At 39.0% G+C, this 286,831-nt stretch overlaps 5 protein-coding genes, 1 long non-coding RNA gene and 1 other non-coding gene across 24 annotated transcripts; 4 read left to right on the forward strand and 3 right to left on the reverse strand.

Annotated features, from left to right (window-relative positions):
* Nucleotides 1-415: 415 nt before the first annotated feature.
* Nucleotides 416-54,950, reverse strand: LTN1 (listerin E3 ubiquitin protein ligase 1). 2 transcript variants are annotated; one of them, XM_001915192.6, is made up of 30 exons: nt 54,735-54,950; nt 50,168-50,371; nt 49,271-49,369; nt 48,534-48,764; nt 46,067-46,119; nt 45,174-45,354; nt 36,651-36,824; nt 36,156-36,346; nt 35,290-35,425; nt 33,651-34,460; nt 33,249-33,290; nt 30,273-30,462; nt 29,560-29,799; nt 28,591-28,744; nt 27,674-27,818; nt 26,900-27,086; nt 25,215-25,374; nt 24,156-24,260; nt 19,604-19,746; nt 15,779-15,914; nt 15,419-15,563; nt 14,275-14,488; nt 13,555-13,792; nt 13,128-13,202; nt 10,996-11,182; nt 6,245-6,416; nt 5,157-5,377; nt 3,409-3,603; nt 2,346-2,513; nt 416-1,752 (listed from the first exon to the last, which is right to left on the reverse strand). In XM_001915192.6, exons 1-30 carry the CDS (start codon nt 54,774-54,776, stop codon nt 1,690-1,692), a joined length of 5,301 nt encoding a protein of 1,766 aa, XP_001915227.4. In that variant the 5' UTR covers nt 54,777-54,950; the 3' UTR covers nt 416-1,689. The 2 variants fall into 2 exon arrangements, with proteins under 2 accessions (XP_001915227.4, XP_070108169.1); XM_070252068.1 differs by lacking the exons at nt 416-1,752; nt 2,346-2,513; nt 3,409-3,603; nt 5,157-5,377; nt 6,245-6,416 and adding an exon at nt 9,838-10,028.
* Nucleotides 54,951-64,962: 10,012 nt separating this feature from the next.
* Nucleotides 64,963-80,322, reverse strand: RWDD2B (RWD domain containing 2B). 4 transcript variants are annotated; one of them, XR_011432767.1, is made up of 7 exons: nt 78,072-78,212; nt 74,575-74,749; nt 69,102-69,326; nt 68,953-69,020; nt 68,466-68,828; nt 67,317-67,848; nt 64,963-65,435 (listed from the first exon to the last, which is right to left on the reverse strand). XR_011432767.1 is itself a non-coding variant. In XM_014736327.3 (7 exons), the coding sequence occupies exons 4-7, from the start codon at nt 69,306-69,308 to the stop codon at nt 67,614-67,616; spliced, it is 873 nt and encodes a 290-aa protein (XP_014591813.2). In that variant the 5' UTR covers nt 69,309-69,326; nt 74,575-74,749; nt 75,865-76,001; nt 78,072-78,216; the 3' UTR covers nt 65,721-67,613. The 4 variants fall into 4 exon arrangements, 3 of the variants coding, with proteins under 3 accessions (XP_014591813.2, XP_023485752.2, XP_014591812.2); XM_014736327.3 differs by lacking the exon at nt 64,963-65,435 and adding an exon at nt 75,865-76,001 and having other exon boundaries at nt 65,721-67,848; nt 78,072-78,216; XM_023629984.2 differs by lacking the exons at nt 64,963-65,435; nt 78,072-78,212 and adding an exon at nt 80,220-80,322 and having other exon boundaries at nt 65,721-67,848.
* On the forward strand, nt 78,242-105,988 carry USP16 (ubiquitin specific peptidase 16). Of its 7 annotated transcripts, none has more exons than XM_005606114.4 (19): nt 80,041-80,167; nt 80,956-81,143; nt 83,259-83,360; nt 84,998-85,176; nt 88,285-88,388; nt 89,181-89,284; nt 90,444-90,628; nt 91,195-91,290; nt 91,871-92,001; nt 92,307-92,394; nt 93,454-93,532; nt 94,859-94,950; nt 95,302-95,358; nt 96,518-96,694; nt 98,637-99,300; nt 100,624-100,718; nt 101,636-101,722; nt 105,306-105,462; nt 105,566-105,988. In XM_005606114.4, the coding sequence occupies exons 3-19, from the start codon at nt 83,300-83,302 to the stop codon at nt 105,688-105,690; spliced, it is 2,481 nt and encodes an 826-aa protein (XP_005606171.1). In that variant the 5' UTR covers nt 80,041-80,167; nt 80,956-81,143; nt 83,259-83,299; the 3' UTR covers nt 105,691-105,988. The 7 variants fall into 7 exon arrangements, with proteins under 7 accessions (XP_005606172.1, XP_005606174.1, XP_001499642.1 ...); XM_070252069.1 differs by lacking the exon at nt 80,041-80,167 and adding an exon at nt 80,361-80,416; XM_005606115.4 differs by lacking the exons at nt 80,041-80,167; nt 80,956-81,143 and adding an exon at nt 78,242-78,521.
* Nucleotides 80,278-80,404, forward strand: MIR9027 (microRNA mir-9027). The gene has a single exon (NR_128041.1). It is a non-coding gene; the product is annotated as a microRNA mir-9027 (primary transcript).
* A 1,372-nt stretch (nt 105,989-107,360) lies between the features above and the next one.
* CCT8 (chaperonin containing TCP1 subunit 8) lies at nt 107,361-120,983 on the reverse strand. The gene is made up of 15 exons (XM_001499539.6): nt 120,733-120,983; nt 118,217-118,307; nt 117,416-117,495; nt 115,863-116,012; nt 115,173-115,353; nt 114,999-115,060; nt 113,895-114,032; nt 112,819-112,997; nt 112,073-112,139; nt 111,913-112,000; nt 111,708-111,823; nt 111,086-111,157; nt 110,843-111,007; nt 110,389-110,508; nt 107,361-107,583 (listed from the first exon to the last, which is right to left on the reverse strand). The coding sequence occupies exons 1-15, from the start codon at nt 120,790-120,792 to the stop codon at nt 107,506-107,508; spliced, it is 1,647 nt and encodes a 548-aa protein (XP_001499589.2). The 5' UTR covers nt 120,793-120,983; the 3' UTR covers nt 107,361-107,505.
* Nucleotides 120,984-121,021: 38 nt separating this feature from the next.
* MAP3K7CL (MAP3K7 C-terminal like) lies at nt 121,022-218,044 on the forward strand. Of its 8 annotated transcripts, none has more exons than XM_070252074.1 (10): nt 121,047-121,335; nt 121,746-121,800; nt 124,180-124,268; nt 125,626-125,682; nt 145,733-145,798; nt 181,572-181,731; nt 186,623-186,731; nt 198,376-198,437; nt 208,464-208,579; nt 216,885-218,044. In XM_070252074.1, exons 6-10 carry the CDS (start codon nt 181,684-181,686, stop codon nt 217,063-217,065), a joined length of 516 nt encoding a protein of 171 aa, XP_070108175.1. In that variant the 5' UTR covers nt 121,047-121,335; nt 121,746-121,800; nt 124,180-124,268; nt 125,626-125,682; nt 145,733-145,798; nt 181,572-181,683; the 3' UTR covers nt 217,066-218,044. The 8 variants fall into 8 exon arrangements, with proteins under 8 accessions (XP_070108174.1, XP_070108175.1, XP_023485753.1 ...); XM_023629985.2 differs by lacking the exon at nt 145,733-145,798 and adding an exon at nt 178,946-179,502; XM_070252073.1 differs by lacking the exon at nt 145,733-145,798 and having other exon boundaries at nt 121,022-121,318.
* Nucleotides 218,045-224,072: 6,028 nt separating this feature from the next.
* LOC138920849 (uncharacterized) lies at nt 224,073-233,352 on the forward strand. The gene is made up of 3 exons (XR_011432768.1): nt 224,073-224,354; nt 226,736-226,920; nt 230,412-233,352. It is a non-coding gene; the product is annotated as an uncharacterized lncRNA (long non-coding RNA).
* The last annotated feature ends 53,479 nt before the right edge of the window (nt 233,353-286,831 follow it).

The following is a 286,831-nucleotide window of genomic DNA, read 5'->3' on the forward strand; positions in this document are numbered from 1 at the left end:
CTACTTGGTGTTTGGATCGGAAACCAAGAAGTACGAACATTGGAAAAGCTATAAACAAAGTCTTATTATAAAACCATTTTTAAAGGAAAAGTGTGTAACCTTCACAGAGGAGTAACACAATCCTTTGGGATTACTATGTCAGAGAGAGACATAGAAAGATAGACAATATTTTAAGAAAGGGGTTAAGAAGAGGTAGAATTTTGCTATCTGTACTTAACTTACTGACTCCTTGAGCCTCCAAGGCTAGAAGATAATAAATACCACAGAGAAAAATTTAGGAGACAGACAAAACTGGGTACAACACTGCATCTACAAATACAACTCAAGAGATTTGTAACTCACACAGAATATTTCACTCTCGACTACAATATTCTGACCACATTCATACTATTTCAATAATAACCATTTTACCCAGTTGATGGTAACCAGTAATTTTATTTAACATGAGTTGCTTTTTGCCAATTAAACATTTGCAACAGAGGTGATTAGCTGATCTCTGAAATAACCTTGCTATTAGGTATGCTAGTATTCCCGATGTAATGGAAGACTGCAGTAAAATGACTCCAAGTTCCAAAATTCTACTCTTTTAAATTTTGGGCACAATTTTTAAAGGTAATAGTGCTGTGGGAAAAGGCAGGTCTTCACCTACTCCACTTCAGCCTGTTATACTCAATTTTACTTAGTACTAAAATTCCTAACTTTCACTTCTGAAGGCTAGAAAAAATTAGTTCCTTCAAATCTCTAATTTAGCGTAATTTTGGCCAGTAAGAATAGTAAAATTTGCTTACAAAATTGAAAGTTTCCTACATTTTTAAATTTTTTGTTCTTTCCACTAATCTTAAGTTTCAGAAATACTCATTTATTTCTTCCCTCTCAATAGAGGAATAACTAGCTCTCTGCTTCGTGAATAAAATAATCTAAATCCTGTTTCTCTCAAATTCTCACCCTCTGGAGACTCACTCAAACTGAGTAATAAATTCACTGACAAGTTTGCAATTCAAATTTCACTAACATATGGAAATTCTTCTTCCACAGCACAAGGTCAGTGTCATGAATTTAATTTTCTGGATTTCATAACCCTTGATAAATAGAGGCACCTTAAAGTTCAGTTTGCACTCTTTTATATAAGACTTCAGAGCATGCTTCAAATAGCTTAAGATAAGCTATACTGTCATTTTTATCATTAAAATAATCTACAAATATCAGAATACTCATTAATTCTGTTGTCATAACTAATAAATAAGTCTTAAAATATCTATAGATGTAAATCAACTCTCTCAATTCATTTGCCTCACTTGGACTGTTCTAGAACATAGATCAATAAACTGAATGGGTTTATTAGTATAATACAGTTGTACAATGCTTTCACAAATTCTAATTATGTCATTTAGGGTTTTTCCATATTTATTTTTTAATATACAAAGAGATTAAACTATTAATATAAATATTCTCTCAAATATGTAATATTCTTATGTAAAAGAAAAGGTTTCCAAACATTTACAAAGCAATCTAAAGATACGTAAACCTGATTTTGGGATCATTACATTAACCAAAATAATTTTCCAGAGAAGATTCTATTTAAAAGTAATGCTCACTGGCCTCCTCACATCAACACTTTAAGATGGATCCAATCCACTGCCTTTGCTTGATTTACTTCAGGAACCACTTCCAATGGTGAAAAAAAAAAACTCAGAAAAAGGTCTCACGACAGAGTGGACAAGTAGATTTGTTGCTAGACGTAAACCATTTGTACTGAAAAAGAAAAGGTTTGAAATGTTAAAAGACCTTTTTAAAGCTGTCATTTTACATAAACATCTAAAGTAACCTTAAAATAATAAAGTAAAAAAAAGGGAGAATACTGACATTTTTGTTCCCTCCATTTATCTCTAAAATCAACACAACTCAGTATTACTTCCAAAGGTTACAGTATGATTCTTGGTACTTAGGCTCATACACACAACCACCAAGCTGTGTAAGGAAGACCTCCTGCAAAACAACTGAACATAGAGTGACCTTCTCTTCAATATGATGTTTAAAAAGAGCAAAAGGCTCTGATGTCAGATGGCTCCCTGTTCCAATTCTTTCAGTCTCCTTTATGACCTAGCTCTGACAAGACCATATTTTTTTCAGTGCTGAGAGTTATATTAGAAGCATCCATTTATTAAAGTGCTTTGATGCTACCACTCTCGGTAAATTACTAATTATTTTGAAAAATCATTTTTTAATATGTGTCCCATTAACTACAATTAAGAGTTTAACATTCATTGTTTTCTTTTCCAAAGTTAGACATCATACATACATAATATACATAAAATATAAGTAAGTTAATTTCTCTTTACACTTACCAAGCAGGCTGAATGGAACTTTTTCTTGCACGTTCTACAGGCTTTTTTAGGAAGAGAATAGTTGAAACCATGAATGACGGAGAAACAGATCATGCAATCTTCAACACCCTCAAAACGTTTGTCTACATTATTTTTCCATAAAGCTAAGCCTTCCATAATACTTCCATTCTGTTAACAAGAAGAAAAAAGAGAGTCAACATACACTAAAGACCACCAATTAGTCATTTTTATTCAATTTCACAAATTTTAAAGTTGAATTATATTCTGGAGAGAAGAGAATCTGCTTGGCTGTATTCACATCTCCTAAGTTTTATGAATGCTAGCTTTTAAAATGACCTCCCAAGTTTTAGGAGCCAGAATATAATTTTTCTCCATTAAAGACAGACTTGAAAGAAAGGCTTCTGCACCAATACTTCAAATTTTTTAGTCTCAGCTTGTTGCTTGATGAAACTTTTTAAATAATGAAATCATTTAGATCAGTTCTCCAAATTTTTAACTAAAAATGACGAAATTATTTATTCCACCTCCTCAACTGCTGATTTGTTCCAGCTCTATAATATTAGTAAATATATTTGTTTTAAAATAATTTTTACTGTAAAATGCCTGAGATACACCAGAATGTACAAACAAAATTAGAGAAGATTTACAAACTGTTTTAAAGGCAAAGGTCTTTGAAAGTACTGCGATTTCTCCAACCACAGAAGGAGAGTTGAAATATAAAATTAAAAGTAGCTTAGAAGGTATTCATCTGTCCAGTATCTCACAAAAAGATTCCCTTTCAAATTATTTCCTTAATACCACGCATTGTTCTATATCATCTACAATGTCAGTGAAGTAGTCAATTCCTCTCAAACACCAGAAAAAAACTGCAGAGCCTTAAAAATCAAAACAGCTTGGCAGGTTGAAGTCATTTAGGCATATATCTGTGTTTCTCCAAGGAATATAACATCTATTTCTACCTTCAGCAGAAGGGATATAGTTTCTGTTTTACTGCCTTTTCAAATAGTCGATCAGCAGTCTCTCTCTCTAGTTTGGAAAACCAAATGTGTGCGCAGAAACGTACTTGATGGGTAAGATAAGTGCTTAACTGCAGCATCCAATTCCGCCACTGCTGAACAGCCACTCCCACTCTTTTCCCACTTTCCACTGTTATTGACCCCAGTGGGTAATTTGAGGGCAGCTGTATTATAAGTTCAATGACTATGTCCTCAATGGTGTAAGTCGCCATGACTTCTCGAGTTGTGGCTCGAGCTTTAACCTGCAATACATGAAAGGTAATTTTTTTTTTTGCCAAATTTCTTTCCTTTCTTTGATAAAAAACATCTTGAGAGGTTGATTATTAGCAGCCAAAGTCTTCATTCAAAAAAAATGCAGATAAACTCATTCACTTATTTGACATGAGATATTTAAGAAATAAGTTTAGATATCTGATACCTTTTATAGTGATTTTATGACACTCAAAATTTGTTTTAAAAGAAATACACTGCTCATAAAAAAAGTATGAGTTCTTATATTAGGCTCATCACATAATAGTTAGTTTTTGAATAGACAAATGAGAGAATGGGTTATTAATCACTCCTTGTCTTTCACACCCAGGGTATCAAATATCACTGCAGTCAATGTCTCCCAAGTCTTTCCCTACCACAGAATTCTCTTGAACCTCAGAGCCAACCATCGACAGCCAAAATATTTACACCTGGTTGTGGTTTTTTTACTAGCATTGCAAACTCATCATAAAACACAAATTATAATCCTTTACAAATTTATTCTTCTGACTCTCCTATTTCCAAGTTGAAAACCATAGCATCACCTTAAATTTCTCCTTTTACCTCATCCCAGATATTAACTAGTTCCAAGTTTGGATAAATCACCACAAAATTCATCACATTCTCCCCTTTTACATTCCCACTGATACTGCTTCACTGAGGCCCTGCTCATTGCTCATAATGTGTACACCAAGAGTCTCCCCTAGCTATTCATCTGAACCCCAGCTCCATGCCAGCAGCCCATGCTGTCTACTGTAGTCAGGGCGGTGTCACAGATTATAACTCCAACTGTGTCACCGCCTAAAAGGACAACTTTGAGTGGCTCAATAGGACCAAATATTTCAGACTATTTGAGGCCCTTCCCAATCCAGGCCTAATTCATCATAGAAGCTGTTTGTTCTCTGACTATTCACCTTCAGGAGTCCTACCCTACATGAGTACTGGGTTATTCAACATTTCTTGGGTAGTCATAGAAATTACATTCTCATCTCCATGCTTTTTGCTTTTGCCATACTGTTTTCTCTCTATTAAATGCCTGTCCCTCATTTTCCCCATGACAAAATCCTGCCCACGTCAAAGTCATCTTCCTCCCAAGTGTACTGAGCCCCTCAGCAGATGACCCTTCCCATTCTAATCACAGAGCACTCTCCCTCTTAATGTGCCATTTTCCAGTTTCCAACACAAAAAATATTGTATCGCTCTTTTCTCTTTATTAGATTGTACATTATTACAGGACAGGAATCTGCTCTACTAAACTGTTCATTTCCCAGATGACTGGCACACCGATGACTGAGGCATTCCAATATATATTTTGAATGAACTAATGAATGTTCAAAAACTATTTGATGGGGAGTAAACGAAATTATACCATTGTTTCAATCTATACATTATTATTAAGATTTGATGCACAAAATTGGAAAATAACGTAAGCAATTTCTGTAAATTCTAAACCAAGGGCTACAATTGTGATGATACTCACTATAAATGACAGACATAACCAATATTCAAACAACTTTTCTAGAAAAAAATTCAAGACGATACTAACCGTCATGCCATTAAATAGTTGTGTACTTGTTTGCACAGAAGATATTTCTTGGAAAGAAAGAACATTGCTGACATACTTGCTTGTAAATCTATCTACAATATTGAAAACACGCTTCTCACTACTATTCCACCACAGCCTAACCATGGCGGGCAAGTCCTTTAATGTCATATGATAGACTGAACAAGCCAAGTGGGGAATATGGTATGGAAGAGTTGCTGTTTCTGAGGAAAAAGGAAATTCTTAGTTAGTAACGTATTTCTTACACAGAATACTGACTAATATTAGTATTTTCCTTAGAAAATCATTTTCAATTCCTCAACATTAGTGCTAGAGTTCATAAAAAAAGACACATCAACGAAACCAGAGTATTAGCTTTCTCCCACACATTCAAAATGAACCATTCAGAATGGCAGAATGAAATACAAAGAATGAAGATCCCAACTGACACTGAAAAATCTGCCTAGAAATAGCATTCTATATTTCATGTTAAAGATTGCAAATAAAATGGAACACATATTTTTAAAAGGAGGAAAAATCAAAGATTTTTAATCTTAAAAATAATGAAAAGGAGTTTGGCCTCCTTTACTTTCCCCAGAGGTCACTGAAGCATTATGCAAAAGTTCTAGAATACCCCCTCAACACTCACAAGACGCAGTCCCATCCTCAGATCTCTGAGGCATTTAAAAAATTCTGATTCCTAGGAAATCACTTATAATACCAGAGTACAGCTAGATGCATGTATGTCTAGCCCCTCTGCTAAAATGTGAGCTCCCAGAGCAAAGGAAATAAATTGTACTCTTCTTTGTTTCCCCAAACAAAGACTACCTATTTACAGGTCTATAAAACATTATCACATAGCAAATATTTGTTTACAGTGTAAAATATAACAGTCTCAACAAGCTGGGCTTCAAAAATTTACTAAATTCTCAACAACCGTATCTGCAAGATCTAATTATGCGTCCTATTTAGAGAAATATGGAAAATCATGCACTTAACATTCTCATAGCCAGGACCCACATTTGGGGTTAGTCTCCACACCCTAGTCTGAACCTAGGCTCCAACAGAACACAAACACAGATTTTACTGACCTCTAATACTCAACTGAAGCTCTTCAGTAAAGAATGTCTTAGGGTCCTTATTGGAAAGCTCAATAGCTGTCTCTGCATAGGTCGGGTTTTCTGGCATAAGCCTGAACAGGTGATAGAGCAATTTATTCAAACTCTTTGTTTTCCGAAGGTACATCGAATACAGAGCCCGAAGCTAGTGGACAGCAAAGCATTTGTTAGTAAACTCAATTAAACCAAGATAAGAACAAACCAGAGTATAACAGCTTGTATAAGAACACAATAAAAAATGCATTAACTTGAACATTCAGAATTACATGGAAAAGTCCTACAAAATATATGCCACATTCTTACTTTCCACATGTGCCACTTGATGGCACCGTTCCATTTCCTCATAAACCAGCAGATGTTTCACTATCCCCTCATTATTAGGCATATGCTTCTAACATCTTTCCAAACTGTCTCCCTCTTAATAAGTTCACCTCTACTTGGAGTCTCTGAACCAAGAAAATTATTCTTGGAATCTTCCAGATGATTCACTTACTTTTTCTTTTTTTTTTGAGTGAGGAAGACTGGCCCTGAGCTAACATCTGTTGCTAATCTTCCTCTTTTTTTTTTTTTCCTACCCAAAGCCCCAGTACATAGGTGTATATCCTAGTTGTAGATCATCCTAGTTCTTCTGTGTGGGATGCCACCACAGCATGGCTCGATGAGTGTTGTGTAGGTCCACACCCTGGGCTGCTGAAGCAGAGCGTGTGAACCTAACCACCTGGCCATGGGACAGGCCCCCTCACTCTCCTCCCAAGTCTTCCACACATTCCTTCCACACCATAGTCCTTAATCTTTCAAAATCTGGCTTAAAACTAATCTTATTTTCATGGCTGACCCCACCCTATAGTGATCACTCCAGCATCCCTCTAGGACAGAGGGCACAAACTGGCAGTCTAAAATGTCTTGGGGGTCTTCTCACAGTTGTTTTGTAAATCAGGAAATTTCACATAAAAACATGCGTTTCTGGGTTTTTTCTTTTCCAAGGATTTTATTTTTCCTTTTTCTCCCAAAGTCCCCCAGTACATAGTTGTGTATTTTTAGTTGTGGGTCCTTCTAGTTGTGGCACGTGGGATGCCCCCTCAGCATGGCTCGATGAGCGGTGCCATGTCCACACCCAGGATTTGAACTGGCAAAACTCTGGGCCGCCGAAGCAGAGCACACGAACTTAACCACTTGGCCACGGGGCTGGGCCCCTCTGGCTTTTTTAAAAAAAAACAAGAAAATTTGGCACCACTGGGGGCACTATAGGCATCTGTGTGAGACCTGTGCTTTACAACTCCTTGCCCTTCAACAACCAAGTTTTCATTTGTTCACATTTACTTTGCAGCTCTTTGATATTTGTCCTGGTTTAAAATGATTTCTTCCACTATATCACGCATCTCCTCAGAGTAGAAAGACACCATTTTCTCAACACAATGAATGCTCAACTACAAGGATCAAGCCATAGGAATTGGAACTGATCCTTAAAATATGTTGATCAAAGTACCTTTACAATGGAGAAATCTGGAGAACACTACCTTTACCGAGTAACCAAACTGAACATAATAAAAGGACACACTGATATTCTGTGCCTCCTGAGGTAATACACTGAGGACACATGTGCAGTAATACACTGTGCAGTAAGTACTCTTGCTAAAAATTAACCAGAATCCAATCATGAGGAAACAATCAGACAAATCCAAATTGTAGACAGTCTACAAAATAACTGACCTGGTGAATGACAAGAAAGAAAGGAGAGGTAGGGGAATTAGTGGCTAAAGAAACTGACAAACAAATGCAAACATGATCCTTTAGTGAATCCTCAATAGAGAAGAAAATAAAACTATAAAGGACTCTACTGGGACAACTGGGGAAATCTGAATACAGATTAGACCACATTATTGCATCAAAATTAAATTTCAGGGTAACAATTATATTATACTTATGCAGAAACACATCCTTGTTCTCAGGAGACATATGTTTAAATACTTTTGGTAAAGCATCATGACGTCTGCAATTTATTTTCAAACAGATCAGCAGAAAAAAGAAATTACAGAGAAAGCACGTGCAAATGTAGCAACATGTTAAAAATTTGTGACTCCAGGAAAAGGGTATATGACTTCTCATTGAATTATTCTTCCAACCTCTCAGTAAATTTGAATTTTTTTCAAAATAAAAAGTTGGAAGGCAAGAATTTAAAAAAAAATTAATCATACATATCAATGGGCTTTTAAAAACACATGTATATTATTACCAGCACTCCCACTCCTACGTATACAATATAAGAAAGATGAAAACATATGTCCACACAAAAATTTATAAACAAATGTTCACAGCAGCTTTATTCACAATAGCCAAAAAGTGAAAACAACTTAAAAGTCCATCAATAGATGAATCGACAAACAAAATGTGGCATATTCATACAATGGAATATTATTCAGCCATAAAAAGGAATGCACTACTGATACATGCTACAACAGGAATGAGTCTTGAAACCATTACGCTGAGTGAGATATGCCAGACAAAAAGACTACATATGTAAAACGTCCACAAAAGGCAAACCTACAGAGATAGAACAAAGAGTAGTGGTTGCAAGGGGCCTGGAGGGTTTAAGAGGAAATGGGAAGTGATTACAAATGGGTAATGGTTTCTTTTTCAGGTGTTGAAAATGTTCTAAAATTAGAGAGCGGCAACAATTGCACAACTCTGTGAATATACTAGAAACACCAAACTGTACACTTCAAATAAGTAAATTTGATAGTAGTGAAATATATCTCAGTAAAGCTATAACCTGGTTGTCTAAGGGTGAAGACTTGACACTTTCATTGCGGCAGCCCACATTCACTTCCCAGTCGGGGAACCACACCATCTGTCTGTTGGTTGTCAGACTGTGGCAGCTGCGTGTTGCTGAAAGCTCTGCCACTAGGATTTCAAACACCAGCAGGGTCACCCAGGAGGGACAGGTTTTAGCAGAGCTTCCAGACTAAGACAAACTAAGAAGAAGGACCTGGCCACCCACTTCCAAAAGTACTGGCCATGAAAACTCTGAATAGCAGCAGAGCATTGTCTGATGCAGTGCTGGAAGGTGAGAGGATGGCACAAAACAACTAGGCAGGACTCCACTCTGCTGTACACAGGGTCACTAGGAGTCGGAATCGACTCGATGGCACAAACAAAAAGCTACAACACAAACACACACAGTTCCATCTGATTCACCAGGAGTTTTTTTCAAAAGAAAGTTAAAATAATCTAGATTTAGGACTGATTAAAGTTTTTTTAAAAAATTCCGTTTCAGGATTCATCTAATTAGTGTTATTTAGTGGGTTATTCTGATTTACAAGTCCATAGCTCAGTTCAATTGACAGCCTCAATAAACACTGCTGTATAATTCTTTGCAAGCCCCTCCCTCACTCTAGTTTAATAAAGATGATGCATGGCCATTTTCCTAATTTCTGAATATAAGATGACAAGAACAAAATTCTCATACATAATGGATGCCTCAATTTCCTGCAATTTTTCAGATATCAACAATATTTTAAGAAACGAACATTGGGGCTGGCCTGGTGGCACAGCAGTCAAGTTCGCACCTTCTGCTTCGGCGGCCCGGGGTTCGCCAGTTCAGATCCCAGGTGCAGACCTATGCACCACTTGTCAAGCCATGCTGTGGAAGGCGTCCCACATAGAAAGTAGAGGAAGATGGGCATGGATGTTAGCTCAGGGCCAGTCTTCCTCAGCAAAAAAGAGGAGGATTGGCAGCAGATGTTAGCTCAGGGCTAATCTTCCTCAGGAAAGAAAAAAAAAAGGAAACGAACATAAAAGCTCAACACTCTTGAAACAGCTAAATCAATGTTGCCTCTGTGATTTGATTTTCCCCTTTATATAAAAATGCAAAAATGCATACACTGATATATTTGTACCAAGGTATGGGTTATTAGCAATGAGATAAATTAGAGTTTAAGAATTCTGGAAAAATCACACTTGGAAATGAATGCCATGATATTTAGTCACACTTTAAATACCAAGTGAGAAACTAACTCTAAGAAGCCACAGACTTTATTAAAATGATTCAAAGTTTGATTGAAATTTTTTAAGTGGGGACCTGCCTAAAAGAAGAAAAAAAAACTGGAGTAGATTTTTCTAGCTTCCTTCCTGGACACTAACATCTTTCTTCCTAAACATGAGACAACAGAGACATCTAGTGGCTGCTAGAATAATTGAGACAAAATTATTATTATAGGATATTTTCAACATTTAGAGATAATAGTGTGAATTACACAGGTAATCTTTCACAGATCTTTCTCTAAATACTGATTTTCAAATAAGGTAAATTTTCAATGATGTATTAAGTGAAATCTCCCATAACAGTCAGAAGTTGACCAAAGAAAAAAAATAGCAAAATCCATTTTTTTTGAAATTATATTACGGTAGTACAAATCGTGTACTACAAATCTTGTTTCTTGCGATAAAAGGACTTGGTGGCTACAATCAGAAAAAACTTAATCCAGGTACATTCCAAAGATTAATACTTGTGCAAAAATGTGTGTGCGTGTAAATAGCTGTGAGAGTGAGGAAGAAAGGACAGAACTAAATTTAGCAAAACGTTTGAAGTTAGCCAGATAAGATTAGATTAAAACGTGAGGCTTTTCTCTTTTTTCTCAAAAGGAGGGGAAAAGAAGGGGTTTAGGATACTAATAGAAAAACACATATATGACAGAACTGTCAAAAGCTGTCACATATTTATTTACCTGAGATGAAGCGGCTTTGAAGAAAGTAAGTATTAATTTCCAAGTGAGGAGGTATCCCAGAACATAACAGAAGTCTTCACTCAGTGGCTTAATAGTAACTATCTGTCCAACGGGAATACACCCCAAAACATTTTCTAGTAAGTCCTCTTGCGTGCTAAGAAGAGACATCAGTGCTGCCGGTGGTGACCTGAGAATCAACGATTAAACACCACAATTTTCTTCATAACTCATCCCTTAACAAATTGATAGCATGTATAAACTTCAAGCATTTAAGAAAAATCTTTCTCTGTTTTCCAAAAACCATTTTAAAAGTCCCCCTTTATAGATTCGATTCTAACTCCTAATTTCAAATAATGGCAATTATAGAATCTCTAAGACATAAAATGTTATATAAATATATATAATATACACAAAATATGTATTGTATAGGTATATATTTTTATATTTATGAATATATAAAATATAAATATTAAAAAGTATATAATATATAACAAAAAGATTTTGGATATAGGTTTTATATTTATATATACTAAATATACATAATACGCTTTAAGAATATAGACTCTAGAAGTTAGCACTTAAAGGAAAGAAAATATCTATGGAAAAATATCACACACTCAGAGAAGCTAAACAATTGGTCTAGAGCCCCTCAGCCAGTCGGGAATGATGAGGGGTACCAAGTCCTACCAGGTCCTTTATCATCCGGTGACGGGTAAAGAGATCATAAGACTGTCTTTTCAGGAAAGCAAATTTAACATTTGCATTAATTCATGACAGCGTAAGTTAAATTTCCTGTTTACTAAACTATTGCACTCATCAACACTTTAAGGTGAACTTAAGAGATTCTCAAAAAGTGAAATACTTGCATAAATCTGTCAAATTCTGTTCTCTAGGACACTTCTTGGTGCTCTCCCTTCACCTCTGTGATCTTTCCTCCCTTGTCACGTCCCTCTCTGGGCCCATAAACATAGTGTTCTTCCAGCTTCTGCCCTTAGGTTTTTACCTTCAACACCACCATCTCACCTACCAACCCCTCTCTATCCCATACCAACAGTCACTAGATCTTACAAATACTAGGTCAGATCTCTCTCCACTTTCCACTCTGCCCTCCATGCACCATTATAACTTTTAGAACGGTCTCTACCTCTGCTTGCTTCTTTGTACAATTTATGCTTCATACTATTGCCACAATCAGCTGGCGGTATCCCATCTTTTACCAAATGATGCCCTAAACCCTAAAAGGAAGTCATTTGTAAGGCCTTCATTATCTTAAGTACCCTCCCAGCTTTATCTTCCACTGTCCCTTCCCACCTACTTCACACATATTTGTTCATTTATTCTCTTATTCAACAAATGAGCACTACTCATGTGTCTGCCTTAGGCCAGGAACCACCCTGGGTGCTGTGAGTATAGTTGAGAACAAGAGACAAAAATTCCTTTCTTCACAGAGCTTACATTCCAGTGGAAGAACATATAGACAATAAAAAAATATGTTAAGAGGTGACTACTCAATTTCCCCAAGCACATCCTGAACATTCCTGCCCCCGTGCCTTTGCACATGGTGTTCCCTTAACTTTTACTGTCTTCCCTGCCTGGTGAAATGCTACCTAACCCTAAAGGTCCAGCATGAATGTCTTTTCCTCAAGAGAAAGTCCTCCCTGCCTGGTGCACAGCAGTGTGCCCCCATAACATGCTATCTACCCTTTTTCTTAGCACTTGTCATCCACTGTCTTCTATTACAGGGTAATATTGTCTGTATCAGATTGCAAGCTCCTTAAGAAAAAGAAGGTTTACTAAACACTCTATTCTCCCCTCTGCATTTAACTAATACTTTGCACAAAGTGGGTACTCAATAGATATTTGATTTGATCTACTTTTTCTACAGCTACCATGTGGACAAAGAAAGTTTTACTAAATAGTAGCAAATGGAAAATATGATTTAGGAACAATTAAGAGAGAATAATCTTTTTGGACAAACTCTAGATTTCATTTTTATCTCACAGATAATTTTAAAAGATCTGTTGAATGAATATAAACTCTGAATTTAGAGTTTTTATGTTGCCTTGTCTTCTAAAGTCATTATAAGTGAGATGGATTATGAGAATTTAATAAAACAAATTTTAAAAACTTACAGGGCTGGTTCTTCTTCTTCATCTCCGTATGACTTTAGATTATCCTGATCATACTGTGGTAATTCAGGCATCAACCTGGAAATTAGAATATTACTTTAAATTATTTTATATTAAATGTTCATTATTGAATCATGGTTAAGAGCAGAAAGACCAATCCTTATTCTGTAATGAGCACATTTTTTAATGGATTGTTGCTGACATAACTGCATATGGCCAGGACCACCTAAATGTAAACTTTGTATGCAGAACAGTGACCCCAAAGGTTAAAAACTTGGCAACTCTGTTATTGAAATGCATGGTCAAGTTTACTTTTTTTGATTTTTGGTTTTTTACTTTGACTTTTTTTTAACAACGAAGAGTTAAAACTACACATATCTTCTATTTTTTTAGACCACCATCACATTGATTCAGTTGGAAGAATTCTTACTTGTATAGCATATGATAAACAGCAATTTGCACAGGCCGAGCTCTGAAAAGGAGTAATGGCACCAACGTATTTAACAAAGTCTGCAGATATTCTGGCAAGTTTGTTTTCTGACCAGCAACCAATCTTGCAGGGAGTTTGTGACTCAACAGCTGATCCTTTGGGATATAAGTTAATGTTTCACACATGGGCTTCAGCATTGCATTGTGAAAGGATGTTTCAGATGTATCTTTGCTTTCTCCTGATGACAAAAAGGGAAGAAACATGCACAGCCCAAAAGAAAATGAGTAATACAGCTTGGGTGATTCACAGACAATCAAATATTATTGAAGAAAATAAAATAAAAACCTGACAAACGTTAGAGCAGTTCTAACTAGAAATATGAACTGAATATATATTTCAGATAATCTCAATTGTTTAACGACTTCTATTATCTCATCCTTAAAAAAAGAAAGAGAGAGATTTTGAGTTATAAACAATCAATTCATGTTACATGAATTGTTATTACTTTAATTTGCAATGATCTTTGAATACCTTACCATTTTTTCAATTCTTGTCTGTAAAGTGGAAGCATATATGATGCTTCTGAGATGCCAAGCTTTCTCTCTGGCTCTTTTCTTTTACTATTTTGTATTCTTTGACTTAAAAATCCAAAGTTTTTGTTTTGAATTTTTCAACAAGTCATTTTTAATGAATCTCAATATTACTCCCTTTTTCACTTGCCTGTAACATTTACCAAAAGAGGTAAAAGCAAACTGTGGATGCCTTGGGAAAAAAATTCTTTCCATTCACTGATTAGATTTACAGGAAGGTTGCCAGTGGTATCCAGAGTTGTGGAATCAAAAAAAGCACTGAGCTTGCAGGCCAGATCACAGCTGACACAGGCGAACAGTTGTACAAGTGGAACCGAATACAGTGCTTGATTCTCGCTTGTTGTCTGAAGGGACGAAAATGAAACAGGTAAGCACATTTCTACCAGAACACCACAAAGTAAGGCAATAAAGAGAAGTCCCTTTCATTCCTCTAAACTTAAAACAAAAAGCTGTTGAAGTGTATAGTCTCAGGAGACATTTACATATTTTAGTATCCAAATAACTTTTTTTCAAAATTAAATACTAGGAATCAGAATCAACCCATTTATTCTGAAATACTGTTTTATTTCTAAAACTATGAAAGAAAACAGTATCAATTACGATTTATCAGGTGACATACATACATTGAAGACATCTATAATCCTCTCAGGAGCCCTACTAATTGGGCATTATTAAGTTCTTTTAAAATAAGGAAACTGAAGCTCAATTAGCCAAGTTTGAAACCCTAAGCCACACAGCTAACAGCAAGCAAAGTGGAGATTCAGACCAGTTCAACCCTGAGTGACTTGCTGTGTCAAAGCCCACAATTCTTACACATCTGGTTGCTTTGGGTCATAAAAAGAACACTAATTTCCTCTGCATTTGCTTGATCTCTAACACATTATTCTGGCAATACTGACATAATACATTTTAAGAATAATTTAATTCAAATCAAAAAGATCAAAAAACTTTCACAAAAAGATAAAACCTGAAAGGGCTGTGCTACAAATATTATATTATAATAGAATGAGCTAATGGAGAGAACGTTTTAATAGCAGTTAGGAGATTTCATCACTAAATGATACTGGTAGACATTAAATCTCTATCATTTTACTGTTCTGTCAAATAGTAGCTGGTGAAGTACATCTACAAAGTGTTTAAATGTTTGCAAAGGAGCTAATTATAATCACAATCATTACTGCAAGGATAAGATGAGTAAACAGTTCTGGCATAGAGATACACACAAAGACTCAAGAGGTGATGTCAAGAGGTGATGACACATCAAGTCCATTTACCTCCAGCCAAGCCAACATGGAGCACATGATGAAGTCCCACTCACTCTCTGCTAAAGGAGACGAGCAGTATTTCAGAAACAGGGAGAGGAACCGGATTATTTCTATATTTACACCCAGTATCTCTGGACTTACTTCTGATAGATTACTACGATAAAGACAAACACAAAACAAAACAAGAAAAGCATTAAATAATTACACAGACATTCAATTTGAAAATATTCTATTTTAAATCTTATATACTTATAAAAGACTGACTTAAATGTCTGACATCCTTTTACTCTACAAAACTGTGACTCTAAGATACACAGTCTGGCTCCACATTGTATATGGGGGGAAAACATACTATAAAGTATCACCTACCAACTGAAAAGAAAAATATCTTCATGATCTTTCTTCCAGGATATTAGAATTTTTAATATACCATGTAATAGCTCTTCATCATCTATGCTTCTGGTTTGCAGACAAGAATTGAAAATGGCAAGATGTCCAAAACCTCCTAAAGTAAAATTCAAAATGAAAATTAAAAATTTTGTTTTAATTGTATTGCTACTACAAAAAAGTCTACTTTGAGATAGGTCAGAAACTGCCTTGAGAAATGCTCAGGTTTAGAACTTTAAAAAGGGTTTATATGAAAGAGTCAACCAAGGAGCTTGTAAGCTCCACAGGGCAGACCCTGTCTCCATACCCAGCACCTAGCACAAAAAAGAGAAGGGTGGAGGGAGTGAATGATACTGTCCTTTAAACCAACCTATGCTGTTTTTCATTTTGGTTTCTTAAGTATAGGACTTACTCAGCTACTCACCTCCCAAATAAAAACAAAAAACCCATAGCTACAGTACAAAGTTAAATACGGATGAAAAAGAGAACACAGTGTTCCATAATTTGCACATTCACTCAATAAGCATCTACTATGTCTGGAAAGCTCTTATGGGGTTCTCACACTTTAGAATCCCTGGATCCTTCTTATCCTTCAACTCTCAGCTTAAATATTGCTGCCACTCTATGAAATGCCCAAGTATATAAAGTATGCCCCTCTGCATTTCTCTACTCTCAAATATCATTTGTTTGTTGCTGTTATAGCACTAATATTCGTTTACTTATTTATTATTATCTCCTCAATTAGAAAGTAAGCTCCATGAGAGCAGGAACCTTGTCTGTCTGTCTTACCAGTCTATACGTCCCCTAGCACAATGCCTGTGCAGAGACATTTATTTTGACCGATTAAAGGAAGAAAGAATAAATGAATGAATACAAGTTACACTGCTAGATGCTGGGGAGAGAAAGCTGAACAAAATTTAGTCCCTAAAGGGACTCATCCAGCAGTACTGGCAGCCTCAAAAACAAATTAGAATATCATATGGACAAAGATTGGGAGCCCAAAACAGGAAACAACTATCTCCATCTAGATTGAGGCAAAAAAGGCTTCCCAAAATTAGTGTTTGAACCAGGATTCGTCAAAAGATAAGTAAGAGTCTACAAGACTAGCAAAGGAGCACTCCATGGAGCGCTAAGGCACCAAGTTGTAAAAAAGCATAGACTATTCAAAAATCATGAGACTGTAGCATCGCCAGGGTCCAGGGTGGAAGCAAAAGAGGTAAAACTCAAGAGATCAGTTGCAGTAAGACGGTAAAACGTCTAACAGGCCAAACTAAGGACTTAGGTTTTCATCCTGTAGGCAAAAGGGAACCAAGGAAGAAAGAAAGAAAAAAAAAATGTATAGTGTATTCAACCTTCCTTGCAAACAGAAGAGGCTCAAATGTAATCAGAAATAACTGATTTTCTAACAACTAAAAAGTATTTGTTAGCTAATTCTGTTTCATCACTTTGGCTGGAAGAATAAAATTGACTGTCAAATCTAAAACACAATCCTCCTTCTGTTGGGGTTCCGCACAGCTGTGCACCTTCTGGTCTTTCTGGTCTGGGTGAGCAGCACACAGCTGTGTGACACTGCAGCCCTATCTCCTGCCCCTTCTTCCTTTCTGCCATCCTTCAGTTATAACGAGTTAGAGAAATCACCTACATTCCCTTTAGACACTCCTTTCCTCTATGCACAGTCAGTTCAACTGCATCCCCATCCCGCAACAGCAAATCCTAACCTAATCCCACAGTCTACCTCCGTAGGTGAATTCAACCATAAAGCTTAATGCCATGAAAATTTGTGATGTTGGTTGGCCCTTGGTGCCATGTGGCAATTCTTTCTGATTAATGTTTTGATGGGCATCTTATTCTTCTGCTATTTCAAATTTTCACTACCATTCTTAAAATCTACAATCCAGCTTCCACTCATTCAATGACCTAGCCTGAAGAGACATGGCGCTTATTAAGAACACACGAAGTTCCCAACCCCCTCCACATCCACACCTACATCCATCCTCCATTTCCCCTTTCCAGGTCTCAGAAGACAGTCACTCCACCTACATAAGGGTCCTATCTTGTAACTATGCTTTAGATCCCACCCTATGTGCCCTCCGCTCCCATCTTCTCACTTGGAACTATCATTTATTCTTCCCTGTCTCTATCTTCTATTCCCCCTTCTCCTCACAACATATATTTCCCAAACTCTGACCTTGTATTCATCTCCAGCTTTCACCCTCTTTCTATATTCCTTTTCACCAAACACCTAGAACAGACTATCTGCCTCAATTTTCTCACCACTATTCATTCCAACAACACCAAAGTCAATGGACACTTTTCAGTCCCTAATTTTATTTAACTTTCTGTGGCATTTAACACAGGTGATGAATATTACCTAAAATTCCTCCTCTGCTCTTTTCTTTATCTTTAGTCCTTATTCTCAAGTCTCCCTTCACCCACATACCCCTTAAACCTATGTACTGGTGTTCCCTTGGTATTCCATTCACTCTCCCTAGATAAGCTCATCCTCATTTATAGATTATACTACTACCACCTACATGATGTGGACTTCAAAAGTAGTATTCCCATCCAGTCAATAGCCTATTGCTTACCAAAAATCTCCATTTGAATATGTATTCCATAGCCACCTTAACCTAACGTGTCTAAAACTTAACATCAGATCCCTGTATACTTCTTCCCCATCCTCCTCCCAATCCTCAAGTCTGCCATAGGGTTTTCTATAAGGTCTAATGGTACTTTCATCTACCCTATCCAGAAATACAAACACAGAGCCCATCAATTCTATTTCCTTAATCTCTTTCATTTCCATGTCCTCTGTTCCATCTATGCCTTGATTTAAGCTCTCTTTCTCTCTCAGTAGGACTATTCTAATAGCTTCCTATCTGGTCTTCTACCCCCATTCTCTCTCTCTCACACCCCCCCCATCAGACAGCTGTCTAAACAATCTTTCTAACGTAAATGTGATACTCTTACTACTCTCCTACTTAATGTGGGCCAATAGCTCCTTTCTGCTTACCGTTTAAAGTCTAAACTCCTTAACCTACAAAATCAGGCATTTATGATGTGTGCCTGGCCAGTTCTCAAAATCCATCTTCTTGTGTATCCTAACACCCTTTGTTCCCAACCTTCTACCTTAATTGCCAAACTGAACCATCTACACTCTTATGTTTTTGTGTACCTGCACTGCTCTTCCCCAACTATGTTCATATCAAAACTATCCTTCATCACTCAGTTGAAATGTTTCTCTTTGTGAAATTGCCATTGACACCTCAAAGCAGAGTGGACAACTCCTTTTCTGTCACTTTCACACATAGGACATCTTTTTGCTACATCAGTTATCACATAATATAACTTTATGTCTGTTTTCTCTACAAAAGGAACATAGCCAGTACTCCATAAGTGTTTATTAAGTTATAAACAAATGAAGTAATAGAGTGCAGAGTATCCAAAAAGTTTAAAATATAACAAAAGGTATTCCCTCTTTTGCCTTTATATGTTCAACCATTGGTTGACGAGGGAGAAATGAGGCACAGCTAAAAAAGCTATAGAAGGAAAAGAAATGATTAGAGGGTACTTGTGATTGTAAATCTTCCCTTAAGGCTGTAGCATTTCTGTACTGCAAAATGATAATACCCACTCTCCAATGACACTCATGCTACTGACTCTCAATTTGTTATGTAGCAAAAATATAAACTAGGAATAAATCAGCTATAATTCAATTTATCTCTGCTAGACTGGGTTTAGATATTAAGAAACACTTCTTTTATCTTAAGCAATAATTAATGAAATATTTATTATCAAGCAACTAACCATTAGTACTGCAAAGATCTTCCTTAGTCCAGGCCAAAAGGGCAGGTATACATTGAGCAATGAATTCTTTCTTGTCTTCTTTTGACAAAAACGGACAGAGACTTTGAATGGTATGCATATTACCTTCTGTTAGTGGAAAAAAACTGTTTAAAGAAAAAGTATGAATTATATTTATCCTAAATATGCAGTTATTTCAGAAAATTCCTCTTATTCAGACTATTCAAAAAGACTAATAATTCCACTATATAAAATAATTGTACAGAAAAAAAATAAAAGAAACTATGAAAAGAGATTGACATTTGCTGATTCTGAATGATGAAATTGTGGATAATTATTTTTTGCTGCTGCTTTCTCTTTCTTTATGTTTCTAATTTTTAATATAAGCATATATAATTTTTCCCCTATGTATAATTTTAAAATTATACAGACAATACATGATCATGCTCTAAGAGTCAAATGATTCAATTTAAACAGTACTAGTTGCGTGTCCTTTTTATGAACTGATAATTCATATTTGTGCATATATACAGTTGGGTTTTATTTACATAATGAGATCACACTAAACATACTGTTGAATTATTTGCCATTCATACACTTTGTAGATCTTTCCATGTCAGAACATATGGATATAAATTATTCTTGTTTTAAAGCTACATAAGTAAATTTCTTAAAAAACAAAAATATCCCACACTATCATAATTTAACTATTTTCCTATTAGTGAACATTTAGGGATTTTCACCCAATTTTTGCTCTTACAAGTAATGATGCAATAAATGTCCTTGGGCAGATAGCATTCTGAATATGTGCAAATACCTCTTTAGGTTAGATTCCTACAGGTAGAATTGCAAGATCAAAGGATGTGAATGTATCATATTTTGGCAATTTCAAATTGCTTTCCAAAAAGTGTAATCAATTTACACTCTCACCAAAAGTGTAGAAGTGTGACTGTTTTGTTGAACATTTAATGAATCTTTTTAATTCCTGGCAACATGGCGCACAAAATGTGCTTCTTTTGGGGGCCAGCCCCATGGTTAAGTTCAATGCATTCTGCTTCAGCAGCCCAGGTTTACAGGTTCGGATCCCAGGTGCAGACCTACACCACCTGTCAGCCATGCTGTGACAGCGACTCACATACAAAATAGAGAAAGACTGGCATAGATGGTAGCTCAGGGCTAAGTGTCAAGCAAAAAAAAGAAGATTAGCAACAGATGTTAGATAGCTCAGGGCAAATCTTCCTCAGCAAAAAAACAAAATGTGTTTCTTTTCATTTTCATTTGTCATTAATATTAGTAAGGCATATCCTTTCATATTTCATATTTCATAAATAAATTACAGTAGCTCCCCCTGATCCATGGTTTCACTTTCTGTGGTTCCAATTACCCAGTCAGTTCTGGTCTGAAAATATGGATGGAAAAATTCCATCCATGGAAAAATGGAAAAAGATGGAAAATTCCAGAAATGAACAATTCATAAATTTTAAATTGTGTGCTGTTCTGAATAGCATGATGAAATTTTATGCCATTCAGCTCCATCCCACCCTGGACATGAATCATCCCTTTGTCCAGCGTATCCACAATGGGTCACCAGTAGTCACTTAGTAGCCGTCTCTGTTATCAGATCGACTGTCACAGTATTGCAGTGCTTGTGTGCACGTAACCCTTATTTTTCTTAATAATGGCTCCAAAGCACAAAAGTAGTGATGCTGGCAATTTGGATATGCCAAAGAGAAGCCATATAACCCTTCCTTTAAGTGAAAAGTTTAAAGTTCTCGACTTAATAAGGAAACGGAAAAAAATTATATGCTGAGGTTGCTGTGATCTATGGTAACTGTTATTAAGTATATCGTTATAATTGTTCTATTGTATTATTAGTTATTGTTGTTAATCTCTTACTGTGCATAGTTTATAAATTAAACTTTATCACAGGTATATATGTATAGGAAAAAACATAGTATATATGGGGTTCAGTACTATCCATGGTTTCAGGCATTCTCTAGGGGTCTTGGAATGTATCCCCTACAAATAAGGGGGGACTACATTTTATCTATGAATTACCTGTTCAAGTCCTTGACACATTTTTCACTTTGAATAGTTTTACTAATTAATAGTAGCTATTTATATATCATGGATATTAATTCTTTGTTAATTTGCAAATGTTTTCTCCCACTTCGTCACCTGTCCTTTAACCTTTATTGTATTTTTGTCATACAAAAGTCTTCTTTCTTTTTTAAAAAGTTTTTAATTGTGGTAAAATATATGTAATAAAATTTACCACATTAACTATTTTTAAGTGTACAGTTCAGTATTGTTAAGTACAATCACATTATTTTGCAGCCAATTTCCAGGACTCTTTTCATCTCACAAAACTGAAACTCTACCCATTAAACAAGAACTCCCCATGTCCTCTCCCCTCAGCTCCTGGCAACCCACCATTCTATTTTCTATCTCTATGAATTTGACTGTTCTAGGTACCTCATATAAGTAGAATCATAATGTATTTGTCTTTTGGTAACTGGTTTATTTCACTTAGCAATGTCCTCAAGGCTCATCCACATTGAAGCACGTCAGAATTTCTTTCCAAGTCTGAATAATATTCCATTGTATTATATACCACATTTTTGTTTATCCATTCATCTGCTGATGGGCACCTAAGTTGCTAGAAGTTTCCATTTTTACAAAATGAAATATCTATCATTTCTTTTAAGGATTCTGGGTTTTGCGCTTTGCTTAAGATCTTCCCCATGCCAAGATGATACAAGCTCTCTTCTTCTCCCGTAATACTTTTATAGCTCTGTTCTTTATATTTAGCTTTCATCTCAACTTTATTTTTATGTATAATGTAAAGGAGTGGTCTTGCTATTTTTTTCAAACACATATCCAATTTTCTAATATCATTTATTACTGACTCACCTCACTGATTTGAAAGGCCACCTGTATCAAAAACTAAAATCTCATATATGTGTGGATTAGTTTCTGGACTCTGTATCTGATCTACTGGTTGTCTACTCACCAATTTCATACTGCTTAATTACTGTATTGGCAAAGCAAGTCCTTTTCAATTTTCTCTTTCAGAAATCTCCCAGAGATTTTCGAGCATTTTTTCCTTCAAATGCATATGATGATTAAAACAGTTTCTCAAAAAAAGTTGCTAAAATTTTGACTGAGATTGCATTGAAATTATCGATTCATACAACCATTTTACAATTATCTTCCCACCTTTTGTGATCTTTACTAAACTTTTATAATTATAATTTTGTGTTATATTTATTTCTAGGTATTTACAGTTTTGTTGTCATTGTGAATAGAATCTCTTTTTTCCTATGCCATTTTTTAATTGATTATTACTAGTAAATAAGAAAGTTATTGCTTTTTGTATGTCAAGTATATATCCATCTCATTAGTAATTATTTCTAATAGTTCTTTAATTCTCTATTATTTTTATAATCAGAAAAAAATTTAATTATGCTGAATAAAAAAAACAATATCAAAAGGTCATATGCTGTACGATTCCATTTATATAACATTCCTAAATGATATAAGTATATGGAGGGAGAACAGATTACTAGTTGCCAGAGATGAGGAGAATGGGAGGAAGGGAGGTGGCTGTAGCTATAACAGGGTAACACAAGACATCCTCTATCCTGTAGCTTAGACTGTGGTGGTGGTGGTCACACATGTGATCTACACAGAACACACACACAAATGAGTGCATGTAAACTTGGTCGTTGGATTGTATCAATGCCATTTTCTTGGTTGTGAAACTGTACCAAAGTTACGCAAAATGGTACCACCAGAGGAAAGTGAATGAAGGATATATGGAATCTCTTTGTATTATTTCTTATAATTGCATATGAATCTATAATTACCTCAAAATAATGTTTTAAAAATTTGTAAATAAGACTAAAATAATCGAAATTTAGTTTACAATTCTACTGTATGAGAACATACACACGTCATCACTTCACAATTCTTCTTGGTAAATAAGTAAGTTCAAAATGCCTGTCGGTAAATTTCAGCTAAGTGTTTGATTTGAATGCCCAGCTTCTCTAGTACGATCAATTCTAGTAGATCTCTGGGATGTCCAATCCCATAATCTATTTCTTTGTCTTAAGAACACATTTATTGCATTTCTAGAATATACTTCAAAGGGATGATCCTTATTTAAGAGAAAAGTAAGTAACTTTTCCTATCACTTCCACAGCAAATAAAGTGATGGAAGAAGGATGTTAGGGAGGGCGAAAAAAAAAGATTTCTACCAAAAAGATTTCAGGGGAAAAAAGAATGTGTCTATGAAATGCTAATTGTTTAAAACAAGTATAAAATTCCAAAACAAAATTTTATAAAGTCAAAAGTGCTTATTATAAAAGGTGTGTCCCAAACTTAAAACAACTGAAATTGTTTTAAAGTCTTTAATTCTTATTTCCTTTAATCTAATTTCTTCATTTCCTAAACGCTGTTTTCTTCATTTATTAGAAATTTTTTGTTAGTTGGGGGTTGCCAAGGTGACCAATTACAATAAATTACAAAATAAAAACATTTTAAATAAGAATACCATTCTTTTCTCCTATAATGCCGTTTTACTTCATCAGATGAAACACTTCGGGAAAGGATCAACTTAGCAATAATAAGAGACCATAGGGTGCCATTTTCCCTGGACCTAAAAAAGGGAAAAAAAATTCCATTTTGAAAATGTACTTAAGATTGTAAGGTAACTGTTTACCTGGATTCCTTCTACAGAAGTAAATAAATCACCTTCTGAGGGTATCAGTTCACAAACGACTTTTGCACTGAAACAACTGTCATTATCAAAAGGACTGGGAGCTTAGGCTTCTGAAACTTCTTCACAACTGGTACTGAACTCTCACCCCCAGACAATCCCAAAGGCCCTCAAGTCGCAATAGCGGAGATGACTTTAAAAATTAGGATTGAGGACCTGGGGCTACAGCTGGGAAAAGGACATATCCCAGAGGACACCTGGGCTGGTTTAAATTGAGGAACCAAAGAGGTATTGACATCTGCTGAAGAAAGTTCTGAGTTTTGAGCACGTGGAGTAGAACTGAAGAGGAAGACCTGTTCAGCCTGGGGCCTCTGATACTGCAAAGCATACTCAAAATACTATCAGCAAGTGAAAAACTCTTAAAGAGAATGCAGTGCAACACAGTAATTTTAACAAGTTGACTTCTAACTGCTATAACCTCTATGACTCTGTTTCCCTACTGACTTCCTCATCTTGGGGGAGAGTTTTGTGGTTATAATATTAAGACACACCTGTAACAACAAGCTAGGTAAAAGCTTAAATTTGAGAGTAGTAGGAGGATGGCTCACAGATGACAAATTAAAACAACTTCTACAGGTTTCTATTTCTTTCATCAACATCTGTCCCTTGAATGAATTTATGGATTTAATAACACAGGCAAAGTCCAAATATCTCCCCAGAAGAGTAAATCAAGTACTTAGTTTCCACAAAGTATTTATCATTAATAATTGGGATTAATTTAGATCAAACCCTCTGAATGAAAGATGAGCATGAAGTGGGCTTACATTTTACTGAAACAAAGCCATAAACTAGTAAAACAGTCACTAAAAAAATGGAAATTGAAAGGATTCTCACCTGTTAAATAACAGCTGCAAAAGGCCAGAAGTATTACCAAGACCACATAAGTTATCATACGTAATATTCATTTTTTGAAGCATTTCACAAAATCCAGTTAGAAAAATAGGTGGATTGTCTAATTCTTCACACCACTGCAGTGAATACAGCAGTTCTGCAACTAACAGAAAGGACAACATGTTATCAAGTGTGTGTGTGAATAGACCTTTCCATCATTTGCACGGCTATGCCCCATTTTCTAACACTGCTATGCCCAGTAATCTCAAAATATCTATTAACCGATTTCAAATCTGCTTTGAGACGTTCAATGATAGTGCAAACTGAGAAAATTTTTCTGATAAAATACCACTCTTCTCCCAAATCTTACTTGGTCCCTTTTCTGATTAGTTAAGAATGTGACAGGGGCCTACGTTACCAGAGATACTAGAGGAATCTTCCTACTATTTTTGCCACAAGTGGTAAGAAGTTGCATACAGGATAAACAAACAATGGACCCAAGAGGTGAGATGAGAAGTTCAAGCCAATGTGTTAAGAAATGGGAGACAGCATGATACAGTAAACAGGGTCTCGGTGACAGTCTGGTCTGGATGCAAATGAGCTGTATACTTAGTTATCAACTAGGATACTACAATCCACCTCTCGAGACTGTTATGAGAATTAAATAACCAACATCTGTCACAAAACCTGGCATATCATAGGTTTTTAATACATAATTAGCCATACCTCTCTTTCATAAAGCCATGTATGGATTTTGGAGTAAGAAAACTTGAGACCTGGTTCAAAATCTAATCCTATCCCTTACAAGCTAAATAACTCTAATCAAGTCAAGATAAGATAAACAACAATAATAATATCTAACCCATAGGGTTGTGATAAGATTAAATATATAATGTTGTCAGTGTGTAATCAGTAACACAAATAACAAAAATAATTACAAAAAATATTACTCTAATTTCCAGTTTTGTTTCTGGACAGAGTCACTCTGTGAGCAATGTAAACTGTAGGCTAATGTCCTTGCTCTTAACTGCTTATGGAGCTGGCTAACCAAAAGAGGTGTTCCAGCTCTCTTCCACAGGGCATATCTTGTCCTCTACTAGTGACTGTGTTACAGCTGACGTGTTACAAACAAGACTGACACAGGAATTATACAAATCCTCTACCTTTAATACCATTTTGTACAGGTCACCCTGCTACTTACAATTCTACACTATTTCCTGAAATGGAGGAATTCTCAGAAATCCTCAATCTTCTTGAGATTCAACATCTCAACCTCCACTTGCCAGGAAAAATACTATAGCCCTATGAGTACAAGGTGTAGTGGTTCAAAACTTAACTGAAAATTCAGAATCCTTGATGAAACACCAGACTCAATCATTTTCTTTAGGGTTACGTGCCATAGGATCTGCTTATATTGATGTCATGCCAGTGGGAGTAACTGATCTTATACCAAATTCTGCTCTACAGCTAACAAGATTACAGCAAGATTTCAGTCTGTTTCCACCTGATTTGCAATTTAACACTCATCACTTAAGTAACCTCAAGTTTCTCATCACTAAAATAGTTAACAGGAGCCGAAGATCTTTGATTCTTTAAAGATTTAAATTGCAGTGTACAAAATTATTTCAGAATTAAAATTATTTCAAAATTTATATTTATATTATATCTGAATGCTCATATATACTTACTTATTTTCTCTAGCTCATTATTTTCTAGGACTATTTCCTTTTTCAGGGCAACTAATATCATTTTGCTCAATAATGCTGAAGTACACAAATGGCTGGGAAGTTTCTTTGTATCTTGTTCTTTAAAATCTGTTTTGAAACACTCATAATTCAAACTCAATCTTCCTTCTAAAAGAGGTCTATGCAACCACTGTAAAAAGAATACATTAAATTATACACAAACGCATTAGATATTCTAAATTATTTACTACCTATGCAATTAAGACTGTATAAAAATGAAGTTATTAGATTATCTTCAAAATGTTACTAGAGTAACATCAAAAATGAAGTTGTTACTAGTTTATTAGTCAAACCACAGAATCCTAGAAGTTTGGTTTCTACTAAAGGAAATTATCAACATGTGTATTTTCTTAAGACTCCTTCAGGACAGAACTTGGTCTTATTCACCTTGTACCATGCCAACTGCCAGTGGCAACTGCTGTCTTGCAAACAGCAAACATCAAATACATGGGCATTCAGAGACAAAGAGGCAAAGTAAGATACTAATTTCATTTCATTTCTTCCCCAGAATAAAACAAAAGATACTCATTTCATTTCATTTCTTCCCCAGAATAAAACAAAAGATACTCATTTCATTTATCTTTTTCCCTTCCCCAGAATAAAATGATACTGACTTCATTTACCTTTTTTTCTTCCCCAGAATAAAATTAAAACATTTAACCTTGCATTCAATCCAAACTTCAGAATGAGATAAGCACTCTCTAATCTCAAACATACCTGTATAGGAAGAGACTGTCTCATCTTTTCCCACTCACTGTTGTTTGGCATTACACTTCCAATATAAACTCCCAGAAGATAGGTATCTTCACTCTCCACAAGTGCATTTAGCAAGTCATCAACAGTAGACAAGAGGACTTGAAGACTGAAAATAATGCGAAAACATAACTGTTGTAGCTATGCTATGACTAACTTGAAGACCTTGGTACACATTAAATACTGTGAACAGTTAATAGCTTACCTGAACAAAAAGACAAATAAAAATAAAGTGACCCCTCTACTCACCCCACCAACATTCACACAGTCAAATTGGGGATTTAATCCAACATTTATGATTTGAAACTGAGTGCTGCTTCTATCTCAGAATGAAGGGAACCTGACCTATTTCCGATCAGATATTTCTCAAATATAGTTACCTTATTCCATGAAAATAACAGGATGACCAGAAAAAGATTTGGCCCAATCCAAATAGCCCCTGGATGCATTCTTCTAGTTTTCACTTTTACATATGGATTTAGGTATGAGATATGAAATATATTTTCCATTCCACACCTTAAAACAGCGGTTACCAGAACCCCAGAAAATACAATCACTATGTGTGGTGGCCATGAGAGGTTACAGTGACAATCCACATCAGCCTAAGACACAAGGTAGCGCCACCATCACATCACTGACCATAAATTAGGAGTCTAGCAGATATGCTATAACAAGACATTCTTCAATTAAGCGAGTCTAAGTGGATGATCATTAAAACAAAATCCTTTCAGAAAAATCTGTTTGGATCTTCTCTTAGAATTGGTAGATTTCTTATGTAACAAGTCATTTTTCATAGGCACTCACACTAATCATGGAATCTTATTTCACGACAGTGATCAAATCTTAAAGAGATACCGTGCAACTGAGCATAAAAAGCTTACCTTTTGATATCTAAAGATGAAGATTGAACTTGGTTCTTCAGCCACAGAGCAGACAAACGTAGGAAGGTACTCTGTTTATATATACTGCCAGTTTGATGGACCAATAAATTCACACCCGAGAGCCAAGTATTTTTCAGTTTACAGATAAGAAAGTCTAAAATCAAGATGTCAACAGTAATTTGTAACCCCTCTGAAACAACTATAATTAGTACAAAATGAAAGAACTCATTGCAGATCTGAGATTTTTAAGGTACCACTAGAAAAAGAAAACATAAAATTACTATTCAATTGCCAAAACAAAATAACTATGTCATAAATATGCAATAATACAAGCTAGCTCATGCCATATAAATGTAAAACTGGTAAGATTTTAAAGTTAGCTTTTTTCCTGCTCTGAACTTACAAGAGAGTTGTCCTTTTGGAGATGTGAAAAATATTATATCTTTTCCAAATACAGTAGTTAGTGTTAAAGAAAGTGATGGGGAGGAAGGCTGTCTATCAACAGTATTTTTATATTGCTTTCATAGATGAGTCTGAGTTAACATATGAGGCAAGCATACGGTCCTTAAACAGCCAATCAAAATTTCATTTTGATATACACCAAGACTGAACATTTTTAACTATAAGAGGAGATATTAATATCCCCCTTTATGAATGCAGAAAGTGAGGCATCAAGAAATTAAGCAAATGCCAGAGCTACTGAGTGAAGAGGATAAGATTCTAACTCATCTATCATGGTCTCTTCCAAAACTGTTTCTTTAATATGAAGTAAGAACTTTAGACATAATGTCTACGAACATCTTTAACTTGACTTCTAAAGCTGAAAGTATTTAAGATTTGTAGGCTTTTACTCAAAATGCTTTCAACTTTCAAAACACATTATGATTCAATTAATAAAACCTGGGCACTTACACTATGCAGGTCAGAGCCGGAGACTCCCAACAAAACATTTGAGCAGTAGGCTATTACCTGGCAAATGTGTTTTTTCTTTGCTCTGAGCACATAACTGAAAGAGAGTTAATAATAAATCTTCAGATGATGGCATTAGCAAGCATCCTTTTGCTGAGCTGAAATAGTTATAGGCCACATCACAGATAAAAGACACTGATGAGTCATTATTTTCAGCTTCTGTCAATGTCTCTGTTTTGGATAAAGTTTCATGAAGTTTAACAATAATTCTTTCAACATATACTTCTCCAATCAAGTAATCTAGAGAAAAAAAGTTCACACAGACAAAAAATAAAAAATATTAACAGTGCATTGCTGAATACCTTACTTTGGGTTAACAACCACTTGAGTCTTTCCATGTGTTTAAAAAAAAATGTTTATGTATTAGACAAAAGAAAACTATACCAACAAATCAATTTGTTCTCTCACATATAAAGGCACTCATAGAAAAAAGCAGTTTTAAATTAAGTACAAAGGCAACGTTCTACAAAATTAGAGGGAACAGCTTCACTAAACGTAAAACATTTAGAATATAAAACTAAAAATATTAAATGCCTTCCAAGTCATGCTGCAAAGATTAATAAACATTTAGGGTGCTTACAAAATTAAGACATTTGAATAAACTAAGTCTTGTTATTCTCAACCAATAATATGCAAAATGAGCAGCATGGAATCATCCCAAAAAGTGAAAGGAATATTCCCTACTCAAAAACAAAAGCCCCGTTTTTGCCTACCATCTTTTACATGTTGGGATAATACCAAGCTTAGAAGAGTCCATCTTTCTGAGAAGTAAGATTCAGAAGATCCTTTGGATTCCAAGTGCTTATTACACAGATGCTCTGCCAAGGTTACCAATTCCTCTCCAAGGATATCTCCTTTTAGCCAAGGAGTTACTAAAGCATGTTTATCTGAACTAGAACATGCCTAAAACCATAAAATTAAAGCAAATATTAGAAGCAAGATCAAAAAGTATATCTGCCTAAAATATTACTTATACCATATTACCTCCCTTCATCATCATGACCCCAACACTACCCCCCACTCCTCCACCTAAGGTTTTAAGAAGGCTGGTATCCTCCCTGTTCCCCACTAAGCCTTGCTGACATACACTTCCACACTTTGCTCATGCCGTCTTCCCAACCATAAATACTCTCCCTCTTCTTTACTTATCAAAATCCCATCCATTCTTTGATAATCAGTACAAAGCCCACCTGTTTATGAAGTATCCCCAACTACTTCAGCCCACACTCATCACTGTTTTTCTTTGAATTTCTAAAGCACTTACTGAATTGTATTATTATTTATAATGTTTCATCTGTGTATGTCTTGTTTCCAATGAGATTGTAAGTTCCTTGAGAGCAGAGACTGTCTTAAAACTTCTTTGATACCTGCTATCAACACTGCAGATATGTTCAATGAATAATGAATGGATGGACTTTGAAGACAGATTTAAAAATGCTCTATAGATATTAAATTTTTGTTCATTAATTTGCTAAAATTAAAGAACAGTTACTATTTACTAGTGGTAAATCACTTCAATATGAACAATGGGACTTATTATTACTTCTCCAAATTCTCTGAAATAGTTACTGGAGCCAGACATCTGAGAGTAACTGATTTATTTTCATGGGGGAGGGAAGCAAGAAAAAAACTTGTAAATCCACCCCCAAAAGTATGTTGATCCATGTTCCCAGAGCTTCTTTTGCTTTAAGGGCTGAGAAGAAAGGAATTTGCAACTTGGTTCATTTCAAAGCAATCTGGAAAAAAAAAATCCAAGTGTGGATTGGGTAGTGCCTGAAAAATCATTATCCTTTTATTTAAAAAACTGTTAGTAACCAGAGCTTTTATTTTAGCCCAAGCTTTACCACTATTCTGGCTTTATGACCTTGGACAAATCTCTTAACCAAACTGGGCCTATTTCCTAATTTGAAAAATGAAGATTAACCTAGAAAATCCCTAAGGTGCTTTTCTGGTTACAAAATTCGGGTTTGTTTTTAAAGAAGCTGACTTAGGGACTCTGTTCAAAAAGTATGAGGTTGCATAAAGCCAAGAAAAACTAGAATTTAGATGGCTATAATTTGGCTTTGCTAATGTAGTTTACCAAATAAACCAAATTATTTTTTTAAAAGGTTTTTTCTTATTTTTATTTATTTTTTTCCTTCTCCTCAAAGCCCCCCATACATAGTTGTATATTTCAGTTGTAGGTCCTTCCAGTGGTAGCATGTGGGACGCTGCCTCAGCATAGCCTGATGAGTGGTGCTAGGTCTGCGCCCAGGATCCAAACTGGTGAAACCCTAGGCCGCCGAAGCAGAGTGCGTGAACTTAACCTCTCAGCCATGGGGCTGGCCCCAAACCAAACTATTTTATAGAATGCTACAGAATCCAGAGAACAAACTTCTGAATAAAATGTCTCTCAGGTTATCAAGACATCATTTTCAACTCCTCGATGTTTTAACATATTTACAAAATCTGATCAGCTTTAAGCGGGTGAGGAGGCTAGTTAGTCACGGAAGCACAGGGGGCAAACACCGGCTATGAACTTCCAAACACTGCCCAGGACGAGGACAGTCCTCCAAACAGGCGTATCTGAACTACCCAGCAGGGACATTCCTAAGGTGGAAATGGATATATCAGTCTTCTCTTATCAAATTATTAATTGCCTTTGCTCTGGTTCTAGACTTCTCAAGAAGCTTTCTGATAATTTGACTTTTCACAAAGTCAGCCTACAGGGAGAGAAGGTACTAGATAAACTAATGCAAATTGTGTGCCTAATAAATAATATTTCTCTTTGAAAAATAGTAAATTAGTAGTTTGTATTTATTTTGTAAAAATAAACTATTGGGGAAACAGGCAGTTGTTATTTAATGGGTAAAGAGTTTCAGTTTTGCAGGAAGAAAAAGTTCTGGAGATTGGTAGCACAATAAGGTGAATATACCTAACACTACTGAACTCTACAGTTAGAAATGGTTAAGATGGCAAATTTTATGTTAATGTATTTTTTTACCATAATTTTAAAAGATAGACAAAAAAGAAACTTTCACATTAAAGAGTTACCTATGTAAAATTAAAAAATAATCACAAAAATGTTAAAAAAAAAAGAATTTTAGGTAGCTAGCCATAACATTTCTATGGTTGGAAAAGTGTCAGTTACATCATTTACATCTTCATAAGCAAAGAATACTTAAGGCATTTTTTAAAATTTCTAAATTATTTATGTTCCTTGATTTCTTTTCGTTATTCTTATCACTAATTTCCTTATATAGTTAAGTGGCAATCAGACAAAGGCTAGAAGATTTTAATTTGCCTGTATAGTATTCCAGAGTAGGACAAACTTTCCTGACGTGTTCTAGCTAAAGCTAGAACCATTCAATCCATGTCTATAGAAGAAAAACTAGGAAAAGAACAGAAACCTGTAGCTTTAGTTTTAAAGATAATAAAATGTATTTTTAGCTCTCCCTTTGTCACCCGCCAGGGAAGAAACACTGATTTTTCCAGAGCCTGTCCATTTTTCCCTGATATTCCTAACCAGAAAAACAATACTATAGAAAGGCAAACACCAATGTCTTCCCAAATTATGAGAATAAAGTTATAGTAATAAGGAAGTTTTCTAACATAAACACCTGACCACATACCAGAGTGTGAGTATGACTGTAATTTTGGTTTTTCTATACCCATAAATACAAAAAAACAGAAAAAAATCCCTAAGCTACCTTTTCAATGACCTGAAGAACAGAATTCCAATTGAGATCCACCTGGAAGAGGAAAAAAGAGTTAGAAACAATCTGCTAGAGGAAATAGTAAAACTTTTTACAAGTAAATGTAACTATGTAACCACTATAAAACCAAAACTTTTTTAGGCAGTCCAGGTGTAAAAAGTATGGACTGAAAGAACTCAATTTTTAATCATCAACTTTTATCATGTTAACACACTTACCCAGAAGTCTCACACACGTCCCAATCACAATCAAGAATATATTGCTGGGCTTTAAATTGACATTCACAGTCAAGAAACAATCCAAAAATACGCCCCATGCAGGTCTCGTTCCACTCTTCTACAATGAGTGTGCCAGTGTCAACCATTACAGTTTAAAAAGACATACAACAGTTAATACCTTGGTTAGATCATCCAAGACATCTTTTCTTTCCATATTATTGTCACAGCAACGGAGGGCACTGTACAAAATGTCCACCAAGAAACCAGCATCCTTCTTTGGATCTTCATTTAGCCAACCTATTAGTTTCTGGTATAAAAACTGCACCGCAGGATTTTTTTGTGCAAGCTTGGTTATTTCAGGAGGTTTGGCTTTGACAACACTCTGTTTTTCATCACCTAGTAGCATTTTAAATACTTGGGTTGAAGAGAAGGAGTTGAGCAGAGTGGAAAGAAACCTTAGATGCTGCTCTGACTTTTGTTCATTGACATAATTAATACTCATCTCTGCTAACTTACAGACTAAGTCTTCCAAAGGTTTTTTCCTTAGTGGAGATATAACGTCTGAACAATTATGTGTGAGAGACAGTTCAGCCACTAATTCAGAGCCTTCACTGTTCTCTCCTTCTGAGGAGACACATTTTTCATTCTCTTTATTACTTTCAGGCATCTCATCAGCAAATCTAACCTTACTAACTTTTTTTTTATTTGACTTCAATGAGCTCTTTGGCTTCTGGAGGACCTGTAATAGGTTAGATACACCCAAAACAGACTTAAGATCAGCTTCTGGCTCATTGATTTTCTCCACACAGATCTCTGACAGTCTTTCCCAGAAATTTAGTAGCACTTTCTCCAAGTTGTGAACCGTCTTATCATCTTTTTCCATATCAGCTTTGGCTTCCCAGGAATTTAAAGTTTCTGCTAAATGGTTAAAGAGCTGCCCATCTTGCAATTTTGGGTCTTTGAGAACTGCATCAATAAAAGGAATCAACTGAAAGAGGAAGTAGAATTATAAAAGTTCAGTTTTCAGGAGAAATAATATGTACACAAGGTATTTGTAAAACATCATAAAATTTCGTATTTATTTACTGAAAAGCATGGATTTTTCCCAAAATGCTGAAAAGAGTTAACTTGAAGATCATTTTCAAATCATAGAAAGAGCTTAATGATTTCACTGCATTCTCCTGAATTATTTCTTTTCCATGATATAACTGACCAAGATTATTGGTCATTAACAAATAATATAGTTTTCTCTGCATCTTCTGAACTTATCCAAGTTTCTAGCTTTTTTCTAAGTTAATATGAAAGTCATACGGGACCCAGAGAATTCAGAAACTTTGTTCTTAAATTACAAAGACAAGAGAAGTTAACTATCTGAGACATCAATTAGGATCTGGGCTTCTATAATTTCATTAATTAATTTCATACCATAAGGAACTATATTCCAGAACCTGCTCTCATCACTGGTTCTAAAAGCCAAGCACAACTGTTCACAAAAGGATAAATGTACTTGAATATTTTAGAAGTAACATGATTATTACATAATTTAAACAATTAAATAAACACAAATAGCATCTTCTAAATTCTGTTTTGCATTGCAACTCCCTAAAACAGTTAGAATTTGTAAATCCAGAGACTAACTAGAACTTAGGCATTATGGTATTACGATAGTAACTGACAGTATAGAACTGTTATTTATCTAGTCAGAAATGAAATCTTTATAAGGAAGGCTAATTGATAAAATGGCAACAAGACAAAAATGAACTTGATTCTTTATTGTCAGTGTGCAAAGACACTAATGGTTTTTACATTATAAATACCTGATCATTGACGAGCATCTCTTCAATCTCTTTCTCACCTAAGTTTTGTTGCATTATAAAACGTAAGCATTCAAAAAAAGCAGATATTACTGCTGAGCACTCTGAAAAGCTGGTTTTGATTCTCTCTGTTGATAGCCTAAAAAACAATAAATAACTGTGGCTTAGTCTCTCATGAAAAAGAAAATAAGCAACTCAGAAGAAACACCAAAATAAAGACATGGGGAAGGCATCATACCAAAAGAAGACGATTTTTTGAGCTAAAACTAAGACCAACCAACCAAAACACAGCCCGAGTAGAATATGAACTTGCAGAACTATGAAAAAGTGTCAACAAAAGATAATACATATTTATTTTTTATGAATGAACCAATCCACCTGCAAATTTGAAAGAGAGGACTTAACCAAAGATAATAGTACAGTGAAAAGGAATATTCATTAATTATTAATAAAACTTTTACTTATTAAGTTCAATGAATACACTGAAATAATTTTTTAAGTATGACTTTAAACAGCAATTATATATAAGTTTATGGAAGTTTTAAAAACTCCACTGTTTCATTTTCTGCATTTGGGTATTTGTACTTATCAACATGCAAAGAAAGGGCTCATTTGAAAAATGGACTATTTCCATCTAAGGGCCTTACCATATTCATCTCACTTTCTGCTGCCTACTACCACTAAAGCCTAGAAAGCACCTGAGAAAAGAATTCCAATTGAAATTCTCTGAAAACTTCAAAAGTGTTTAATAAACAGCAAAACAATTTGGGGAAATTTAAATAAGACAATAATGAGTAGGTCATTCTACCCATTTATGAATACAAGAAAAATCTCTTTTGTTTTAAAGATCAAAAATGTAAACTCCTTACCCTACAATTAAAGACGTGAGGAAATTTTTGAAGAAATCCAACTTTGGATCTGTAATGGACTGAGGGAGCTTGCTGATAAATGGCAGAAGGTAAGGATATATGACAGTAGCCAGACCCCGACCACCTTCACGAACCACAGCTGACAGCTTGGGAAACACACTTTTTTTTGCATTTACATGAAGCCAACAGTCCTAACCAAAGAAAACATTATAATAATAACAAGACATCATAAACATACTTTTCCCAATTAAGAGAGAAGACATACAGGCTCTCAAAAATAAATCAAGTATTCTACCTAAAGAGATTAAAATCTTTCACCACCACCATTAAAAACTAAAACTCTGAAACTGTAAAAAATTATTAAATATTTTATTTGCAAGAAAGTATTTTTCAGTAAGTTTTAGGTATTATAATCTGATAGGCTCTCTCTCAAATGATTTCCAGAATAAAAATAAGACAAGTATTCCCTGTACTAAATGTACCACTCTTACCTACCTCAATAGTTGTAAGTGTATAAAGCACAGCTTCCCAGAGAGCTGGGCATACAATGGGGTCACTGTCATCAATGCTAAGTAGAACTGATGGGCTCACTTTGGATGCTTCATCTTTCATCAACTGTGGAATACGCTGGCACAAAGCAGAAACTAACTCAAAATAAGCCGAGCGGATCTAAAAGAAGAAAAGCTGAATTAAATTAAAGCCTAATAAAGCTGAGAGGAGATTTTTTACCTATGGTAATAACAGATAGGTTATTCATACTAACCCTCTTATTAATAAAACTAAAAGGGCTGGGAAAAATACTTTTTAAAATCTTTGTAAGAATATCAAATAAGTGAAAAGACATTAGGAATTACTAAGCCAAAAGTGAAGGGAAAAATAATTCAACTTTCTATTTATTTGGCTGAAGCAAACACAAATCCTCTCCATGGGCAGAAGCCTTCATTAGGGGCCTCAAATTATCCCTACAAATATACTAGCCAACACAAAGTTAAATACAGCCAAACACACAAAAAATAAGTCACCATGAGCAAGTATCACCACAAACAAAACATAACACAGAGATCTGAGACTTTAAATCTTAGAATGATCAGTTATAAATTCCATATAAACAATATTTATTATATCTAAAGAAACAAAAGTTTAAGGAAATATGAAGGAAAAAGGACCTTAGAAAAAGCACAGCAGATCTGAAAAAGAACCAAGCATAATCCCTAAACTATATATATATAAATAAAAGCTCAATTCATAGTTTAAGAACAGATTAGGTATAGATGAAGAGAGAATCAGTGAACTGAAAGACAGAGCACAAGAATTTATCCACCAATAGCATGGAAAGACAAAAAGATCAAAAACGACGACAGCATAAGAGACATAAAGGATAGTGAGAAGGCTTAACGTATATTTAATCAGAATCCCCAAGGGAAAGAAAAGAGACAATGAGGCAAAGGATCTATCTGAAGAGATAATAACTGAGCATTTTGTACAGCCAATGAAATACACCAATCTACAGATTCAAGAAGTCCAACAAATCCCAAGCAAGATACATAAAAAGAAATCCACACCAAGACCCATCACAGTGCAACCGCAAAAAACAAACAGAGACACAATCTTAAGAGTAGCCAGAGGAAAAAATGAACTACCTTCGAAGGAAGGACAGTCAGACTGATAACTGACTCCAATGGCAAAAATGTAAATCAGAATACAGTGGAATAATATCTTCAACACAAAAATAACTGCCAGTATTTAATCCTGTACCTCGTAAAAATATCTGCCAAGAATGAGAGTGAAATAAAAACATCTTTTTCGACAGAGAAAAAAGATTTCATCACCAGCAGACCAGCACAAAAAGAAATGCAAAGGACACACCCTATACAGAAGGTAAACAATCCCATATGGAAGGTAAGAGACGAAGAAAGGAATAAAGAGCAAACAAAGCAAAGAATATGTAGGTAAATCTAAACGAAGATTGAGAGTATAATAATAATGTTTTCTGGGATTAAAAAATACACATATATTTAGCCCCACAAAATATTTTATTTCTCTATATTTTATATAAAATATTATCAAATGAATGTCAGCAGAGTATTTTAAAAGATATACATACAGCATGACTAAGTCTGCCTCTTAAATGCTAGGCTGGAAAATCATATGATCAGATAAACATATCAGAAAACACAATCAAGAAAATTTCAACATTCATTTATGACAGAAATACTCAGCAAACTAAGAATAAAAAGGAAACCTTAAACCTTATGAAATCTACAGCAAATATCATACTTAACCCTGAGGGTCTAAAACTATCACCATTAAAATCAGGAACAAGAAAAGAATGCCTGCTATCACCACTTCTATTCAACATGGCACTGGTGGACCTAATTAATACAAAGAGACAAGAAAAAAAAGAACTGGAAAATTACCCAAATAAACTATAATCGTGGCAAAACAGGCTATAAAAAATACTCAATTTAAAGACAAACTATTAGAACTCACAGGAGTTTGGAAGAGCTGCTGGATGTATAATTAACATATGAAAGCACAGTACTCCTAAACATCAGTAGAAACAAAATGGAAAATGTAATTGAAAAGGAAAAACCATTTCACAATAATGACAAAAGCCATAAAGACGTGTTCAGTATAGAGAACACTATATATTATTATTCTAGGATTAAAACAGCCTAAACAATTTTGAAAAAGAACAAAGCTGGAGGGTTTCAAGACCTACTATAAAACAATAATAATCAAGAGAATGTGGTATTAGTGTAAGGATAGACATATAGATAAATGGAACAGAATAAAGAGTTCAAAATTAAAAGCCCACATATATGGTCAGCTGAATTTTGACAAAGGTGCCAGAGTGAGGAAAGGACAGTCTGTCAACAAATGGATACCTATATGAAAAGAAATTAGACACTCACCTTTATGTCATACACAAAAATTAACTCTAAATGGACCTAAACTACAAAACTTCTAAAGTAAAATACAGAAAATCTTTGCAACCTTGAGGAAGGCAAAGATTTCTTAGATAAGACATCAAAAGCACAAACCATAACAGAAAAAAATTGATAAACTGGACTTTATCAAAATTAAAACGCCTTCTCCAAATCCCATTAACAAAATGAAAATCTAAGCCACAGACTGAAAGAAAACATTCAGGATACTTTATCTGACAAAATACTTGTAATCAGGATAAATAAAGCACCTTTACAACTCAAAACTTAAAACTCAATTCAAAAATTACAAAAAGAATATGCTGTAGCAAGAGACTAATAATACATTGATCTTCCTGTAGGATTCCTAGAACAACTACAGGTTCTGTGAACAAAACACAAAAAACAACTACCTGAGGGCTCTGAAGACTGAAATACACATTTGGGAGGGGAAATCAAAACTTGGAGTTAAGCAATCCACACAGACTGATTCCCACTGTGTGCAGCTTTGCCCTGAAGGTGGCTGCAGTCACCACCACAAAGGCCCAGGGGCAGCCACAACTCCAAGAGGAAGCCTGACATCATTCTCAGTGGAGGAACTGGAAGAAGCAGGAAAAGGAGCCCGAGGTAAACAAAGTTGCAGGAGAGTGACAGGGAACTCTAGAAAGGAGAAAACCAGAGAAAGGAACCCCCACATGCCATGTTTACACAACCTAAATCTACAGCTGATCCTTGAACCATGCATGCACAGAGTAAACTGAAAACAGCTTAAAATTAAGGTTTCAGAACTGAAATGAGATCTGAGATGTTGCCCACTGCAGGCATGACATTTTGCTGTTTGAATCTAAGTAAACTGCCTATTAACACAAAAACATCAACACTTTTGTAGCAATATAAAATAATCCAGTCTCCAAAACATAACATTGCAGGATACAATCTAAATATCTCTGTCCAGGATACAGTTTAATTACTCAGCATACAGATCTTTTTGTTTTTTGGGGGGAGGGGGATTAGCCCTGAGCTAACATTGCTGCCAATCCTCCTCTTTTTGCTGAGGAAGACTGGCCCTGAGCTAACATCCATGCCCATCTTCCTCTACTTTTTTTTTTTCCTATATGTGGGACTCCTGCCACAGCATGGCTTGCCAAGCAGTGCCATGTCCGCACCCAGGATCCGAACCGGCAAACCCTGGGCTGCCAAAGTGGAACGTGCACACTTAACCACTGCGCCACTGGCCCAGCCCCTACTCAGCACACAAAGAGCCAGGAAAATGTGATCCCATTTCAAGAGGTAAGACAATTAACTGATGACAAGCCCAAGATGACCCAGATGTTATTATCAGACACAGACTTCAAATCAGCTTTTATTAACTATACTCAGTGAAGTAAAGGAAAATATAACAATGAATGACAAAAAAAATATAGGAAACAGATACATGTCATTAAACGTTTGTCCAAACCTATCGAATGTACACCACCAAGAGTATACCCTAATGTAAATTATGGACTCTGGATGATAATCTATCAGTGTAGGTTCATCAAATCTAACAAATGTACCACTCTGGTGGGAGACGTTGATAATGAAGGAGGCTATGCACTTGGGAGGAGCGGGAGGTGTATGACATCTCTGGACATTTTCCTCAATTTTGCTGTCAATCTAAAACTGCTCTAAAAAAAAAGGTCTTTTAAAAAAAGGAAATTTCATCAAAGCAATAGAAAATACAAAAAAAACAAGTAGAAATAAAAAATACAATATATTAAAACTGAGCAAAAGGTTTGACTAGACACCTCAAAAAAGAAGATTTACAAATGGCCAATAAGCACATTAAAAGACATTCAACATTATTAGCCATCAGGGAAATGCAAATTAAAACCACAAGGAAAAATCTCTACCCGAGAGGTGAGTAAACATTTTCTTTAAAGAGCCAGAGAATAAAGATTTTAGGCTTTGCAAGCTATATGTTCTCTGCTGCAACTGCTTAGCTCTGCTTTGTTAGCATGAAATCAGCCACACACAATACAAAAAACTATTTACAAAAACAGGCGTGCCAGATTTTGACCTATGAGCTGCAGTCTGCTGATCCCCTGATCCCATAGCCATGAGAATGACTTAAAACAACTGAAAACATCAAAGTGAGGATATGGAGCAAGTAAAAACATCATACATTGCTGATAAGAGTGTAAAACAGGGGCCAGCCCAGTGGTGTGGTGGCTGAGTTTCTACACTCCACTGCAGCAGCCCAGGGTTCGCAGGTTCAGATCCTGGGCATGGACCTACACACCACTCATCAAGCCATGCTGTGGCAGTATCCCACATACAAAAAATAGAGGAAGACTGGCACGGATATTAGCTCAGGGACAATCTTCCTCAAGCAAAAAGAGGAAGCTTAGCAACAGATGTTAGCTCAGGGCCAATCTTCCTCACCAACAAAAAGAGTATGAAACAGTATAACCGCTTTGGAAAATGGTGTGATAGTTCCCTATAAATTTAACATATACTTACCATATGACTCACCAATTCCTCTCCTTACCCAAGAAAAATGAAAACATATATCCATACAAAGACTATACGAAACTAAGCAATAAAAAGGAATGAACTATTGAGACATGCAACAACCATGAAAAAATCTTAAAAGCATTATGCTGAGCAAAAGATACAGAGTAATATATGGCTCCATTTATATGAAACCCTAGAAAAGACCAACCTAATCTGTAGTGACAGAAAGCAGATCAATGGCTGCCTGGGGTAAAGGGAAGGATGACTAGCAGGGACACAAGAAACCCATTTTTCAGTAATAAAAATGTTTTATATCTTGATTGTAGTGGTTACACGGGTTTGTACATGTATACATCTGTCAAAACTTATCAAACTATATGATTAAAATGGCTGCATTTTATTGTGTGTAAATTATACCTCAATTAAGTTGGTTTAAAAAATTATTCTAGGATATTTTTTAAATACTTGAATAAAGTGAGAGATATGACAGGTTCATCATAACATCAAGTTCAACAACATAAAGACAGCAAGTCTGGGGCCAGCCCCGTGGGCAAATGGTTAAGTTCACGCATTCCACTTTGGTGGCCTGGGGTTTGCCAGTTCGGATTCTGGGCACAGACCTACACACCGCTCATCAAGCCATGCTGGGGTAGCATCCCACATAGAAGAACTAGAATGACCTACAACTAGGATATACAACTATATACTGAGGCTTTGGGGAGAAAGAAAAAAAATTTTTAAAAAAGGAGGAAGATTAGCAACAGATGTTAGCTCAGGGCTAATCTTCTTCACCAAAAAGAAAAAAAAGCATACCTTAAAAAAAGGAAGCAAGTCTCCCCAAATCATTCAGTGCAGCTCCAACTGAAATTCCAGTTAGACTCTTTTGAGGAATTCAATAAATTTACTGAAATTTATATGGAAGAATAAAGTTCCAAAACAACTTAGTCAATTTTGAAAGATGATGACTAAAAAAGAGTGACTCATCTGAGCAGTTATTATGACATATCATAATGTCATATTAACAGAGGTACTGGCACAAGAACAAACAAAGGTCTTTGGATCAGAAGATAGAGTTTAGAGACAAACTTACAAACATATGGGAACTAGATGTACCATAATGGTGGATCAAAAGTCAATAGGGAAAGAACGAACAGCTTACTAGGCAACAAAAAAACTGGTTCACTATACATGAAGACAAATGTAACCAGGTCTCTGCCTAACACCATATAAAAAGGTGGATTATTGATGGATTAAAGACTTCATATTAAACGTAAAACTATAAAAAAATATAACTGTTAAAAAAGATATAACTATTAAAAATATAAGAGTATCTTCATGGCTTTAAAGTGGGAAAGCCCTACATAAGGCAAAACCAGTGATTCTGACTACACCAACATTAAGATTTCTAACAGAGGACACATGAAAGGCGAAAGAATAAGAGTATATTTGTAATGCCTAAAAACGACAAAAGGACTAATATTTAGAATACACAAGGAACTCCAGTAAAACAAGAAAAAGAGAATGACTCCAATAGAAAAAAAGGGGAGAAAGACAGGAACAACTAGTTTATGGAAGAAACACAAAAATCTAAAAAGTTTATAAAGAGATGCTAAAAGTCACTAGTTAGCAGAGTAATTAAAATTAAAGAGAGAGAACATTTGAACTCCTATTAGACTGACAAAAATTAGGAAGCTGAATGATGCCTAGTCCTGGCTGGAATATTAGGATATGGAGGCCTCATCATGCATTGGTGGTTGAGTCTAGAGTAATGCAGCCATTCAGATGAGCAATCTGGCACTTCTCCAGAAAATTAAGTATGCATGTATTCTTTGACTCAGCAATTCAGAAAGTGAGAGAATTTCAGAAAAAGGAATTCTCACAGATCTGAGGATACATGAATGAAGATATTCATTGCTGCATTATTTGTGAGGGCAGGAAGTTGGAGGCAATCAGGGGGTCTATCACTGGGGGAATGGACAGGTAAAATGGAATAGATGCAAACTTCCGAATACTACACAGCACTTAGACGCCATGGAACAGATACACACATGCAACCTGACGGATTTAAAGTATTTTAGTACTTTTTTTAAAAAGTACTAAGTAGGGGGCTGGCCTAGTGGTGTAGTAGTTAAATTCACACACTCCACTTCAGCAGCCCAGGGTTCACTGGTTTGGATCCTGGGTGCAGACCTATATGCTGCTCATCAAGCCATGCTGTGGTGGCATCCCACATAGAGGAACTAGACAGACTTACAACTAGGGTAGACACCCATGTGCTGGGGCTTGGGGAGAAAAAAAAAGAGGAAGATTGGCAACAGATGTTAGCTCAGGGCCAATATTCCTCATGAAAAAAAAAAAGCATACCTTTAAAAAATAGTACTAAGTAGGGGCTGGCCCCGTGGCCAAGTGGTTAAGTTCACACGCTCCGCTGCAGGCGGCCCAGTGTTTCATTGGTTCGAATCCTGGGCGCGGACATGGCACTGCTCATCAAACCATGCTGAGGCAGCGTCCCACATGCCACAACTAGAAGGACCCACAACAAACAATATACAACTATGTACCAGGGGGCTTTGGGGAGAAAAAGGAAAAAATAAAATCTTTAAAAAAAGAAAAATAGTACTAAGTAAAAAGCAATAAATGGAATGAAATATACCACAATACCATTTATGTGAATTAAAAACATCTGCAAAAAGGCTGTGATGGGCCTAACAGAGAAAATACAAACTCAATAAGCTTCGTTCAGGCATGACTTCTACTGCTGTTGTCCGTGAATTCAATGTCAATAAATCAACACTATATATTAAAGATGTCTTTAAACAGACATACATGAAACAAGGTTATGTAATTGACCAAGTGACAAGAATGTTGTGACCAAAGACATGCAGGAACCTAATCCTGTATTTCTCCTAAGAACAACCCTTCAGTACTCACTAATTCAGTGTTTGTGGGGACTTTATAGAATCTAATCACTGTAAACAACAAGAATAGACTACAGAAACAAAAGGACAGACATTAAGCATATTAGAATGGTCAGCTGGTGGAGGTGGAGAATGGAGAGGGAGATAGGGACAAAAGATGAAAAATAAATACATTAAATGAGAAGAGCCTTGCACAAACCAACAATTTTAAGGTGCCATGAACATAGGAGCATGGTAGTTCAATTCGGAATCTGAGCTCCAAACAGCTAAATAAAAAAGTGAAAATACAGGGGCTGGCCCCGTGGCCGAGTGGTTAAGTTCGCGCGCTCCGCTGCAGGCGGCCCAGTGTTTCGTCGGTTCGAATCCTGGGCGCGGATATGGCGCTGCTCGTCAGACCACGCTGAGGCAGCGTCCCACATGCCACAACTAGAGGAACCCACAACGAAGAATACACAACTATGTACTGGGGGGCTTTGGGGAGAAAAAGGAAAAAAAATAAAATCTTAAAAAAAAAAAAAAAAGTGAAAATACAGTAACATTCTAGTAAGAGAGGCAATTCAGTCGCACCACAAAGATGCGTTTGCAGAGTTTTAAACATAAAGCATAAACATAAACTAACAAGATCAGAGGAAAAAAGGTATCAGGGAAGTGTCTTAAAATAAAAAAGATTAAGATACCTGAGGTATACTGTGTTTTCCATACTTCCAAAATTTATTTTGTGATAAAAGAGACTTAAATTTCTCTTCCAGAGAGTCAAGCTCATTATCAGGTAAGAGGCACAGCAATTTCTTTAAAGCCAATAAGGAACAGGTTACAACTCGATAGAATTTAGCTTCTCTCTCTTCCTCTGGAACAGTCCTTGATGTGAAAAGAAAATATGGAGAAGGATTGAGAATAAGCCAAAGTACATTTTGGCACTTCCATTTTAAATGTTTTATCATTAAATATCCACCAAACTTGCGTTATTTCTATAGTCTATTACCCCCGTGCCAACCCCTCCTCCCACAAAATGCAAACATTCACAGAACTTTAATTACGTATTTTTCTAATAATACAAGGTGAAAGCAGACAAAAGCCCTGTCTTGAAACATGTGTGCAAAGACACTGCTCTCAGGAGCAGTCAATAGGGCGATTCTGGGGAACGGGTACCAATGCATCTAAGATGACTTTCCCTTACGGACTCTTAAAAGCTTGATTAGAACCTAAGAGTAAAAGTAAATGGAACATTTTTCTACTCTTTCAATAGAACTATTCATACTTCTTAAACTATTTTCAACCAGACCTTAAAATGGTTCCCGCTTTGACTGTCAAAAGGCAAATGTGAGAAAAATCTAAAAACATCTTTGTAAAAGAAATAAATGTGTAGCTCCCAGATAATTCAACTTAAATAGCAGGACAACTTGTAAGTAAAAGCACTTAAAAACAGTACCTGGCATACAGCACTATATTAAGTACTTTCAGCTCTACATTTCAAGTGCCTTTTTAAAAAAATGTCACATTGAAATTATCATCTTACTCCCTATGGATGAAACAAATCCTCAACAAGAGTCACAGATACAACACAACTTACTGCGGGTCACTGAGTGTATCAGGCGTTTCTTTTATAAGATGATCCTGCAGCACCTAGAGAAGAGGAAAAGCCCACAGCCTTGAGATTTTATTGAACTGTCAATAGTGAACAGAGCATAAACCTCATCTCACCTAAAAGTTTTTGCCCCATTCCCCACAAAAGTGGCAAAATTAAATAGCAAAACTAAAAGGTCTGAAGACATTTTACCTATTTTTCTTTCCCTATCAATTCCCAAAGTTGGCTGCTGCTGGGATAAGGACAGGGTGCTTCTTCTAAACACCTCCAGTTGCCATAAAAGGAATTCTCCCCTAAATATTCCTGGTATCTTGCTTCTCCATTCCTCTTGCACACAGTGATGAAGTGGATGAAATATTCAGTTAGTAAGTTTGGGAGAAAAATTAGGTTCTGCTTTCCTCTCCTCTCTTTTTGAGTACCTCCCTGCTCACAGAGGACACACACTGTACTCTGCGCCATCCTGGAGGGAGGTCTAAGGTTCCATCTGAAATGCGAGTTTAAGCGTGCCTAACTTCTGGAGTGTGCAGGACTAGGAAACCCACTGCTCCAGTATCTATTTTATCAGCAATAAGAACAGCTAGCACTTATTGAGTTTTTCCACATGCCAGGTATTGCTTTGAGCACATTTCATGCATTAACTAAATTAATCCTCACAACAACTCAATGAATTCACGTTAATTCCCACTTTAACAGATGAGGTAATGGAGGCAAAGAAACTTGTCCAAGGTCACACATCCAACTAATAGCAGAAAGCAACTAGAACCCAATGGTATGACCCAGAGCCCACATTGCGATAGACATTATGACACACTGTCTATAAATATGACATTTTAATCTTCATTTGCCTAACTCCTCTCTAATACATTCATTTTGAATTTGGGAAAGCTCAAACCCAATATCTGTTATGAACTGTGACATGGCCAACTAAAGAGAAAATAATGGAGGAAATCATCCACATGTTCAATAAGTTATCCATCCATAACAAAGTCAAGAACAAAAAAACAAACAAACAAAAAAACTATGAACAAATTAGTTGTCTCAAAATCCATTTTCTAAAACTCTTCGTGTCCAAACTCATGACATTCCACTCTCATAACATTTATCATTTGCTATTTTAAATAAACCAGTGATTAATTTATGGTTTGGTTACAGAACTCTCTTTGAGAATACGATTAAAGCCAAAAACCCTCTCCCTAGAAAAGTAAGCTTGGTACACCAGAGAAACGAAGGATGGAAGAACTAAGAACCTAAATGGGGAACTAGAATGCACACGTGTGTGTGTGTAGGAGAGGTGTTGGGTGACGAGATCACATAGGTAAGCAGCGATCAGATCATGCAGAGCCCTATGGGCCAAGATAAGAAATCTGGACTTGTAAGTGTAATGGGAAGCCACAGGAAGGTTGACTAAATGAAAGGAGGAAGGGAGAGAGGGTGTTTAAGTAGGATTATAAACAGGGTGCTATGGCAACAAAGAAGTAGTAAATAAGGGAAAGAATGCAAGCATGAATTTTTTTAAATCCTCAATTCCCCCTCACTCACAGTCCATCTACTCTTATTTCTTGATATAATGCTCACAAACTTGGCCGTCTGGTTTTTCCAGTCCATATATTAGGAATAGCAAATAAGGAGGGAAGAAATGAGGAAGGACAGTATTAGATACAGATGAACTCAAAGGCACAAAAGTTATAGCTGATATCAGTCTGGCAAAAGCGTTGGCCGAGCGTTGGAGAAACTTTTATATCTGTTAACGGGAGCATAAATTTGTATGACCTTTTGAAGGGCAATTTAACAATATCTATAAATATTTTAAATGTTCTTATCCTTTGACCCAACATATGGTTACTAGAAGTTCTGGTAACTATCACTCCACAGGGGATAAAGAGATTTATTCCATAATCTTCACAATATTGGATGTTAATGATACTTCAATTAAAAAAAAAAGTTCACTGAAGCAGTGTTCATTACAATAAAAGATTGGGGAAAAATTCTAAATGTATATTAATGTAAAAGAAGTTAAATAAACTGTTGTACATCCAAACAAAGAAATACCAGAGAGCCAACAAAAAGAATGAACTAGATCTGTATACAGGTACTGATATGGAATATGGGAGAAAATAAGTTTAGATTTAATTTCCAGATGTACTCTTTTTTTAGATTATATATTACAAAGCATATATCTAAGTTTTTTAGATAATACGATAAATTAAGATTTATAAATTAAAGGTGGAAAATTTAAATAATTTAAAAAGATCCAACCTAAAATGTTAATTACGTAAAAATCCAAAAAGGTCAATTTTGTTAAACACCATTTTAAAAAGGCAATCTTCCTTTGGAAATATTGCACTTACTCATTCCCTCACAATTCAGGTCAAAGAGCTGTCATCGTAACATGCCTTATAGTCCTTAAATACTCGAGAAGAAATATGTATACAGAACAGTTCCAAGAACTTACGATTGTAATTTCGTCCTTGCAAAACGCTATGGCTTCAGGTTGCTTGCTTGGAGGGAAAGCTGCTTCAAAGGCATCTTTTGCTGCAGATGCAGCTGGTGTGTACGTATCACACTGAGCCATTAGCCAATAGCCCATTAAGCTTTTCAAATAAGGAGCCAAGTGTTTTTTTACTTTAAGGATAAGTTTTTCAAAAGCTTGTTGTGTGGCTTCTCGAACCCGGCGGTCATGATCCTATCAAAAATGTAACATGGTTTAAAATAGCTCTAGCCCATAAAAACAAATACAAACATTTCTGGATATGCTATGATGACCCACTGAGAAGAACTCACCTATGTGCAGAGATAAACAAAAATCAATAATTATGTAAAAAATTAATTTCTCCTTTTCTCCTTTTCCCATGAGATAAAAATACTGTATTCAAGATAGAGTCAAAGCTAGGCCTTGAATAATTCAGCAATTCATTCTCATTCTTCGATAGCAAATATATAAAGAAATTAAGCTGTCAAAATTTACTATGACTGGAAAGTATCTGGGTAATTCTCTAGTAATGACCTAACTTCTGAAAACAAACACTCTCTATACACTTTACACAACCCAACATAATCCAATCTGCATAACAATGCTGCCATAACATTTCATAATCCTCACTGAAAATGAATCATATAAATTTGATAGTCCCTGTGACCTCAACAAAAAAATATACAACAGAAATAAACCAGTAAAGTCTCAATACTTACAAGTGAAATTTTGCAGAAAATTCTTGGCCAGTACGGGAGAACTCCTTTTACAATTTCTGTATCTCTCTCTGTACACATGATTCCAAATTCCTGCATAGCCTAAAAGTAAATTAATTATTAACATCGTTAAGGATCAACAACCATAATATTGGTTATTGATTATATTTACTCTGTTCTAGAAGCTTAGCCTATTTTATGTAATATGAGAATACACCGTTTCTGTTTGTGCCATATGGGACTAATCTGAAGAGTTCCTTCACAGGCTACTATGATAGAAACTTCTCAGTTTTTAAAAAACCAAAATGTATACAAACAAAAAGCCCCATTTAAAATTATAGGGTCGGGGCTGGCCCCGTGGCCGAGTGGTTAAGTTCGCGCGCTCCGCTGCAGGCGGCCCAGTGTTTCGTTGGTTCGAATCCTGGGCGCGGACACGGCACTGCTCATCAGACCACGCTGAGGCAGCGTCTCACATGCCACAACTAGAAGGACCCACAACGAAGAATATACAACAGACCACGCTGAGGCAGCGTCTCACATGCCACAACTAGAAGGACCTATAATGAAGAATATACAACTATGTACCGGGGGGCTTTGGGGAGAAAAAGGAAAAAATAAAAATCTTAAAAAAAAAAAAAAATTATAGGGTCAAAATTACATCCTCTAATGGGAAAAACCGTAAAGCCAGAATTCCAAAGTGCTTCAAATAAATGCAGAGCAACAAACTAATTTATAAACCGGAAGATAAATGCAAACTAAGCTTAAGTCTACATGTCAGAAAAAAAGTACAGTAGTAAAAGAACTTATTAGTGATAAATGATTCATTTTTCTTTACACAAAATACAGGCATTTTAACAAAAGAATTGTAACATTTTAACAAATTAAAATGTTAAAACTTGCTTTTAATTTTGTTGTGACATCTTTCTTAGAAAGTTTCCGCAGCACCATTCGGAAATCAGAATCCACAAGACTGTCAATTTCTTCAGCTCCTTGAATGGCAGGAACATAGCCTAGGTCACTCTGAGATGTTCCAAAACCAATAAATCCAGGCACTGTTCCCTGTTCTTTGGCAAGGAGTTCTGCAGCCCGGCCACTGTTTGAAGGCTGATAAGAAAGTAGGGAGAAAAACGTCAGAGGCCAAGAGAGTTCAAAACTTAACTTTGAGTTCTTTAGAGCAATTCCTTGACAATTCCCACGGTGGAACAAGCTTTAATTTGAGGACTTTTTTTTTTCTAAGCTAGATTTCATCTACTGCAACGTGCCCAAAGATGAATGTTTCTGTCATTAAGAACATATCAGTAATGATCCTAGGAGCTATTTCCTGGTTTCCTAAACATCAAAACAATGTTTTTTAAACTGTGGATACAATCCATCACTGGCTCATGATATCAACTTAATGATCCATGACAGCAGTTTAAAGAAATAGAATAAAATTTTAAAAATGAGAATGTATCACATATGGTAAGAATAAGTACTGTTTTATGAAACTTATTTCCAACTTTTGTATAAATAGTATGTATACACATACTGTGTAATGACGTAAAATTAACTCACAAATGGATTACATCTTTTCATTCATCCATTCATTCAATAAATATTTATTAAGCAACCATCACTGGATGTCTAATGATAGCTGCTTCCAGACTAGGAACGCCTTGAGGGCAGACACACTCATTTCCACATACCCAAAGCCTAGCCTAACCTCTTTGGGCTAAAACAGTTACAAATTACATTATTATAGACATAAAAATCAACACAGTGGTCAGGATATAAGACAGACGCCTTTGTTTTGAACCACAGTCAGTAGTTTGTTTGACTGATACATAATATAGAAGCTTCCTAATTCTAGAAGTTAAGGGATTAGTTGTTAAAGAAAAAGAAAATATTTGACCTACTGAAAGAAATTAACATGTTCATTGTCATCTAATAAAAAATGCCTCAGTTCAATGTCCAGGATGACATTACAACCCATCTAAACTCATCTGTTTCTTATTTCTCTATAAGAACGTTCGAAAGGGTTACCCAAATGTGTGATTTAACTTGCTCATACCTAGCAAAATTGTGTTTTGGAAATTTATTTGTCAAAAAATAATCTGGACTACTTTCTAAACTGAAATGAGTGACCAGAAATGAAAACAACAGCCAGAATTACTTTCCCCCCCCAAAATAGTACCATTTAAGACTAATTTCAAAAAAGCTTCTCTATTTTAAAACTTTATTAAAATGAACTAACATTATTCAGTTCGCGTCTCTCAATGTCAGTACATGAATAAAGAGCTACGAAGGAAGTTAGTTAATTACAACACAATTCTGGACACTAAATGACAAGACATCACAATTTTATCTATAATCTCATTTGTAAACAGTTTTATCATTAAACAAAATAATGAAATAGTATTAAAAAATTATTGCTAACAGCTAAAAAGAGTCAAGGCTGAATTCTGAACTGACCTGAAATACCAGAGCTGACAGTGATACTAACTAGGTGCAGAAGAAAAGGTATCAGATTTCTAGTTTCCAATTCAAAAGTAACAAATTATTTTTTAAACATACTAATTGTATTTTTTCAAGGTCTACTTTGTATTTAAAATATAGTTACTGTTTCTCATTACTTGCGCTACTGTATGTTAGATGCTTATACCCACAGTTCAAAAATTAAGAACTTTGATTCTATTTCTAGCAGTTAATTTTCTCATACTACACCTACTTCATTCTTTTGTGCCTGGCTTCTAGAGATATTTGATGTGGCAATCCTGAGTCTACAGTTTAAGGACCAAACTCAGAAGACTTACAAGATCTTTCACCATCTGCCCTTAACCTTTCCCTGTGTTATTTCCCACCACTCTTTTCTTCCCTTGTCCCACTTCCTCCTCCCCTCTCCTAATTTTGCTGCCACCATTTGTGTTCTACTCTCAAATTGAATTCAAGGCTCCCTGAACATGTTATGCCCTTTTACAACTTGGTCTTTGAGTAATTTTTTCTCTCTGCCTGAAAACCCTTCCTTCCTTTTCACTGTCTGACAAACTCCTACTCTCACTTCAAAACACACTCATGTTTTCAACAGTTGCCTCCCTCAGATCAATCACCATTCTTTTCTGTTCTCCCACTTTCTTTTTATTCATACTGGTATCATACTTCTTTAATATATTATAATTATTTGCTTACTTACCTGTCTCTATCATCAAACTGATAGTTCAAGAATAGGAGACATTTGTCTATCATCTTTGAATACATGGCAATCAGTATTCAAAGTCTTCTGTTGAGTGAATGACTGCCACTCTAAGTTCAAATCTCAACTCTGCAACTTCCTGGCTACATGAGCTTATTAATTTTTAATTAAATGAGCAAGTTAATTTCTCTAAGCCTAAGTACCATCATCTTTACAATGAGATAATAGTAATTAAATGATTACTTGGGTTGTTGTCAAGATTAAACGTTTTTTATACCACCACTAGAATAATCGATTCCAGCAAGAATCATCAAAGGATGCTAAAACCATTAGGTGAAAGTTTGTGAGAGAACAAGTTATTCCCTGTCAAACTACCACTCCACATACTATTTGTTAAGAGCCAATGGAAAGAGATACCTTTACAATGGACATCAGCTTAAGCAAGTGATTAAACAAATACCACCAATAATGGGACAAACAGGCATCATGTGCCCTAAGGTGTGATGCACTGAGAAAGACACATCATCTACAACACATTCCTGTCAAAAATCGTTTAACCTGAATCTAGTCATAAGGAACAATAGACAAATCTAAATTAAGCAAAAACAAGTGGCCTACGCCCTTCCAAGAAATCCATGGCATACAAGAACCCCTCTACAAAGAAAAGGTACTGGGGAACTGTCTAGATCTAAATGAGAACTAAATGGAATGAGTGATTTTTGACTGGATCTTGGATGTTTTTTAAAATGCTATATCTAAAATAAAAGTTATAGAGAACATTATTGAGATGACTATAGAAATCTGAATACAATAATGTATATTATTAGACAGTAGTATTATAATGAATTTAAATTTTCTATGTTATAATTGCTCACAGTTATGTAGAAGAATGGCATTGTTTTTAAAATACACATGTTGAAGTATTTAGGAGTTAAGTGTCATGATTTCTGCAAGAATTCTTATATGGTTCAGTAAAATACATATATTTAGAGAGAGAAAGCAAGCATGATCAAATTTTAACAACTGATGAATCTAACTAAAGAATATATGGGTTGTCACTAACCTTCTTGCAACTTTTCCTCATATTCAGAATATTTCAAAACTAAACATTGAAAACAAATTTTAAATTCAAAAAAGATTAAATGAGAATGAAAGTAAAGCGCTCAGCACAGTACAGGCACAAAGTAAGCTACTATTATTGTTGTTGACATTATTATTACCTTTCAAAATAGATTAAGTGACAGATCTAAGAAGATGTGGTACTGAAATCACTAGAATTGGATCAGAACCAGGAAAAAAAGTGAAATGTGCCATTGCAAACCTAGTGCCATGAAAAAAAAATTCACTATAACGTCCGTAATCGTATAAGTTTCATCCACTCTTGGGTTTTCTTTAAACTAGTATTTAGTGAAATTCTCCTATATGCCAGTCCTTGTTCTAGGCTCCGAGGATAACAGCAGCAGATAAAAACACCTGCCTTCATAAGACTTATATCCTAGTGAAGCAAGACCATAAATGAGGCGAGATGGTCAACTACATAATATGTTAGAAGTCCTAAGTGCAGTGGAGCGAAATAAAGCAGGAAAGGAGAACAGAGCGTGGAGGAGGATTACAATTTAAAACAGGGTGATCACAGAGTCCTCACTGAGGTGTCTCCAGCAAAATTTGGAGCCACCTAACAAAAGAGCGTCGGGGTGCCTGCCAGGCAAGATCCAGGCTCATTGAGGAGGCCAGTCTGGCTGGATGGAGGGAGCAAGGAGGAGGGAGTTGAAGATGGGGCCTCAGATGGAAAGGGGCGAGGGGCAGACCACACACCACGAATACCACTGTAAGGGCTTTGGCCTTGTTTTACCCCGAGGGATATGGGGATTAGGGATGTTATAACATGTTTTTGGGCAAAGAAGTGACAGAATCCAAGACAGCATGCACACCAGGCTCACTTGAACTGCTTCCCACCCAACTCCCTCGTTCCCAAGGCCACCCCCGCTACCCTGGCCAGGTAACCTTCCAGTTGAACCGGACAATGAACCATTTCTTAACGAAAATTGTGTGGTGAGGGAGGAGGCTCGGCTGGGGACAGCTCTGGCATGGTACACCTTTTCTCTCACAACTCCTCAATCTGTTCAGAGATGACCCACCCCGCCCGCGGGGAAGCACCTCCAACAGGGAGGTCACACTCGACACGCAAACACACGCTTCCCCACAGCCGCGCTCCACACATCCTCCAGCCGCGCGCGGGGCGGAGCCAGCAGCTACGAGGCGAGGACTCCCCGCTCGGCCGGGCCACCCGCCACTCACCCTCAGGTTCCCCTTGGTCCGCTGCTTGTTCTTCCCGCCCATGGTCGGGGTCTCAGCCGCACTCTCAGCCCGCTGATCCCGGTTGACACGGCCGGGCCACAACTTCCGGCCCCTCGCCCCGGAAGAGGGCCCACTGGGACGACTTCTCCCGGCCCACCCCTTCCGCCACACACCCTGCCCACCTGCCGCCCCACTTCCGCTCCCGCCTCCCGCCGCGTCCCTAACCATTCGCCGCCCGCTACGTAATAATTAGAGCCCCGCCCCTCCGGGTGACGTCATTCATATCCAATAGGAAGCCAGGCATTGGACCCGTGGCGCCAAATCCTGCCTTCCGCGCTTTCAATTGGCAAGAGCCGTATGAGAGGCATTTTCACACAAGGGTAGCAATAGAATGACGTGGTGGTGGATGTAGAAAGATAGGAAAATGTTAGACCTTTTAAAATGCAATCATCAGCATCATTTGGGCATTTGTTAGAAATGCAGACTGTAAGGCGCAGCTTGGAACTATTGAATCAGATTCTGCATTTTAACAAGATTCCCAGGTCTTGTTAAAATTTGAGAAATAATACGCTAGGCAATATTCTCTCTAAATCCCTCCCACACTTTTTTTTTAATCAAAAGTGTTATGAATAGCTTTTACAAAAGAGGATAATGTGGCAGTCTCTATTAAAATTTGAAATGTACGGATCTTGTAACTTCAGTGATTTTGCTCCTCAGAAGGACACTAGAGAAACAACCACATGTTGCCGGTTATCGTCTCTCATGTCCACACATTCACCCTTTTGTACTCGACTCCGTGGTGTTGAGGCTCTGCAAACCATTTCTGTTTTATTCAACTGGCTTCCGTTAGATTCTACCAACTCAGGGGACTAGAAGGAGAATGAAAGACAAGAGGAAAGAGAAGGGACTTGCTCCATTCTGTTGGCATCATCCCAGCAGCAATACAAGTGGTTTAGGCAGCGGTTGGTTTCAGTCTCCATCCTTTTGTCAACAATCACACCATCAGCCTTATTGCGCTCCTCAAGGGTACCAGCAGCTGCCAGGCATCGAGGGCCCTCCTCCTCAGAAGTCTGAGTCCTGGCTCCACGGAGCCCCTCTGAGCTCTTAAAACGCCAATGGTGCCCCCTCCTTAGAAGTATGAGTCCCAAAACCACCGTGGTCCCTTCTTTGAACTCTGGAGGACAAGCAACAGACAGGCACCACCCTCTTCATAGGCATGAATGGAGCCCCAGCTTTTCAGGGCCCTCCTCCAAGCCTAAATTAAATGAAATTAATTTCATAGAATTTAGATTCTAATTACCCCAACCTCTTCTTTCCTTCCTTCTTTTCCTAGCCCTGGGGATAGTAGCTGCTGATGCAGTGATTACCTGTATGTGACCTCAGGATTCCCAATGCCACCCTTATTACCCAGTAGAGGTAACCTTCCAGTCAAACCCGACAATGAGCCATTTCTTAATGAAAATTGTGGAGGGTGTGCTTGGTTAGGGACAGCTCTGGCTTGGACCTATCTGTCATGTGTGCGTCCCCGCAGGCGGGGTGGGTTATCCCTGAGCAGACTGGGGAGTTGTGAGAGAAAAGGTGTTCCAGTGTCTATTCTAACTGGATGGTGCTCATGCCATATTGGTTGTTAAATATGTTGACTATTACCACTGACCACAAACTTTCTTGCATCTTCAACCCTAGTTTTTTCTAGACCTTTTCAGGGAACAAAGCTTTTAAATATTAGTTTAAAAAATCTATGTACACACACAAATATAATTAGTTCATACTAATTATAGTTAATTAGTTCATACTAATCAGTTCATACTAATTTTTTTCAGTTCAAATTTATAAATGTTTTTTCAGCCTTTTCATTTTATATTTGTATTTAGTTTGTCTTAGTTCCTATCTATGTTAACATAGTTATATATTGCTTTTTAAATCAAGGATGAATTTAGAGAAAAACTCATCATTTGTCATGTAGATATCGGTGAGTTTTGACAAATGTATATAATTGTAACCACTGCTTAAATTAAGATATAGAACACTTTTATCACTCAAAAAATTCCCTCTGTACCTTTATAGTAATCAATTATTTGATTTGAATTCAGAATAGTAGTACTGATGTTATTATGATATTATAATTACTGAAAATACTTTAAGATTTAAAAAAAAATTTGAATAATAGTTACAAGTTTTGTCTCCTGAAAAGGTATAGAAATAACGGCATATTTAATTGCAAGGGGCACCCCTAATGCCCAGATGGTGTTCTCTAGGTACTATTTTTCAATGAGAGTGTTGGAAAATGGCTGTTACCACACCTGGGACAGAAAATATATAGGATGTATAATGTATAGAAAATGAATAGGATGAGTCTGGAATACCTTATCATGCATAATGCATAATGAGAACATGTCAAAGGATCCAGGAGACAATTTAAAGGAGGTCTCACTGGCCAAAGATGGGACAAGTTGAGCATTTAAAAGAATAATATCCACAATTTGTATATCTAAAACATATATATTAAAATCCATGGCTTCATAATGATAATAAATAAGAAAAACCACTTCATTGGCCATGTTGGAGAATTCTAGGGAACCAACTCATTATTCTGAAAACTTGTAAATAAAGCAGAAGAATCAAACATTTATCCTGTCTTCTCTGTATGAACTTTACCTCAGGGTAACACAATAGTTGATGGGCGAGAATTGTTCTTAATGGTATAGTTTAAGCTAATGAATGAAGGAGTGATAACATTAAAAAATCATGACAAATATGGAATCTTTATGTTGTACACCTGAACTAACATAATGTTATATGTCAATTATACCTCAATAAAAATAACTAAATAATGGATCTAGCTAATTATCATCAAAGGTTACTAAAGTCATTAAGTGAAAACCTGATGGAGAACTTTAAATTTGGTGGATCAAGTTGACGTCTGATCAACCTAACAGCTTAAAAAGACTAATGATGACACAGTATGTATCTCCTGACGTAATGTTATAGGATACTAAATACCTATGACGTATTCTGTCAAAAAAGTTAAACTCAAATCTAATTGAGTTTCTAGATCTGACTAATAGTTTACAGAAAATACAGGACACAGAGAGACATACTAAACAACAGTGACATAATCAACAAAATCCATAATGCAGGAAATTCTACAAGACAAGCAATCAGTTTCACTAACAAATGTATTGCAGAGTAAGAAGGAGGAGAAGGAGGAGAAAGGGAAGAGGAGGAGGAGGAGAAACAGGGAAGGAAACTGACAGATTGAAAGAGACTGAAGAGTGGCCGGCCCAGTGGTGCAGTGGTTAAGGTTAAGTTCGCACGTTCCATTTCTCAGCGGCCCAGAGTTCGCTGGTTCGGATCCCGGGTGCAGACGTGGCACCACTTGGCACACCATGCTGTGGTAGGCGTCCTACGTATAATGTAGAGGAAGATGGGGACGGATGTTAGCTCAGGGCCAGTCTTCCTCAGCAAAAAGGGGAGGATTGGCAATAGTTCGCTCAGGGCTAATCTTCCTCAAACAAACAAACAAAAATAAATAAATAAGAAATAAATTTAAAAAAACAAATGAAAGAGACTGAAGAGACATATCAACCAAATGCAAATGTGGGTCTTGTTTGAATGTTGATTCAAACAGTAAAAAAGTTATGAGATAAGTGGGGGAATATGAACACAGATTGGAAATTTGATGACACTAAAGAATGGTTGATAATTTTTAGGTGTAAGAAAGGTATTTTTGGTATGTTAAAAAAAAAAGAGACCTTATCTTTTAGAGATACACATTGAAGTGTTTACAGGTGAAAAGATATGATGTCTGGAATTTGCTTCAACAAATCCAGTAGAGTAAGGGAATAGGAGCAGAAATTTGAGTGTGTCTATACAATACTCTCCAGGCTACTCTGACACCATACTTCCAGACTTTTCCTCCCAATCTTCTTTTCCTCAGTTTCCTTTGATGACTCATTTGCCCCTAGCCAGTTTGCAAATATTGAATATTGCAGTCTCTCAAGATTCAGTTCAAGCCGTTTGATTTTTTCATCCATACACTCTACCTAGGCAATTTCATCCATACTCACAGCTTGTTGCCCAAATTTATACCTAGTTCAGATCTCTCTTTACAGTCCAGACCTATGTTTATAACTTCTGATAGAAAGCTTAATTTGGATGTATTTGGGGCACTCAAATTGAAGTCCACCAAAATGGAATTAATTATTTTACTCCCAAACTTGGTTCTCTTGTATTGTCTGTCTTGGTGAAATGCACCACTATAAATCCAGTTGCACAAGCCATTCTTGTAAGAATAGAGCTCCCTATCACTCGCTCCTACCCATTTCAATAAATTCTCAAATCCTAACATGTTAACCTCCTATATAGCTCTCAAATTTATTCACCTTTCTCCATCTTCATCACCACAGTCTAAGGCAAGAATCATTCATGGGCAATAGCCTCCTAACCGGTTTGCAAATATGCATTCCCCCTTCAATCCAGCATCTGTGCTGCAGCCAGAGGAATCTTTTTAATAAAAGTGGCCTTTAAGATCATATATTAGATGGCCCCAGCCCTCCACTCCACCTTGTCATGCCATTCTGCTCATTACGTACTTGCCAAACATGAGCCATACTAGCCTTTTTTAGTCTCTTAAGCATGTCACAGGCTTTCCAGCTTCAGGATCTTTCCTAAGGTTGTTTTTTGGGGGTGAAAGGCACTTTGCCATTCCATCTCTCCAAAACCCCCCACCCTTTCTGAGTCCAGCTTTGTTGGGTTCTGCGTATATACTCTCATGGGTTGCTCTACTTATCAAAATTGAAAATAACTAATAGTCTCAATAGATGTCAAATGTCTTCCTCCTCAACTGGAATGAAAACTCCATGAAGACCGGATTTACTTTTATCTGTTCCAGAGCGGGTAGTTAAACAGTTATTGAATAAATAATGATGATAAATATTAACAACAGATTCAGGGAAAAAACAGCATTCAATTACCGTCATTCTTGATTGTTTTTCTGTAGTTCTAACTAATACAAAAATATATATAAAACAAATAAATGGCATTACTATTGAAAGGGAGGCAACAGGATTATTATTTTCAGACAATGCTTGTCTACTTCAAAAACACTAGGGTATCAATAGAATAAATATTCAAAAGAGTAAAGTAGTTTAGTAAGGTAGTCAGACATTAAATAAATATCCAAAATAATAAAGGTATTGATTTGACCAACAATAGCAGTTAGAAAATATAATAGAAAAAAGATGCTATTCCAAATAGCAATAAAATACATATCAATAAGAATAAAATAATACAATTTATATTTAAAAACCCCACAAAACATTTACTGAGGGGCATAAAAGATAAACGGGGGCTGGCCCCATGGCTGAGTGGTTAAGTTCGCGCACTCCACTGCAGGTGGCCCAGTGTTTTGTTGGTTTGAATCCTGGGCAAGGACATGGCACTGCTCATCAAACCATGCTGAGGCAGCGTCCCACATGCCATAACTAGAAGGACCCACAACGAAGAACATACAACTATGTACTGGGGGGCTTTGGGGAGAAAAAGGAAAAAAATAAAATCTTTATAAATAAATACATAAATGGAGAGATATCTCATGTTTCTGGACAGAAAAATGAAATAATAGGAAAATGACTAGAGATTGTGTATGTTAGTGGTTCCAAAGACAAATTCTAGATTCATGCCATCTGAGTTTCTAGCCCAGCTCCTCTACTTACTAACTGTGCAAATTTGGACAAGTTACTTAACCTCCCTGATCCTCAGTTTTACCATCTGTGAAGTGAGATAATAATGTACCTATCGAAGGATTGCTGTAAAGAGAAATGAGATAGTCCTTGAAAAGGATTTTGCACAAGGCCTGGTAAGCATTTAATACATGTTAGCTATTAGTAGTATGGATATTAAAATACCTATAACTTTAACATAAACTGAAGTCTTAATGAACTTTGAAAAAATAATTTAAAAGTCTATCTGGAAGAACAAAGAGAGCATCAAAAGGATATTTTTGGTAAATAATGCTGAGAAGAATTTGTCCAATCAAACAGTAACATCTATTTTGAAGATATAAAATAATAAACAAGTTCTAAATAAAAGACCTAAAGATAATTATCAAATCCAAAATACTTAAAAATTAACATAATATATAGGTGCAGTACCTAGAGGAAAAAGGCTACAAAAATTTAATCATAGTCATAACTAGAGAGAGTATGGGAAATCACAAGAGCTGGAAGGTGTCAAATATCATAAACTAAGCACATAAACCTAATGTACTCCCTGTCAAATTCTCAGTTAAGATTTTGTTTTTAGATATCACAAAACTATCTCAAAAGCTCACCTGAAAGAATAGCCAAAAATATTTTGAAAAGTGAGCATAACAACGATTTCTTCTACTGGACTTTAAAATGTAAGATATTGCCATAACAATTCTAACAGTGTTGTTCAGGAGTAAACTGAAATAGAATGGCAAATCCAGAAACCCACATTCAGGCTCTGATAAAAGTGGCATCTCAAACCTTTGAAGAATATGGATTATGCAATGAATATCACTGGGACAACTGGTCACCTTTTGAGAAAATAATTTAAGTACCTACTTCATGAAGTGCTCTAAAATGAATGCTGATGATCGAATGTTAAAAATGAAGCAATAAGGGTCTGGCCCAGTGGCATGGTGGTCAAGTTCAGCAGCCCAGGCAGGGTTCACAGGTTTAGATCCCGGGCACAGACCTACACACTGCTCATCAAGCCATGCTGTGGCAGCATCCCACATACAAAGTGGAGGAACACTGCCACAGATGTTAACTCAGTGACAGTGTTCCTCAAGCAAAAAGAGAAAGATTGGCGATAGATGTTAGTTCAGGATCAATCTTCCTCACCAAATAAAAAGAAGCCATAAGATGTTGCGTAAGGATACCCACATGTCATAAAGTACAAAGAAATACACTGGAATAATAAATACTTCAGAGTAGGGCTTAATACTGCCAAGGAACAGGATTGTAAAAAGTACACAAGTAAATTTCAACTACACAAGTAAAAGTACACAAGTAAATTTCAACTGCACTGGTAAAGTTTTTTGTTTTTCTTTTTTTCCCTTGCCAAAGCCCCAGTACATAGCTGTATATTCTACTTCTTCCATGTAAGCCCCTGCCACAGCATGGCTACTGACAGACAAGTGGTGTGGTTCCACACCAGGAACCAGCCCGGGCTGCCAAAGTGGAGCATGCTGAACTTTAACTGTTAGGCCATGAGGGCTGGACCATAAAGTTTTATTTCTTAAGCTGGGTGGTAAGATTATGACTGTTCCTTGTTTTATTCTTTTTACTTTTTTGTACAAGGTAAATATTTCATAATAAGGTAAATAGGATGAATGTTACATATCTATTTCACAATAAGATTCTTTTAAAACAAACAAAAAAATATTACAAGGTTACATAATACATTTTAAAATTATCCTGGGAGCAGGCAAAGCCTTTCCAGTCAATGCTCCAAAGACAGAAAACCATAAAAAAAAAAAAAAAAAAGATGGATGAATTTAAGTACTGTACATTAAATTTAAAAAGTGGGGTTTCTTTCCTATGTCAGAAAAAACAGATAAACTCGGGAAATATCTGTAACATTAACTAGGAGTTCATATGCTTTCTGTTACGAAAATTCTTACAAAAAAATATTTCGAGCCTGCCTATATACGTATAAATAAGTGAGGCATAAACGGGCAATTTACTGCAAAAGAAATATAATTGACCAGTACACATATAAAAAATATTGGCCCACACTAAAAGTCCAATGAGGATAACAAAAACAATGTAGATTTTTCATCTCTTAAATTGGCAAAATGGTAATCAGTGTTGGTAAAAATCTAGGAAAAAGGAAATTTTAGAAGCATTGCAATTTTCATTTCTCAACCTTTCACCAGTGCAATTTGGCAAGACCAGTCCAGGGCTTAAGAACGAATGTCCACTTCTAGAAATCTAACCTGAAGAGATAATAACACATGCTCACAGTAGCTTTGTTGATGAAAAACAAAACAAGACCGAAAAACGTTATGACCTTGTGACCAAAACAATGAATTGCTGAAAGCAATTACCGTATGCTTAGACAACTGAATACAATGCAATCTTTGATAATGTTGTGGGAAAATATTTAATGGCATGAAACGTTTACAATCTATTGTTTTAATAAGAGAAGGCAGATACAAAGCAGCATGTACAGTATGATTTGTTTAAAAATGACCACATATACATACAGGTAAAAATAATACACTAGAAAATAAAACGTAAAATCAAAATTTAATATTGTCTTCTTGGGTGCAAGATAATGGGTGAGCTTTACATCCAGTTACTTCTACGTTTTCTATAATGGTCATCTTTTGTAATAAAAACGTATTACACACATATTTATTTACATATATTTGGGGGGGGCAGGCAGGAGAGAACCGATTTACAAAATCCGAAATGCCAAACGCCTCCGGGGGAAAACAAATTAAGCCTCCATTTCAGTAATTCCCTATTAAAATCGAGGGACACCCTCACCTCGAAGGCGCCACCTGGGTCCCAGGTAGCATAATTCCTCCAATTCTCCCGGCTGTAGCAACATCAGGCAAAGCCCAAGAGAATGTGGATCAATGTCTTATTATCCAAAAGACAATAAGCCTTAAAAAAAAAAAACAAAAAAAGCCCACTTACAACTAGGATGCGCAAGCATATACTGGGAGCTTTGGGAAGGAAAACAAAAGGAGGAAGACTGGCAACAGATGTTAGCTCAGAGTCGAATATTTCCCTGCAAATATATATATTTGTGTATATATGTATAAAATTTATATATATGTATAAAATTATATATGCATAAATTTATATATTTATAAAATTTACAAATTTAAAAATATATATATATATATAATTTTTTTTTAAAGCCCATCTGAGCATGAGAGCAGCACCTGGCAGGCCTGCTAGGTCCCCACTTGAAGTGCAAGTCTGTAGTGTAGCACTGAAGCCTGGAGTCAGACCCTTCCCCCACAGTCCAATGCAGCGCTACCCGCTGCGGCTAGGCGACCTGACCCGCTGTCCCCTCGCTCGCCTCGCCCCCAGACCCCACCCCCTCGGGCTGGGGCTTCCCGGACAGGCCGGCACAGGAGGGGCGCATGCGTGAAGCGCTGCAGGCTCCTCCCCGCTGTGCTCCTGGGTCGCGTGTGGGGCGGTCGGGTGCTCGGAGATGCCGGGTTGTAGAAGGCCAGGGTTTCCCTCAGCCCCAGAGCTCTCGGGAGCCGCTCGGGACCCGGGTGCGGTAGGTAGCCAAGCACCCGGCTTTCACGCTGAACTGGAATCCTCCCTCGGCCGCCCGGCCCTGCTCCTGGCGGGGTTCCGCCTTGGACAGTTGGTGGGGATGGCAAAGGACATTCAGGCCTACATCCCCCCCGTGACCCGGTGGGATCAAACTGCCAGATTGTGCTTAAGTGGAAGGCTCCTTGTGCCCCTTTGCAGAATTTTCATAAATTCAGTTTGTCCTAAGTAGTTGTAATCATTGTTGCCGGGGGCAGGGGACAGGAAGTAACCACCTGTCCTTTAAATGCCCTAAGTCTTGGCTGCCTTCCAGCTTTTCTGGAATTTCACGAATGACATATTCTGTTGAGTTTCCCTGATATCCTGATACAGCTTTCTAAACAACAACAACAACAAACCTAACAAACACAACTGTATATCAGCTGTTTTTATGTAAGTGTTGAAAGTAAGCAGTTCTGTATGGCAGCAGATGCAGTTTATGCTATTAAAGTGCAGATGACAAGACTGACTTTGACTTTGTTACTCCAAGTTCAACAAATTTGAATTGGTGGGATTAATTTTAGAATTTTAAAAAAATTTGTTGAGGGGGCTGGCCCGGTGGCAGAGCAGTTAAGTTCGCACTTCCCGCTTCTCCGTGGCCCGGGGTTCGCCAGTTTGGATCCTGGGTGCAGACGTGGCACTGCTTAGCAAAAAGCCATGCTGTGGTAGGCATCCCACATAGAAGAGGAAGATGGGCATGGATGTTAGTTCAGGGCCAGTCTTCCTCAGCAAAAAAGAGGAGGATTGGCAGTAGTTAGCTCAGGGCTAATCTTCCTCAAAAAAAAAAAATTTGTTTAGTTTTACTTGACTTAATACCACTGTTTGTATAAGAATTACTTTTACAAATAAAAATGGATATGTAGCCAATGTTTCCGGCCCACACTTTTGTTTTCTATAGACCTTTTAACTTTTAAACATAATTTCAGGATTTATCACTATTTCTTTATAGATGATTCCAGTTCAAGAGGTATATCAGATTAACATATTGACATATTGTCATTGTGGAATAAATATACATGCAATCATACTGAACAATCTTACACTGAAGGATGTTTGTATATCAAGTATATAATCATTGGTAAAAATCTAACACAGCTATATTGCCTATTTGCCTAACATTTAACTAAAGTCCTTAGAGCTTTTATTGTGTCTCTTACATTATACAATGTTGGCAGGACGTTCTAACTTGCTGTTTGCTCTTTTGATGTCTAATACTTCCATCCATTTTTAAGGGAGTTTAGTAATCCTGAGGTTGGAAAAGCTGTACTTCTCTTGCTCACTCTTCTTTTTTTTTTTTTAAGATTTTATTTTATTCCTTTTTCTCCCCAAAGCTCCCCAGTACACAGTTGTATATTCTTTGTTGTGGGTCCTTCTAGTTGTGGCATGTGGGATGCTGCCCCAGCGTGGCTTGATGAGCAGTGCCATGTCTGCACCCAGGATTCGAACCAACGAAACACTGGGCCGCCTGCAGCAGAGCGCGCGAACCTAACCACTCGGCCACGGGGCCAGCCCCTCACTCTGTCTTAATAATCCAATGTTTAAATTTGACAGGTGTGTCTCAGGGAAGAAAACTTATAAAGCTACTTTATTGCCTTCTATGTTTTTATGTTATACTTGAAATCTGTATATTTGTACACAGCGACCTGGGTTTTTTTTAATTAAAATAATGTACAAAGACTGAAAAGTTTTGGCAGTTTAATCCAGCTAAAAGTACATCATGTGGCCTCTTTCATGGCCTCTACGGATGGCAGATCCCTTGCTCTGTAGGGTATTTCATCCAAATCTGAAAGTGCCTGGAGGAGTGAGAAGCTCTAGATGAATAGCTGGGCCACCTGGCTGTGTGGTGGCAGCTCAGGAAGGACTGGCATTTCCAGGGCAACTGACTGGGCCATCGGGGGGGGGGGGGGGGGGGGCGGCAGGGAGGGAATCTGAGGTACGTAAGGCTTACATCCAACATAGGCGCCGTGCTATAAATGCCATCTGATTCTTATTTGTGTTTAACCACCTGTATAGTTAAGATCTATCCACATTGCCTTGTTAGTTCTACTTTATTCCTTCTGACTTCAGCACAGTACTGCATAATATGCACCATACTGTACTTACGGATTCACTGAGTGATGGGTACACGTGTTGCCTCCAACTTTTTCCTAAGATAAACAAGGCTTTGTGCATTCCTGCAACCCCATAGCTCTAACCAAGTCTGACTCTTCAAGGAATACCCAACCCATGGTACCAACCTGAGTGCTAGGAATTAGTAAATATTTAATAAGCACTTCTGGAACTGATTTATGGAGGGGCTCAAAAACCAAGTACTGTCTTTATTTGACTCTAGGTCAATTTGCTGAAAATCAATGTACAGAAAGCTATTTCCAGGATGAAAAATTTGTAAAATCCAATTTGCCATAAATGAATTCTCTAAATTACCAATATGATGAATTGTTAAGGCCTGTCACAAAGTTTGAGAACTGCTCATGCCTCAGCCTTCTGTGAGGTGAGCCCAGGAACAGGGGCAGAGTGTAAGAACACAAAAATAGAGATTAACTGCAAACTCTGTTTAGGAAAAACTTCACCTATTTTTGTATCAAATAGGTAGTGCAGATGCAAAACTAAAGCTTTGAAAAAAATCTATTTGGCAAACAAGCTTTCAACTGCTAGTAACAGGCACAGAAATCTCAATAAAACTAATATTAGTTAATAATTAGCAGTCTAGAGACAGGTAGTGGCTGATGTCTATCAACAGTGCAACAATTTGGGGACTGACCCCTCTGTGGTTCTCTTGGTCCTTTCCTCCCTCATGGTTGAAAGGATACTGCGGCTCCAGCCATCACTATGGTGTTTGTGGCAGAAAGAGAGAGAAGAGGGGCCACAGTTGCAGCTATCATTTAAATTCGGAAAGCAAAAGCGTTCCTGAAGTCCCCTAGCTAGAGCTGTGTCCCGAGGCTACCCCTAGCTACGAGAGAAGTTAGGAGAGTAGGTATTTAGCTTTTCCAGATTCTTTAGTGGAGTTGCAAGGGGTTGCAAGTTGGACAACCAACATTATCTTCCTCAAATATAATTTTCTCTTTAAAAATGGGTAGTTTATATGTCAACAAATTTCTATCAACAATTTTAAGATTATAATTTAAGACTCAGTTCTGGGGGCCGGCTCCGTGGCCGAGTGGTTAAGTTCGTGTGCTCCGCTGTGGCGGCCCAGGGTTCGGATCCTGGGCGCAGACATGGCACCGCTCATCAGGCCACGTTGAGGCGGCGTCCCACATCCCACAACTAGAAGGACCTGCAACTAAGATATACAACTGTGTACAGGGGGGGTTTGGGGAAATAAAGCAGAAAAAAAAAAAAAGATTGGCAACAGTTGTTAGCCCAGGTGCCAATCTTTAAAAAAAAAAAAAGACTCACTTCTGCTTTCAATCACGACATATTTAGTAGATGCATTTCAGCTATACTACTTTCTCGTTTTCCCCCCTACATTCTAGAATGAGACTAAAGTGCAATTACTTAATCTTTCAAGAGTGGGGAAAAAAACCAAAGGCCAACAGTGACAAATATTTTCAACAACTGCTCCTCTGCTCAGTCATTGTCCTTCCACACCAAAGAACATCTGGAAAACATCCCCGCATCCTTTGGCATTTAAAAACTGATAAAGCTGACCAAAGTCCATGTGGTTTCCTCTGGCTCCACTAACACTGAACACTTTTTCTTCAAAAATTGAAAATTTCCTTTGTCTTTCCAGTTCCTCATTTGAACCATCAAAAGGAATATCTTCTCGGTGGCGAATTAAAATTCTCTTCCAGTTTAATTTTCTGAGTCTGAAAAGAAATTTTCAAATAGAAATTTTGAAAAATGTGTTGTGTATCCTAGAGTACTGAAAATAGAAGTTATAAAATGGATTTACCAATGCCATTTCCTAGAAGTAAAGAAATCTACTGTTATCTCACAAGGATTGATTTTAATCAGACATGATTCTGGTCTTAATTCCATCCCCAATCTCATTTATTGCCATTATTACATCCTCGTATTAGCATTTTAGAAATGTGGAAATTGCTGAACCTCAAACTCCTGAAGGGACTTTTCAGAAACTCATTTAGGATATCAGTAGAGAAATGGAAAGATGAGAAATCCCCTTGTTTCACACAGCTTACAGCATCACTAAGATGAAAGAAGAATAAGATCCATGGAAATGGAGGGGATGGTAGACAGCATCCTGAGCAGGAGCTGGATTTAACATCTATTTACAGAATATCTCGTATGAGCACTGTGTCAGGTGAGGGGAGTGATACTGACATACATGAGTTCTGTTTTATCCACTGACTTGAGACTGAATCCCCATAAGATACACCCCAGGGACGTACTAATTTCTACATCTCTAGTATCTTGTTTAGTACTAAAATTATTGACACAGCATACAAAATTTGTGAAAGCAAACCTTGACCAGAATTCTTCACAGGCACTTTGTGGGCCTTCCACACAAACAACACCAGGTTTCCCGGGCATGCTAAACCCAGATAGGGCAAGCTCCCTTGCCCACTCTAGAATATTCTTTCTTTTGCATTTGTTGTAGATGTGATGGCTATAGATCCAGAGTCTCGTGAGAGTGAGATCAACTGGCTGAACTGTACTTTCTGGAGCCGGGGAAGCTGTGGTGTCTCTGCTGATGTAGCCAGAGGCGTGCTCTTTAACCCAGTCTGTGGCATTCAATATACAGACATCTCCGAGAAAATTCTGTTGCAAGTAAGCGGTCAGATCTGAGTTCAGCTGAGTCTGCTGGGATCTACTTAATGATACTGATCTGATGGAAAAGATGTGGGATAAAAAAGCCAAATCAGTTTTCTTAGAACAGAAAACAAACTTGAGAATTGCTTTTACTCTCACATTAGTTTTGACCTCTAAAGTTGGCAGTTTCTGTGACATACCGGACAGTAATTTCAGGCACAACTGCAGGGTATTTAAAGGGAAGAATACAGGCCAGAGAAAACGTCACCTGAAAAAAAAAGAACAAAGCCCTAAGTGCTGTTTTAAGTCTTGACATATTTTAATTCTTCCAAAAGCAAAACTGAATTACCATTGCTTCCTCAGATACTTCCAGGTTCATATTGATAGTGAAGTAAACTTTTGAAGATCGTCCCTCCATTGTCCTCTTTTCAATACAGTCTTTCAGTTCTGCTAAAGCCAGCTGGTCATTCACGACAAGCTCATTCTCACCGGGGAACATACTGGCCAGCAGGTCTAACTCAGAGAGCTGGGCCTCTGCCTGCTCAATCTCAATCATTTCCGGATATGTAAGTTTCTAAGGAGGTAAGGAGAAGAGAAACAATTTACAAGTACAGTCTTGAGAGCACTCAATAGATCAATATGGGTAGTTATTGAAAATGTATTTGCTAGCTTCATAAAACATGAAATTCAATCAGAATATCTCCTCATTATTTTACTTTCAGATGTAATATGCTAAGGACCCAAAATATGGCACAATCCAGTGAGAGCCATAAACTCTAATAATGACCAGGCACCAAATTCCTCTGGGTCTAGACAGTTGATCTGGCATCTTGAGCTACCACAACAAACAATTTCATTGAAGTAAACTAATTAGGTAATCAAAAGTCATATCAATGATATAGCTAGGAGAGAAGCTACGACTGGTTACCTTGGAAACCTAGAATGAACAGAATAAGGAAGAAAGTTAGCTATGTGGATGGTGAATGATTTTCTCCTAATATTAATGTTTATTAGTTTTTAAAAAGCAGAAGAATGTGACAAAGAGAAAATAAAAGCTAATTATTTCACAGCTCAAGTAACCCATGGTAAGATTAAAAAGAGACAGTACAAGGTTATAAAAGTCAAATGGTAGAGGAAGGTTAAAAAATGAAGATATTGTTTCCTACTGATGGTCCCTTCCCCTACCTGCCTAAGTGCCAGATCCAAGGCAAAGAGAGTTTTGGTGTTTCAGAAACAGAAAACAATTTAAGCAGTATATATATCTATATACATATATGGAAATATGTGCTGGTATAATGTGTAAATAATATAAAATCAGAAAACATTTTAAGCATTATACATATATATATGGAAAATATATGCTCGTACAATGCGTACATATGTAGAGAGTGAGATATTTAATTAAAATGTATCCATAATGGATCATATATATGTATCTTCTTTCCCCTACTCCTATATCGTTTCCCCTCCAAATATATTTCGAAGATCTATTCTCTGTCAGCACAGAGTGATCTCATTCTTTCTAGAGGTTGACCATCATACTAACATGTAGATATGTCATGATTTATTGCATTCTTTACCTATGGATGGGCACTTGGGTTATTTCCACATTTTTGCTATTATGAACATTTCTATAATGGAAGCTCTTTTTATATATACAGTTTGGTGAACTGTAAATGCTTTGGTTCAAAGATAAGTTTGTAGACATGGCCTGTTGGATCAAGAGGTACATTTTAAATTTTGGTAGATATTGCCAAATTGCCTTCCAGAAAGTTGCCCCACAGAAGTTTAAAATTTTTACATAGTCCCCTCTTTTTTTAAAAAAATTTTTAATACAATCTTTATACAGTGTTCCGTGTCTGTGTGTGCCATTCATGAGTGTTTATTTTTAGGTAGGCAAGCTCATCAATCTTTTCTTTTATAGCTTCTGGACTTTGAATCTTTGTTAGAAAAGTTTCACCACTCCAAAATTACAAAGGTTACTGAGATGCTAATCAAAATATGATTTTTATTTTTAGAATTTAATAAATTGATTTTAACTTCATTTGCAAGAAAAAGTGTGGGGAATTGTGATAAAACATGGAGGCTGGGCACATGTATTTATTTCTCTTTCTCCTTGTGACCTCCACTAAAATGCGAGTAAAGAAATAAATTCTCAAAGACAAAGGGAGAGAAAATAACAGATAAAAGATCGCAACAAAATTCTGGAAGATGGAAAGGGTTGAATGGGTTTTAACTAACTTAGATTTCAGCTTTCTTACCTCTACTAACTGCTTGGTCATGCCAGTAGGGGAGCTGCAGAACTTCAGAAATTCTCGTAGCTGTCAGCACAAGGTACCTTGGAAAGCAGTGGTGTGGTATGCAGTAGAAAACATGAATTTGTTGAAAGTCTAGAGTCTAGAGTTTAACTAGACTGTAGTTCAGGGTTTCTTAATCTCAGCACTATTGACATTTTTGACCAGATAATTCTGTGTGTGTGTGTGTGTGTGTGTGTGTGTGTGTGTGTGTGTGTGAATCTCTGTCTTTTAACTATATTATTTAAACATTTATATTTATTGCAATTATTGATATGTTAGGGCTTAAGTCAATCATTTTATTTTGTTTCTTTTCTATGTTTTTCACTTCTTTGTTTTCTTTTCCCTACCTTTTTGTGGGTTGAAACTATTTTGGAATTCAATTTTGATTAATCTGTAATGTTTCTGCATGAATTTCTTTTCATAGCTTTTTAAGTGGTTACTCCAAATATTATATATATGGCTTATCACAATCTACTGGTGTCATATTTTACCAGTGAAGTATAGAAACCATACGTCACTTTACCTTCCCCCATTTACAATATAATGATCTTTTTATTTTATTTTATTTTTTTAAAGATTTTATTTTTTTCCTTTTTCTCCCCAAAGCCCTCCGGTACATAGTTGTATATTCTTCATGGTGGGTCCTTCTAGTTGTGGCATGTGGGATGCTGCCTCAGTGTGGTTTGATGAGCAGTGCCATGTCCACGCCCAGGATTCAAACCAACGAAACACTGGGCCTCCTGCAGTGGAGCGTGCGAACTTAACCACTCGGCCATGGGGCCAGCCCCTATAATGATCTTAAAGTTTTCTTCTACATACATTTAGAAACACAACAGTATTATAATTTTTGCTTCAACAATCAAATATAATTTAGAAAACTCAAGAGAAGGAAAGTTTGTTTAATTTACCCATATTTTTTGCTCAGTCATGATATTTCTTCCATAATAATTCCTTTACTGTTTCTTTTCTGTCTAGAGAACTTTCTTTAGCCATTCTTTTAGGGTATGTATGCCTTCATCTTAGAATGTCTTGATTTCCCCTTCATTCCTGAAGAATGTTTTCACTGGATGTGGTACTCTGGGTTGATAGTTCTTTACTTTAAGCACTTGAAAAATATGCCTCTTCCTTTTGGCCTCCATAGTGTCTGATGAGAAATACTCTTATTTGAATTGTTTTTCTTTATAGCTCAGGTTCATTTCTTTCTTGCTGCTTTCAAGATTTTTTCTTCAGCCTTAGTTTTCAAAAGTGTGACTATGATGTGTCTTGACGTGAATTTCTTGGAGTTCATCATCCTTGACATTAATGCCTTCTTGAGTCTGTTTATGCCTTTTGACAAATTTGGGAAATTTCAGCCATTATTTCTTCAAGTACTTTTCCAGCTCAGCCCTCTTTCTCCTCTCCTTCTGGGATAACATGAATGTTAGATCTTTTATTATAGTCCCACATGTCCCTAAAACTGTTTGTTTATTTATTTTGTGTCTATTTTCTCTCAGTTGTTCAGATTGGGTAATTTCTGTTGTATCTTCAAGTTTACTGATTCTTTCATCTGTCACTTTCCTTCTGTTACTGAGTCCATCTAAGGTGTTTTTAATTTCGGTTATTGTATTTTTCAGTTCTAACATTTCCATTTGGTTCTTCTTTATATCTTCTATTTCTTTATTGAGGTTCTATGAAAAATATTTGCTTCCAATGTGTTTGTAATTGAACACTGAAAATTTTTATGATATGTGTTTTAAAATCTTTGTCAGATAAGCCTACCATCTCTGTCATCCTGGCATTGGCATCTGTTGATTGTTTTTTCTCATTTAGTTTGATATCTTCCTTGTTCTTGGTATAATCAGTGATTTTGGATTGAAACCTGGACATTCTGGGTATTATGTTACAAGACTCTGGATATTATTTAAATCTTCCATTTTTGTATGCTTTTTCTGATAAGGCTCCAGGAGGGAAAGTGGGGGGTGCTGCCTCATTACTGCCAGGTGAGGTAGAAGTCCAGGTTCCCTACCCAGCTTCTGCTGACATCTGAGATGAGTGGATGAGGGGAGGGAGCCCTTCATTACTGCTGGGTGAGCAGGGGGTTCTAGCTCCACTGTAGGTCACTACGGATATCTCCCAGAGGAGTAAGAGTGCCTCATTAGTGGTCTCTATGTGGCCTTCACAACACCACAGTGAGGGGTGGCTTTGTTAATGCTAGGTAGTGGTGAAAGTTCTGACTTTCCACTAGGCTTCTCTGAGATCACCCCAGCAGGATGAAGGAGGAGCCCCTTGTTATTGCTGCAGCAGGGTGGGAGGACAGGCTCTCCGTGTGGTCTCACATGGACCTTACCTTTGTCTGACACTGACACTGACACTGTGGTGGGGTCCTTGTTATTGCTTGGGGGGTGAGGAAAGCCCTAGGTCCGTAATCAGACTTTTTTTTGACATCTCTCTAACAAAGGGTGAGCATTAAGGTACTTATTACAGCTCAGTGAAGGTGAAATCTATGTTCCCTTTGCTGGTGTGGATGGGGCAGAGGCCACAGTGTTTACTGTGGTATTCGCCTGACATAGAGCATTTATTATCTAAATGTTTTCTGTCTTGCTGGGCTGCACCTTTCTTGGTACTTGATTAAAGAGAGTGGCCTTTTTGGGGGGCTTAAAAAAACTTTTTAGTCTGTACCCTTAGTGTTTCTGGGTTGCTGCTTCTTCGCTCTCAAGTTTGGGATATTTGAGGCAAAAAGGAATATCCAGGGAAGGGCTCACCATGTCCTTCCTTGAGTCTCAAGGTCCTTAACTAGTCTGACTTCTCTCCACCTTTCAGAGTCTTTTTGTGTTTGTTTTATATATAATGTCCAGAATTCTTAGTCATACTTTGAAGGAAGAATAGGTAAAACACTTCTACTCTTTCGTCCCAGAAGGAGAAGTGCCCCCAACACAACATTTTTAATTTATCAAGTTAGCATAAAAAAAAAGATAGCTAATGTCTGATAATTACCATAGAGCAAAAAGTTGCTGTAAGGAAAACTGATCTAAAAATTCCAATTCTATGAAATTGACCTAAGGAAAAAGTCAGACAGTGTATACAATTTTGCGTGGAAGGATGTTCATTGCTTATTGTTTATAAGGGAAAAAGGAGAAATGACTTAAACGTTCAGCAATAAAGAGTAGTTAAATAAATATACAGCCAAACAGTAGAATACTATGAGATAGTTTAAAAATGGATATTAACATTGATGTTCATGATATATGGTTACCTAAAAGCAATGACTGTAGAACAATATAAATAACGATGATGCTATAATTCATTTTTATACTATCACGCACACATGAAAAAAGTCAGAAAGAGAATTCACCAAACTCTTAACAGTTGGCTAAATGTGGGTTGAGAGAAGGACTTTCACTTTTTAATTCACATGCTTCTGTATGGTTTTAAGTTTCATGATTACCATATAGTACTTCTAAATTCAGCAAAGAAAAAGAAGGGTTACACTTCTGAGAAGACAAAAAAGACCTCAATCCCATTGCTGCAAAGGAAAACATGGCTTACCTTCTCAAAAAGAATTTACTCTGTGAGATCAAATACCAATACTTAGGTTAGTAGAATCTTCATGGAATTCTCTCTCATCTTTCATAAGGGGTTATTGAGCAGCTGCTATAAGTAGAGCTTCATCCTTCATTCCTTCCTGAAGCTTTCTATTTAGTTTGAGGATCAAGACGTCTATCTGATGAGATAGAGAACAATGCAGATAAAAAGGCTAAGTGTTAAATGTCAGTACAGGTATTATCACAGGGATTAAGATGAGAGCATGATCAAAGAAATGGGCCATCAGGAAAGATTTGAGGGAGATAGAAGGACCTGAGTTCAGCCTTGAAGGAAGGGTAAGACTTAGCCAAATGGAGGAGGAGGCAGTGGGGAGAGAGAAGAAAGGTCTGTGAGGCAGGAAAACACAAGAAAAATAGCCTAGACCTGAACCTGTCCCTTCTTCACAGCCCCAACTACCAAGGCCTATTTCAGGGGCTGATCACTTGGACTATTTTCTCTTGTGCTGGTTACTTCTGTTTGTCCCCTAAACCCATTCTTGGCCCTTCTATTCCCTGTCCTGGACTCTGGACAGCCAACCTCCACAGCCTACAGCACCCAACTCTTCTGCCTTTCTTGTAGTTGGGTTCAGCCAACGCTCTGTGAGGAAGTGGGAGGATGGGAACAGAAAGAGGCCAAGGTATTTCTTCTCTACTCCTTCCCTGCTTTGGTGGGATTCTGACAATGGCTGTGACGCCCTAAGACCACAACTTCTGCAGGCAGCCCTTCTTCCTCAGCTCCAGCAGGCCTTTCAGGCCTAGGGGGAGTCATGGGTCCTTTAAATCGGGCCACACCTCTGTAAACAGCCCCTTTATGAAACAGTCTCTTCAAAGTTTCAAAGTTAAGCGTGTGCCTATTTCCTTCCAGAACCTTGACACCTCTTACCTGGACTCTGCCTCTAACGGCTCTCCATGAACTCATGCTCCACATTGTCAAGCTGATCGTGTGCAGTGTCTAATAAAGTCTGCCAAGACCAGCAAGAGAGCATCAACTATCTTTCGGGGGAAAAAGCTCACATAACCTGTGATTGGACAACAGTGTTACAGTCTGAGAGGAAGGAGTGGGGCGTGTTAGGTTCCCACAGAAGGAAGGCAACCTTGCTGATGACCCTCACAGTCACTCAGTGGAGCGAATTGATCCCAGTTCACAATCTGCCTGTTAGTTTCACAGACTCAGTAGGACGAAATGCCAGCACATTGAGAGTGGATCCACTCCAAAAAGGCTTCCTTGTATGACCCATTCCATCCAGACACATACCTCTCCCTTTATTCAAGTCATCTTTTTTTCATCCAACACAGTTGGATCATTTCCTTAATATCTGAAAATGGTGTTTGGTCAACAATTTAGCTCATTCATTATATGGTACTTCTAAAGAGCAATAAAAGTTCCTCCACCTAAAAAGAAATGCAAATTACTCAGAAGTGACAGATCCATAACTGCAATGGGTCTGCTCAAAAACACATCAAGGATTATGGGAATGATTAAATGTGGTGGGGTATGGAATTCATTAGGATTAACTGGACATGAATCAGGAAAATATGAAGCACTCCTGCACATGTTGGACTGTCTCCACAGATCAGTGTACAAATCAATACCAATACATCATTCCTAATTTCAGTGCATTTTCAACAGATGTCTTTAAAACACTGACACCAGACTGTCAATGCCATGCTGGAAAAAAAAAATACACAAAGAATTTTGTAGTTAAATAAATTTTTGAAATGCTGAATAACACAAAGTTCAACAGGTTTCTTTAGGGTGACTGTGGGTCATCCTATTGTCCTGACTGGTTTAGTATTTATCCTAGACAAAAGTAACCCCATTTCAACAATAATAAACTCTACAGGCACGCTTGTTGTGTGACTTCTAAGTCTTTATTGTCAATAGGCACTGTGAATTTCTAAGAGGAGGGTTTAGTATCTAACTCTCCCAAACTTATCTGACCCCAGAACATTCTTTTCCAGATCTAATGATATTAGCTCTCCTCTCCACAGAACAGGAATCCCTGCTTTGTCCTCCAGCTGCCACAACTTAAGTAAATATTACCAAGGCTACCTACCATCTTCAGTCTGAGTCCTTTTCAAATTTCTGTTAGAGCTGCAAACATTCTTCCCTCCTTTAGACACAGCGTTTTCTTTACTTCATATAATTTTATATCCCGCTCTTTTCACTTGACATTCTAACGTAAGCATTTGCTCTGTTATTAAAAACATCTTCATGAATATTTAAAATTCCTGGACTTATTGGAATTCCATAAATATCTTTCCTAGTCTGATTTGGAATTGAATCTAGGAAACAACTCGTTAGATGGTTATTAGACGAAATGAATTTACTTTGCTTTTTTATTGTAGTGGTTAACGCATGTACTCTGTTACCAGACTGCCAAGCTGTCACTTAGGAACAGCGTGAATTTACACAGGTGGCTTAATTTCTCTGTGCTTCAGTCTCCCCATCTCCAAAATGGGAACGACAGGGTTGCCATGAGGATTAAATGAGGATGTGTGGAAAGTGCTTAAAACAGTGCCTAGCAACAGAATCAGTGCTATAAAAGCGCTTGTTATTATTATTGGTCATTCACTCAACAAATTCAACGAATTTGTTTCTTGAGCACCTATTGCATGTGAAGCATTGTCCTTGGAACTACGACTATAACAATGAACAAAAGTAACAAAAAATCTCTGCCTTTAAAGAGATTTAATCTAGTGGGAGGAGACCACGAGAACAAAAACCAAATATCTATGTGCAGGGATAACTGTTACAAAGAAGACTGAAGACAAGAAGCAAGTTGGGGCGGGGGAGGGGTCCATTTTACGCACGGACGGCCTCTCTGCTAAAGTGACTGTAGGAAAGAGACTTGAAGGCTCTGAAGAAGGAAGCCATGTGCTTCTCTGGCAAAGAGTTTTCCAGGCAAAAGGAACTGCAAGTTCGAAGGCCTTGGGGCAGGAGGGTGCCAGACCAGATGGCTGGAGCAGAGCGAGCCCGCGGCAGGGTTTTAGGAGACGAGGTTAGAGAGGAAAGTGGGGCCGTTTATGATGGGACTCACAGGCCACGGCCAGGACTTTTGGATTTTATCCTGACTGATATGGAACGCCGCTGGAGGAGTTGGACTTATTAAGAGGCACACGTTTCGAAACCTGAGTGGTTTATTATTCTTTTTCTTTGCAGATTTTATTTTTTAAAGAGCCGAGCCTGTCTGGGCTGCCCAAGTTCTGACACTCAGAAAGGCGCCTGGGCGCACGACACAAGCCCCGCGCGCACTCGCAGTCGCCCCCAACAATTGTCTCGACCTGGGTTGGGGGCGGGGCGCGTAATTCCCTGGCTGTGGGCGGGACCAGGAAAGCCGACGCAGGCTCTAACCAATGAGCGGGGGGCAGCGCGTGGGGAGGCGGTGCCCGAATGTGGAGCCGGCCGCTGCCGCTGGAGAGACCCCCAGTACAGCTGGGCAGCAGTGCACAGCGACTCACCTGGACCCACGGACCCCCTCGGTGCTGTCACCCCGGGATTCAGGCAGCACTGACAGCTCAGTTCTCATCCGGAAGGAGCCTCAGACTCTAGGACCAGGCAACCTGACGCCTACACACCACTCCGGCAGGGCGGCCCCGTGGAACTGAGCGCGCGCCTCCCGGGAGTGCGCAGGCGCGCTCGCGGGGCCGCGCGTCCCGGAAGCCCGAGAGGCGGCGACCTCTTCGTAGTGGGACGCATCGGACGACTGGAGTTCCCCGGCCCCACTAAGTTCTCACTCGCAGAGGTTTTATTCTACCCCAGTGGCATTCCTGGCTGCTGCCGCTGTGAGGGAGAAGGACAGCCGGCACAGTTTCCTCGGTCAAGGAATGGGCCGTTAAAGTGACGCTCGTCAGATTCGAACTTGCGGAGGAATCGTTCGGGAATCTTGGTATAATGCAGATCGGGATTGGGTAGGTGGCGGTGGGGACCCCGATTCTGCATTCCTAAGATCTTCGCCCGCAGTAGCGATCCTGTTGGTCCCTGAACCACACTGGGTAGCAAGGCATTAGGGAGAGGTCAGCGTGGTTGGTGGCCGTGGTGACCTTAGGTAGGACCCTGTGCACGCACAGAAATTTATCCCGACTAATAAAAGGACAATTTGAAGGCGACTCCAACACGAGACTTATTGCAGTGTTTTCCTTCTCAATCTAGATATACGCAATGCACTTTTTTCTTTGTAACATATTCATTTTAGAAATCTCACAAGATTTTTTGTAAACACTGATGTTCATTGGTATCAGGTATTGTTGCCAACTTCCACAACTTTTTTTTTTTTTTAACTAAAGTAAGGTTAGTAAATAGGTCTTCATAGCTGCATCCTCTACTTGGTGTTTTGTGAGCTTTTTTCAATGTCATTAAATAATCTACTTTTTTCTTCAATTTTTATGAAAAATTTCAAGTATATAGCAAAATTCAGAGATAAATATATAGGTAAATATGAAAGAAGAATACCAGATAGTGATAACTGCTGGACAGAGAAGTAAAATAAGTTGCTGTGAGTGATCGGGTGGCTGTTACCTAAGGTTGCTCAATTTCTCTGTGAAAAATGACTTTTAAGGTGTGAATACAATTATAGTAAGATACCAACGACGGAAGATCAAGGGGAACAGTATTCCATGCAGAGGAAGCAGGTGGTGCAAGGGCCCCAAGAATGTGTTTTAGCATAGAAAAATAATGCCTGCGTGCTGAGTGATGAGAGCTTAAAAAATTATTAGATCAGCAGTAAAGAGCCAGCGAGCCAGTTTCCCCCCCAAGTTTAACCATCGTTACTTTGGCTAACTGGACAGGCTAGGATGCCACTTTCTTATCCCACTTTTATTCGATTACTAATAAGGATGAACGTTTCTTCATATCTTTTATGACCAATTGTTCTTTTATCGTGAATTACTTGTTTATATCCCTTCTCTATTTTTCTCTTGGCACCTGCATCTTTTTCCCCCATCGATTATTATGTCTTCTGTATAACTAAACTCCCGGGCGGCGAGGTTTATGTTTGTTTAATTCTCTTCGCAGAGGGCTTGGCACTTACGTATATTGCACCAATAAAAAAATAAAGGTTTGAAAATTTTACCCTTCGTCGGCAAGGTTAGTTCAAGACAACGTACTTAACTTTAAAAGTTGACTGGACAGAATCAACTTTAGGGAAACCGCGTGAAATTTAAATGTTCCCGTCTTAGCCGCCTTCTGATGTATTGTGTTTGAGTAAGGTAGACTCCGAACCTCTGACCAGCAGCAGGTACCCGTATTTTAGTGGCGTTTAAATAACTCCATATTACATCCAAACAGGGAAAACTCATTGACAGGCAGATTCCGACGCTGTAGGCTCTGAACTTCCGGTGCCAGCCGCGCGCAGGCGCCGATTAACTAGCGTCAGCGCCCGGGGACCCTAGGGGCCAACGCCACTTCCCATAATGCCGCGTACCGGAAGTTGTTGCTTTCTAGGGGTCACTCTGGCTTCGGCTCTGTCGCTCTCTTTTCGTCACCGGGAGGAAGACGGAGCTGACTGCCCAGCCGAAAGGCCCAATAGGGGATGCAGTTATGGGCGCTGTCGTTGTGGGTGAGTTCTGGTCCCACTGACTCTGACTCACGGTCACCGCTCGCCTGATTACCTGCGCTCCGAGAGCCCGAATCCTCTGCTCCGAGTTGGTCCTCTGCTCAAGGCTCTTCTTCCTTAAGCACGTTACGCGGCCTCGGCCCGGTACCGCGTTCTCATTGGCTTCCTGTCCTGTCAGTTCCAGGAGCTGGCCAATGAGTTGTCGGTGCTGGCGCCCTTCTCGACGCCGTGGACGCCGCGGTTCCCCCGTGGGTGCGGAGCAGTTGGAAGGGAAGGGGAGGTGTGGCGGGCGCCGCGCGGCCTTGGGTATCCCGCAGGTTGCGGTTGGGTTTGCTGTTGCATCCGTATGGTGTGATTGGTAGGAAAAGCAAGCTCTGTCATCTAACCAGTTCGGTTCTCCTGGGGTAGGACAGATGTACGCAAAACTTGAAAGCCATATTGAAGACTTGCTGACAAAAGTTTGCCAAGCGCTTGCTTTTTTAATGGACCCGAGCAGGCATGGGAAGACTGGGAGGGCAGAGAGGGATGGGAACTGGATTAATATGAGAGCCGGCAAGATGAGCTTTGATTCAAATTCTCTGTGGAGTCCTGCAAGGAGTAATTTGCTAAGAAGCTAATTCTTCTCTGAAGGCTCGCCTGAAAGACGTAATAGATTTATTGATGTTTTATAGCTGATGGTACTCGCAGTACTCTGTTCTCACGACTCATTAGATGCCCTTTACAGTTGTCAAAAATTTATTGGAGCTCTTTCCACATCATTGAAGTGACTCCCTCCTGTCCTCTGCCTGCAGCAATTGCAATTCGTCTTTCCAGTTTTCCTTTGGAGTCTGGGCTTCTGCAGTCCTCAAACCAGATTTGCTAGTCTGTCTTCACGACTGCAGACTTCTTCATTCTTTGTCTTTGTCTTTTTCACCGGAGCTTGTTTGCTTAAGTCTTATGTACCTACCTTTGCACCTTATAATCATCCTTTATGCCTCAGGTACTATTCTCTTTTTCTATTTCAATGCAAAAGGTATTTCTTGAGAACCTACTGTGTAATCTGCTATGTAACACTATGCAAGGTGCTATAGGCAGTTGAAAAGTAATGCCTGAAACCATTTCTTTTTCCTAGAACTTTAGATTCCAGATAGAGAAATGACATATGTCCAGGTTAAAGATTTAAGAAGCAGCCCACTGTTGTATCTGATTAGAGGACAAGATGAATCGTGTACACAATAAACACTGCGAAAGTTCAGTTGAGAGATTTATTTAGAGTAGAATGTTTGCCTAAGGCCTCATTGAAGTGGATATCTTGGAGGATTGGTAAGATTTGGGTAGATAGAATGTCCCCGCTAGAGATCAGAGGTATAGAGGTGTGCCAAGGTGTTTTGGAGTAGAGGGTCCCGAAGAGACTGGCTTGATTGGAACGGAGAGTGGTAGTCTTGGAACCAAAAGATCTGCATTTTAGTTCCATCTCTGCCACCCCCGTCGTCTTTCCTCATTTTGTTTCTGAGTTTCCTCCTTTAGGGAAATTCTCCATTTAAAGAGTTGTTGTGAAAATCAAATGTTTATGAAAGGGCTTTGAAGAGCAAAAGCACCATATAATTAAAATTGAGTTCTTTGTTGGGAAGTAATGAGGTTCTTTGTTGAGAAGTAATGAGAGTCAGGATTACCAGAGCATTGGAGACAATTTATAAAGGAGATCTCAGGAGTGTGGACCGGAAAACTGTTAAATGCCTTCCGTCAAGAGAATGATGTGATGAAAATGGCATTATTGGAAGATATATGTGGTACCAGAATGCAGCACAAATTAGAGGGAGTTGGATTGGAGGCAAGAATTTGGCTGCTATTTTTTTTCTAAAATCTACGATCTAGATAAGATAAATTATGTTAAGTGTTATTTTAGGGTGGGAAAAAGTTCATAAAATATATCCTCATTTTACATGTACTCATATACTTTGTGTTCTTTTGTTATTTGTTAATTCATTTATTTTGTAAACATGGGAGCTTGTTACATTTTAAATAATCTTTGGAAAGGTTAACGATTACTTGATGTAGCACTCATTTTTCAGACAAACCTTTCTGAATTACCTTTAATTACATGAACCCATTAAGAGCTAAAAGAGGAATACTTCTAGGGCTCTAAGGCAGGGCGGGATGACAGCCAAGTAGCAGAATTAATTGGAAAGTGTTTTCAACATGAACGTCCCAGGTCCTACTTTCTGAGTATGTAATCAGAATTTTAATAAGCATACCAGGTAAAATCACTTTTATGGTTGTTGAAGTGATTTTGACACTAAGTTATTCTAATGTATGTAAAAAACAAGTTTTGAATATAGTTTTTCAAAATCACTATATTTAGAGTTAAGTAGACCTCTATTGCTTTCAGCACTTTTCATGTTTTCTAGTTTTGAATTGTTGACGAAAGAGGTGAAGATGTGGTGTGCAGCTAGATTTGTCATAGTCTTCCGAACTGATTGTGGCAATACTGTAATAATGTAAATAGCTGAGAGTGCAGTTGTAATCAATTCTCAGTTAGGTGATATCCATCGGAGATCCTAGTGTGGAAAATGCAGAACAGTGTATCACATTTTATATCTGGCTTTGAAATTACTTTGTAAATTTTCTAACTCCCTTTAGGAGGTTGTTTTCAGAATTATTTTTAGTTTTTCTTAGAGAAATTATCAATTTAATTTGCATAGACTGCAGACCTAAGAAAGATAGCTTAGAAGGAAAGGAAATTATCTTAAGTTTCAAAGGACAACCACTATTCCACACTTATGTAGTGAGAAGTTGAATTCCTAATAGTGTGAAGTGCTGAGACTTTTCCAAAACTGCGTAAGAAGATGTAGGTTCTCTCCTGACCTTTACTTTTATTGAAAACCTCTTAACCTTACTAAGAATCAGTTTCCTAAGCTATGGAAAACAAGGGTAATACTATCGTCGCTACTTCAGGGTTCTTATTGAAAACTAGATGATATATGTGAATGGTCTTTGTAAATTATGAAGTGTGATAGACATGCAAAATAGATGTGGCTTAGTTATATTACTATCTACTAGAGAAATATAAAACATACTTTTTTTTTTGTCAAGCTAACTTTATCTTGTTTTATAGATTGTTATTTTGTCTTCGTAAGTAATCCATAAAGTGCCAACATGGGAAAGAAACGGACAAAGGGAAAAACTGTTCCAACTGATGATTCTTCTGAATCTTTAGGTATATTTCACCAATTGAATCTTTAAAGTAATGTTTATATCCCTAAATGGACACACATTTTACTATGTAAAAGTGGGCTTAAGGTGTACATTATTATTATGTAATTTGCGTTTTAACTTAGTGTTTAGAGCTACATGTCATTTAAGTCTTTTCAGCATTTTTAATGGCATGATATTTCATTGACATAGACGACCATGGATCATAATTTATTTAGATAGTCTTTAGCTTTTCAGTGTTAGGAATGGAGAGATAGTAAACATTTTTGTAGCTAAATCTCTGTGCCCGTCCGCTTATCTTCTTAGTACAGATCCTAGAATTAGAATCACTGAATTAAATGGTATATTATTAAATTAAATGGTATAAATTAAACGGTATTTCAGGGCTCTTTTGGTTCTATTGCCAAATTGCCCTTCAGAAATGTTTTACTAATTTACAGCCCCCTAGAAGCATAATAAAGTGCCCATTTCCCCGAACCTTTCTCAACACTGGTTAGTATCATTTGTAAAAATTTTTGCTATTTTGCTAGTTGAAAAAGGGTATCTTCCTTTGTTAGTTTATGTTTCTTTGCTTACTGGGATTTGGTGATTTTTCACATGATCTCAGTTACATTTGTATTCTCTTGGTGCAAATTCGTTGGACATAAAGCTAGTTGTGCCACTGGAGTAGTTTCTAAACCTCCAGGGACCCTGCAACAGTTGACATCTAGAGTGGCTTGCAAAGCCGTTTACTGATCTGCTCCCAACAGCGTGTTCTCTCGGGTCCGGCTGCCCGTTTATACACATGTGACTGCCGTTCTGAGCAGATAGCATGCACTTTTACGTTTTATACCTCCATTTCTTTGTTCATGGGATGTGACCCTTTCAGATTGTTCTTTCCTCCCTGAGGGCAAAGTTTAAGTGTGAGCTTCAAAGTCAAAAAGACTTGAGTCCAAATTCTGGCATAGCCACTAAGAAGTTGTGTGACCTTAGGCACTAAATTTTAGTTTACTCATGTCACTGGGGATAGTAGTGTCTTCCTGCCAGGGTGGTTGTAAGGACTGAATGAACTAAATGCAAAACATTTAGCACAGTGTCAGGCTCATAGTAAGTGCTTAATCAGGATCAGAAATTTTTATCAGTGTTAATATCTTCTAAGTCTTTACAGACGTTGCCTCCCCTGGGAAACTTTTGTTGACTTTAGCCTTCTCTTCTGGTGCTGCTATAGCAAGTTTTAGAAATTGTTATGTATTTATTTAATTGCCTCTCCTGCCAGAATGTGAGCTACTCCAAGAGAAGAGCTGTGAATGAGTCAGGTTTTGGTTCCCTGGTATCTACCATAGTGCCAGGCCTGTGACCGCTCTGTTGTTGACTGGATGAAGGAACTTCTCTACAAACCTATTAAAATAAAGAGAATTATAAATATTATAAACAGCCTTAATTTAAATTGAGGTGAATTTAGGGTGGTAGCTTCAAAAAAGCAAAATTTCAAAATTTTTATAAAATCTCTTTATCACATAATCTCATAATATTCAACTATCAGATTATTTAACAATTTGTTTATAGAGTAAATTCATATTTGAAGTTCAAATCAAAGGTAATTTTGAGATTAACTAAGGAAAGCTGTATTTTACCTCTGTATTCCTTTATTTGTTTTAATAGAACCTATGTGCAGACACATTAGAAAAGGATTGGAACAAGGTAATTTGAAAAAGGCTTTAGTGAACGTGGAATGGAATATTTGTCAAGATTGTAAGACAGACAATAAAGTAAAAGATAAATCTGAAGAAGAAACGGAAGAAAACCCTTCAGTTTGGCTGTGTCTTAAATGTGGCCATCAGGTATGCTAAGATTTGGATGAATGTGGGATTTTATAAAACGGTTTGAACTTGTTTTAGAGGGTATTACCTCAAAGCACAGTATGGGTGAGTAGGATGTCGGCTGGCCTAGATCACGTTCCCTGGAGAACAGATTCTGAGACTGAGATTTGTGTCTGCGGGGTTTGCTGAGGAGAGTCTCACACCAGGAAAACAGTGAGGGAAGCAGGACTAGGTGGAGAGAGAAGCTGAACAAGAGGCAGTGCTACAGGGCCTTAGCTGATCCCACAGTGACCTCTGGCCCTCAGAGATGTCCTGAATTGAGGCGAGGGGCCAGGCCTTTGACTGGTGCGTAGACCGCTCATTGGATGTGGGCTGCCCCTGGGGAGGGGGACTAACCTTGGGCAAGACAGCTCCCTTCACTGAGGATAATTCCCGGGCGTGGACAGACAGACTGAACTGTGAGCGCTCAGCTGACCACATTCCTGGCGGCTGGGGGAATGAGTACCTTGGGTCTTGGGGGTTGGATGGTATTTGGGTGGCAGAACAGCTCACAGGTATTGCCATGGTTCTAAAGGTCAGGGCCTCCTAATCACCCTCAGTGGTGGCGAGTTAACTAGGCAGTCCTGTCATGAAGCTTCAAAATGAGACACAGCTATTTTTTTTTCATTTTCTTTTAAATTGAAATTTTTTTGAGGTAATTATAGATTCGCATGCAGTATAAGAAATAATACAGAGATGTCTCTGTACACTTTGCCCAGTTTCCCCCAGTGGTAACATTTTATAAAACTATAGTATAATATCACAACCAGGATATTAACATTGATATAATCCATCAGTCTGAATCAGATCTCCCCAGTTGTACTTCATTTCTGTGTGTGTATGTGTGTTGTGTATGTGCATATGTGTGTATTAAGTTCTATACAGTTTTGTCACCTGTGTAGATTTGTGTATCCACTGCCACAGTCAAGATACTGAATAGTTCCAACATCGCATGGCTCTCTTATGTTGCCCTTTTTAAATCATACCCACTTCCCTGCTGTCATCCCTACCCCAGGCCCTGTATAGAACCACTAATCTCTTCTTTCTTTGAAAAATGTGTCATTTCAAAAATGTTATGTAACTGGAATCATGCAGTATGTAACATTTTGGGATTGGCTTTTTCACTTAGCATAATTCATCCAAGTTGTCTGTATCACTAGTTTGTTCTTTTTTGTTGCTGAGTAGTACTTCTTGGTATAGATGTACCACAGTTTAACTATCCACCTGTTGGAGGACATCTGGGCTGATCCCATTTTTTGGCAATTATGAATAAAGCTGCTGTAAACATTTGTGTGCAAGTTTTTGTGTATGTCTCTCGGTAAAATGTCCAAGAGTGAAATTGCTAGGTCATATGATAATTGAATGTTTAGTTTTTAAGAAACTGCCAAACTGTTTTCCAGAGTGGCTGTACCATTTTACATTCCTACCAGCAATATATGAGTGACCCACTGTCTCTGCATCCTTGCCAGCATTTAGTATTGTCACAGTTTTTTATTTTAACCATTCTGATAGGTGAATAGTGATACCTCATTATGTTCAGACAATTTAAAAAAATTTATATGCCTGCAAAGGACATTTATTGTTTATTTGTATTTGAAAGGTTTTCATTGAACCTCTTAAAAACATATGATGAGCATGAATGTATTTTGCTACTTCAAATTTTCCAGAATACATTTTCTGTTACAAATTTTATTTATTTTGCTACTTTTTTAATTCCTAAGGGTGAGACAGTGACAGTATTAGCTGTTAACTTTCGTCCTGCTATGGATGTCTGTTGCGCTGTTAGCAGGTGATTCTCAATTGTTGTCTTGAGACAACTCAGCCGTACATTTCAAATGATCTCAAATAGTGTTATAATTTTCAAAATTGATATCAAATTTTAATTCACTTATTTTAGAATTAAATGTTGAGTGGGATAAATTAAATCAATAGTGTATGATATAATAGTTAAAGGATTAGAAGCCACTGATAAGCATTTCCCCTCCAAACAATATTTTTAGCTACAGTAGAAACAGGAACATGGACTGTAGTCCAAGGGAGTTGGTGGCCTGGTTCAGATAGATACACAGTGAGGATGTATTTCTTAGCAGTGATTTACCCAGCTGGAGCCAGAAAGTTTGGTCATGTTCTTTTATGAATAAGCCTGCACATCTTGTAGGTGAAAATCTCCCATTTACTTGTTCAGTTAATGCTCATTGACCTTCCATTTGCTAGGTTTTTTTGGTAATAGATTAATTCTCTTTTTCATGCCTTCAGTATTTATAGTCCAGGGGAGAAAGGATATAGACGTTAACAACTTTAAGATACGGTAGAAAATAAGGAATGCCATCAGGAATTTACACACTGTTTTGTAGGAGTGTATTTACAAGAAGAATACAGTTTCTTATCTGGGAGGATGAGCATAGGCTCCTGACAGGAGGTAGCCTTTGAGTAAGATCCTCAAGTGGGTGGAATTTGGTCAGTGGCAGTAAAGGTAAAGGATTCCAAGACAAATGGAATAACATGAACGAAACTGTGTTGCTGTGAAAGCACTGAGTGTGTTTTTAGCCGGTGGATGGACTGTGAATAGGAGAAGATGGGAGTTAACCCTGGAAAGGTAGATCGGGGTCACATGGTATTGGGTTTGTTGATTAGGAGTTGGAGAGCAATTCATAATTTTTGAATTGAGTGTATAGAATAGAGCTTTGTTTTAGGAACGTTAAACTGAAAACAGATACGTATGTGAAAAAAGAGGTTGAAGTTAGGGAAATATTTAGGCAGCTCTTAAGGACTAACTAGACCTAGACTAAGCAGACTAGACATAGGGAATGACTGCATTAGCGTGGTTTAGTTGGGACTGGACAGGGCAAGTTGGAGATGAAGAATACTTTTACCACATGGTTTGCTAAATAGCTTCTCCCTTAGATGTCCTCAGTTGCCTATTCATATTTAAGTTTTAACAAAATCACTCTCTAGAGTGCGACATTTTATTTTTAAAATTACAGGAATGGCAGAATTTCTCACCCACTTCCTTGTTCAGTATAGATTGCGAATTCTTTCCTCTTTTGGTGAGTGTTTGTGGCTTTGAGGTTTATAATTTTGATTTTCTAGGGCTGCGGCCGAAATTCTCAGGAGCAGCACGCCTTGAAGCACTATCTGACGCCAAGATCTGAACCTCATTGTCTGGTTCTTAGTTTGGACAACTGGAGTGTATGGTGAGTTTCAACTCCTGTGCCCATTGACAAAATTATTTGAAATATTGGAGAGTACAGGTGTTTGAAATGTTTAAGGAGCAAGAAAGTTAAAATTTTTGTAATATTTGTTTAAATACCATCACTTTCAGAAGGCTAGAGAATGTGATGTTCTGAAAAGCGTTTGCCTCATGTTGTACAAACACAAAATTGGTAGCATTTAGGTGACTTAGGATTCTTCACCCTTTGTTCTTCTTGCTTGTGATATTGTAAAGCATATGGTAGGTTGTTTTTAGTTTAAAAATAGGACACTAAGAAGAAATCCCAGATAAACTGAGAATATAGTAAAATTTTGGCAGTGAATTTGCATGAAAATAAATGTCAGGCTGGTATGTGTATTTCCTGTATTTTAACATCATTAAAACAGATTTTCGTATCTTTAAAAACCATGTACACAGCAGTGTTGATTGAACGTCATCCGTCAGTTGTATAATTTGTTAGTTTTGATGATAGAGGTCTGTATTTTGAAGAATGGGTAGAAAAAGCTTTTGACATTAATGTTGTAAATAGCCATTTCAGTAAAATGTTTGGAGTTTTTTCACAGTATTTATATGTAGCCATAATTTGGGCTAAACTTATTAATAATAAACCAGAGTTAATATGAATAGTCTTCTTCAAGAAAACATAAACATTTTATTTTCAGTTTTTCTAGTAGAATAACTTGACAGTTACACACTTTGGGCTCCAGGGATTATAATTTGTCCCCTTTTTTGGTTGTCAGTTTGTCACTTTTCTTCTCTGATTTTCGGGACACAGGTGTTACCTATGTGATGATGAGGTCCAGTATTGCACTTCAAACCGATTGGGTCAGGTGGTTGATTATGTTAGAAAACAAGCTGGTATTACAACTCCAAAATCAGGTAAAATCATTTGTTTCTTAATATATACTGTAAAGTTGATTTATACATCTGCTGATACTTAGATTTACTGTACTACCTAGCATTACATATAGGCAAATAACGTCAGTTATGGTTGATTTCAAACTAAGAAACTGTTTTTGGTTAAGAATGTAAAAGAGTGAAAATATAGATAATTTTAAGGTGTTAGAATTAGATGAGAATCTGAGAAATAGTCTAGTCAGATTGATGAAGATTCTGGACTGAGTAATGGGCAGTAATGCTCTGCCGCCATCCCCTGGCAGAGGCACTTAAGATAGACAGCCCTACCTTTGCTGAATTTACTTTGTTACATGGTTTGGATGATATGAAGGTAAAGTACTTGTAATGCCTTCAAAAGCGAAGATACATCTCAGGTTTTTCCCTTGCATAAATAAACTAATTGGATTGGCATACATCATCTGCTTTAAGCTGGTTTAGATTTTTACATCACAGAAGTATCTTTGGCAGAGTCAGAATTGTTTGTTTTTTTTTTTCTTTTTAAGGAAGATTAGCGCTGAGCTAACTACTGCCAATCCTCCTCTTTTTGCTGGGGAAGACTGGCCCTGAGCTAACATCCATAACCATCTTCCTCTACTTGATATGTGGGATGCCTACCACAGCATGGCGTGCCAAGCGGTGCCGTGTGCGCACCCGGGGTTCTAAACCGCCGAACCGCGGGCCGCCAAGAAGCGGAACGTGTGCACTTAACTGCTGCGCCACCGGGCTGGCCCCCAGAATTGCTTATTCCTAACTTCAGGATTGGTTCGTGACTCACGGAATTCATCTAAAAATTTATTTCATGTCCACATTGTTTACTTGATTGCTTTCTACTCTAGTTTCATTTGTGGAAACTTTTGTGCTGTACAAAAGGAATTTATCCCGAAGCATAGGCTGTTTGGTTTCATTTGTCAAACTAATGCTTACGTCAGTTCTGAACATTTTTTGTTTATTGTTTTTTCTCTCTCAGTGGTAATTTACTTATATTTATTAGGAAAGATTTAAAGTCAAACAGGTGACACACAATGATATAAAGGAAAATTCACAAATTCTAGAATTCCCTCCCAAGTATAATTGCGTTTTGTATGGCTTTATTACACATTTGCTAAATCTTGTTTTCTTCTTCCTTTTGTTTTTTAAACAGCAAAAGATAATGGTAATATTGAACTTGAAAATAAAAAATTAGAAAAGGAGAGTAAAAATGAACAAGAGAGAGAAAAAAAGGAAAACATGGCTAAAGAAAATCCTTCCACGAATTCTCCTTCCCAAATAACTGTGAAAGGACTCAGTAATTTGGGAAATACATGTTTCTTCAATGCGGTTATGCAGGTGCCAGTGTTAATTTCTTCTCCCTTTAGAAAAAATCTAGTGTTTTCCTCATATTGTAGGATGTTTTTGCATATTTATTACTTACAGTATTGAGTTTTTTCCCAAGTAATTTATTTCTATATTTTCAGAGAAAACTCAAGGAAATGTTTACTTTGCATGATAGTAAAACAGTGTGCAAGGCACTGGGGTGCAGTAGGGTTCCACACAAACGTGGCTCCTGCCCTCATGGAACTTGCCGTTGGGTTCGGGAAGCACAGGATAACCTAAGACAGAAACAGATAGCTAGTTGCAAGGGGTGGCACGTGGTGGTGAGAGAACGTGGTGGTGGTAGGCTCACCCCTTCATATTGGGTGGTGAGAGAGTGCCCTTCTGAGGTGAAGTATTTACGAACCAAATAGAGTGGGCAGAAGAGCATGCCATTACTTTTTGTTTCCCAAGATAGATGAATAAAGACTGCAGTGTTGATAGTGATTTTCTGTTTTGATAGAACAGATACTTCAGAAATATTTGAATAAATTGATATGCTTTTAAATAATTTTCCTTTTCTTTTCCATCCTGCATTCCAGAATTTGTCACAGACACCTGTGCTGAGAGAACTACTAAAAGAAGTAAAAATGTCTGGAACAATTGTAAAAATTGAGCCACCTGATTTGGCACTAACAGTATGTACTTAAAAATTTTTTTTTATAATCAGTAATTTGTGAATGTCCCCATTCTAAATTATTTTAAAGAACTGATGCTGATTTTCACCTTTCCTGTTTGTTTTGTGTAGGCTGCCAACCTATTCAAGGTTCTTGGGCTAATAGAAGTTATCAGGGGCCTTTACATTTATTTGCTGTGTCTGCCAGGTTCTGCTGTGCCTTAGTGTTTGGTTTCCCTCTTGGGAATGTTGTTGATATTTGTGAAGCCCTAGGCGTGCATTGTTATTTTTAGCATCTTTATGGTGACTTAAAAGTTGTGTAGCCAAATGAATTTTACCATATCCATTTTTATTTACATTTTGCTTTGGTTTTTTCAGTTCTTATGTAGTAAGTTTCTGATAATCTAAAACTAAAACAGTAGAACTGAATTCTTCATAAAACAGTCTATGACCAGAAGCTTTATCTTTTGATGTACATTTTGAAGTTTTAAATGAGGCAGTTCTATTAGGAACATTGGCAATGTAGGGTAACTAGTTACATTGTGGTAAAATAAATGATTCAACATTTGACTGAAGAAAGTGATTTTTATTCCCATATTCAGGAACCCTTAGAAATAAACCTTGAGCCTCCAGGCCCTCTTACTTTAGCCATGAGCCAGTTTCTTAATGAGATGCAAGAGACCAAAAAGGGAATCGTGACACCTAGAGAACTCTTTTCTCAGGTCTGTAAAAAGTGAGTATCTGCTTTGATTGTACTTTCTGTGCATCAGTAAGATGCTGAGAAATGACACGAAAAAATTAGTAGCTTTAGAATCAACCTCGTACATTTATTCAAGCATGGTTTATTTCACTTGGATTAGAAAACATTTGCTTTATGTGAAAATTAAATCTGCCAAGGGTGTTATTGGACTAAACAGAAATTTTGAGAAACTAGAACACTCTAAGATTTGGGATCTGATCCTAAGATTTTGTAAAAATAGTTTCATATTTTAGTAGACTCATTGTTGCTTTTCTTTTTTTTTCCTTTTTATTCTGTAGAGCAGTGCGATTTAAAGGCTATCAGCAGCAAGACAGCCAGGAGCTGCTTCGATATTTATTGGATGGAATGAGAGCGGAAGAACATCAAGTTAGCAAATTTTGACCAGCGTAGTTTATAATCCCATCTTCATTCACTTGTCTGTCATTTGATGTCTTAAGGGTTGTTGAAGCAACGAACACTAGTTATTGAGCCATTGTACTTAAAATCTTTTTCTGCATCAGCCTTTTCAACCAGTATGTTTTAATCATTAGAATGAATGAAGAGAATTAGGAATGTTTCTCCTTTTCATGATGCTCTCTTTTGCCTGATGTTTACAATGTAATTGTCCTTTAAGGGTTCTATTGTACCTGCCTATACCAGGAGAGCTACGAAGTATGGGAAAATGTTTCTCCTAAAACGATTCCCAGTTGCAGGGCACCCTTACTCTTATTCTGACTGTGGTTTAACACAGCATTTTCAATTTTGGAAGTATTTTCGTTTCGTAAGAGTCAGGGAACATTTGTTGCATTTTAAAATTTTCATTAATTGCCAGGATGTAAAGTAATGAATCTGTGGATATAAATATAATTAATAATAGTAATAATAGAGTGATAACAACTAATATTTATTTTCTTACTTCATGTTGAGCACTACTCTCAGTATTTTATGTAAATTGCTTACTTAGTCCTGACAACCATTCTTTGTGGTAGACGCTGTTATCATTTTCTCACTCCATACGTTCTGAAGCTAGAGTGCAGAGAAGTTCAGTACCTGGTTCAAGGTCACCCACTAATGATGGGGCTGGGCTTTGAGCACTGGAGTCTGTCCCTGTCTCGTTTAACCATTCTGCTTCTAGGACATGGTATTTCACTGGGCTCTCAAAGGAGGGGTGGGCATGTTCTGAAAAGCTTTGGTTTAAATAGGTTAAAATCTTGAAATGATAAGACAGTGTCTTTATTCAGGGGTTAGTGATTGTTTTAAACATATAATTCTTTTTAGCTCCTTGAATTAACTTTGAAAATGTAATTTTATAAATATTAATTTTTATTTAGTAAGTTTGGGGAGCTAATTCTTGATCACTTTCTTGACTTGATTACATATTTTCTAAGGAAAGTAACTATAAAATTTAAAGTTTAATAGTATATATATCCATTTTATTACTTTTAGAGAGTGAGTAAAGGAATTCTTAAAGCATTTGGTAGTTCTACTGAAAAATTGGATGAAGAACTAAAAAATAAAGTTAAAGGTAATGTCTGACTTTTTGAACTAAAACACTGTAGTCCAATTTCTCTGTACCTTAGGAGAAGATTGCTGGCCACGTGTATTTTGAATCCACAGTTTTTAACATAAAATTTCTCTTTATCACCATTGATTTTAAAAAATTATTCAATACTTCAAAGACAGATATTCAGAAAAATTTAACTTTTGGCATATTCATTTTGTGCAATATTATAGGGAAATTAATAAAGATAGAATTAACATATCACATTTTTACTTTTCAAAAGCTCAGCCTTCTGATTAGCAATGATAAGTCGATTAAACTTGTCTGTGTAAGTTAGTTGCTGGTTTATCAGTTATGGAGCCACCTTCCTTCTTATTGCTGTGTGTCATTTAAAGATTTAGGGCAGATCTCTCCAAGAGAACTTTTTGTGATGGTGGAACTCTTCTATATCTACACTATCCGATACAGCAGCTGCTAGCCACGTGTGGCTCTTGAGCCCTTGAAATGTGGCTGGTGCAACTGAAGAGCTAAATTTTTATTTTTATTTAATTTAATTAATTTAAATGGCTGCAAGTGACTAGTGGCTACTGTGTTGTAAAACACAGTTTAGAATAAGCACATAGCAACTCTTTGCCTCCTTGGTATTGGGCCTGGCCAGTAACAGAGAGGATTGTGTCTGCTGGCACTATCTGTCATAAAATGTGTTTATGTAAATGAGCACCTATCATTTGAATAAGACTTATGAATTTCATGTATTTACAAAATTGGGTGACCAGGTAGTAAAATTATTTCACTTTATACTAAAGTTATCAAGATTATTTCTGGGAACATAGGAAAAATAAAAGGAGGATTTTGTCTGAAACATTTTCCTAGGATTTTTTTTGTTTATTGTTTTGGTTTTTAAATGGAGTTCAGTCTTAGAGTTCACAAAGCAAGTTACATGCATTCTCTCCCAAGTGTGCTGCCAAATGTTGGAATGTTAGAGCTGGAAGTGACTAGAATATCATCCTGCCTAGCCCAGTCTCCTCATTTTACTACTGGAGACATTGATGTACAGAAAGTCTCACTGGCTTGCACAGTTTATTTTCCACTGACTAGATCTTGGGATCTTGGATAAGAAGTTTTTTATTCTTTTTCACGAGTGTGATTCTGTGATTGTGTTATGCTCAAAAGTGGAGTATATGCTGCTGACTATAGCATAAAAATAAAACTATAGTAATTATGAATAGAGAAAAACAAGTCTATGGGATGGAAAATTAAAAATAAAATTTTAGGGTTCGATAGGTAAGTAGTTTTGACTTATTCAAGTAATTGTATAAAGGTAATTGGTAAACATTTTCCCCCTTATAGATTATGAAAAGAAAAAATCAGTACCAAGTTTTGTGGACCGCATCTTTGGTGGCGAACTAACTAGTACAATCATGTGTGATGAATGCAGAACTGTAAGTAGATGTAGTATGGACTGGATTTATTCATTAATATTAGCAGAGTACAGTTTTTCAGTTGTTTCTTTCAAAAACAGAAATGTCTAGTTTCATAAGATAGTCTATTGAACTGCCCAAATATGCATAGTTCTTTGCTGGAACTATGAGGACTCCTTATATCTGGAAGAAGTTAGTTTAACATTTTAATTTATTTCCCTTAACCCATAGTCCTCAACGCTGTGTAATTTTTTATTTCAATTTCTTAAGCCTTTATTTTAAACGTTAGTTGTCCCCCCGTAATGTTACTGTACAGTGTTTAACGTGAATCCTTGCCTTCCTTTTACATTTTCTTTTTTTTGGTTGGTTAAGGTCTCCTTGGTTCATGAATCTTTCCTTGATCTGTCTCTACCAGTTTTAGATGATCAGGTAAGACGATTGAGTTTATTTCCTTTAAGTAGAATATTTTTTCCTGTGTTAGATTTTACGAGGGAAACTTTATCACCTTTTCCAAGTTTGTACATTACTAGCTCATGGAAAAATTTTTCTTTATCTATTTGAGATAGAAGAATTTTAAAGATCTGAATAAGAAATGGGGTAAAAACTTTTCTTTTAAAGAAGGATGGTGTATCTAGAATTATTCTTTTTTTTTGGTGAGGAGGGTGGGCCCTGAGCTAACATTTGTTGCCAATCTTCCTCTTTATTTTTCCCTGCCTGAAGCCCCACTACATAGGCTGTATATCCTAGTTGTAGGTCGTTCTAGCTCTTCTATGTAGGCTGCTGCCACAGTATGGCTTGATGAGCGGTGCATAGATCTGCGCCCAGGATCCAAACCGGCGAACCCTGGGCTGCCAAAGTGGAGCAATACAGACTTAACCACTCAGCCATGAGGCTGGCTCCTAGAACTCTTTATAGATAATTAACTTGATTAGTTTACATGTAAGGAAGTATTTTCTTCTTATTAGAAGTTACTATTTATTCTCATTATTTAAGACTAACCACAAATCTCTTACAGTCTTAAGTTCATAAATATTAATAGACAGTATCTCAGTTTTTAGCCATATTAATTTAGTTCCTATCAAGTAGTAGTAGGCAAAAAGAGAATGTATTATGAATATTGCATAAATCATTTTTCAAGTTAATATGAATTAGAGGTTCCTTTAATCACTGTTATTTAGTGATTAAAGTCTTATAAAACTTATTTTCTCTTTCTCTGAAACTATCATTTACATGCAAAGAAAAAAGAATAAAAAGGAACACCTGTAGTGGGATATCAATTACTTATAAATAGAAAGTGCGTTTGGAAATGGACCTAATTACATTGTGATCCCACCTGCGTCTAATAAAAGTCATTGGATTCCTTTCTATTATACTTGCATGTGAAGTTACCTTTTTTACTGTTTTGTTTGCTTGTTTTCTCGGTATTTGAAGATTGCTTTCTAGTATTTGAGATGAATGAATTTTGTCCTGGATATATTTTCAAACATTGTGGAAAATAGGAGTAGAAAAATTTAGGTGACATGAAATCTCTTCACAAGCAGTAGTTGTAAAATTTTGTTTTTGGCCCATATTCTCTCCACATTTTTAGAGTGCTAAGAAAAGTATAAATGATAAAAATCTGAAAAAGACAATGGAGGATGAAGATAAAGACAGTGAAGAAGAAAAAGATAACGACAGTTACATGAAAGAGAGAAATGATATTCCTTCAGGAACAAGTAAGCACTTGCAGAAAAAAGCAAAGAAGCAAGCCAAAAAGCAAGCCAAGGTGGGTAATTAGGAAGAAAACTACACTTTTCTAATTTCGCATTTCAGACTACAGCTGCATAATGACGTTTTGGTCAACGATGGACCGTGTATGCGACAGTGGTCCCACAAGAGTAGTACCATGCAGCCTAGGTGTGTAGTAGGCTATCTAGGTTTGTGTAAGTTCACCCTGTGATGTTTGTACATCAAAATCGACGCACTTCTCAGCACGTGTCCCCGTTAAGCGACGCATGACTGTCTTCAGTTTGAAGTCTGAATGATGTTGGTAGACATGTCTGTTATTTTAAATATAGCACTTCCATTTGGCAATTATAGAAGTAGCTCATTTAGTATTCTCTGCAGGGAAGTATATGTGAAGAGAAGATTGTGCTTTTCTTTTTTTAATGTGCAGTACTTTTGACAACTTTTAAAAAAAATTTTAATTCATTTTTAATGACTTTTTGAGTTGTTAATACATTGACATTCAAAAATTTTAAAATATATAAAGGTATGCAATAGAAGTCCCCCTCACCTCTCTCCTTTTATGACATGGATAACCACTTTCATTAGTGTCTTTCATGTCTTTTTGGAAAATATGATCAAATACAAATAGGTAGTCTTGTTTTTCCTTCCCTTTAAAAATTATACACACTGTTCTGGACCTTGGTTTTTTTTTTGTTTGTATCTTCTTAATTAGATTCTTAGAGATCTTTCCATTTCAGGACACAAAGATTCATTGTTTTAACAGCTGTATAGTATTCCATTTCATAGATGTATCATAGTTCATTTAACCAATTCTCTTTTGATTTAGGTTGTTTGTAGTCTTGCTGTAATGGCCCGTGCTGTAGTGAGTAACCCTGTACTTGTGTCAATTGTAGGGTACATTGTAGTTTTGATAAATATTATCTAACGGCCTTCCACAAAGGTTGTACCAGTATAGTCCCACCACGAACATGAAGCTTCTTGTTTCTCCTGACCCTTGACAGCGGTGTGTTATCAAACTTCTGGATTTCTGCTAGTCTGATGGATGGAAAATATTATTTCAATGCAGTTTTATTTTCCGTTTATTTTAATATAAGTGAAGTTAAGCATAGTTATATATTTAAGAGCCATTTGTGCTTCCTTTGAAGTATTCGTTTATACTCTTTCCCCATTTTTCTTTCATATATAACTCTATTTTTAGCTGAGGTACATCAGAAAATATTTGTGTCATTTGTCCTCTGTGCCCTTCAGCCTTCTGGTATTATAAGTTAGCCTCACAGGGACTGTCCTTTTAGTTACAACCAAAAATGCTAATCCCTTGAGTCTTGAGGCAGTCCAGTCACAGGAGTCTCGATGAGATGCCTTTTTGCCCCTCTACTTGGAAATAGGCTGCAAATGGCAAAGAAGGTGACTTTAGGGAGGAAGTCCTTTATTGTCCTCTGTACACTGGCTTTCTTGCTTCCTCCCTAACTTTGGGCCATTTGTGTCATGGAATGTTTTCCTCTGTCCCTCTGCCCAAAGCAGTCCTGTTCTGGTGCATTCTTGAGTTTTCAGTCTGTTTTTTATCTTCTCAGTGAAACTTTGACCCAGTAGTTGTAACTCACATGGATACATCCCTTCCTGTTGTGTGTGTAGGCAGGCTCACCACGTGGTTTAATACTTGGCTACTTGGCTTCTCTTAGTCACTTCTCTTAGGACAGAGACCATGGCTTGCACATTTTTATTTCCTCCAGTGTGACAGTTTTTGATGATTGGTGATTGTTTATTCCTGCTTTCAATTAAAGAACTTTTCTTCATAATTTATTTGATCCCAGAGAGTAAAGGAACATTTAGAATCAGAAGTCTGGGAGTAAACTTGTCCTTATTAACTTGCTTATTTTTGATTGATAAGTAAGAAAACCTGATGTGCTCTTTCTCTTTTTCTCCCTCCTTCTCTCTTTCTATAAACAAACAAACAAACACATTTTGTACTTTTTACCCAGAACCAACGAAGGCAACAAAAAATTCAAGGGAAAGTTCTTCATTTAAATGACATCTGTACCGTTGACCATCCTGAAGATAATGAATGTGAAGTTGAAATGTCACCTCAGGAAGAAGTGGATATGAATACCAACCATATCTCACAAGAGGAGGTTGTACATAAAGACTCTTACGTTAATCAGAAAGATTTGAATGGCCAAGAAAAAATGATAGAAATTGTAACTGACAATCAAAAATCCACAGAGGAAGTAGATATGAAAAATACCAACATGGATAATGATCTGGGGGTTTTGGCATCTTCTCCCGCTGAATGTAGTAGGGATTTAAATGGTGCCCACCTGAAGGAAGGGAGCGATGGAGAAGTGGACATTTCCAGTAGTTTCAAAGACCTTAGCTTGAATGCTGCTCTCCAGCCTGATGAAATAAATATAGAGATTCTGGATGACAGTCATACTCCTGGGACCAAGGTGTATGAGGTCGTAAATGAAGACCCAGAAACTGCTTTCTGTACTCTTGCAAACAGGGAGACTTTTAATACTGATGAGTGTTCCATCCAACATTGTTTATATCAGTTCACCCGAAATGAGAAACTTCGAGATGCAAATAAACTACTTTGTGAAGTATGTACCCGGAGACAGTATAATGGACCAAAGGCAAATATAAAAGGTATTTAGATTCTCTCACGGAAAGTAAAGTTCGTGTTCCAGGGCACATTTTGTACTGCATAGGTAGAGGACTCCTCTTTCAATTGTCTCAGGATTTGGGTGGCATCACTAAGTTCCGTCTTCTGTGTAAATATGTTGGTAGAAGGTTGGATAAGCAGAACTTTATCGGAATGGCTAGTACTCCAGCAGCAGTTAAAATGGGACGGTTTGCTCTCCGACACCTCTCCCTGTGGGTAAACCGTTCCCCTGGGATATTATCACAACAGGATCCTTACAGATAGTGGCTGTTTCTTTCAGTTTCCTGTCAGCATTTGCGATGGCCCTCATCTCTGCACCAAGGAAGTCACACTTTAATTCATCACTGTGCTAAAGTGACATGCCCAGTGCAAAGTCCTGGGAGTACTGGAAGGATGGTGCTTTCTTACAGTCTACCTCCAATATGGAACAGGAGGATATTGATAATTCCCCTCCTCCCTTTGTTTTTGAGTCTGAGTAAAAGTGGGATAGGGAGCTATCATGGATTCTGAAGGATTCTTACTAGAATTGTTGAAACATTTTAAAGATTTTATTTTTCCTTTTTCTCCCAAAGCCCCCAGTACATAGTTGTGTATTTTCAGTTGTGGGTCCTTCTAGTTGTGGCATGTGGGACACCACCTCAGCATGGCTTGATGAGCAGTGCCATGCCCGGCGCCCAGGATTTGAACCGGTGAAACCCTGGGCCGCTGAAGCAGAGCACATGAACTTAACCACTCGGCCATGGGGCCGGCCCCTGTTGAAACATTTTAGAAGTCTAGCTTTTTATTTATTTACATGTTGATACAGAAGGTAGATTGTGTTAATCTTACAGCAATTCTGTTTGCTTTTAGAGCAGGTGTGGGCAAACTGTGGTTCACAGGCCAAATTTGACCTGCTACCTGTTTTTGTATGGTCTCTGAGCTAAGAATGTTTTTTATAGCTTAACATTTGAAAATGATTTTATGGTGGAGAATGCTAACTTTGAACCCTAGTTAACCAAAATGTTAACTCTCCAAAAATAATTCCATTCTTCTTTTCAGTACACTGTAATCGTATTCAATCATTATTATTATATTTTGAATTCCATCAGTAAAAATTTGTGGAAGATTTTCCTTAATATGTAAATAATGACAAAATATCCTTGATTTTGCTTCTTGGTCTACAAAGCCTAAAATATTTATTATCTGGTCCCTTTCAGAAAGTTTACTGATTCTTGCTTAAGGTGTTTAAAATGAGTTTTATAGCAAATCTGAATGCTTTAGAGGTCTAAAATGATTTTCATACTGCTAAAATTTCTTTCTTTCTTTAGGTGAAAGGAAACATGTTTACACCAATGCCAAAAAACAGATGCTAATTTCTCTTGCTCCTCCTGTTCTCACTCTTCATTTAAAGAGATTTCAGCAGGTACCCTTGTTTGTTACCCAAAATTTCTTTTAAATATGTAACATCTGCTTTATTTGTATTGTCTCAACGTGGTGCTGTGTTTCTTTGGTTTTCTCTTATTTCTTAATTCTAACTTCAAAGAAGTAGGAAAGTAAAAGAATGTATATGGGTAAGACAAAAGGTTTGATGAAGATACATGTCAAGGTGGAGGAGAAATTTGGGCACAGTCCTTCCTCAGTTGTACTAGAGCTCATGTTGCTCTTTTTAGTAATATAGCATCTTACTCTAACCTTAATTTCAGGTTAAAAAAAACCAGTTTACTAGCTATATCTCACACTTAGGAAATTTCATGATGTTTTCCTGTTTTGAGTGTGGTATTTTATTTTTACTGATCCTTGATAAAAAGACATTGGTACCTTGGAATTTCATCGTTTTGGTGACCCCCATCTTTTCTGGAAGACTTGCTGTAAGCAGCACTAGTTTCAAATTCAGTTCCAAATTGCCAGAGTACCTTCAGAACGTCTTCCCTCCTATGGTTGGTATGGGCCTGGTTAATGAGGTGGGTCTCTGAACAATTCACTAAGCTTGGTTAGAGAGTGAGGCTGGGACTGTGTGCTTCCCAGGAAAGTATTCTACTGTGGCTGAGTTTGAAACACTCAAAACCTCTGGGCTAATCTGGTTTTTCTGGATGGCTAAACCAGAAACCTTGAGAATTTTCTCATGGGAGCAGCTTTCTTAATGTTTTGGGAGTGTGTGTGTATGGTGTGCACTTAGCAAAAACAAACTAAGAATCAGTGGTCAGGAAAAATAGAGTTTCTTAGGAAGACTAAACTAGGGCTGGATGTTGGTGTTCTTTCTGGCTTTGGAGTGGGGCTGCAGTTGACAATGTGTACAGCTTTTCCAGGAAAAGAACTCAATCTGTTCTCTCTCATTTTTAGGCTGGTTTTAACCTACGCAAAGTTAACAAACACATAAAATTTCCGGAAATCTTAGATCTGGCTCCTTTTTGTACCCTTAAATGTAAGGTAGGTGAAAGTAGTCCTTTTGGAGAAACGCTTTCAGGGAAATCATAGCTTACCAAATACTCCAGCAGCAACTCACATAAGTGTGAAGTTGATACGAATTACTGAGTAGAGTGGGTCTTTGATCTTCGCACCTTTATAATTTTAAGATCTGTGATGAATCACTTTGAACGTTTGGTTGTTATTTCAATTCACCATTTTTTTGAACCCTCATTATTGTGGCAGACATTGTCTTGGGAGTGAGGGCACAAAACTAAAGGTGAGCAGATACATTCATGCATATCCCAATTTAATATGGTTTGGTGTTAAAATTGGTATACACAGAGCTGGGGTGGTATGCACTTAACCCAGCTCGTTGGTGGGTGAAGGAAGTTCTGTGAAGGTAGACCATGCCTCAACTAGTACTTAAAGAAGGAGTAAGAGTTAGTATGAAGAGTCAGGAAAAAACAACTTTTCCAGGCAGTGGGAACAGCAGGAGCAAAGGCACAGCAGCCTGAAATGGCAGGGTGGATGCTGGAGACTGGCAGTATAGGCAGTTCTAGAACTTACAGTACAAGGTCTAGGGAACGCTGGGAGATGGAGCCAGAGAAGTGAGATAGGGATGAGACTTCGGAGGATTATCATGGTGAGGAACCTGGGCTTTGTTAGGGATGCAGTGGGGAGCCACTGAGGAGTTTAAAGCAATGGGGTGACAGCCAGGTCTGTGTATTACATAGGTTACTTGCTGAAGCAGGGAGGCTGGATTTTTAAGAGGCAAAGACTAGAGACCGAAAAACTAGTTTGGATGCTGTTGAGTTAGATCAGTCAATAGATGATGAGGGCATAAACTAGGGCAGGAGAGGGGGAGATTGAAGGAATATTCCAGGTTGTAAAATTAACCAGGCTTACGATCAATTGACTCTAGACAATGAGGCAGTGGCCTTTAAATGGAGGCTGAAGGTGGTGCAGAAAGAGGAGTTGATTCTTGATTCCCAGGGCCTGGTTGAGAACTAGGCAGATGGGGCAGGTGAAATGCCCTAAACTGAGTAGGAAATACAGGAAGAAGAGAAGATTGGGAGGTAGAGAAAGGATAATGAGTTCAGTTTTAGATACTTTGAGTTTCAGATATTTTTGAGATATTCATGGGGCTGAGGCCCAGGGCAGAGAGGTTAGGGCTTGAGATAAAGATTTGGAAATCAGTACATAGGTGGTAGTTAAAACCATGAGAGGATAGGATCCCCTGTGTAGAGCATGGAGAGAGAAAGAAAAGAGATGGTAATGACAACTCTGGCGAGCATGTGGGTCTAAGAGGCGTAGGTAGAAGAGGAGGACACCACCAAGGGTCTCACCGAATCTCCATGTCGAGGAAGAATTTGGAGAATTAGAAAAGCTATACTGTTGTTCTGTATATACTCAGATTTCAGATATTTAAGTATAAACATATTAATAAAGTCTTTCTGTGCCAAATTTAAAGTGATGGAAATTCTCCGTTCCTCCCTTCCCAATTAAAAATTCTCCAAGAAGGGTATTTCAGAGCTGGTGGGTAGAGTGAATTGTAATTATTTTTATGTTATCACCATAGGGCAGGGCCATTTTTGCTGGTAAACAGAAACCTTTGGTTGGATTAGTTTTGAATACAACATCATCAGGAATCCGTATTTTGCTTAAAATGCCATTGCCCTGTGTTCAAGTTTCAAGGAAAGGACTAAGTGGCTTCAGGGTCAGAATATCAGAGAAAAAAACTAGAAAGTATTTATGGATTAGACAGCATAGAGGTCATGGCAAATTTTTCAAAAAGTGTGGGTAACATCAATGGGTTGAGAAATAAATGAGAATATTGGAGGTAAAGCATGTAGATATGTTAGAACCTTTGCTGAGAATTGGTGGATCAATGAAGAACTTTTTTTAAAGTCTTGGAGACTTAAATAGGTTTGTAGGCCAAGAGAAAAAGCTAGAAGTTGAAGATAGAGAAAAGAGAGAGAGAACTGATTGAGCAAGACTCTGAAGGAAGCCGGAAGAACTAGGATGAGGACACAAAGTTGGGAGTATTGTCTCTGAACAAGAGAGAGAGGATACTGCATCTTCCTGAGAATGGGCAACTTGTACTTGGGTAGGTTGTGTCTCAGTTTTCCTGAAGTGGGAGATGAGGTCAACTATGGAGAATAAAGGGTTGGGAGATAAGGAGAGGCTAAAAGAGTAGTGAAAGGGTGGGCCGGTTCCTGTGAAGGACATCCATGGAAGTGGCAGCTAAGAACGAGTTATAAGGTTATATGGTCATATTGAGGACCCTGATGAGGTAGAAAATCATTAATTTACCAGTCTGCACACTGTTCTGTAATTTTGTTCCCTGGCAGTAGTAGGTGTCTGGGTGTGGGGTTGGGGAAGGTAGGTTGTAGCATTCAGAGTAGGGTTTTGTGAGGAATTGGATGTGGTGGCAAGATTAGTGGTGGGTGTTGAGAGATTACTTTTGAGAGTGATACATGTGGTCTAAGTTCTCAAACTTTAATGTGCTATGAATCATCTGGGAATCAGTAGGTCTGGGGTGGGGTCTAAGATTCTGCATTTCTAATAAGCTCTAAAGTAATGCTGATGCTGCTGTTCCATTACCACATTTTGAGTAGCGAAGATACAGACTTTCTGTAGGATTAGGCTAAAAGAGGCTTCATAGGCCGGGAGAGAATGAGGATTGGAGGATCCTGTTAGGTTGAAGAGTATAGGTGAGATGAAAGTTTGAAGAATGGAAGAAATGTGGACTGAGACTAGAAAATTAGTAAGCTTTCTGAAGTCATACAGTTCTGAGTGATGACCAGTTCCAGAATACAGTCCTGGTTGTAGTTGGCTCCTGTCGGGCTTATTGATGGACACTGAAATCCCTGACGAAGCCGACTGGATTTGGGGTGAAGTGTAAAGTTCTTCAGTGAATAGGGGGCTGTAGATTAAAGAGATGACAGTAATATTGAAAGACAGTGATGCCTGTTCAGGAGGACTTTTTAGAAGAGAACATAAATGGAGTAGTTGTCTGAAAGTTGTCCCCAGCTGGGAGAAACATGTCCGTGTTGCCAGCCCAATGGGATATGGGGTCTTCAAAGAATAAGCAGCCTCTGCTCTGGGTGGGGAAAGTGAGCACGAGAGAGGTTCAGTGTGCTTCTCACCAAATCCCTAGGGGGCATTTGAAAATGTGAGGGGTGGTTTTTGGCAAGAGCTCAATGCTGTCCTCTTGCTGCTAAAGGCTTACATTCTGGGCAGGAACTAGAATGATAGAGTTGTGGAGGTATTTTGGAATTATCTGATCCCAAGACTCCCAAGGACTCTGGCGAGTTCAGTTTGGTTATTTAAGTATCTGGGCCAGGAAATTGATTATAGCAAGTGGCCTCTGGTTTATGTTCTTCCAGCAGAAAAACAACAATGGCAACTTTCTAATAAAAACACAAGTGTGACACTACTCGGGCTTTGAAAAGGTAGGGAGAAAATAGTAAAGTTCAGCTTCATGAATGATTTCTGCATTCCAAAAGTAAGGGTTAGAGACCCTTTCATAGTTTAAAATTATCTTGCCAACGGCATCTGTGTGAGACTAGAACTAACTTTTGAATTCCATTCATTTTTAAAGAATGTTGCTGAAGAAAATACAAAGGTACTGTATTCCTTATATGGAGTCGTTGAACACAGTGGTACCATGAGGTCAGGACATTATACTGCCTACGCCAAGGCACGAACTGCAAATAGTCATCTCTCTAATCTTGTTCTCCATGGTGATATTCCACAAGGTAAGAAGTCTGGAAAATTCTAGTATTCAGCAGATTATGGCAAAAGCAAAAAATAATCAACTTGATCTTTCCATTTATATTCAATTTTACATTTTCTCAACAGATTTTGAAATGCAATCAACCAAAGGGCAGTGGTTTCACATCAGTGATACACATGTGCAAGCTGTGCCTACAACTAAAGTACTAAACTCACAAGCGTACCTCCTATTTTATGAGAGAGTACTCTAACAGTTTCAGAAGGCGCTTTCTCTGGAAACATGTTTATGGCTTTTATAATGGCTGTAATAATAATAAAGTAAAGACTAACTGTAAATCATGTTCACTTAAAATGAAATACATGCCAGAAGGAAGCAAGTTTATTGAAATACTGAAGGGAAAATACCTAAAGTTTACAATGGTTTTGTATTGTCATGGTGGTTTTTATTCCTGCTTCATTTCTGGAAAGGATTCAGAATTAAGTCCTCTGCGCTTAAGTGTGTCTGGGTGGTGGGCTGCAACACATCAATAAACTGACTTACCCCCAAAACTTGTTTTATTACTTAGAAGATTTTAAGTTGTATTGACTTAACCCTACTAGGTGACATTCTAAAAAATGTTTGAATGACTGGCTAATGAAACTTCAAGTGTGTTAAGTTTTTTAAAAAGTGTTACTTTGATAGGTATAGATTTGAGAGTAGTAGTAATTGGGAGAAACACATAATTATTCTGATGCCATACAGTGTGCATAAGCTGGGCCTGACTGCACTTCCTTTGTGCAGTTGTTAACTGACCCAAGGTAGACACTCCTGGGACTCAAGTAATTGGGTACCAGATGCCCTTAATGCCAGCATGCCAGAGCAAGCCTGTTAACTGTCCTAATAAGTTGTTTTTACCCAAGCCAATCAGTGTTTTCAAGTTGCATGCAATCCTAGGAGCCTTAAGGATACCAAGCCTGTCTAAACTTCCTGCAAGGTTTTTTTTTGGTGAGGAAGATTGGCCCTGAGCTAACATCTGTGCCGGTTTTCCTCTATTTTTTGTATGTGGGATGCTGCCACAGCGTGGTTTGATGAGTGGTAGGTAGGTCCATGCCCGGGATCTGAACCTGTGAACCCTGACTGCCAAAGCAGAATGTGTGAACTTCACCACTGTGCCACCGGTTCGGCCCAAGGTTTTTCATTAGGATTTGACATACAGTGAACCCTAGGCAGGAAGTATCATTCCTAACACTTGTTGAGTTTATGTTAAGACCCAGTCAGCCATACTGCTTCCAAAATTCCTCTGAAATACCAAAAACAGTGTACAATTGCAAAGTTTTATTTCAGGACCTTATATAACCAACATACAGTGGCACCTGTCCTGTATAATCAGTTAATTTAACTTTTTAACAATGTTCTTTGCTTTTTCAAAACTCCTTACTGATTTTAAGGAAAAGTAAGATCTGCTTTATGAAAACTTTTTAATTCATACATGTTAGGAAATACAACTATAAATATATCACAAGTATTTTTGTACTTTCCTACTAGAATATAAGACAGCCATTCAACAAATCATTCATTACTAATTGAAACAAATCACCTCTAGCCTTATGTTTTCCAGAGCTTTGAAAAAAACACTCAAAATCTAGTTCAGGGGTTGACAGACTTCTGGTAGATAAATATTTTAAGCATTCCAGGCCATTTGGTCTGTCATAACTAAATTCTGCCATTCCCTTGTAGAAAGCAGCAGCAGACAGTATGTAAGTATATGAGCATGGCTATGTTCCAGTAAATCTTGGGTGCAGAAACAAGCAGCAGGCCAGACAGAAATTGGAACAGGCCCCTAATTACTTACGTGACTTGCCTTAGGTCCCACAGCTAATTTCATTAACAAGGTTGAGACAGGTCACTGAGATAAAAGAACAGAGGTCACCAGACTGAGGCTTTGGTAATAACATGTTTATTATATCATCCAGTCAAGGATACAAACACGAAACACTTCTTAATTTAAGGAGAATATGAAAACATCAGGCAATTACTAGAGTACTACTACAAATACAGCCTTCACCTACAGTAAAAATTAAGTCATTCAGTCGTTTTGGTCATCATCCCAGTCTTTCTTCCCACTTGGAGGCTTGGGCCCACCGGCTGGCTTTGCCATGATGATCTATGAAACAAAACAAAAATCCTAAGAGTATACCTACAAACTCAACCTTTAGAAAGAGGAAAGAATATTTTTCTGTGAGCTCGATTCAAGATTAAGCAGTCATCTTGACACTGCATGTGAAACACTGTAGCACGACTGTTAGCTTCCAGCAGTGCGAGAGTTTCCTGCTGCTTTTGTGGTCGTTAACAGCAACAAAATCTATACACATTAGTGAAGGGCATTCCAAGACAGGTACTTCAATAACCCAATGAGCTAAATGTGAAAAATATTTGCATGCATTACTGGCATAAATCAGTTTGGCACCTGATTTGCTATTTATATGACGGTCATCTTCCCAACCATCTCTATCCCAATTTCCTTGTGGTTTAGGAGCTTTAGATCCACCTGCTAGTTTTACCATTATAATCTAAAGTGGTTGATATATAAATATATATATATTAAGTTCAACACCGAAATGTTCTAGGTACCTATAAATGAGAACCATTCAAATGGCAAGAAGTATGTTTATAAACAAAACACTCAAGCACCCAATTCCCTGGTAACTCAAAAAAACAAACCAGGAGTCTCTAATTTATCTGCAATGCACTAAACCCAGCATTTTCCAAGTATAACCATCTAGCATTTTTACAGGATTTATGTTTAGGGAAAAAAAGGGGGTGGTGACAGCTTTGGGGTCAAATAAATTTCAAAGCAAAATGAAGCTGAAACTGAACTAGTTGGCTTTCCTCAAAGTAGAACCCTCAAATTCTAATATACATTCTGAATCTCAAAACTGGAACTACTTATTTGTTGCTTCCCAAATTTATATGATTAAGAGATCTTTCTGTATGCCATCAAGGGGTCTGGCTTGTATCTCAAGCAACACAAACTAAAACATCTTCACTACCACCTCCAATAGATTCCACACCCTTTTCAGAAACTTCAAGAAATCTAAACCTAAAATTCTTGGCATAACATTTTACTAATCTACAGTAAGTTCAAATTGAATTAAAAGCATTAAGTATAATTTTAGAACCGAAGTATAGCTTGATTTTTAAAAAAGTACCTAGAACAGTAGTTCTCAAACTTGAGTACATCATAATTATCAGGAGGGCTTATTTAAAACAGACTGCTGGGCCTCCTTCCAGAGCTTCTGATTCAGTGGGTCTGGGGTGGGGCCCAAGAATTTCTGTTTTTAACAAGTTCTTAGGTGACGGTGATGCTGTTGATTTGGGGACCATAATTTGAGAACCAGTGAAATGAATTTTTGAACAAAGATTAATCCAGCTCTACTACATCATCCAATGCCTAGACCTTAATTTGCAAGTCACTTTCCAGAATATATACTATACAAAATTACATACAACTATCTTAAAGCATACAAGCTTACAGAAACAAACTGGTTCACGTAGTGGGATAGGTTCTTCAGATACAGATTTTACATACAGGGTGCCAAGACCAGGGGCACATAACAAGGAACATCCTCACTCACCGTAAAACAAAAGACACCCTTCCCAGTTTAAAACCAAAATTCACAAGTGCCTTTCTGACCAAAGCACTTGTTATAATTATTGTCTTGCTTGGATAAGTGACATTCAAAAAGTTCCTCAGTTCAGAAACTTGCACTATTACAATTTCTGCTTACCTCATGCTTCAGGTTACTTAGCTTCCCCTGTCCCCTTCTATTTTAACTTGTAGGACAAACATTTCCTTAGCCTTCCATTATCTTTACTTAAAAACTCCAAAAACATATTCTTCCACTAAAAACTACCTGATACATCAATATAAGAACACCCTATTAACACACTGAGTACACGAACATCCAATTTCTGTTTATTTTATTTCCAATGAGTTGAAATGAGATATCCAGTTCCACTTTTGGTCATCTTGAGTTAAGAGTAAAGTTCTTGCTTTTACTGAGGGGAAATTAGTTTTGCTGTAACTACCACCAACTAGTCCTTGTTGTGCTTAGAATACATCTAATTTCCTTTCCATTAATATCTACCTATAACTTGCCTCTTCTAAGATTAATCTGGTGTGATTTTCAGGTAATGGATTTATACTGTTTCCCACAGTTACAATTTTCTATTCATTAATTAAAGATAAATCTTTGCTTAACAATCAGTTCTATAATTTCTAGGAAAATGGATTTAAGTTTACCAGAAAACATTAAAAAAAATTTTTTTTTTAAAAATTATGAATTCTGGTTTATCTCTTGAACCCACAATAGTCTTTACCACTTTTCCTCTGTCACAATTCCTCAAGAAAATGGCAGAAATACTATTATTTTTAACACCTTTAAGATCTTTCAGTACCTCAAGACATAATTTGTCACAGCAGAAAAAATTTCAAATGCCCTGCTCCTATCATCTTCACGGACAACTGGAGGCTTCCTTTTCCTTCAAGTTGGTGGTCTGCAATGTTTGCTTCAGGGCTTTAGGGTCCTTCTTATATTCCATATTAATATTATGTATTAAACTTCCTCTCTAGATTATTTGTATAAAGGGATTCTTAGGTGTAAAAAAGTCTGAAAACTATTAATCGATATGAGATTTTTTTTTTTTACCCATTCCAGTTTAAAAACGGCAAAGGTTTCTTTCACTGGAAAGATTTTCATTTCATATAAGCTGAAATATATTCTGTACAATTTAAAACTATAATAGAAGAAAAAAATAAAAATGTCTTGGGGGACACTTTAGCAGCTCTAAGAGGAAGGTAAAGGAATACTCCTTTGAACAGAATGAGAACTGCACTATGTTCTAGGAAACTACTACTGAACCATATGAAAATTAGTACTTTAAAGATCAAAATTTCACTTTCACTCACCTGATCCACTCTAAGTACAGTGATGGCAGCATTAGTAGCCAGTTTGATAGCCCAATATTTTCCCAGGTAAGTGTCTAGAATACCAGCTTCCAACATGTCCTTTACAGCAGGAACTTCAGCCTGTGAACACAAAACAATTTTCATTCTTTCACTTTAATTTATGTGAAAATGTTTATACTCGATAATAAAAATGCATGGCTCCTTAAATAGTACTAGCAAAGTAACTAGGCAAAAGTAATACCCTATACACACGGTAAAACAAAAGGTTACTAATAAAAACAGAAGGAAAACTAAATTCTTTATCAAATATTTGTAAAAGCTAATTGTGAAAATCATTTGCTTACAAATCAGAATATTTTCTCACTGACTTTTTTTAATACTTATTACTTCTGTTTTCAGGTTATACATTCACAAAGTAAAACAATTTACGCTCATAGTTTTTTTTTCCAAATACCTCAATATCAAATCCAACATTTTTATTTCCTTCTTGATGTACGGCGTAAAGTTTAGAGATTACTTCATTCGCTTTAACTCCAGAATTTTCTGCCAATGCCCGGGGAATAGCTTCAAATGCTTCAGCAAACTTCTTAATGGCATACTGTTCAAGTCCAGGACATGTCTAAAACAAAGGTGTGTGTATTACTGTATTTTATTCAAGCAAGAAGAAGAAAGTCAGTTTATACAGAGAAAGCCATACCTCTCCATATGAAGTGATCTGTTTGGCTAACTCAATTTCTGTTGCTCCACCTCCAGGTACGAGACGTTTATCCTATAATAAGTAGTCAAAAAAAGAAGGAAAAAAAAGTGATCACTAAGAAGCAGTTTGCAGTTTTCTAATCATCTGATTCCAGTCTGCCACCAGACTAAGAGTTTCCAATCAGGCAATGTTACTCAAATCCTAATTACAAATTTTATAAAAATGGAGTCATTTGGGCAAATTATCTTAATGTACATATGATATATGACAAGGGAGGACCAAAGTTTAAAAATTAGACCAGCACTATACCTTATCTGCATTTCCAGATATGGCACTAAGGATAGTGCTTAAGCAACATAAGGTAGATCAAAATCAAAACAACCATAAACTATCCCTTTAAAACAGGTAAAAAAACCAAAGTCTTGATTTGCTGTTTATTCCTTTGCATAATCATTCTAGAAAACTATCATACTCATCAGCAATGGACACTTCAGTCTTAAGTAAAAAAGGTGCTTTGCTTTACATAGGTCATTCATTTGGAAGTTCTCAATATTCAGAAGTCTGCCAACTGTTTTTTTGAGGGCTTACAAATTACTAAATCAAGATTACTGCTAATACTAACCCTTGTGAGAACTTTGAAAGTATTAACACCGTCGTCTACTGCCCTTTCTATATCATCCATCAGATTGTCTGTAGAGCCTCGAAGCACTATGGTAGAAATGGCACCATCTTCCTTTTCTGTGAATAAATTAAATATATTTGAGGGTTAAAAAAAACACCCCACACTTACATATTTTATCATTTTATACATACCATTTTATACTTACCATGCTTAAAAACCACCACCTGTGTGTCTCCAACTTCCGAGAGGTAAACACTGTCACAGTGTCCCATTTCTTTAAGGACAGGAGTTGTCTGTAAGAAAGTAACTGTTGTAATAAAAATAATCCATAGGTTCGACTATCCTTTAATGTCCCAAATACATACCAATCTAGGAAGAGCTGTAGCACCAACTGTTTTACATAGCCTTCTGAGATCCCATTTTGAGTTCAGCCTTTAAAAAAAACAAAACCAAGACCTTCAGAGAAGTTTTAATTCCATCAGATCCCATAATAAAATGCAAAGATTAAACAGGAAACTGTACACTGGTCCCCAAGTCACATTCTTTTTATCCTGCAGGTTCAAGCTCAGAATAGGTCTGGATTGCATTGTACAATCCATACAAAGGCATTTATGGCATTCTGGAATTGGGAGAGTTCATGTCTCCTTAGCTTGTCAAGGGTTTATCGTTCTAAAACACTTCGGGCAGTCACCTGTTCTGCGAGGAGGAGAGCTGTGATTTACTCTGCACATTAGAATAGGTGCTCGGAGAGGTAGGAATTGTGTTCCCCATGTGTTTATGGATTAAGTTATGTTCCTCATCCCACACTCTAGCTGACAGTATGCACCAGGTTGTGTCTGCTCTCTTAAGCTATTCCTTTTGCCTGGAATGCTGTTCCCTCTCCGTGTTCAAGTAACAACAGCTATTGATTGGTCCTTCAGCTCTCAGCTTAAATGTAAGTGTTCTCATAGGTATTTCCTGTCCCCCTAAGTAGGTCAAGTCCTTCTGCTATTTGATCCAATACCTTATACTTGCCCTTTTTTAAGTTTTCCTGATGTGCTTAATTTATCTGTTTAGTGTTACATCACCAAAAAGCCATTTACGTTATAGGTTAATATAACACAGCTCTTACCTCACCAACATGATATTGTATTTGTTTGCATAATGAAGAGCCATGTCCGCTACTTTGCCACCTGTCACTATGACATTTGCACCGCTGTCAGCAATAGCTTTGACTTGTGCATCCATGAGATTTTCTTCTCCCTTACTAAAATTCATTAATTCTTCAGCAGTCTTTATCAATACTGTTCCCTACAGCAAAATAAGCAAACATTCTCTTTAAAACCATTTTACTTCTTTGGTGTTCAAAGTCACAGAATAAGATTTTAGTGAAGAATTATGTTAAAGATTTGGGAGGAAATATTAAGATAAATATGCATGCATTATGAAGCAGAATACAAAATCTATATGAAATTAATAGAAACTCAACTAGCTCCTATACAGCTCTACTCCCCAAACTGATGCTCTGTGACAGGCACTTTGGTGGAAAAGTTGGGGAAATACTGTAATTTTAGATACGTTGGGCAGGTGTCTTGGCATTTGTTCTTTGACAAATGTCAACTAGTATACCAAAACAACGTTGTTCTCAAACTTTTTCTAAAATGTAGACTAAATGACCAACCACCCCTGCTACCCTCAAAATCTGTGAAACTTAAAACCATCAACAACTCGGATTTTAATTCTAGGGACGAAGTCAGAATTGACCTATAAACGTAACCTTCAAACTTCATAACACGTATTTTTAAAAACAAACTTATCAATTTAAAATTTTATTAGCATATTTTTGTTTCAGGATGCTACAGAATCTCAACATTTCTTTTAGTATTTTAATGTAGAGCATATAAGTGCTCATATTCTCTTCAGTGAGCATTCTACTGCTGAGTGTGTAAATTCTACCAGAAGTCAGTGACTGTATATTGGAATATAAACAATATCGTCACCATCTAATGTTTCAAATTTAATATTTAGTATTTGAATTAGGTCTTCAAAGAATATGAATCTGATTTTAAAAAATAGGATCCTGCAGTTTTCAATAATTATGCAGTGTTCACTGAGTTAAGAGCAAAGTCTATCTTGAGACTTTAGAATCATAAAACAATCTGAAAGGGCAACCGCTATAGCCTTTTAAAGATTCTGAAGTCTACGTACCTTAGTTTCTGTTATCATGCCATCAAAAGGACAAGAGTACACCGCTATTTTTGCATCTTTGACAGATGTTACATCACCTTCAGTTTCCTTCTTAAAAACCATGCCATGCAATACTGAAGAGGAATGGATACCAGAGCCCTAAGGAGTTGAATAACAAAATCATCAGAGATCTCACGAAAACAACATTAGGGCTAATTTGCTGATTCTGCATGCACCAAAAATATCCTTTCCTAAATAAAGTAATACGCCAAGGCAGTGACTGGGGATAAGGAGTAGGGTGGTAGACACACACAGCACAGCAGTCTACTCAAGGAAGGAACCACTGTGGGAATGAGCCACTGTTATGGAGGTGGAGGAGGGGGTCCTTCAGTGTACTCAGAAGAACCAAAGATAGCAACTGCTCTAAGCCATTCATTCACTCATTCACCAAGTACTTGGTGCTGATGTACCAGGCACAGCCATCAGTACTGGGGACAGAATAGGAAACAAAGTTTCTGATCTCACAAGCATACTATTTAATGGGGAAGGGGCGACCGTACACAGAGGGAGTCAGAAAACACACAACATACATATAAATACACACCCACATAGCTAGCACAGCTGCTTATGGAAGCCAAACTCAACTACACTAGCAAATGCGAATGTACAAAACCACTACAATGCTAAGTTCTACTATATCAAGCACATACATTTTTATGAAACATATACTCTTATTTCAATACTAACATTAAAGTATGAATTTCATTATTGTAGAGCAACAGGACAACTTCCATCCCATTCAGAAATTGCCTTCTAAGCTTATTGGTATAATTTAGCATAAATGAAGAACGCAAAAAATTAATATTTTGTCTATGTACTATTCTCATCCTTCATGCTGTCATGGAAAAAAGATGACTCTACAAGTAGATAATGTCAAACCCTTTAAAATTTAACAGGTACCACAACCTAGCAATATTGAAATATTATAAATAATGCCTCAAAAGGCAGCAAAGTCTTAAGTGTCCAAAACCTGAGGTAAAATTTAGGTTTAGATTAACACTTTTTTTTTTTTGCAAAAAAACAATTGACCTATCTAGATAATGTTAATGCATTTTCTAAACTTACCAGAATCTTACAAACTCTGATGTTATCAACATTGAAATGGCCGGAATCAGGAAAAATAGATACTGTTAAGAAAATGAGACAGATCAAAAGATATCTTGGGACAACAACAAGAACATCTTACTCATGTTAAGACATTTTTATTTTGGATCTTTTCATTTACTGCTATTTACTCACCACATGCCTGAGCAATAAGCTTGGCCAGAAATGCTTCGTTACCATATTGTTTACTCATTACAGAGGTATGAAGTAGAGATGATACTTCATCAATATCTCGAAGATTTTTTGCAGAACAACATACCAAATCAGGAAGAATCTCATGGGCTTTTCTGCAGGCGATTTCATAACCTTCTATGACCTTAAATGTAAAGAGCAAAAGTTTATTTCTTCGAAGAGATCACTTTGACACAACAAAGCTTACTTTGGTAACCAAATGAAAAGGGATATCGATTTTCAGTATAAAATGAGAAGGTGTACTTCCAGAATATTCATGGCAGAACCTACTAGTTAAAAGTGTATGCTTTGGTGACAGCTCAAATTTGAATGCTAACTTTGTTGCTTACTTGCTAAAACATCTTGACTAAAATTTTCCAACTCAACTTTCACTTTCCTCATATAAAATAAAATGGGATTACTCTTAATAGGCCTTACTCATACGGTTCTTGTAAGGATAGAAGGATATACTGCAAGTGAAGCATATGTACTACAATGCCCGGCACACAGTAAACTGCTCAATGTTAGCTGTTACTATGATAACGATTCTTATTTAAGTTTGAAGCAATAGGGGTGTGTGTGTACATATATATACACACAGACACATACACAGGCAAAAATTAAATAGGAGTACATTATAAAATGAACACTTGCCTCTGAAACTGACAGGCCAATTCTCAGAAGCTCTTCAGCTAATTCCAGAAGAGCTCCAGCAAATACCAGAACAAAGTTTGTGCCATCTCCCACCTCTTGCTCTTGCATGTGAGAGGCCATTACAATCATTTTTGCAGCAGGATGCTGTACCTGGTAGAAGGGGTTTGAATTTAAATATCAAGTTAAAACATGTGATCCTCAAAGCAATATAAAGTCATTCATTTCCATTCTTCTTAAATTAATACACTGCACTCTGCCTGTGGGCCAGGTAACTCCATTCGATCACACTGCTATAGGCTACTCACAGCGTAGCCACAAGATGACAATCCAAGTCCCTCTAGGCCTACCAGCACAAAGGCATCACTACACATGAAAGCAACTTCCAAGTGCACCTTCTTCTGATGGCCAGTCATCCATCTCCATACTTAAGGTTGAGAACATTATTATATGTGCACTAAATTAAAAACAAAGTAATTCCAACCACTATGTCTAGACTTTTTTTTTTAAAAAAAGGCTTCAGGAGAGCTAAGAGACATCATTTAACTTGGTCATGAGTCTCAATTTCTATGTATACTTTTATTGTAAGGGGTATCAATTGTGGTTTAAAAAAAGGAACTATAAAAAAATGTTTCTTCAAAAAAATGTACCAAAATTGTTTTTTTTTTTTCCCTTAGGGATTTAGATGCTGGTTTTTTGTGTGTTTTTTAGAATTGAGCAACATTAGAGCAACAACTGATAGCAGTGAGAAAACTAGAAGTCGACACTACGGTTTTATTCTGAAGACAGTATCCTCATCACAGCTGACTAACTCTTGAGAACATCACTGCATGTAACATTCATGGTCACAGTGAAAAGTCCCTCCGCAAACATCATGGGGAATTAAATTTTTGTTCAATACATATTTTTAAGAATATATTGTTATATAAGAAGTTAGAGAAATGTTAACAGATTTATAAGTTTCACTTAAAAGGATTACATTCTGATAGTTTAAGAGCTAAGTTCAGGAAAACTCCTGAGGTGGAACATATCCATCAATTACAAAGCAGCTAGGCGAGGAAGGGCTCTGTATGTTGCTCAGGTCTCACACCTTCCATTACCCTGCTGGCAGTATCTATTCTATAGACTCTGTAACATCAAAACTACAGGTGAACCAAGCAAAATTCCACCAACTGATTGTATCATCTTAACAAAGCCAGTGGTTTGACTTTCTTTTTTTAAACCACAGTTTTCAGTATCAGCTGTTTCTGCATTATGGAATAATTCACTTCAGTGTCACACTCTATAGAACAAGACAACATATTCAAATTGGTATGATTATTAGCAAAGACACTTTTGTCACAACCAATTCCTCCATAAATTAATAACTCAGGAGATTTTTTTTGAGTGGCTAACACGTTAAAGAGAACTCTATAATTACGAAAATCTGTGTAAAAAATTTTCAAGTTGAAAAAAATAGTCCCTTATTGTCGAATCTGAAATAAGAGGTTTTTTCTCTGTTAAAATATACTCAATTTCTGGTGTCACCAAAATATTTCTTGGCTTTTTAAACTTACTTCTAGCTCTCTTAAAATAGTCGCTGCATCATTTGTCACAAACAGCTTCTCCAGGTGGTTGATAACCATTTTGTTCATTCCTCAAAAATAACAGAAAAAGAAATTCATTACTCAAATCCTTTGCCAAATACCCAAGAAAAATTTAGTCAAGAAATATAAATTTGTATCCATTTCTTAAAACAACTTTGCAAGAACTCAACACATACTAACCTGTTCTTTAAGATTCTCTCATAGCCCCATGGCTTTTCCTGACCACATACTCCTATTATTTTCCTTTCTAATCTCCTATAATGTTTTCTAGGGAGGATGCCAACCTCATCACATTTTTTGTTCAATAAAAATAAATTATATTAAAATGTACAAAGACCAAAATAATTTACTCAAAAGTATATTTAGTTTTTTGCTTACTCCCTAAATCTATATCAATTCATTTGATGGTAGCAAGCAAGAGAGAGTTTTCTCCCTTAAATTATAATGTCACTTTACGTAAAAGAACTGTTCACCATTTGTCACAATGAACATTAAGTACTATCTCAATAATAACAGCACCATAATTCTTCTATCCTCTCAACAGGATAAAAAGTAACATTTTGATTCCTATTTTTCTAAAGAGATATAGGTTGCCAATTAAAAACTGGAAACACTATACTGGTGTCACTGAATGATGAAATAACTTTCAAAGCCACACTATATGATGGCTAAAACTGTCAATTTAAATATAATATCCTCAGAACAAGCTTGAAAGAGCTAGTACACAAAGTTCTAGTACTGGATCTTTTAAAACGTGAATTTAGAAGTTACCGTTTGGTCCATATGCCGTACGAGTTGTCTGGGCAAGCTCCTTGCAAGCCTGTATGTTCCTGTACACAGCCTCTTCTAATCCTGAAAAATGCTGTAAAACAAAACTTCTGATTAGACAGGCCAGTGAAAACAAGAACTGATTCATCTGTAAAATGGAGGGAATAATAAGAGTACCTACTTCACTGGACTGTTGACTCAATCAAGCAAGATTTATGTATGGAAAGCATGGTGCTTGGTATTCAGAAATGATCCATACATTTGCTCACTAGTTGAATGAATAAAGCACGACAATTTTAGGCACCACAGGTACCTACTTATATATCAAAACACAAAGCCTATAATTTTTTTTGATGCAGTGAAAAGTGCAGGAAGAGTGCTAAGACTGATTAGAGACAGCATATGGAGCCATTTCAGGTACAAACACCTTTTCAGAGTTTACCAGGACCTTCTGACAAAAAGTTGAAATGCAGTATGAACTTTTTCTTACTGTGTTAAAGCCTGAGCATTGTAAAGCCAGCAGTCCCATGTTCACTGGGAATTCCCACTTAATATACCTGTCCCCAAACTCTTTAGGGACTAAAGTGTACAGGCTTTTGAAGTGCAACACAATTCCAATGTGTACCTATTGAAAACCTGCTGAATCGCTTGCTCACAGTACTAAAATTCGCAAATTTTACACTGGACTTTTTTTTAGAGTTGGGATTTACCTGTGGCCTCAGATAGGTTTCATGAGCATACTGTTCATGTGAACATTTTTCTAGAGCTGCTTTGCCCAAAATAGTAGCCAGTGGCCACATATGGCTATTCAAATTTCAAGTAATTAAAAATTCAGTTCCTCAACTGCACTAACCACAGTTCAAGTGCCCAGTAGCTGCATGTGGCTAGTGGACAGTATATGGGACAGCACTGATACAGAACACTTCCATCACTGCAGAAAGTTCTATCAGTCTGTTCTGGGGTATAAGGCGTGGCTTTTATAAGATAGATAAGAGGAACTGTGATCCTAAGAAGGTTAAGAACCACTTTAGAAGCAGCGTCTTCATCGACAAGGGACAGACTCTTCCAACAGCATTTAGTCTGATCTCTTGGCTTATACTCTTATATCCTCTCGCGTCCCCCAGGAACAGCCCTCTGATCATCAATCAGATGCCATCAAACCCTTCAGTAGTTTCCCGTCACTCTCAGGATAAGAAGTAAATCCCTCCTCAGGGTTACAAGGCCCCATATGTTTGGCCACTGCCTAAGGCTACTGTAAGTTCATCTCTTCCATTCTTGCCTTCCCTCGGTGACCTTCAGTACCATCACCTTTCTTACTGCTTCCTTTTAACAGGTCAAACTCATTTTACCCTCCGGGTCTTTGTACTTACTGGTCCTTCAGTCCAGGACACTCCTCTCTTTAGTGTTGGCTGGTTCCTTCTGTCACTCAGAAACCGAGCTAAGAGTTCTTCCCTGAATATCTTATTTAATTGTTCTATCTACCTTGGACCCTTGCCTTTTTTTGGAGGCAGTCTTTCTTTCTTCTTGCCATTCTCTCCCACAGTACTGTTTATTTCCTTTGTCACTACTTTAAATTAGCCTTATTTATTTATTATTTCTGCTTCAGGAGAATAGAAACTACGAACAGTTTTCAGCCTGAATTTTTAAAGAAAAAGTAACCAGTAGATGTCATTTTCAGCCAGTTTGTTTCACCAACATTTACATTAAACCCCGATATTTATTTAGTATACTCGTGTTATCCCCGAAGTGCATCCTGCCAACAAGAACCTAGTTCCCTAAAACTTGAAGTATTTTTAAAAATTATACTCTTGAAATTACGTTCAAGACCTGGCCATAAAACAAAGCAGTCTCATCAATTCAGGCCAGGGTGTCACTTATCTGCGAGTTACACACGTAAGCTGGACAGTTACGACTTAAAGGTAGCACCTTTGGTAAAATCTCAATTTAAAGATGAGGAAAGAAAGACTCTGGTGGGCAAGTTTTACAAGGTAGCTAGCCTAAGTTGAGACAAGAGCTCATTTGGGTTGTAAGTGATGTTCGTCCTACTATAACGCACTAGTCTGCGAACTAAGCGCGGAACCCTCTGTTTCTCATTTGGAAGGAAGGTGCCAAGAACCGGCCCTTGCTCCTCGCCTCTCCCCTCGGATCGCCCAATCCTCGAACTGTGTGTCAATCGGCTCGGCAGTCGCCCAAAGCAATCTCACCTCCCGGTTACTGATGCAGGGAAGATGCACAAGGGCGTTACGCTTGCCCAGTCAGTTAGCGCAAAACGGGAATCCTGCGGCCTTGCCCCTCACCCGCCGCCTCTGCCCCCTCGACCCTCCCCGGGGTCGGAGAAGGACGGAAATGTCCGCGGGCCTCGGCGGCCAAGCCCTCCCGAGAACACCTCCCTTTCCAGAACCTTCTCTTCCTCCGACTACTGTCCGGGGAGCACGCCGGGCGCGTTACTAGGCCCTGCTCCCTCGCTGCGGCCACCGCAGCCCTGCGCCGGCTCTCCCACCTCACCCTCCCTTCCTCACCTTCGCTCCTTCCTTGAGCATCTGGGCAAAGCCCGGGGCCTTGGGGACGTGAAGCGCCATGACCAGTATGCAGAGAGCCTTCACGCGCTCACTCAGATCCGGAGGCAACGAGAGGGACGCACAGCCTCCTGGGAACGCAGCGTGCCGCGGCCTCACGCCCCTCCTCTTTCCCCAGCGGGGCCCGCCCCTTCCTCAGCCGCCTGGTCTGAAGCCTCGCGAGAAAGAGCAGTTCCCGCAGCCCAGACTGGATTGACGATCCTCGATCAGGTCGATCGATCGGGCCGATCGCAGATCGCGCCTTCGGTCGTCCGGCCGACGCAGGTGCAGGCGGATCACGCTGTTGTGGCTGGTTCGCGACTGCGCTGTGGAGAGTCCGTGGACGGCGCGTTACATGTTTCCATTTCTGATCTAGAAGGAACGCCTGTCTCCTAAAATTAATTTCCGCTTAATTTTCCAGACCCACTGGCAGCGTCAGGGCAGGTGTTCCCTTTTTTCCTGAGGCAGAGCATCTGCCGTCATCCCCCCAAAATCTATGGTTGGGCGTCTGCTCTGTCTTGGGCTCTGTAGGAAGCGCTGGGACCGGAAGGTGATAAATTAAGAATTGTAAGGATAACTAAGTACTGAGTGCCCATATGTGTCAGGGTCTGTGTTATTAGCTTTACGTGCGATATCTCAGCGAATGGTCAAACTTAGGGGTGAACTATTATCTCCATTTGATAGAAGCGGAAAGTGAAGTTTACAAACGACTATGTGTCCAAGATCCTAGGGCTGGGAATGTTAAAAAGAGGATTCCTAGCCAGATGAGACCCACGGCGAAATGCACGTTCTTAACCACTGTTGGTAGTCCTCTTTTCTGCTTTTTCCTGGAAATATTTCTCTTTTTCTTTCCCAGAATCTTTTAAAACCTGATCTCTGTCTTCCCGCGTCAACACGTGGCTGATTTTAAAAATATGGAATGGTCATAGAGCACTTTTAAGAATAACTACACTGAAAGCAATCCACTTTCCTTGCAGAAAATACGGAAAACGCGAAGCAGAACGTTTTGCCTCCACTTTTGTTCTTGAACAGGTGCAAATTACTTACTTTCTTTAAATTGGGACAGATTTAGTATGCCATAAAACTGAAAGGGGTTAAAAATGAGAATTGATAAAATTTAATTAATTAAAAATGACTAAGGAATCAAATCTTGATAAGGACCATGGAAAATTAAACTTGAGGACAAAACAATTGATGAATCAAATTTCCATGCAAAGTTTATAATAAAAAATTGATCTAACATTAATTTTAATCCATTAAAAAGGAAATTGAAATCAATTAAAATCTTCTGTATGGTAATTTGTCAAGAAATTAAATTGATTTAATTACTAAGAAGAATGCTTTTTAGATGAAAATTCATTAATTTTGTATTATTTGGGTTAAACTGTGTATTCATAATTATAGGATCAAAATATCAAGGGCAAAATTTTCATTGGATCCAAGTAGTTGGTCAAATATTCCTCAACCGGAAAAGAAAAGAAACACAAATCCTTACTGTTGCTGCAGGCCTTAGGTTCCGGTCCCTGCTTAGCTCACATGTATCTTCCTCTCTGTCTTCTGGCCATAGTAGCCCGAATAGTTGATCCTGTCTTTTACCTCTTCTGCATCAGGGGCCTTGCTTCTGCTCTTTTCTCTAGGTAGAGTGCTCTCCCATTTCCTTTTGGCTGAGTTAATTCTACCTCATAAACACACACTTTCATTAGAAAGCTTTCTGTGACTCCCAAGACGTTCCCTGTTAGTCACTTTCCTAACATCTGTCCTCCTTCAAAGCACTTATCACAGCTGTAATGACAAAATTATTTGTATTCTTTGTCAACCAGTAGGTAGGTGCTGTATTGCCATCACCTGTCACTGGGCATTGCGTGGGGTAAAGTCTCGATAAATAGTTGTCGAATGAATGAATGGATGACCAAATGGGTGTCTGGAAGGGGAGACCAAAGAATTGGGAGGTGTGGTCTCTGTTCCTCTCATCCAGAAGTACATGCTGTAAAACTAGAGAACATCACAAAGCAATCGAAATGGTTTGATTAGGAGTTTGCAAAAGGCCAAGAAGGCTACAGGCTTCTGCTATTTTGATTCAAGAGCCCAGGACCCTCGTGCTAGGTACCAACTGAAAATATGACCTCCAGCGTCCAGGGGAGAGCCAGGGCCTTGTGGATGGGGAGTGTCTGCCCCCTCGCCCCCCCATTCAGGAAGAACTGCACTCTTGGGCTGGCGATGTCTAAGCCAACTCAAGGCTCTGATAAGGACTCAGGTCACCATTTGTTTCCAGTGACTTTGTTTTTCCCCACTTCTTTTGTTTGCCTAAAGTTTTAACTTCTGTACTTCACAATTGTTTTAATGTCTTTGCCTCATCTATATATTTTAATTTATTTGGTATTCTTATTTAATTTTACCGACTCCCATCAAATCTTTACTCTTCTGACTTTTCTCCCCTCCCCCATATGTATTATTTATTTCATGTTACAGTATCATCCTAGTTTTCACTATTTTTCCATCAAAATTTAATTCTTTTTATTTGACTTTGGATTTTTATGACTCGTTTTGTGTTGGCTTATTGTCTAACTTCAATTTCTTTTTTTGTGAAAATCTCTTAATTTTCCTTTATAAATTTAAAGTTTTTCTCCACGTTAATCAAATTTCTTTGGACTTAAGGCAACCCCTGTTCTCTCTTGGAGTTTGGAAATAGTCACCAAAGTGAAATCTGAGTCAGGCGACTGGGATTCAAAGCATCATGGACTTTGGAGGATATGGCTTAGTGTGAAAGCCCAGACATTCTTGTCCCTGATTGCTGCTTTGCCCTAAATTGGAATGGCGAAGCAGAAAAGAGGACGATAGACTTTTTAAGGGTTAACTTCGTGTAAGCAAGAAAGGTGACCCCATGTCAGTCACCCACCAAGCCAGATAACTCCCTCCAATTGGAGGGTAAGGAGTGAAGCAGGAAGCCAGGAGGATTGGGGAAAACCAATAGAGTATGAAGAAGTACTCTTCCAGTGTAATTGTTATTTTTGTGTCTTAATTTCCCTGTAAACCTCCCATTCCTAGCCTTCTATGTGTGGGGTAGGGGTGAGGTCGGGGGTTAGATTGGGCCTCAGACTTCCATGTTGATCCCATAGCTTCGTGAAGTTTCTGTCAAGAAACAAGGCAAGGTCAGGGCCAACTCCTGACTGATTTGGCTGGTAAAGATATAGTGAGCCACTTTTAGAATCAGACAGTTTATCACTTACATTGACAATGAAAGGAAGATGGCCAAAGGTCCCAGCTCCTTGAGGTCATTATCCCACACATCAAAAGAATAACACTGAACCAGAGGACGCAGGAGACTGTAATGCAAGTTGTGGGATACCCAACTGCTGAGGAGCTAACTCTGGCCTTAGCTACTCAGTTTTATATTCTGCCTCTCTACTGCAGGAGGGTACGGCAGGATGATCCACACCTCATCAGAACACTGGAGATGATGAAAAACTGCCTCATGACAGCTTCCTAAAGGGCATAGGGAGGTAAGAGGGAAATGGCCTCAGAGAAGCTCTTCATAGGCCTCCCATCCACTTGCATTCCAGGAAGATCACAAGGCATTCTGCCAAGACTCAGATTAGCTTGGGGCAAGCCTTTGCCTGCACGGTCTGTGTAGAAACATGCAAAGTTGCCATGGCACCATGGCAGAGCCATTCCACTAACGGATCTTGGCACTGTTTCTCCTTGTGGCTATCCTCAGATGGCTTACTCTAGTGATGTTCCTTGTGCTCAGGCCCGTCTTGCGATTCCATTTGGATGCTTACCCTTCCTGCCCGCTCTTGTAAGGTAGTACTTTTCCAGCCCCATGTTGCGAGAGATCTCACACCCTTTGGTTATCCTTGATTATTTCCTGACACGTATAGAATACTGGCATCCTAAAATATCAGCAAGACAATATGTTGCTGAGACAAACCTGACAGCTCTATTCTACTGCAGTCAGAGGACTATTTTGTCAGAGTCTTAGTAGCATCTCAGTTGGGGAGGGGTGTGCAAAGTTAGGATATTTATAAGTTTTTGAAGTCTGGTTAAGGAAAGTCTGTCAATGCAGAAGCATGGGAGGTTTGAGTAAAGATCACGATATAGGATTGATGGGCACAGCAAGGTAAGGATTTGGAGGCAGTGGGTTCAAAGAGTCTTGGGGGTTCATGAAACTGTCATTTGATGCTTTCTCTTGAAGAGTTGTTGGATCTTTCAGGAAGCTTCTGGAATGAAAAATATAGTTATTTTCAACTTTTGGAGGGGGGGCTCAGGAATATTATCCCTGAGCTAACATCTGTTGCCAGTCTTCATCTTCTTTTTTTTTTGCTTGAGGAAGATTAGCCCCAAGCTAACATCTGTGCCAGTCTTCCTCCGCTTTATACGTGGGTCCCTGCCACAGCATGGCTGATGAGCAGTGTAGGTCCCTGCCCAGGATTTGAACCTGCAAACCTGGGCTACAAAAGTGGAGCATGCTAGTGGGGGGAGGGCAAAAGGGGTGACTAGGCTTACATGTGAGGGGATGGGCTCACTTAGTTTTTGGGTGGTGAACATCATGTAATCTACACAGAATTCGAAATATATTACAATGTACACCCGAAAGCTATATAATGTTATAATCCAATGTTACTGCAATTAGAAAAATTTAAAAAAGAGGAAAAAAAAGAAAGTGGAATGTGCTGAACTCAGCCACTACATCATGGGGCTTGCCCTCAGTTATTTACAACTTTTATCTTCCTGGGCCAGTGATTCCTAGAATAAAGTTATGCTGATGGAAACATTGGAATAGTAAAGTCATACTAATATAGACAGCAAGCTATGTGGGTGTAGATGGTTTCAGTTGTCACTCTTGACACTTTTTTCTAGGGACAATCAAAGAGGATCTTCTCCAGATGATTGAATCTCCTGTGAGCTCAGCATCAGGTACGGTATCTTGGTCCAGAGAACCTGTGTTCCAAATACTGGTGTGGTGGAGGCCATGTTTAGATTCAGAAGAGGCAGCTAGACTGATGCTGAGCACATAGAGGCACATGCAGATTCGCTGATATCAGTCCATACGCCACGACCAATATGTCTATTTTCTATTTTTGGTTGTTTAGCTGAAGGTTGTTTTCCTTCCAAGAATAAGATTCCTCTACTAGAATATGGCATAATTGGGGCCTAAAAAAAGGTTCTTATATTACCTTATGTTAAAAACCTCAAGCAAACTTACTCTGTTTATTCTGGCTATGTTAATCATTTGACTGCAGGAGGCCTTATAGCTAAGGTTTTAGGTCCCTCTTTTCCTAGTTATAGGGAAAATATTTCAGAAGTAAGGAGGTGCTAGTGATGCTCACATTTTTCAAACTTCTGGTGGGTGGAGGATGATGGCCAACAAACACTCTTAGTCAGCTCAGGTTCCCATAACAAAATAAACATAGACTGGGTGGCTAAAACAACAGAAATTTATTATCTCGCAGTTCTGAAGGCTGAGAAGTCCAAGATCAAGGTGCTGGCAAGGTAGGTTTCATTCTGAGGGCTCTTTTCTTGGCTTGTAGGCAGCCACCATCCTGCTGTGTGTGAGGTCTCTGATGTCACTTCTTATAAGGACGTTAATCTGATTGTATCAGGGCATCACCCTTATGACCTCATCTAACCTTAATTACATCCTTACATCTCCAAATACAGTTACATTAAGAGTTGGGGTTGCAACTTATAAATTTGGGGGGAACACAATTCTGTCCATAGCATTCCCTATTCTCTTAGGAATTTTTTTGTCCTGATTAATTTCTCTGATAAATCAGATGAGATTTGCCTTGATGCATATATTGCCCTTATCAGACCACCTGCTGTCTGCTTGGGTATTGGGCCACATTTCTGTCATCTTTGGATGTTCACTGATTCTGTGAACCCCATAGCAGGAAGAACCATTTGAACACCTAGCCTGGTAAAAAACAGATGGTGACGTGCCTCAAACCTCAAACCGTTGAGAGAGAGAAGATTAACCTTCCCCTCAGCTACTTCTATGGGGACCTCAGGGACATGTTGAGTGGTAAATTCCTCCCCAACTTCCTTTGCTTATGGAGTCTGCTCATTTTGAATGCTAACACACAGGATAAACCTGGAGAGTTCACATAGGATAAACATGGGAGCAGTGGTGTGTGAGTTAGGCACTTCAAGCTTGCAAGGAAAGGAAATTTACCTGCTAGGATCACTGTAGAGGGTGTGGTTTATTAAGGATTATAAAAAAGTAAGAAATCGCACAACTGTCCCCAGAGCCAGCTAACTTTTCTTGGATACCGCCATAGGCTGGGCGTCTCTGAGTTACCATTCTCATAGTTTAGTTTATCTCTGTTTCTATGGCTTCTACCAAAGTGGCATCTGCTTCTCTTCACCTCTTTCCACTGCTGACCTCTTTTTCTTCTCCCTACGTCTTAGCTTTGGCTTGCTTCCTTTTCTCTGTATCTCTCAGCTTCCCCGCCCCCTCAGGTGGGTCTCTGTGTGTTTCAGTTTTAAATATCCAAGAGAGAAGATCTGGTTGGTTCAGTTTATTGCTATCCAATGAAAAAGTCCCCAGGTTCTGCTGAATCCTCAAGTCAAGGATACCACCAGCCTCTATGGCTGCCTTGGCCTAAGTAAGAATTCTGGGTACACTCAATGGTGACCAGGAAGCCAGGATCATCTGTAACCTTAGTGTAAGGAATGCTTTGTGACTGTTTTGTCCCAAAGTGAGTTATGAGTGTGGCCCACATTCAGAGTTTCGTAAGTAGTCTAGTCAATCTGTTCGAGGCTATGCTGTGTTTCATAGCTCCCTTAGAATTTTCTGGATGAAGGTAAAAATAAAAAGATATGAAATATATTATAGTTAATCACTCCCTGTTTATTACCATTCTGAGAATGGAGATCTTGAACTGGCTGAAAGTGATCCTTTTCCTCTTATTTAAATGTTGGCTGCGTTGCTGTGGTTCCTATTTGTGCCTAGCATGATTGAGCTGTTTAGAGTATGAGAATGAGGAAGGTGAAATGGAGTCAGAGACATTTAAATTCTATTGGTGATGCCTTAGATCGCTGGAGAATGATGAAATCTCTACCTTAGGGCACTTGAGACAGAAGTTTCCCTTCAGCTTTTACGAATGGATTGTTGATAAACTAGAACGGTGTTCATCAGTCCCTCTTTTAGTAAAATTGGGAGTTCCTGCCATGGTTCCTCTGATGGACTTGCTAGACTGACTCGCTTGTCCTGTATTACAGAGGCCAGAGAGTGGAAACTGTGTTTCCTAGGTTCTCTTGAAGTTCTGGTTCTGAATCTAATAAGTCTCCACCAGTTAGATGCCTTCATGTGAGGGTTGGAAGGTGGTAGGGAGACAAGGTCTATTTTCATGCTTCTTTGGTAGTTCTGCCAGCGAGCGGAGTCATTAGAGGACGCATTTTTGGCATCACTATTGCAGTAGTTGCTCTGTGTGGAGGGGCAGCTGAGGAGATGGGGACAACTTCCTCCTCCTGGCTTCTTGCTCTCTAGATCACAGCTGTGAGGGTGTGTTCTTGATCTCAGGCCATCCAGCAGTGACTCCTGATTCTCTGTCTTTCTGATCATACAGAAAATATGCCTCCCAAGGAAGGGCAGTTCTGTGACATTCAGGATTTATTCCTGGAGGCCCATCTTAGAGCTGGCTTCTCCATCCCACAGTGGGTTTTTGAAGCATCTGATTCTTTGTAGTAAAACCATTTCTACTTGTAATACCTAGAGTGGTTTCTGTTTCCTACGTGGGACACTGATTGAGACAATTCCTGTGTTTATGATCGTTAGGAAGCTGAGAACAGTCATGACCAGGCTTGTGAGCTAACATGTGAGATGAAATTCAGAAGTCATTTAGGGTCTTGCCAAATCCAATTTTCACTCTTGATTTTCAAAAATTTTTGGTTTTTAAAAATTAATCCCTTGTGGCTGGCCTGGAACTGAGAATCAGGAATGATTTTGAGACGAACCTGATGAGGAAAATTGAAGAAGCCCCAATATTGAGCGAAATGAGAGACCCCCTTTTCTCAAATTTTTAATTTGAGATAAAATGCTTCTCTCTAGTACATGCAGGAAACATTTATTTTCATAGTCTTACTGATTAAAAAGTTCAAATGAAAAGTTACCTCGTGAAAATTTTCTGTTACTAAAATTGTTTATGGTCTGCTGGTAGCTGGCCTTTCCAACTTTGCTCTGATGGACCAAAGTATGTATATCTCCCACTTCCCCCACTTTTTGAAAAAAAGATAAATCCTCCACTCTTTTCAAATTATGGATTTATCAGATTACTGTTTTTTTCTTTTAAACATTTTAGCTAGTTTCCCACGACACATTGCAAGTCTGGGTTTCTCAGGCCAATATTCTATGCAAAGAGCAGGCTTTTGACAAGGCTGTTCCACAGTAAATTACTTTTCTTTCTGTATATTTCATGCAAAATCTTTCATGAGCAAGACATGACTGTTCACAGTTTTATTGATCTTTACTCGGTATTTGACTCTGTGGATAGGAACCAATTGTGGGCTAAACTCTACCATAACGAACCCAGTCCTGATTCTTACGTAGAATTTGCATCTTAACACCGGTGCCAAGATTTGGGTGTGGAAGAACAGTCTTCTGATCAATTAAATAATTATGTAAAGATGAGTGAAACAGGCATGTTTTGACCCTTTCTTTTTACTTGTTTCTTAGTATTCAGTATTACTTTTGGATGAGCTAATTGACTCTCCCCTCTCTCCCATTAAGAGTAAAAGTAGCAAGTTTCATCTACTAATAATATCAAGCTCCAGAAATGACTTTGTCAGCGCTTGGTCCTCTTTTCTAATACTGCATAAAGGAATGGCTTAAATTCAGGTGCTGTAGCAGTTAGCAAGAACAAACCACTGCAAAACTGAGTGGCTGAAAACAGCTGCTTGTTATTTCTCACAAGCCTGGGGCTGGGTGGGCGCTTTGGTTCACCTGAACCAGGCTTTGCTGTATTAGGCAGGGGTTGCTTTTGTATCTGCACTCAGCCGATGGGTGGGCTGGGGAGTGGTAGGTTAGGAGGCCTCAATGGGGACAGTTCAGCTTTGCCTCACCTGGTCTCATCCTCCAGCTGGCTGCCTGGGCTGGTGCTTGTGAAAATGGAGGGTTCCAAGAGAGCAACCAGAAATGTGCAAATACTGTGTTGAATTTGCTACTATCTCATTGACTGAAGTAGGTCACACGGCCAAGTCCAGAGTCAGTGTGGGCAGACAGAATCAAATTGTGGAGAGGCAAAGAAGCAAGAAAATTGAGGACAATAGTGCTGTCAATCCACCATAGCCACTCAAACCCCAATCATCCTTTTTGGCAAGAATTTTCCAACACTCATTTGCTTTGTATTCAACAAGTCCACTCAGGGAGTTATTTTAGGAAACTATCCAAACGAATTTACCTGGTAGGATTTATTAGAAAGCAATATTACTTAAATTAAAATTTTCTTTTGATACTTTACTGAGATTTTTTTTTTCTTGAACCACAATAAACAACTGTTAATATTTGTATTGAAAAGACTGAGGCTAAAAATGAGTGTGATTGTTCTTTCTGTTGTAGAGATTTGTGGTCTTACTTTTCCATTTATTTATATTTTGAAATTAATTCTGAAATTTTTGGAAGGCACGACATTGGTCCTTTCTAAAGGAGATTAGGCATTTGCCTTTGTTAGTTCCTCAATTTTCTCTGCCTTACTCTACTACGCAGAATATCTGTGCCCTGGATTCTAGTTTGAAAATATAACTTTTAACCATCTTTCACCTAATCTTTATCAAAGCCTAATTGCAAAAATTTATGTTTGAGGGAAATTCTCTGAATATTATGCAGTACACTCTCATTTAGAATAAATTTTGTCCTTGGATCAAGCCAGACCATCAACGTTCTAGTTCTTTGGAGAATTGAGTTTGACAAATTGCATTTTGGTATCACGCCATTGTTGTATAATAAGGGATAGTAAAAGGGACAGCCAAATGTAGTGGACTGTTGTCTCTACTCTAGGCCAGATTTTGTGGATGTCAAACATTTCATTACATGGTATTCTTCTTATATGACCTGTGGGGAAAATTACCTCATCATTCAACCATTGATTTTATTTTGTGCCCTCTAAGAATCTTACTGTTTTGTATCTCTCTTAAACTTTGAGCCAAATGTGTAGCCCAGCTCTACCAAATATGTAATATTATGGTATGATATTTCTATATACTGCTTACTACTTGGTTTTATTATTTTCTTGCTTATTCTTTCTTATTCTGCCCAGACTATCTCAACCTAAAAAAAAGAATCCTTATTGATTTTACATGTTTTTATAAACCACATAAAATCCTTGATGGAATGAGGAGAGGTATATACATATATATATATATGTATACATGTATTTTTTTTGCTGAGGAAGATTTGCTGTGAGCTGACATCTGTGCCAGTCTCCCTCTATTTTGTATGTGGGACACTGCCACAGCATGGCCACCAACGAGTGGTCTAGGTCCATGCCCAGGAACTGAACCTGGGACGCTGAAGTGGAGTGCGCCAAACTTAACCACTAGGCCACAGAGCCAGCCCCATAAATATATTTTTTGAAGTGCTAGTTTATGGATTTACACATGGTTTGAGGATGATTAAAAAGGTTAGAAACCTGCTTCAGAATGATTTTTTAAAACTAATTTAGGAAGAGGAATTTACAATTTTTGCTAGAAATACAACCACACTATAAGTAGCACAACACCAAAGCATAAAACAAACTTGAGACTTTCTTCCATTACTATACATCGAATCCATTAAAAACAATCGGCGAAATAAAGAATTATTGTAAAATTTTTTTCCTTAAGGTACACACACTAATTGATTCATATAAGGTGGTCCCTGGGGCCAGCCCCAGGGTGGAGTGGTTAAGTTTGTGCGCTCTGATTTGGTGGCCCAGGGTTTCACTGGTTTGGATCCTGGGCATGGATATGGCACCGCTCATCAAGCCATGCTAAGGCAGCATCCCACATACCACAACTTGAGGGACCCACAGCTAGGGTATACAACTATATGCTAGGGGGATTTGGGGAGAAAAAGCAGGAAAAAAAAAAAAGAAGATTGGTAACAGTTGTTAGCTCAGGTGCCAATCTTAAAAAAATAAAAAAAGATGGTCCCTGATTTCTTTTAGGTACTTGGCCCATCAGCTAGTACTTATTTTTGTGGTTGGATTAGTAAGGATGCTTGATGGTTCAAATGCTTGTTAGTTATCGTCATCTTCACTTCTCCTATTCTTAATGTTTTGGCTATTTTTATTACAATAATTTCCACTAGGATTTTCATTAGAGTCAGTCATTAGTCTCAGGGGAATAAAATTAAGAAAGGATCTATGTGTCTATTTATGTAGTGGTTGGCTAGAGCAATTACATTTCCTCATTGCTATTTGATTTAGCTATTATCTGTTTCTTAACAGATCTTCACTCTTCTGATTCTGTGCCAAATTGCACCATGGAGATAAATGTTAAATCACATCAGGAATACTGATGAAAGAGGGTGATGGCTACCAAAAATCCCTTCCAAAAGATCGTTTCATCCCCCTACGGCATCATACAGGGATTTTTTTTTTCTGGGAAAGATTCGCCTTGAGCTAACATCTGTTGCCAATCTTCCTCTTTTTTTTTCCTTTCCAAAGCCCCAGTACATAGTTGTATATTCTGGTTGTAGGTCCTTCTAGTTCTTCTATGTGAGCTGCCGTCACAGCATGGCTACTGACAGACAAGTGATGTGGTTCCATGACTGGGAACAAAACCTAGGCTGCTGAGGCAGAGCACACTGAAACTTTAACCACTAGGCCATCAGGGCTGGCTCATCATATAGGGATTTTTGACCACTTAGGAAAATAGTCTAACAATAGTTAGAAATTAACTTTTTGGGATGAATGAGAAAATTTATTTAGAAATAAGAGATACAAGGGAATATGTTTAGAAAATGTAATAATACACAGTCCCTTATCTCAAGATGACTCTCAAACTTTGCCAAAAAATTACAGAGGAAAAAGGGGAAAAAAGACTAGCAGGGGAACTACTGACGTCTAAGCTTGTGCACTTTCTTCTCATTCGAGACGTGGAATGACTCTTAGGCCCTTACCTAGAGCTTTTGGATTGAGAATTTCAAAATAATGCCACTCATTCCCACAACCTTTGTAGTCTGGTGTCTCACATAGAGCCATGAGAACAGGTGTGGGAACACACAAGATAAGGACAGTCAGACCTCCTGATAATAGCACGAAGTGACAGACAATAGCCAGACGAAGCCCTGACAGACTCAAAGGAGACTTGAAGAACTAGAGAATCCTAATTGAAGCTATTTAGTGAAGCCATTGCACGTATCAGAGTTTTCCATTTAAAGTTGGTCATTGGCTATAAAGAAACAAAATACATCATGATTCTTGCACCTTGTTTAAGCATTCATTGAATACATAAAATACATTTAAATTCTACCAAAAATGTTGAAAAATTTCAAGACATCTTTTGGTTCTTGGTGAGAGGAGTGTCATTTGTCTGGAAAATTCATTTATATCGATAACTTCATTCCTCCGATACGAGATATGACTGAAATGCTACTTATATTTGACATTAATTGAATGCTAATGACATGATGGGTATGTTGTTTGAAATGATGTTGTGACAGCTTTGATGAAGAATCATAACTCTTTGTCACTGTCCATGAAAGACAACTCAGGGGGTTAAATTACTTCTGTGGAAAGCGTCCGGGTGGTTCAGATCATCATACCATCAATAGTTACGTGGGATATGGTGACAGATCTTATTGTATGCCCCCTCTCCTCCAAACCCTTCCATAAGATTATTGACTGTAGTTCTCTTTTCATTGAAAATAGGGTAGGAAAAATGTAGAAAAGCAGCAGAGAGAAATGAACCTTGGAAGTCTCTAAGCCAACTATTGCTTCTGGCACCCTCTGGGCAATCTGGGGGAGGTCAGTTGCCTGTTTGTTGAGGTGCTGATTGAAACTCTGGGACACCGGTTCTTTCCCTTAATACAAAACCAATGTCAAGCCAAGTCATTTAAGACCTTTTGAAAACTGACTCTAAAATAGCATGTGATATCCTGAGGAAAAAATAAACCATGATTTAGTAAACTAAATGATCCATGGAGTAAGGATTGCTTTATATGGTGTTCTCACAGAAAGAGAAGGCACAGATGATCAAGTGTGGCCAGGAACAAAGCCCTTGATGCACCCGTGTGAGTTCCAACGTGAAATGGACTTCTTGGGGGCCAGCCCGGTTAAGTGCGCATGTTCCGCTTCTTGGTGGCCCCGGGTTCACTGGTTCGGATCCCGTGTGCGGACATGGCACCACTTGGCACGCCATGCTGTGGTAGGCGTCCCACATATAAAGTAGAGGAAGATGGGCACGGATGTTAGCTCAGGGCCAGTCTTCCTCAGCGAAAAGAGGAGGGCTGGCAATAGTTAGCTCAGGGATAATCTTCCTCCAAAAAAAAAAAAAAAGGACTTCTTGATGTTCCCAGCCCAGTAAGTGTTTGCTGCCCTCCAGCTCTGGGAAGTGGGTAGAAGGATTCTCACCAAAGCCTTGGAGATAGAAAGTCCACTTACCTGATGATGCTCCAGGGCAAATGAAGGGGTGCTTATGTCATTTCATAGTGACCACAGCATTTAGGATTGCTCCTTCAGATTCACTGCACCGTAGGCAGGTTGTTGTGTCACTTCACATGGCAAAAATTAAGAATAGCGAACACTGCTGGCCTAAGATTTGACTTCAGTTTAACTCATGATGATGATAAGTAAGACAATACAGTAAAACATGCCCCACAATAGTGAGAACTTGGCTTTATGCTGATGGGCAGTTGACTCCCATCTTCTACTCAGACCCTGTTCTTCATTAATTTTGTGATAACTTGACCCTGAATTTTATAGGAATAAACATTTTGGACCTCACTTATAGTATTGTATGTCAGAGTTTATCGTATAACGATGATGATGACAACGTCACCTCTGGTTGAGTGCTCCCTCTGTGCCATGTGTTGTCTAAGCCCTTTGCGTATGTTATCTCATTTCATCTTTACAACCATCCTGATGAAAATCCTCTAATGAATTCACATTGGACTTATAATAAAAACCAAACTCTATACCAGGGTCTCTAAGGCCCAGCATGATCTAGTCCCTATCTGTCATCTATCTTCTTTTCCACTCCCTCAGCTGCAGTCGCATGGGTCTTCATTTTGTTCTTGGAACCTGCCAAGCTCATTCTCTCCTTAGAGCTTTTCCACCAGTTGCTCACTCTGTCTAGACCACCTTTCTCCGAGACCTTAGCATGGATGACTCTTCCGTGTCATTCAGGCCCAGATTACATCTCACCTCCCCAGAGAAGGTTTCCTTGACAACTCTGTTTAAAGAACCTCCTCAATACCTCTTTCCCATCACCCTGTTTTGTTTCACCATAACATCTAATACTCCTTGAAGTTTTTCATGTTAATCGATTTTAAAAATTATTCCCACCAATTAGAATGTAATCTTCCTGAGAATGGACCAAATGTGTCTGTTATTATTATGTCCCTACATTTTAAAACAGTGCTTGGCACGGGGCAGGTGTTGAGTAAATGAATGAACCCCAGTTTTTGGATCAGGAACCCGAAGCATAGAGAGCTTAAATTGTCTGTTTTAGGCCGCACAGTTCCTAAAAGCTTATGCAGTGTTTATCCAGGCTTAACTCCCAAAGCCCGTTTTCTTAACCACCATGATATAAGACACTGATAAAGAGATCTCTTACATCAAACCTGGACTCACATATAGGTAATAGCTGAAAACTAAACTTAGATGCCCAAGGGGGGAATTCTGGTTGTGTTTTAATCTACTAAGCTAATTGAGTGGGTAAGAGCTTCTTTATTGAACCACTACGCATTAAATAGTGCCTGTATTTCTCAAAAGTGCTGAATTTCAAGACTGTGCACTCCAGAGAGAGCAGAGCTGTGAAAATATTTCACTTACGTTGTAATAACTCTGATCAAGATAGATGCTTTTATTTTTTTCACCAATTTAACTATGAGAAGTGAAACTTAGGCACAATTTAGGCTGTTCCAAATGTTTTTGATTAAGGAGTTTAAATATAAGCATACGAAACAGCAAATAATAAATGCTATCACTTTTTGTTGTGGTCTCCTGCTAGTGTTTATTTTAAAACATGTAATCCATATTTGACAGAAAGCACACAATTTTGCAGGCTTGCATTACATTTTCATCATGTTTTGAATTGTATGTGAGTGATAAGCATAATTTCTGGGTTCCTGTAACCTCCCTCTCATAAGCTCTCCTTAAGTTATTTCATACCCTGCAAAGTTTAATTTAAGCATGCTAGTTTTATTTGATAGTTTAAAAGGAATTAAATTGGTTTTAAAATAAATTATGCTGCAAATAATAAAAATGCTAATAGGAAATATATTCCATAACACTAACGTTGTATTTCTTGAGGCTATTGAAGCCCAGTTATTATGATCATTATAGGCAGTCTTAGCCTGCAATTGATCAGTTTGTGAAATGAGCACTTTTGATGATACAAGGAAAAGTGTGTGTGTGTGAGTGTGTGTGTGTTGAAGAAGGTAGGGATAGTCCACATTTTGTGTTCTTGCTTTTTCTGATCTCATGATGATCATTTTCTTTTATTTCCTTCTTCTGCACTTTGGAAATCTTTGGGTGTGACTGTCCCAGTGCGTTATTTTCCTTTTTTGCAACACAGGGAGCTAATAAGTTACCGGTGCTGGGGGTATCTGGCATGGGTCTCCCAGACACACCTCTCCTCCCTAAATCAAGAAGCTGAGGAAGGCCCCTCATACTGCTTTTGGAAAGATCCTCCTCAGATCCCAAGTTGGGCCTTTGATGTATCTTTTCCCATAAAAATACTGTTAAATGTTATTGTTTGATACAGTAGAAATAATGGGATCATTAGTAGTCTGTCTCAGATACATAACAGGTTAACATGTATTTGTATATTTAAAAAGTGGCCCAGGAGCGAATGAGAAAGATTCCCCATGCTAAACAACCAGCATGTAAACAGCCTCTGGGAAAACAGGCCTTTCCTAAGTTGGGGGCTGCTTATCATTATGCACTTGATGCTGCTAAGTTTGCAGCTGGTGAACATTTGTGGTCTTATCATTTCTTGACCTTTTCTGGCAGGGTGGGCTTAGACACGTGAACAAAGTGTTGACCTCATAAAGACATTGTATAGAAATAAGCAGCATAAATCTCTAAGTTGAATTTGACCTTGTGCCTTCTGTCAGTACATAGGATTTATTAAAAAAAAGTGTGTCTGAGCTGTTCAAAGGATGAAAGAAAGAAAAATATGGATAGAAGGAAGGAAGGAGGGAAGGAGAAAAGGAAAGGAAGGAGAGAAAGAAGGAAAGAAAGAGGGAAGGAAGGAGGGCAGGAGAAAAGGAAGCAAGGAGGGAGGGAAGAAGAAAGTGAAGAAGGAAGGAGAGAAGGAAAGAAGAGAGGAAGGAGGGAAGGAAGGAGAGAAAGCAGTCAGGAGGGAAGAAAAGAAGAAAATGTTGACACGATCTAATAATAATTTCCGTGTTAGGAAACCTGTTTTTGTCTTTCTTTCCATCATTATTGAGTCCACGGTTAAAGCTGTATATGCAGTAATGTGAAATGTAACTCACTCGTTCATTTATTCATTCTACATTCATTATTTTTACAGACTGTCTTCCTTCACTGTGCCTATTTGTCTTTTGAAATATTACTAAGTAGCCAGCAGAGGGTGCACTTTCCTTAATTTAGGTCTTTCCGACCATTTACCGAAAGAGGGCAAGTTGTTCTATAAGATTAAAAACTGTTAACCAATGAAAAGAGGTGAAGGAGCTACAACTTCTCGTTTCTTTATTCTGCCAAACGTTGCAAAGTGGAATATGTAAAAGACATTGAGAATGAGGGGGTGCCGTCTCTTTTAGCTGCTTTGCTAATAGGAAAATTAATCTTGATGCCTTCCTTTCTTTACACGGAGCTAGGATTGACAAGCCTGTGTCCTCCCTCATGAGCTGATGTTTTTTCAATTTGCTGTCTCCTTGGGGCTTCCTTTTCCTCTCACTCTGTGTGTGTGTGTATTCTTCCCTTCCTTCTACACCAGTGTTGTCCAATAGAGATATAATGCAAGTTGCATGCGTAATTTAAAAGTTTTTAGTAGTCACATTAAAAAAGTGAAAAGAAACAGTGAAATGAATTTTTAAACATATTTTATTTACTCCAATTTATCCAATTACTATCATTTTAATATATAACCAATATTAAAATATTAATGAGATATTTTACATTCCTTTTTTGGTACCAAGTCTTCGAAACCCCATGTAGATTTTACATGTATGGCACATTGCAACTTGGGCTGACCACTTTCAACCCCTCAAAAGCCACATGTGACCCGTGTCTACTGAATTGGACAGCACGGCTCTATACTTTCTTTCTTTCATTCACAATTTCCCCATCCCTAACTAAACTAGCAGAAAACAGTATATTACAAAATGGTGCTATGTATGTAGGGGCCCTTTATGTCTAATTATCTACTAATTTGGATCATGCAGGAAACCTGAGAAATGGCCTGCGTTCCTTTGAGAGACTATCATCTACCAGTTCTGAGATCTTTTTAATAAAATGTAAATAATATTTCTTAGCTAGTCAGTTTTTAAGTGACTCTAATTCTCTCTATCACAATATGAGGTACAGATTTTAATCAGAGCCTTCAATTTTATTTTTCTGAATGTCCATTTTTCAAATACATGACAATAACTATCATCTATTGCATACTTCCTGTGTGCCAAGGAGTGTGTGCTAATTGTTTGTCCATATGATTCCATCTAATAGTCACAATCACCCTCTGAGTTAGGTACTGTTATTGTCACTCTATTTTAAAGATGAGGTAACTGAGGATAGGGAGGGTTAGGGAGTTGTTCATTGTGGCCTAGCTAGAAAACAGCAGAGCAGGGATTCACGCTGTTGTCCTCACCCCAAGTCGCAGCTTCTTTAACTGTATGCATGGTGTTTCCCAAGTTGTGGGTGTATTAACTGCAAGTTTAGGATGTTTGTGAAGACTAGAATTCTAGGGGCTGGCCCGGTGGCACAGTGGTTAAGTGTGCACCGTCCACTTCTCGGTAGCCCGGGGTTTGCTGGTTTGGATCCCGGGTGCAGACATGGCACTGCTTGGTACGCCATGTTGTGGTAGGAGTCCCATATATAAAGTAGAGGAAGATGGGCACGGATGTTATCTCAGGGCCAGTCTTCCTCAGCAAAAAGAGGAGGATTTGCAGATGTTAGCTCAGGGCTAATCTTCCTCAGAAAAAAAAAAGAGTAGAATTCTACAGGTAGAAGAGATCCTACAATTCCTGTAATCAGATCTCTCTGTTTCGCGGGAAAAAACCCAAAACCAAACCTGAAACCAATGGATGCTGAGTGGTTTCTCCACTGAGAATCCAGTACCAGAACCCAGGCCTTCTGACTCCAAGCCCAGTGCTCTTTCCTCTGATTAGAAAGGTTTCTGTATTTAAACTCCAGTTTATAGGACCATTAGCGATCCTCTCTGAAGAAGAGGCAAGAGGTTTCAAATTCCTCTCAGGGCAAAAAAGAACTGACATCAAAAGGTTTGTTTGGGGTCATTTGTCTCATCCTGACTTTGATTTGGCCTTGATCTTTATTTAGCATTTCGGTTTTATGCTCTGCAACAAGTTTGGCCATGTCGGAGGACCATCCAAAGGTCAGTGAGTTGGCTGCTGGCGATTGGATGCTCAGGCAGGAGCCAAAGTCTATTACTGTGCCCCTGGAAATCCCCAGCTCACCTCTGCATGAGGATTGCATCCACTCTCTGGAAGTTGTGGGCTGTGCAGATTTTTTGCACACTTCTCCCCAGGAGCCTAATGCTGGTTGGGCAGCACTTCATTCTACAGGGACCTGGGTCAGAAGGGGACAATGGCTCTGTGGTGTTCTTGGGTCATTCAGTCAATGATTCTGATTCTGTTTCACTTTCTCATCAGGGGCTGTGGTTTAGAGGAGAAAGACTATTCCTAAATTTTTTTTTTTTAAAGATTTTATTTTTCCTTTTTCTCCCCAAAGCCCCCTGGTACATAGTTGTGTATTTTTAGTTGTGGGTCCTTCTAGTTGTGGCATGTGGGATGCCACCTCAGCATGGCCTGATGAGCAGTGCCATGTCCGCACCCAGGATCCAAACTGGCGAAACCCTGGGCCACAGAAGTGGAGTGCGCAAACTTAATCACTCGGCCATGGGGCCGGCCCCTATTCCTGAATTTTTTAACTGTGCTGTTTTTAACTTCTCTGACTTGAGTCCAAATCTCCCCGACATCTCTGACTAAGGCTCACCATAACTGTCATGAAGCTTTTATTTCCGAATAATGGCTCATGCCAACATCTATGAATAGGTTTACCCTAATCTTGGATACACAACACATTTTTCATATCGAACAATCTTTAAGTATTCCTACAACCGTTACTTCTGAGCTAATATTGAATTTGTTGTCAGAGCAATGATATTATTCAAGGCTACACATATCCTCTACGTAATCCATTTGATAAGATAATTCTTATTATTTATGAAAAAGAAAGATCTGAGTTTGAGTTCCAGCTCTGCCACTTAGCAGGCAGTGACCTTGGGCACATCGAGAGCCTCTAGGCCTTTCAGTTTCCTTACCAGTAATATGAGAATGATATTAATTACCTTCCTCAGAGAATTAATGAGGAAGAAATGACATCTATGTGAAAGGGCTTCGTAAACTATAAACTATTCAAACCTTAGCTTATGTCATATTGTCACATATCTGTGAACACTGGAGTGCATATGTTATGGACAGATTGTGTATATATCGTGATTTAAGCTAGGACCGGCCTAGGCCATAGTTATTACTCTAGGGCACTGCTTCTCAACTAGGGGCAATTTTGTCTCCTCGGGATATTTAGCAGTGTCTGCAGATATTGTGAGGTGTCACCTTAGGAGGATGCTGGAATCTAGTCGGTAGAGGCCAGAGACTCATCTAAACATCCTACAACGCACAGGGTAGCTCCCCCAACAAAGAATGATCTGTCCTAAAATGTCAATAGTGCTGAGTCTGAGAAACCCTCCTCTAGAGCAGTGCTTCTCAAACTTTAGCATGCATCATAGTCACCTGGGGGGCTTGTGAAAATACGAATGGCTGGGCCCCAGCCCCACGTTTTCTGATTTAGAAGGTCCAGGGTGGGGTCCAAGAATTTGCATTTCTAGGGAGTTCCCAGGTGATGCCGATGTTGCTAGACCAGGGACCACACCTTGAGAACCATTGCTGGAGACAATTCCATCAATATGCATTGCTTGATTTCATAGGCTGCTTTCCTTAACCTACTGAGCAAACTAGTGTCTTTACTTGTTAAATGGTGCAAAGTTTGTACCAGCTAGTAGAGGAGTCTGGCCCTAGGCCCAAATTCTTTGTGTGATATGTGTGATTATAGGCAATTACAAGGCTTTTCCTGGTAGCCCTCAGGAAGAGAGGTTGCCTTTCCCACTCCAGCCTTTGTGCAAGGCTAGAGGTTTTCTGGAGGGAGTTGCGTTCAAGGACTCAGGTCCCCATCCCCTATGCCCATATGCATAGCTGCCTTCTTAGCCCAGGTGCCTCCATTCTGAGGCCTCTTTACTGGGGACCTTAGCTAAGACACTTCTCTTCACTTGACTCACTTTTCCATTCCTAGCCCTTCCCCTCCCCCTCTCCACAGCCAATGGGAGCCATAAAGAGGCAAGAGCCTTTTGTTTCGGAGCTCCTTTTGCTCCGGAGTTGATGCCTCCTTCTGTTCTGCATGTCATCTGATCCTCACCTGTGCTGTTCCATGGAGGAAAAACGGGACAGAGGGGAGCTGGAGCTTTTCTCTTTTGCTCCTTGTTTTCACTGTCGTAGGAAGTGAATAAATGCTTGGTTGTCACTCTCAGTTTGTCTCATTGTCCTGATTGACCACCTTGAGACCTGATTGTTCACAGCTGGTCTTAAGTATTTTCCTTCACCTACAGTCTCCCCTCAACCCACGCGCTGTGAAGATAAATGTTATGGTACAAAGCTATCCGGTGTGACCGACTACTCCAGAGCAATGGTTCTCAGCCTTGGCTGTACATTGGCATTGCCTGGGGATCTTGTTAAAATGCAGTTTCTAATTCAATAGGTCTGAGATTCTGCATTTCCAAAAAGCTCTGACGTAATGTGAATTCTGCTGGTCCAGGGACCACAATTTGAGTAGCAAGACCAAGGTTTCAAGAAACTAACAATTTTGTTAAAAGAATTAGAATGAATATAGAGACACACAAAACAATTAGAGTGATACCAGTTGGTGGCATCAGCTGTTTCTAAGATAAAAAAAATCAGATGATTTTAGAACAGTGGTGCTCAACCCAGGCTGCACCTGAGGAGTTTATAATTTTCCTGTATGAAAACATATTTTTGGAAGTAGATGTCTAGAGTGACAAGTGAGCTGGATTAGGAGTCAAAATATCACAGTTCTAGCCTAGAAATTGGCATTCTGAGGTGTGGGATTTGGAGAACTTAATGTCTACCAACTTGATTCTATCTGTTAAAAAGTGAGGATGAAAACGTACACTATGCTTTGATAATATATTGACAATACTGATAGATTTGTGTCAGTTTCAAATGAGAAAGTATGAGAAAACACCACTCATTTATTTGTTCATTCAAAATATTCATTAGGTGCCTACTCTGGGCCAAGCCTGATTCTAGGTACTGGGGAATACTCAGTGAAAAAGAGACACAGGCCCTGGCCTCACGGAGCCTGGAGTCTAGTCATGAAGACAGGTATCAAAGATACGATGATAAACTAGGTAAGTGTTATGTTAGGAAGCAGAGTGTGTCACGGGAGCTGACAGCAGGTGAATTTACTTCATCTAAAAGCCAGGGAGGCCCTCCCAAAGAAAATGAAGTTTAAGCTGAGATCTGAAGGCAAGGGCTCCAGACAGAGGGATGATATGTCCAAAGGCCCAGTGATGAAAGAGCACAGTGACCAGAGAGAATGTTCGAGTATGGCTGGAACATGGAGAGTGAAGGAGCGTGTGGCTCCTTATGAGAGGTACTATATTCAACAGGACACATTTGGTTACAGGTGGCAGAAGCCCAACTCGCAGAGCTTAAGTATAAAAGGGAAATTGATGGCTGATTGAAGTCCACGAGTAGAGCTGGACTTGGGGGAGTGAAATGAGATCATCAGGTCTGCCTCTTTGCTCTCTTACTCTCCTCTACTTTCCTCTATGTGCCGGTCTTACTCTCTTCCAGTTCGGAGGCGCTTCCTCCATATGGCTGGGAAATGATAGGGCATGACTGGAGGCAGCTCAAGATTTACAGCATCTTGGTTTAGCTACAAAGGAAAGTGAGGTCTCCTTTCTTCCAGGATGCGTATAAAATCCCAGGTAAGAATTCTGATTGCATCATGTACCATTCCAGGCCAATGATTGTGGCTGGGGGATGGAGGAGTACTGTGATTGGCTGTCCCATCAAAATCACAGGTAGGGGCAAGGGACATTACCTTAGGGAGGAGAGAGTTGCGGTTATCAGAAAAAAGGGGCAAAGTGATGCTGGACAGACAGAACCAAAAAATATTCACTACAAGTATCTAGTATCGAGTATCTAGTAGAAAGATAGGGGGAGTATGTGTACCACAGTAAGACCTTGAACTTTTCCCTAAATGTAGCTTGGATGATAAGTTTGGGTTTGAATACATTGTTGAGGTATATGTGGACTACATGGTAGCTGGACATATTTGGAGCTCACCTAAGGAAAATGAGAAAAGAAGATAAAGGAAGAAAAGAAAAAAGGGCCCTTATAAATTGGAAATATTAATATTGTGCAACAAATATGAGATAGAAAATAATTAAAATTTATTTTTAATTTTAATATCACCACTGAAATTCCCCCTAAGTCGACCTTCAGATGCCTGCTAAGTACCTGTGTGCAATGACAACTTCAGTTCTTAGGCTAGAAGACAGTCAGATTTATTACTGGTTTGTTTAGGTCATAGCCTTCCTTCTGAGTCCTTTTGAAATTAATCATTTCTCCTTTGGGCATTATGGTTAAGTGATATGATCTGTAGTTACCACTACAATTGATTTCACATAAATTAGGCAGAGGAGCAATATTCCAACTTAATTAAATCACGCAAGGATATAATTTACATGATATTTACCGTTGGACAAAATGGGTTACCCATTAATGTTATAATATTAGGATTAATAGAAGTAGAAGAGTCTTAGCAAATTTTTTCAGGTTTTAGCTCAAGTAACAGAAACTGGTCGAGCAGTTAAGATTGGACAAGATCATAAGAATGTATGTGAAAACAAATTGGAAGTTCTGTAAATTGTCATGTCTGTATAATTAAGGGAATATAGGGGAAAACCTCTAGCGGGTATATTACCTAGACTTGTGCTGTCCAATCTAGTAGCTATATACATTTAAGTAAAATTAAATAAAAAATCAGTTCCTTAGTCACACTAGCCACACTTGAAGTGTTCAGTGGGTACATATGGCTAGTGTCTACCATGTTGGACAGCACCTATATAGAACATTTCCATCATCACTGAAAGTTGTATTGGACAATGCTAATCTAGACAACATTGATGGATCAAGTTCCCTTTCTTTGGGATGAAATGAGCTAAATAAAAATTCTAACAAGAGTTTTTTCTCTCTCCCCATGTTCCACAGTAAGTCTTGTCAACTACTACTTTAAAACATCCTCAATCTACCCACTTCTCTTCTTTTCCATTGCTACCCTCTGAGTCTGAGCCATTATTATCTCCCATCTGGACAACTGCAACAGCCTCCTGACCCACCTCCTTGCTTCTGTTCTTTCCATTTATATATAGTTTCCATAGATGAGCCAGGGGGATCGTTTAAAAACATAGACCAAATGTAAATTTCTTAAGGAAAAAGAGAAGGAATGCAAAAGAAGGAAATCGAACATTCATTGAATTCCTACTATTTGCACCACAGTGTGCTCTTCTTTGAAATAAACTATCTTCTTTAATCTCCACAATAATACACAAGGGAGGTACTATAATTCCCTTCTTTTTACAAAGATGGAAATTAAGGCTCAGAGAAGGCACATAACTTGTCTGTGTTCACCTAGCTAGTAAGGGGCAGATCTGTTAAAGAAATGAATGAATGAATGATTAGATAACAAAGTCCATAAGCTTCCAGCTAGATCGCCTTATTAAACTCTAAAAGAGATTTGTTATTGGGCTTCTTTCTGTTGAGGAGGAAGGAACTCTGTATTTTTATCTACCTTATCTGGTTATTTATCTGGACTTTGCATCCTCAGTTATAAGTACAGCAGTCTCCTCACCAGGTTAAAGTTGAAGGTCTCTATTTCTTTGACTCCCAAAGATACCAAAGTGGCAGGTAGAGTTTTGACATGAGTTGTCCTGAAAGGGTCCCCTAGCAGATCATGTCAGGCCATTGTCCTAGGGTTTAGGGCAACAGTTTCCACTTTTTTGGGTTTGAGGTGTAGCTTAAAATACTAGAGCTTTTGAAGGCACATTTCAAGGGGTTGAAAGATTCAAAACAGCAAACACACAGAAAGCCAGTGACGATGATAAAGCATAGGAAAGTAAGACAACATCTTATATGGCTGAATGCATCCACAATGATCACAGTGTTGGTCATGGGGTCCCTCTGACACTGTGCTACCTCTTTGCCTGCATTGCTCCACACAATCCATCTGTCACATAGATGTGTTAAGAGTATATACTGAGTTGCAGCAAAATTAAATTTTATTACTTTTATTACCTTCTTTGCAGCTGGGGAATGGGCAGAGTAGACTAGAGGTCTCTTCTTTGTTTCCTCCTAGAAATAGACCTTGTCCTCCATTTTGGTTTTTAAAAAATTTTTTATTTATTTTTTATTGCGGTAATGTTGGTTTATAACATTATATAAATTTTAGGTGTACATCATTATATTTCATTTTCTTTGTAGATTACATCATGTTCACCACCCAAAGACTAACTACCATCCATCACCATACGCATGTGGGAATCATTGGTAACCACCAATCCAATCTCTGTCTCTATGTGTTTGTTTGTTGTTTTTATCTTCTATTTATGGGTGAAATCATATGGTATTTCACTTTCTGCCTTGTCCCGCTTTTATCCTCTGAGTGGCAGCACCGGGAAGTATAGGAAGCTGTTGGTATCAGCTACGTAAACAAGGGAGATTCACAAGCCTCCAGTTTTGGACTTTGATGCATTTCTTCAGCTAAATCAAATGATCTTCAAATCTTTGACCCCCCAACATTCCTCCTTTAAATTTGCTTCTTAGACTATAAATAAAGCAGAGGAGGGGTATGTAATTTTATAATATTAGAGATGAATAATTTGTTTCAGTCCCTAATTTTACTGATGAGGAAACTGACTGCCAAGAGATTGAAGTCACTTGCCCAAGGTCATATAGCTAGATAAGGGAATAACTTATTGTTAGTGGAAAAGAGTGTGGACTTTGGAGCTAAATTCGATTTGAAATTCTAATCCTGTCATTTACTAGCTGTCCCAAACTTGGGAAAGTCGTTTAAATACTCTGAGCCTCTGTTTCCTCATCTGTAAGTTGAGGACGATAGTATCTAGGTTGCAGTGTTGTTGCAAGTTTAGAGGTATCTGTTACTCATTGCTTAGAAGAATAGACCAGTTATCTATTGCTGTGTTACAAATAACTCCCAAATTTAGCAGCTTCAAACAGCACATATTTCTTATCTCACAGTTTCTGTGGGTCAGGAATCCTGGTGCAGCTTAGCCGGATATCTCTGGCTCAGGATTTTATAAAGCTTCATGATGCGTCATGCAAAATGTCCTTTATGTGGGTGTGAAAAGCAGGAGGCAGGATCACTGGAGACCATCTGAGAGGCTGCCTAGCATGGAGTATGTGTTACATGTGGTTGATTTGGGCTAGGGGCTGGGTCAGATGGTAATGGTACTCAGACAGCTTATTAGATCAGTGTTCATCTATGGGTTCTGTTCTCAGGCTGGCCTCATTCAAAATTTGTATCAGTGACTTAGATGATGATATAAAACAACAGTCTCTAATATTTCTTGATCATGCATCTGTAAAAACTTCTGAGCATTTATCTCAATATATGTACATTTGCTTATAAATATAAACATCGACCAGCACTAATTTATTAACTAATAGTAAGGCTTAATTCCTTTCTTGCTTTGGATGAAAAAAAAACCAAACTAAAAATAGGAGTTCTGCTATTTTTTACCTGAACTCCAAAGGACTATCTTATGCACTCTTGGGCTGTGTGCACCCCACTGGCAAAGAAAGTGATGGAGAGGTGGAGAATGTGGTAGATGTCAGAGTTAGGACCCAAATAAATCTCAACAGGCTGGAATGACCGCCAAATATATGAAGATTGGGGGTAAATCATTCCAACAATCAACATCCCGGGGTCATCACTGGCGCATAAGTCACCTTATGTGGATCCCTGCAGAGCTGCCTCCTCTGGGCAAAAGAATGACAAAAATTGTCTCCTTCCTCAGGGAACAAGGCTGGATGAGCTGAGGGCAGGCTAGATTTCAGCCGCTACTTTCCGTCTTATCTGGGCCTCTTAGATGGCATACAAACTGTATAACCATGTGTGGCAGACCTGTGATTTCCCAGTAGCACTTGTAAAAAAGAGTCTTGAGAGTGTCAGATCAATTAACTGAGACCCAAGGAACAGAGAAATTAAGTACATGGTGGAAACAGGCTTCAGGAATAAGGCTGGATCTCAGTTATTAGAAATGGATCACATGTTTGGCCAAGACATCAAGACTGGTTTGATGCCATCATCTTCTTGTTTTCATCTTTTCACCCTTCAAAAGGGGGAGACTAATTCCTCTCCTCTTGAATGTGGGCTGGACAAATGAGTCAATTCCAACAAACAGAGTATGGCAGGATATGTGTGACTAGGTCATAAAAGAGATCATGGCTTCTTACCTACTCTCTCTTGGACCACACATTCTGGGGGAAGCCAGCTGCCATGTTGTGAGGACACTTATACAACCCTATGGAGAGGTCCATGTAATGAGGAAGTGAGGACTCTTGCTAACAGCCATATGAGGGAGCTGTCTTGCAAGCAGATCCTTCAGGTTTGGTTAAGCCTTCAGAGGACTGCTGCCCCAGCCCACAGATTGACTGCACCCTCATGAGAGCCTCTGAGCCAGAACCACCCAGCTAAGCTGTTCCCAGATTTCTGACCCACAGAAATACTGTGAGGTAACAGATGTTTGTTGTTTTAAGCCCAGTATTGGCAAGCTATAGATTGAAGGCCAAATCCAGCCTGCTGTCTGTTTTTACAAATAAAGTTATATTGGAACACAGCCATGTCCATTGATTTACCTATTGTCTATGGCTGCTTTCCCACTACAATGGCAGGGTTGAGTAATTGTGACAGACACCACGTGACCTTTGAAGCTGGAGATATTTATTATTTGGCCCTTTTCAGATGGAAGGTGTGCCAATCCCTTCCTTAACTGCCAAGTTTTGGAGTGATGTTTTTTACACAGCAATAGATATCTAATACAGAGGAATATGGCAAAAATTCCTATGGGAGACATACAAGAGTAGACATTTTCTTCTTTATGTTAACTTTGTCATATCTAGCTATGACTTCTGGAACTGCTACTATCATTTTGTGACCGTGGGAGGAATCAACTTAAAGATAAATTTAACAATGAGAATAGCAGAGCTTAAAGAAGCAAAGAACCTGGGTGTGATGGTTAATTTTATATGTCAACTTGGCTGGGTTTAGGGATGGCTAGATAGCTCAGAAATAAACACTATTTCTGAGTGTGTCTGTGAGGATGTTTCCAGAAGAGAGTAGCACTTGAATGTGTAGATTGAGTAAAGAAGGTCACCCTCCCCAATGCGGGTGGGCGTCATCCAATACATTGAGGGCCCGAATAGAACAAAAGTGGGGAAAGGGTGAATTTGCTCTCTTGCCTGAGCTGGTACATCCACCTTCTCCTGTCCTCAGACATGAGTGCTCCTGCTTCCTGGGCCTTCAGTCTCAGTTTGGGACTTATCATTGTCTCCCTGGTCCTCAGGTGTTTGGGTTTGAACTGGAACCACAACGCCAGCTTCCCTGGGCCTCCAGTTTGTAGATGGCAGATAGTGGGACCTCTTAGCCTCTATAATTACATGAGCTAATCTCTTATAATAAATCTCTTTCTATAGATCCATATAAATCCTGTTGGTTCTGTTTCTCTGGAGAACCCTGCCTAATACACTGGGTCTCTGATGAAGTCATGAAGCCACTGAGTTAATCAACCCTGGAGCTACCCTACCTCAGCTCTTCCTAGTACCCAAGACAGTACATTTTCTTATTGTTTTAGTTCTTTGAGTTGGGATTTTGGTTACTTGCAGCTAAAATCATCTTAATTATACAACTGTTTACTTGAACAGAACAGCTCTGCAAGTGAAAGAAGCCTGACTCATCTCAGAACACAGTCATTGTCAAGACACCTGGGGAGCAGATTCAACACAGTTTAGTATGTTGCAAGGTCTTTCTAGCAAAATCTTAAACTGCCTCCATCTTGAATCAATCCCCATTCTCCACCACTGCCTCTTCCCTGCAAATCTGCACCACTCTCTGGGGGAAGGGAGCCAGAACATGTGGTTTGGGCCACCCTGGATTCCCCGTGCCTCCAAGAGCACTCACAATTAGACATCTGGGAGGAAAATGGACCCAAAGAACACCCTTGATGGCTTGTAGCATCTCCATTGATTTTATGGTGGCCTTGACACCCGTCCCCACTCAGACCAGTGAGAGGTCTAGGGAGTGGAAGGGGGCCTGGTCTGGTGGCGTCAGCATTGTGTTGCTGGGGCCACCTCCCACAGTTAGCCTGGCATTGACTAGGTAGGGGATGGGCTCTGCATTTTGCACTTTCTTCATTTCTTAGGTTGGTTTTTGACACAAAACAGCTCCACAATTCTCTCTTGCCTGCTTTCTTAGTAACTGACTCTGAGTTCCATGGGTCATGTGACAAAATCAAGGTAAGGAGGATATTTCTGTACATGTCTCTTAGGAAGCTTTGCCAAATTCCTCTGCATTAGATATTTATTGCTATGTAGCAAGTTACTCCAAAGCGGCCATCCCGTTCTCATCCTTTCTGGCTATCCCACCCTCTGGCCCACGGTGCTGAGTTGCCATCAACACAAACTCCTGCCATGATGCTGTTTACATTTTTTCTTCTGGATACACATTTTCTTGCAAACCAGTCTCAGGCCTTTGTCTTCTAGGGCCCTGCTACTCAAAGGGTGGTCCTTGGGCCAGCGGTATCAGTACCACCCCAGATGACACTTGAAAAACAACAGACAATTTTTTTTCCTCAAGGTTCTTTCTGTTCTCCTTTCAGAAATATTCTCCATTTCTCCTCTCAGCAAGAGCTATGGTTTACATTTAAACTATTGCTGTCCCGGCAGAAAAAACCTCTGTCCACACTTTCAAATGCATTCACTTCTTCCCACACCATGGGATGTGGTCTATGTTGGGAGGCGCACAGTAGTCAGTTCATTTCCAATTGCGCACTGGACTGAAAATAAGCAAGTCCTCCACGTGGAGGCGAGCTTTGCTGTTTTCCACTCTGTGCTGACCAGCTTTACGCACACACCGTGAATCTGAGAGCCTCCTTGCCCAAAGGGAAAGCTTGTCTGGATTAGAACAGTCCTGCGTAGAAACTTGACACTGTCCTGAGCCGGGAGTATTTGGAATCACACACAGGAAAGGGCTGCGTATTTGTTGACCTGCCTAAACGACAGAATGTGTGTGTGGCCATCTCTAATTACAGCACTCCAGGAAGCATCACCCCAAAACTACGTCTGCTATGAACCACAACACGTCCTCCGGCTAATCCTTATTAACCGACGGGGACGTGCTCTTGCTGCATTTACCGTCTTCTACACGGCATCCTTCCGCAGTCATTTCATGCCTTGGCGGCTCACTGGTCCATCCTCTGGGGCACATGGGCCTAGCTTCACCCCCCCACGAGGTACATTTCATAGTCATTTGTGAATAACCAGTCAAACTCTGGGTCCCATTGAAGGACCACGCAAGAGGGCTGGAGAGCCACAGATAGGATTTTGTCTCACTGAGAAGTGCAGGTTTCCTAAAGAGAAGGGAAGAAGCTGGCACTGGTGGCCTCCTTTCATGCCAGAAAAGGCATTTGGTTTTCACCGAGGTATCCCCCTGATTAGGCTCTGGACCATCCTGATCTTTTGCTTTCTGTCTCTAGGACTCCCACGTTGGAAGAAGAGCTTGTCCTCGGGGATATTATGCTTAAGGAAGGCCTTTCTCACAGATCTTTCTCAATCCTTCTACAGATGTTCCTCCTTTCTCTTCCACCCTTCCGCCAAGACATGCTGATTATTAACCTTCAACAGGTCTGATGCTTCCCTTCATTCTTATCCTCGCTCCTTCCATTGAGCTCCTGGAGCTCTGAGCTGACAGCTGCAATGATAAGGATGAGGTCTTTGGCCCAGAAGAGGAGTTTCCTGCTTAGTTGTTGAGTCATACCTGTAAACTAATAATCTCTATGCAATGTGACTAATGATTTATAGGACATTCAAGTTCAAGGGGATCTTTGAGGAAGGAGCAAGTAATTGTTTACCTGGAGGAGAAGTTGGGTAGAAGCAGGAGATTCCAGGCAGTGGCAATAAACATTACATATAGAGGTAAAGGGACATGAAACCCCACGGTGTCCTCAGGGAAGAGCTATAAGAAGCTCACTTTAGGGGACGTTCTTTTCATAGGTCTTATTCTAGAAGTTCAGTGCAGAAGGGCCGGGGCGGGAGCAAGAGTGGTGCTGTTCAAGAGTGCTTTAGGGGCCGCACCCTGGCCGAGTGATTAAGTCTGCGTGGTCAGCTTCGGTGGCCCAGGGTTTCACTGGTTTGGATCCTGGGCGCCGACCTAGCACCGCTCATCAAGCCATGCTGAGGCGGCGTCCCACACAGCACAAGCAGAAGGACCTAGCTAGAATATACAACTATGTACTGGGGGGCTTTGGGGAGAAGAAGAGGAAGAAAAGAGAAGGTTGGCACCAGATGTTAGCTCAGGTGCCAATCTTTTTTTTAAAAAAACAGCGCTTTAAATCATCTACCCACACTGCATAGGACAGAGGGTGAGTTCTGCCCGGAGCTACCCCTTGGCTGGAATGCAAATGGCCCTGCACTCTAACTCTTTTGGAAGAGATTCCATTTTAGGACAGAAAGAAATTTTTCTCTTTAAAATATTGCTAAAGATAATTCTGCAAAAGTAGATCCTAGGCAATCCTTGCCAGTTCCTGGCCTTTTCTTCCCACCACTGGGAGCCCTTGAATCTCCCTGGTTTCTCATCTGTAAGCTCATTCCAGCCCCCAGTCTCTAGGATCAAGCTAGACAGGGTTACAGGTAGCCCATATGGAATCTCCACATGAATTAGAAAGAGGCACCTTCCTATGGGTGGTCCAGGACTGGCAAGCCCTTTTGGTGGTACCCAAAGGTGGCCCTTCTGAAGAAAAAGGTGCTTCTTTCTCTAGGTAGATGGAGCTCAGCAATGGAGTCATGACTTAGAGAGCAGAGCTGAGCTGGGTTTGGGTCCCCACCCACTGCTCTTGGTCTGGGGTCCTTGCATGGATCACAATCTGCAAAACCACATGAGGCAGCTTTGAAGCATCACCTCTGGCAGGAGAGTCCAGTATTGCAAGACTTGGAATAGAATGCCTACTGCCACTAGTTTCCCTTTAGCCCCAGCCAGCTGCCCCAGCTCTGAGAAGAATTTTGCAGTAGGATTTAGGATAGGGATGTGACTTAGTTCTAGGGAAGTCTGCTGAGGCCTTCTGGGAAAGATTTTCCTCTTTTACCACCCCCACCTACCTTTGGAAGTTGTCATGTGGGAATGTGGTGTGTAGAGCTACAGCAGCCATCTTGAGACCATGAGGAAATAAAGTTATGAAAAACAACAGGGAAGCTAATAAAAAGTCCTGACTTTATTGAGCTGCTGAATTAAGTAATCCTGCCTCTGGGCTTCTTGTTATGTGAGAGGATAAATATCCATTGGTGAAGCCATTTTTTTGAGTATTCTGTTAATGGCTAATGAAAACATCTTAACTGATATTGAAACTATTATTTGCCAGGTACTGTGCTGGATCTTCATAATATTCATAACAGCTCTATGCAGTATGTATTACTATTATCTCTCCTTTTGGATATGAGTAAACTGAAGTTCAGAAGTATAAAGTATTTTACCCCCCAAACACTGCAAGAAATGTCCTATACATATATAGTTTTTTGTTGTTGAGGAAGATTGGCCCTGAGCTAACATCTGTGCCAGTTTTCCTTTATTTTGTATGTAGATCGCTGCCACAGCATAGCTTGATGGGTGGTGTAGGTCTTCACCTGGGATCCAAACCCATAAACCCAGGCCACCAAAGCAGAGCACACTGAACTTAACCACTATGCCACTGGGCTGGCCCCCACATATATTTTGGTAAATGGGTTTAATTACTTTCCTGAGTTAATTTCCTAGTAAAGGAATTACTTGCTCAAAGGGTATGCATGTTGTTATGGACTGAATGTTTGTGGCCCCTGAAATTCCCAAGTTGAAGACCTAACCCCTAATGTGACTATATTTGGAGACAGGGTCTTTGTAAAAGTAATTACTGTAAAATGACATCATAAGGATGGGGCCCTGATCAGATAGGATTAGTGTCCTTCTAGGAAGAGACACCAGGGAGCTATCTTTCTCTCTCTGCTGTGTGAAGACACAGTGGGAAGGCAGCAGTCTGCAAGCTGGGGAGCGAGATCTCACCAGGATTTGGATTGGCACCTTGATATTGGACTTCCCAGCCTCCAGAACTGTGAGAAATAAATTTCTGTTGTTTAAGCTCCCCAATCCGTGATATTTTGTTATGGCAGCTCAAGATGACTGAGACCTATTTTAAGACTTTCGATACCTATTGCCAAATTGTCCTCCAGAAACATTGTACTAGTTGGCACCCCCACCAGGAGCTTATAAAAAATGCACATTTCCCTGTACATATTCCAATACCGAATGTTAACTTAGAAGACCTGAACTGGAAAGGCAGTCAAGCTTTCAGTGCCTGGGTACGCTCGGGCAAGCCACTCTCCCTCTGAGTCCCAGTATCTCCATTTGTTAAATTAGCATAACAATAATAATCCCAGTTTTGCTGGTGCCGCCTCCCAGGACCATTGAGAGTGCCAAGGAGAGAAATCGTAAGGAGACATTTTGTAAACTAAAGTAAAACACAGATGACAGTGGCTGTGTTAATTCATCTTCCTGCCTCAGTAGAACAAACCACAGAATGTTTAGGAGGTCAAATGAAACAGAAATAATTTTGTAGTGTTGGGTCAACTCAAATGGTGTGAAAATTAGTCAAAATGAAACATGCAAAAATGCTTAGGTTAGAGCCCCAAAGTTCAACCGGAAACTGAATTCTATTTAGGCTGGACCCAAACCATTTTCTGATTCTAGAAAAGTAGCTCAAAATAGTGCGTGAACTTCCCTTTCTTTGTTGCAGAATTATATTCCTATGTTGCTATTTTGTACCTTGCTACCAAGTTGATAGTCTTAACCTGCCTGGATCCTATCAGAGAGGCCTCAAACGTCATGCCATCTCCAAATTATGGTAACCAGTCCGGGTTGGGTGAGGGTACTCATTTCTTCCTCTTTCCTAACCACCTTTGCTCCAGTCCTTTCCTAGTAAAAGCTGCTGGGTGTGGACACAGGGAGGGGTCTGGATGAGTATTAAGTTCTGGGACATCCAAGGAAGAAGAAACCCCATCGTGTATGATCAGACAGCGCACATCGAGTAAAGCTTGTTTTACACCCATTTAGTTAATGCCATTATTACTATTGCCTCTGGTAATTAAATTTTTATTAGTAATAGAAAAATTGACTTAAGTCTCTTTTCCCTTGAAATTAGAGAGAGCTGAAAGATTTAAAAAGATGCTTGAACAGGAGGTGTGAAGACTTTTATATGTGAGAGACTTCTGGCAAAACCCCATCTTATTAGTCGATTGTTCTCTCTTTGTCATAGTTGTAGATAGAAATATTAGGAATAGATTTTGATTGGTGCTCCCATAAGTATTTCACTCTACTGACATCTATTTCTTGATTTACACATCACATATATAACTCAAGTAACATACTTTTCTTTCCTGACACACAGGATTGATATAGTAATGATGCATGTCTATAAGCGATAGTCCTGAGCATTTGGGAATAAACCGCAATTGATATAAACAATTGTGCCTTGAGCTGGCCCGAGGCAAAATGGTAAAATGGTCCAACTTTAGTTTCCTCTTTGTCTTTTCTACTCCTCGTCTTTTATTCATAGTCCCTCTTATCCACAGTGCCCAGGGAATCCTGTAGACCACAATATTAGAAGAAGTCGTCTGAGACCTACACACTTCAACCGAATCCTCAGCCTATCCCCTCACAATTGAAACTTAGCAAGTCAGGATATCAGATCATGAGATTCTCTGTGCTTCATAAAGTGACAATTCGTTAATCTTATCCAATCATCCTCTCCCTTTTAAGAAAACAAAACAATACTTTTTCCTATAAATTTAAAAAATTTCAAACACCTATGCATAAACGTATAAATGTGATCAAATCTTGCCTCCGTTTTTAAGTGAATTGCTTTTCTTTTTGGCTTCGTTTCCTCTCTCCCCTTCCCTGGTGTCCCCACATTACCCACTGCTCCTTCTTCCAGTCCATGTTAATAAAAGTGTCCTCTCACATTTTTCTCCATGTTCGTATAGTCATATTCAAACATACATATGCATAAGCCCACATATGACTATGTATATGTTTTATACAAAGAAATCATATTATACATGCTTTTCTGTATCTCGCTTTTTTCACTCAACAACCCTTGGTAGTAGTGCCTCCAAGCCAGCTTCTATGGCTCTAATTCATTCTTTTGAATGGCTGTGTAACATTCCCTTATATGAAAATATTGTGATTGAATCAATGGTTCCACTACTGGTGGGCGCTCACTTTGTCTCCATTTCTACCTTTATGTACTTTGCTCCAATAAACTGTCTTGTATGTACATCCTCTCCACTGCTGCTTTCATTTTTTATAGTGTAGACTCCCAGGAGTGGGATTTCTGGGTGAAAGGGCGTATATATAATTTTAATTCTAATTGATGTTGTCAGATTGCTCTGCAACAAGACATTAATCTAGCAATGCATAACTCTATGTTTTTCCTGCAACCCTGCCAACAGAGATGTTATCTGTTTTTAAAAGGTTGTCAGTCTGATGATGTATAAAGTGATATTATGTTGTGTATTTAATTTGCATTCCCTTAACTCTTAGTAAATTTGAGCACATTTTTACTTTTCTTCAAAACTCTACAACTTGTACTCATTCAAATTTTTTCTATTACTCTCTTCCATTGCATCCTGGGATCAGGCATTTTACTTTAAACACAAAATTAATCTATTTTTTCCTTCGTAGAAAACCACCTCCATTATATGAACATATATTCATATTTCTCTGCCATTGTGTACTTTAATCACCCATCTTAATTATAGATTTCAACCAAAGTCATTAACTTTGAGGTACATATTCTACTTTTTCACTTTCTGGAACTCTTATATTCAAATATTGGTGGGACTAGTCCTCTAATTTTTTTTTATCCCCTTCCTGCTCCATTTTGCATCACTGTGCCTTTTTGTTCTGTTTGCTGGTAGGTCCTTCATTTTTTTCCTTTGGTGAGGAAGATTATCCTGAGCTAACATCTATGCCAGTCTTCCTCTGTTTTGCATGTGGGATGCCACCACAGCTTGGCTTGATGAGCAGTCCATACCTGGGATCCAAACCTGTGAACCCTGGGCCCCCAAAGCAGAGCTTGCGAACTTAACCACTATGTCACCTGGCTGGCCCCTAGTAAGTCCTTCATTTTTTATTCCACCCTTTCTATTGAGTTTTTCATTTCTACTTTTATGTTGTTAATTTAAAAAAAAACCCACTTCTTTTCCTTCTCTGAATTTTCCTTTTTTTTTTAATAAAGATTTTATTTTTCCTTTTTCTCCCCAAAGTCCCCCAGTACATAGTTGTATATTTTTAGTTGTGGGTCCTTCTAGTTGTGGCATGTGGGATGCCGCCTCAGCATGGCTTGTTGAGCAGTGCCATGTCCGTACCCAGGATCCAAACTGGTGAAACCTTGGGCTGTCAGAGCAGAGTGCACGAACTTAACCACTCAGCCACAGGGCCGGCCCCTGAATTTTCCTTTTATGATATCCTATTTTTGTTTCATGGATGCAGTATCTTCTTTTAAACCTGAATATATTTATATTATCTGAATGCATGTATTAAATCTGATGTGTGTATATATATATATATATATTTTTTTTTTAAGGCGTATTTTTTTCTCTCTCAGGAGTCTCTGTTTCCTCTAAGTTGGTTTTCTTTTGGTCCTGATCTTCCATGTTACAGATGTTCCTCAGGTGTCTGGTGATCCTCAGTTGTCTGCTGTTGTTTAAAGTAAGGAGTGAAAAGGCTGGATGGAAGCTCGGAGTGCACTGGTGGGCTTGTGGACTGGTGGGTGATCTGGCTGTTGCATTGTTGGGAGCTCCTTCTCCTCCTGATATCAATATCTTTAGATCTGTCTTCTTGGGCCTGTCAGAGTCTCCTGAGAAGAATCTTCCAGACTCCTGCCTGCCTGGAGAGGAGGGGCTTGTCAGCATTGTGGAAGTTGAAGACAGGAAGACCACATCTTTTCACTTAATCCTCCCTGTTTCCGGGCTGATGTACCCACATTGCCTCTCTTCCCCCTTCTCCGGAGAAAAAGACATCATTATTCTCCTAGGAGAATGGAGTAGGAAAGGGATTTAAGGGCCTGACTGTGTCTCAAACAGATTTCAAGCCATCCTCTTTACTTTAGTTTCTCACTTCGTCCCCACTTCCACAGGTACCTAGTGCCGCCAATTCCTGAGCCTTTGGAGGATTCTGCATTATAATCCAGTTGGTCCTTGACTTTCCTCTGTTGAGGGCTTATACTCTCTGGTGTGCTAAGCCATCTGTCATTCTCACACCTGGATATTTCCAAGCCCAGACTTTGTATTGCCTCCTTTCCAATTCTCCATCTCCTTTAGGTTCTGTGCTCATTCATTACAAAACCTTCTGCTGCAGCTTTTGGAAGGATTAAAATTAGATGCCATCCTCTATCCTTATCAAGGCGTATCTTTCTTTATCACTTTGTTTTGTGTGTCTTTCTTGTAATTAGTCTACAGCTAGGGTTTCTTGGCAGTCTCTGCTTTGTACTTTAAGGATTGATGCATTAGAGTTTATTCTTTATATCTGATTTTATATTTGTTATTTATTTTAGATTGCTATTTTCCCTTTTTCCTTTCTTTGGTAGGTCTGATCACATTGCAATTCATTTCTTTCTTTTTTTTAATAATTACTATGCTTTTCCATTCTATCTTCCCTTTTGGTCCTCATAATCATATATCTATTTCTCTACCATTGTTGGAAACAAGATACCATTTATTGTCCTTATCAAGATGTTCTTTATGCTTCACCATGTGTCCCCTCCCATCTTGATTAGCTGAGTCCTTCAGAATACTTCTACTCTTCCTTCCGCCTTTCCTCCCAGCAAATGAGACCTTTGGAACTTCTGCTGTAAATCCTCCCCACCCTCCAACTTCACCTCTCAGCTCCAATACTTTTTGGCAAAATAGTTAACTTTTGATTCTATACTCTTGCTAGAATTTCTCTTTACAGTATGTTTCTTCTTCAGAAGTCCCTGTTTAAGGACAATTCAGGGATAATGTGTTTAAAAACTTAGGATCCCGAGCCAGACGCCCTGGGTTTGAATCCTAGATCTGCTCCTTTTTTGTTTTGTGACTATGGGTCAGTTACTTAATCATCTCGTGCCTCAGTTTTATCTCTGGTGAAATGAGGTTAATACTGGTACCATCCTCATGAGGATTTTGTGAGGGTTAAGTTAGTTACTCTATAACAAGTACTTAAAACAGTGCCTCTTTCAGGCCCAGAATCCAGGACAAAGGGAAGCTCCCGGTGGGCGGATCCCCCAGGGCGGCTCCAGACCACAAGCTGCCGCTGGGCTCATGGTCTCAGGTGCACAGCTTGGTGCAGGGGGCGCCTGGACTTCCTGTAGACGTGCTTGGGGACACGGTTGGAGCTCCAGCGCCTGGCTTTGTGTCGCAGGGGAAGGCTCTGTGGTCCCGCATCTCCCCAGCAGGGAAAGCCTCTGCTGGCCATTAGCAGGGAGGCCACGCCCAGAATCCAGGACAAAGGGAAGCTCTCGGTGGGCGGATCCCCTGGGACAGCTCCAGACCACAAGCTGCCGCTGGTCTCACGGTCTCCTGCGCACGGGTTGGTGCAGGGGGTGCCCGGACTTCCCGCGGACGTGCTTGGGGACTGGGTGGAGCTCCAACACCCGACTCTGAAGCCCGGGGGGTAGCTCCAGGGTCCCGCACCACCCCAGCAGGGAGGGCCTCTGCTTGCCATTGGCAGGGAGGCCCCTCCCAGCATTCGGAACACAGGAAGATCCCTAGAGCAGAATTCCCCACAAGGCAGCAGCTTACAAGCCACCGCCAGGCCCACAGACTCTGGCCATGTCCCAGACGAGGCAAGGGGCTCCCAGAGATCCCGTGAGAGTGAAGTGGGGCAGAGTAGAGCTCCAGTGAAATGGCTACGTAGCCCAAGGGGGAACTCCAGGTTCTTACAGCAGCCTCACTGAAAGCCTCTGCACAGCACTAGTGGAGAGGTCCCAACTGGCAATTGCAAGGTGGGAAGGCCCTGGGGCAAAAGCAGCACAGCTAGGTGAGCTAATGACAGACTGCAGAAGATACACATAGCTCTGCTGGGACCTATAGTGGACAAGTGTGATCTGGTGGGCTCTGTTAGCGACAAATTGGAGATTATAGGTGATCCTGCTCCTGGCTGCTGGGAAAGCCCACAGCACCACTGCAGACCACAAGGAGGGTGCACGTCTAGGTGGGCTGCAGCAGTAGGCACCAGCAGCCTGAGGCCCCCTTGCGATTGCCCCCACAACCGACGAGGGACCCCACAGGACCACTGTGACTATGAGGAGGGGTCCAGGCCCAGTCAGTAACAGCTGACAGGGTTCCTGGTTGGGGCAGTCTAAACTGCTGCCCCCCTCCCCCCACACCAGTCACAACAAGTGGAAGCAGTGACTAAACTCTATCTCTATGCGGAGGCACAAATCCACGCCATCAAGCAGTATGAAAAAATATATTAAATCTCCAGGACAGAAGGAAAATGATAAGCACCCAGAAAACAATCCCAAAGACAATGAAATCTATAATCTAAATGATGATGATTTCAAAACTGCCATTATTAAAAAACTCAACGACCTAAAAGAGAATTCAGATAGACAACTCAATGAGTTCAGGAGCTATGTCACAAAAGAGCTTGACACTATAAAGAAGAACCAATTAGAAATACTGGAGATGAAGAACACAATGGAGGAGATTAAGAAAAATATGGACTCTCTGAACAGTAGGGTCGATAATATGGAGGACAGAATTAGCAGTTTGGAGGACAGGAATATAGAAATGCTGCAGACAGAGGAGGAGAGAGAACTAAGACTAAAAAGAAATGAAGAAACTCTCCGAGAATTATCCGACTCAATTAGGAGATGCAACATAAGGATTATAGGTATACCAGAGGCAGAAGAGAAGGAGAAGGGGGCAGAAGGCCTGTTCAAAGAAATAATAGCTGAGAACTTTCCAAACTTGGGAAGAGAGATGGAACTGCATGTGACAGAAGCCAATAGATCTCCAAACTTTATTAACGCAAGAAAACCAACCCCAAGGCATATAGTAGTGAAACTAGCAAAAGTCAACGACAAAGAGAAAATACTAAGGGCAGCCAGGCAGAAGAAAATAACTAACAAAGGAAACTCCATAAGGCTATCAGCAGATTTCTCAGGAGAGACCTTACAGGCTAGAGGAGATTGGAATGAAATATTCAAAACTCTGAAGGACAAAAACCTGCAGCCAAGAATACTCTACCCAGCGAAAATATCCTTCAAATACGACGGAGAAATAAAAACTTTCCCAGATAAACACAAGTTAAGGGAGTTCATCACCACAAAACCTCCTCTTCAAGAACTGCTCAGGAAGAAACTCATTCCTGAAAAATCAAAAAAAGGAAAGGGGTTACAAAATCCAGAACAAAGGAGATAAGCAGAAGGACAATAACACAAAGTAACAGCTCTCCATCAGGACAAAATGCAAAAGAACTGGAAAACAAGTGATAAAATGGCAAGAGTAGGCCCCCACGTTTCAATAATCACTCTAAACGTGAATGGATTGAACTCTCCAATCAAAAGGCACAGAGTGGCAGGATGGATCAAAGAAGAAGATCCAACAATATGCTGCCTCCAGGAAACACACCTCAGCCCCAAAGACAAACACAGACTCAGAGTGAAGGGATGGAAGACAATACTCCAAGCCAATAATGAACAAAAGAAAGCAGGTGTTGCCATACTTATATCAGAAAAAGTAGACTTCAAAGCAGAACAGATAAAGAAAGACAAAGAGGGGCATATATAATGATCAAAGGGATGCTCAACCAAGATGACATAACAGTTATAAATATATACGCTCCTAACACAGGAGCACCAAAATTCGTAAAGAAACTCTTAACAAAACTAAAAGGAGACATCAACAGCAATGCAATAATAGTAGGGGACCTCAACACCCCATTAACACCAATGGACAGATCATCCAGACAGAAAATCAACAAGGAAATTATAGAATTAAATGAAAAATTAGATCAGATGGACCTAATAGATGTATATAGGACCCTTCATCCATAAACAGCAGGTTACACATTCTTCTCAAGCGTGCATGGAACATTCTCAAGGATAGACCATATCTTGGGAAACAAAGCAAGCATCTATAAGTTCAAGAGGGTTGAAATAATATCAAGCATCTTTTCTGATCATAATGCTATGAAACTAGAAATCAACTACAAGAATAAGGCTGGGAAAGGGCCAAAAATGTGGAGACTAAACAACATGCTACTGAACAAACAATGGATTATTGAAGAACTTAAAGAACAAATCAAATATTATTGGGAGACAAATGAAAATGAAAACACACCATACCAAATTATTTGGGACACAGCAAAGGCAGTCCTAAGAGGGAAATTCATTGCAATACAGGCTCACCTCAATAAGCAAGAAAAATCTTACATAAACAACCTCAAATGACACCTAACGGAATTAGAAAAAGAACAAGCAAAGCCCAAAGTCAGTAGAAGGAGGGAAATAATAATAAGTAGAGCAGAAATAAATGATATTGAAACAAAAAAGACAGTTGAAAGGATCAATGAAACAAAGAGTTGGTTCTTCGAAAAAATTAACAAAATCAACAAACCCTTAGCCAGACTCACTAAAAAAAAAGAGAGAAGTCTCAAATACATAAAATTAGAAATGAGAAAGGAGAAATCACAACAGATGCCGAAGAAATACAAAGGATCATAAGAGAATACGATGAAAAACTATATGCCAACAAATTGAACAACCTAGAAGAAATGGATAAATTCCTAGACTCATAGAACCTCCCCAAACTGAATCAGGAAGAAATAGAGAATCTGAGTAGACCAATCACAAGTAAAGAAATAGAAACAGTAATCAAAAACCTCCCCAAAAATAAGAGTCCAGGACCAGACGGCTTCTCTGGAGAATTCTACCAAACATTCAAAGAAGATTTAATACCTATCCTTCTCAAACTGTTCCAGAAAATAGAGGAAGATGGAGCACTCCCTAATACATTCTGTGAAGCCAACATCACCCTGATCCCCAAACCTGACAAGGACAACACAAAGAAGAAAAACTACAGGCCAATATCACTGATGAACATAGATGCAAAAATCCTCAACAAAATTTTGGCAAACCAAATACAGAAATATATCAAAAAGATTATACAGCATGATCAAGTGGGATTTATACCAGGGACACAGGGATGGTTCAACATCCGCAAGTCAATCAACGTGATTCACTACATTAACAATACGAGAAACAAAAACCACATGATCATCTCAATAGATGCAGAGAAAGCATTCGACAAGATCCAACATCCATTTATGATAAAAACCCTCAATAAAATAGGTATAGAAGGAAAGTACCTCAACATAATAAAGGCCATATATGACAAACCCACAGCCAACATCATACTCAACAGACAAAAACTGAAACCCATCCCTCTCAGAACAGGAACAAGACAAGTGTGCCCACTTTCACCACTTTTATTCATCGTAGTACTGGGGTGTTGGCCAGAGCTATTCGGCAGGAAAAAGAAATAAAAGGAATCCAAATAGGCAACGAAGAAGTAAAACTCTCGCTGTTTGCAGATGACATGATCTTACATATAGAAAACCCCAAAGAATCCATAGAAAAACTCTTAGAAACAATCAACAACTACAGCAAAGTTGCAGGGTATAAAATCAACATACATAAATCAGTAGTATTTCTATAAGCTAACAATGAACTAACAGAAAAAGATCTCAAGAACTCAATCCCATTCACGATCGCAACAAAAAGAATAAAATACCTTGGGATAAATTTAACCAAGGAAGTGAAAAATCTATACAATGAAAACTACACGACCTTCTTGAAAGAAATTGATGATGACATAAAGAGATGGAAAGACATTCCATGCACATGTATTGGAAAAACAAACATAGTTAAAATGTCCATACTACCTAAAGCAATCTACAGATTCAACGCTATCCCAATCAGGATTCCAATGTCATTCTTTAGAGAAATTGAACAAAGAATCCAAAAATTCATATGGGGCAACAAAAGACCCCAAATTGCTAAAGCAATCCTGAGAAAGAAGAACAAAGCTGGAGGCATCACAATCCCTGACTTCAAAACATACTACAAAGCCACAGTAATCAAAACAGCATGGTACTGGTACAAAAACAGATGCACAGATCAATGGAACAGAATTGAAAGAGCAGAAATAAAACCACACATGTATGGACAGCTAATCTTTGACAGAGGAGCTGAGGGCCTACAATGGAGGAAAGAAAGTCTCTTCAACAAATGGTGCTGGGAAAACTGGACAGCCACATGTAAAAGAATGAAAATCAACCATTTTTTTTCACCATTTACTAAAATAAACTCAAAATGGATCAAAGACCTAAAGATTAGGCCTGAAACAATAAGTCTAGAAGAGAATATCAGCAGCACACTCTTTGACATAAGCTTCAAAAGAATCTTTTCGGACACCATAACCCCTCACATGAGGGAAACAATAGAAAGAATAAACAAATGGGACTTCATCAGACTAAACAGCTTCTTCAAGTCAAGGGAAAACAGGATTGAAACAAAAAAACGGCCCACTAATTGGGAAAAAATATTCACAAGTTACGTATCCGACAAGAGGTTAATCTCCATAATATACAAAGAACTCACACAACTCAACAATAAAAAATCAAACAACCCAATTACAAAATGGGCAGGGGACATGAACAGACATTTCTCCAAAGAAGATATACAGATGGTCAATAGACACATGAAAAGATGCTCATCATCACTAATCATCAGGGAAATGCAAATCAAAACTACACTAAGATATCACCTTACACCTGTTAGAATGGCGAAAATATCCAAAACCAAGAGTGACAAGTGTTGGAGAGGCTGTGGAGAAAAGGGAACCCTCATACACTGTTGGTGGGAATGCAAACTGGTGCAGCCACTATGGAAAACAGTATGGAGAGTCCTCAAAAAGTTTAAATAGAAATACCTTATGACCCAGCCATCCCACTACTGAGTATGTATCCTCAGAACCTGAAATCAGCAATTCCAGAAGTTCTGTGCACCCATATCTTCATTACAGCATTATTCACAGTAGCCAAGTCATGGAACCAACCTAAGTGCCCAGCAACTGATGATTGGATAAAGAAGTTGTGGTGTATATATACAATGGAATACTACTCAGCCATAAAAAAGGACAAAGTCGTCCCATTCACAACAACATGGATAGACCTTGAGGGTATTATGTTGAGTGAAATAAGCCAGACAGAGAAAGACGAACTCTGTATGACTCCACTCATAGGTGGTAGTTAACATATGGACAAAGAGAACTGATCGGTGGTTGCCAGGGGAAAGGGGGGTGGGGGGAGGGCACTAGGGGTGAAGTGGTGTACCTACAACATGACTAATAATAATGTACAACTGTAATTTCACAAGGATGTTAACTTTTATAACCTTAAAAAAATAGTTCAAAAAAAAAAAAACAGTGCCTCTTTCAGAGTTTGATAAATGTTAACTTATTAACACTTCTACACACATTCTTACATAGTATATTGATGTGGGCTCGGTGAGTGACGAATTGAAAGAAAGATTTCTTGGACTCTCAAGGTCTGGCAGTAGTGCTCTTTTATTCAAAGAATAGCATGGAGCAACATGGGGACAGGACCCATGGGCAGTAAGAGCTGCAATGTATTGAGAGTAGGGCTAAATTTATAAGGCATAGATATGTGAGTTATTTCTTACAAGACAAAGGAAAGATCATGAAAAAAATTGTTAAAATGGTATCAGTGTAGGTGGGGTCAGGTTATTGGGTGGTCCTATAACTTTGGATGGGAATCAGGTCGGATCAGGTCAGGATGTCCTATGCTTCCCAGAGGATGATGTAGCTCTGTATGTAGGCCAGGATGCCTTGAACTTCTCTCCCTGGGGCAGCCTTGATCCTCATGAATATCATTATTCAATAACAAATATATTATCAAGATATATATGTATGTATATATATGTGTGTGTATATATATATACAATGTTTAAGTATTTATATCTATCTGTATGTATGTGTGTATATAGTCAAGGTTTATTTCTGATTTCTTCTTCCTCTTTTCATCTCCCTCTGTGCCTTGGAACCTCTATTGTATTTACACTGGCAGGTGGTTTAGATATAGGATTCTTGGATTGTAGCCATTTTCTTTCAAAATTCTGTACTTTTCCTTCATAATTTCCATCTATTTATATTTTTGCTTTGTCCTTTAAGATATTTATTCCATTAGATATTTTACACCACTGTTTTGAATCTCAACATGGCCCTCCTTTCCTCCAACTCAACTCATAAAATGTTAGCTGGAAAATGATAAGTTTTAACTCCAGACTGTTTTCGGACCTGAATTGGAACTTCTTTTCTCTCCCCGGCATTCTCCTCCACCACTGTTTCTCTTGGCATGTGCTAAATGGGAACAATCTGATTGATTGCTCTCTTGCTGTGACTACCGAGCCTTCTTACATGTGTCTATTTTTCTTTGTCTGCTCCCTGTGGTGTAGTTCTTGTTGGAGTCTCCAAAGGGTGGCGGCGAAGGCTCCTGAGAAGGTAAAGTAGACACAGGCAGGCTGCTAACCCATTGCTGAGACATCCGTCTTCTCTTTTATTTTCCCAGTTTCCAGGTCAGTGAGGGCTTAGCTCACCTCTAGAGGGACAGGGAGACCAATTCCTCGGGGACCATAGGTCCCTGCAGGCTCCGTTGGATTCTCCGGTGCTGATCTCCAGGTCTTCTCCCACCCCATGGGGGAGAAGGCCCTGCACCACTTCTTTCCTCTGCAGCTCCCACAGAACCCAAGGCCTTCCTTGTATCCAGTTACTAATTACTTGGCATTTGTCAGGGGAGACAAATAGATTGGAGTTAGTAGTGGAGGGGAAGGGGTATTGATTACTGACTCTCTGAAAAAAGCCTCCAAATATCAAAATGTTGATAAGGCAAAGCAGAGTCTAAGTAGCTGCCTGGGGGTAGGAGGGTAAAGGTGGGATATTTATGGGGTCTGGTTTAAGGCAGGTCTTTCAATGTGGCTTGGGTTGACTGGGATTGGGCAAAGTTTGTTTCATAATCCTTCAGAATTAGTGGACAAAATGAGAGTTGTGAAACCAGTCATGAAGCATAAACAATCATCTGATGAGTCTGGTTGAGAGCTCTATTGTTCTGAGAGGGGATTATTTACTGTAATGAGGGCTAGTGAATAGTCCAGTGTTTGGATAAGGAAATTTTTTGGAAGTTCTTGAAACACTCAAGTTATTTGCAACTTCATCTTCCAAGTTTCCTGGAATAGTAAAGGGATGCTAATGTAGACAGGGAGCTGTGTGGTTGCAGATGCTTTCTGTGTCCAGGGGGCAAGGGCAGACACCGTCCTCCCATGCTCCCCTGCTGCCAACCATGCCCTTCAGGTGCACCTTCAACTTTGCTCTCTTAGGGTCAGTGATTCTGACTTTGCACTCAGAGAAATGATGCCACTGAAAGAAATTCCAGGCCAGATTGCAGTGACAGGTTATCTGACAACAGACAAATGCAGAATGGACATGGGGACAGGGAAGGGAATCTTCCCCTGGTTCCTGATAGTTCTGAGCAGGAAGGCAGAGGTTGGGGGGCCTCCTAAGAAGGCTGTTGTTGGCTAATTAACTAAATATTAAAAGGCACAGAGGCCTTCATCGACCAATCAGAAAATCATAATAGTCTAAGAACTATGGGATCCCATTGGCTTTACTTAATCCAACGAGAGAAATATTACGCAGTTTTATCAGAGAACTCTGAGATTCTTTAAGACCATTCATTCCTATAAGGCGACACCATCGATTACTGGGTCTGCTCAGTTGGTTCTAGTCTGCACTGGGCAAGGGCATTTGGCAATGATAAGTGTGCTGGGTTTGGAATAGTAGCTTCCATGGGTGTCTTTGGAGACATCATTTCTGCCTAAATTAGGTGGCTTTTTTATTTATCTATATTTGGAAGTTAGTTGTGCAATTAATAAAACCGAAGAGTTTTTTTTCTGATTTTTAAAAATCAAAAGCAGAATGCAAACAGAAAACTAAACAACAGCAAATAATCACGATAATAATGATAATTCTCAGAGCCTCTATGGTGTGGATCAAGCCCTGGATTAATGGGGAATGTCTGCAGTCCATCCCCTTGAGCTCATAGATTTTAGTCAAAGCCAAACACCCACAGTTACCTTAGATAGAAGATGGGGATGGAAAAGGGTGGGGCAGGAAATTCTGAGAGCGAAGGAGGCCAGATGCTTCTCTCCACAGGGGACTCGACCTTTGACTCAGAGCCCTCAGGAAATCTTGACTCTTTTCTTTAGTATTTGATCCTCAGCTGATGCAAGCCTTTTATTTATGTGTGCCCATTGGACAACAGGGCAGTAGGGCTGTTTTCACATCTATAAAAGGCAGCGTAGAGTGCTTCCTTTGATGTGTCCTGCCTCTGCTGTGGCATCGCCCTAACTTGGTCTTCCCCATCTAGGACTCTGGATCCCACTCCTAAAAGCTCTAATTTGGGGATCAGAGCCTGAAATAGCCCAAAAGGTATCTTGTTTAGCTTGTCATTTAAATAGCTAAGCCCCTGCCCTCACCATTTAAAACCCTCTCACCTTTCATTGAGCTAAGCAGTTCTTTTTTCAAATTTGGCTTGTGTGTGAATGCACCACCTCTTTTTCTTTATCCACTGCAATTCTGCATCTAAAAAAAGCATTGATTGATGGAGAGAAGATCGAAATCAACATTCCTTTTAGTAAACGACCTTAGTTGGAATTACAGAACTAGCTGGGAACAGAGCACAGTGGCTTCCAAGTTCTCCTCCTGAGTACAGTGGCTAGAGGGTATGACTCCTGGCTCTAATAACAACTTTGACCCGGGGCAAGTTATTTAACCTCTCTTTGCCTCGGTTTCTGCATCTGTAAAACGGAAGTGATAATAGTTTTAATCTCATAGACAGGACTGGTTACATACTTTGTGGAGCCCCCTTTTCCAAAGTCAGTGAAATGAAAATGCTGGGCCCCTTGTTCCAATTTCAAAATGGCAACAGCAGAACATTAAACCAAGTGTGGGGTCCTTCTGAGTGGGGGACCCTGTGTCACTGCCTGTGAAGCAGGATCATAGGATTGTTGTGAGGATTAAATGAATTATTGTATTTAAAGCTCTTAAGGTAGTGCCTGGCACATAAACCTGGAAAATGACAGTTGGGTAATCTGGGAACCCAAGAGATGGTCACTAGCTTGGGGAAACACCGTGAGTTGGTGGTAAAGTGAGGCCTAGGCTCTGTGTGTTTTATGGCTTCCTGCATAGTTTATTTACATATACTCTCTGCTTTCTTCAACGAAAGTCATCCATCCAATCAGCATTGGCTGACTCAAAAAGCATTTTGAATGCTTTTAACGTTCCATACACAGCAGTAGACAGTGGCAATAGGCAGCTCATGAGTTTTGTGTTTTGTTTGTTATTTGCTTTTTATTTACAATGGTATAGCCCTCTAGAATAGACCTCGAGATATACTAACTCTGCCATTGGATAGGCCATGGGATTCTTACCGATGAAGCCATATGAATTTAGAAGAGTCAAGTAAATGACATTGAGATCATGTCATCAAAATATGAACAGAACTAAAAAGTGTGAATTATATTAAAAAGATAAATGAAAATAGAAATGATGGATGAATTTCCTCTTGGGTTAAACCAGGGGATGATTTAGGTTATCTAAAAGAAATCTAGTTCTAACATTAGTAATATAATTACACATGCCCCAATTCCTTGTTGCTGCCCTTGTAGACACAACTGGAAAGACCTAGTTAAAATTACTCTGCTTTTTGTTCTTAATGTGTCCTTAAAGAAAACTATTAAAAACATTTTAGATCAATGGTAGATAAAATTTTCTTAAAATATTTGTTTAAAAAACCTAAATGGCGTACAAAATACTATTCTATCTATATTCTGATTAATCTTAATTTATTTTTTTCTTGGTAAAAAGGCAATGTCATTCTTATTCATTGCAAATTTCAAAATCTAAATTTGGAAAGAGAATTCTAAAAGCATGCTCATTAGGCTCTGCAGAGAGTTCTTTGAACATTTGAATATATAAATAATTTTATCATTCAAAGTATGAATTAGCTATAGTTAGTCCAGAGGGCTTTTTAAATCCATAAACTTTTTTTATGTTCAGGAATGTTTTCCCGGTAGATAAATAACTTTCATTTTCATGGAACGCAGGCTGTAAAGGGTTTTGCAGTACAGACTTGTCTAAGTCAAATTATTTGTATTAATTTGGCAACTGGTAAAAAATATCGTTTTCATTCTTGGTCATCGTACTCACCTTGAGTAAGGTTTTTGTTGCTTAATAATGCATGCTCTCTTTTCAAACACAAAAGCATTTGTGAATTCTCTCCTAACTATTCATAGGTTTCTTATATTTAATATATTCACAAATCTCAAAGGGAGATAATCTGCTGTCCTTCGTTGGGATTTTTCTGTTCCAGGAAAATGTCAGTTTCTATTTGTAGACTCTTCTAGGAAATCTTCATTCTCGTTTAGCTGGAGCAATGATGGGAAGCTGTCCCTTCTGTGATGGACTTAACAATGCTATTTCTGTATCTCATTTGAGAGGCTGGGCAGCCATTCATTTGTGGTTAATACTGTAATTCTTAAAGTGAATTTTTAAGAAGTGGATGGAAATATCTGAAACTCCATTTTAGTTTGAATGCTATCACTGCTTAAGCACACACAGAACTGTCAGCAAAATGCTGTTTGTGTTGGGCGACTCCTGTGAATTGAAAGTAGCTAAGCTAAAAAAAGGGAAATTGACAGGTGTCTCATTAGGCCTCAGCTAATAGTCATTTTTGTATCTGCACAAGTAATTGACACTCCACATCTAAACAAGGATTGTACATTTGCATGCTTTCAGGAAGAAGTCCTGCTGGGTGATTCTAATCCACTATTTTAGGATGTGATGGCTTAATTTGAAAAATGTTTTGATGAACAAAACAGGATCTCTTCCTTGTCACTTCTCTGGATGTCCTTGGGTTTCATGGTATAATCAAGACTGAATGGATTCTGCTTGGCTACGAAATAGCTGATGACTAAGTGGGTTTGGCAGTAAAATTGAGGGTGGTGTTGGTAACTGGCTTCAACAGGAAAAAGAAGAGGGATTATCTTCATTCTGTTCTTTTCTTGATGATTGCTGTAAAATGTATTTTTGGTTTATTACAAACCAGTTGACTCTTTACTGAATCAAAACTAGGGAAGTACTTCTAAGGATAATTATTTTTTTCATTTTGGGGCTGCTCCACCTCCTAAAATGAAAGAATTTAGAATTGTAAAGAGCATCAATTTTAAATCTCCCCTTTCCAGATGAGGAAACTGTGGCCCAGAGACGTGAAGGGACAATCTCAATGTGGCTAAATGAACCATGATGAAAAGGTTGCTAACAGCTTGATGCCATGTATGGAATGAGAGTCCTCTTTCTTCTTTCTTTGCATTAGTGACTTTTCCACTAAAAGAATTGCTAAGGCATATCCACTGCCCCACTGCACTTCTGTACCATTTTACTTTTGACCCCACCTCTGAAAACATTGAGTGTATCTAAACTGATAATCAAATGGAAAAGTTTGAGCTGGTGATTTGATTAATTGAATGCCACCATCATCAACAACAAAATGTTTCCACACCAGCAGCTTCTCATTGGGATGATTGCTACAACTCTCTGTGTCGTTGGTCTTTGTGACACTATTCAGAAATAGTGTCATACCCAAAAGTAACTGCGCCCTTTGGGTAACCTCTGTTGTCTCCCCAAAACCAGCTTTGAGTTCAGATGTACTACTTCTTTGCATTCTCAATATACACAATTCCAAAAGCATTGGTGAATGATGTGGATTTTATTGAATGTTTCCTAAGGAGATAGAGAGGATGGTTTTCAAACCAGTGGACAGTTAGCCACTATTGATTGGGTAGATAGTAACTAAAGTTTTTTAGACAGTTGTTAATTGTAGTTTTTAGTTGTTGGCCTGGCCATTGTTAGCTGTGCCGCTTAGGCAATGTATTATCTGACTCCCACTAGGTTACTCATAGATAACATCTCTGATGCTTGGGTCACCATGGAGCTAACAACTGTTGCCAATCTTTTTTTTTTCTTTCTGTTTTTCCTCACCAAATCCCCCCAGTACATAGTTGTATATTTCAGTTGTGGGTCCTTCTAGTTGTGGCATGTGAGGCATCGCCTCAACATGGCCTAATGAGTGGTGCCATGTCTGCGCCCAGGATCCAAACCAGTGAAACCCTGGGCTGCTGGAGCAGAGTGTGTGAACTTAACCACTCAGCCACAGGGCTGGCCCTTGGAGTTGATTTTTTTGTTTGTTTGCTATTTCATTTCATGTGCTTGTCACTAATTCAACCCCAAAAGTCTTTGCCCTTCTGCCAAATGTCCAAATCTCTTCTCATACTCTCCCAATAAAGTCTAACCATTTCCTATTCCTAAGGAGTCATTCCTGTAGCCTTTGGACCTACTTCTGTGGGGACTGGAGACAGGCTGCCTCTTCTCCTGGCACACAGGGTCACTCTGTAATCCCCTGTACTGTCATCCTGAAGTGTTATTTTACCCTCTCTTAGGTTGGATCTTTCTGTTTCCTGTACCTAGGACTTCCTCTTTCCTGGTTTATTCCAGTAGCTTTCTGAGAAAAGAGCACAGGATGTAAATTTTTTTTTAAGACCTTAATCCTCAGACTTGATTGATAGTTTGGTCAGGTATGGAATTCTAGGTTGGAAATGATATTTCCTTTAGAATATTCAAGACTAACTCCATTTCCTTGTGGTTTCCAATGTTATTGGGAGCTCCAGAAATATTTCTGACTACTCTTTTATTTTTTCCCTTCTTAAGAGGATTGTAATCTGTTTTGATTCTCAGTTTTTCCTGCTTTAAGTTTGATTCAGCTCTCTCCAGTCTACTCATCACTTCTTTTCCTTTCTTCTGTCTGCTTTCCAGCTCAGAAAATTTTGTTCCTCTCGTGTCCTTTTCCATTCTTGTGGATTCATGCCTAAAAGCAAAACAAAACCAATAAAGACAAAAAACAATTACAACAACAAAACTTGACTATCATTTTAGCAGGGTTTTAGAAATAGAAAATGTTTAAGATGCCATCTCTACCTGGAAGCCCCTTTAGGAATATGGGTTTGGATCTTGGTTAGTAGGGCTTGAAGCTCAGAAAGTATTGTTGGAGATAAAGCTTACAAAATCATGAACGCCCTCTAGGACAGATTAATACCATGAGATGACTGATAACCCTGTACCTTCTTGCTGTCATGTTGTGTGAGTTGGCACAGTGGGTGGTAGAGTAGTACTGGAAGCCATTTCTACACTGGCTCAGCCAGCAACATATTCTATATGAATCAAAGAACCACATAAATACGTGGATAGTAAATGTATACCCAACTCAGCTTCCCTTTAGCCAAATTCCCACAGCTATTCCATTCCCACCCAACATAAGAGGAAGTGTGACACATAGGAAGTTGGAATGGTAAGAGATGGAAGTCTCAACTGATGCAGTTAAACTATCTCACTTTTGCAAATTTTACAAAGAAATATGACCTTGTGAACCCATTGCAAGAGCCCCACCAAGGTCCTTGGAAGGGGTCTGTACAAGTGAGGGTCCCTGAAAGCTGCTTCTGCTCAACAGATGTTTTTCACCAGGGTATGATAGTGATTCACATCTCTTTTTTATTTTTCTGAGGAAGATTGACCCTGAACTAACATCTGTTATCAATCTTCCTTTTTTGGCTTGAGGAAAATTTTCCCTGAGCTAACATCTGTGCCAATCTTCCTCTATTTTTGTATGTGGGATGCTGCTACAGTATGACTTGATGAGTGGTGTGTAGGTCTGTGCCTGGGATCCAAACCCATGAACCCTGGGCCGCTGAAGCAGAGCGTACCAACTTAACCACTATGCCACTGAGCTGGCCCCCATATCTCTCTTCTAAAGGAAGATAACCAATGGTGGCTGTGTGGAGAATGATCTAGAAGAGAGTCATAGTAGGAATTTAGGTGATGAAGTCACCACCTGCATGTTGTGAAACATTTCTGAGGAAGAATTCACCCAATTTGGTTACCAATTCTGCATGGAGAGGTGACAGAGAGGAAATCCTGTGTGAGAAGGATCAGTGAGATTAGACATTTTTCCTACCTCACGTATAGTTTCTTTCAAAGTTTGAATGTTGTAAATCCCTACCTTTTCAGAGTCCTATTCTGCTTTCAAAGGTAATATTTTGTTGGCCTATCAGTACTCCTGCATAAATTAAAGCTAATATGTGCGGCTGAAGCACATGTGAACTTTTAGTGCTAATCTCCTTCCTTTTTGTTCTTCAGTCTACAGGCATAACTCTCTTTTCCCGGGCCTCAGTTTCCTCAAGAAGGAATTGGATTAAGATCCAATTCCACTCTAATATTCCTTGTTTCTCTGATTGCTGGTTATAAATGCTTCCAGGAATTCCTTGCACAAGGAATCACTCATGGTTTTATTCATCACATGAGGTGATCAGATTTGCATCTGCTGGTATTAGCTTGTTAAAATAAGCAAAGGTCTTCATACTCCCTGAGACTTTACATCTCTCTTTCATAAGGAAATGGCTTTTTGAGACTCCCAGTCTGGCAATAGGAAAAGGCATCTCCTACAAAAGCAATTTTAGCCATATGCCTTGAACAGGATTTTGGTTTGTAGATGAAGAGATTTATTTTGGCAAACAAATTAGTCTAATACTTTATTAGCTCTGGAACTTTGGGAAGATTCCTAAAACTTTCTGAGTCTCAGTTTGTTCCTCTATAAGACAGGAATGACAGCAGCTATCTTAAAGAGGTGTCGTGAGCATTAAGTTATGTCGTGTGTGAAAAGAGCTTAGCTGAGTGGCTCATAGTATTTGTCCCATCAAGGTTGTTTCTCACCAATGTCTTGAAATCAGAATGTCTCATGGGACAATGACATATCCTATTATGAGGATAATAGTGATGTGGATCAAGACTGCCCCAGGTAGAGAAGCCCAAGGTGACCTGGCCCGCATGCCGATCTACATGACCCAATGGATTTTATGGTGTGGATTAGGGCTGCCCCAGGGAGAGAAGCCCAGGGCATCCTGGCCTACATGCCGATTTGTATGACCAGATTCATGTCTAAAGTTATACGACCACACAATAACCAGAACCCATCTGCAGTGAAACCATTTAATGACTTTTTACATCATCTTTTCTTTGTCTAGTAAAAGTAAGTCACGTAGCCATGCCTTATAAATTTAGCCCCAACTCTCAACACACTGAAGCAGCTCCTCACTGCCCATGGGTCCTGTCCCCATGCTATTATCTGAATAAAAGAGCACTACTGCCAGACCTTGAGAGTCCAAGAAATCTTTCTTTTGACTCCCTGACTCACCAATCCCGCATCAATAGCATAAGGTTTTTAAGTGGCCTTTTCTTTCTTGTCTTTTCTTTTCTTCCTCCCCTTCTCTCTCCTTCCTTTCTTCCTTTCTTTTTTTGGTATGCTTAACATCAATTTGTCAATTTGGGAAATAATTCCCTCTCTACCCAACCTTAACCATGATGTAGGCCTCAACTGTCTAAGTACTTTCCTCCTGGTCCACAGTGATGGATGGCACACAACCTTGGCCAATGACTATCCTACCCAAGTATTCTTGAGGAGAAAGATCTTCTCTTTTCGTTAGGCCTGTAGAGCTTGTAGGATGTAAATTTAGGCAGCTGGTGGCCACCTCATGGTGAGACTCCCTCTGAGAATGGAGTTAACATACGAGAAAGCTGACCCGGAAGGTGGAGCAAAACAGATTCCTGATGTTTTAATGCCTTTGGATAAATCCATGTCTGAAAGGAGGAGGCCTCTGGATTTCCTAGTTATGTGAGCTAATAAACACCCGTTGATATTTAAGCCAATGTTAAATTGGTTTTTGACTCTTGCAACTAAAAGAATCCTGACTAATTCAGGCCTAAAACTTCTTTTTTTCCTTCCCCTCATTTGTTTGGAAGGTTTGACTGGCATTTGCTCCTCTCTCACAGTGGGATGTTTTCAAAGTAAAGACATACACCAAAGGGGCAGAGAGCCACAATATTTAATGCAGCATACAGCTCAGTCTTTGGGATTTTTAGAAATAGTTCAATGAGCTTCCTTAACAGTTTCAGTAAAGACGTGACCTTAAAATTGAAGTTCCTTCGAGAAATGTCTGAAAGGGATTCAGGATACATCTGTTTAGGCCTTCTGATTTTAACAGACTTGTGGTCATGGGCTAATAGGGTACAAAAGAAGCAGTTGTGGTTGGAAAACAAAAAGGAGACCAATGTTTACAGACACCAAGTGCTCAGCACTTTCCTCAGTGTATGCTTGTTGTGTGAAGGCCATGGATGTCATGCGTGCCAATCAAAAATGAATTTCAAAGCAGGTCACGGAGAAAACGCCCCACAAGGAACCAGTCATCACACCTGTATTAGTGTGGAGAGGAGGGACCCAAATGAGTCTGCGCTACAGAATGAGTACCATGTTCACGTTGTGTGTGTGCACTTGCTTATTTTCAGGAAAACATTCTGTCATGTTAAATCAATGCGGATAAATTATACTTTAACTTTGTTGTTTTATTTGTATCTAATTTGTCAACTTGGTTTTATAAGAGCTTTATAAATTTGGTTTTATAAGAGTTTCATAAGCAGCTTACGCAGGGGCCAGCAAGGTGGCACAGTGGTTAAGTGTGCATGTTCTGCTTTGGCAGCCCGGGGTTTGCCGGTTCGGATGCCAGGTGCAGACATGCCACCACTTGGCAAGCCATGCTGTGGTAGGCGGTCCACATATAAAGTGGAGGAAGATGGGCATGGCTGTTAGCTCAGGGCCAGTCTTCCTCAGTGAAAAGAAGAGGATTGGCAGTGGATGTTAGCTCGGGGCTAATCTTCCTCAAAAAAATAAAAAATAAAAAAATTAAAATTACAAAAAAGAAGTTTACGCATAATTTTATGCTTGTACTTACTTAAGTAAAATTATTAGCAAAATTATCTAAGTTGATATTGGAGACAATTTTTTCTTTTACAAGAATATTATTCACTTGAATCTGATCAAGTTCCTGGACCCAATTGTCAATTTACAGAGAATCTAGAGGACAGAAAAGCACATTAAACAACAATGTGGAGGTGCAACTGTGGGAAACCCTATGGTTTTTTTAAAAAAATTTGTTTTACTTCATTTTATTTATTTTTTTTGAGTAAGATTAGCCCTGAGCTAACATCTGCTGCCAATCTTCCTCTCTTTTTGCTGAGGAAGACTGGCCTTGAGCTAACATCTGTGGCCATCCTCCACTGCTTTATATGTGGGATACCGACCACAACATGGCATGGCACATGGTGCCATGTCTGCACCTGGGATCCAAGCTGGTGAACCCCGGGCTGCCGAAGTGGAACGTGCAAACTTAACTGCTGCATCATCAGGCTGGTCTCTGTTTTTTTTTAACAAATAAATTGCAAAAAAAAAAAAAAAATGAGTTGGAGACTGTACCTGTAGATTTAAAAAAAATAGCAACCAATCATATATTTGGACCTTGTTTGGGTCTTGATTAAAAATGAAAAACAAACTGAAAAATTAATTTAAGATATTTGTGAGAAAACTGGAGGTTTCAATACTGTCTGGATGTTTGATGATGTTGGGGAACCTTGTGGGTTGTTTTTTGATGTGATAGTTCTGTTTGATTGTGTGCAGGAATGGAGTGTTCTTGCCCTTTGGGGTATACCTGGGATATTTATAGATGATAAAGAATTCCTGTTTTCCTTAGGATAATATTAAAATGATCAAATAAATATATCTTTACTGTTGTAGCAAGTTTTAAGACTTGGTTTTATTAGTCCTTCTAGTTTATATTCTCAGGAAAGATACAAATGTTGAAATATAAGATAAATATAATTTTACCATGGTCAAGATATTAAAGGAAATGTCATTCTCTCTCCAAGAGCCTGATGTATAAGTTATTATAGAAATAGGAACACATATTATAGAAATAGGAATACATATGTCAAATCTAGTCAACTATAAATGATAAACATATAGTATAAAACCACTTAAATTCCATATAAATCAAATTAAAAAGGCAAAACAATGACCACACATACACACACACGCGCACACACACACATTATATTATTCTAGTTTGGGAAGCCCTGAGTTTTCCCATGGCTGATTCTATAGATTAAGGGTCTGAAAACTGTAGACCTCAGGTCAGATCTGGCCCAGGGCCTGTTTTGGTGTGGCCCATGAGCTAAGAATGGCTTTTATATTTTAAAATAGTTGACAAATATCAAAAAGGGACAAACTTCCAGTTATAAAATAAGTAAGTCATGGAGATATAATGAACAGCATGGTGACTATGATTAACTATACTGTATCATATGCTTGAAAGTTGCTAAGAGAATAGATCTTAAAAGTTCTCATCACAAGAAAAAAACCTGTAACTAGGTGTGGTGATGAATGTTAACTAGATTCACTGCAATGATCACTTTGCAATGTGTACAATTATCAAATCATTGTGTTGTACATCTGAGACTAATATAATATATGTCAATTATATCTCAAAAAAGCTTAAAAATATCAAAAGGAGAATAATATTTGGTGACATTTGGAAATTGTATGAAATTCTAATTTCAGTGTCCATAAATACAGTTCTATTGGAATATAGCTGTATGCATTTATTTATTGTTTTTGTAAATAAAGTTTTATTAGAGTCTATCCATCAATTTATATACTGTCTATTGCTGCTTTTGATAATAGAAACAACAGAGATGAGTAATTGTGACAGAGGCTGTATGGCCTGCAAAGCCTAAAATACTTACCCTCTGGTGCTTTACAGAAACAATTTGCTGACCCCTGTTCTGGATGAAAAAACTGAGGCCTGGGGGTGTGAAGTGTCTCGTCTAAACTCACATAGCCTTTGAAGGCAGAATCACAATTCAAACCTACGTCTTCTAACTCTAGGTGCCCTTTGGGGGGTGTGTTTCTCTATAGTTTTCCCCCTCGAAACAATAATTTCTATTTATATAGTACTTATTGTCTTCCTGGAATTGTTGTAAGTCCTTTACTTATATTGTCTTTTAATCATTGAAACAGCAGATAGCATAGATACTATAATTATCCCCCATACTTGGGGAAATTGAGGCACAGGTTATTTAAGTGTCTTTACCAAAGTCCCACACCAGCAAGAGACAGAGCTAGGTTGGGGACCCAGGCAGCCAGACTCTTAAACACTGTACATTGTTCTGTCTCAGTGAGTGAATGACAAGGCCCAGGAAAGAGAACCCATTGAGTAGTTTAATGGTTCTAATCCTACTCACTTCTCTCTTGAACTTTAGGTCAAAAATGATATGAAGCTGATTGTTCTGCTACCTGAAGCCTGAAGTAAACTTGGATTAGGAAAATGTCTCCCTGCCACCTTTAAAATGAAAGGCTCTGACAATGATACTGAACCTCTTAATCTCAAGTTTGTGTGCCTAGTGCACAGTAAGCTAAACACTGAGACATTGGTGCTTGGAGATGGAGAAAGGTTTATTTGAGTTGGTCAAGACAAGAAGGTGGGAGCATGGATTCATTCAAATCTGCATTAACCAGAGCAAAAAGAGGGAGTTTTACTGAATTAAGGGGCTTGGCAGGAGGAGCTTTGGAAAAACGAAAAGGTCACCCCTGATAAGCCCCTTGGCAATCTGCAACTGCTGCTGGGGGCCGGCCATCTGGTGAACACACCCTTCCCAAAGGCATTCTCTTTCTTCCGCAAAACAAACTCATACATCCCCTGAGTCACCCCTCAAGTTAAATAAGAAAACAGCAAATTGACAAGTTTCCTCTATGTCCGTGTTGGGAACAAGGTCAAAAGGCAACCATATTCTTATTGAATATCTACAGTAACCCTCAGGTACCTGGCTTCAACAATGTATGATCAGAAGTTCTTGGGGAGGAACGGTCTTGATTTTGGTTTACAGCTTCTGTCCTTGCTTTGTGATCTTTCACTGTATCACCCTGAGAAAAGATTTACAAAGGAATGACAACATTGCTGCAAGTAGGGACCACAAAGAGACTTCTTTGGGAGCATGGGAAATCTCACCTGAGGCTTGACTGGGGTGGGGAGCAGAGGAAGAGGCCACTCAAAAGAACAATGGCTGGAGATCATGTTATGCAACAGGTCCCTGTGTTGCTTTCCCCCCATGCCTGCATGTGCAGTCCCTGGAACCAGTTAGAAGAATCTAATCATCTGAATCTCTACAGCTTTATTGTGCTGTGTATCATCACAAATTAGCCTTCCATTCACTAGACTAAGGAAACCTGCTAAGTGCTTTTAATTACTTACTTAGTTAGTTAAATATTTATTCACTTGTGTTTGTTTCAAACAGATGTGTCAGTGCTTTATGAAATAGTCAGCTTAATAAATCACTTAGGGGCATTTGCTTCACTGACTGAAGAAAGTCAGACATATTAAAATTTTGGTGGGGATGGAGTTGGGAGAAGTAAATGGAAGAGAGGGAACTGAGAGTGGCAAAAAAAGAGACTCGTCCTGTGCCACATGGCACTGTAGGTGAAGCTGTGCTGAGCATGTCCACTGGTCGTTCAGTTTGGGATAAGGAGAGGCAGGAGTTGGTCAGCTACAGCTTGTGGGCTGAATCCAGGCTGCTGTCTGGTTTTGTAAATAAAGTTTTATTGGAACTCTGACATGTCCACTTGTTTCCTGTTTTTGCAAATAAAGTTGGAGCCCATCCATTCAAATACGTCATCTGTGGCTGCTTTTGTGCTACAATGGCAGAGATGAGTAGTTCTGACAGAGATGGTAATAGCCCATTTAGTGTAAGACATTTATTATCTGGCCCTTTACAGAAAAAAATTGCTGACAATGGTTATAAGGAAGACTGGTTATTTCAGTATCATGATATATTCTTTTTTGGAGACTATGGGCTGCACATGGTACAGAGCAGTAGAGGGCCAGCTTTAGTGTTGGTGAAAATGTCTTTTAAACCATTCTCTAAATGCTGTGTATAAACATTAGTATTTCTTGTTTAAATTTACAAAACCCTGGGCCCATCCCAGCCGCACTGAGTCACTGCCATGGCAGAGCCTGGGAATGGGTATTTTTAAAATGCACAGACCCAGTAATGAGGCAAATTTGGGAAACACCAGCCTGGAACATACCAATTCTTCCCAAAATACTTACTGAATTATATCAAGAAGTTGAGATCACATTAATTGTGATAACAGTCTATACCATGAGATGCTGTGTGTATTATAGACCATAATTCAGAAGCAAGTCTAGAGTTCATTATCCATAAAGCTCTTTAAATACTATTAAAAATAACTCTCCAGGTCTGGCCTGGTGGCATAGCGATTAAGTTTGTGTGCTCCACTTTAGTGGCCCAGGGTTCATAGGTTCAGATCTTGGGTGTGGATCTACACACTGCTCAGCAAGCCATGCTGTGGCGGTGACCCACATACAAAATAGAGGAAGATTGGCACAGATGTTAGCTCAGGGCCAATTCTCCTCACCAAACAACAACAATGACAACAACAACTTTCCATATAACAGTAAAACACATTTATTGCTGAAAAGAAGAAAATAAAAATTATATCTATTGCTGCTACCCAGAGACATATTGTTAATCTGTTAATATTTTGATGTACACACATAATCCTTTCTGGACTGAATTAGTATAATTCTATTGAATTCTTAAAATACTATGTAATTATTTTGGGTTACAGCTGGAAGGGATTTCACTTGGGTTTCAGATTTGTAACTCTCTTGGAGGTGTTTAGATTAACGGCCAAAAAATACGTTGTTGCTCCTATGAGAACAAAAATGGTGAATAGTATTATTATTTAAAACCTTGAGTTTATATGATTAGACTTGGACAGAGCACATTTAGACTATTAAGATGTGTTCTTTTTGTTCCTTTCTCACTGTTGTCAAATTATCCTTTCACAAAATCTTTTCCTTTGTAGCTCTGTATCACTTGGGTATCTGCCATATCACTGTTGATGTCATCTTGGATGTCATGAGGATGCAGCCATTGGCATTGCAGCCCACACACTGGGCAGTCCCCAGGATTGCTTAATGACGCTGGAGAATTCTCTGGATAAAGATCTACGCTTCATCTGTCAGGTGCTCTTGACAAGATCATAAAAGGCAATATTTCCATTGTGTTTCATGTGTAACGGCTCTTTTCTATCTCTGGGTGACTCCCCAAGGGCTTTGATGATGGGGGAAGAGGAGGAAGGTGCTACCTCATTCTGGGTCTTTCCATTCTGATGGATCAGTCTCACTGGAATCCAGATGCTTCCAGTCACTGATTCCCTTGGCAATGTTGCTATCACCACCAGATTTTCTGAAGGCAGACCCAGGGGCTGATTTGGGAGCCAGTGCAGATGTGGTATCCACTTCCCCATTAGCTCACATAAGATGCACAACTTTGATTTTCTTGGGGTTGAACTTAAGTGTCATGATAAAGATGGTTAGTGTCAGATGAACCTGGATGCTAGACCTTTGAAGAATGTTATACCTTTGTTTCCTCCAAGCCAAAAGCTGAGAGTCAGACATTGTTAATGAAAACAATTCAATTGGATCTTTCATACAGAGTACATCCTGGTGTAGTGGAAATAGCGTGAACTGAAAATTAGAAAACCTGGATTCTATCTGGGTCCTTTATTCCATAATGAGCATTTATCCTTGAGCCTGTTACTTAAATTGTCTGAGTTTCAGTTTGCTCATCTGTCAAATAGGGGTGACAATATCGGCCATGACTACTTTACAGGATTATTCAGAAGATGAAGATGAGGTAGCAGATGAGCCTCTTTTGAAAAATTATAATGCATTATGTAAGATGACCTTATTAACTACAAAATAACATGAAAACAGTAATAATAACTCCTGGAAAGATTTGCAGTTAGAAATGCAAGTAGGTTTATATGTGAGTGCTCTAATCATCTGAATCTATGCAGCTTATTGCTGTGTATACCATAACAAATCAGCCTTTTATTCATTAGATTAAGCAAACCTTCCAAGTACTTTTACTTATTAATTTAACATTTTTTGATCAGTTTTAGGTTTACAGAAAAAACATGAGTGAAAATCACAGAGTTCTTATCTATGTCATATATCTCCATATATCCCCTCCTAACCACATTTCTCCCCCTTATTATTAACATCTTGCATTAGTGTGGTACATCTATTTCAATCGATGAGGCAATATAGATACATTATTTAACTAAAATCCATAGTTTGCATTAGAGTTCACTCTCGGTGTTGTACATTCTATGGGTTTTGATAAATATATAATGACATGTATCCACCATTATAGTATCATTCAGGACAGTTTCGCTGCCCTAAAAATCCTCTGTGCTCTGCCTTTTCATCCCTCCCTCCCTCCCCTCTAACCCCTGGCAGCCACTGCTTTTTTGCTGTCTCCATAGTTTTTCTTTTCCAGCATGTCATATAGTTGCAATCGTATGGTATGTAGCCTTTTCATATTGGCTTCTTTCCCTTAGTAATATACACTTAAGGCTCCTCCATGTGTTTTCATGGCTTGATAGCTCATTTCTTGTTATCACTGAACAATATTCCATTGTCTGTATATACCATAGTTTATTTATCCGTTCACCTTCTGAAGGACATCTTTTTTGCCTCCAAGTTTTGGAAATTATGAATAAAGCTGCTATAAACATCTGTGTGCAGGTTTTTGTGTGGCCATGAGTCTTCAGCTCCTTTGGGTAAATACTAAGAAGAGTGATGGCTGGATCACATAGTAAGAGTATATTTAGTTTTGTAAGAAACTGCCAAACTCTTCCAAAGTGGTTGTACCATTTTGCATCCTCACCAGTGTTTGGTGTTGTCAGTGTTTTGGGTTTTGACCACTCTAGTAAGTGTGTAGTGGTGTCTCATGGTTGTTTTAATTTGCAATTTCCTAATGACATGTGGTGTCCAGCATCTTTTCATATGCTTATTTTCCATCTGTAAATCTTCTTTTGTGAGGTGTCTGTTCAGATCTTTTGCCCACTTTTCAAATCGAGTTGTTTGTTTTTCTATTGTTGAGTTTTAAGAGTTCTTTTTATATTTTGGATACCAGTCCTTTATCTGGTATATATTTTGCACAGATTTTCTCCCAGTCTGAGGCTTGTCTTTGCATTCTCTTAATACTTTTTTGTCTTTAATTATTTAACCTCAACTTCACCGTCCAACTATCTTAAAGTACTATTAATATTCAGGTTAACTGCTGTTTTATCAGGGTTGAAAACCCTACTGGTCCATTGCTATTGACCATTGACTGATTTTGCAGTCAGTTGCATTTGTAGCTGGGATCAAGTCACTGAGCCCATCAGCAGCTCAACCTCAAACCTCACGTTCTTAACCGGGATCATCGCTGCTACCATCTGAGAGTCAGCCTGTGGCCCGTCCAAGTTGGCTGGGTCTTGCTGAGTTGACTGGAGCTGCCGACATTTTTGCTGACTGGAGTCATGCTATCTTTGCCAGTTTGCTGGAATAGACACAGGCACCGATTGGGTCATGCTGAAGACATTCCTGTCTTGTGAAGCAAGTCTGTTTGTATTTTAAGTTTGCCAGGACTAATGAATTAAAACATTTGGACTCTCCACAACTTGCTGTTTATCAATGCCTCTGACAGGAGGAGGGTTTTCTTTTGCTCTTGCTTTTTCTAGAAGCATGACAACATCCTGGCTATTGGAGAGGCAAGGAAAGGAGAGAGGGGTTGTGGAGGGAAGCAGAACAGGGAGGCCCCGTGGGACGCTGGGGTCTGGGGGAGAGCAGGTAGCAGCGAGCTGCCCTGACAGCTGTCATTGCTCCTCAGATTGTCAGTGGCTGCTATGTAGCAGGTGCAGCCTGCTCTCTTGCTAAGTCTTTACTCCACAAAGGCAACGACTGGCCAAGGCAGTGGCTGGCCCTGGATTACACAAGTGCAGACACTCAACCAAGTGAGGTAAGGCAACAGGTGTGAAAACCGAACTAAACGCTCGGAGCACCAGCAACTTAACCAAAGCTCTGTTACAGCCGAGAGGAGGAACCAGTGGTCCATTTCCCCAGGCGGTGTGATGAAAAGGCAAGTTGGTTGAGGGGCTCTTATGGTCCACACCGTGTGGGACTCAAAACCCACCCCTCTTCTTTGCCGCCATCCTTTTGGAGGCAGACAGATGTTCTTGATGGTGTGGAGGGGAGGGGCTGTAATTAGCTGTGTTTATCAATTCCATTTCCTGTTGCTGGAAACGATACCAGAGATCTCTGTACAAAATCCTGGAGGCAAATTTCCACCTCTTGTGCTTGCTTTCTTGGTGCAGGAAAGTGTTGGGAGATGTAGCCAAAAGAGGAGCCCAGCTTTTCATCCTTAGATGTTATGATAAAAGGGTTTGATGATGGTACAGTGCGTAACAATAAGAATTTTTCTTTTAGCTACAACTCTGAGGGGATTTTTATTGTTTGTTTTGTTAAATTTGAGACAGTCTGTTCTATTCCCTAGGAACAGGTGGCTAACAAGAAGGTTGATTCTAAGCAGACGAGACCACACAGAAATGTATGTCAGAGCTAAGATAAAACAAATCCTCAGTCTAGTAACAGCGATCTTATGTTACCGTTTTCTTACATTGAATGTTTCACGTTACTACTTTTTTCTAACTTAGAATGGCATGACTTGGAGTGCTTTATGGTTCATTCTATTTGTAGTGTTAAATGAATGGACCAAATACGATTGCTGGTTTTTCTCCAAAACTATATTAGGTGTTTAATATAAACTTGTTCTCTTTTCATATACTGGGTAAGACGATTCCATATGTATGTGTGTCTAAATATATGTGTGTATATATGTGTGTGTGTATATATATATGTGCATTTGCTTTGGCTCTATTAATAATTGTAAAAACAAAATTCAGTGTTCTAGACACTATTTTTAGATAGAGAAAAGTTATGGGAAAAAGCCTGAAACCTTGCGATGAGAAAATCTCCCGTGAAAGCAGTTCCCAGAATCCTGCTAAGGATGGCTAAAGAGATGATTTATATTTTGCCATTTTTAGAGATGTTTTCCTTAAAATATCATTCAGAGCTTTTGATTTACTGATTCCGTGAGAAGGAAAGTAGAGGGTTTAGGGGAACAGCACTAAAAATAGAAAAGTTAAATATATGTATTTAAATAATAAAGATGTCATGTATTTATAACAATATCTTTTTCCAGTCCCATTGGACAAAAATATCAAATATCTTAGTTAAAATGTATTTGGGCTAAATTCTCTTATTATAACAAAGATATATTTATGTATTTTTGCCCATCCCAATCCATCTTATCTGTAGGATGTTTTTCCATTCATTTTATTTTAGTTTGTTAATTAAATGATAATTTAATGGGTGAGGTAGAACATCAACAGGATGTTTTTAAGTTTTGTCTTTTCTTGTATCATACGTTGTTAAGATGTACAAACTTGGAAATGTTTGCTAGATTTACAGGTAGTTGATCATATATTTAAAGCACATAATATTCATAATATAACTGTGGGATATTTTTAAATAATCTTTGGTATTCTTGAAATGATTCCATGATACTCATTCTTTACCACTCCCAGATCAATATCTCAGATCCAATCTAGGTTTATGAGTGTGAAAAGCTAGTCTAACCTGGAGCCATTTGATCCCCCATTAAGACTTCTCTATCCCCCTCAATTAAAAATAAAACACTATATAAGACCTTGAAGGGCCAAAGTTGGACTAGTCGTTGTGAAGGGATACTAAAAAAGTGAGAGGGGGTGGAGATTTTGTTCCATCTTGTATATTTCATTCTAGATGTATATTTCTAAAGCAATTTTTTATAAGCCAGAAAAATAATTTTAAATGGGGTAGGCAAATACCTTTCAATGTAGGGAAAGAAAGCTAGGAACTAGGAGTATCTTTAACATAAGAAATCAATGCTTACTTACTTTCTTCTCTAATTTCCAAGGGCCTCTGAGTGTTCAAGGAATGACCTTGGGTAAAATGACAACAGCTCTCTCTCTTGTCCCTACAGCTGGAAGACCCAGGGGAAGGCCAAGGCGCAGGTGCCCACATGATCAGCACAGCCAGGGTACCTGCGGATAAGCCAGTACGCATCGCCTTCAGCCTTGATAATGCCTCAGGTATGCTCTGCTCCAAGGGAAAGGGCCACCTCCATGCCTGCCGCCTTTTTTACCATCATCTTTTCTAGTTTCACAAAGGGCATTTAAAAATGCATGCCTGGCACGACCTATGGGGAATGTGATCTTTCATCATGCATTGTTCAAGTGTGGCTTCTCAGTCCTTTGGTTGTTTTAGCACATTTCTTCTTCTTTTTTACTGTCCCCATTTTAGCTTTTTTTATTATAAAATTCATGGAGGTATGACAATTTCTAATGATAGCAAAGTATGTCATTGTTAAAACTGCACGAGGAAACATTTATTAAGAGTTGGCAGTTGGTTAGATAATATAAAAATATCACTGTCCCAGTTCCAGCAGCATTTCCTGAAGCCTGAGTTCCAAAAGCTGGTTTCTCACTGGTGCTCCCACACTTCCGGTGATAACAAACAGTCTTCAGCCAGCGTAATGAATGGGACAGGTGAGGCGGACCCTCTCAAAATAGTAAGGTCTGAGGTGAGGCTGCCACACGTAGAGCTCCTCATCATGGCTCCCCTCAATGACCTCTTAACACATATGTTGAGTTGCACCACCTTTGACAGGGGGCCTCAGGTGATGTGAGGTCACAGTGGTGAGGAATGGAGGCTTGGATCTCTGCCATTGGTGCCAGCCTTTGCTCTCAGTCTAGTGTGGTCTGTTAAAATCATATAATACATGCTCAAAAGCATTACCATTTAAACCTTGGGTCTTTTGAGGACAAATTCCATCTATCTATCTATTTATCTATCTGCCTATCTGTCTATCTCTTTATCTATCCATCCATCCATCCATCCATCCATCCATCCAACTATCTAGCTATCTAGCTATTTTTCTTCCTACAATGCCCGTGTAGTGGTAATGCTTTGAAAAGTAATAAGTGAAAAGAGACAGGTTCATCCCCAAAATAATGCAAAGTAAGGATCTAGACTCTGTGAAGTTTGATGTTACACAGCCAATTCAGGCTTTACTATACCAAGTGATTATGGTGGTGACACATCTATCCCCTGGTTTCCTGGATGGTACACCCCCAATGGAGGATTTATTCTAGAGTAGGAAGAAGTGAAGCCTTGGCTCTTCATCATCTGTTCTTCTAACACTGTTCCCGTGGTCTTCTGTTGTCCTATGTTCCCGCTCAGAGGTTGCCTTGAAAGATAGTGGTAAAGGGAAATCTCCCAATAGGCAAGCCAGTCCATCCCAACATAGAAATGACAACTAACATTAATTGCATTTCTCTTTTGTATTAGGCATCCATGTACATTATTTCTGATCTTTAAATTAACCATGCAATGTGGGCATTAGTATTCCCAGTTTGCAGAGACAGAGATTGAGGTCCAGAGACTGCTCGTAAGTAACAAAGTTATGATTTAAACGTAGGTCTCTAGACTTGACAATCCAAACTCTCTCCATTATCCCATACTGTTTCTCCAAGAAGGAAAAGAAAAACACCTCCTGTTTTTATGTATTTCATAAATGCAAGATTTTGAGGAATAGTGCTTGAGTGACTAGTTCTCAAGACAGACACATGTAAACCCAAAATCCGGGGAGAGAGAAGATATATAATTTTCTTGCTTGTGTTCATGTCCCACATGGGCAGAACAAGTCCTGTTACAATCAACGGCTTTTCAAAGAAAATTTCAGTCTAGGAATCTTGTTTATTTCAAACAATATTATTATATCATAATTTTGGATGGGACAAATAAAGGTACTGTTCCTTCATCTTTATTTTAAAAGAATTTAATTTATGTACAGAAAAGAGCCTTGGCGAGGTGAATCTTTATCTTTAGCCTGCATGAATAGACTCTTCCTTGAAGTATAAGATGTATAACTTGTATTAATTTGTCATCCTCCTTTGAACTCTCTTGGCCCCTGACAGGGAGCTCCTGCATGTTATTCACTAATCAATTTAGATTGATTTGTTCTAGTTTCTTTCAAATGTCCCAAGAATGCCCACTTGTGAAATTCATGTTTTTTGATATAGTAGCTTCAAAAAAGGGTTGTCATTTATTTCAAGTAATTCCTACCCTCTAGTTCTACAAAAACATGCTCAGGAAGCCTTATGAAGAATCTGCCAAAATTGAAAGAATTTTTCTTATGATCAAAGTGTCCCCCTATCTCTAGAAAGGGCACTTAACTAGAGAGTGAAGACAGGAGCTGGGGTTCTGTGTTTATCAACCTTTCTTAAAATAATCACCTGAGAGCACGCCTCAAAAACATATGTTCTAAGGCCCTCCTCCTGTATATTCTGATGAGGTAGGCCCAGATCGAGGCCCAGTGATCTGTATTTTTGCCTGCACATGCAGTGTGAGTGCACAGAAAGATGCTTTGCAAATATTTGGGGCCACTCCCTCTGAATTCTTGAGTAAGGAGCATGTGGAACGTCACACTGAGCAACACTTGCCATCACACACACTGTGCATACCTTTCGAATTCCAGTGCATTCCAGACCACACATTTAGGGGGAAAACACCCCAGACTTTCATAGTAAATGGGGAAACTAAGATGAACTTTTGGGGAGTAATTCCCTATTCATGGATTTATTGCTGAGGAGTAAGCAGAGTCCATGAGAAGCGAGTCCTCTTTGTCTTTGAATGTTGACTTATTCATTTCTTATGAGCCTAATCCAGTGCTCATTCCTCCAGTTATGTTAGGACTTTTTTTGCATATTTTTCTGAGATGATTTGGTGTAGAGGTTAAGGACGTATAGCTTTGGAGTCAGCGAGGCGTAGTTTCTAGACCCATCTCCATCACTATTTGTATGATCTTGGGTAAGTCACTTAACTTTGCTGAACTTCAGTTTCCCATAAGATGTGTATAGTAATAGTTCACAAAGTTGTTGTAAGAATTAAATAACACTATATAGGTAAAGCATTTGGCAAAGTGCTTGACACAAATTAAGTACTCTACTGGTCCCTAGATTTAGGATAATTAATTCTGGAATATTAAGTAAAATATAAACTACTAAGCAGTTTTGCATCCCACCTACGTCTCACACTTCTACTTGATGTCAAGGTGGAGTTTATTGTATAACTAACTTGCAATTATTTAGGGACTAATTATCCAGTTGGTGGATTATGGTTATCTCTTATCAATTAGCTGAACTTTACTTAGTTTCTGTGCTTCCCACACTCTGCCAAAGGTGAGTGGGATGTGCATGATTCCTACTACGGGTTTTATAAGGCAAAGGGATTTGGGAAAAATTCTATGTCACCAGAGCAGATAGGAATAGCTTTTTGGAAGATATGAGAGTCAACCTGGGCTTGAAGGTGGGTAAGGCATTGAAAGGCAGTATAGGAGAGATGCCATTTCTGGGTACCAGGTACAAAAAAAGGGAGCTACACATCTTCTAACAATTCTTCCTTTTCCCTCCAAACAGAAAGCATGAACAAAACCCAAGAGTCAGGAAGAACATGATATATTCAGGAAATACTAAAACTCTTGTCAATTGGAGCCAAGGTCTGAACTGTGGAAGAGTAACATGCTGTTTATTGAGCCCTGCTTTGAGCTAGGCATTGTGCTGGCACCTATGCAGACTATCTGTTTAGACAGCAGTAGACTAGCGTTCCCAAGCCAATCTTGAAAGTTCAACAAAAGAGTCTGGATTTGATCAGAACCAATAGAGTGTCAAAAGTTCTTGAGCAAGGAGTAATATGATGAAAACGGTAAATATTCAATTGGTGGAATAGTCCGGAATGTGGAGAGATGAGAGAATGGGAGAGGCTTTTTATATTGATATAGAAAAGAGGTGATGAGAGCCTGGATTAAAGAATGGAGTGGGATGATTGAATTCAAGTACATTTTGGAGGAAGGGTTGAAAGGACTTGGTGACAGACTGGCCCTGGTAGATGGGGAGTTGATCATTGTTCATTGATAGCAGAATGAGTGGCAAGACTCCAAATAGACCGTGGACCTCCAAGGGCTTAAATAAAGGAAGCAGGTTTTTAGGGGGAAAAAACCCTTTAAAATACAGTCACCATTTCTGCCTATTATCAGAACCCTTCATTAAGTAACACTTAGCTAACTGCAGTTCCCAGAGGCAGCAATGCCTGTCTGGAATAAACTAATGGTATGATTGGCGTTACATCCAAACTGGGAATTCCAAAGAGTTAACTTTCTAAATTGAGACCTTCATGGAGTTAGTTTTCCCAATAGAAAACATACAGAAGAGAAAAGAGAATCCCACCTCTTGGGATAGAAAATCACTGGCCCTTCTCCAATTAGAGAGAATTTAACTTGGACTGATGTGAGGATTTCATGTTAATTACTTGAGAGTTTTCTTTATCTTCAACAGAGCTAAAATCTGGCGCAGCTCTCATGTAAATTTAGACCTTGGCTTTGGGGTTCTTCTTCTTTTTTTTTAAGTTTTCAGTTTTTATTTAGAAAGAGTCAAGGATACTGGTATCAACTCAAGCTGATAGCTTTCAACATTTTGTTTTTAAAAAATTCTTCCAAGCTATTAGGATTTTTCATATCTAGGCATGAATTAATTATATGACATTTAGTTAAAAAAAATCCAAGACCCATTCTGTTGGTGTCTCTTTTAAGTCATACTATTTTCTCCTCACATATCTGGGTGTTTCGTGTGGTGGTGGGAATTAGGTGTGGTAGCTGAAATAGCTACCTTAAAATCTAATTAAACCGGGTATTGTGTGAATGTCTTGTGCACACATACAAAACTGCCTTTCAGCAAAACTGTGATGCAGGTGAAGTGTCTCTTGATGTTGTCCTCTTCCTTCAACTTTTTCTACGCTTGGTAGCATTTCCGTCTCCCTCCTCAGGGTCCAAAATTTCCAGTACGCTCTTCTCTCCATGCTCTCAATCTGTGTTTATCTGTGTTTTCTGGAAAGACTGGGAAAAGCTCATTCACACTAAGCAGTAAATGAATATTGAGGTTTACCTTTTTATCTCTCTTGGGGCGTTTCTTTTCCTATCCCCAGGGAATCAGTAGGCAATCAAGGGATAAAGTTCCCACTGGAATTTTACGAATGACCTTGGTAAGGACGGCATTTGGCAAAACGGCCTGGGTGAGCCTTTTGGAACTCTCTCAAGTCTCATTCTGTCCCAGTTCTGACCCTGCCTTTAAAGCTGCCTCTGTATGCAGTGGCAACAGTCAGTCGAAAAACCCTCACGGGTTGGGTAGGAGTGGGGCGGTCTCCTATATTCACATCTTTTACAGAGCACAGAGTAACACAGAGTTGAAAACTGTGGTAGAAACTTAATTATGAAATGCTATGAAATCAATAATACAATATGCATAACCATTTTGAATTCTTTATTCTGATATCAGTGAAGATTCTTTGAGGTACAACTGGATTTATTGGTTGAAATCTGTTGCTTAAGGTGGTAAAGAAAGGCCAGAAAGGAAGTAAATGCTTATTGAGCACCTGGGTGCTGTTCCTTGTATCGTCTCATTAATTTACCCTGGCAACAACTCTGCAGGAAGATGCTATTATACCCATTTTACAGATGTGGACCATTGACTAAGGGAGGTTAAGTAGCTTACCTCAAATCAAGCAGTTAATAAACAGTCAGAAGAGATTCAAAGCTGAGCCCTTGGGACTGTTTTTACTTTATTACCTATTTGGAGGTAGGGTCCATGTAATAAGAGAGAAGCATGAATGTCCCTGACAGCAAAGAGCTTCCCCATTGGTCATGTGAAATGATGGAAGAAGGTTAGTTCTGATATATTTTTGAAGAGTAGGGAAGAAGAAAAGGAGAGGTAAATTTTATTTGGTGGTGTGTTGAAGAATAAACTTCTAACAGGCTCTTTCTGAAGCAGACGTTTCTGGGCAAGTATGTTATAAGCAAAATAAGTAAAAATATTCTTACAAAAGGATGAATCGATAAGATTCACAAAATGATAGCTACAATAATAGTGACTAGATGAATATTTCTAACAAACATAAAACCTGTCTCTAAACGGAATCGGAGCTCCATACAGAGAAGTATCATTCAGTCTATTTGATGTATGATCTTGTTTGCCTGATAATTTTAGGTACTGGTTGAGGTAACATGGTGATTATTATTGATTATAAAGAACTGAAAATCTGCTAAGTATCATATCAAATCTCTACCAGTATCCATATTTGTATTTATATCCATATCCAAATCTGTATCTATACTTTTAAATTTATGTGCCCTGAAAAATCCAATGTGTGTTAAAGAATTCACACGCCAACGCTTAATAAGCAGGAAGCAAAGTTAAAAAAGCCTTTGATGTGTTTCAAAACAAACTGATGCTCTAACAAGAACCTAGGTATCTGGGAAGTTTTTAAAAGTTTTTTGATAAATTAGTATTAATCTCAATTTAGATTTAAAATGAAAGTACTCAAAGACCTTTCATGCGTAATTTAAATTTTTTTGGACAATATTTCATATGGAAAGTGGTTGCTTTGATAGGGGAGTAAAAAGGAAACGCTTCTTAAATCTAGATTTAAATGAAGAGAGTAAACCCACAGGACTGGAGGTTATGGCCGCACCAGGGAAATCTCCCTTAACTGGCATGGGGAGAATTAAGTAATGAGAGTCAGCGATTTTCACCCTGCCTGTTCTCTTTGTATTATTCAGATGATGAAGAATAATACCCTCAACCTCTCCAATACACACATACTCACATATGCACACACAGGTGTCTTGTCTGCCTATTACCCCATTGGTTGGGTTTACGGTGAAAAGGAACAGAAAGTAAACTCAGTTGTATCAAGCATTCATTATTATCCCTGCTTATTTCCTTGGTGCCAGGCTTTAGGCTAAATGATTGGCATACACATTCCTTTACTAATAACAAGTTTCTGAGGCAAGGAATATCATGCCCATTTTGCAGAGGGGAAAACTGAGTCTCAAAGAGATTACACTGACTGTCCACATTCACCAATTAAAAAGAGGCCAATCTGAGATTTAAATGCAGGTCTGTCCCACTGAACGTGGCACTGACCCACTGTGTCTTTAGTGGTTAGGAGCCTTCACAGGCAAACAGTTCCCAGGAAAGTTTTCTGCACGAGCCTTGGCACTGTGGCCACTGCCCAAACTCACTTGCCCCTTAAGTATCAGTTTTTCTCTGGGTGTCCTGAAGGATGGTCTCCAGGACACCAGCACTCAGAGGTCATCCTGCAGGTAGGACCAACTACACAATTTGTGGAGGCATAATGCAAAAAGTGTGGGGTTCCTTGTTAAAAAGTTATTAAGAATTTCAAGGCAGTATAGGCAGAGCATTAAATCAAGCGTGGCCTGTGTGAGCGAAGGGCTCTGTGTGTCTGCGCAGGTGCATGCCCATGAGGCCGGTTCGGACTGCAGGACGTGTAGACAGATTGAATGGATTCTAGGCAGGACTACCTCTGGAGTTCCTGGTTGGGGAGTCGGGTGGGGCTTGGGAATGTCCTGTGATGTCACTTCTCCCTCTCTTGAAGTCTTCTCTGTGTGGACTTAGAGTTTCCCAGCTTAGACCCCAATTATGTCTAGGATGGAGAGCACAGTGGAAGGGGGAGAAAATTGACTCCAAAGTCGAGTCAAGATTTTGCCCAGAACACTGGTTCTCAAATGCTGGTTCACAGACCTATTCTGGCTTTGATGAAGTTTTCGCCTCTGTGATGTAAAACAAAAGAAATAAGGACGTGGCAGTGAGGTTTTTTTTGTGTGTTTTTGTCTATAAAGCTAAATTTATCCCATATAATGGATATTCTTTTCTAAGATCATGTTTGCCTAACGATTTTTTTGGTGTTAAAATGTTCTCGCTCTCAAAAAGAGGTACTAATGATACATGGTAGTTGTTTCTGAATCACCTCCACTAGCTGAATAAAAAGTTGAATACTCTACGGCATGATTTCCAATGTTTTGGGGAAAATTTCACGGGCTTATGAAATGTAAAAGTGTAGGAGCTCTTGGATCAGAAGGTGAGGGAGAGCAGCGTGGTATGGTGAAGAGCCCTGGGCTGGGAGCCCCCCTTAGTCTTACGAGACTCGCTTCCCTTCTTGGGGGCCCTTGTCTTTCACTCTACATGGAAAGTTCTGGACCAGACGAGTGCGTAGCCCCTTCCAGCTCAGCATTCTCTGAGAACTCTGCCCACATAGCTCTCATTGCTCAATCACCGTGCGCATTTGGATTACAGACCCAACGGATCCCACTTATCCGATTCATGGAGAAACAATGTAAGGAAATCTGAAACAGAACAACCACAGAAACAACCCAACAGCTGCTCAATAGATGCAGAGACGAGCCCATCATAAAATGTACTATGGCATGTCATAATGGTTGGGATACCAGGAAGAAAGTTCTATCTTAAGTACCATTGACTTAGTTATATCATGTTTGCCAAACAGGCAGTGAACATCTGCTTATTAAAAAAAAATTCCTCTTTAATTCTTTCCTTTAGATTTCATCCTTTAAAAATCCCTTAGGATATGTTTTGCTTAGTCCATCAAGCCATTTTAAAAGGAAGCCTATGAATTATTTCCTGAAGTTTTAAAAAAATATAATAAAATGATTTGCCGATTTAGCATAGAGCTTCAGTCCCAGCCTTATGAATAAGAGGCATTCAATAAATATTTGGTAAATAAATAAATTTTAATAAAAATGTACTTGTATTCTAATTCTGGCACATTATAAACATATCTAGCAACTGCTCTCCTTTTTTTTTTTTTTTTAAAAAAAGCCAAATTTGCTGTGTATAGCTCTTTACACTCTACTTTGTGCTTCTGAATTGTCAAAACAAACTTAACTGCTCCCAGGAACTCTGATCCAATATCACTGTCAAAATGTTTTACAACGATTTGGCCAAATGTTTGTGGAACAGCTGTGCTACTAGTCTGCCTGAGTCACTTTCCTTCTTTCGTTTTGGCCCAATCCTGTGATTCATCATTCTGCTTTTAGAATATTTGCCTATTTTTAAAACCAGTCAAAGAAGGCAGCCACTGTTTAAAAGTAAACACACCACACATCAACTTGGGGCAGCTCTGTAAGCAGCTTCGCAAGCTCTGAAATTTCTGGCTGGCAGGGATGCCAGCTGAAGCAGATGGCATCGAGCAGTGACATGCGGGACTGGCTTTCAGACTGAGTAGTTTCCTTACATCTGTCTTTGGTTTGCTTGTTCCCACTGCCATTTCCTACTTGGATTAATCCAACTTGATCCCTTCCTTCACAAAAACCTTACTTTTATCTTGCTTGTCTCTCTAAAACATCCATTATGTTTGTTTCTATGTCAATCATTTAGACTTTTTTTTTTTTTTTTAGGAAGATTAGCCCTGAGCTAACTACTGCCAATCCTTCTCTTTTTGCTGAGGAAGACTGGCCCTGAGCTAACATCCATGCCCATCTTCCTCTACTTTATACGTGGGACACCTACCACAGCATGGCTTTTGCCAAGAGATGCCATGTCCGCACCTGGGATCCCAACCGGCGAGCCCCGGGCCCCTGAGAAGCAGAACATGTAAACTTAACCACTGTGCCACCGGGCCAGCCCCTAAACTTTTTTTTTCAACTCAAGGAATCCAGTCTTAAGCCTTTACTTATTTGCAAAATTATCAGCAAGGTCACATATATGTGATGCTACATGGTATGACTATAAATAATGACACAGATTTCTATAGTGAGCTTTATTAATTCTGGGTAGGCCAGGTATTTGCTATTTACTTTACTATAGTAAAGCAAACAAGTAACTTTTTTCTTTCTTTTTTATAATTAAGGTGGAAGGAGTGTGACTTCACAGGGAGCAAGGTGGATTAAGTCCAGGAAGCTTTGAGTTGCATTCCTGGCTGTCTTGGAATTCTAGAATGCACTGTCTGCTCTGGTACTTTACAGAACTGGTCTCTCCTAAGGAGTGCCTGCTCATCTGTGATTATTAGGGTTGAGATGCCAAAGTATAATATGTTCACATTTACCCATGCCAAATTGTCCTGGCCTTAACTCAATGAGCTAAAACAATCATGATGTCTGGGCTGTTGATACTTTATTGAAGTAAATTTAAATGCACCTCAGACCAAAATCAGTTTTACAAACTATAGGTTTTATAATGAAGCCCACCTCTAAAGGGTCAGTGGCAACAAGTGAATATTTCTCTTTTGTCCAATTCTCTGCAAATAACAAGATGAATTTAAAAAGCCATTGGCAGAAGTTGTCACGTCTACTCTGAGTAGGAAGAGAACATTCAAAGGGCCTGGAGATTGGATCTCCTTGTTGCCTCTAAGACAGTCCTCCAGCCTGCAGCAAGGGTCTTGGGAAGATTGCCCCATTTCTACTTGCTCAGGAAGCTAAATGGTGTCAGTGAACCTGTGGGCATCCATTGTCTGGCACAGGTACAGGGACAAATGGATTTACATTGCATGAGACATTGTCATTATCTTAAGCCACTTTTAAATGGGAGTGTTATTGTACTATTGACTAAAATATACCAGAGGCTATGAAGTGACGTGACCCTTGAGGTGTTTGGCAGAGGTTAATACTGTCCTTGTTTGAATTATCTTTCTGGTGATTATTTTCAGCGCCTTCAAAGAAATGTAATCCCTTACAAGCCAGGAGCTCCTTGTGTGCTGCATTTTATTCTGGAATGTGTTCTCCGTGAGTAGGGAGAGGATACTTGCTCCTGCACTGTGTATGGCCCGTATCACTTCCTCTAGTTCAAAGAGAACATCAACAGTTTTTAGAAATAAATTTGATTATGGTAGTGGGAGCACAAAACCTATTATCTTTCCTTTCTTTATTGTAATTTAAAATAGCTTTGGTCTTTATTTATTCCTGTAGCCTGTATTTTGTCTTATTCTCACCGTCCTAGGTCCTGGGGTTGGTGTTGTCAACAAGGAGGGGATTGGAGAGGAATGGCCAATGGTCTGCCTGGAGAGACAGAGGTTCTGCTGACAAGGGGGCTGTCCCCTAGAGCCAGGGCTCGGTCAGTAGGATTTTCATGAAGAGATTTGTGGGTGACTTGGATATTTGAGGCCAAACTTCTCTCAGGTTTCCTCTGAGGTTTCTGAGAACTGCATCTTTTCGTCCAGCAACACCTGCCTATTGTGAGTCAGTGAGTTGAAGACAGAATTGCCCACTCTCTGAGCTCAGGCTCTCCCACAGCAAGGCAGTGGACTGAGCCCCAGGTTGGGAGTGCTGCTTGTTACCCACAGTAACCCAGAACAAGGCTCTGGTTAGCTGCCTGTTAGTGGTGGTTTGTGGTAAGAGCAGTGGGCAAAACCGTCAAAACTTGCCACCGTTGGAGTCACTCAGAGCAGAACGAACGCTTCTATTTTCACTGACACATTCTTGTCCCATTGAGACTGTGCTGGTCACCTCATTAGCACCTTGTTAAAGTGCTTTCCTGCAGATCATATTTTTTGGTTTTGGCTCACGTAGGAGTATTGAAAGACAAGCAGCACTTGTTAACTGGAGAGCTCCCAGACGGAACATTGGAGGATGCTGATATTTGTTTGCAAAATTTTGGTGAGGCCAGCTAAGCTGTCTGTGCTTCTGTTTGTAGTGACAATGAGCAAAATTGTCTTCTGCATTCTATCTGTCCCCAACTGAAGTGATGGAAATAACTGAAGCGGTATATACTGAGGGTTTAACGACGAAGTCTAAAGATGGTTTAACAGCAGGACAACTCTTGTGAGAGAAAGGACCCTATAGTGAAGAATCCTTTTATTTTCATGTTTTAGATGATGCACCTCCTGAAGACGCCATTCCTCTGGTCTTTCCAGAATTAGAACAGCATCTACAGGTAAGGATTTTTCTAGAGCCTCTCTTCTTTCCTCCTCAGTTTCACAAAATATGGTAAGCTGGGGAGTGGCCCAACTAGGGAAGACTGACTTGGAGATAGAGAGGGGAGCCTTCAAGTCATCGAGGTTTGCGTTTCTAGAGCTCCAAAGTCAGGCTGAAGCCCTCACACAATGTCCCTGCCAGGTTATCCAGCTACAGCACCAGAATACCATGAATTTATAGTATAAACTAGCTCCCACTTCTAAGGAGTTCTGAAGCCTGGGAACAGGGCTGGTCCCTGCTCTTCTTTGCTGTGCACGTCTCTAAGCATTGCAGGTTTGACCTGTTTGGGGGTAGAGATTAAATAATCAACTGTGCAAAGGAGATTTGTCTTGTGTGGCAAGATTTCAGAAGAATCTTCCTTTCTCTACTCCAGCCCCCCACCCCTCCCCAGTTCTCTAACAACTTTTCACAGAATATAATTATTTTAAGTTAAACCTTCTGAAAACTGTCTGGTTTGACCCATGAGAAAAATATTTCATATGCGTAGTCTATGGATGACCTATCCAAGATATCCCATTTTAATGCATTAGCATTATTTGAAAGGAACCAATTTATGACATTTAAATCTTTTTTAGTTGACATATGGTGATTCCAGGCAAAGATGGCTTTAGGAAGAGGTTCTGCTTAAAATACCTGGAAATTGGCCTTGGGGCAGACGTTCGCTTGAGTACTTCACTTTGCAGGCACATTTGGACAAGTCTAACAGGAGTTTTGAATCCTGTGCACAGACGTTTGCTTGGTCACCACTTTTTCCCCTAAATATTGATTTTGAAAGACTTTAGGAGGGGTCTGCAGCCTCCAGTTTCCAACAGGCCCTGAAGTTCCCTTTCATCTTACACCCAGTAGTTTTTCCCATTTATAGGTGTTCCTGGTATCCTGAAGTCACTTGAGTTTGGGACCCTTGGTCCTGAACAGCCCTGGACAGAGGTGGGAAGAAGCCAGAATGAGCTGTCATGCAGCCCAAGATGGGGTCACTTCGTGTTGGCTCCAGTTCTTATCTCAGCACCCAGTACACTGAGTTAAAAACCTGGTAGCAACTAGGTGAGGTTGGAAGAGCTGGTGCTCCACTGCCGGGGTGGCCTCTAAGGATCAACCGAGCACAACAGGTGTGATTGGGCTTGTTGCAGGAGCCCTCATTCTCACCTCGGCTGTAGTCCTGGGCATTGTCACAGGCCTCCAACAGAGAGCCTGCTCAACAGAGCAATATCAGTTGTGTAGACATTACTGAAGATTGTCCACAAGGTGGACTGATCACCACATGTGTTGTTAAAAGACAGCTTTGTTCTCCTCTAAAATTTCCTCTGCAGCTATTAGCCATCTTATCTCTGTCTTCTCCTGTCCCCCATGCTGGGTCTTCAAATAGCTGTCCTGGTTCCCGATGTCTAACCATATCCCCCAAATCACTTCCTTTCATCGTGGAGAACAATTCAGCTGTCCCCCTGCTTTTCCGCCTGGCATGCTCACATGACATACAACCTTCCTTCTTGGGCTCTATCCTCACAGCAGGGCTGAGTATGTGCTGCTGGTGATGTATTGGGATTGTAAAATAATAACTTTATTCTTTCCCCAGTCACAGTTTCTTTCTCCTTTATTTTTTATTTATTTTTAGGATCGGCACCTGAGCTAACATCTGTTGCCAATCTTCTTCCTTTTTCTTTTTCTTCTCCCCAAGGCCCTCCAGTACATAGTTGTATATTCTAGTTGCAGGTCCCTCTGGTTGTGCTATGTGGGAACCCGCCTCAGCATGGCTTGATGAGCGGTGGTGCCATGTCCACACCCAGGATCTGAACCGGCAAAACCCTGGGGCATCAAAGTGGAGTGCACGAACTTAACCACCCGGCCACAGGGCCGGCCTCTTTTTTGCCTTTATTTTAACAGTCACCTCAAAGCTATTTTATTATCATGGAAGTTAGATGAAAAGAAGGAGTAAACATGTTTTGAAAACAAAACATTAGAAACATATTCCGGTTCTTGTTCCTCCATCAAATAATGGATCATTAAGTATACTTTTTTGTATTGACAGCACAATTTTTTTCCTCTGGGAAGGTTGACAGTGTTCCCTGGCTCATGGATCATTCTTCACAAAATTCATAGCACTCCTGGCAATTATCCAGATAGTTTTTCTATTAAAGCATCAAATGGTTGACTTTTATTGCTTTTATTCCATTTGACATATATTAGAAATTGTCTGTTTATTTTAATCCAATGAGACGATTTCATCTTCACTGATCTTTAATGACTTAGCCAGTTGAGGGGCTGGTTTCTGACTCATGAGCTTTGGTCCTCTCCCCCTTAAAATATGATGTTGCTTGACCTCTTCATGAACGAGAGAACATTCCTAGCATTACATCTAAAAGCATTTAACTAAGTGCTTGTTTGTTAGGTGAAGGGTATGATTGAATTTGTTACAAACATTTGCCAGTTGACAAGTCACTTAGTTAGAGTTGCCTGTGTCTGAGACTGTGGCCTGTTACCTTTATTCTATGCACCCAGGCATGAGTGTTTAGAAAAAAGCTGACAAAGTTCCAGAGGAGAAAGCTAACCCAGAAAAGTACATGGAAATGCAGATTCTTGTTTCCATGCTTGGGATAAACATATAAATTTAAGCCATTCTGCAGCAGGAAGTGCCTGTATTGAAAGCAATGAAAATGCTTTATGGACGAGAGGAGCAATCCATTCCATGGAGCAGGCCGTCTTTACAGTCATTCTCATGTGCTTTCATCTCCAAGTAACGGCTCTTGGAATTTTACCAACCATCAGAATCCTCTACGGAAGAATAAAAGTTAGGTTACAAAGGCATATGAAGCGTCTTCTGGTTGTCACTCTTTGCTTAAGGATGAACCGACTCTTGATGATCTCTACTGGAACCTTAAAAACTTGCCTAGTGAAAAATAAATGATGCCAGGTGATTCTTTCCAGGCTTCCTCTCTGCACACCCTCAGATTTAAATCCCACCCATGCGCATTGAGTCTCGACTAGGTGAGGGGTGTTTCTCTGCAAATGATCTCATTTGATCCTTGCAACCACTGTGTAAGCTAACTCTTATGGCTCCACTTTAGAGATGAGAAACAGGAGGCCTAAGTTTGGTCTAAATAAATTTTCTAATTCAGACCAGCTCTCTGTTTCTGAATCTAGGTGGCTTTCTTTCTCTTACACCTCTTGTAGAACTTCTGGACTGCTTCAATTACTTTGAGAGGTGGAGATTTTTTTGTTTCTGGTTTACTACGTTGCCATAATGTAGTTATAGAAGAACCTTCTAAAATCTGTTCCGACTTTCTGATATCCATTACGCATTCTTTCATAGTTTATAAAATGCGGCTATAAAGTATCTGTTTGGTAGATACTCCATCACCAATTTGACCCCCAAGATTTTTCTGTTGCTTTGCCAAGAATGTGGACATGTTTGAGCATGTAATTCGCCGTGCTTCTATTTTCTCAGAAGCCATAAAAAGCCTTGTGCAAGAATAGCAGCGACAAACATTTCTCTTGATGTCTCTATTAATGCAGAATGTTGAGCAAGACACTTTGGGGTCAGGTAGGTGTTAAAATGAACATCTCGTTATAATGTTCATTTGTGGGCCTTTGGCCTCAGCCCAGGGGCAGGTGTTAGGTTGATTCTATTTTGTGCAGATTCCTATCCTGGAACTTGGTTTCTAAATTCTCCATGCCTTTTAGATGCAGTATTTGGCCAGAGCTGGTTTCAACCATAGAGTCAAAAGAAGGGAGGCCCAATTCTATGTCCACTTCTAAGAATGAATGAAAAATCGTTACTTTTCTTTAGGCCTCAGTTTCTTTCTATTTGGAAAAGAGGTAATGACTGATCTTTCTCTCTATTCTGAGGGAGGGTCCAATCCTTTAATAGTCCCAGCGTTTGGATCAGGACCAAGTTTGTCTTAAAATTTAACCACATTGCTATGTTTTTGGGACTGTGGTTTGATCTATGGATGATCCAAAGCTACCCTATAATGTAGTCTTAATCGCAGTGGAATGAGGAATACGTTTTTATAATCTGGTAGAGGACATGCTAACGAGTAGATTGTGATAAACTCCCCAATGGGAATTTCAATGACTGGAGCATGGGCATTGGCATTAGATTGGGTGCATTTGATCTCAGCTTCATACCTACTAGTTTATGATTTGGGGCGTGTTGTTTACTCTCTCTAAACCTCACCTGGAGAACGTGGAGGTAACAATGTCTATCTCGCGTTGTTGTTGTGGGAATTAAATGTGATCTAGCACAGTGCTTGGCAAAGATAATTGCTCAATTAATGTTAATTTCCTTCCCTAGTGAAATCATTTATTGAACAAAATATTTGAGAACAAGTAATTTATCTTTATATGTATAAACTGAAATAAAAGAAGCATCTCTTCGGATTTTGGGGTTAGGGATAGAGGTTCTGTTGCCCACTTCTTTTCACTAAGCTAAAGCACTTGGAAAACAATATGACTTTTTTTTTTTTTTAAAACCAAATTGAGCAATAGCTTCAATCCTTCCTAACGTCCTCCCATCTAATCTGAGAAGACAGTGACAGGTGTCTGTGGTACACACTGAACTTGCCTTTTCTCAGACAGACTCTGATAAGTCCAGAAACTGATGTCACCTCCACAAATAAACAATTTCGTAGCTTCAGTTGTGTACCATAATATCTTGTTATCCGAGCAGTCACTCCAGAAACTTCTTTTAGGTCTTGCATCAACATATCGCTTGATATCTGGGAAATGAAGGTGGTAGAAAATGAAGTCTTAGCCTTCCAGGATTCCACTACACTGGTCTTGAACAACATCCGGAAATGCATTTAGGAAATAGTTCCACAGAAAGCACAGCAAGTGTCTGTAATTCTCTCTCTCACACACGTTGAAAAGTATCTTACAGTTGTCCCTTGGCTGTTATGACCACACAGAAAATATATATAGATACCTTGGAACTTTACAATGCTACCTTTTTATATTTCTATTTTTTCTGAGAAGCCCAGTGGTCATTAAGATATGCCATGTTGAAAAAGTTTGAGACACTCTTGAGTTCTCACTCCCTTTTATATTGTTTATCTCCATAGAAATGACTTAAATATACTTCATTCCATTGTTATATAGTGTAAAGAAAGACATGTATTATAATTACTGGTGCTGACTTTGATTCTAACATAGATACTATAGAAATGTCAGTTCTTAAAATATTTCTAAAATATTTCAAATTCTAAGATAACAGAGTTTTCAAATATTGGAATTAGTCTGGACTATGTTTTCTTCACTTGATTTCAACCAATTATGCTTATTAATTTGGGGACATTAAAAGGTAACATAAATTTAAACCAGACACTCTCATCCCCCCTCCCCCCAAAATAAAGATAACACTGAGAATCAAGGAACAAATACAAGTGAGCTCAGCAACTGTTGAATATTTAGCTTCCTAAATATATCTTGTGTGTGGGAAGCCAGGATAGGAAAATTAAATTCTTACATTTTTCAAGTGGATGGGGCCAGTAGTATTTGAAGAAGCCAAGTAGAAAACGGAAACGCTCAAGCTGGCTTTGTCCCTTGGAGAGAGATGCTTGGCTGGGTCCTCTCCCACGGGGCCCTTTCCAGAGGACGGAGTCCATTTCGGGAGGAGCTTGCTATAAACTGATGGTCCTGGGCAAAGAGCGGAGATGGGATGGTGTGGCTCAAGCTGGCATTCTTGGAACAGAAGCCTGTGGTTTCTCTGTTACTTCATCTTGTTAAATTGGTCCTGATGATTGGGGTGGATACCAGAGATAGTAGCGACTCACTCGCACTGCCATGTAATTTAAAGCCCTTGCAAGCTCCGTCCACAGGCAGCAGCAAGAGGAGGAGGAGATGGAGGAAAGGGGGTGAGGAGGAAGTGCCCCCTCCTGGGCTCTGACCTCATCCAAACCCCAATCTGTGTCTTGGAAAAATGTGTTTCCAAGTTGGCTTGCGATGCTGTTAGGAGAATGTCTTAATTTAACTTTCTTAGAACTGCCTGTGTTGTGAGTTGACCAGATACCATGGCGTCGAGTGATTCTGAAAAGTTGTTTCTGTGACCTTACAGAATTGATGTTTTAGTGCATGGAGGATACTTTTACTTTTTCATTGTCAAATCAAATACCTTTGGAATGCAATATTTCACTCTTTAAGCAAGAGTGTGGAATCGATGTATCCAAAGTGTGGGAAGATGTGGCGTAATTGTGGAGAAGATAACAAGGAATCTTCTCCTCCTGATGAGAAAATAAATTTACTATCAACACTAAGAGTTTATTTATTGCTTATCCATTCCCAGCATGAGATTATAACCATGAAGATTTCTTGGACGAGAGTAGTCAAAATTAAGCAATGAGAATTGAAATAAAAATAAATGTGTTAATTTTTATTCCAAGAAGTTAATAGATGTTTTTCATCTGGTTACCACAGGCATCTTTTGAGTTATTTCTTAGTTTTTAATGCAAATATCTGCTAAACAGTATCTTAAACCATGTATGGCCAATTAATTCATGAGCGCCAGTGTTTTAAGTATCACATGACATAAGCCTACTGGCAGCTCCGTTTTTAATTTGGACACCTGATTCCTGCACTTGAATTTTGGGACTCTATTTCCTCAGGCAAAAACATTTATTCAATGAATACTCTTGGTCATATATTGTCTCTTATTTTGAGGAACTATGAGAAGGTAAGAGAGAGTCACCCCTGGTGCGGAAGACCCTACACGCATACATGTGAATACACAAACACACCTTATATCATAAAGCAATGAGAGTGTTCAATGTCATACAGAGCAACACATCTCATTACTCTATAGTTCTGCTTTTTATATTAGGTCTAAAACCTAAATATCTTCTTTGTTTTTCTGGGAAAGATTCGTCCTGAGCTAACATCTGTTGCCAATCTTCCTCTTTTTGTTTTCCTCCCCAAAGCCCTAGCACATAGTTGGGTATTCTAGTGGTATGTGCTTCTAGTTCCACTATGTGAGCTGCCACCACAGCATGGCTGCTGACTGATGAGTGGTGTGGTTCTGCGCCCAGGAACTGAACCCAGGCCACCCAAGCAGAGCGCACTGAACTTGAATCACTAGGCCATCAGGGCTGGCTCTAAAACCCAAATCTCTTAATACTCTTAATCACCAGAATTCCTGTTGAGATGAGAACCATATGTGTTTAAAAAATTATTTGATGAGCTTTCTGGGCTAGGGTAAACATCCAATGATGTTAAATGCCTTCTAAGGACACGGGGTCCTGCTGATCAGAGGGTGCTGTGATTTGTCCAGCAACATTTGGGGTTAGTGGTGAATGGTTCCTGATTATAAAGGGATGAGAAATTTTAAGTTTCCTGCAGAGAACGACTGGGTGTGAATGAAGTGAGCCTCAGATAAGGAATCCTGGTAGCAATGATTAGAAGATGGGCTAGCAGCAAGAGAAAGATTTAATTATAAATTTTTTTTGCATTAACTTTTTTTTATTGCAAAAACACATAACATACATTTTACCATCTTAATCATTTTAAAGTGTACAGCTCAGTAGTGTTAAGTATATTTACATTGTTGTGTGACCAATCCCCAGAACTTTTTCATCTTACAAAACTGAAACTCTGCCCATTCAACAATAACTCCCCATTTCCCCCTCCCCCCAGCCCTTGGCAACTAATGAGATCATTTTACAATGTTGTGTTGGATTATGTGACATAACTTCCCTCCCTGCTTAAAAAAAAGATCTGTATTGCTCTTTAATGTGTTCACCCAAATTGGGAGAACTTGAAGTGGTGCTGGGTTATATGTCAGGTTGGGGTGAACACAGTGCTTGCAGAAGCTGAAAGCTGAAGTGACAACCAGAATCCTTTTATTCCCTGAAACACCGAACACTCAGCCTTTTTAGCTTGTTCTTTTTTAATTGACACTACTTCTTAATTATGAGAAATCTTGAAAATATTATGTATAAGTAGTACGATCATCCTCCTAAAGCATATGAGGACACTGAATATATCCTAAAATACTCCTGATCCTTGTGTACCCTTAGCAGCATGATCACGCAACCTATATGTAATATCTTCAAATTTCCCACAATTATCAGTGCCAATAAAAAAAGAACAAATGAAGAAACTTTACGCTTAATAAAAAGCATTAGGTTGCAACCTAAAGGGCAAAAGAGACTTCTCTCTTCTTAGGAAAATTATATATGTAATTTTTAGTTTTCCTTTTTAATTATAGCAGCAAAGGACACTTATCCCTTTACATGGCAGCTCTACTCTATATCCTTCATGCATGCAAATCCTTTACACAGAGTCCTAGAAGCTTTTTACCGTCACATAGGTAACTGTGCCGAATCCATGGTTTAGATACCTCCATGCGGCAAGTTATGGCCTGCACTGAGTGTAGTTTATGAGTGTTCATGAGGACAGGAAATAGGATGCGTGGAGTCTTAGGGCCTTCCAGGATGCAAATCCTTTAACAGGGCACAGATGATTTAATAGTGGCTTGGCTAGGGTGCCCAGAGTAAATTGCTTGCATTCCCCTTACTGTTATACCTGGTCATTTGCCAGTGTAACAGGTGAAAATTGATGAGGGGGTAGTGATTTCTAGGACATAGACTTGGAGGAGCCAGCAGTTCTGAATTCCTTTGGCAACAGCGTTATCAGATGGGGTGAGTTATACTGTAATGCTCCTGGGCAGTACTTTTCCATTTATTTCTTTATAGAAACGGATAATGACACCACCAGGCTGAGTTTATGCTGTGAACGTGTTCATGGGGCTGTAGGGAAGGATGCTACATAATACAGTTATTGTTAGATTTTCCAGGAATTAGGACACAATGGATATTCCACATGAAGGTAAATTTCATCTGAATCTATTTACCATTTTATTTCCTTAGATCTCTATTCAGAGCCTCATGATAAATAGGAAGGGTCATCTCATCTATCAATCAGACAATAAACTTTATAGATTTCTATTGCATCTTTGGTGGGGTCGCTAAATATGACACCCAAAGAAATCTGTGTCCTTGAAGAATATAATGAAAGGAGCAAGTACTAAAAAATTCATTAGTTCTCAATTTACTATAAAATTAGTGAGAATATGAGTTAGACACAAAGCTTACATGTATAGACTATTGTGAAGAAAGGATTAGACTGAAGAGCCCTTTTAACAGTGAAATTGTATTTCTCCAAAATTATATAACACTTTTTTCCATAAATAATTGAAAAAAGTGATTAAAAAACTCTTTAAAAGACTATTAACCAGTGTTCCTAAAAATAATGCTTCTAGTGGCGTTGCTAACTAGAAATTAGAATTGTAAACTCAGGGGTAGCTAGTTCTTTAATTTCCATAAGTAGGATTTTCAATGTGTTGTGGTTAGCAAGGCTTGCCATGCTGGCCTTTGTTTTCTTCATGGATAGGAGAAAAGCAAAGCTACAAATTCATGTTCTTTGACCTCACATATTATAAGCATCTTTTTACTTGGGGTTTGGTCTTTGTCTGGTTTGTTAATCCTTGAAAGTGTTATTTCCTGCCCAGCATCATTTCTTTAGTTTGGATGCATTTCTCAGAAGAGAGCCTCTCTCATAGAGCAACTCCCCTACATAAAATGAGTTTATGCCTCTGGGCTACAGGAACAGAAAGCAAGGGGTAATTGAAACAGACAACTGAATATTTCCCCATCACTACCATTCTCTAAAGCAGAGTTTAAGATTTCTAGGGAGAAGCGTGGAATTATTAGGAGACTTATTTTTACTCCAACGCTTGGCAGGTACTGACACATAATGGGTCTCGCAGCTCTGGCTCCGGCCTGGGAATGCCCGTGAATGACACTGGAAGATGAATGTGGGGAACATCAGTCCGCCTCTCTATTTTTAGTCAAGTGGAATCAGCCGAATTCTGTCCAATGTTGACTGATGATGCTATTCTCGCGCAAAAAATTTCCCTTTAAAGAACCTCAGCAGAGCAAAATGGTTGATAATTTATTCTGATGCAAGAAAATGTACTGATTTCTTCTTGTTGTTTGTGAAGCCTCTGCCGCCTTGTCATGACTCGCTGGAATCCATGGAGGTGTTCAAACAGCACTGCCAAATAGCGGAAGAATACCATGAGGTCAAAAAGGAAATCGCTCTGCTTGAGGAAAGGAAGTGAGTAGTGCCCTCGCCTCTGAGCACGGTCTACTGGTCATGGAGTGGGGACAGGTGGGAGGGGATAGTGTGAGCATGAGAGTGAGGGGGAGGGAGGAAGGGAGGAGGAATGACATTCCAGAGTTGAGAGGTTACTAGGAAACTAGCATGTATGTCATGTTTGATTATAGAAATGATCCCAGTGGAACTACTGTAGATTAAATACTTTACAGAGTAGTGAGAGGGACCGCAGGAGAACTTCCTATCCAAAACTTAATTTTTTAATAAGCATTTTTAGTTCAGGAAATTAAAAATGTCAAAATACCACCCAGAGTCGTAAGATGTTCCTTGTGAATGTTGCCCATAGGTCCCAGAGCACTTTGGCCTGGGGTGAATTTTAATTAATGCTTACATGGTGGAGTTCCCGCTGGGCTAGCTCTTGGAATAATGTAAATATATTTGTTGACTAACTGTATTTTATAGTCCAATAGTCAAAGGTTTTATCTTGATAGCTTCTATTAACGCTACAGTTCTGCTGTAGGGAATAACACAGTTCTGTTAATTAAAGCATGCTAATTTTACTCACTCATAAGTTTTTGTTTCAGAATTCTCCTTTTTAATTGAATTTTAATCTGCCGATGTTCACCCCAGTTGTCCCCATTCTTTCATTCTTTCAAAGCATCAGACACCTTTCTGTCACAGCAATGATCAGCTTGCACTTGCCTATTTATTAGGGAGATCTTTTGATTAATATTTGCATTTCTTACTAAGTGGTAAGTGCCATAAGAGCAGGGAGAGTCAAGTGTTGCTCGCCATCGTGTTCCTGAAGCCACACACAGTCCATGGCATAAAGATGCCCAAGAAATTTTTGTGGAACAAGTGACACATAATCCAAACATATTATCTTTAACGTTCTAGCTCTCCCCTTCCTCTTACTGGAGTGACACATGATATATATTCATGACTTAATTATTAAATCAAAGCAAGTGAAATATATTTTGTTTTGAAAAATTTATGAAATTCTTGGGACTCTTTGGAGACCTCCCAAGAATGACAGTTGGACAGTATAACATGGTGGGGTGGTATGGGTTTTAGGGCTCTACGTCTCAGACTTATGAGGGGAAGATGAGTCTAAGAGTTTTCGTAAATTGATTAGAATGTTCAGATTGCACACAATCTGAGTCCTAAAAAAGTTTCATAAAAGAACTGAAGAAGCTTATTCATAATGTGACCAGTGATGAAGTTAAAGAAGACTGAATAATCAGTAGCCCATAAATGTATGTTCCCGCGTTGTGTGTGTGTGTGTGTGTGAACTGCGATTTCGTGACAGAAAAAAGGCAAGTAATTACATATTTATTTGTAAGCTCTTCAGATCACAGCTACTGGAGAACTTTGCTATTTAAACTAACCTGTGTGTGGCTTTTTCTTCTTTTTTTTGGCAATGCAAGACTCATCCACTAAATTATGTGTTCTGTAAGTTTATATTTTTGTATGTTGCATTTAAAAAAATATGATAGGGTAATGTTATGAGAGTGACTTGTCTGGTCTTTCATTGAAACATATCCCTGCTGTTTCTATAAATCTAATCTTTTTTCCTCCTCAAACCTATTTGAACTTTGGACTCTTCTTGAAATTGTAATATTGTCTTTTTTTTCTTTCTCTTCTTAAATAATCAGCTAGATGTGAGGCAAAGGCCAAATCCTTTTACTATTTTTTTCCTTTCTTTTTCATAAAGCCAAGTTTCTTTTTCTCCATTCCTGCTTTTAGCCTTTGGGATCGGGACTTAGTGCTGTAAATCTCGGTCAACGTAATGTTATAACTGGTTTCCCTGCCTTCAGTTTCACATTGCTTGAAAAAGACACCCAGTTCTTGGCCTGGATTTCAAGACATACCTCAGTATGGCCTTAGTACCTCTGTGGAATGTTCCAGCTCCTCCCTCATCTTCAGCTACACTGGCCTATTCACTTTTCTCAGGGCAGGAGCCCACCCTCCTGCCTCTGTGCCCTTGCTCAGACCAAGCTCGAAGTCTAGAGCACTCCTTCCTTGCTCTTTGTCTGCGCAAATGCTACCCTTCCTTGGGAAGCCTTAACCCATATCCTTGCCCCAACCATCCTGCAGTGGTCAGCTCTTCTCCTGAGTGAAGGAAAATTCACTGGAATGATCCTTTTGGCAGTTATTGTAAGCTAGTACTATCAAGAGTTATCCATTTAAGTTTCTGTCATGCCTTTCTGACTGTGTACAGTTCCCCACAGACACAGACACCCTTAGACATCTCTTTGTACCCAGTCACCAAGCAGGTAGCTGTGCACAGGGTCAAATACCAGTGAAGGTGACTTAGAGTGGCTGATTATAGGACATAGTAATATCCTCTGTGCACACATGTTTTATTTGTAATTTCTGTTGTCTATATTTAAAACACAGAGTCAACATCGGCAATAAAGGATTGCTGAGATAAATTGTTAAAATAGGAAGTATGACTATATCTTACACCTAGAAATGCATGAAGTTGGTCCTCCAAAGGTTATCAATAAGCACTGTTTTCATTAACTTTACTGAAGTGGAAATTCATTTTGCAACAGATGTTTTCCTGAACAGTCTTTGTTTTTAAGCAAGAGAAACTGGGCCAAATGGATTTGACCCAAGTAATTCGCCCTCTGTTTTTTGGTGATTTGGATGAGAATTTCTTCCCCATCATTTCATAGAGTGTGACTGATCACATTGCCTCTGGTGATTGGCCAGTGTAAGTTAGACATTAACTCAGGTATTTTAAAGAGTTTCTCTTTATTGGAGTTACGCAGACGTAGGTTAAGCTGAACTTCTCTCTCATCTCCAGAGGGGGTCTCCCTGGACCAAGTTTGGGAGGCCGCAGAGGAGCGAGGAGGAAAAGAGTTGATGAACTATTATTCTAAATCATTTCTATTGGATGGGTACAGTCAAACATTTTCTAGGATTATAAACTCAGCATGGGGTGAATTTAGTCTAAAGAATCACTTCTGGCTTATTGACCAATGATGTAAGAAAAGCTTGTTCCTGCTTTTATTGAAAATTTTTTTTTCTTTTCACTTGAAAAAAAATGATAATTTTATTGAAACCTTTAAAAAATTACCAAGAATTCTGACATCTTTACAGAACTCCTGTTATCATTTTTGCCTATTTCTTTCTGGACCTTTTACATGTGAATAGATATTTTTATAGAATTGCATATATAGTAACATGAAACATGTACAGGCTGTTTTTCAATAAATATTATAACATAAGCATTTTTATACAACACCTGCAGTTTTTTGTGTATGTAATAGAAACTTATGGAAATGGAATATAGTGATTTTATGACTTTTGAAATTTATCGCCAAATTGTTTGGCAGAAAGTTTTTAAAGTATATGATTAAACTACAAATAGATCAGCTGTGAAGGTTGCTTTGCTCCAGATAGAGTGATCTTGTCCAAAGGAAAAACCACTTGTCTGCTCTATGTATGAAACGTTGTGCTAGGTGCTGTGGTGGTTAGAAGATTGACTTAGAATATCAGGCAAAGAGGTAAACTCAGAAAAGCCAAGTTGAAAAATGTTACATAATTTAAAAAAAAATTAAATGGTTTTCAGGACATTCACAGAGTTGTGTAACCATTATCACAAATCTAGAGCATTTTCATCATCCTGGAGAGAAACCTTGTACCCTTGAGCAGTCACTGCCCATTCCTCCCTCCCCCCACCCAGCCACTGTCACCCTCTAATCTACTTTCTATGGATTTGCCTATTCTGGACATTTCTTATAAATAGAATCATACAATATGTGGTCTTTTGTGACTGGCTTCTTTTACTTAACATGATGTTTTCAAGGTTCCTCCACGTGGTCTCATGCATCAGGACTTCGTTCCTTTTTGTTGCCAAATAATATTCCATTGTAGGGATAGACCACATTTTCTTTATCTCTTTACCAGTTGATGGGCATTTGGGTTGTTTGCATTTTTGGCTGTGATGAATATGCTGCTGGCAACATTCATGTACAGGTTTTTGTGTAGACGCCTGTTTTTAATTCACTTCGGTGTGTATCTTGGAGTAGTGTTGCTGGGTCATGTGATAACTCAATGTGTAAACCTTTGAGGAACTCCAGACAGTTTCTGAAGTGGCTGCACAATTTTATATTCCCACCAGAAATATATGAAGGTTCCGATTTCTCCACGTCTTCACCAATGCTTATTATATCTTTTTGGTTATAGCCATCCTAGTGGGTATAAAATAATGTCTCATTGTGGTTTTGATTTATGCTTCCCTGATAGCTAAAAATGTTGAGCAGCTTTTCATGTGCTTTTTTACATTTCTATGTATTCTTGGAGAAATGTCCATTTATATCTTTTACTCATTTTTAATTGGGTTATTTGTCTATTTATTATTGAGTTGAAAAAACCTTATATAATTTTAGTGGGTTCAGGAAAAACATTGGAAAGGGTTTTCCTATGGGAATACCACAATCAACGTTAGACCTATATCTTCATGTCTTTCAAAAATATATAAAATATGATTGATGGAGCAACATCTCATTGAGGGGAACATATCAGGATGGGGAAAAAGGGAGCATATGTGATTTGTAAAAGCATAGTCTAAAAATAGCCCTGTTTTGATTTGTTTTTAGTCATGGTATTTAATTTATCCTGAAATTTCCAATAACAAGAGCTTTTTATGTTTAGTCAGAAACGTTTATTTCATTAGGACATTCCTGAAGGCAGAGGTTTTAAACTGTGTTCTGGGAAACATCTCAAAGATTGGGATCAGAGGTATCAGTGTACAGGGACCAACCAGAGAAGGGCCAACTTTATCTGTTTTATTTACTTCACTTCAGGGTATGCTTTTCTTTGAAAAAGGATCCCGCATCTAGAAAACATTGAAAAAGAAACCTCACTTTTCTATTCCAAGCATATTTTTCTTAAGGATTTACTCAGTCCTCAGAAATTAGGTTTCCACTGTCATAAAAAAAAAAAAGTAAATGGAGATATTTCTCCACAAGTGTTTGCAGGGTTGTAGTAACGTGGGGGAAATTTTCCATCCTCTTTCCTAAGATATGGGTAAGGTGTAGGATTTGAGTTCATCTTTCAACTGTGGAGATAGGCTTCCCAAGACTACCTTGGCTAACAAGAATTGAGGACAGTGCCTTGTTTGCAATAGGATTTCAGTAAATAGTTGTGGAGAGAATGAATGGAAGGACCAAAGAACTGTCTCGGTTCTTCACTTTGCTTAAGGAGGCAGAGGCATAGCCAAAGGGATTCTTTCATTTTAGGATTGAGTTTTATGTGAAATCCCAATATCCCAAATGTCATCAGGCTGTGAGATCATACTTTCCATTCATGCCCGATCATAACGATTTGGGCCTTTTATGCCACCTGACTACATGCAGTCCAGTCTTTTAACTGGAATCTCATTCCCAGGTGTCTCTCCACCTAACCCTCTGTCTGAAGAACCATATTAAAACAGACAGAATCTTTACCTCTACTCAATGAGAATGCCTTTAAGTAGGTCTCCTTTGCTAAGGAAAGAGGCTCCAATCTCTGGGGGAGCAGACCGAGGAAACATTTTGCCTTTCACCTTATTCCTGTCTCTGAGTTAACTCTTTTTAGGCTATGGATAGTGGGAAACTCCACTTCCTTTTAGAGTTGTGGCTCTTAACCAAGCTGAATCCTCCCCCTGCCAACCTCCAGCCAAAGGACAAGGGCAATGTCTAGAGACATTTTTGGTTATAATGAATGCAAGGGGTGGGAGGTGTGCTTGGGGGAGGTGCTACTGTCATCTAGTAAGTAGAGGCTAAGAATGCTAAACCTTCTATATTGCCAATGTGTAGGACAGCCACAACCAACAAAGAGACGTCTGGGCCAAAAGGTCAATTGTGTCAAGGCGAGAAACTCTACTTTAGAGCAAATGTCACTTCTTCCTGCAAGGATATAGTGTTGCCTTTTGGTTCCCAAAAGATGAAATACATTTGTTCTTCATGCGTTATTCTTTTTAGGGCTCCAACACCACAGTCTAGACTGTGCTCCGGAAATTTCATTTCGAGACCTTTATTGTTCCTCCACCTGTATAAAATGAAGGTGGACTTTCACTTCCTTTTTGTCCTCATGAGGCATCTACTCCTTCTCTCCTGTGTATAAATGCTAGTACGAGAATACACATCTCTCAAGAACCACCCACAGTGCAGTCTATCTCATTATTTAAAATAAAATTTTCCCTATGATGAAGATAGTATTTTGTTACATTATTACCCAAAACTCTTTAGCTCATTGAAACCTAGGATTTTTGTCTTTTCCAAATAAAAGTCTTTAGTCAACTTTGAAAGTCCCAAGAACCATGGTAGTGGTTTTTCCAGAAACAAAGAAATATTTGTTCTAATGATGAATCCATGTCCCAACCTTCTGCAACATAAAGAATCTCCTTAATTTTGGAATTAGTTTCCAGAAAGTTTCAAAGTTCTCTTTAGCAACCCACTTGGACTTTCCCTTCCTCGATTTGTCTTTGCAAATAAAAACTTTTCCAGGCATGTGGCTTAGGATGGGGACGGGAGATGATGCACAGTGGACCAAAGGTGATGGCCTTCTCACTGTTGAGGTGCGTCATGTGGAAATCTGTGTTACAGGTTCTTGACTTCAACTGTGGTCTCCTACCCCCATATTACATTACGTTGAAGGGAATGAGAGACATGATAAACGAGAAACCAAAGACAAGACCACATTCTAGCCAATTATAGACATTGATTTATTCTTCAGATCGTCTATTTATAAGATTGTCTCTGCAGCTTGATGTGCCAGGGTTTAATTACGAATTGCTAATGGAGGAACATAAATATGTCTATATAAATAGGTCCTAGACTGGAGACAACAGATGTCTTGAGTAGTCATTGAATACATGTATAATTGCTTATCAAATACATGAAACTAATTTAGAAACCTATCAGTTGAGTTTTCTTGATTCCAGTAAGGAAGAAATTATTATTGACTTTCTCTGATGCAAGAAGATTGGACTAGACAATCTTGACCATTCCTTTTAGTTGAAAAATCTGTGATTTTGTGATTTATTTTCCCTAGCAGTCAAAACTAATATCAGATGTCCTCAGGAGTTTTAAATGAACTCAGATATGGAACAAGGACAATAGTCATTGTTATACCCAATACTGCCAACTTCCGTTCCATGATGTGAAAGCAGAAATCTATTTCCACATGAATTATTTGTGTGACACAGTTAATTTGAAAGGAAAAAAAGAACAGGAATAGATGATCTGATGGGGGGAGGATTTAGAGGCAAGTCTCTTTTTTATTTGTATAAGTTTATTCATCTATTTCTTTAAGATAGTTACATAGGAAATTTACTAATATTTAATTGTTGACATTTATTCCTTAAAATATGCTTAGAGACAAAAAGCCCTAAACATTTCATCAGAAGGATAGGTTTGAATGCTGGCTCTTTCTTATTAGCTGTATAACTTTTTCAGTTAAATTAGCACTTTGAGTTTCTATTTCCTCATCTTTAAAATATACCTTATTTGTCTCTGACATAACTTACTCTTCAGTTATTCATTCAGCAAATATTTATTGGGAGCCTTTATATTCTAAACACCATGCAAGATTCAAAGATCAGTAAGAGCCCGAAGGAACTTTGAGTATATGCATATCAACTTTCCAGATTATCTTCCCTTTGTCCCTGATGGGCATTTCCTTTCCAATGTCTGGTTTTGCTCAGTGGTCACCAAATTAGATGTCACTAAAGGCAGTCCATTGGTGCAGGAAGAAAATACTAGAACTTCTATTCTGATTTGCTTTTTGTCGTTTTCCCAGGGTAACTTTTTATTTTGATAGTTTTAAACTTACAGAAAAGTTGCAAAAATAGTATAAAGAACTCCCATATATCACTAATTATTAAAAACATTCCTCAATGTGCTTTATTCTCCCTTCCCCAACACTACACACTATTGAGGTTCTCTCTCTCAGAGAGATGGCATACCTATCTACGTATCTGTATATGCATATATATGTGTATATGTAATTTTTACAATTTGTTGTGCTTCTAAAAGGATCCTCTGTTTTGACTGTGGAAGGACTTCTTGAGCTTTTTTTGTGTATGTTTAGTATTTTGGATGTGTCTAGTCAAGGTGCGAGAGTAAAATAAAGGGATCTAAAACCTGCGAAGCTGGAAAAATAAAAGAAAGTAGTTGGAGGCAAGTAGAGATGGGTAAAATTTAGAAGAGCAGGATGAAACATTTTGCTTCCATTCTGCTCTTACTGCATATTTGAATTTGTTTGCATTCAGTTTTGTGCTTCTTCCTTACCTGCCCCCTTGAATCTTCAGAAAGGAGCTGCTTGCCAAGCTGGATCAGGCGGAAAAGGAGAAGCTGGATGCTGCTCAGCTGGCTCGGGAATTCGAGGCGCTGACGGAGGAGAACCGGACGTTGAAGTTGGCCCAGTCACAATGTGTAGAGCAACTGGAAAAACTGAGAATACAGTATCAGAAGAGACAGGGCTCCTCCTAACTTTAAATTATTCAATGTAAGCCTAAGAGGTTGGTGACCGCCATGCACTGGCCAAAAGATTTTTATTTTAAAGAGATGGTGAATAAAATCTATGTCTTCTCTTATTACCTGCATGGCAAAGGTCTATAATGAGTTTAATGCTGGCCAGATCTAGTTTGAGAGAAGGGATATTTTATTTTAAGTAAGAGAATTAAAGCGAACTTATCACCAGTATATGTTTTCAGAGATCGTAATTCTTTTCCAAAGATATTTTTTGTCTTATTTAGGAAGCTATGATGCTGTTGTACATCTGGGTAGAAAATGATAAAAATAGAATATTGACTGACTCCATTAAGCAGCAGGAGCTGAACGGAATGAAGCTGTGAGATAAAGCAGAAAGATGCTCCTTGCAGTGCCAGCTCTTGTATTTTTAAATTTCACATCTTTGATACTTCAACCATGCTCAAATCTGAACCGTCAGAAACCTCCCCGCATGTATTTACATTCACCAGAGTTGGTTTAATTCCTCAATGATTGATTGTACTAAGAATAAATGGTTGCATATCACAAAAGCTTTCTCATGAAAATATTAACAGAGAGGATGCTGGTGCCGATAGCACATTTGCCAGTGCTAACTTGCTGGTGTAATAAAAAGCTGATAAGGCTGCATTTTCTTTATGGCGCGTTACCTCCCAGTAAACATCTCTGCCTTTGCTTGTGTGTGTTCTGGGACATGGGAGAAATGGAAAAGTATTATGTGGATAGTACTTTGGTGAGTTCCCCTGAAAACATCAGTACAATTATAGCTATTACTTTGGTTTGGATTTAAGGAGATGTTGTGGTCAGTAATAACTAGTAGGAATATATGAGTAAATTCAAGATTAAAATGATTTTCCCCTAATTCTATTTACCACCGTATTTTCCCAAATTGATTTCTTTGTTTTATGTCAATTTCTATTCAGGTAACTTCTTTTTCATTAAACATGGATCAAAACGGTCAGCCTGTAGTTTGTCCCTGTCTTAACCTCCCTGATGCTGAAAGTTGGGGTTGACTAACCCCAGCCAGAGTTTTGTCTTAGCTGTATTTGTATGTGCCAAAAAAAAGCAGCCAAGTCCTTTTTCTTAGAAAGACTGTGGTTTCTCATATAAACCACTCAGAGCTCTAATACTGAACACGATGCATTAGAGTCTTAAGGTATTTGCCCAGGAAACATAAAAGAGAATAAATAGTTGACTAAAACAATAAGATGGCCTGGGATAGACCAGTTGTTATCAATCGGGGGGTGGGAGTAGGTGATTTTATTCCCAGGGGACATTTGGAAACGTCTAGAGACTTCTTTTGTTGTTGTCAGGACTAGGATGAGGGTTGCTACTGGCATCTAGAGGATAGAGGTCAGGGATGCTGCTAAACATCCTGCAATGCACAGGACAGCATCCCAACAACAAAGAACATTGGCATGTCTGGCCCAACATGCCAATGGTGCCAGGTTGATACCCTCTGGGCTAGGCTAACCACTGGGCAATGCCAAGGGGAAGCACGCTGCAAGACCACGGGTTTCTTGCCATGTGGTGCAGAGTCCATGAGGTCCTTAAGCTTCCTGACCCTCAGTTTCCTTTTTTTGTAAAATGAAGCTTTTCAATAGATCTCAGAGTTTTAATGTTATATGAGCCCATTCTCGCTTAAGCTGTTTTAACATTTGACCAAAGAGAAAGTCTCTATTATCTTGGAAGAACATTTGTTTTTAGCAACCTCAAGACTTATAAATACTAATGTAAAGGAGGGTTGTTCACTAAATTTATATAAATCCAGGGTTAATGGAATGGGAGGAAGAAGGGTAAGTTACCAACCTTTAAATACATGGATTAGTTTTTGCTCACTGCCCATCTGGAGAGGGTTACATATATTTACAGAATTCAAGCAGTCATGCCCCTTATAGAAAATAAGGGGCAGGGAAATATAGTTCCAATGTCTCTCTGCTTACCAGAATGAAAATAATTTAACAGGGTTAAAATGTTTGCACACCACTGGCATTACATTAAGGAGACACAGAGTAAATAGTTCTCATATCTGTGCTAGTCTCAGCCTGAAATTTTGCTGTGTTTCCAAAAGATATCTATTCATGACCCAAAAGCAAGCATTTCCCTAGGTGTATGCATTCTAAGCAGACTTTTATTCATTAAAAATATGAAAACATCATCTACTTTTGTAGCATTATCAGAGAAATCTAAAGGCAAAATTTCTTATATTATTGGACTCATCTTTTCATTCATTTGATGTTTCCCCCAGTCTTATTTACCACTGCATATTATCTGTATAACACAGAATCATTTAAGAATTTTCTGTCTTCAAATATATTTACAATAATCTTCCTATTAGCAATAATGAAAATGTTATAGAAGATTAAAAATGAGCACAGAGGTCCTAATATTATTAAGGCAAGGGTGCTTGCCTTAGAGAATTAAAGGAAAATGTAACCCACATTATATTTTGCAATTGCTCTACTAAAGAATTTGCTATTGTGAGCCATTTAGTTTATGCAGACATGAAAAGAATGTGGTTACACATGGCTAGCAGTCAAATCTCTAATCACTGGTATTGGCAGAGCACGTTTCTCTATCATGCTGGTACCTGGGCTTGGATGTATCATTAAGACAACACAACTAAGGAACTAAAAGGAATCTGGAATTCAAATTTCATTTAACTAAAGTTTATTGGGGCTGGCCCAGTGGCGTAGTGGTTAAGTTTACATGCTCTGCTTCCGCGGTCCAGGGTTCCTGGGTTTGGATCCTAGGCACAGACCTACACACTGCTCATCAAGCCATGCTGAGGTGGTATCCCACATAGAAGAACTAAAAGGATGTACAAGAAGGATGTACAACTATGTACCGGGGCTTTGGGGAGGAAAAAAACAAAAAAGAGGAAGATTGGCAACAGATGTTAGCTCAGGGCCAATCTTCCACACCACAAAAATAAATAACAAATAAATAAATAAAAATTCTTAAAAGAAAAGTTTATTATACACTTACCAAGTGCAGGGCAGAGCAACAACAATAAAGGATGCAAAAAGGAATGACACAATCCCAGTCTTCAATATGCCTCCAATTTAGTAGCAGAAATAGCACACACCTTCTAGTTCCTGGGAGACAAGAATAACGTAAGTGCAGTAAGATAAATTTTATAATAGGGGTTCAAAGAAGGAAAGACTGGCATGAGCAGAGACACCGTGGTTGGGAAGCACAGAGTGACGGCCACACACTTGGAGGCAGTGAAGGGTCTTCCTGTAGAGTATGTGTAGGGAGAGCAAGAAATTAAGTTGGGAAGTTCCACCAGGCCCTGGCTTTGTGGGGAGCTTGGACAAGATAAATATTTTCAAAAGAGGAGTGAACAATCAGGACTGGACTTGAAGATAATATGGTTGCAGTGCATGGGATGGATCATATTAGATAGAGACCAGAGGCGTGAGAAATTGTTAGGAGGCCAATAGAAAGGAGCGTGCAGGAAGAGAGAGTGGTAGCGACTGAAAAGCAGTAACAGACCCGCAGGGATGGGAGGACAGACTGAGAAGCGGAATGCACAGGGCTTGGGATGGATTGCACGGGTAACTGAAGCAAGGAAGATGAGGAGAAGTAACATTTATAGAGCCCCTTCTGTGCCAGACGATGCTAGGTGCGTTACAGAGGCTGTATTACTTAATTCTTTTTTAAAAAATTAATTTTTAAATGAGATTTAATTGACATATAACATTGTATTACTTTTAGGTGTACAATCTGAGAGGTAGTCATAATTATCGCTTTCTCCAAACCAGAAACTAAGGTTACATAATTAGTACAAAGTTCTCAATAGCTGGAATTCAAATACAAAGTTTCTTTCTTTTTTTCTTCCTTCCTTCCTCCCTCCATCCCTCCCTCTCTTTCTTTCTCTCTCCTTCCTTCCTTCCTTCTTTCTCTTTCCTTCTTTTTTTCCTTCCTTCCTTCCTTCTTTCCTTCTTTCTTTCTCTTTCCTTCCTGCATTCTTTCTCCCTCTCTCTCTCTTTCTTTCTCTTTCCCTCTTTTTTTTTTTTTTATTGAATGATTGATTGTATCTTAACCAGGCATTCAGGAAGGTGCCAGAGACAAAACAGTGAATAATGGGAATGTGGGTCCTGTTCTCAAGGAACCCTTAGACTAGTAAGGGAGGCAGTCATTTACCTAAACACCCACCTGGGGAGTCTTAAAATGCTATATCCAAAAATCCCCTCAAAAGGTGGAGCCCAATTCCCCTCCTCTTTAGTGTGGTTTGGACTTAAAGCCTCATTTCTAACAGACGGAATAAAGCAGAAGTGGCAGTATGTGACCTCTAAGACAAGGTCCTGAGAGACGCAGGAGCTCCCTCTCATCTGCTCCCTCGGATCACTTGCTCTGTGGTGAGGCGGCTGCCATGTTCTGAAGAGACTCGCGCAGGCCTAGGGAGAGGTGATGTAGTGAGGAACTGAGGCCCCACAGGTGAACTTGGGAGCTGATCCTCCAGCCCAAGGCAAGACTTTACGTGGCTGCAGCCTGGCTGACAGTCTTGAGTGCAACCTCGTGAGAGACTCTGAGCCAGAATCACCCAACCAAGCTGCTACTGGTTCCTGATTTGCAGGAGCTTTGAGACGATAAATGTTTTGCCGTTTTAAGCCACTAAAGTTTGGGGTGCTTTGTTATGCAGCAATAGATAAAAAATATGCCAAATAAATGAGGTAAGTGCCAAACAGAAAAAAAAACACAGTTTATGAATGCACATAAGAAAGAGGATCTAACTGAAATGAGGAGTCTGGGATGGTTTCCTTAAGGGAGTGACTACCAAACTAAGATCTGATGAATAACAGCTAAGGAGGCAAAGAAGGCGGGTGGAGGAAGGCATCCAGATAGAATGAACACATGTGCAAAGGCCCTGGAGCATGTTCAAAGACTTGAAGGAAAGCCAGTATGGCTGAGCATAAAGAGTTTGGGAGAGTATGGTATAAGATGAGGTTGTAGAATAAGGCAGGAGGCTTGAAGATCACCTTAAGAATTCTGCCCTTAATCCTAAAAGCAATGGTAAGCCATTGAAGAATTTTAAGCACGGGGGTAAAATGTTAACACATCATCTTCTAGGGTAACTTGTTTGGAGAGTTCTCTTTTTTAAGTTACTGCATTTTAAGTTGCTTAGAGTGCTATATAGGGTTATTTATACTATACATATTTAGCTAGCTAGCTAGCTTACTTATATAGGGATATTGTACACATTTTACTTGAGAAGTCATTTTAATGAATATTATTCTCTTTAGTGAATAAGTAAACCCTTATCATGTGGCTGGAAGAAGAAAAGACAGACTGAGTCTACTTCCACTGTCACCAGTAACATATCTAATTGGGTGACATTAATAATCCTGCTTTTCTATGAAGATTCCTATGATCCACCTGTTCTTTTTTTAAATATTCTGTTTTTTTTTAAAGATTGGCTCCTGAGCTAACATCTGTTGCTAATCTTTTTTCTTTCTTCTTCTTCTCCCCACAGTTCCCTAGTACATAGTTGTATATGTTCTAGTTGTGAGTGTCTCTGGCTCTGCTATGTGGGATGCCGCCTCAGCATGGCTTGATGCGCGGTGCCATGTTGTTGCCCAGGATCCCAACCAGCGAAACTCTGGGCGGCCAAGGGGAAGTGCGCAAACTTAACCATCTGGCCATGGGGCCGGCCCCCACCTGTTTTTTAATATTTCTCTCATGTTTCAAAGTTTCAAAGCCAAACCCAGAGCTGGTAAGAGAATATCCTAAAGAAATTAGAATTTTTAAGACAATATTTTTCACATGTCTTTTTTATTTTTAAAGAATGACAATAATCAGAGATTAGAGTGCAAATCACGTCGCACATGAACATAGAAAGCAAAACGTACACACGCAGAGATTAAATAGCCCATGAAGGGCCGGCCCGGTGGCACAGCAGTTAAGTTCGTACATTCAGCTTCTCGGCGGCCCAGGGTTCGCTGGCTCAGATCCTGGGTGCGGACATGGCACTGCTTGGCACGCCATGCTGTGGTAGGTGTCCCACATATAAAGCAGAGGAAGATGGGCACGGATGTTAGCTCAGGACCAGGTTTCCTCAGCAAAAAGAGGAGGACTGGCAGTAGTTAGCTCAGGGCTAATCTTCCTCAATAAATAAATAAATAAATAGCCCTTGAAGCTGATGGCATTAACCTTCAGATTCTTTGAATATCTTTCCAGTTCTAACATTCTATGTTTTTTTAACTTTTTTTAATTAAAAAAATTTTATTTGTTTATTTATTTTTAAAGATTGGCACCTGATCTAACAACTGTTGCCAATCTTTGTTTTTTCTTCTTCTTCCTCTCCCCGAAGCCCCCCAGTACATAGTTGTATATTGTAGTTGTAGGTCGTTCTGGTTGTGCTGTGTGGGACACCACCTCAGCGTTGCCTGACCAGTGGTGCTATGTCCGAGCCCAGGATCTGAACCAGTGAAACTCCAGGCCACAGAAGCAGAGCATACGAACTTAACCACCGGCCCTGGGACGGGTCCCTATGTTTTTCCCCCTATGTTTTTTTTAATTAACTGGAATATATTAGTTCTCTTGGTTATGAACAAATGCTTCCTGAAGGAAAGACGTCTTCTACTCGACAGAGTTTTAAGTTGTAGTGTTAAAATCCTATCTATTTCATTTTGTTCTCTGAAATCGTCTCTGTTCAGTCATCATACATGCACACGCTTAGCAGCTCTGGGGCAGGTAGATGAAAGGGGAGGTTTTATGAATGTAGCTTATCGAGGTAATGATAATGACCACGAGGTTATTGCCTAAGCCAGGAAAGCTGGAAAACAAAGTTTTTCTCTAAGGAGCTCATCTTTTAAAAACTTTGTATTGGCTGCTTTTGGACTAAGGAGTTTAGGACAAGAATTCTGAGCAGAACAACCGAGCCAGTGTGACTAAAGAGGAACCAAGTTTTTCCATAGCCAAACTAGAAAGAATTTGCATTTGCAGTCTGCTACACGCAACCCATTTTATCTGTCACTGAATGTGTCTGGGCAGTGGCTGTTCTCTCAGGTCTGAGTCTTGAAGAGGGAAAGACAAAGAGGTGGTAGGACAAGGTAAAATTATGTGTGAAACAGCTTTTTTCCCCAGCTTCTTCATTGCCTGCTCACTTCTCAAAAATGGAATAAATGCTGAACATGCTGACTTTCCCCACCATTCCTGTAAATAAGGATGTGACTCACAAACCCTGCAATCTCCAGAATGCCATAGATACTACGGTGATTTGATTATTTAAAAATAGCTGGAAAAAAGCAAGAAATTGGTCATGGGTAAGTTGGGGTGGTTTCTTTCCTTTTCTTTAAAAAAAAATTTTGTTTTCATTTTTGTTTTTCACTTAATGTGTTATTGTGTGTAGCCGTAAGCATTCTGAGAACATCTGGTCTGCCAACCAAATTTCAGAGTTTTATGATTTCTGGGAACTAACACGGTAAACACAGAGGTCAGATCTCAGATCCCAGGCAAGAAACAGGACTCAAGACTTACCACAGCGTCGCTGTGGTCTGCATGCAAATCTTGATTTGGTTGTACATCCTCCTTTTTTATAAAGTAGAGAGAGATGAGCGTCGATGGCATTTGAATTCACTGACCTCCACTCTCAAACTCTTATATGACCACTGCAATATTGTAGATATTTAGGGTGCTAATAATAGTAACAGTGGCAGGAGTAGCCATAGGTTCTATTAAGCCTACTGAATGGCATCACTGATCTTTGGCTAGCTGATCCAGAGATGGGAAACCAGGAACCTCTTTATTGTTGGTGCTGAAACCTCCAAAGCAAGACTTTCTGCAAACCTAGGCTGGAGTTTGAGATTTAGGATTAAGGTGCATGCAGGGAATCTCCATTTGCCCTACATCTCAGTCTGACCCTGTATTAATCAGGGGCCTGGCGGGGAACAGGAGCACACTCATAAGAGGCCAAGAAAAGAGAACTTCATGAAGAGACTATTTACAAAGTTGGGGGCAGAGTTAAGGGAAATGGGGAGGGCTGGTGAAGCCCTTGGGACTGGCAGCCTCAGGACAGTCTCTCCTAGACCTTTGAGGGCAAAGGAGGGAGGAAGCAGATCCAGGACCTGGATGGAACTGCATCTGCGGGAGAGGCTTTCCCCCACTGAACTCCCCAAGAACTTGTCCCTTGGTTGGCTAGTGAGGCCACAGCTTACCCAGGGCATGGCAGGGAGAAGCCAGGAGGATAAATACCTCAGTCTTTCTCTCCTCCTGTCCTTCCATCTTCTGCTGGTGGCTCCCACTGGCCAAACCCAACCATAAGCCAGAGGACAAGGGAGCCTACTTGCTAAGGTCCATGTAACCAGTCTCTCAGGACACAGAGCAGGGTGGGAAAGGGAGAGAGCGGATCTGCAGGGGCACCTGGAGAGTCTCAGCATGGACCACCCACAAGCCGAAGAGATGGACATGCCTCCGAAGCTAATAAAGAAAGCAGGAGGGCCAGGCTTGTGATTTGAATCCTGTGTGCCTTCCTAGGTGGAAAGCCCCCTTGAAAATCTGGAAATGTGAACCAGGAGGACCAGCACTTCCTCCTCCCTGGGGATGGGTCAGGGGTAAAGTTGCCAGATAAAATACAAGATGCCCAGTTAAAACTGAATTTCAGAAATCGGATAAACTAAGAAAAACTTTTTTGTTTCAGTACGTCCCAAACATTGCATGGGACATACTTACACTAAAAAAATTTTGCTATTTATCTGAAGTTCATTTTTTAACTGGGAATCCTGTATGTTTGTTGGAGAAATCTGGCAATCCCAATTAGGGAGGTGGTGTGGAGACAGCTCTGCAAGTGTAGCTGTGTAACCCTGCCCCTCCCAATCCATCCTTTGCCACAGTTCGTTTAGCGAGAAGCAAGTGTCCTAGGAGTAGAATATGGTATAGCATTTCTGAAACCATGACCTGGCAACACCAGTGTTTGAAATGTTAAGTATTCCTAAAAAAACAGAAAGAAAGAAAACTGTTTCATAGTCAAATAAGTTTGAGAAACACTGTCTAAAAAAGCTAAAGTTTCTTGCAGCTTAGGATTTCTCCTAGCATTTCTTGCTAACCTGCATTGTGACACCAATTAGAGTGTTTCTTTGGGTTATTTAAAAATGATCACAACAAATAACAGGCCCTTTGTTCCACAGAGACCATAGGCTTTCATGATATGCATTTTAAATTTAGCAAAGTCATTTTGGTATCCATCACATTAAAAGAGAATTTTATTGTTATCTCATAATCTTGCTTTAAGGCTTAATTTCCACTTATAAAGAGGTTTTAAATCTCCCCCAGAATGTTTGCAAAGTGATAGCATTCTATTTAACGAAATATTAGATTGTCCACTTGATATTGCTGAGTTTTGCTTAGCTTAATATGAGGAATCAATTAAAACCAAATTATCATCCAAGCAGCTAGTATCCTAGATTTTTCAGAGAGGAAAATGAGGATAAAAGCATCTGCCTTCTCTGCCTCACGAGGTTATTTCTGGAAAGAAATGAAGTAATGTTGTGAAAAGCTGCACAAAACCTTACCGTGCTGTACAAAGTGTTATTATTCTTCTCACTATAGAGTTGGCGGGCTGCACAGGACTTACAGTTTTCTCTCTTTCTAGTCATAGGTATTTTAATATATTTTTTTAAAGATTTTGTTTTTCCTTTCTCTCCCAAAGCCCCCTGGCACATAGCTGTGCATTTTTCAGTTGTGGGTCCTTCTAGTTGTGGCATGTGGGATGCCGCCTCAGCATGGCCTGATGAGCAGTGCCATGTCCGTGCCCAGGACTCGAACTGGCGAAACCCTGGGCCACCGAAGCAGAGCCTGTGAATCCAACCACTCGGCCATGGGGCCGGCCCTAAGGTATTTTAGCTAATTTGTTGTCTAATCCATAATTCGATCCTGTACTGTGAAATGGGAGACAAAGGGAGATACATCACTTATGATCAGAATCAGCTAGGCAGACCCTCCCCCCCGCTTCCCCAAACCACCACCACCAAATAAGAGTGGCTTAAACAGGGTGGAGTTTCCTTCTTCTCTGATGTGAAAGACTGGGGATGTAGAGCCCTGGGCTTATACAGAGGTTCTGCTCCAGACAATCTTCAGGGCCTCAGATTTCTCTGCCATTACTGAGGTATGTCCTTCAACGTCACGGTTGAAGATAGTGCCAGCTCATTGTCATGGTGCAAGATTGCACCAGCTCATTGTTGTGGTCCAAGATGGTGGCAGCTGGAGAAGGAAAGGATAAAGAAGAGGAGGTGCCAAGGGAGTGGGCTGGCTATCCTGGAAGCTGCTACAAGATGCTTCCAGTTGTATCCCTGAGATGATTAATTTTATGTGTCAACTTGACTGGGCCATGGGGTGCCCAGATATTTGGTCTAACATTATTTTGGATGTTTCTATGAGGATGTTTTGGCATGAGATTTATATTTAAATTGGTAGACTGAGTAAAGCAGATTTCCCTCCCTGATGTGAGTGGGCCACATCTGATCAGTTGAAGGCCGGAATAACAAAAAGATTGACTCTCCCATGAGTGAGAGGGAACAATTCCTGCCTGCCTATGTTGAGCTGGGACATCAGTTCTTTCCTGCCTTTAGACTAGAACAGAAACATTGGCTCTTTCTGGGTCTCAAGCCCGCCAGCCTTCAGATGGGAACTATACTATTGGCCTTCCTGGGCCTCCAGCTTGCACATGACAGATCTTGGGACTTATCAGCCTCCATAATCACATGAGCCAATTCCTCATAATAAATCTCTCTCTATTTATATATCCTATTGGTTCTGTTTCCCTGTTACTCTGACTCATACAATCCTATTGCCTGGAACTTGATACGGAAGACAGAGAGCAAGTTTGGGGGTGAAATGTGTGGAGGTGCAAGCAGGAGATACTGCCACAGGAGAGAAACTCAAAGCCTCCAGGGCAGCTGGGATTCAGCACTGATGCTGGTGCAGGCTTTTCTTTTGGGAGCTGATCAAGAGTACTGCCATGTCAGCAGGTCAGGCTCTCCATTTATCAAATTGGGTAGCAGTGCCTTCCTCTGTCCTACCAGATGAAAGTTCTTGAAAGATATTAACCATATCCAAATTCCTTCTTTTTTAAATATCTATCCAGTGTTTGTTACATACAATTATCTCTAAAAACAGAAAGCCCTGTCACTTCATGCAGTGATGCACATTTGTGTTTCTAGGAATGTGCGTGCATAAACATGGAAATAGGGTATTTGGTCTGTCTTCATGCCTGCAATGGAAGCGAGGCTGATTACTTTTGTAGAGCAGGTAATACACTCCTGGATTGTTGCCATTTTCTTTTGCTTACACCAAAGGTGAAGGATGACAGAGGAAGGTTTGACAATGATGCCAAATTACTTTATTCAGTTCCTAAATTGGCGATTTTGAAGCCATTCCACTGACTAGGGGCAGATGTCACCCCGTTATTAGAGGTCTACTCCTTGATTTTAGAAGCAATGATACAAGCTCTTGTAAGAGCTGCTGATAGGAACTTGAGTCGCTTCTCCAGCTCTTCGCAAGGACCAGCTGTACAGAGCTCCTGATGGGTGCTGCTCCGAGGCATTTCTTGCCTCCTGTATTTTCCATCCATGGGAAGAGCGTGAGAGTACGGGATCTCGGTTTGGTTTGCTATTATTCTTGGGTCCTAGCATAAGGCCATCAGAATAATCAATAGGTGGAAAGTTGAATAAACATCTTTTAGTTTATAATTGGTTACCAAACCTAAAGAAGGCTTTACTTAGCATCAGGACCAATTGCATAATTTGCAGGGCCAAGTGCAAAATAAAAATTTGGGACCCCTTGTTTCCAAGATTATTAAGAGTCTCAAGATGGTGACAGGAGAGCATTAAAGCCAGTGCAGGGCCCTTCTGAGTGTGGATGCTGATCAACTGCACAGGCGGCACATCTATGAAGCTGGCCCTGCTTAGCACTGTGCGTTGAGCACTTTAATGGCCTTGCAGTCCCTCTACCCTCTTACCTCATCCCCTCTGCCCATGTCCTTGAATCTCCTTTTTCTTCCCAAATCTTTACTTTTGTGTACCACTGTGGGACATGAGAGGGTCTGATGAAAAAACATTAATTGGCTTTAACCCCAATTTTTTTTTCCTTTGTATTCCTGAATATCAGAGTTCACAGACATTTCCCTGTCTTCTGACTATCCCCGATAGAATGAGTATCTTAGGAAGCTTCATCGTAATGTACAAACATGTGGCCAATGTTCATGGGGCTGTTTGTAGGAGATTGATGCCTACCAAATAAACTAGAGATATTCTTCAAAGGCCCCTGACATTTAGTATGGAAAAGTGACCTATAAAAATCAAATCATCCACATGTAGTGAAGAATGAACTAATCACCCCGGGAGATGGGTTGTACCTGGATCATGAAAGATTTATAAGGCAAATTAAAAGCAGGTATTCTAATCAAAGTAGCTTCTGATTGCCTTATTTCCTGTGATACTGTGTTAATCAGCCTTCTCTGGAGAAACAGAACCAATAGGAGACATGGGTATATATATAACTTATATATACATTATATTTACATATATATATAAAATAAGGAATTGGCTCATACAATTGTGAAGGCAGGCAAGATCTGAGATGTGCAGGCTGAGTCGGTACACTGGAGACTCAGGAGAGCCGACAGTGCGTTTCCAGTCTAAGGGTGAAGGCCTAAGACCCAGGAAGGCCAGCGGTGTAGTTCCTGTCTGAAGGCTGGCAGGTTTGAGACCCAGGAGGAGCTGATGCCCCAATTCGATGGCTTTCAGGCAGGAAGAATTCTCTCTTACTTGGGGGAGGGTTTGCCTTTTTGTTCTAGTCAAGCCTTCAGTGCACTGTGAGGCTCACCCACCTTAGGGAGAGTAATCCGCTTTATTCAGTCTATCAATTTAAATATTAATCTCATCCCAAAACACCCCCACAGAAGCACCCAGAGTAATGTATGAGCAAATATCTGGGAATCCTGTGGTCCAGTCAAGTTGACACAAAATTAACCATCACAGATACCCTGTCATCACAAACTCTGTATAACACTTAAAATTCCTGGCTTCGCATGTAATACAGAAAGCTAGCTACTGGTCATCATATTTGTTCAACTCTACCACCTGGCACAACTGAAGATTTAATTAGAACAAAAGGTAAATTCTTCCGGCAACAGCCTACTGGGTGCTTGCTTTGTACTAGGCACAGCTAGGGCTGCGAACATGGCTAAGGACAGCTGATGAATAGGAGGACGTTGGTAAAGCAGCAGAATTGATTTAAATGGGTTTCACCTGAGAGCTTCCTGCCTTCACTTTTCACCCCTCTCCCCAGGGACGTGATACTGTTTTTCTCTGTGATTGTAATTTTAGAGTTGGAACCCTGCGAATGTCATCATCACTGCTCTATGGACTATAGTTGAGTTAATGTACAAAACAGAATGAGGGTTGACTGGAATCATTCGAAGAAAGAACTTTGGATGCAGCAGAGAGACTGAGGCTGAATGGGAGAAAGATGAGGGGAGCTGAGACAGCTGGTCACTTTCAGCTCTACGTTCTTGAAGAAGATTCTTAGATAACCAAGAAGAAAAGAAACTGGCCTAGAGCTCAGAGAAGGCCGAAGTGGTAAGAGAGAAAAAGAGCTGTCGTCACTGAATTCCTTGAGAAAAATCTGTTAAGAAGAGGCTTGAGACCTCAAAAGCCAGAGGCATCCATGGGTCAGAATGAGCTTCAACTAAAAGGAGGATTTGCTTAATTAATTAAACATTAATGCCATGCTCTTTCTTACACTGAGCTTTCATTCATGCTGTTCTCTCCGCCTGGAATGCCTTCTCTCTCCGCCTTCACCTGGTTAACTCCTATCAATTATTACGTCTCTGCCTCACTGCTGCTTCCTCCCAGAAGACTCCTTTGACCTCTGGAGACTGGGTCTGGTGCCTTCCCTGGTGGTCTTATCTCATCCTATTTTAGAACTTACTGTATTGATTGACATTGCTTTCTGACATGCCTGTCTTCGTGAATGAGCTGGGAGCTCCTTGATGACAATGGTTGTGTCTCGTTTAGAGTTGTTTCTTCAGAATATAACTTGGTGCCTGGCATGTGGTAGGAGTTTAAGAGATATTTGCTAGCCGAAAGAAGGGATGAAAGGACGAATGAGGCCCCTACTCTTGCTCTGTCAAATGGGCTGGGTGTTTGGTGGTGGGGCATCAGGAAGGAAGAGGTAGGTGTGGGGGTAAGCCAAAGGAGCTGGACACTATTCCTGGCCTCAGAGAACCTGATAACATCTGTGACTCGTGGTGTAATACAAGGCAGGTGACACAGTACAGTCCTATAGCACAAGATGGGAGAGTCGGGGTACCAGATTTAGTAAATAAAAATACAGGGTGCCCAGTTAAATGTGAATTTCAGATAAGCAGCGAATAGTACATATTGTCTCATGGAATATTTAGGCTATACTAATACTAAAAGTTATTCATTTTTTATTAAAATAAAGATTTGCCTGGGCCTCCTGTATTTTATCAACCTTAAAAGAGAGGAACACGGCCCATAAGAGATTATTTCTCCTTTTTTGGGGGTGCGATGGGGATATGGGCCAGCCTTGGTGGTCTAGTGATTAAAATCTGGCACTCCCACTGCCACAGCCTGGTTCATTTTCCAGTCAGAGAACCACACTACCCGTCTGTTGGTTGTCGTACTGTGGTGGCTGAGTGTTGCTGTGATGCTCAAAGCTACGTCACTGGTATTTCAAGTACCAGCAGGGTGACCCATGGTGGACAGGTTTCAGCGGAGCTTCCCGACTAAACAGACTAGGAAAAAGGACCTGGCCACCCACTTCTGAAAAATTGGCCATGAAAACCCTACAAATAACAGCACAGCATTGTCTGATACAACACCAGAAGGTGAGAGGATGGCACAAAACAACTGGACAGGGTTCCGCTCTGCTGGACACAGGGTCACTAGGAGTCGGATCAACTAGACAGCACTAATAACATGAGGATATTAGAGAAAGATACATGATTTGGGAAAGATTTTCTAGAAAATATGTGAACTGAGTTGAGTTGCAAAAGATGGAAGCCAAAATGTGAGGAAGTGCAGTTCAGGTAGAAACATCCCAGGGGAAAAGGCAGAGCAGGTTCAGAGACTGGCTCCAATCTGGTTAGGCCAGTGTGAGAAGGTGTGCACTGGGGTGGTGACAAACCCAGCTAGATGGTTGGGCAGGGTTGGTCACTCCAGGTGTCAAATTCTCAATACCCTGAGCAACACCCCCCCACCCCCCCAACCCGCCTTGGCCAAACTTTGTGAACAGGCAGGACTAGATCTTTCTGCCTGGGCAAATGTTTCATCTTTACCCAGTTGAGTAGCGTTGGACATTAGTCTCTGTAAATAATGAAGAAAAAACACCAGGGACATTTTGCAAGAGTCCTAAATTGCTCAATCATTTGCCTTTTTTCAAACACTGGTGTCAAAGCAGCATCTTTAGCCAAGTTGAGGAAAAAGTGAATACTAATGATGAGTAATCAAAACAAGACGGGGTGGTGTGGCAAATACTAACACCTTCTAAGGCATTTATAATTTTAGTCTTTTCCAGTTTTGTTTATTTACTTTTTAAACATTGGCACCCAGGCTAACAACTGTTGCCAATCTTCTTTTTTTTCCCCTTCCTGCTTTTTCTCCCCAAATCCCCCCAGTACATAGCTGTATATTTTAGTTGTGGGTCCTTTTAGTTGTGGCATGTGGGATACCACCTCAACATGGCCTGACAAGCAGTGCCATGTCAGCACCCAGGATCTGAACCAGTGAAACCCTGGACTGCCAAAGTGGAGTGTGTGAACTTAACCACTTGGCCATGGGGCCGGCCCCTCCAGTTTTCTACTACGACATCTGTTTAGCATTATGTAATGAATATGTAATGAAACAGATAGAAATAGCTTATTTATGATCTAGGTAAGAGGTGGAAATGCTTGTTTAACTTTTGTTGAGTACCCTCTGTGCTCCAGGTGGCAATGTATGTAACTTCCCTTAATCTTTTCAACAATACTATAATACTATTGTATATACAGTTACGTACCGCATAAAGATGTTTTGGTCAACAACAGACTGCATGTACGATGGTGATCCCATGAGATTTGTACCGTATATCCTAGGTGTGTAGTGGGCTATTCCATCTAGGTTTGGGGAAGTATACTCTATGATGTTCGCACAATGACGAACATTGCATTTCTCTGAATGTATCCCTGTCATTAAGTGACTCATGACTGTATAAGTTTATACAACAATAAAACAGCACGATTGTGTGTATAAGTGTACACAATAATACCATCGCAATTGTTACGTGCATCTTGCTGACGTTCATAATGTTTATTTGCTCATCTACGATCACTCAACCAGCAATTAGTCATTTTGGAAGTCAAATTTGGTTTGACTCCAACATCTACATTGTTTTCATTATATCACACCTATACATAGAGACCCTCGGATAAATAACAAGTATTGAGCACTTACGGCATTTACACTCTGGGAGCAGAAAGGAGAGAACATCTCCGTCTGTGATACGGACATCAAGGATGGCTTTGCAGGGGAGCTGATGCTTGAGTAGTGATTGGCAAAATTATCTCACCTTCTAATCAGATTAAGAAAGGTAATGTAGGAAGAATAGTCACAAGTAAAAGAAGTATTAAAAGTTTTAAAAACAGACATTGTATTTCATTCTAAAAAGCTCTCGTTAGTTTTCTGTAATCTCTTATTAAATGTTCCACATTGATGACACACACTTAAGCTCTCGTACTTTTCCTCCCTTTTTCTATTAAACACCCACTAATATCATTAATCATATTCATTAAAGGGTTATTATTTATAATCTTCAGCTGCTATCTATATGATTATAGTTTGGTACCACTTTGTTAGAAACACGACACATTCACATAAAAATATGTTTTAAATGTCTTTACAATTCTGTAACCTACATGAGTGGTTGTATAGTTGGGTTGACTAAATTCCTCCCACATAATTATTTCAATTATATAAAATGTTACTTATATAACTAGAATGGTATTATGGTTGTAAAATATTCAATTCTGTAATTATGGAGGATTAAAGGAAGTAAAAAGAAAAGCTTGACATTTTAGTGATATTTTCCTAGAGAAAAGCTGAATAGTTCTATTCCTATATTTTTAAAAATACAGCTATAATGATAAAATATGAAAACAAAACGTTTTTCAATGTTTTGCTTTCTCTAAAGAGATTAGCCAAATTTTAATTTAAAACATCAAAGAGTGTTCGTCTTGAACACACTCTTGTGAGATGAACTCATATTGTTGTCCTCTTTTAACTCAAATCTGGCTTCCAGATCCTCTCTCCAGGAAATCCTCTATACTCAGTAAGCTTAGGCAGCCATATTTTTTTTTTTTTTTTTTTTAAGATTGGCACCTGAGCTAACAACTGTTGCCAATCTTCTTTTTTTTTGGCTCCCTGCTTTTTCTCCAGAAATCCCCCGAGTATATAGTTGTATATATATTTTTCAGTTGTGGATCCTTCTAGTTGTGGCATGTGGGACGCTGCCTCAATATGGCCTGACAAGCGGTGCCATGTCCCCGCCCAGGATCCGAACCCATGAAACCCTGGCCACTGAAGCGGAGCGTGCAAACTTAACCACTTGGCCATGGGTCTGGCCCCAGGCAGCCATCTTTAACTGACTGCTTTTCTGACAACGACTGTCCAGAAGCCGCAAGAAGAAGGGTGTAATTCTGGCCTTGACTAGAACATTTGCAAGGAAGGTAATGTGTTTGAATTTCAGATGTGTTCCCCAAGGAGTTATATAAATTTGACGCTTATACTGATTAAAGAATAAATTTTAAATGAGGATATAATTATGACTTTCATACACTATAAAATGAAGATGTATCAAAGATTTTATTTAACTCAGGAATTAAGGAGGGACCAACAGATGTTGCAGCCAGTTCAAAAGAGAACTACACATTTATAGTCAGACAAAGAATGCGAAACAAACATAAATAGATGCAAAATTGGTAAAATTGGTCAATATCCACAGGAATGAAATTTGGATTTTTATGGACAGGAATTATTTGCATTGTAATCAATTTTCTCCAAGTCAACTTCTATATCTAAAAGGTTGTGAAGTGGCCTAGTCAGAGGTAAACAAAGGCATAGATAACCCAGATGGATGAGCTGGAGAGAACACAGTAAATTTCAAAGTCTCTCCCATTTTTTCTCCTGTATTCTTTCTTTAAAGGGTGCTTTTGGTGCATCTGACAGGTTTGTAATGATAAATAACTCAAGATTCAGAAATTGGCTAGTGAATAAAATTAGTTATTGGGATCAAAGGATTCACATACAGGAATTTGGCACTAAATTCATTTTGGATAATAACATAAAAATTAAGGATTCTTTTGAAGGTTTAGCATTAACTAATTACACTTTGACACAAAGACCAAAATATCATTCCATTTTCTGTACATGTCCATGAAATACAATATAAACATTCTAATGATTTGGGTCAGTTATCCAACTGCCAGCAATCTCCCTTTCACTCACAGATCCACCTCTACAATAATAACAATGATAACATCCGTAATAATATAAAACTATGACAGCTAAATCTTACCAATCCCTTAAACATATGCCAGACACTCTGTTAGGTGTTTTATCTATAATTTTAAAATTTAATTTTCATAACACCATATACAATGGGTTATGCCTATTTTATGGAATAGCAATTCATGCCTTCCTTATTCTAAGTCCCTCTGTTTTTGTGTGTGTGAGGAAGATTGGCCCTGAGCTAACATCTGTTGCCAATCTTCCTCTTTTTGCTTGAGGAAGATTGTCACTGAGCTAATATCTGTGCCAGTCTTCCTCTGTTTTATGTGGGATGCTGCCACAGTGTGGCTTGATGAGCAGTGCTAGGTCTGTGCCCAGGATCCAAACCCTGGGCCACTGGAGTGGAGCCTACAAATTTAACCACTACGCGACTGGCTGGCCCTAAGTCCCTCTTTTTTTTTTCTTTTGAGGAAAATGAGCCCTGAGCTAACATCTGCAGCCAATCCTCCTCTTTTTGCTGAGGAAGACGGCCCTGAGCTAACATCTGTGCCCATCTTCCTCTACTTTATATGTGGGATGCCTACCGCAGCATGGCTTGCCAAGTGGTACATAGGTCTGCACCTGGGATCCGAACCGCTGAACCAGGGGCCGCTGAAGTGGAACGTGCGAACTTAACCGCTGCGCCACCAGGCCAGCCCCACATAAGTCCCTCTTTTTAATAAACAAGAAGAAATTTTAATAAACAAGTTTCATTGAATGGTCTGAATTATAATATTTGAACAACAGCATGGTTCAGCGAACTAAATGGCAATCCTTTCGCGGCTCTGGTTTTCTCAACAACTTGGCTTCTCTCCCCTCGCTTTTAAGTTCCATATAGTGTTATAGAATTGCTTATGTTTCATCTCTGTGCAATGCTTTGAGAAATCTCTCAAGGTGTAAAAACCTCAATTATTCCTCTTTTTATGAATGGAAAGACTTGGGAAGGACTTGAGTACTTTGCTTGTCAGACAGATTTAGAGTCTGGAACTGTTGACTTCTACCCACTGGGAGAGAAAACATCTAAAGAGCAAAGCAATGAAATTACAAAACAAACATCGTTTGGGAAACTGAGTTGCTATCTGGAACTACCCACGTTGGAAAACTAGTATGTTCGCACTATCCTCTTCTTTGCACTCCTTTTTTCTTCTTGTCTCTGTTCTTTTTATTGGCTTTGCATGATTAAAGAGTCATTTAGTACTTGACCACAGACAAAAAGGAAATACGCTGAGTTTGACTTTCTTTTTTGCAAAAACTAGAGAACAACTTTTAATATATGTTGCATTATTTTACAGATGACTCATTGTCCTATAGTTACAGTTCTAAACTCTGTCTTGCTCTGCACTTTTATTTCCCTGCCTTGGATGTGGCAAAAGGAAAACAAAAAGCAATCACTATACCAAAGGCACCCTCTAAATAAAGATGGCTTCCCCCAGATCTGACTGTGTGCTTCCCTCACCCCACTGATGGAAAGAGTCAGAATAAGGAAGTAGCATGAGTCATGACTATTGCCACACCCCCCCAGGAAAACCCCTGCCCCATCTTCCTCTTGTGCTCTCTCTACCCAAGGTCCCGAGTCACAGGAGGTAAGTTTTCAGAACACATATTCAGGAGTTTTCTGTAGGAATGCACCATCAATTTGATTAAAGACAACAATAGAAATAAGGACAGACACAAAAAGTCTTTGAAGAACAGAAGAATGGGTCTGATCTAAATTTGTTTATGAGCTGGTTGTTTGGAAGTGAAACCTCTAAGATTGGTAGGATGTGTCCTAGATTAGCCCACCCAAGCTTATCCTACCCCAGTGACTGAAGTACGTGTACTATTGTTTCTGTGGGGAAGATACATTCAGCTTTTCCATTTGGTTATCAGCGACATGTTCAATGAAATGAAAAGGCAACCTACAGAATGGGAGAAAATATTTGCAACGAAACATCTGATACAGGGTTAATATCCAAAAGATATAAGAAACTCATATAACTCAATAGCAAGAAAACCAAACAATCTGCTTGAAAAATGGGCACAAGAACTGAATAGGCATTTTTCCAAAGAAGACATACAAATGACCAACAGGTACATGAAAAGATGTTCAACATTGCTAGCCATCAGGGAAATGCAAATCAAAATCACAATGAGCTATCATCTCCCGCATGGTACAGTGTCTATTATGAAAAGGTAAGAGATACCAAGTGTTGGTGAGGATGTGGAGAAAAGAGAACACCTGTGCACTGTTGGTGGAATGTAAATTAGTGCAGCTGCTATGGGAAACAGCATGGAGGTTCCTCAACTGTCAAAAATATTGTAGGGTAGGTGACATGGGTGAAGGAGTCAAAAGGTACAAACTTCCAGTTATAAAATAAATAAGTCATGGGGATATAATGAAAGCAGGGTGACTATAGTTGATAACACTGCATTGCATATTTGAAGTTGCTAAGAGAGTAAATCTTAAAACTTTTCATCACAAGAAAAAAAATTTTTGTAACTATGTATGGTGATGGACAGTAATAGACACTGTGGTGAGCATTTCACAGTGCACGCAAATATTGAATCATTATGTCTAATGAACACGAAACTAATATAATGTTATATATCAATTATACCTTAATTAAAAATAGAACTATCATATGACCCAGCCATCCCACTTCTGGGTATATATTCAAAGGAAATGAAATCAGGATCTCAAAGAGATATATGAACTCCCATTTTCACCGCAGCATTATTCACAATAACCAAGATATAGAAACAACTGAAGTGTTTGTGTATGGATGAATGGATAAAGAAGATATGGCATATTATTCAGCCATGAGAGGGAAGGAAATCTTGCCATTTGTGACAACATGGCTGGACCTTGAGATACAGTATGATTTCACTTATATGTGGAACCTACAGAAAAAAATCCAAACTCATAGAAACAGAGAGTAGAATGGTGGTTGCCAGGGGTGGGAGGTGAGGAAAATGGGAATATGTTGGTCAAAGGGTACAAACGTCCAGTTATAAGATGAATAAGTTCTGGAGACCTAATGTACAGCATGGTGACTATGGTTAACAACATTGTATTGTATACTTGAAAGTTGCTGACAGTACATCTTAAATGTCCTCAACACAAAAAGAAATGGTAATTATGTGAGGTGATGGAAGTGTTCACTAATCCTACTCTTGTAACCATTTTGCAATATATAAGTGTACCAAATCATCACATTGTACACCTTAAATTTAAACAATGCTATATGTCAATTATATCTCAAGAAAGTGTACAATTCAGTGATTTTCAATATATTCACAGAGCTGTGCAACTATCACCACAATTTAATTTCAGAATGTTTTCATTACCCCAAAAAGAAACCTCTTACTCGTTATCAGTCACTCTCCATCTTCCCTTTTCCCTAGTCCCTGGAAATCACTAATCTATTCTCTGTTTCTTTGAATTTGTGAGTCCTGACATTTCATATAAATGGAATCATATGTGGCGTTTTGGATCTGGTTACTTTTGCTTAGAAAAATATTTTTAAGGTTTATCTATGTTGCAGCATGTATCAGCACTTCATTCCTTTTTATGAGTGAGTAATATTCCATTATATGGCTATAACACATTTGTTTATCTGTTTGACAGTTGATGGACGTTTGTGCTATTTCCATGTTTTAGCTATTATGAAAAATGCTGTTATGGATATTCATCTATAAGTTTTTAATGTGGATTATGTTTTCAATTCTCTTGGATAGGAGTAGGAATTGGTATAGACCTAAGAATTGCTGGGTCATCTGGTAATTTTATGTTTAACTTTTTGAGGAACTACCAAACTGCTTTCCAATATGGCTGCATCATTTTAAATTCCCACCAGCAATGTCTGAGGGTTCCAACTTTCCCACATCCTTCTCAACATTTTTTATTGGTCTTTTTGATTATGACTATTTAGTAGATATGAAGTCATATCATATTGTGATTTTGATTTGTATTTCCCTAGTGATTAATGATGAGTATCTTTTTCAAGATGGAAATTCTTCTTCCTTTCTTAAAGGATTCTTTTTATTGTTGAGTTGTATGAGTTCTTTACATATTCTAGATACAAGTCCCTTATCAGATATATGATTTGAAAATATTTTCTCCCATTTTGTGGGTTGTCTTTTCACTTTCTTTATTTTTTTGAGCCACAAAAGTTTTAAATTTTTATGAAATTGAAATTAATCTATTTTTTCTATTATTGTTTGTGCTTTTGGTGAGATATCTAAAAACACATTGCCTAAACCAACGTCATGAAGACTTACTCTTATGTTCTCCTAAGAGTTTTATAGTTTCACCTCCTACATTTAGGTCTGTGGTCAGTTTGAGTTAATTTTTATGTATGGTGCAAGGTAGGGGTTCAATTTTATTCTCTTGCATCTGGTTGTTCCAACACCATTTGTTGAAAAGACTATTGTTTATCCATTGAATTGTCTTGTCATCTTTGCTGAAAATCAATTGACCGTAAATGTAAGGGTTTATTTCTGAACTCAGCTCTGTTCCATCGACATATATGTCTATTCTTATGCCCATACCACATTGTCTTAATTACAACAGCTTTGTAATTAGTTTTGAAACTGGGAAGTCTAAATCCTATAACTTCCTTCATCTTTTGAAAGATTGCTTTGAATATTCTGGTTCCCATGAATTTCTGTATAAATTTTAGGATCAGCTTGTCAATTTGTGGGGAAAAAAAGCAGCTAGGACTTTGGTGGAGACGGAGTTGAATTTATAGATCAATTTGTGGAATAGTACCATCTTAACAATAGTGTCCTCTGATCCATGAATATGGGATGTCTTTCCATTTATTTAGATATTCTTTAATTTCTTTCAATGACATTTTGTAGATTATCAGCGTATGAGTCTTATACTTAAAAAAATTTATAAACTTTTTTTTTGCTCTTGTAAATGGAATTATTTTCTCGATTGCATTTTTGGATTATTTTCATAATTTCCTTGCATTCTTTAGACACGGTTTCTTTCAGTTCATTACATGATTAAAGTCTTTATTTAATAAGTTCAAATTCTAGACTTTGTCAGGGAGAATTGAGTGGTTTTTTTCTTTTGTATGGGCCATCCATTCTTGTTTCTTTGTGTGTCTCATTTTTTTTTGGTTGAAAACTGGACATTTTAAAAAATATTTTGTGGCAACTCTGGAAATCAGATGCTCTCCTCCCCCCAGAGTTTCTTGTTGTTGCTGTTTTTTGTTTTTATTGCATTTATTTATTTGTTTAGTGACTTTCCTGCACTATTTCTATAAAGTCTGTATTCTTTGTCATGTGTGGCCATTGAAGTCTCTGACTGGTTAGCCTAGCGGGCAGCTAATGATTAGACAGAGATTTACATAAATGCTTTGAACCAATAAGTCTCCCAGCCTTTGCTGATTGGCTATATGTATGTGTTGGGGTACATCTTCAATGATCCTGCAGGCAGTTTACAATTCTGCCTTAAGCCTTTACTTTTTGCTTGGGCAGAGCCTCAAGGAAAGGAGAGATTAGGACCTCTTTGAGTCTTTCCTATGTAGGCACACAGCCCCGCACATGGTCTTCCAGATACCCAAGAATATACGTGAGCTTTTCAAAGTTGTTCTTTCCCCAATTGTTCTTTTTAAGTGGTTTCATTAGCCCCACTTAGTAACATCATCTCAGGCAGCTGCAATGTTAAACAATTGCCACTGATTTTTTTTTTTTTTCCAGCAAATTCCCTAGAGATGGGGCTGTTGGCACAAAGCAAGTTCTGAGTTAGTTGAAATAAATTAGCTAATCCCCAAGAATGGAGATTTTCAATGAGCTGCCACACTGGTCAAATCTTAGCAATTATGGGGCTTTTGGGAAGTTCCAAACTCATTCTACCCTCTCCATTGGCTGCTAGACTGCTGATCTGCACAGCTACCATAGTTGTGAGCGTTTTGGTTTTCAAGGCCACTGTGGAGCTGGCAAGAGGGAGCCAGGATTAGGTCAAGTTAAAATGCCACAATGCAGCTAGCTATTCTTACTAAGATTCAGCCATTTTTCTTGATAAACAGTTCTTGGAATTTTGCAATCCTTTAGTTTATTTCCAGAATTTGGAAAAAGTTGATTTTGACAATTTTTGGCACTGCTTTTGTTGCTTTTATGGAGGAGCAAATTTTTGGAGGTCCTTATTCTGCCATTCAAGAAGTACTCTCCTTTTTCAGGATGTTAAAAGATGAATTTTAAAAAAGGTAAAATCATGACACAAAGTATACAAATACTAAATGAACACACGCCAAGGATTTTACGTAACTCATTACTAAATGTGGGGCCCAGTAAGATGTTATAAATTCCAGAGAGAATTGAAGGAACATGTGCACACACAGAGGCAATTGGGAAGACCGAAATAGGTTTATAGACAGGTGCATACTGGTTACCAATTGGTAAATACAATAACCAATTGAATTTCACAGAGCCCAGTTCACTTACATTTCTTCAGAAAAAAATCATTTGCATTATTATCAGTTTTCTACAACTTTCAGAGTTGTAAACAGCTGAAAGACAGTGAAAGTCAGGGACACATTAGAAGGGTAGACAGGACTCCCAGTAATCTTTTCTGCCCACATCAAAGTCTTTCATGGTTTTTCCTTACACAGGCGTAGAGTGGAGCGTGTGTGGGGGGCTACATTCTGAGAGATGGGCCATGTGATTGAAACACAATGGACAACTGAGAGAGTGCAGGGATGGCACACAGGACTGTGGTCAAGGGGACCGTTTCTGGCTGCGCCTTGGGTGATAAGTTCCTCTATGTGCCTCAGACTCTTCATCTGTAAGGTAAAGGAATGGCCTGGGTGATCACTAAGGCTCTTTCCATTCCAAGTAGTGTTCTTCAAAGTGTGGGCCTTGGACCCACTTTGGCAGCATCACCTGAGAACTTGTCAGAAATGCAAATCCTCAGGCCCCATCCCACTCCGACTAAATCAGAAATTCCAGAGTAGTTCCCATAATCTGTGTTTTAACAAGCTCTCCAGGTGATTCTGATGCAGTTAAATATTGAGAACATCACACTCCAGGTTCTCGTGAGATGGGACTTTGAGATGAGGGAGCCTCAGCTACCACGAGAGTATATTCGCTCCTTCCTCCTGAAGTTTGAAAGCATGAAATCCCACATACGTGTAAAAGAAAAAGTCAGTTTGGTTGAAGCTCTTTTAGTTTTCTTTATATCAAAAGGAAGAAGTTCATTATCTGCTTACTCGGAGTTCACTTTAGGAAGTGCCGATCAACACCCTGTGTCCATTTACTTTAGGCAAAACCGCGATTACTATTTATTTCAACATAACCAGTCCGGAGAAAAGTCAGAGAAGTGTTTCCTGAAGCTTTGGGCTTCATATATTTTATATAGTTAGAAGCTTCTCTCCCAGTCATCACAGTGGACAGAGTTGAGATCAAACTTCCCAAATCTTGGTGATAGAAAACATTTTCTCTTGCTCTCCACTTGCAAAGACAATGATCACAAGACACTGTGGCATGGCTGTAAAACTTATTTTAACCGTGTCCCTGGGTAGGGCACTTCTCTTACTTGTGATGAGCAATTCTGTTTCTGTTTGGTACACAGAAGACTGGTCTGTCGTGGTTGCCACTATGATTTCCTTACAGGTTACAGCTATGCTGTACCAAGTGAAATGGTGGTTTTCAACATCCCAATTCTGTAACATGTCTTCTGTACATTCTTAACATGATGCTTTTTCCCATGTTTTCTACAGCAGCTGTTCTCTGCTCAACCCCGTCTGACTGGTGCTAAAACGATCATTATTTCTAAACTGATGCTTTGACCCTCCTTGAAAACTCTCTTATCAGTGACTTACATTTAAGTGTAGGTCACCAATTACACTGACCAAGGTAGTGTCTATGAACTTAAGAACCAATGAGACTTCAGAACTTGTATTCAAAACCTCCTTATTCACAGTGTAGGGAAGTTTCTACAGGTTTACTGGGAAGAAAGCATTATGTGTGGTCACTTCTCTCTCTTGAAGATTCATAATATGCATTTACGTTCAAGGCTCTGAGAATCTTGTAGTAAAGTAACTTATCTATGTTTAACTCATTTTCTAAACCTCTTTGAGCATGGAACGTTTTTATTGTTGGCATATCTAATCATATCCTGCTTGGGAAAGACGAGTTTAGAAGATCTGAGATGATGTATAAGACCAGATGTTTCACAGAATCCTGTTTTGTCCCTTTAGGATCAAATTAAGTAAAATATGTGAGGGCCAGTCTCAGATAACAAAGCATCAATATAGATTTGAGTTATTTCCTGATTATGGTAATTGGGTCTACCATAGCTTTGTTACTCAGAATGCGGTCTATGGAGGCCCAGCATCGCACACGTTACCTGGGAGCCTGTCAGAAACGCAGAATCTCAGGCCCTAATCTAGATTTATTTTATCAAAAGCTGCATTTTGGCAAGATGTGCTTCCTAAGCCAAAGTCTGAAAAGCCCTGATTACAGCATTTGGCATTCGTACTCTTCCTGACTCAGGCCCAGTCCCGTCACCTCCTTCTCTCACTGCCTGCTCCATCTGGAATTCCTCACAACGCTTCCCTTCCTGGAAACTCAAAATCATTACCATTCATTTCAATCCAAACCTTCATTCCTCTTTCCCTTCTCTGAATTCTGCTATCCTATGTGGTTTATTTTATTCCAATATTATGGTTGGGCTTGGGAAAATTCTAAGAGGACCTGAGTAAACTTTAGAAAATTAAGAAGATTCCCTAAATTGTTGAACACTATTAATTAGTTTTCCAAAGTCAGTCTCTCTAAAAGTCTTTCTTTAATCGTATGAAAGGGTGGAGAGTGTATTAATGATCCCTTTCTATTTAAAAAAGGTTCCTAAGGGTTAAAAGTATAAATTCTGCATACATGAAAAACAACATTATTTATCATAGTAATTTATTTTGAGAAGTCTGCCTGTCAGACTCATGTAATGGTAGCCATGATAAACATCATACATGCACATATATAGAATTTTCTAGCAAGGTAGCTTCCCTATGGGCTTCAGGGCTCCAAGATGAGGTCAAGGTGTTGCTCTGTGTTGGTGGCCATGTAGCTGGTAAAGGGACTGTCTTTTCTGTCTCCCTATAATCCGCTGAAAGTTTTAAAAAAAATAATAATGAGACTCTATAGGTTAAATATAAAATTTTCCACTCTAGGCTGATTAAATAATGTATTCTGGCTATACATTGGATAAAATTTCTGAGATGTGACCGTGTCTTCACTAGACAATGAATGTAGTTTTCCGGAAGAAGCAGTTAGAGAAAATTTAAATTCTGACAAAGATTTATTCAGCTTTCTCTTTGATGGAGAAGAAGAGCTGTATAGTGAAATCTAAAATATTCAAAACTCATAATTTTTCTTGTTCCAAGCAAATAACAAGTCTCTAGGTTTATTAGCCTCTAAGATGACAGAATTCCAAAAATTTTCCTGAAAGTTCTCTCCTCTTCAATACTTGCACTAATATCTATCATGTCAATAAATAATATAGCCTTAATATATTAAAATAAATTTTATGTAAAAAGGAAGTGAAAATCACAAATATGGGAAAAGAATGTGATACAAAGAAGTGTGTTGCGTGTTTAGTGGAAAAGCCATAAAAACTTCTGAGAAAAAGCTAAATTCATAAGGTCACTAGCTCAACATTCTAAATCCCCCAGTGCTCAATTTTTATGGTTTGCAAGCAATCTGAAAGGCATTCAGGCTTCTAGGAAAAAGTTTTGCAATTCTGGATTTCTGCCTGTCTTTTGACCATAAAATGGCTGTTTAAAAATAAAATTATCAAGGGAATTTGGCCTGACTCTAAAATGAGGAATAATATTCTGTTCTTATAAGCCTCTGATATCACATACCTTCATACTTCACAAAAGCTCAACTTTACTGAGGATTAAAATATTAAGAATCTAGTCACGCAGAGAAAACAGGAGTCATTTTCCAAGGGTCGAAAATGATTGGCTCTGAAACTCTAAATTGGCATTGTCTGAAATAACTTTCCGTAATGATGAAAGTGTTTCATATCTACACAGTCAAATATGGTAGCCACATGTGGCTAGTGAATACTTGAAACATGGCGAACATGAGTGAGAAACTGAATATTTAATTTCTTCGCTTTAATTACTTTAAATCTAAACAGTTACATGTAGCCTGTGGAACCATGTTAGACCATGCAGTCCTAGGAATGTTTTCTTTCTATTGTTAACTTAAAATTTAGAGTAATATTTTTCTTTCTTAATATTATTTTCTAGTTTATGGATATAGAAAAAAACCCTTTGGTACCTCACCCATGAGAACACATTTTATAATATTTGCAGTGCCATTGCTTAGAGAGAGTTTCTTAAAAATGATGACAAGTGGTCCATTAGACAATGTTATAAAAGAGACAGAAATGCTTGACATAAAGTTGAAGATACCCTGATACCTGTCGTCTATGGGGAAGGCTTGACTGGTACACAGAAAAAGGAGAGAGGACAACTTGAGCACAGTGATGTACATGTGAGCACAGTGAAGAAAAATCTCTGCTGGTTTCACAGGTCTGCCATATTCTGTTTCTATTTATATTACTTTTGAATGACTTGACCAAGCCCATTGATTTATTTTATCCTTTCCTGACAGACATTTAAAATTTGAGACTAGACTAATAAAAGACTCAGTTTTTAGATGTGTACATTGCCCACCTGCCACCATCCCACCAGCGAAGACTTCAAATAATGAACCAGTACAAGTTTTGGCCTCCAAAGAAGGCCCCTCTGAGCTCTTTCCTTATTTTAAATGTAGCACTAATGGTGTTTTTAAAATATCATCTTTTTAGTTGGGTCTTTCCTTCAGGATTGGATTATACGTCACATAAGGAAACTAGTTTCCTCACTTGATAATTGTGTTTTGGATATAGAACCAGTCTTTGAACGGGCTGGACCTATCAGGAGGCAAAGTAGAAAACAATTCTTATTCCAGACCCTCTGTCGACCTCCTTTCCTGCCTCTGGATAGTCTATGTCCCAACACCTCTCTTTAGGACTGGCGATACAGTGCCCTGTGATAACCTTCACCGAACTGAGAGAAGTAATTGGCATCTGGTGGAAGCAATTTCAAAATTATGAGGTACAAGGCTTATAAAGAACAAGGAATATAAGTACATTAAAAAATACTTTCCTAACCTTCAGGGGATGATGCTCAAAATAAAAAAAATACCAGTATTCACCTCTTTTTGACCACAAATCACCTCCAAATAGTGCACATTGTATACTAACATGTAGAAATAACTTTGCCAGGCTTAGGATATATTTACCTTTTTTTTTTTTTAATTAAAATTTTTTTTATTAAGGTATGAAAGTTAACATCCTTGTGAAATTACAGTTGTACATCATTATTACCCATGTTGTAGGTACACCACTTCACCCCTAGTGCCCTCCCCTGACCCTCCTTTCCCCTGGCTACCTCCGATCAGTTCTCTTTGTACATATCTTAACTCCCACCTATGAGTGGAGTCATACAGAGTTCATCTTTCTCTGTCTGGCTTATTTCACTCAACATAATACCCTCAAGGTCTATCCATGTTGTTGTGAATGGGATGACTTTGTCCTTTTTTATGGCTGAGTAGTATTCCATTGTATATATATACCACATCTTCTTTATCCAATCATCAGTTGCTGGGCACTTAGGTTGGTTCCATGACTTGGCTATTGTGAATAATGCTGCAATGAACATAGGGGTGCATGGAACTTTGGGATTGCTGATTTCAGGTTCTTAGGATAGATATCCAGTAGTGGGATGGCTGGGTCATAAGGTATTTCTATTTAAACTGTTTGAGGACTCTCCATACTGTTTTCCATAGTGGCTGCACCAGTTTGCATTCCCACCAACAGTGTATGAGGGTTCCCTTTTCTTCACAGCCTCTCCAACATTTGTCACTCTTGGTTTTGGATATTTTCGCCATTCTAACAGGTGTAAGGTGATATCTTAGTGTAGTTTTGATTTGCATTTCCCTGATGATTAGTGATGATGAGCATCTTTTCATGTGTCTATTGGCCATCCATATATCTTCTTTGGAGAAATGTCTGTTCATGTCCCCTGCCCATTTTGTAGTTGGGTTGTTTGATTTTTTATCGTTGAGTTGTGTGAGTTCTTTGTATATTATGGAGATTAACCTCTTGTCGGATACATAACTTGTGAATATTTTTTCCCAATTAGTGGGCCATTTTTTTGTTTCAATCCTGTTTTCCCTTGACTTGAAGAAGCTCTTTAGTCTGATGAAGTCCCATTGGTTTATTCTTTCTATTGTTTCCCCTCATGTGAGGGGTTATGGTGTCCGAAAAGATTCTTTTGAAGATTACGTCAAAGAGCGTACTGCCGATAGTCTCTTCTAGAAGACTTATTGTTTCAGGCCTAATCTTTAGGTCTTTGATCCATTTTGAGTTTATTTTAGTAAATGGTGAAAAAGAATGGCTGATTTTCATTCTTTTACATGTGGCTGTCCAGTTTTCCCAGCACCATTTGTTAAAGAGACTTTCTTTCCTCCATTGTAGGCCCTCAGCTCCTTTGTCAAAGATTAGCTGTCCATAGATGTGTGGTTTTATTTCTGCGCTTTCAATTCTGTTCCATTGATCTGTGCATCTGTTTTTGTACCAGTACCATGCTGTTTTGATTACTGTGGCTTTGTAGTATGTTTTGAAGTCAGGGATTGTGATGCCTCCAGCTTTGTTCTTCTTTCTCAGGATTGCTTTAGCAATTCGGGGTCTTTTGTTGCCCCATATGAATTTTTGGATTCTTTGTTCAATTTCTGTAAAGAATGACATTGGAATCCTGATTGGGATAGCATTGAATCTGTAGATTGCTTTAGGTAGTATGGACATTTTAACTATGTTTATTCTTCCAATCCATGTGCATGGAATATCTTTCCATCTCTTTATGTCGGCATCGATTTCTTTCAAGCAGGTCTTGTAGTTTTCGTTGTATAGATCTTTCACTTCCTTGGTTAAATTTATCCCAAGGTATTTTATTCTTTTTGTTGCGATCGTGAGTGGGATTGAGTTCTTGAGATCTTTTTCTGTTAGTTCATTGTTAGCATATAGAAATGCTACTGATTTATGTATGTTGATTTTATACCCTGCAACTTTGCTGTACTTGTTGATTGTTTCTAAGAGTTTTTCTATGGATTCTTTGGGGTTGTCTATATATAAGATCATGTCATCTGCAAACAGCGAGAGTTTTACTTCTTCGTTGCCTATTTGGATTCCTTTTATTTCTTTTTCCTGCTGAATAGCTCTGGCCAACACCTCCAGTACTATGTTGAATAAGAGTGGTGAAAGTGGGCACCCTTGTCTTGTTCCTGTTCTGAGAGGGATTGGTTTCAGTTTTTGTCCGTTGAGTATGATGTTGGCTGTGGGTTTGTCATATATGGCCTTTATTATGTTGAGGTACTTTCCTTCTATTCCTATTTTATTGAGGGTTTTTATCATAAATGGATGTTGGATCTTGTCGAATGCTTTCTCTGCATTTATTGAGATCATCATGTGGTTTTTGTTTCTCATATTGTTAATGTAATGAATCATGTTGATTGACTTGCGGATGTTGAACCATCCCTGTGTCCCTGGTATAAATCCCACTTGATCATGGTGTATAATCTTTTTGATATATTGCTGTATTCAGTTTGCCAAAATTTTGTTGAGGATTTTTGCATCTATGTTCATCAGTGATATTGGCCTGTAGTTTTCCTTCTTTGTGTTGTCCTTGTCAGGTTTGGGGATCAGGGTGATGTTGGCTTTATAGAATGTATTAGGGAGTGCTCTATCTTCTTCTATTTTCTGGAACAGTTTGAGAAGGATAGGTATTAAATCTTCTTTGAATATTTGGTAGAATTCTCCAGAGAAGCCGTCTGGTCCTGGACTCTTATTTTTGGGGAGGTTTTTGATTACTGTTTCTATTTCTTTACTTGTGATCGGTCTATTCAGATTCTCTATTTCTTCCTGATTCAGTTTGGGGAGGTTCTATGAGTCTAGGAATTTATCCATTTCTTCTAGGTTGTTCAATTTGTTGGCATATAGTTTTTCATCGTATTCTCTTATGATCCTTTGTATTTCTTCGGCATCTGTTGTGATTTCTCTTCTCTCATTTCTAATTTTATTTATGTGAGACTTCTCTCTTTTTTTTTAGTGACTCTGGCTAAGGGTTTGTCGATTTTGTTAATTTTTTCGAAGAACCAACTCTTTGTTTCATTGATCCTTTCTACTGTCTTTTTTGATTAATATCATTTATTTCTGCTCTAATTTTTATTATTTCCCTCCTTCTACTGACTCTGGGCTTTGTTTGTTCTTCTTTTTCTAATTCCGTTAGGTGTCGTTTGAGGTTGTTTATGTAAGATTTTTCTTGCTTATTGAGGTGAGCCTGTATTGCAATGAATTTCCCTCTTAGGACTGCCTTTGCTGCATCCCAAATAATTTGGTATGGTGTGTTTTCATTTTCATTTGTCTCCAGATAATGTTTGATTTCTTCTTTAATTTCTTCAATAATCCATTGTTTGTTCAGCAGCATGTTGTTTAGTCTCCACATTTTTGGCCCTTTCCCAGCTTTATTCTTGTAGTTGATTTCTAGTTTCATAGCATTATGATCAGAAAAGATGCTTGATATTATTTCAACCCTCTTGAACTTATTGATGCTTGCTTTGTTTCCCAAGATATGGTCTATCCTTGAGAATGTTCCATGAGCGCTTGAGAAGAATGTGTAACCTGCTGTTTATGGATGAAGTGTCCTATATACATCTATTAGGTCCATCTGATCTAATTTTTCATTTAATTCTATAATTTCCTTCTTGATTTTCTGTCTGGATGATCTGTCCATTGGTGTTAACAGGGTGTTGACGTCCCCTACTATTATTATATTTCTGTTGATGTCTCCTTTTAGCTTTGTTAATAGTTTCTTTACGAATTTTGGTGCTCCTGTGTTAGGTGCGTGTATATTTATAAGTGTTATGTCATCTTTTATCATTATATACTGCCCCCCTTTGTCTTTCTTTATCTGTTTTGCTTTGAAGTCTACTTTGTCTGATATAAGTATGGCAACACCTGCTTTCTTTTGTTCATTATTGGCTTGGAGTATTGTCTTCCATCCCTTCACTCTGAGTCTGTGTTTGTCTTTGGGGCTGAGGTGTGTTTCCTGGAGGCAGCATATTGTTGGATCTTCTTCTTTGATCCATCCTGCCACTCTGTGCCTTTTGATTGGAGAGTTCAATCCATTCACGTTTAGAGTGATTATTGAAACGTGGGGGCCTACTCTTGCCATTTTATCACTTGTTTTCCAGTTCTTTTGCATTTTGTCCTGATGGAGAGCTGTTACTTTGTGTTATTGTCCTTCTGCTTATCTCCTTTGTTCTGGATTTTGTAACCCCTTTCCTTTTTTTGATTTTTCAGGAGTGAGGTTCTTCCCGAGCATTTCTTGAAGAGGAGGTTTTGTGGTGATGAACTCCCTTAACTTGTGTTTATCTGGGAAAGTTTTTATTTCTCCATCATATTTGAAGGATATTTTCACTGGGTAGAGTATTCTTGGCTGCAGGTTTTTGTCCTTCAGAGTTTTGAATATTTCATTCTAATCTCCTCTAGCCTGTAAGGTCTCTCCTGAGAAATCTGCTGATAGCCTTATGGAGTTTCCTTTGTAATTTATTTTCTTCTGCCTGGCTGCCCTTAGTATTTTCTCTTTGTTGTTGACTTTTGCTAGTTTCACTACTATATGCCTTGGGGTTGGTCTTCTTGCGTTAATAAAGTTTGGAGATCTATTGGCTTCTGTCACATGCAGTTCCATCTCTCTTCCCAAGTTTGGAAAGTTCTCAGCTATTATTTCTTTGAACAGGCCTTCTGCCCCCTTCTCCTTCTCTTCTCCCTCTGGTATACCTATAATCCTTATGTTGCATCTCCTAATTGAGTCAGATAATTCTTGGAGAGTTTCTTCATTTCTTTCTAGTCTTAGTTCTCTCTCCTCCTCTGTCTGCAGCATTTCTATATTCCTATCCTCCAAATTGCTAATTCTGTCCTCCATATTATCGACCCTACTGTTCAGAGAGTCCATATTTTTATTAATCTCCTCCATTGTGTTCTTCATCTCCAGTATTTCTAATTGGTTCTTCTTTATAGTGTCAAGCTCTTTCGTGACATAGCTCCTGAACTCATTGAGTTGTCTATCTGAATTCTCTTTTAGGTCGTTGAGTTTTTTAATAATGGCAGTTTTGAAATCATCGTCATTTAGGTTACAGATTTCATTGTCTTTGGGATTGTTTTCTGGGTGCTTATCATTTTCCTTCTGTTCTGGAGGTTTAATATATTTTTTCATACTGCTTTATGGCGTGGATTTGTGCCTCCGCATAGAGATAGCGTTTAGTCGCTGCTTCCACTTGTTGCGACTGGTGTGTGTGGGGGGGGGATGCAGCTGTTTAGACTGCCCCAACCAGGAACCCTGTCAGCTGTTACTGACTGGACCTGGACCCCTCCTCATAGTCACAGTGGTCCTGTGGGGTCCCTCGTTGGTTGTGGGGGCAATCGCAAGGGGGCCTGAGGCTGCTGATGCCTACTGTTGCAGCACACTTAGACACATTCCCTCCTTGTGGTCTGCAGCGGTGTTGTGGGCTTTCCCAGCAGCCAGGAGCAGGATCACCTATAATAGCCACTTTGTCCCTAACAGAGTCCACAAGATCACACTTGTCCACTATAGGTCCCAGCAGAGCTATGGGTATCTTCTGCAGTCTGTTGTTAGCTCACCTATCTGTGCTACTTTTGCCCCAGGGCCTTCCTGCCTTATGATTGCCAGTTGGGACCTCTCCACTAGTGCTGTGCAGAGGCTTTCACCGAGGCTGCTGTAGGAACCTGGAGTTCCACCCTGGGCTATGTAGCCATTTCATCGGAGCTCCACTCTGCCCACTCCACTGTCATGGGATCTCTGGGAGCCCCTTGCCTCGTCTGGGACACGGCCAGAGCCCGTGGGCCTGGCGGTGGCTTGTAAGCTGCTGCCTTGTGGGGAATTCTGCTCTAGGGAGTTTCCCGGTGTTCCGAATGCTGGGCGGGGCCTCCTTGCCAATGGCGAGCAGAGGCCCTCCCTGCTGGGCGGGTGCGGGAACCTGGAGCATCGGCCCCGGCTGCAGAGCCAAGTGTTGGAGCTCCACCCAGTCCCCAAGCACGTCCACGGGAAGTCCGGGCACCCTCTGCACCCACCCATGCACCAGAGACCGTGCGCCCAGCAGCAGCTGGCAGCCTGGTGCAGTGCCAGGGAATCTGCCTGCCGGGAGCTTCCCTTTGTCCTGGATTCTGGGCATGGCCTCCCTGCTAATGACGAGCAGGGGCTTTCCCTGCCAGGGAGGTGCGGGACCCCTGAGCCTCCCCCCGGGCCGCAGAGCAGGGCACTCGAGCTCCAACCATGTCCCCAAGCATGTCTACGGGAAGTCCGGGCACCCCCTAAACCAACCCGTGTGCCGGAGACCCTCTGGAGCATACCCCACCGCCACACTGCAGAGGTCCCCACCTCTGCCCCAATGTCCCCCACAGTTCACCAGTTCCTCACACAAGCCCTGCCCCACAGAGGCAGACACCTTTGCCTGCCTGTAGAGGATCAAGGCACTCAGTCAATGCAGGCTGAAAAGTAGCCTGAGGGCTTGCTGGTAGGTGGGGCCAGTCCCTAGGGCGGGTTGCTTGCCCTGGCTGAACTGGATTAAATCTGTGCTCTAGTGGGTGTGGCAGACTCCTGGGCTAACAGCCCAAGGGACGCACCTCAGTGGCCCCCACCTGTGTCCCTATCAGCACGCCTGGACCAGCTCAGAACAACGGCCCCCACCAATGTCTCAGTCTCCGGAGAGGACCCTCCTCTCACCAAGATGCCCCCAGAGCCCACCAGGTGAGTCCTGTTTCACCAAAGGACAGTCAGCCTTCTCTCTGGTGATTTTAAGTTGCTGCAATGAGTGAGTTTGTGCTCGGGCCCTTTAAGACCCGGATCTTTTCGGCTTTTGGCTGATAGCTTTTCTGGGGTGTCCTCACTGCAGTTAATAGCCAGCAAAGCCAGAGAGTAAGACCCCCATCTCAATTGGGCTGAGTCCAAAGGATGGTTATAGCAGTATTGCCCCTGCTCCAGACCTCACTCCTCCAGGGAGGGCTGCGTACCTTAGGTTGGCTCCCGCCTGGCCAGCTGAGAAGCTCTGCTGCTCCCAAAGGTGGCTTTTTTCCTTTCTGGCTGGAGTTACTGCCTCTTCTGCTTTCGTCAGGACTGTCCCTTGTTGTGAGGGTTCTTTTTATCCAGTTTTCAGTTTTCAATCCAGGGTGATTCTTCCTAAAATTGTTGTAACCTGGTTGTGTTTGTGGGAGGAGGTGAGTTCAATGTCTGCTCACAGCGCCATCTTGACGAGAACCTGTTCAGAGCTTTTTATTGCCTTTCACCCTCAAGCTTTGCTTTTCTCCTTGGAAGCCTCAGTTTTTGGAAGAACCTGTATGTTGGGGAATAATGAGCAGCTGTCTCCTGGGAATGTGTAGGGATGGTTGTCTTATTCCTTACACAGCTTAGTACTTCTTTTCTCCTTGCTCCTCTAACTAGCCTCAGGATATATTTACCTTTTAACTACAGACTTAAGGTTACAGTTATGTGCTGCATAATGATGTTCCAGTCAACAATAGATTGCATATACGATGGTGGTCCCGTAAGATTATAACAGAGCTGAAAAATTCCTATCACCTAATGACGTTGTATCCCTCATGATGTTGTAGTGCAACGCATTACACATGTTTGTGGTGATGCTGGTGTAAACAAACCCACTGAGCTGCTAGTCATATAAAAGTATAGCACATAAAATTATATACAGTATGTAATACTTGGTAATGATAATAAACTACAATGTTACCAGTTTGTATATTTAGTCTACTATATTTTTTATTGTTATTTTAGAGTATACTCTTTCTACTTATAAAAAGAAAAGTTTACTCTAAAACAGCATGCTGTGTTGGACCGGCAGCAGCCTTAGACATCTCATGTTTATCAAGTCTCTTGATTGCATCATTTTCTCTTGTGCTTGATTTAATCTTGTGTTGTTTTCATCATCATGGCCCCTAAGTGTACAAAATCCACTGCTAATGTTGCCAATAAGGGGCCATATCAAATGATTGATCTGGAAATGAAATTAAAAGTGAGTAAGGACTATGATGGTGGAAAATCAGTGATGGTTATTGCCTGTCAGTCAGGCATGTCCCATTCCACCATAGCTACGATCTTGAAGAACAAGAACAAAGTAATGGGAGCTGGTAAAGGATCTGCTTCATTGAAGGCAATGAGAGACAAAAATTTGACAAGGGCCTATATCAGACATGGAGAAACTTCTGATGACCTGGATCGAAGACACAGAAGCATATCCTTCTCAGAGCCCTGACAATCATGGCCAAAGCAAAAAGTTTGTTTGCGATGTTGAAAGAAAAGGCTGAACCTGACTACGATGCTGAATTTACTGCTGGGTGTGGGTGATTTAAATGATTCAAGAATCATTATTCATTACATAATGTGAAAGTGAGCGGTGAGTCTGCGAGTGCTGATGTGAAGGCAGCTGAAGAATTTTTGGAAACTCTAGATGAGCTGACTGTGGACGAAACTTACTTGCCAGAGCAAATATTCAAAATGGGTGAGAACTGGAAACAGATGCCTGAAAGGACTTTCATCCATAAGGGGGCAAGTCAATGCCAGGTTTCAAGGCTTTTTTTTTTTTTAAATTGGCACCTGAGCTAACATCTGTTGCTAATCTTGTTTTCTACTTCTTTTTCTCCCCAAAGCCCCCCAGTACATAGTTGTTTATTCTAGTTGCAGGTCCTTCTGGTTGTGCTGTGTGGGATGCCACCTCAGCATGGCCTGATGGATAATGCTAGGTCCCACCCAGGATCTGAACCTGTGAAATCCTGGGCCGCTGAAGTGGAGCGCATGAACTTAACTGTTTGGCCACGGGGCTGGCCCAGTTTCAAGGCTTTTAAGGGCAAGATAACAGTCTTGCTTGGGGGCAATGTTGCCGGCTACAAATTGAAACCCTTTATGATCTGGCACCATGAAAATCCAGGGTCTTCAAGCATATCCGTAAGCACACACTGCCAGCGTACTACTACAGGAGCAATAAGAAGTCATGGATGACTCAGCTCCTCTTCCAACATGCCTTCCTGAATTGCTATCCCAGTGAAATGGAGAAGTACTGTTTGGAGAATAACATATCTTTCAAGATTTTGCTTATTGTTGATAATGATCCTGGACATCCTCCTTTTATTGGTGATCTTTATCCCAACATCAAAGCAGTGTTTCTCCCTCAAAATGCCACCTCTTTGGGGCTGGCCCAGTGGCGTAATGGTTAAGTTCACATGCTCTGTTTTGGCAGCCCAGAGTTCACCAGTTTGGATCCCGGGTGCAGACCTAGCACCACTCATCAAGCCATGCTGTGATAGGCATCCCATAGATAAAGTAGAGGCAGATGGGTACAGATGTTAGCTCAGGGCCAGTCTTCCTCAGCAAAAAAGGAGCAGGATTGGTGGCAGATGTTAGCTCAGGGCTAATCTTCCTCAAAAAAAAAAAAAAGAAAAAAAACACAAAACCCCCCCATCACCTCTTTGATCCAACTAATGGATCAAGGAGTTATAGCAGCTTTCAAGGCCTACTACCTGAGGAGGAATTTTGCCCAGGCTATTGCTGCAAATGTAGAAGACACTGATGCAATCCTGGAAGGATTACAACATCTGTGACCGCATCAAGAACCTTGCTTGGGCTTGAAGTGATGTCACCAAGGAGTGTGTGAATGGAATCTGGAAGAAGACACTGAAGAGGTTTGTCCATGACTTCGAAAGATTTGCCAGGGATGAGGAGGTTGCAGAAATCAACAAGGCTGTGTTGAGATGGCAAACGACTTTAACCTGGGTGTGGATGCAGATGACATTGAGGAGCTCCTAGAGGTGGTTCCTGAGGAATTGACTACTGAGGGGTTGTTGGAACTGGAACAGGAACGCATAGCTGAAGAAGAGGCAAGAGAAAAGGAAACTGCAGGAGAAGGAAATGAGGAAGAACCCCCAAGAAAATTCTCAGTGAAGGGTTTAGCAGAAGCTTTTGCAGACCTCAACAAGCTCCTTAAAAAGTTTGAAAACCTAGACCCTAACACCAAAAAGTTTTCATTAATAGAGAGGAATGTTCATGGTATGCTATCCGCTTGCAAGCAAATCTATGATGAACAAGGAAACAAACCAAGCAAACCACCATAGACTATTTCTGAAAGGAGTGGCACCTCCTCAAGAAGAGCCTCAGGCAGGTCCTTCAAGAGGTGTTCCAGAAGAAGGCACTGTTATCACAGGAGGTGACAGCTCCATGTGTGTATTGCCCCTGAGGACCTTCCAGTGGGTCAAGATGCGGAGGTGAAGACAGTGACACTGATGATCCTGGCCCTGTGTAGGCCTAGGCTAATGTGGGTGTTTGCGTCTTCGTTTCTAACAAAACAGTTTCAAAAGTAAAAAAAATAAAATAAAAAAATTTAAAAATAGAAAAATGTTTATCGAATAAGGATATAAAGGAAGAAAATATTTTTGTACAGCTGTACAATATGTGTTTTAAGCTGTGTCATTACAAAAGAGTCAAAAGTTAAAAAAATTAAAACGCTCATAAAGTAAAAAGTTATAATAAGCTAAGGTTAATTTATTATTGAAGGAAAAAAATATTTTTCTATAAATTTAGTGTATCCTAAGTGTACCATGTTTACAAAGTCTACAGTAGTGGATGGTAATGTCCGAGGCTTTCACATTCTCTCACCACTCACTCACTCACTGACTCACCCAGAGCAACTTCCAATCCTGCAAGCTCTTCATGGTAAGTGCCCTACACAGGTGTACCATTTTTTATCTTTGATACTGTATTTTTACTGTACCTTTTCTATGTTGAGATATGTTTAGATACACAAATACTTACCATTGTGTTACGCTTGCCTACAGTATGCGGTACAGTAACATGTTGTACAGGTTTGCAGCCTATGAGCAATAGGCTATACCATATAGCCTAGGTGTGTAGTAGGCTATACCATCTAGGTTTGTGTAAATACACTCTGTGATGTTCGCACAACAATGAAATTGCCTAATGACCCACTTCTCAGAACGTATCCCTGTCTTTAAGTGATGCATGGCTGTGTTTTAAAAAATAGCTAAGCAGAAATTGGAATGCGGGAAACTTTCTCTCTGATAAACTCTGCCCACCCATCCTTTCCTCCTTTTGGTACTATTCGGCCTTTGTTCCCTCTGCAACTCCTGGCCCTGCCAAACACAGAGACACAAATGCACAAACACACAGACACACACATTCACAGACCTTGCACAAGGAAAAATAAGCCCTCGGTCTTTATGCTTCCTATTTGTTCTCTCGACCTGTTTCTATAATGTATAATCCATTTAAATATTCCAGTGCAGTGTCTCATGTTCTGGATCTTTCCTGCCTCCTAAACCCTGACAGGATTTGTGGTCTTTTGTCCTAGGCCGTTAAGATTTTACTTTTCGCTTACTAGTCAGAAAAAATATTTCCTCCTTGTGCATTCAGTGAAAGGAAAAACAATGTGTTATACTTCTCAGGTACCAAATACACACAGCTGAAAGATAAATGGCCTTTGGAAATTTACAGTGCTAACCCATAGGAGTGCCTCTAACGACTGGAATTTAAGGCACCACGTTGGTTGGTGGAAGAGATACTCCTGGAGCTTAGGACCTTGTTTGTTCTCTTCCATTCATACCACGTAGACAAGTTTACCAAGAATTTGTTCTGGGGGGTTACTTGTCACCTATTGAATTGGTTTTGGGGGCTCAGTTGAAAATGAGACAGAAAAAGTTTTATTTCATACCCTGTTACAGGGTGGATATTGTCCAGATTTTTACACATTAAAAAAAATAGAATGTTTATATTTTTTGCAAGTCGAATTATTTATCAGTAAGTTCTACGTGACTTTTAAAAATATGACTAGAGTTTCATGGAGATAAAACCTTCATTTTAAACAAGTTTAACATTAAAGCTTTTCATTCTTTCCTTCCTCACCATAAATCTTTAAGTAGCAAGTCATTATGAAGTCAACTTTGCAAACTATGTAAGGTACAAGACACCCCTCGTCTTCCATTATCTCAGTAGAGATTGTCACAGTAGAAATGCAAAGAGAAAGAGCCAAACTTTGGCTTTTGACTGCCAACATAGGCTCTTGAATCCTCCCACTTTCCTTCCAGCCCTTTCATTGGCTAACGTCTACTCATCGTTTGTCACTTGGCTGCGGTCTGATGTCTCTAGAATGCTGTGTCCAGTTTCCAGTAAGTTCTACTCCTATTATGTCTTCCTAGTGTCAGAGCATACTTTTATCTGTCTTCAACACACCTCCAAATTACCCACGCTGCCTCCTTTTCAGCCCTTAGAACATTCCAGGCGGGAGCCTTGTCTTATCAGTCTTTGTACCCCTCTCCTACGGTGCCTACTTCAGTGACTACCACATTGCAGGTGCTCCATAACTCTTTATTGGATAGAGGGAAATAGGGAGGATCAGGATGTATTCCTAATCACATTTTTCAGGCAAGAAAACTAAGACTAACCATGAGCTGGCAAACTATTTTGGGAAAAGGCCAGATCATAAATATTTTATGCCATGCAGGCCATCCAGTCTCTTTCACGACTCAGCTCTGCTGTTGTAGCAGGGAAGTGGTTACAGACAGCACATAAATGATTGGGAGAGGCTGTGCGCCAATATGACTTTATTTACAAAAACAGGTGGCACATCGATTTGGCGCTTGGGATCAAGTTTGCCAGGTCCTGCATGAAACAGAGTGGTTTACTGACTTGACTTAATTCTACACATAGAGTTTATTTGTATAAGGCTGATCTTCCCCGGAACTTGAAGTAGTTTTACATACTTAAATGATAGGATATTATGGTGGAATAGTAATCTTCTCAATAATAGTTTGCTAGTGGCCTTAAGATTTCCTGTTCAATCAAAGACACATAATTTACAACCAAGAGGTAGCTTCCTCAATAAGAGAAAGCAATTTAGTACACTAACTCTAATGTACTTATGAGCGGGAAGATACAATTAATATCAACTATTCAAGAAAATAGTACATTCTTAAGAACAATCTGTTCCTCTGGGGTCTCCTGGGTCATCAAGAGAATGGACTCTTCGGTGGACAAAAATTAGGAACTTAATAAAATTGTAACACTAGCTTTGCTTGTCAAAGGAAGTGCTCATTTTTCACAGATTTTTATTTTTCCAAATCCTTCTGTTCTCTCACCGTTTCTTGATGTCAATGATGTCCTTTGTTAGGCCTGACTCCTCACAGGGCTCCATGTGGTCTAAGCTGTATCTTTGCTTATTATGGCCCTTCTGACCAGGACTAAGATGCCGGGGTGGCAGGAGGACAGACTCCACGATCTCTAAGATCCCTTTCAGTCCTCAAATGTATAAGCTTCTCTCTCCTCTCCAAATGCCTTTCCATCCCAGCCTAGCTCTGGCCTTGGCACATTTCCTAAGTTTGAATTAGCTGTTTCTTCTCTGAACTCCAATTGCCTCTTTAGGCTATAGCACACATGGCAGGGTTATCTTGAATATTCATCTGCTATCTGTGTATTTCCCTTTCCTCCTGTGTCGTATCTTCACCTGAACCCAGGGGTACCCCCAGACTCTAATAAAACACCTACTTAAGCATTTTGAGATGCTTTCTTGTAAATACTACGTAAGTCTGGGGCTGAGACCATGAGGAGAAGATGGCAGAAGGGTGACTGGGATACAGGAGGATGGTGTGGAAGCAAGAGAGTCATCAGAGTGGAGTCAGGGAGCAGGAGGAAGGACCAGGATGTGGAGGGAGTCAATGTCATACTCTGCTTGAGATCAGCTTGCCCTCAGTAACCTATTGTCCATGCACAGCCCATCATCTAAAAGTACTGAGCCTTTATTTGTCCCCTGAATAGAGGTGGGGTACCTGCAGGAAAAGGGAAAAATTTTCATAGCACTTTTCTGGCTGGAGCCCTATAAATTGACAGATAAAAGACAGATGAACAAGAGAAACACAAACAGAAGTTTATCAGCATGTTCATCAGACTTACACATAGGAGCATTCAGAGACAAGTAACTCAAAGTGGGGGATAGAACTTGGGCTTATATAGCATCTTAGCAAAGGAATAGCAAATTTTTAGAAAAGTGATGAGACAAAGGAAAAGGACTGACCTTCTGGGGCAGCAAACTGTGGGAAGGCAAATATATGGGAAACTAAAAGTAAATAAAGCCTGGTTAGTAAAGTTTACGTCGATTACCCTGGCGCCTTCTTCAGGCTGATAATGGCCTGAAGTTGTCTCTGGTGATTAACTTTTGTCCCTCCTGCTAGAGAGAGAAGGGCTGGACACCTTTGTAAATTTCTGTCCAGCTTTTAGGCAAATAGGAGTAGGACACAGAACACTTGTTATATCTGCTTCTTCTCAATTGTCCTCAGCTCAAAATAATCCTTATGCCAAAGTAGCATATTTTGTGGTGCCATATTCTGCCATCCTACAGGCACCTTGTTAGGGCAGGAAGAGTGAAAGAAAAACAGGGTGTCCTGGTCCAGATGGATCAGAACAGTTGTGAATTTCCCTGTGAGATGGAACAACTGTGGACCTATCACCACCATTACACATACTGCTTGGCTTCTAACATTCGTTATTTCTTGTCAATTAGTCTTGTTTTTAATTACTATTCTACTAATAAATTTCTTCATCTCAAAATGGGTAGAACAAGACCAACTTCACAGAGTTATTGTGGGGGGTAAAATAAAAGAACATGTGTAATGCTTGTAAAATTATTAAGATATACCAGAATAAGGAATTATTCTTGCATTAAAAGCTCCCTGAGGATCAAGTTTTATACTTTACTTATACTACATGATGACTCATAGGACAGAATATCATCAAGATATGAAGTTTATGGGAAGTCTTCCCTGAAATTATATCATATAGATGTCACATTTATGAGTCTTTGCAGTTACAAAATTCCTCCTGCATAAGAAAGTTCTTATTCTTCCCTTGAGATTCAACTCAAATGTCTCCTCTGTAACGCCTTTGTCAACAGCCCTCTGCTCCGGCTCCCCAGTGTTCTCTTTGTGCCTCTCTTACATACATCACATCGTGTAATGATTATTTATTTACACGTCTGATTCTCTTGCTAGTTTGTGAGCACTTGGAGGAGAAGAGAAACACAGAGCCCGTGTTTATTCATCTCTGTAACCCCGACATCAGACAGCATAAATGCTCCATGTGTGTTAAAACTGGGAGTAGTCGTGCAGCTTTTGGGGCTCTCCTGGTGTTTGCAGGACAAAGTTTGGCACTCTGGTAAGTGTATAGGAACGTTCCTTGGGCCTGTAAATGCATCTTGGAACTAAAGACATCTGGTCTACTGTAAAAAAAAATCTGAATGATCTCCATATCTCCATTCTTGTTTCCTTTCAATCATTCTCCAATTACTACCAAAGAGAATATTCTAAAACAAATCTATTCATTACTTTCTTGTTTAAAACTCTTCAAAGTCTTCCCTTTGCTAAGAGATAAAGTTAAACTTTTTAGAAGGCATCCAAGATCCTACATAACTTGATCCTGTCTACCTTTCAGAACCTATCTCTTGATGCATCTTTTCCATTCTTCCCCCTAACCCCCAACCAATACATACAGCCACTCCTATACACCCACCAATACACACAACCACCCCTACCCCCACACTAATAGCACACAACCACCCCTACCTATACCCCCACCAATACACAGGACTACCTCTACCCACCACCCCCCCATACACACAACCACCTCTACCCACTCACCAATACATACAACCACCTCTACTCCCTCACCAATACACATGACCACCCCTACACCCCTACTTACATACACAACCACCTCTACCCCCCCCACATCAATGCACACAACCACCCCTATGCTGTCATCAATACACATGAGCACCTCTACCTCCTCATCAATACACACAACCATCCCTACACTCCCACCAGTACACATGACCACCCCTACACCTCTCCACTCCCCACCCCACTTATCCACTTTAGAGATGCTGAGTTCCAAGTATTTATCTAAATGGACCATACAGCATTAACTTCTTTGTCTTTTTTCATCATCTTCCTGTTTTCTCTTTGTTTCTTTCTTCTTTTATCTCTTTGGTTAGTTAAACCATACTTATTTTATAGTCTTACTCAGATCTATTATATCTAGTTTTTGTGATGTGGATTTTCCGTGGGTTACATTTACTGATTCTCTCTCGTGATGGTGAGTTGTTTCCTAGTGTCTCTGTGTGTGTGTGTGATTTTTAATTATTTATTTTACTGTGAGATAATCTTCAGCGGGGGTTGATTTTTCCCCATTTTTTCCATAAGAAGTAGTGCCTTAGATAGTGGAAGAACCAGTTTCGCCAGTTTCCTAGTGGTCTCACGGGTCCTAGACCAGCTTTATGTTATGTCTTATCCCAGGATTTTGATACCATGGGGAAAATATAAATTGTGCCCTCCCGTGAACCTGTGCCTTAGGTTTTGGATTTTCCATTTTTTCCCAACCCCACACTCCAGGCATATGGCAAATATCCTTGCTACTTCTCTGGGTTGGTGGGTGGGACATTTCTAGTTCCCTTTTCATAGATGGCCTGGCTAAGTGCAGGAGTCTCAGTTCCAGCTCTCCACCTCACATGGGCTATGTCCTTTTCCTTTTCCTGCCTGGACGTTAAAACTCAGCCTCCAGTCCTAAGGTGCCTGACAAGCCCTTGAGAGGCTGCTGCATCAGCTTGATTTACTACTCATTTGATTTCTCTCATCATTTCTTGAACCTATGGGTTTCTTTCCTTTGCCTTCTCTCAAGGATGGCTATTTTTTCTTATGCTGTTTTATCTAGCATGGGGAAGCTCTGTATCAGTCTTGTCCACTAGGTTGCTGGAGGACCTCTGCTTCATCCGCTGAGGTTCTCTTTGTGTCCTTCTTTACATATCGTGCACTGTCCTCAAACCAATTCAGACCCCAGGGGAACCTTGCTCATTTTTCAGCACTCAGCTCAAGCATCCCTTTCTCAGCAGAGCCTTTCCTAACCCTACTCCAGGGTAGAATTCCTCTTCCCTCATTCATAGCCTCCACTGTACACTGTTCGCTCTTCTACCATACGACCTGTGACATTGATGTGCTTAGTAACATATGTGACTCTCTCTTCTTTCATGATGATTATATTTTATTTATCTTTGTGTCCTTAGGGTCCTGCACTATATGAGGTCCATAATAGGTTTTCAATACATGCCACATGAATGGATGAATGAATGAATAAATGAATGGCCATATAAAGTGAGTGAATAAATAAAGAATAGTAGAATTTAACAGTTCATCTGTCTTTGCATTTATGCCAGGTTTCTGTAATAGGCTACATCTATAAAGACATTAAGAAAATCAAATTTAAATACAGTATTTTATCCTGATAAGAAATGAAATGTAAGATGCACAATGAAAATAATAGTAGCAAACACAGGGAGTCCTCACCACATGCCAGGCACGTTAAATTAACACATTTAATATTTACAACAATCTTTTGATGTAGATACTTTTACAGACAAGGAAACTGAATCATTGAAAGGTTAAGTAGACAAAGCTCATATATGGTAGACCTAGGATTTGAGTTCACAGAGTCAGGCTCCAGAGGCCACACTTGTAACCATAATATTAGATAGCCCGTCAATACCAATGAAGGAGACATACTGAAGTTTTTGGATCCATGTTTGTTTGTTTTAAAAAAGCACATTATCTGTGAGTCCATAGTAAATAGTTGCTTTCTTAAGACTGCTCGAGATCTTCTTAAAACCCTGCTATGTGAGAAGTTTAGAACATCACCCAGAAAATCATCCCCGTATTTAACTGATCAGTCTAGAAATCCTTCCAGAATGGAATCTAGATCTCGGATGTGCTGTTTAAACATCTGCCTTTCTTTTTGTTTTCCTTCCTTATTCACAGTTGAGGAAAAAAACCCAATATGGAACAAATACAGCAACCTTCTCCTTGTCTTCCTGGAACGAAAGTTGAGGCTGGATCATAAATTATTTAGTAGTACATCCTTTTTCTTTGGAATCCAGAAAGCACCTACCAATATTTTGGATATACTGACACAAATTCACCACGGCCTTCACTCACTTTTCTCCTTCTCCCTGACCAAGATGTGAGAATCAAGATACACTGCAGCAGAGTAGCAAACCCCATCGGCTCAGCCATTCTGACTCTCATATTGCTTTGGGCGGTTACCACGATGCTCACCCTTGCGGATATAGACACCCGTGATTCCTGCATTACTAATATGATCTCATCTCTTATCTAAACTCCTTTGATGGAACTGGTGGAGAAGTGATAACCTCTGAATCAAAGGAATCTCAAACCACAAGACTCACTGACTATAAGCAAAATGACGATAAATTTTTAGAGAGGCAGAAGTTTCTTACTTAGGATTATTAAAGAATATGCTAAAGAAAGATAAGCAACTTGAGCAGTTACTAAATATATCAAGCACACATGGGGCTGAGATATGTGGGGTGATTCGCAGCTGAACAAACAAAATGACTATTTCTGTAGGGACCCTGAGTATTTGGTGCTTTGTGATTGATGACGCACCCTACTATTTAAGGAGTGAAGGAGAATTATCCTATCTCAAGTTCAGAATAGATTTTTCTCTTCAAGAGAAAATTATTTTTAAATATTTGAATGGCGCTTGAGTGAAATATGTCTATCATAAAAGTTATCTAACAATTTACATTGCCACCAAGATGACACAGCCTAAGAGCTGTGATGACATCAGAGGAAAATAGATATAATCTATACAGTACAAGGAACTTCATTTTTCTTCTTCTGCAAGAAACTGGCTCCATTACAGTGATAGTGATTTTCAGAAAATGGATAGTTATTGAGGTGAGATTACTTATGAGGGGAATGTAGATTATTCAGGTGAAAAAGAATGTAGAGGGGGCCAGCTCTGTGGCCAAGTGGTTAAGTTTGCACGCTCCAATGCGGTGGCCCAGGGTTCGGATCCTGGGCGCCGACATGGCACCGCTCGTCAGGCCACGTTGAGGTGGCGTCCCACATCCCGCCACAACTAGAAGGACCTGCAACTAAGATATACAAGTATGTACTGAGGAGGGGGGTGGGGAGTGGGGTGGGGAGGGGGGTGGGGTGGGGGTTGGCAAATAAAGCAGAAAAAAAAAAAAAAAGATTGGCAACAGTTGTTAGCCCAGGTGCCAATCTTTATTAAAAAAAAATGTACATTATTCAGGTGAAAAAGTTTCTAATTTCTTCTTTTTAGGCCTGAGCTATTATATTTAGATTAATGTTCAAATACGTGGTAGAAGTTCTTAAAAGCATTAAAAATTGAAATGGTTGGTATTTAATTAATGATTGGCAACCTCGCTTATGGTATTCTAGCCATGCAGAGAATTGTAGTCAGATTTTTCAAGTGTTAAGGAAGAAATCATACTGAAAGACAGTATCTAATAAAAGGTTCAGGCGGTTGGAGTTCAAGTTTGAACAAGTATCAGGCAAAAGATTTATCGTTGCAGAAATTAATCTCCCTTGTAAAAGATATCTGAGTTGTTTATGAGTTACTGGCACTTTATTATGAAGCTCCAGTTGTTGCTTTTCTCAGAGAACTGGGAAGTCCCTTTTGGTTTTCGTCGTGTTCTGTGGACAGCATGCCACCTACAGAGACCAGACGATCTCTTTTCTAACTAACAGACAAAAACTGGAGCAGAAATGGTGACTGAACACAGTGGCCTTGACGAAAGAATTTTCTCACCCCAGCGCCCACCATGCCTGAAATTCCATTAGTTATAATTCTTTAGTTTAGGAATCGTATACCTGTTAAAATGTCTCGGAAAGAAAAACACATCCTTTGACTTTGGAGGGATATATTTTCAGGGTCAGATGATATGAGAGGGGAGCACACATTATCAGGATAGTTGACCTGAGTTGACCAAAGAGGCTAAGCTGGAAATAAAAAAAAAAAACAAACACAGTGGCTTACTTTAAAGTGTAGCTAGCGCTATCCAGAAAAATAGTGGGGAACTCAGAGAAAAAACAAAGAGGGTTCTAATGGGAACCCCCCTTAAGGTGTTCTAGTCATGCAGAGAATTGTAGTAAGATTTTTCAAGTATTAAGGAAGAAACCATACTGAAAGACAGTATCTAATAAAAGGTTCAGGTGGTTGGAGTTCATGCTTGAACAAGTATCAGGCAAAAGATTTATCGCTGTAGAAATTAATCTCCCTTGTAAAAGATCCCTGAGTTGTTGATATCAGATCTGGAGAATATTGAGCCTTACGTGGCAAATCATAATTGTAACACAACTGCTTATCTTGTACTCTGAAGTTTTTAAATTCCAAGTGAAACATTTTTCAACGACCATTTTAAGGAAATGCAATCATACGCCTTTTTTGGTGTATGACTATAAAAGGGTTAAAGAGCAAGAGCAAAGGGATACATTAATCCTGTGGCATAAAAAATAATCTGTAATTTTTTTTTTTTTTTTTTGTGGAAGATTAGTCCTGAGCTAACATCTGTGCCTATCTTCCTCTATTTTATATGTGGGATGCCGCCACAGCATGGCCTGATAAGTGGTGCATGCGTCCACACCCAGGATCTGAACTGGTGAACCCCGGGCTGCCAGAGCAGAGCATACGAACTTAACTGCTATGCCACTTGCTGCCCCATAAGTAATTTTTTAAAGTAAAAAGTTTTTTCAATGTTACTTGAATCTAACCGAAAGAGAAAAAAAAATTTAGGTAAGACTATGGAAATAACTGAATTTTAGACTAAGATTTCTTAATCGTCAAAAAGATCACTTTCTGTAAAAGTTCTCTTTGAAGGAAAATATATTAAACAAATTTTAAGATAGACTTTATGCGGTTTTAAGCAATACATTTCAATTTTAGATAGTCGTTTTTGAACACCCACTATGAAGATGGGAATTTTATCACATCGCATTTCTTTCCCCTCCCCTCTGTTATACAGTTAGGAAAGTACAACTCTATCTGGCCTGCTGCCTGTTTTTGTCAATAAAGTTTTATTGTAACTTGTCCAATTGCCCATGCTTATTAGTTTATGTATTGTTTATTCTTGCTTTCAAGCTACAGCAGTGAAACTGAGTCATCTTGAGGGGACGATATGGTCCTGTTTTTATAAATAAAGTTTTAGATTAACACAGCCACACCCTTTTGTTTATGTTTGGTGTATTCCTGCTTCTGAGCCACAGCAGTGAAATTAAGTAGTCTTGACAGAGACCATATGGCTCACAAAGCCCTAAAATATTCACTATTTGGCCCTTTTCAGGAAAAGTTTGCTTACCCCTGTTGTATTGTTACTTTTCATATTATCAAGATTTATAATACTTATTATCTGCTTTGTAACCATAACTTCCACATTTTTTGGTATCATTATATTTAAATGGATAGCATGCTCACCACTAGCCCTCCTTACCATGACCTCTCCAATTTTGAGTCCTTCATTTTGATTCTTTTCTGGATTTCATCAAGTAGTTTCTTCAATAAAGGTTTGTAAGATCTGAATTTTCTTTGATTGATTGATTGATTTTTTTTTAAAGATTGGCACCTGAGCTAACATCTGTTTCCAATCTTCTTTTTTTTCCCCCTTCTTCTCCCTAAAGCCCCCCCAGTATATAGCTGTGTATTCTAGTTGCAGTCCTTCCGGTTCTACTATGTGGGAGGCCGCCTCAGCATGGCTTGATGAACGGTGCCAGGTCCATGCCCAGGATTCGAACCAGCGAAACCCTGGGCTGCCAAAGCAGTGTGTGAACTTAACCTCTGGGCCACAGGGCAGGCCCTGAATTTCCTTTTTATTATATTCAAAAATGTATGCCGGTTACAAATTACTTTAGAACATCTTGGGTGGCTATTATATTCTAAAGAACTACGTAGAGCAATGTTGTCTGATAGAAATATAATGTAAACACATATGTAACATTAAATTCTCCAGTAGCCACTTTAAAAATAATGTATAGGAATAAGCAAAATTAATTTTAATAATATATTTTATTTAACATAGTATGTTGAAATATCATTTTAACATGTAGTCAACATAAAATATTATTAATGAGGTTTTTAATTTCTTTTTTTCATACTAAGTCTTCAAAATCCAGCATATATTGTACACTTAGAGCACATCTCCCTTTGAACTAGCCACGTTAAGTGCTCAAAGGCCGTAAGTAGCTAGTGGCTATCATATGGCACAGCCCACTGCAGGCAATTCTCATTTATAGTTGAGCATGAAATGTTGCTATGCAGAAGTCTGGGGGCTGTCTGATTTCTTTTCCCTTTGGAGGTGATAGCTTTTCCTGATGCCTGAATAATTATTTCTTCATTCTTGAAATTTGTTAATGTAAGAGGGATATATATCATTGTACAGAATTCTATACCTAATTTTCCTGTTCATTCACTGTGCAGATTCAGTTCTTCATTTCAGGGATATTGTCTGGTAATATATGTTTGTAATACTTTTCTTGTTCCACTGTTACGTTTCATCTAGGACACCAATTATACATTTGTTGGGGGCCAGTTTTGGTCCTCTATATTAGTAGTTTCTCTATGATTCTTTAAGCACCCATGTTCCTTTGCATTACTGTGAGGGTCATAATCTTTTTCTAAATGTCAGTCAGTTGAATATGTTTCTTGCTTTTTCAGTCTTATTTATTAGTTTCCTGTTGTTCTTAACTTGCCTATTTTATTTTTTTTAAAGATTTTATTTTTCCTTTTTCTCCCCAAAGCCCTCCAGTACATAGTTGTGTATTTTTAGTCGTGGGTCCTTCTAATTGTGGCATGTGGGATGCTGCCTCAGCGTGGCCTGATGAATGGTGCCATCTCTGTGCCCAGGATCCAAACCAGTGAAACCCTGGGCCGCTGCAGTGGAGTGTACAAACTTAATCACTCGGCCATGGGGCCGGCCCCCCACTTGCTTATTTTTAATGACCTTGTTTGGTCCCCATTTTATTTTCTGAGAATAGTATTTTCTCTTTTCATGTTATAATGTTCTTTGTATTCTAATCTTTGTGCTCTTATTCTGTCAAATTCAAGTGGTTGTTGTTAACTTACTCTATTACTCAAAGCTCTTCTGAAAATTTTCCTTCTGTTCCTTGTTTGCTTTGTTTTTGCTAGGTTAGGGTCTTTACTACTTACATATTACATGTTCTTTCTTCTTCTCCTATTTGTCTACAGTTTCTTTTCACTGTTGTCGTGCCATTTATTATTTTTTGAAATCTCATTCTCTCTTATTGTTGGCTGTGGTTCTTTACCCTTCTAGCCAGCAGATTCTTTGCTCTCTTTGAGATTCATTGGACTTTCGGTGACTCTGAGGAGCAAAGGGAGCCTTTGGGATCTATTCCCGCCTACTTGAAACTTTGAACTTTTGCACTATTTGGTGATTCGATAGTGAAACAAGTGGAAGTAATCTAAGCAGAGTCTGAATATTCTCCCCAGTACTCAAATCTGGACCAGACTTTGTGTCTAGCCTAGCTTCAGTTTGCTGCATCACCCATCACTGCTGCAACAGAGATTTGCGTTTTGTTCACTATCCTGTATCCTGAGTGTGTGGTATGTGTGTATACGTGTGTGTGTGTGTGTGGCTGGTCTCTGCTTTCACTTTTGAGACTCTCTTTAATGGCAGGCACCTGGATTCTTTCAACCTGGTTGGGATACATTCCATGACTAGATCTTGGATTCACACTGTTCTCAATTCACAAGCACCTCAGGGACTTCATTTCCTTCACAGAGAATACGTCATATTGTTTAAATCTCCTGCCTTTCTTTAGTGTCTAGTTTTCATCCTTCCCTGTCAGAGGAGGAAGAAGATAAGAAAATATATTATATTTACATCTTTTCAGATGTGTGTGTGAGGGTATGTAAAAGAGAATTCTCAGGATTTTGCTTACAGACCATTGTGTCTTCTTAGGGGACAGGAGTGAGATTAGGAGTGGTGCCACGCTCTTCTGCTGTGGTACACAATCTCCTGCCTCTTTTACTTTTAGATATTAAAGTGAATGACACTTAGCTATATCCCTTACTTTATTTGGAATCTGCTGCGAAACTTTTTCTTTTGCAGTTTTAAAAATGTTAACATTTTGTGTTAGATATTAGGTAAAAAGTACTACAAGGCAGCTTTATTCCTCCAGCCTAAACAGCAATTTCTTTTTCTGAAGTAATACTTGTGTTAGCTCTGGAGGAAGATTTTTGAGATAGTTTCCAGTTCAGAAGTTATTCTCTTCTCTCCAAACATCAGAAAGACTTAGAATGTCTCCAAGACCGTATTGCCAGAGGCAGTGGGGAAGGGAGAGAAGTCAATTTTCATGGCCTTCATTAGAGGCGAGTTGGAATTTCTAAAGTTCAAGCATTGGTTCAGGCACTTGCTGGAGCTTTAGACAGATGATGTTATATACTCTACTTTAAGAACTGAACTTTGGGCTATTTTCAAATAGAGACTTGAAAATCTGTAAAATTTGTAAATCAGTGCATGGTTGACCAGTTAGCATGGGATCTTGAACTGAACCAATGGGTAATGTAGAACTCAAAGAAAAAACAGAAGAAAATCACTGGGGGTTGACCCAACAGGTTCTGGTAGTCAGTCCAGGAAAGCAACTTCTTTTAAACAATGATGCTCAATTAAAGCCAGTTCTCGTGGGGGCCTGCACCTTTAATTAAACTTGTAAAATTAAAATACATGCACTGACCTCTGTTCCATCCTTCATGCCTGAGGAAGCTTGACTACTCAATGCAAAAATCACATTGATAAACAGTTTTGCCTCTTACTTAACTGTATCCTATAAAGTAAGCTTAAAACTCCTGTTTTATAGATGAGACAAAAATGAGGTGTCCTTTTGTAAGTCTTTTTTTACTTTAACTACAGTAAAATTTTAAATTAATATGGTAAAATTGACTTTTATCTTTTGGTGTACAGTTCTCTGAGTTGTAACACACAGATAGATTCATGTAGCCCCTACCACAATAAGGATACAGAATAGTTTTCTTACTTCCACTCCCCCCTTTCTTAGTGCTATGCCTTGGTAATAACATCCTTCCCCTACAGCTAATCTCTGGCAACCACTGATCTATTCTCTGTGATTATAGTTTTATCTTTTTTTTTTTCTTTTGGTGAGGAAGATTAGCTCTGAGCTAACATCTGCCACCAATCCTCCTCTTTTTGCTGAGGAAGATTGGCCCTGAGCTAACATCTGTGCCCATCTTCCTCTGTTTTATATGTGGGACACCTACCACAGCATGGCTTGATAAGCAGTGCATAGGTCCATGCCTGGGATCTGAGCATGTGAACCCCAGGCCACCGCCAAAGCAGAGTGCGCAAACATTAAGCACTACATCTGCCTATAGTTTTATCTTTTTGATAAAAGGAATCTTACAGTATCTAACTTTTTCAGACTGACTTCTTTCACCCAGTATACTGCCTTTGAGATTCATCCAAAGTGTTGTGTGAATCAATAGTTTGTTCCTTTTTATTGCTAAATAGTATTTCTTTTTATGAATGAACCACACTTTCTTTCACCCATTGAGGAACATTGGATTCTTTCCAGTTTTGGGTAAGTATGAATACAGCAGCTATAAACATTCATGTAAAAGTTTTTCTGTGAACATAAATTTTCATTTCTCTGGGGTAAATACCTAGGAATGGGATTGCTGGGTCATATGGTCACTCTATGTTTAACCTTATAAGAAACTGTCAAATTGTTTTCCAATGTGTCTGTACTATTTTTGCATTCCCACCAGCAGTATATGAAAGTTCCAGTTGCTTTGCATCCTAGTTGGCACTTGGTATTGTCAGTGTTTTTTATTTTAGCCATTCTAATAGTTGTGCAATACTGTGTCATCCTGGTTTTAATTTGCATTTCTCTAACTGCAAGTAATTTTGAACATCTTTTAGTGTGTTTACTTCACATCCTCTATCCTCTTTGATGAAGGGTCTAAGTCTTTTAAATTTTTAAATTGAATTGTTTTTAAATTGAATTGTTTGATTTTCTACTGTTGAATTTTGGGAGATCTTCATACTTTCTGGATACAAGTGCATTGTCAAATATATCATTTCTCAAGTATTTTTCTCCCAGTCAACAGCTTGTCTTTTCATTCTTTTAACAGTATCTTTCACAGAGTAAAAGTTTTTAATTTTGATGAAGTCCAATTTGTCATTTTTTCTTTTATGGGCTGTGCTTTTGATGCCCAAGACCACTTTGCCTAACCTCGATACTGAAGATTTTCTCCTATGTCTTCATCTCAAAGTTTTATAACTGTATGTTTTACATTTAGATCTATGATCCATTTTGAGTTGATTTTTGTGTAAGGTGTGAGATTTAAGTTGAGGTTTATCTTTTGCATATGAACATCTAATTATTTCAATATCATTTCTTGGGAAAAGACTACCTTTCCACACTGAATTGCCTTTAGAACTTTGTCAAAACTAATTGGCCATTTTTGCGTGGGGCTAATTTTGGACCCTGTATTCAATTCCACCCTTTAACGCATCTAAACTCTCACTGGTCCCACACTGTCTTAATTACTGTAACTTTTTAGTAAATCCTGGAATAAAGTAGTGTGATTCTTCCAAACTTATTCTTTTTCAAAGTTCTTTTGGCTATTCTCATTCATTTGTGATCCCATGTAAATTTTAAAGTCAGTTTGTATATATTTACAAAAATCTTGCTGAAATTTTGATTGAGATTTCCTTGGATGTATTGATAAATTAGGGAGAATTTATACCTTTACAGTGTTGTCTTCCAGTCCATGAACATAGTATATTGTTCCATTTATTTAGGTTACTTTCATCAGTGTTTTGTAGTTTTCAGCATGCAGATCCTGTATATGTTTCCTCGGATTTATACCTAAGTGTTTTATACTTTTGGAGTTATTGTCAATGGTATTGTGATTTTAATTTTGGTTTTCGATTGTTTATTGCTAACAGATAGAAATACAATTGATTTTGATGTGGGTGACCTTGTATCACATGACCATGATAAACCTACTTATTAGTAGGAGTTTTTTTTTTTATAGAAACCTTGGGACATTCTATGTAGACAATTATATCATCTGCAAATAGGGACAGTTTTATTTATTTGTTTATAATCTTTATGCCTTTTATGCTTTTTGCCTTATTGTACTGGCTAGGACTTCTAGTATGCTATTGAATAGGAGTGATGAGAATGGATATCCTTGGCTTATTCCTTATCTTAAGAAGAAAGCACTCAGTCTTTTACCATTAAGTATGATGTTATCGGAAGGTTTTTTTGCAGATGCTCTTTATCAGGTTTAGGAAGTTTGCTTCCATTCTAGTTTGCAGAGAAGTTTTTTCCTTTTTTTTTTTTTGAGTCAGGAATGAATGTTGAATTTTGTCAAATGGCTTTCTGCATCAGTTGATATAATCATGTGGTTTTTCTTGTGTAGGCTCTCAGTATGACGAGTTGCATTGATTAATCCAGATTTGCATTTCCAGGATAAACCCCACTTAATCATATTGTATAATTCTTTTCATATATTGCTGGATTTTATTGCTAATATTTTGTTATTTATTTGGTTTGCCTGCATATTTTTAGTCAATTCTTAAAGTAACCCTCTGAATTAAGAGGTATCCCCAATTTATAGAGAAACTTAATGAGGCTTGTGAGGGTTGGTAATTTTCCCAAAGTCACACAGTTAATAAGTGGCAGAGCCAGGATCTTAATATATGGCTTTTTGAATCCAAAGTTGATCTCTTTCCACTCTATCACCAAGCCTGGGATTTGGGAAGAGAGAGTAAGAGAGCCTCAAGAGATCTCAAATGTGGTCAAGCCTCCAGTATTAGATAAATTACCTCTCAGAGTGTAAAGGTTTTCTGGATGTGTTGTCAGAGATATTGGGGAATTAGAAAAGTGAAAGAAGCCAGGCAATGTGCAAATATTTAAAAAATAGATTTGAGAAATCTGGAATCTTTTATTAGATAGATGGTTGATGAACACTTGGAATAGAAGATGGTAATTAATGGGGACTGACATATGCTTTCTAAGAACAGGTCAGTCAAAGTAAACTCCCATTTTCTTTTATCATAGATTTCCTAGATTGTATGATCACCGTAAAAGAGCAGACAAAGCATATACTTATTGGCCCTGTTGTCATCACTGAACCAAAATCCACATGGGAGAAGATAAAGTAAGAAACAACTTCAAATTAAAACTAACTTTGATAATCAGTAAGGACTAGTCTCAATACCGTCCAGAGGAGGAATCACCAGAGCTCAAGTCAAAGTCCATGAAGACTTCCATGACCCAGGCAGGTGTCCTCTATCTCTATACTCATTGTGTCTACCACATCCTATAATATACAGTGTGCTCCTTTGACACATCCCAAATTATTTCACAATATTCCTAGAGGAGAAAGAGGCATATTTCCCAGAAACATGGGGATTTCCTAAGGGGATAAGGATTTCTGCATTCTCACGACTATTTGTATATGATTTAGTGGTGTGCCCCACTATCTGAGTCCTATCGTTTCTTTACAGACAATTTCTGCTGTTGTTTTTGTGTTTGGTTCTTTGTTTGGCTTTCTTATCAGTTAGCTACCTGTACAGTTCTTCTTTTTCTTCTTTCCATAGAAGTAACTGTAAACAGCACAAATAAACCCTTGGCAATCTTTATGATTGTATTGCATTGGATAAAGCCTATCTCAATAATCTTAAGAACAGGATAAAGGGCTTGTGGGATGGCTGATGCTACAAACAGATGGCTTTTCGGGTAGTCACATAAAGGATCTAAATCAAGGGAGGAGATGTCTCTAGATATGCCACAGTTCTTTGTTCTTGGACTTTTTCTGTGAAAATTCTTATCGATGACTTGGATGTAAACATAAAAGCCATGTTTATAAAATTTACAATTTACAAAGCTGGGGGTGAAAGATCAAAGGTTCTAAATAATCTCACCAGGCTGTACAACTGGCTATAAAATGACATGAAATATGTTAGTTCCTATTGTGAGCTTCAAAATCTCAACTTTACAATGATAAGATAGAACATACAAAACCTTTTCTGACGACAGTTTTTGCGAAAATAAAAATAAAACACAAACAAATATGAATTTGTTGTGAGGTCAAAAGACCACATGGCTGCCAAAAACTTAACACAGTCTTCTAACTGCCGATAATGCCCAGAAGATCTGAGTTCTAAACACCATGTTTTATTCCTCTTTATATCCCCAGTGTCTTGCGCTTAATAGATTCTCAATTATTATTCATTGAATAACGACTATAATGGTCACAACATAGCTGGAGCATGTATTAAAAGTTGGGGGGTCACATTTTAAGGGTCAGCTGCTAAGCTGGAGTGACACAAACAATTATGGCCTAACAGGGAGGGTCTGAAAACTATGTGCTAGGGGAAAGCAGTGGAAGAATCAGGAATGTGCAGAAGACAAGAGTAATGTCTTCTGGGAGGCTAATTATTTAAGTCCAGACTTGCTTTATCCTGTCCCAAGGGAAGCATTTGATCGACATTACAGAGAGGCAGCTTTAAACTCAATATAAAGAAGAACTTTCTGTATTTAATAGAGACAATGACGTGGACTATTGTGTGGCCACCTGTTAGGGATGTTGCAGAAGGAATTCCTGCCTAGATATATGGTGTAGTGGTTTAGCTTGAATGGTTTTTCCAACTCAAAGATTCTATTTAAGAAGTAAGTTTTAGTCTAATTTTTTGAAAAATGATAATAAATATGTGGGATATATGCCTTTTTCCATTAATGAAAATGCTACCCCAGAAGACCTTTTATTTTCACTGATTAAGCCAAGCAAGAGGGTTTCTACTTCTTTCTTACTAGACTACAGTTTCATTTTTTCAATTTGTCACAAATTAGGGATCACTAGATATTTGTGTTACTAATCTCCATTATTTTGTTAAAATGTAGTTGTCTCTCTGTTGGTTTTTTAAGCCCTTAAATATTTTTCTGAATTTAAGAAGTGATTTTATAGCATTCTTTCATATTCAGATCATTGTTATTATTTGCAAGGCCAATAATATGTTTTTTGTTTCTATGTATTTTAAATTTTTTCCTCATATTTAAGTGAATACTGAAAATTAAGAATTTTTTGAAAATTCTTGTTACTATTATATGGTGACCCAAATACCTCAATAATGAAAAGTTGATTAAACAGATTGCCTACCCTCATAATAGATCAATGTAACACTTATTTCTATTTGCTAACAACACAGGTCAGCTGTTTGCTATTCTGTGTATTTGCCACCGCATCCTTCACATTATTTTGCCCTTGATCCCTGGGACTCTGTGTTTTCTGGTTCTGCTATGCCTCTCTGCCTTCTTCACAGATGCCTCTGCTTCCTTCTCCTCTTAATCGTGGCCCTATTCAAACAAAGTTTTTGTCATTCTCTTGTCTCTTTAGGATTTCTCGCTTCAAGGTCTCATCTGCTTCCATTCCTTACGGGGAGAAGCCCCATTATTCCCACCACTGGCCACACCCTGGCTCTACCAGCGCGCCATTGGAGTTAACCGATCTAACATCCAACTCAAACAACTTTTGTTTTCCCCTCAAAACAAAACTTTGGAATCTTCTCTGTTTTTGCCAGTGATACGAACTTTCTCTCAGCCACTAAAGCTCAGAAAACAGTAGTCCTCGCTCATCTCAGGGGACACGTTCCAAGACCCCAGTGGATGCCTGAGACTACAGACAGTACTGAACTCTGTACATAATATGTTTTTTCCTAAACATATATACCTATGATAAAGTTTAATTTATAAATTAGACACAGTAAGAGATTAACAATAACTGATAATAAAATAGAACAATTATAACAATGTACTGTAGTGAAAGTTACCATAGATCTTGGAGACTTCAGCATACAATTTTTTAATTTCCTTATTAAGTCAAGAACGTTCACCTTTTCAGTTGAAAGAAGCACTTTATGACTTCTCACTGGCATATCCAAATTGCCAGCATCACTGCTCCTGTGCTTTGGAGACATTATTAAGTAAAATAAGGGTGACTTGAACACAAACACTGCGATATCATGACAGTCAATCTGATAGCTCAGATGGCTACTAAGTGACTAATGGGCAGATGGTATCTACAGCATGGATCTGCCGGACAAAGAGATGATTCATGTCCTGGGCGGAATGGGGCAGGATGGTGTGAGATTTCATCATGCTACTCAGCACGGCTTGCAATTTAAAACTTACGAATTGTTTATTTCTGGAATTTTCCATTTAATATTTTTGGACCATGGTTGACCATGGGTAACTGAAACCGCAGAAAGTGAGATTGAGGTTAAAGCAGACGACCGTCTATCACAATCTCTTTTCTCCCTGCTTGCAGAGGTAGTGTCTCATGATTGTTAAGAACACAACTTCTGACTCAGGCTATCTAGATTCAAATCCTAGTCTGTCCCTTCTCCCGTTGCATAACTTGAACAAGTTGTTTGGCCTTTTAAGGCCTCATTTTTCACATCTGTAAAATGGAGATGATAGTAGCAAACTGTGAATGTTGATCTCCACATAGTTTGAGCAAGTATTATGGATTTGAGAGCCAAAACTTCCAGGCTGATCATGTCATTATGTTGGTTATTCAGATGTGGCTCTGGTGAAATAGGGACATTAACAAAATATGAAATATGACAGATTATATTTAGTTTTTAAGTGACTTCCTAGTGGTGAATTTTTAACTTATTAATGTATGCATTCAGGTATGTAGTTAAACTATGGAAGCGTTAATACACTGTATTAGTTTGCCAAGGCTGCCATAACAAAGTATAAAGACTAGGTAGCTTAAACAACAGAAATTTAATCCACACAATTCTGGAGGCCAAAAGTCTGAGATCAGGGTGTTGGAAACTTGGTTTCTCCTGAGGCCTCTCTTCTTGGCTTGTCGACGGCTGTCTTCTTCCTGTGTCTTCACATGGCCTTCCCTCTGTGTGTATCTGTGTGCATTAAGGCCCATCCTAACATCTCATTTTACCTTAATCACCTCTTTAAAGGATTTATCTCCAAAAATAGTCACATTCTGAGGTACTAAATGTTAGGGCTTCACCACAAGGATTTTGAGGACGAGACACAGTTCAGCCCACAGCATATACCTACTAAGGTCTTAACTGGTGGGAAAAAACGAATGTAGGATTAATTTGGAGGTTATTTCTTAATGTCCAGGTAATTAAGAAATTTTTGGTCATCTTTTTATTATTTATTTATAATTTTTAAATTATGATCACACAATGTGGCCTGTAAAAATCTATACTTTAATATTTGTTAAACTCTTTTTGGTGAACAAGCACACATAGGTTTTATTTCCCAAGAGATCATCTAAAATAACCTGGGGAATCTAGGTGTTTTTTAAAGCAGTTACTTTTGTGGTATTTCATCATTATTCTTGCGTGGAGGGAAATGAAACTCAAACTGGTCGACTGGGTTTCTCTGACATTAGCTTTGCTCACCCTTCTTGGGGAAGGCTCTTTTGAAGCTACAGACTAGAAAAGGCTTTTGGATTATGTATGAGCCATGCTTTCTCTGGGACTTCTACCATGCTTCGTGATCAAAAATTGGCTATAATGTTACAGCTCTGGACACAGACTAAATTTCATTCTAATATCAATGCTAACACAAATATTGCTCTGCTACATAGGGCATTATTGTGTGAAGCTTAAAATCAATCCCCTTAATGTTTTCCCTTTTGTAGGTGGAGTTTAGTTCCTTTAAGGAGCAGGTTCATGGTCTCGAGTGGGGACCCAAGGCAGGGGGGAGTGGGAGGGCAGAGGGAGTCACAAGGAATTTGCTTCTAAAATGAGTATGGGCTCAAATGCCTTCTTATATCTGCTTTGGCTTTCTTTGGAAAGGAAGAGCCCAAGTTCCATGGAATCACATTGCCTGTCTAGTTTCTCACTGTCTCTTAATTTTCAAACACATTTGGTCCCTATTAGATAGATTAAGCACATCATAGAATCATTTTCAGAAGGGTTCCGATGCCTCAGTGGTTCTTTGAAACCCTTTAACTCACACTGTTGTTTGAATTTTGTCACAGCTCAATAAACCCTGAAAGCTATTCTGAGGTCATGGTTATTGTGTGGTTTATGCAAAGAGAAACGCTGGTCATAATCTTCCTCAAGTAGCAACAACGGGAACCACGAGAGGCCGTTGATGGAAGTAATTAAATGAATTCAGCAAAGACTAAGAGAAGCTTTTCCTCTTGAGAAGTTCATCATTTTGTGAAGCCCAAATGCAACCAAGTGATTAGGAAAAGGATGTCTTCTCCTGGAGCTTGACAATATTTGTAGAATGAGATTAAGTTGCTTTTCTGATAGTTGAAGATGTCTGTTTGTGATCTCATGTATTCTATTCTGCTGAATGAGTATTTAGAATCTGATTTGGGAGGAAGTGAAAGCTTGACAACCAGCAAGGATGAGGGAAATCCACAGAAATGAATGTGCCTTTTCTGTGTATTTCTAAGATCTTTATGTCAATCCAGTGTTTGAAAACAACTTTCAGTCTACCTAAAACATTTTAAGAGTCTTCTGCTCTGTTTTTCCTATGAAAAGCTAATTGAGCTGCACCAACCCCAGTCAAGTTCTTTGTTTTCATTATTTGTCAGTACTTATTTTTGTTAAGCACTTCCCTCTTCTTCCTTCCTCTTCTGGGCTCCTGCCACTCCACCCACCTGCCTTCCCCACCCCCAGCCCCAAATAGAGTGTGATGCGTTTTACTTATGCTTCAAGGAATTCTCTTTAGGGAGGATCTTTACCACTGACATTACGGTTGACTTCTGGAATTCTCAGATATGAACTTTCAATGGTTTTGGAGACCACATGGTTTAAACTCCCCTGCCACACACACACACAGATAATATCTGTACAATAGTATCTTGATACTCCTATTCTTTCTGGAAACTTAGAGCATAAAGGTCAATGTCCTGGGCTGATCACTTGTCAGTTGCAACAAGATTCATAAGCCCTTCTGGGTGTAGTCACACCTTCTGCCTGTTGGACTGGACTTTAGGGGTTTCTGCAAAGCCCTGTATTTGTTTTAGAACAGGCCAGGGTGGAGACTCAGGAAGAGCTCCCACCAGCAGATGGGAAATTTGGTCCCCAGCCCTGTCTCTGCCATGTTCTCACTGGCTGTGTGGTCTCGAGTGGGTCATTTCACCTCTTTGGGCTCAGTTTCCTCATCTGTAAAAGAAAGGAACGGGCCTGATAGGGAAAACTGGCTCTAAGGTCCCTTCCAGCTGTGGCTGCTCTGTGATAGAACATCCTTGGACAGTCCTTGTTTTCCTTCCGTTGAGCTTTGTCTTCCGTGAGTTCCTTCCACTCATCCTTTTCCAGACTCCTAAGTCCCAGAAGGTGAGTCAGCTTGTCAAGTGGGTCTAGCCAAAGAGTGAATCCTCTTTGATACCAATCTTCTGAAGAATGAATCACTCCAGAGACAGTAGACATCATCTCTGATTGCTCCAGTCACCTCATTATTGACTGTTCTTATGAGGGCTGGGGTGCACCATCAAGCTAAGCTTGCTAAGGATTGCAACATAACTCTCACAGCTATACTTGAGTCTGCTTCCTAGCCCTGTCTGTCCTTCTGGGATTAGGCAGCAGCACTCTAGGAACAGATCCCTTCTGCTCTGCCATGCTTTTCTGCCATCCAACTTATTTTCTGAATCTCATGGTTCTCCTCCCCTCCTGCTGGTCCTGGCAAGACTGAGTCTGTCAGGCCCTATAAGTTCCCGTGGGCCTGTCCAGGTGGTTAGGACTTTGGTTGCTCTTGGCTTCTTCTCTAGATAGTTTTAAATGCTTTTAATTGATTGGAAAAACATGCTAACTTTGAGTTTTAAAGTGTTTGTAATTGTACCCCAAAGCCGCTGGCTTAGCAGTAGAGTTGTCAAACAGCCCATAAATAAATTAAAAGGAAGAGGTGGGGCCATAAAGGCAATTGCAGAACTGGGAGCCAAAAGGAATAGTTTCTGTTTAGTGACTCTCTAATAGCATTGACAGTGTATATTTATTCCTTGGACTCTGGGAACGGAGGACAAATTAACTTTCTATGGATTCTAAGAAATGAGTTGTGGTGGGACAAATATTAACCTATCCTGTGCCCCACTCCATCAAGGCTTATCTACTTCATATCTACTCCCAGAATGGTGAAGCAGTTAATTATGACTTGCCAGGATAACTATGGCTTACCTTATAGCAACCCAGATCTTCTAGGATGGTTCAACAATTGGTTTTTTATCCCTGGTACCTTCTGATTACAAATGACATAGGACTTGAGCCAATCCTATCTAATCTCCTTTGGCTCATCTTCAGAATAAAATCCAAGCCCCTTAAGGGATGTGATGCCCCTTGGAGATGGGATGCTTATCCCCATGCAGTTGTGTTAAAACTTTGTGATATATCAGATATATTAGTCAGCTTAGCTGCAGTAACACATAGTCTCCAAATCTCAGGGGCTCACACTAACACATTTTCATTTCCCACTAACATTACAGGGTGAGGGTTGTGCGTCAGTTACTGTAACTCTGTTCCCGGTGTCTCCTCTTTCCAGGAACCAGTAAAAAAAGCAGCACTTAGTTGGGACATGTTATTTTTGTGGCAGAGAGAAAAAGGGAGAATTGGCTGAAAAATGTGATTCTTCAAAGCATTCGCCTGTCACCTCTGCTTACATTTCATTGGCTCAGACGAGTCATATGGCCAAGCCTGATAATGTGGCAGAGATGTATACTCCACCTATTGAGAGGCACTAAAAGTCACCTGGAAATGGGCTGGGATGTGTAGTCACCTTATAGGGAAGAGAGCCAATGTGGGAGACAATACATAATCCATCATTTCAGGCTGACATGCTAGACATGTAACTTCATGAGAAAGGTGTGGCTCTGGACAGAACCCTCTGATCCATAAATCTGTCTTCCCTATCCTTGAGTGCTGTTATATAAAGGAGACAGAGAAGAAGGTCTCTTTGGTTTTCATGTTTGTAAGGGCCTATAGCAGCATTCCTTTGATGACATGAAGTCTGGCTCTGTTCTAACTCTCTTGAGGTTCACTCATTCTTGCCTTAAACCGTATCTCCTTTGCTGTGAGGTGCTTCCATTTGTTTGACTTCATCTTTTGATTTCATTTGGTGTTCATAAAAGTCCACTTTGCTCTTCTTTTGGCGGAGTCTGAAATTGTGTTCTTGTAGCTGCAGCATCACTGTGGCTTGGAGCTGGGCCAGAAGGTGCAGGATTCAGCATAAGCAGAGATCTCGGCAATTTGACTCCCAGACAAGTTCAAGAAGTAGAAGATGACAGAAGAGTAAGACGTAAGAATAAATGCATCTATCTCTCTGATTTTAATTAATTGATTAATGGATTAATTTATTGTAGTAAGAACACTTAACATGAGTCTATTTCCCTGATTATTGGGATTATAGTAAGGAACAGTTTTGTTCACTTTCCACAGGTGAATTTTTTTGGATTATCTTGCCGTTTTATCAGTGCATCTTTTCATGGGACATGTAGCTTAGATGGTGAGACTATTTTTCCTGACTTTTAGGCTTTCTTGGAAGTCTAAAAGAGGATGTGTGCTTTTGACCTGTGGCAATAAGGAATTCTTATAATAAACTTGAAATAGGAGAAAAATTTGATTTCAGTGTAGAATTAATTAGAGAATTTCCCTCTCTTTCCAGAAATCAAAATGATTTCCAGTATATGCAAAACATCTTTGCTAACAAAGTGAAAGAAACTCTCCTATAATTATTTCCTTTTATTGACTTGTTTGAAAAATAATAAATAAGCATTGTAACACATAAGATCAGTAAAATATTTTCCCAAATGTACATGTATATTGGCACCAAAACAAGTGTCAGAAATGGAATTGCTTGGGAGCATCTCCTTAAACCTGTCCCCTTCATCATGTGGCGTTACATTTGTCATTTTCCTTGTCTGATGCTCTCCTAGATCTTGAGATTTGAAAGAGCTCAGGCTCCCTGTCATCTTCTGTCCCCTCTCTCCACATTTAGCACAATGCCTAGCATTTGTGTTGAATGGAATGAGTAACTAAACAAAAAAATGAACAAAATACACAGTCTAGTTCCAGAAAAGAAAAGAACGTGTAACACAGAGCAGTCAGTAGAGACGGGAATGCCTGCTCCAAGGTTCCCCATCTTCTTTCCCTGGTGTCTGTGCCTTTCATGCTGACACTTCACAGAACTGCAGCTATGGTCCTAGGATTCTCTGCATTCATTGCTCTCTTTCAAGTCTAAACAATGACAATATCACCTTTTCTTTGCCACATTGCCACTTTTGAATGGAACAATATTTTCAAAAGGAACTTGATTAAAATACCAAGGGAAACTACAATAAGAAATGAAAATTTACGTACCCCTCCATATAGAAGATGAAAAATAATGGCTACCACTTATTGACATGTTCCTGTATGCCAGGCCCTGTGCCAAGGCCTCTACAGATGTGAGAAGTAGGACTGTGCTCGACATTTTGGAGATGTGGAATTGAGGCCTAGAGAGAATATTTACTTGCCCAATGCCTCACAGTCGGCCAGTGGTGAATCTCAGATGAGAACAATGGTTATTTGATTCCACAGCTTGTGGTTTGAAAAGAAGATATTGCTAAGTAAAATGATCTTAGTTTATGCACCAAAGAGATTGATGTAGCATAAAATTCCCTTTCTTAAGACTCAGAGAGCTGCGTTGCAGCTACTTGTTGGGTTGGCATTTTTACAGTCAAGTTGCCTGGGTTTTCTTCCCACACTTCTAGCAGTAGCTCTTGTACCATCTATATACCGCTTTGTTAAAAAATGAACACAGCTATTCTTCTTTATAATTTTTTCTGGTGTCCCCGCCCACATACCTCATGCCCCTCCTAAACCTAGGCTTCTCCAGAAAGTATGTCAGGCAGGTAGAGTTTCCACCTGTAACTGTGAAGTCGTGGTTATTGATACCATAGAAACACAAAGCGTGGTTGGTCTGTTTCATCTTAATTCCCAATATTTTCTACTTTCTCAGTTTCTCTATGAATCATTGGGTCCTTTAGTGCCTTTTGTCCACCCTACCAACCAAAGTAGTAGCCTCTTAGAGTTAGAGTTGTGCAATATAAGCACATTTGACAATAACATACTTAAAATGAGGAAGTTTTTCTCTAAAGAGAATTATGCTAACACACTTTATATAATTATGATGTTTGTTCTTCACTGTTGACATCCTCTTCTAAAAAAATACACTGTGCATTAGAGGATGGCAAGATCCATCCAAAAGCAAGGAAAACTTATTTTAAGTGCTGCAATTATGTCAATTATATCATGAAACCATGAATTGTGGCTCTCTGTCAAAATGTGCTGTATTTCTTCAGACATGCAGAAGATGATGAATTCCCAAGATAACTCACTGATGTGTCTTTGTCAAGCTGACATATTTGATATAATTCCCAGATAACTTACATGGTGAGAGGGATTCTCATTATGCAACCCATCCTTGAGCAAGAGGCCCTGGGGATTTTGCTCAACCGCTCACTGTTCAGTGAGCTGATTATTTAGCCAGCCAAATCAAGTTAATCCTCTTTCCATGAATGGCAGCACTCATTTGAAAACACTCAGTGAAAGTTTTCTACGTTCCCCAAATGTTGGGAGCCCCCAATGAATAAAACCGACACAGACCACTACCCTTGGGGAACTTACTCTCTATCAAAACAACACATTCTGAAAAACGAGCTTGGTAGTTTTTAAGGCTTAAATAGTTCAAAAGCATCAGAGTGTAGATTCATATAGTAAGCATTTTTTAAAAGGTCTCAGGCACTTGTCTAAGCCAGCTTACATTATTCATCTACAACATTTCTTGACCAAGAACTTCTTATTTATCTTTCAGTCTCCATTCTATAATGTATTTGCAAAGTCAGGAAACGTAGGATAAACTTTAGTTAAAACAAGACGTTAGTGACATTTTCAAATAATAGGCTCAAGATGTTTTCAGGTGAGATGGAGTTGCTCTGCATTTAAAGCAGTGAGCCTAATTGTTAATTTGGAAAAAAACTCTAATAAAACACTACTGACTGCCTCAAAATTCTGGGAGTACATGGAAAATAGTATAATTATTATACATTTTGAGGGATCTGGAAATTGAAGAAACACAGACTGTGTTGTTTGACAATGTACCTGACACATTGTTGAACACGGTTTATCCTCTCTTTCCTGACTTTAGGGGCATCCTGCATTTCACTTTTAGGCCCACTGCAATAAGGTAGCAGCCACTTCCTGATAGTTCCAATATCTCCCTTGTTTTATATCCTCTTCGTTCTTTCTGCATTGTGAAATGGAGGCCAAGATTGGATGCTGTTAACAAAAAGGTAAAATGCAATGCAGATTTTCTTCTAGAACACCATTGACTTACCTTGATTTAGGCAATGGAGATCTGGCTTAATGGAAAGAGACAGGAAATCTACTTTGTGGTTCTACAGCAGTCACAAAGCGCTTTCTGATGTGGCCCAAACTACTTCCCATTACGTCCTCCTCTATAAAATGAGGAGTTGGGGGGTAGATATTTTCTAAGTCCCTTCTTGCTCTAACTTTACGTGGTTCTACTCCATATGTGTCCTTTTGAACTTGGGAAGGTGGAGGGGTCCTATTTCTTCCTACTTTTTTGGTGTCTCTGCCTATATTTACCACCCTTTTAAGGGTTGGACTCATCATTAAGGGCAACAATTCTTTTGTTGCTTTATTAATAAAAAGTTATAAAGTCAAGCGACTTCTCTCAGTCAATTAGCTATTGTATGAAAGAATGAGAAATGCACAAATTGGGGAGGAGAACAAGGGTAATATCCCATTATTTGTAATTATTCTTGAATATTTTATATACTCAAAGAAAATGTAAGTACTTTCAAGAAGGTTTCCAGAACTCACAACCACATTGAGTTCTTATATTTTTATGACTGAAAAATATAAATCAATTTTGTTAAAGGTAGTGCATTAAAGATTAGGAAGATGAGGCCTAGGATATTTCAAGGATTTTAACACATTTTTCCTCAGGAACCTTCCCATGGCTGTCTTGCACATTGAAAGAAGCTAAATGAGGAGCCCCCAAAAGAAGTCTGTGGCCAGTCAGTACCCAAACCAGAGCAAATGGCAAAGGGTGCTGTTCTGATGCATACTCTCTCCAGCAGGAAAGCTAAAAATATTATTTTCATAGTCAAATC

Source organism: Equus caballus, chromosome 26, assembly GCF_041296265.1.
Source record: "Equus caballus isolate H_3958 breed thoroughbred chromosome 26, TB-T2T, whole genome shotgun sequence".
Taxonomy (NCBI): Eukaryota; Metazoa; Chordata; class Mammalia; order Perissodactyla; family Equidae; genus Equus; species Equus caballus.

Excerpts from the sequence above, each read along its gene's own strand:
- LTN1 (XM_001915192.6), bottom strand. The coding sequence starts at position 54,776 with ATGGGCGGGAAGAACAAGCAGCGGACCAAGGGGAACCTGAGG. Across the intron at positions 36,825-45,173 it reads GAAAACACAGTATACCTCAG|ATCCGCTCGGCTTATTTTGA; the intron begins GTATCTTAATCT and ends TTCTTCTTTTAG. Across the intron at positions 27,087-27,673 it reads GACAGTCTCTTCCTATACAG|TGGTTGCATAGACCTCTTTT; the intron begins GTATGTTTGAGA and ends TTCTTTTTACAG.
- RWDD2B (XM_023629984.2), bottom strand. The coding sequence starts at position 69,308 with ATGATTGAGATTGAGCAGGCAGAGGCCCAGCTCTCTGAGTTAGACCTG. Across the intron at positions 69,021-69,101 it reads AAGTATCTGAGGAAGCAATG|GTGACGTTTTCTCTGGCCTG; the intron begins GTAATTCAGTTT and ends TTTTTTTTTCAG. Across the intron at positions 67,849-68,465 it reads TGTGAAGAATTCTGGTCAAG|ACTCAGAAAATTAAACTGGA; the intron begins GTTTGCTTTCAC and ends ATTTCTTTTCAG.
- USP16 (XM_005606115.4), top strand. The coding sequence starts at position 83,300 with ATGGGAAAGAAACGGACAAAGGGAAAAACTGTTCCAACTGATGATTCT. Across the intron at positions 92,002-92,306 it reads TTTTCTCAGGTCTGTAAAAA|AGCAGTGCGATTTAAAGGCT; the intron begins GTGAGTATCTGC and ends TTTATTCTGTAG. Across the intron at positions 92,395-93,453 it reads TGAGAGCGGAAGAACATCAA|AGAGTGAGTAAAGGAATTCT; the intron begins GTTAGCAAATTT and ends TATTACTTTTAG.
- MAP3K7CL (XM_070252073.1), top strand. The coding sequence starts at position 181,684 with ATGACGCTGGAGAATTCTCTGGATAAAGATCTACGCTTCATCTGTCAG. Across the intron at positions 198,438-208,463 it reads AATTAGAACAGCATCTACAG|CCTCTGCCGCCTTGTCATGA; the intron begins GTAAGGATTTTT and ends TTGTTTGTGAAG. Across the intron at positions 208,580-216,884 it reads GCTCTGCTTGAGGAAAGGAA|AAAGGAGCTGCTTGCCAAGC; the intron begins GTGAGTAGTGCC and ends TTGAATCTTCAG.
- CCT8 (XM_001499539.6), bottom strand. The coding sequence starts at position 120,792 with ATGGCGCTTCACGTCCCCAAGGCCCCGGGCTTTGCCCAGATGCTCAAG. Across the intron at positions 117,496-118,216 it reads TACGGCATATGGACCAAACG|GAATGAACAAAATGGTTATC; the intron begins GTAACTTCTAAA and ends GTTATTTTTGAG. Across the intron at positions 112,998-113,894 it reads GCATGATAACAGAAACTAAG|GGAACAGTATTGATAAAGAC; the intron begins GTACGTAGACTT and ends ATTTTGCTGTAG.